We start from the raw sequence: 288,358 nt of genomic DNA on the forward strand, positions 1-288,358 counted from the left end.
AATATACAAGATGAGACTGGTACTTCTCATAGTACAAGAGAGTAAGGAATTGCTAAAAGAAAAAAAAACCCACAGTGATGGGGCCATGTCAAAGGGACAGAGGAACCAACTAAAAGATCTCCTAATGGCCAAAGAAGAAACAATTTGAACAACAAAATAAATAATGTAGTATTAGATATAGCCCAAAGTATCAAATAAATATCCAAGAATTCATACTGAGACAAATAAATGATTGACTAAATGAAATATTTAAAGTAATTGACCATTTCAGGCCCTGAAAAAAAAATTCAACAAATTCTCAAAAACAGAAATTATACAGGCCTTTTTTTCCTACTACTGTGCAACACAGGATTGATAAGAGATTGGTTGAAGAAATTATGGAACATTAAAAAAAAGAAAAGACCTAAAAACTCTATTTTTTAATGCATCTATCTGTGGGTAACTCAGATTGCTCGTATCTTTTTTTTGTACTCTCAGTATTTTTCAGATATTTTTGTCTTGATTTGTGAAAGAGGATTTTTAGATTCTTGCATAATAGGTGCAATATAAACTTTCCTTTTTATTTCCCATTCTAAATATTGTGCAGTTCACTTCTCACTGGGCACTCTTCGACATCATTTGACACTTTTTGAGCTGACTTTTTGTTACATTGGAGAAGAGATAATACTATTTGCCCTTTGCTTATTCATAATTCAGGAACCAAAAATGGAACCCAAGCTATATAATTTTATAGAAAAGGAACATTAATATAAATTTAACTTTGGTATAGCACAATGAAATTTCTATGACTTTCTTAGAATTAAAGAACTGTGATAATTTTAACAATAAGCCAAATCATTGTTTCTTGGTTTTTTTTCTCAATGTCTAATTTGATTATGTCTGTCTTTCTGTATGTTTGTATTTATTTATTTTGAGTGGGCTCCACACTGGGAACACGGGGCTTGAACTCTCAACTCTGAGATCAAGACCTGAGCTGAAATCAAGAGTCGGATGCTCAACCAGCTGAGCCACCCAGGCGCCCCTAATTTGATTTTTTAAAAATTCTTATTCCCCTACCCCTGAAATTCATGTCTAAGTCTCTAGAAGGATGTATCTTAAGAACAATATCTATCCAAACATCCACTAATGAAGAATTCTGTTTTCAGTGGCCATAGTGTAAAAACAATAGATGACTTAGTTTTTGCTTGCCCAAAAGAAAATTATAATGTTGAATATGATTTTCTAAATTACCCATGACCCATCCTCAACTTCCAGGGATTCTGGTATGGTCAAAAATCACTGATTTAAATAAATCAAACCTTCATTTTATATTTGAGAAAACTGAGACCAGAGAAGTTAAATAACTTTCTCTAATTCACTGTGAATTAGTGATTAAATCAACTCTTGATTTACAGTACAATGTAACATTCTTTCTCTTAAGTATGTGGCAAAGTAGAACTTGAGGAAAAAATAGATTTTAAAAATAGAAATAGAGCCAGAAGCCTTCCTCTCTTATTAAGAGAACTCTCTTCAAAGAGAACTCTCTTTCTCTCTGAAGAAAGCCCAACCAAAAAAAAATTCCTTGGCCTCTGTGTGTTAATTTGATCCTGATCCACTGAAAGTTACTTTAGAAACTTAATTTATCTTGATGTAAAGTCCTACTCCTCCAATCGTTCTCTTTACAGTGCCTCTGTGATAGAAAATGGTTACAGAATTCTGAGTTCTATTGTTGAATGCTTTTGTAATCTCAAGGAATTTCTTCCAGGCACATAGAGTACAAACTATCCTAGTGACAACATATAAGCCCTTGTCCTTCTATCAAAAACAGCTGCTAAATCATTCTGTGGTCTCTTCAGTACACCCCTTATTCAGCTCAGTCATGAAGATGGCAACTTTCTAAAACTAGTCACATGAATAAGTTGTTAGAATCTTCCATGCTAAAAATTAAGTTCGAGTGCTAGTAAGTGCAGGCAATATGGAATGACAATGCTTTTCAATGGATTCACAGCAAATTTCAAATTGCTTCCAGGGAAAGATCTTCCTACAGATTAAAATTAAGAGATAGGAATCCATGAGTATGAAGAAAAAAATAGTAGTTTGAGCAGGAATAACAGCAACATTTCCCCAGGAACTAGTTCCACTGAATAGTGTGTAAGCAGAAATAAAATCCTGAGTAGAGTAAGATGGGTGAAGGTATTTTTTTGTATGAGGTACATGAAACATCTCAACACTGAATTTCTAAGCTAGGACACAACCCTTCCACAAACAGATACTCTCTCAACATGTACGTAACCTTTGGTGTGTTCTTGGCAAATTACTTTTTTATTTATTTATTTAAGAGAGAGAGAATGAGAGAGAGCACATGAGAGGGGGGAGGGTCAGAGGGAGAAGCAGACTCCCTGCTGAGCAGGGAGCCCGATGCGGGACTCGATCCCGGGACTCCAGGATCATGACCTGAGCCGAAGGCAGTCACTTAACCAACTGAGCCACCCAGGGGCCCCTTGGCAAATTACTTTAAATTCTGGGATTCCATTTCTTCAAGTGTATGAAGAGGCTTAAACTAGATACTATCTAAGTTTTCTCTAGCTATAAATGTGTCTCCATATATCAAATTAATTTCTAAACAGTAATTGCTAAATATATCCTTCAAACAAAAATCACATCATGGAAATAAGAACGGTATTTTTTTTTTAAGATTTTATTTATTTATTTGAGAGAGAGAGCACAAGCTGGGGAGAGAGATGAAGGGGGAGGGAGAAGCAGACTCCCAGCTGAGCAGGGAGCATGACGTGGGACTCGATCTCAGGACCCTGGGATCATGACCTGAGCCGAAGGCAGATGCCCAACTGACTGAGCCACCCAGGTGCCCCCAAGAATGGTATTTGTAATAATAACTAGCTAAAAAATAAAGGTCCCTCTCATCTCTGAAGTTGTTCTGATTAACAATAGTAATTAGTAATAGTGAAATGAAGATGAATGTATACTTTAAATGGAAATGCAGACTACAGTAGTATTATGGAAGTGGTTATAATACCTAGTTATACTGACATGATTTATGGAGGACACCTACATAGTAATGCTCTTTATTCCTCAGAAAATTAAAAAAAAAAACATTTATTTTGGAAACAATAAGCTTACACACAGATTAGAGGTAACAACAGCAAGACTAATTTTTTTTTTTGTCTGGGCAGAGCATGCATAAGATGTACACAGACTGATTTTTTTTCACCTATATTTCTTTTTTTTTTAAGATTTTATTTATTTATTTGAGAGAGAGAGAATGAGAGACAGAGAGCATGAGAGGGAGGAGGGTCAGAGGGAGAAGCAGACTCCCTGCCGAGCAGGGAGCCCGATGCGGGACTCGATCCCCAGACTCCAGGATCATGACCTGAGCCGAAGGCAGTCGCTTAACCAACTGAGCCACCCAGGCGCCCTCACCTATATTTCATTACTATGAAATGATCGTCATTATTCTTATCATAGGTTTGGGTTTTTTTTGTTTGTTTGTTTTAAAGATTTTATTTATTTATTTGACAGAGAGAGACACAGCGAGAGAGGGAACAAAAGCAGGGGGAGTGGGGGAGGGAGAAGCAGGCTTCCTGCCGAGCAGGGAGCTGGATGCAGGGCTTGATCCCAGGACCCTGGGATCATGACCTGAGCGGAAGGCAGGAGCTTAATGACTGAGCCACCCAGGCACCCCATCATAGGTTTGTTTTAACGCTATTAAATTTTGAGGTGAGTATAGCCCAGAATACATTATTAGTGCCACTTTAACTCATTCTTTCTCATTACCAGACTTGGAAAGGCAGCATAATGCAATGTGGTGTTTAAAAAAAAAAAAATTAGCAACTATAACCATTATCTTCAAACAAATTTTAAAACAGATAAAAGCTGAGTAGCTGACTGGGGGTGAGCCCACCATATTGCAGCTTTGCCTTTTCCCTGGGGTAGCTTCTTGAAACTCTGGGGTTCCCGGATACCTTTTTGTACTGGAAAACACATGGGGTTTTGAGTCCCCTGTAACTGTGTTTAAATCTCAGCTGACCCCCTTACAAGCTATGGGATGATGAGTTAATCTCTTTGAGATTCAGTTACACATATGTGAGGTCAAAGATAGCAGCTAACATTGCTGCTTATGATTGTTGTATGGATAGGATGCTCAATAAATATCAGTTCGCTTCTGCTTTTGTTTGAAATTAAACATAAAACAACTTATCCCACACTTTAAAAAAGAATGGGCATAATAGCTGTCTCCAGATGTAGGCCTCCCAAAATTCAGATTTAGATATTTCCAATTTGTCTCAGGTGGATTTTCCTCCCTCAGGTTATTAGTGTCAAGTTTCTTCTTGTCCCAGGGGTTCTAACTATGGCCTACTACCATCCTTATTATATCTAGTTAACTTCAGATTAACACACACATACAAATCAGCAGTTTGTTACAAAAACTCCATAGTATACAGTGAACGTTCCATGGTTCTCATGTTTTTCTTTTCTAGATAAAAGAAACAAAAACAAATTAACTTTTGACTTTAAATTTCAAATAGAACTGTTAAAATTATCCCTTTACACTAACTTTTATTAGGAAGGCTATTAATCCATTTGCAACAACATGAATGGAACTAGAGTGTGCTATGCTAAGCAAAATAAGTCAGTCAGAGAAAGACAAATATATGATTTCACTCATATGTGGAATTTAAGAAACAAAACAGATGAACATAGGGGAAAGGAAGGAAAAATAAAATAAGATAAAAATGGAGAAGGAGGCAAACCATAAGAGACTCTTAAATATAGAGAACAAACTGAGGGTTGCTGGAGGAGAGATCAGTGGGGGGATGGGCTAAATGGGTGATGGGGATTGAGGGCACTTGTTAGGATGAGCACTGGGTATTCTATGTAAGTGATGAATCACTAAATTCCACTCCTGAAACCAATACTACACTATATATTTTTTTCTTTTTAAAGATTTCATTTATTTATTTGACAGAGAGAAACACAGCGAGAGAGGGAACACAAGCAGAGGGAGTGTGAGAGGGAGAAGCAGGCTTCCCGCCGAGCAGGGAGCCCGATGCGGGGCTCGATCCCAGGATGCTGGGATGACCTGAGCCGAAGGCAGACGCTTAACGACTGAGTTACCCAGGCGCCCCAATACTACACTATATGTTAACTAACTTGAATTTTAATTTAAAAAATAGGGGCGCCTGGGAGGCTCAGACAGTTAAGCATCCACCTTCGGCTCAGGTCCTGATCTCAGGGTCCTGGGATGGAGCCCAGCGTTGCGTGGGGGCTCCCTGATCAGTGGGGAGTCTGCTTCTCCCTCTCCATCTGCCTCTTCCCCCTCCTGCTCTTGCTCTCTCTCTCTCAAATGAATAAATTAAATCTTTAAAAATAAATAAATAAATAAAATTATTCTCAAAGAGTTAAAAAAAAAAAGGAAGGCTATTGCTATTTTTACTGGGGAGGCCATTCCTTTATTAAAGTCAAATTTGTTATATTTCTCTAAGAACTTTTTAAAAAGATTTTATTTATTTATCTGAGCGAGAGACGAGAGAGAGACAGAGAGAGAGAGAGAGAGAGAGAGAGAGAGAGAGCAAGGAGGAGCAGGGGGAGTGGCAGATGGAGAAGCAGGCCCCGTGCTGAGCAGGGAGCCAACTCAGGGCTTGATCCCAGGACCCTGGGATCACACCCTGAGGCAAAGGCAGACGCTTAACCAACTGAGCCACCCAGGCACTCCTTTCTCTAAGGACTTATTAGCAAATATAACTTTTTAGTTTCCTTAAGGCAAGATTTATACATATTTTTTTCTGACATAGCATTTATTGGCTTATTTTAATAGTTTCAGCACCCAATCTTAAATTGATGGGCATGGATTGAGAATAGAAAGACACTGTACAATTTAAAAAGGAAAAATGATATCTAGGTTATTTTTTCAGCAAATGCATTTAATACTGATGATTATTTATCTCAGCAGATCGGAGGTAATATTTACTGATTTTTCTTGACCTAGAAATGACATGTGTGGTATCTTATATCTCTAAAACTCTAGTTTCATAGCATGATGGTCAAGAGTGAAGGCTCTGGAGACAGGCTGTCTAGGTTAGAATACTAGCTCCATTACTTATCTTGGGCAAGTTATTTTAGAAATCTTGCCATTGTTTCCTCATCTGTGAAATGGAGATAATAACAATTGCCTACCTCAGAGAGTTGGTGTGAGGATTGATGTGTTAAAAATGTCAAAAACTGGGGTGCCTGGGGGCGCCTGGGTGGCTCAGTTGGTTAAGCGACTGCCTTCAGCTCAGGTCATGATCCTGGAGCCCCAGGATCGAGTCCCGCATCAGGCTCCCTGCTCAGTGGGGAGTCTGCTTCTCCCTCTGATCCTCTTCCCTCTCATGCTCTCTGTCTCTCATTCTTTCTCTCTCAAATAAATAAATAAAATCTTTAAAAAAAAAAAAAAAACAACCGGGGTGCCTGGCTGATTCAGTTGGAAGAGCATGAGACTCTTGATCTCGGGGTTGTGAGTTCAAGTCCTATGTTGGTTATAGAGATAACTTAAAAATAAAATCTTTAAAAAAAAACCGTACAAGACTGCGTGGCACATGGTAAGCACTCAATCATTATTATTGTTATTTATATTTGCGCACTGTCTATATTTGTCTGTCCTTATTCATCAAAACTCATTGGATGAGCCCCTATTCAATGCCAGGCACAGTGGTAGACACCTCAGTTATTAAGACAAATCGCCCATCATCCCTGCACCCAAGAGCTTAGAGCAAAGTAGAAAGGAAAATATTTGGTGCTAAAACACAGGGCTTGGGGCTCCTGGGTGGCTCAGTCGGTTAAGCGGCTGCCTTCGGCTCAGGTCATGATCCCGGGGTCCTGGAATCAAGCCCCAAATCAGGCTCCCTGCTCAGTGGAGAGTCTGCTTCTCCCTTTCCCACCGCCTCTCCCCAACCCCCCCCCCCCCAGCTCGTGCTCTCTTTCTCTCACTTGCTCTTTCTCAAATAAATAAATAAAATCTTCAAAAAAAAAAAAAACCCACAGGGGTTAACTTGAATCGGATTCAAGGAGTCTCTAACTGAAATTAGTATTTTCTTTTTTTTAAGATTTTATTTATTTGACAGAGACCCAGCGAGAGAGGGAACACAAGCAGGGGGAGTGGGAGAGGGAGAAGCAGGTTTCCCACAGAGCGGGGAGCCCGACGCGGGGCTCGATCCCAGGACCCTGGGATCATGACCTGAGCCAAAGGCAGACGCTTAACAACTGAGCCACCCAGGCGCCCCCCCTTTCTCTTTTTTGTAACAATCTTGTATTAGCTACAAGTTCTTTGTTTTTGTTGTTGTTGTTTTTTTCTAAAGATTTTATTTATTTATTTGACAGAGAGAGACACAGCGAGAGGGGGAACACAAGCAGGGGGAGTGAGAGAGGGAGAAGCAGGCCCCCCACAGAGCAGGGAGCCCATGCGGGGCTCGATCCCAGGACCCCGGGATCATGACCTGAGCCGAAGGCAGACGCTTAACAACTGAGCCACCCAGGCGCCCCTGAAATTAGTATTTTCTTCAACTACTAATATCAGTGATAAATCACAGTAGTGTTAGCAGTGCCTGTGGCTTTGTTTCCAGGAGAAATTACAGATATTTCCATATCAAATTACAGTTCTTGCAGGTATCTCAAAATATTATTTGCCCTCATCATTACTTTGAATAATGATAGTTATTAGATTGGATCTGGTTCTAGATTTTATTTAGTGCCTTCAAAAAGAAGCACCTACTGGGGTACCTGGCTGGCTCAGTCAGGAGAGCATGCAATTCTTGATCTCAGCACTGTGGGTTGGAGCCCCACATTGGCCATAATGCTTATTTAAAAGAAAAAAAAGAAGCACCTACATCACAACTTGATGTTTTACTATTTTGGTTTGTTTGTAATTGATTTTCTTTATAATCTGATAGGTTATTTATGCATTTTTTTTTTTAAAGATTTTATTTAAATATGAGAGAGAAAGAGTGCGAGTGCCCATGCTCTTGCCAGTGGTGGAGGAGGGGCAGAGGGAGAAGCAGACTCCCTGCTGAGGAGGGACACCTGCCCCCACTTGGGGCTCTGAACCCAGGACCCCAGGATTATGACCTGAGCCAAAGGCAGACGCTTAATCGACTGAGCAACCCAGGCACCCCATATTTGTACATTTTTAAAAGAAGGGGTCCATAGGCTTCATCAGACTGCCAAAGGGGTCCTTGGCATAAGAAAGGTTAAAAATCCCAGCACAGAAGAAGTCTGTGTAAGGAAAAGTGAGGGCACTAATGAAAGAGTGCACAATAGGGAGGAGTATAAAACAATTCTGTTTTGTAAGAGAAGCTAGGTGGGCCTCATTTTAAAAACAAACTTTAAAAAAAAAAACCAGTCAACTTTTGAGGTACTAAGAATAACTTTCTTCTGATTACGAAGGTGCATAGGAATTGGAGTTTAAAAAACCTGTGTTCAAGTCACAGCCTTGCCACTAAATGAACATTTAATTTCTCTGAGCCTATTTTCTCATCTGTAAAATGAAAATAATGCCAGCTTCATAGGATCATTATGAAAAAGTGAGATAATACATATAAAAGTATATTGATAACTATAAAGGTTAAAACAGTTGCTATTCTTTCCTTGTTCACATATCTAATCCTGTGCTAGGAAATATATATATATATGTATATATATATATATACATATATATATAGTTTATCATATATATATATATAAAGGACAATGGCCTTTGCTTTTTTAGGAGTTTACAGTTCAATTCCAGATATGGCATGAAGGCTAAAACAAACAAAACCCTGGAAAGCAATTCAAACTCCATATGAAGGAGACTAAACATATATATGTCATTGATGGTGAATTGGCACAAGGTTAAAAAACAGTTGCCACCCCAAACTTAAGAAATAACAACACAAAATAAATTAGCTGGCCACAGAAACAACCAACCATGGGATGACCTCTAAATGTTTTACCTATGGGACAAAAAGATAACTCATCAATTAACTCTACCTTGTCCCAGGTAATATGGAATTCTCAGTGTTCTACATACATTCAAGACAAAGAATACAGAAAGTGAGAATTTGATACTATGCCTCTCCCACAGCATGGTTGGCTTGGATTCTCATGGCCAGTACTGGTTACCTACTGTACATCAAAACCATGCCCATGCCAAAGTCAAGATTGCTAACATGGAGTTCTTATGGGAAATACCCTTTAAGAACATCCCAACTCCCTTACCTCCATTTCTCTGTTCTTCAAAGACTGGTGATAATCTGTGACTTGCTTTTTCCTGGGTTGTACCTTTCCCCCCACTCTCCCACAAAGGGAAAATCCTGTATAAATGATGGATCATTTGCTGGTCATTCATATTTACTGTTAATTAGCATTCTCATTTATAACGATATTTTGTGATTTGTCTAGTGTGATTTAATTCTCCAGACCCCGACCAAATGATGAAACCTTATTTTCTAACCCTGCAAAGCTAAAGGTGAGCAGTTTTCCAAGATCTAAAACCCCACAAACGTCTGTGGGGTGGCATTAATCAGAAAAGGCTTATTTCAGAAATCTAAAAAAGAAAAAAACCCTCTTTTTTTTGAAGTAGAGAGTACAGAATAGTAGAACAAATGAGAGCATTCTGAACTTTTTATCTTACTGAAAATATACGCTGTACTTAAAATCAGCAACAGGTATACCTCATTTCAGATGTGTTCCTGAAATGCCAAATTTTATATTAAACACGTCATTTGTAGAGCTCATTTTCTTAAGTAGCAAATGCTTTGATTAAAAGCAGTACTTCAGATGTCTGAATAACTGTTCCAAAGACACTAGTTTTGGAAACCGCTTGAATAACCATTCCGAAGATACTTGTTTTGTAAACAGTGTTTGCAGTTAACTTTTATAAAGGTCCCAAAGCAGACATTTGAAAAATGTTATTGAAAATATGAAATGGTTCTGGGTTTATAGATTGGGATTTTGGAAGATAATGTTTCATTTTAACGTAATATAAGATCACAGTATTTGAATTGGCTAGAACATCTTAGAGATCACCTTGTCCAAATTGAAATTCAAATCTTTAATAAGAGTTATTAGCTCAACTCCAAACCTGTCTGGACGAGGACACTAAATTGGGCCTATGTATCTATCTTCTTAAGCAGGACAGGCAAAACAACGGATTCCCTCTCAAGTTTTTGAGCGCAAAATGAATAGGTTCTCAAGGTTGTACGTACTTCTAAGAAATCGTTCAGTTTACCCCTCTGACCACTCCTACGGTGCCTGGCGGGCTGAGGGGGGATCAAGTATGTAGGTTTTGCTTCCAGCATGTTGAGAAGACACGACTTTCTCAGTTAACGATCCTGAAGCTTCAAATCACCTACCAAAAATAGTTTTCCTCATTTTATAGGTGATTCCTGTTACATACAAACCGCTCCCTTTGGTGGAGCCCGGTCGCGTCCGACAGCGGCAGCCGCAGCCCCCGGGAAGCCCCCATCCTCTCAAGGGCTTTGCGGGGTGGGATTCGGCCAGGAGTGGCTGGGGCACGTGGTGGCGAGGGGACAGGGGACGCGATCCCCGCCTCGGGAGTTCCTCTACCGAGAAACGACCCACCCAACTCCCAGTCAGGCCCCTTCCTGCTAAGTTAGAGACTCGAAGATCCGTAATGGATCTCAGTTCATTTAACAGGCCCCGCACCCCAGTTCCTCAGAGGCCCGCCTCTCTTCAGGGGTCTTGTACCCCCCTGGGGGCGGTCACTGACAACGCTCAGAAGGCGAGAAACGGCTCCCTAAGCCGCTCGCCGGGTCCCTCTCTCCCCACAATGCACCGGGGCCAGCAGGAAGGCCGCTCCGACCCCTAATTTTCCCGCGAATTCAGTTCAAAGAGGCGGCCGGGCTCGCGATCGGCAGCGCGCACGGGCCAACCAAGCCGCGCCTCCGAGAGAAGCGCCTCCGCGTGACTGACGGGAGAATCCGCGGGCCAACGGGCTGGGCGGCCGGGCGGCGCGCGCTCCCGCCGGCCAATCAGGACGCCGGGCGGGGGAAGTGGGCGGAGCGAGGCCAGGCTAGGGTGAGCGGCCTCCGGAGCGGAGCGGGGCTCTCAGGAGGAGACACTTTTTTTTTCCTCCCTCCTTCCCTCCTCTCCTCCTCCCTTCCCTTCCCCTCTCCTCCCCTCTCTCCTCCTTCCCCCCTCGGTCCGCCGGAGCCTGCTGGGGCGAGCGGTTGGTATTGCAGGCGCTTACTCTCCGGGGCCGCCCGGCGGGTAGCTGGCGGGGGGAGGAGGCAGGAACCGCGATGGCGCCTCAGAAGCACGGCGGTGGGGGAGGGGGCGGCTCGGGGCCCAGCGCGGGGTCCGGGGGAGGCGGCTTCGGGGGTTCCGCGGCGGTTGCGGCGGCGACGGCGTCGGGCGGCAAATCCGGCGGCGGGGGCTGTGGAGGCGGCGGCAGTTACTCGGCCTCCTCCTCCTCCTCCGCGGTGGCAGCGGCGGGGGCCGCGGTGTTACCGGTGAAGAAGCCGAAAATGGAGCACGTCCAGGCTGACCACGAGCTTTTCCTCCAGGCCTTTGAGAGTGAGTGTGTTTGAGGCTTTGAGAGCAGGAATACCCCCCTCTTGCAGCATTAGGGGGCCGGGACACTCGTGCTGGGCCCCTCTTCCTCGCCGGGACGCGACTTGATTTGGGAGTGAAGGAAGAAATTGAGGGGGCTGTTCCCACTTTAGAGATTACGGTCCAGGGGGCCCGAAGTCTAGGTAGGGCCTTTGGGGAGGTGGAACTGGGGTGCAGGTGAGGTTCTTGACTCCCTGAAGATTTACACGAGAGGTTGGGCAGTGGGGCCCCACGTTAAGAGCAGGCTTTTAGATGAGGAGGTTACAGTTGGACTGAGGATGCAGTCAGATCCCAAGACTAGTTTTTGCTTTCTTTGATGTCTTTTCTTACTCTAGAAGTACAGGGGTTTCGGTTGTAGGTTTTGAGGAGCAAAATTAAGCCTGTGAAGAGATGAGTGCAGTGAAATCGACCAAATTGTCATTTGCCTGAAATGCTTTCTCACTAACTTGGTGCTGCATGTTAACATGGCACCTTTTGATGCTTTAAACCTTTCAGATCTATCCACCCATTCCATGGGTACGTAAACTGAGTCAGGTAGTGCTTAAGTATCTTATCTTGAGATGACCTCGGAATTTTGCCCGTTGTACTTGTCTTAATTCCAGAACATTTTCTTATGTCAGCTTTGGCTTTTAAGGTCTTAAGGGGCAAAACTATGACTTGATTTGGAGAGGAAGGCAAGGTGTCTGGAAACAAACAATAGAATTTATTAAAAATATGACTAAATAATCTCAACTGTCCTTTAAAGAGTATTATATCGTGATTGTTTTCATTTTTGCTTTTGTGTACATTTTATAATTTGGATGATCACTAATGGCTAAATAACAGAAACTTGAATGAACTCGGCTTTACCGCCTCATGTCTTTATTTACAATTTTACGTGGCATATGTTAAAGGCATGGTATCAGCTGTGCTTGAAAAGACGTATTACATTGTTTAATACCCTTCTTTCATTCTCTGATTAGTGCTTCATGAAATTCTAATTGGAATTTCAGTTTTTATTGAAACGAATATTGAACCTGCTTGAGAGAGATTCACAGTCTTACTTTTGCTTAATCTACTTTGAAAAATCTGGAGTGCTTTAAATTGGAAAAATGGTGGAGAACTGAAGGGCAGTGATGACAATAAACATACATGTTTATACCCCTTCTAAATTATCTCCTCTCCTTTTCGTTTATTTGACACAAACTAAACTAACTGAAGATTAAGTGGAAATTTAAACATTCTTTCTAAATGTTATGAGAAGACAAATCTGCCAAGAAAGTTTAAGCTATTTTGAAGCTATTTTGCTTTCTGATGAGTCTACCTTGTAGGAGTAAACTGTCATTAAGTGCTAGATTTTATCACAAAACAACTTGATTCTTCTCTAATATTGATTTTAATTTCTGAGAAGTTAAAATGCTTTGATATTTTTATTGATATAGTCAGTTATCTGTAGTTCATTTTGATATTCCTTTAAAGAAATGTGATACTAAATCATTAAGGGAACTGGTATTGTTTGTATATAAAATATATTTTTTATCTATAAAGGCAAATGAATTTTAACTAAAGAGCATTAAAAAGCCTAGAAATCTGTTGATTAATTTAAAAATATGTGTTGAAGTAGTATTACATATTGGGATAATATTTACATTGAACAAAATAGATAAAAACTTCAATTAAAACTAAATATTCATTGGAAATTTTAGCTATAGTTTGTGTTTCATTTCTTTAAGTATTGACTGACTTTCATATCTGCATTAGGACATCTAGGAAACCGTTTTACTCTGTTTTGGCTTACTACAAATTTTTTAAAAGACCAGTTAAAAAGTGAAAATTTTATTTTGTTATTTAGCATCAATAAGTTCTTTTGCTGAATCCAGCTATCTCATTTCAGCTACTTTTTGGGGAGGAGATGGGTTATAGTTTAAATTAGCGAAATTAAATCAGTGTAATTACTCTTCAGTTCTGCATACAGACTAGTTTAAAAAGTAGCTACCTTAGAAATGCAAAACTTAAGCACAAGATTGTAGAGAACCTTAAATTTAAAATAAATGTAGATGAGTTTTGTGAATATATGCCATAGACTGAATGTCTTTTGATGTTACTGTGCATGCTAATTTTCTTGATGTCAGTATTCGGTACATGATTTTCATATAGGTGATTGGTTTATGTTGGTTATAATACTGGCTGGATTGGTTATTTTCTTGAGAACTTAAGTAATCCTTTTGTTTCCTGTTACCTAGAACCAACGCAGATCTATAGATTTCTTCGAACTCGAAATCTTATAGCTGTAAGTAGTCGATAAAATTAATGAATATTATTTTTTCTTAGAATATTACCTATTTAATTTTAATATTTTTAAAACTTTTTTTTATAGCCAATATTTTTGCACAGGACTCTTACTTACATGTCTCATCGAAACTCCAGAACAAACATCAAAAGGTACATCTTATGAATCTTAATTTTGAGTTGATCAAACAATGTTAAAGTTTTAAAGTACTATTTCTAATTAAAGATTAAGTATGAAAACTGAGGTGAAAAAGTGACTGGTTGAATTGGTTGCCAGGTGTTTTAATAGTATCATTTTTATAAGTCCCAGTTTATTACCAATTTTTTTTCCTAGTAGAAATGATGTAGTAGTGGAGTGAAGTAATTTTACTGAATAATATTTTTACTTTGTGCTATGAGTATTTTCAAGTTTGGTAGAAGCTGAGGATTTAAATATTAAAGGGCTCGGAGAACTGTCTTCAATACATAAATTTAGGTCAATTTTTAAATATTTCTTATATGTTCTAACAATAAAGAATTTGCTTCCATAATGATAGGTTCAGAAAGTGTTGTTTTATATCTTTGGTGGTGGTCTTTCTAGAAGAGGAAATATTTTTGAAGTCCGTAGATTGAATGTCCTTAAAAAACAAGAAGTCTTAATTACCTAGTCTTCAAGTGGAGTTTGGACTTGTCAGTCAGAGCTTATTTTTGTTTAAAACATGTAATATTTAACCATATGTAATTATGGAATGCTAGTTTCTTATCCTACATGCAAGATTATTGAGTATATCAAATGAACAATTTTAAGTTCAAAGGAGAGAACTCGTATTAAGCATTTGGTATTGTTAGTATTGACTCACTAAAACCATTAAGCCATCCAATAGACTTTGAAACCAAACTCCTTTGGAGGCTCTTACTGATTACTAAGTAAGCATCATGTTTCTATATAGCAAGACTTGGTTTAGCTTTGTAGATATACGTAGGTGTACTTTGAAGGATTGAAATGTTAAAACTATTTGTCTTCTAGTAATCTTTCTGAACAGAGAGAGTATGTGAGCGATTGTGTGCTTGTGTGCATTACATTTAATAGGTGAAGCTTGCCAAGAGCCTAAATAACTAGGAAGAAGGTGTTGGATTAGGCAACAGAATTAAATTAGTCAGTTCTTTGCCTATCTGTGCCATTATTTGATCTATGCCAGGGTTCAGCAGACTTTTTCTGTGAAGGACCAGATAGTAAATATTTTAGGCTTTGTGGTCCAGGAGGCAGAATTAAGATTATTAGTGAGATTGTAGGTAGATACTTACACAAAAAGAGAAAAAACAAATGTCCACAAATTTTTTATTGATGAAATTTAAAATATAATATAATAATTGAGTATAGTGTTTTGTAGAATATGCCTACTAGTGAGAAGTGTGAGACTTTTATTTTTGTGGGGTGGGAAGAGATGACATTTACCTTAATTGGGGTTTAGAGTTAGTGTTCTATATCAAGTCAGTCGCAAATATTTATCCATAAAAATCATTCTTAGCTTGTGGTCTGGGTACAGGCAGTAGGCGGGATTTGGCCTATGGTCTGTAGTGTGCTGATTTATTCTATAAAACTAGATTTTTATTAAGTAGTAGTTAACTTTTTTCTCTAGTATTTTTAATGTGGAAGATCATTTGAGTTGTCATTTAGAATGCTGCCTGATTTTATTTTATTTTTTTTTTGTTGTTTTTTTTTTTTAAAGATTTTATTTATTTATTCATGAGAGATAGAGAGAGAGAGGCAGAGGCAGAGGGAGAAGCAGGCTCCCTGCGGAACAAGGAGCCCGATGCGGGACTCGATCCCAGGACCCTGGGATCATGACCTGAGCTGAAGGCAGACACTTAACCGACTGAGCCACCCAGGCGTCCCTAGAATGCTGCCTGATTTTAATTTAAAAGTGATTAAGTTTTTTGGGGGTGCCTGGCTGGCTGTTGGTAGAGCATGAGACTCTTGATCTCGGGGTTATAAGTTTGAGGCCCATGTGGGTGTAGAGGTTACTTAACCATTTTTTTTTAAGTGATTAAAGTGATTAAGTTTTTTTTCAAAATAATGAGTTAATCCATAAATAGATAAAAAAATATGTTTAAAATCTTAAGTTCATTATTTTCTTGTCATGTTTGTTTATTGGATTGTTTGTCTCATTGTGGGATACGTTTCTGTTGTCTGCTAAGAGGTGGAGATACTTTTAAAAGCTTGGGAGAAGAAGTTACTTTTAATTTATTGCTCTTTAGGCAAAAAATTGTCTTTTGGGGGAGTTTTGCAGCAGTTTACCAGGCAAGAAACATATAAATCCCATAGTTTATTTCCATGCAAAAATGCATTAGGAATCACTGAATGCTTTTGTTATATGCCTAGCTTATAAAAGACATTAAAACTAATTTTTAACAAATTAATACAGCTTATATCCTCAAATGAGTGCTGTTCTTTTCAAAGTAGTTGGTGACTTTAGAAGGTGGTGAATTTAGCCTAGTGATTGTGGTCTTTGTTAAACATGTTTGTGGGACTCCTTTTATAAAATTGCTTTTAATACGATCCTTTCGCTCAATGTTTTTGGAACTCTTTTTTTTACTATTTATAACAGCATAATATCCATTGTTGGAATAAATATATCATTCCCTTTGAAATCATACACTCAGTTGTGATATTAATTCTGGTGTTTGTTAAACTCACCTTGTACTTTAGTTTCACTTCATAGAGATATTCAAATTCTATAGACTTAACACAACACTCATTCAGTAGAAATATTTGTGAGAAGGGCTTCTTTTATTGAATCCATTTTACTAGATTTCATGTAAGTTGCTTCTGGATCCTCCTAAGAAAGTTTCCTAGAATTTCTTGAATTTTAAAAATATTCTCCTTTTTGGTGATCTTTTGATAACTATTTCCCTTGTTAAATCTGAGCTACTGTAGCAGTACCTTTCTAAAGAACAGACATACTTGGTGCTGGGAGTGAGGCTGCTTTCATATAGTTGCTTATGTGGTTTGTTTTGTTTTTTTCCTAAGGAAGGCTGGATTGCCTTTATGATCTTACCTATTTCATATGGTTGTTAATATTCAACTTTCCTATGCACTTCTCCTATGCACACCTCCATAATGTTGGAAGAAATGAACCTTGTGACTTACAGTCTTAACTTTTCTTTCTACAGACAGGATTTCTTCTTAATCATTGCATAAAGATAAACTTACTATTCTTAAAAGCTTCCAGTAACTTTACAACCTTCCTTAGTAGTACATTTCAGTATTTATACTGGAAAGTTCTTTGTAACTAGCCTAAAATAATCCTACATTTTTCTTCTTTCTTCTCTCTTATCTGTGGAGATTGAAAATATATTGCCATCCTTCCTAAAGTACTTCCTTTTATGCTCTATTGGATGAAACATTAATATTGAAGTTTTCAGTAACTCTAAAGGTAAAGAGAGAAGTTTTTTTTTAAAAGATCTTTTGTTAATGGAGGCTGTTTTTTCACCTGAACTATAGTTTGCATCAGTTCTGCTCTTCCTTATTAGTATTTTACTGTAATACATTTACATTAACATTTCTCTACTGATAGTTTTTATAGTAGTTGAGTACAATAGCTGTTTTTGAGGAATGAGTGTATTAGTAATTTCTAGTGTATGAATTCAAGCTTTACAAAGTAATTTATGTGGAATACATTAAGTTTTTCATGTCTTAAGTTTTAAAAAAATACATGAGTATAAAAAGAAATATTCATTTCCAGTTAACATATGTGGGTCTAGATTTTTAGCTTCTGTCTATAGGACAAAAATAATAGACCACCTTAAGAACTAAGATAAGGCTTGTTTTAGAGTCCATTCATTCTTAAATTGCTTGGGAGTGTGTGGGGGTTATTCTTAAGTTTCTATTTTGTGGAAAAAGTACTTTTTTTCTCTTAAACTTCTAAAGTTAAAAGCTAATAATTTTATTATGATTTGATGGGTATGTCCCCTAAACTTCCAAAATTTTTCCATGGTGGTTGATAACCATCTCTTTAATATGACATATCATTTAACTTTAGCCATTGCTAATAATCTTTGAGGATGTTTTGTTAACTTCAGTTATTTTTTATAAAGTATTTATTTCTATGTAATAGTACAACCACATATTTGTCAGGTTACTTAATAGAAGTAGATGAATGTTTCAAAATACATGATTTGCATTTGTTTGGTTCAGTCCAACAGATGCTTGAATACCTTTCAAATGTAAGTTACCATGATGTAGCTTTCCTTGAAGAAAAATAATCTCTGCCCTTCAGGAGCTTATAGTCTAGGAGAAAAAATAAAATATTTATGTAAGTTCACATTTATGAGACTAAATGTCAAAATAAATATAAGCCAAGTGTCATAGGTAAGGGGAAATCACTCTGGTTTGGGAATAATTACAAAAGGTTTCATGGAAAAGGTAGCATTTGAGATGGGACTTGAAGGGTTGTCTGTTGTATATAACATACACTGTTTCAATATAGTATTCATTGTTATGGCTAACCATACACAATTTATCTTATTAAAAATAATCAAAATCAGATTTCCAGCTTGCCTATTATAGTGAAAATAAAGTGTAATTTTTTTTTTTTTTTTTTCCCAGTTGAGAAGTGATTATTTTGTTTATCTGTTTCTTTCAGGAAAACATTTAAAGTTGATGATATGTTATCAAAAGTAGAGAAAATGAAAGGAGAGCAAGAATCTCATAGGTAAGATAACCTATCAGTTTACATTAAGTGACATACTTGAGGAAAGAAGAAAAAATTATAGTGATCATTTCTCTAGTGATCACCCCAATATTGTAAGGAGTTAGAAGAAACCTTAGAGGTCAGTTGGTCCAAACTCGTATGTAAATCAGGAATGGCTAATTCTATAGCATTCGTGGCAGAGAACTTTTAAGCCTCATCTTGAATATCTCCAGTCTGGGGACTCGCTGTTTTCTAAGGCAGTTGTGTTCACTATTGTTAATTTACCAGTTTCTTGGGTTTTGACTCAAAGTTTCTGTAACTTCTGCAGTTGATATTACTCCTACTACCTCACATAAGGAGGGATGGAGATTCATATTTATGGTATACTTAACTCTATACTGGATGGTATGCTAGGTGCTTCAGAACATCACATTTCTCCTAAATTATCGTCTTCAAATCTGAAAGAGGCTCTCTTTCCATCTTGTCCTTCCCCATATTTACACCTTTCAATCAAAGTATTCCTAACTTTATATTTGAAATATGTTTATCACATAAGAGTTTCAGAAACTTAACCCTTTGGACAGAATCTATTTATTGTATGTTTTCAAATGTAATACCTAGAACTAATCCCTAAAAATTCTGACTAGCCTAATATTTGCCTAAGCTAGACAGTGTGCTTCCATTTTTTTCTTTGATATGTAAACTAAAGAAAGTTGAGTATCATTCTAAAGAGACACAGGAACTTGGGTGGTAGTTGTTTATTCATTGACTACTTTCAGGGGGAATACAAAACTAAAAATGTTAGATTTTTTAAAAATGAAGCTGGTAAAATTGCCACAATAGATTGTTTCTTGAAATTTTAAATCATACCTTATCGATTTAGATAAGATGTACACTGACTTAATGATACTTCATTTATTATTATTATTATTTTTTAAATAGTGGCTTTTTTTTTTTAAATTTTATTTATTTTTTTGACAGAGACAGACACAGCGAGAGAAGGAACACAAGCAGGGGGAGTGGGAGAGGGAGAAGCAGGCTCCTGCTGAGCAGGGAGCCCGATGTGGGGCTTGATCCCAGGACCCCGGGATCATGACCTGAGCTGAAGGCAGACGCTTAACGACTGAGCCACCCAGGCGCCCGATACTTCATTTATGATTTCTCATTTTAGTAACTGGTATAGGATGTCATTTTTGCAGTTGCTTATATTTTAAGTTTGGCTTTTGAATTAGGTTATTTTGTTACTTGAATTGTAAAATCACATTTTTAATTATATGTCTTACACTTTTGTAGGACTGAACTATAATTTATATTTCCAAATCTAGGCAATTTTGACTTGTGAATAAACTGTGATAGTCCATTCTAGAAGCTGAGATCCCAAATCTTTACCTAATCTATTACTGCCCAAGGAGTACCTCATAAAATAGGACTGAGAATATTCTCAGTACATATAAACTCTGTTGCTTGAATTTCTATTCCAGATCCTTGTCTGGTCACTTACCCTAGACAGAGCTCTTGGGATCCTCAGGCCTTTTTTACTTAAAAGTATAAGCTGTAGTCAGAACCTCGTCTTTGAGCTTTCCTGGTTCTTTCCTGAACATTTTAATAGTTTGCCCTCCAGGTCTTTCAGGGTTTGTATGGGAAAGAAGAATGAACCAAGAAGAAAACTTGACCCTTTTCTTTATCTTTCCCATCAAGGTTCTGTCTTTATCACTGCTAAACCTACTACTATCTCATTGTGACATTGGCTTTGACAAATACTACAGAGCTTCCCTTAGAATGTGTGTTGTGAGGGAGATAGGTAATACTAGTCAGTTGTTTCTGAATAATCACTCACCCAATAATTTTGTTCCTTTTGACCTGGTGGGTTCAACAGCTAGGCCAGTACTGTAACAGAGGTGTTTTTAACTCACTCACAGAAGCATCAGAGGGTTGCAAGAATTCCTTCCTGTAATTTTGAAAAACAACTTTTTCAATCTTTAGGATCCAGGTGGGACTAGTGAATTGGCCATTTCAATCCCCCAAGACTGATCGATCTCCCTCTCCCTCTCTCTTGCTCTCTCCCTTATTTTTATTTATTTATTTTTTAAATAACAGACCTAGGTAGCACCTGAGTGGCTCAGTTGGTTGGGCGGCTGCCTTCGGCTTAGGTCATGATCCCAGAGTCCTGGGATTGAGTCCCGCTCGGACGGCGGGGGTGGGGGGGGGGTGTCCCTGCTCAGTGGGGAGCCTGCTTTTCCCTCTGCTGCTCCCCCTGCTTGTGCGCTTGCTTTCTCTCTCTGTCAAATAAATGAATAAATCTTAAAAAATAAATAAATAACAGACCTAACTATGTTGGACCTTAATACCCAACAAGGCACTTTAGGCCCCAGAGGTGTTGAGTTACTGTGCTAAGTGATTCAGCATCCCCTCCCCTCCCCCCCCGCCCCCAAGATCTTTATGAATGTTTCAGTGTCACTCCCAGAGACACTAAACTAAATTGGGATATTGCTTTGTTTTAAGTTTACCCTCAAGGCTCAGTATTATTAAATTACTTCAATGTATTTCTCATCTCAAATTAGGCATGATCCTGTTGTTCCATTAAACATATCACATAGCATTATAAGAAATTCCCTAGACACCAATATGTCATGCCAGCACTATAAAACTTTGTAAAATCTGTGGTCAAATTCTCTTATAAGAGAACAAAATTAATCTTTGTTTTTCCCTGACATTAATTAGTAGAAGTTAAATCATATACAAAAACGTATCTGTCTTCCCTTTATATTTTTTATTCTGTACCATCTCAGACAGATCTTAATCAGTTTAGTTGGATCCTGGATTTGTTCAACAGTGGTAGTCTGGGAGTCTTCCATTGGAACTCATGTTCTTTCAGCACTTCCAAAGTTATAATATTTCTACTCCCAAATCCCCATGTATTTCATTCTCTAGAGTTTGGGGGAATATCAAGATACACAAATATTGTAGTATTACAACCTCAAAGTTAGAACAATCAACTGCCTGACTTATATATGTCATTTGTAGTAAGTTATAAACCAAAGCAAATTCCCAGCATTATCTGTGCAAAATGAAGTTGGTGTTTGAGGATCTTTTATTATTTTATATTCTAGATCTACAGTTGTGTTTACTAGTCACAGATATTGGCAGAATATATTAGGGGAAGTGGTTGATAGGAAAAAAAAGGACATTTCATGGTTTTTACTTCTTGAAGATGTCAGTCAACTCATGGCAATAGGCCATATTTGACATTTGTAACCCTATTTCAGTAATAAACCCTACCATCCTTGAAGATTGTTTCTTTTCTTGGGATGCCTGGGTGGCTCAGTCAGTTAAGTGTCTGCCTTTGGCTCAGGTCATGATCCCAGGGTGCTGGGATTGAGTCCTCCATCGGGCTCTTTGCTCAGCAGGGAGCCTGCTTCTCCCTCTGCCTGCCGCACCCCCTGCTTATTCTTCCTCGCTCTCCCTTTCTCTCTGACAAATAAATAAAATCTTTTTAAAAAAATTGTTTCTTTTCTTGAAGAATGGCTTCTGAAAACTCCATACTAATTAGCAGATTTCAGAAATTCATAGTGGTTATACCTTTAGTCTTGTAATTTTTTCTGCTGTTTCTCCTTGCTTTTTTGGTGTAGTGGAGTATATTTAAAATATGTTTATTTTCTTTTTAGAATGTCTGACATAATTCCTTATAGTCTGTCTTCTTCAGTTCTTATTTCTGGCACTCCAGTTTATTGTGGGTTTTGAATTTATTTTGGGTTTTGACCAAGTACTATGGCTTACTGGAATAAATCTCTAGTCTTTAGTTTTCTATCCTACAGGATCCCAGGAGTCTTTTGTGCTGTTAGTACTACCCGTTTTGGAATTCTGTAGTCCTAACTCCTTTGACTTCTTAAGTGCATGTCCACTGGCTGAAAGGTACCATGAAGGGACTTCCAAATTGGAGTTGCTTGCAAAAGTATTTGGGTCAAATGAAAAGCAGAATGTCTCCTCTCTCTTCCCCTTAATCATCATCCATTCCTGGTCCTCTGTTAGCAGCTAGAGAAATCCCCTCCAAAGATACCGGAACTAGAACTTTCACTAGGAACATTTCAAGCCAGTGTTTTAGTAGATAACATAAATTGCATTTCATCACTTATTTGTTACCACCTAAGCTTTTGAATTCGTAATCTTTCTTTTCTAAGCATCTTTTGTATAAAGAAGTCTAGATCTTTTTTTTTTTTTTTTTGAGATTCCAGTTTTATTAGTGTACCAGGTCCAAAACTCTATACTAGTCCTAGGGGATATAATGGTAAGCAAAACAGGTGAAGACCTTGCCTTTATGGAGGAAAAAGATATAATTGTATAATATGTACAATTGTAAAATAATTGCTAAGAAAGAAAAATACAGGGAAACTGAATGTTTGAAGCAGGTGTTCCAGCTCTTGTTTGAGATGTTGGATTTGGGAATAGTGATTGATGGTCAGGGAGGGCTTCCTTAAAAAAATGAGCTGAGATATGAAAGATGGATATAAGAGTAAAATGGGGACTGAGAGGGTGAACAGATAGGTGATTCTAAATAAAGGGAATATTACAGATATGTCATCTGAGGCCAGAGTAGTTGACTAGAAAGAGTAAGGAGAGTGTCTAAGGCTAGAGCAGATGACCATGGCCAGATAATGCAGAGCCTTGGAGGCTATTGAAGGATGTTGGTCTTTATCCCAAGAAAGCCATAAAATAAATAGATATATTGAATTAATGGCATTTCCCTACCCTTCTCTTTTGTAGATTTAGCTGCATTTTTAAAACTTAAGTCTGCTTCTTAGCTCAATTGTATGTCTTTTCCACCATTAAGATCTGATGTGTTTCCCCCTTTTCTCTCTCTTTTTTTTTTTTTAAAGATTTTATTTATTTATTTGACAGAGAGACACAGCGAGAGAGGGAACACAAGCAGGGGGAGTAGGAGAGGGAGAAGCAGGCTTCCCGCTGAGCAGGGACGGGTGGCTCGATCCCAGGATTCTGGGATCATGACCTGAGCTGAAGGCAGATGCTTAACGACTGAGCCACCCAGGCACCCCTTGGCTACAAGTTTTGAAGTTATTTTTAAATCAGAATCTTTTCATGTTTGAGTTTTAGTTGTTCCTCTTTCAGAACCTGGGCCATAGATTCTTTTTACATACTTAACCTGAAAGTGCCTTATCAGTTGCTCAGTGTATATCTGATTCTTAAAATCTAAGTGTTTAAGAACAAATTTTTAAGATGTTTCTCCTTGTATAATCTTTGAGTTAACAATAATTCCTTTATGTTTTGTTTACTGTACTTCTAGAAGGGGATTTATTTATTTGTAAAGGACTCCCTCCCCTCATTCAGCTTTATCTTCTCATTACAAAGTGTTCCCATCCTTGTGTCTGAACCTCAGAAGAGACCCTGGATTCCCAGAATAATGGGCTTGATGTAGTCACCAGTTTCTCAGTTTTATACATGTATAAGAGAAGTTGGTTAACTAACTTCTAACAGTGTAGATGCCAAATAGCTTATCATCCTGTTATGAGGTAGTAACTCTAGAAATGAAGCCTTACATCTGCCACTATTAGATTAATGTGTACAAATTAGAGGCACTAATTTTGGTCTCTTTCCAGCATAAAATCTTGGTCCTTCAGTGAGATCTGGCTATTCTTAAAATTTGAGTTTTCTACATGAATGGCATCTCAGAATGTTAGTTCCTTATGAATTTAAGTTTATTTAATTTCATTCTGCAGACAGCTTTAGAATTGTTAGATGTTTATGCTTGAAATCTTACCTCAGAATTTCAAATTCCTCACCTGGTTTCCTGTTGTCCCTTTGCTTGCTTCCTCAGAAGATATGGATAGGGAACATATCACAAAGATGAACCAAATCCTTATCCTGGTATCTAATCCTGATTAAGTTAGATCACATGCAGCCTAAAACCAAATAGGCCTGACCATTCCTACATGTTTCTTTGTCTTGCATTCTGATTTAGTTTAACAATTAAGATGTGGATACAGCCACAAGAGAGGGAAGAGGTATGGTAAATCAGGAAGGGAAAGAAAATTGCCCTTTTTTCTTTTATGAAGCATCTATGGAAGAGAGAAACTAGGCCTCATTGTTATATTTTATTCTAGGTGTATATTAGAGTGTTTACTTTCAGGAGGGGGAGTTAGAGGGGAGATTGTACATAGCAAATCACATTCACAAAGTTATTTTTTAAGTTGGTTAATTGAAATTTGGAGTTCCTTTTCCTAAAGAAACAATGTTAGAATGATAGCTGAATGTGCTTCCTATCTTATTTAACTTAAAACGTACCATTTAAAACTGTACCTCAAACCACCTGTGGTGAAAGACCTACTTGTGTTTAATTTTCAGTCTTGCATAGATCGATGTTTTTGTAAATATACTTACTGATCACAAACTTGAAGGATGTTAAATTTCTATAAAAGTGTTCATGTCTTACTCTCAGTTTCTTACCTTGTGGAATGCTAACAGGTTTTCCTAGTGACCTCAGTTTGCGGACCATATGTTGAGTAGCACTAATTTAAAATATTTCCTGGGGTAGATCAATGCAAGATGTTTCTGGTATTTCAGAGTTGGAACTTAGAACCACATTTTCTATAAAAACAATGTAAATAATACTGTAAGCACTACAATGTAATGGGTCATGATCCCTGGCCTTAAAAATCTCTTACTCTAGAGGCGCCTGGCTGGCTCAATAGGTAGAGCATGGGACTCTTGATCTCTGGGTCGTGAGTTTGAGCCCCATGTTGGACATAGAGTTTAATTTAAAAACAAAAAATCTTACTCTAGGAGGACATTGCTATTCTTCTGAAAAGTATGTTGGGTGCCTTTCTGTAAGACACTGCTAGGTGCCAGGGACACTGATGTAATAAAAAGATTGTCTCAAAAGGTAGTATGTGTGTGAAAAAAGTGACAAAAAAGTGGTAAATACAAGTACTTGAGATTAAGCTGTGATCATTAAGCTCTGGGATGGTTGGGAATGGGGCCATTATAGAAGAGGGAGCGAGTACTTTGATGGATACTTTATGTAAGCCTCACAATCTTAGGTCATTTCCTCGTTTTATAGATATCAGGTCACAGCTAATAACTGGAGCTAGAATTTAAACTTGGATTTTTCTGTTTGTTTTACCATTCTGACCTGTTTATTTCTACATAGGGCTTTAGTGGAGATAAAAAGAAAAGGGTGCCATATTACAGACAGCAATTAGACAAAAGATTTGGCATTTAGGGATTCATTGGAAAATTTGGAGAGAGGAATGATATATTCAGAATGGGGTTTTGAGAAAATTAACCTGGCCTTGGTGTGTAGGTTTAACTCAAGCAATTAAGAATAGGATAGATTTGGTTGTGGCTAATGGATTGTCTTCTAACGTGTGGAAATTATAGAATATCCCCCTTTGTCTTCAGTTATGTTTTGGAGTTTTGCTAATTCTGCTTTGTAAGGTGACATTTATGGAACTATTTTTATAGGAGAACGCTAGTTATCTTTTAGTAAAATGGCATATAGATCTTGTAGATGGCAGATAATACTTTTGAAAATCCGCTTTGGGTATAACTAACATTCAGTAAAATACACCCACCTTAAGTATATAGTTAGTTTTGACAAATGTATACAAGTTAAGAATACATATCCACAATCAAGATATAGAATGTTTCCATCATCTTGAAAAATTCCTTTGGGCCTCTACAGTATCTCCCCTTAATGTACTTTTTTTGAGGTGTGAATTACATGCAGTTAGATTCAGTCTCTTTGGTGTATAGTTCTAAATTTGGACAGCTGTACATAGGTAACAACCACCACTATCAAGATAAAGATTCCTAAAAATTTCCTCATGCCCCTTTTATGGTCAGCCCTCTTCCCACTCCTTATGTGTTTTAAAAATATTATCTGATTCATGTCAGAAAGTAATACACATGAATTACCTGTTTTCAAGAATCCCATTGTGTACCATTTTTATTTTGTTGATACTTAAGTTATAGTTGTTATTCTTCATTTTCTCTCATATTTATGCTTTCAAAACCCTGCTTGGACCCTTCCATTTCTACTCTTCCGTAGTCATTTTGTCCTTTACTGATATCCTAGCATACTTTTCTTAGTAGTGTTCTGGAAATGGCCTTTGAGACCCCCCCACCTTGTAGTTTATTAGCATACAGTTTCATGGCTTGCCTCGGTAAGAAGATAGAGGCATCCTCACATCTTCTGAAGGATCACTGTCCTCTTTAAGAATGAGAGGAATCCTGGGCAGAGTTACAGAGCTAACTTCTTTATAATATGTTCTTATTTTCAATCATTACTTGCTCCTTAAAACTCTCTTGCCTCAATGTCTTTATATAACTCTTCCCTCTGATTATAAGAATGACTAGATTGTCACCTTATTGCCTTTTACACTAGTACATTTTTTGAGTAAGGAATCAGTTGCTTCCATTCCCCCAACATCTGTTCTGTCTAGTCCTTTGTAATCTGGTGTCTGTCTGTATCACACGACAAAAACTGTTCTAGAAAGTTATGAATGGCTTCTAATTAACTGATTGCTCTCTTTTGCAGTTTAAAGGAACTACAAAAGCCTATGAATGTTTCTGTTTATTCTCTCTCATCTTAATAGTTTTTCTCTTGTTATTGGATAATTTTCAAAAGGATCCGTTTAATTTATTTTTCCTTTTCCATTGCTTCTAAAACTAAATGAAAATGACATGTTGAGACAATAAATTACAAATCTATAGCAGATCTGTAATTGTATATTTCACCCCTAATGGAAGAAGAAAGTGATGGTTCTGTATCATTTGTTACGAGATTGAATTTCCATAGCTTTAAAATATTAAAATTTATTTTATTTAAAATAAAATAGACACTTTCGCATGAACTCTGCTATCCTTATCAAAATTTTCTTTTGAGGGGTGGGAGGGGAAATGTGTCCACACTTTATAGGTAGAGTACTCTAAAACACAGTAAATAATCTTGCCCCTCATTTGGTAATCTTGTTTTTTTCTGACTTACTCCTTTGGTGTATTTGTGTATTGGGTTGTTTTGTTTTTATGTATATAGAGAGTGTATACATGTAGAGTCATGGGCTTGCACAAAGTTAAGAATAAGAAAATCAAACATTTATAAATTAGCTGAAGTAACTTTGATTTCAGTGTTATTTTTTTAAAGTTTAGGGCTATTTTTATTATAGAGCGTTAAAGTGATAAGTTTTTTGTGTTTTGGTTTTTTTTTTAGCTTGTCAGCCCATCTGCAGCTTACATTTACTGGTTTCTTCCACAAAAATGGTATGTACTTAAATATATTGGCATTCTAACAATAAAACGCCTTTGTAAATGTAAAAAAAATTATTTTGTGTATGTGTGTAAATTTATAAAATTAGACTTGGTGGAAAAAATGTCGATTCTGATAATTCAGTTTCTCTTTAGTTGACTTCTCCAACAATTTCAGTTACTACTTTCTGTGGTTGATGATGGGATGTGGGAGATGTAGTTTATACCTGTTTAAACTTTAAAAGTAGAGGTTCTTAAATTTTGTGTGTATAGAAATATTTTGGCAGTTTGTTTAAAATATGTATACCTGGACAAAGACTCGGATCTAGTAGGGTTTCGATACAGCTTAGGAGTCTGTGTTTTAATAAAGCACCAAGATAATTCAGAAATAGGTTGTTTGAGGAACAAATTTTAAGAAACTGGCTTAAAAGCTTTTGTAGGTGGACCATATATATAAAATCCTGTTCATAGCCTGATTTCCTTATTGCTTTCCTGCTAGCCATTTAAGTTTTAAGATTTTGAAATTGTTAAAATTATTCAGTGTTGTGTGTGATCATTCTTGAAGGTAAATGTTTGCTGTATGAAATTCCAACTCTTATCTCTAATAAACCATACTTTTTAGGACACTAATTGTTGATATAAAAAAAAAGCTATATAACATTATCTTACCCTACTCAGAGTCATCATCTTTCCAGAGGTTATAACTAGAAAATAATGGGAAAATCTTTTCAATACAATTAAATTTCTTAGATTTTGCCATTTTTTATTTCCAATATTTTTTGGACTTTAAATGGTCTTAGAACCTGAAATAGGTGAAGAGTCCCCTGAGTAGAATCCTTTCTGCATGAGCATTTTTAGTTGATGGTATTGCATCATATTTTTTTTTTTAATACAGTAATAATAAAATAGAAACAACTACTGCTACCAGTGGGATATATCAATATGTTAGATATTTTACAAAAAAAAGTATATAGTCTTAATTGTTACTTCATTAAAAGAGGTAAAAGCATGCTAGGTAAAGTTTCAGTTGGTTTCAAAATGGATAAAATGCTGCTTGACTTAATCCATCTTTATTATCGTGTAATGGAATGAAATCTTTTTAAGAAACATGTCAAGGTGATCATCCTTGGTATTGTTTAGTAAGAAATAAAGTTTAATAATAATATGGTTATATTAGAACAGTTTGATAACTAGTCAGGTTTTTTATGTAAGAATTTGAAATCTGGTCATACCTCTATTAGCTAATGTAACTTCTGGTTTTGCCTTAGATCTGGTCCATTTTTATATAGAAGTAAACTGAGGAGCATTTTTATGTTTTTTCCTAAATTACTTATAATCATCTTATAGAGTCCTTATTTCTAATCATTCTTTATACTTGGTTTTCTGTCATACTTTTAAAGTATATGGACTCTAATACTTTAAAGTTTATGGTTTGAATTTTATAGGTTCATTAGCCCTTTGTTCCCAGGGACGTACGTAAAACATATGTAAGTTATCCATAACTGAAATTGATGATGGATGTTAATTGAATATTTACTAATTAATATTGTTACTTGATTAATATTTAAGTTGAATTAATTTTACTTGAATTAGTTGAAATTAATTGGAGAGTAGTCTGATTAAACTTTTTTCCTGTCTACATGACAAAATACATAGAGTTCAAAATTGCTCAAATTCACTTGAAGTTTTTATTTTTTCTGATGTTAGAGGTAAATGAGAAAGTAAACTCTGTTGGTACTTCTGTTTCCAGAAAATAATTTCCCATTATAACTTTGAAAATTAGTGGAAGTTGGGAAGAAGCAGCTATATTGCCTCTCTTGTCTAATCAAGGTATATTTGTAGTTTTTTTTTTTTTAAGAAATAATATTTTTAAGAAATCAAGATAGAAAACCAACATCAAGATCCCTAAAATCTGATTATTTTTCCTTTTGTTTTTAAAATGAAGACTTTTGTTTATATATTACTATTTGAAACTGCTTAGAATGAATACACAAAGATTTTTAGGGTACTATTTTCATGGTGAGTATGGTTTGGAGAGCATTTTTGTTACTGCATTTTAAACACTGAATTTTTTTTTTTCCTGCCTGAATACAACTTTCAAAGAGACTGATTGTGTTTTATGCACACACCCTATATAAGAAGAATGTTTTTAAGTAGAAAAAAGTGTTGTCCAAAATCTCAGAAGGAAAATTATTTTTGTTTATGTTTATAGATTCAGCTGTTACAGTAGTTCTGTATATTATTGAAACCTAGTGATGATTGATTAAATAGTTTGAACTATTAATAATGCCTCTGGGATTAAAGACAAGTTATAGAGAAGTACTTTAGAACCTTAATTTGTAAAAGCCTTTGTCAGTTAATTGATAACAGAGAATATAGACATAATATTATTTAAAATTAAAATCCCTAAACTTTGTAAACCAAGAGAGATTCCCCTAGGTAGTAAATAATATCCTAAATTTAGCTATCCTGTTCAGGCTTTAGAGAAATTCTAGGGAAAAGGTAAAAAACTTTCTTTTGAAATGATAATATAGTTGTTTATATAACTTTTACATATGAAATCCATTATTTTAATTCCTTTGATCACAAGTCCTAGTCAAATCAAAGAACTTCTTGGTTTGATATTGCTGTGCATTCAAAATAAAAAATATATAATAGTAACTAGTTCAATTTAAGTGTATCTTAAAGTAAGTAATTTTTCTAATAATAGATTTTGGGAGAAGGAAAAAAATTTTAAATGTTTATTTTGTGTGTGGCTGTCTGTCTTGACTGTCTCATTTGTGTTTTCTGCCAAGAAGCTTTAACTGTATTTGTCAAAAACACTTTTCGACTAGTAGTTTATTATATTCTTATTATCATAAATGTTAAATCTTTATAGCCATATAATCAGTAAATGTTTTTAGTATTAATTAAAATAATTGAACATCTTATTTGAATCAAAAGGAAATCACAGTGTTGTAGGAAGGTAATTATAATTGTATTGTGAAAGGTTTATTTAAATGACTATATATAAAGGCTTTTAAAGAGTTTGTTGCAAATTGGAACTGGTTTTGGGGGAAAAAATGAGTAAACTTATGAGAAGTCTTTATTATAGGAAGTCTTTTTTTTGGAAATTCCCAGACTTCTTAGGAAAATGAGTACAATACTTATATTTTTAAACAAAAACATTTTTAAAGTTTTGATTTTCTATTTAGATAAGCCATCACAAAACTCAGAAAATGAACAAAATTCTGTTACCTTGGAAGTCCTGCTTGTGAAGGTTTGCCACAAAAAAAGAAAGGTAACATATAACACAATATTGGTAGATTGAGGAATAATTTTTTAATTGAGTATGTTCATGCATATATATTGTGCTTTTAAACCTTGAAAGCTTTTTCTTTTTTTTTTTGAGAGAGAGAGAGAGAGCATGTGGAGGGGAGGGGCAGAGGGAGAGGGTGCAGGAGAGTCCCAAGCCGACTCTGCAACAAGCACAGAGCATGGAGCCCAAGGAGGGGCTCAATCCCACAGCCCCAAGATCACAATCCGAGCTGAAACCAAGTTGGACGCCCAACCGACTGTGCCACTGAGGTACCCCAAACTTTGAAAGCTTTTAAATATGGTGATGGCTGAATTAAAAAACTGATAACCTTTTTTGCCAACTGTCCAGATCTTCATGTTTTTTCTGGGCTGGCTGAGGTATCTGCATAAAACTTTGTGCTATAGGAGTTTTACGTTGAAGGGAAGAAGCTATCTTTTAGCACCTTAGGACATAAATTCAGATGCTTCCCTACCACTTCGATCTCTCAGCTTTTTAGCAATTTGTACCAATTGAAATTTAAATAAGGGCTGCAAGAGTTTTTCCCAAAAGGATTACCTCTTGTAACACTACTCTCGGGCAAAGAAATTCTGTTGCCAGTGTTATTAGCCATTGACCTATTAATACATTGCCTCAAGTTTTTATTTATAAGGTCACATCTTTTCACCACAGAAACATGTTATGATAGTTAAATTTTCTCAGCAACCCACTAAAGCCAACAGATACACGTTTAGTAGCTTTAAGATCTTGGGTATTTTAAGATTAGGAATGACCTATATAGAGGTTCCTATTGTTGATGTTCTTCCAAAATCATAGTATGGTGACACAGGGCTTGAGCACTACTAAAGCACTGGTATGGAGTGGACTAAGGTGATAGGAGACAACAGTGTAAGTATATATTCAAAACTTTAACTTAAGAAATATCATTCCCCACTCCCATGCAATCTCCATATGCATGATAAGCAATGATGTGAACATTCTTGAAAATTCAGGCAAAAAAAAATGTGAATATAATTATAGTGTCCTTTTTGTGTTTCAAAAAAATAATAGGTGTAAACATTTGTTTAGAAGGATATACATAGGGGCACCTGGGTGGCTCAGTCATTAAGCATCTGCCTTCGGCTCAGGTCATGATCCCAGGGTCCTCGGATCGAGCCCCGCATCGGGCTCCCTGCTCAGCGGGAAGCCTGCTTCTCCCTCTCCCACTCCCCCTGTTTGTGTTCCCTCTCTTACGTGTCTCTGTCAAATAAATAAAATCTTAAAAAAAAAAAAAAAAAAAAGAAGGATATACATAACCAACTGCTAATACTAGTCATCTCTGGAGTTCTAGGACCTGGGGGAGGTGGGGGTAACTTACGTATTTCTCATTTTATACTTTTTTGTAGAGTGGAATTTTTTTTAAATATATATATATATATATATATATATTTTAAAGATTTTATTTATTTATTTGAGAGAGAGAATGAGATAGAGAGCATGAGAGGGGGGAGGGTCAGAGAGAGAGGCAGACTCCCTGCTGAGCAGGGAGCCCGACATGGGACTCGATCCCGGGACTCCAGGATCATGACCTGAGCCGAAGGCAGTCGCTTAACCAACTGAGCCACCCGGGTGCCCTTAATATATTAAGAATGTATTCTGTTTTCAAAAAGAAGCCACTATCTTGTTATAAAGGTCTTCCACATCTTCCAGTTTTTCAACTAAGCATAATTCCAGTTATATAATTACAAAATATTATTCATAAGATGAACAATATTGCTTCTATTAAGCAACATTTAAATACATGGATTTACTATTTCATAACATTGACAGTGGTGTTTTTATAATCACCTTTTTTCATTTCTAATGGTCCTATCAGTTATTTTGTTAAAATAGAAAATTTAAGGGGCGCCTGAGTGGCTCAGTCCGTTAAGTGTCTGCCTTCGGCTCAGGTCATGATCCGTCCTGGGATCGAGCCCCGCATCAGGCTCCCTGCTCAGCAGGAAGCCTGCTTCTTCCTCTCCCACTCCCCCTGCTTGTGTTCCCTCTCTTACTTTCTCTCTCTCTCTGTCAAACAAATAAATAAAATCTTTAGAAAAATAAAATAGGGGTGCCTGGGTGGCTCAGATGGTTAAGCGTCTGCCTTTGGCTCAGGTCATGATCCCAGGGTCCTGGGATCGAGTCCCGCATTGGGCTCCCTGCTCCTTGGGAGCCTGCTTCTCCCTCTGCGCCTCTCTCTCTTTCTCTGTCTCTCATGAATAAATAAATAAAATCTTTAAAAAAAAATCTATAAAAAAAATAAAATAGAAAATTTAAGGGAAAAGATTACTAATTTATATGAGCTTAACATTTTAAGCTTGGTTTTAATTCCATATTTCCAATTTATTTTTTATCCATATTTCTAATTTAAAACTATTTCAGATGACCATCAGCTAAATATTGGATATACTGTATCATTTTCATTATATTGAAGAAATCCTCAATAGTTAGTATTTGGGATATAGCTGTTCCAAATTTTCTTTTTGCTTCATCACAATTTTCAGAAGTATGGTTAGAATTTTAGCATGCCATTTGGTAACGATGTTTTCTATATCTGTGATTATAAGTTTTATTATAATTCTTACAATAATTGCACATGCATAAATAAGTATAATTTCATAATTTTGCCTTTGCAGGATGTAAGTTGTCCAATAAGGCAAGTTCCTACAGGTAAAAAGCAGGTGCCTTTGAATCCTGATCTCAATCAAACAAAACCTGGAAATTTCCCGTCCCTTGCAGTTTCCAGTAATGAATTTGAACCTAGTAACAGCCATATGGTGAAGTCTTACTCATTGCTATTTAGAGTGACTCGTCCAGGAAGAAGAGAGTTTAATGGAATGATTAATGGAGAAACCAATGAAAATATTGGTAATTTTTATTTTAATAGTTTTATTTTAAACTTTGCTTTTCCAAGGAAGAAAATGGTGCAGAACTAGAAGTAAATTGCATGCATTCTAAAGGCATGAAATGACCTCTATTTGCAGATATTTTACAGTCTGATGAGATAATTAATTTTATGGTAGAATACCCTAGAGCTTAAACGGTTGGCTGTTTTGCTGTACTAGGTATTTAATCTGTAAAGTTCTCATTTTTACATGATGAAACATATTTCATGTAGTAAAAAAAGTACATTGAACACTGGATGGAGAAGACTGGTATTTCAAATTAGTCTCTCAGCAAACAAAACAATGAATTCATCCCTCCCCCCCCACCACATTTTATTGTGAAAAATTTCATACATATGTGACTGTCCAAAGAGTTTTATGTAGTGAACATTGTCTACCCAGCACTTAGATTCTATAATTAAGATTTTATTATATTTGCTTATCACATATCTATCCTTCTGTCTTCCCAGCAGTTCTGAATCCACATTTGAGGTAATCATTCAACCAACATATAAGTGCTGGAAATACCAAGATCATTAAAACATTCAGTCCTATCCTCCAGAAGCTCACAAAAGCTGACCTAGAGTGCAGAGATAGATATAAATAATTGTAGCAAAATGATGTTGAATGGTATAATAGAGGTATATGTGAAGTTCAGTGGAGAGGCACCGTTGGGGAAATAATCTTTGAGTCTTGAAGTAGCCTTTGGAGTTGAAAAGTAACCATAAGTGAGGATTTTTTTCTCCTTGCCTAGTAAGGCCGTACACATACGGTAAAACATAAAATTGAAAAGTGTAAGTCTGGACATTATATCACAAATTAATTGTAATTTGTACCTAATTTGGGATAAGGGATCATATAAAAAAAAGACCTTTGTGTTTGAATATTTGACTTATAAGAAATGTTTGTGAAATTCAGATGTCAATGAAGAACTTCCAGCTAGAAGAAAACGAAATCGTGAAGATGGGGAAAAGACATTTGTTGCACAAATGACCGTATTTGATAAAAACAGGTAATGTTGATGGACAAGTGAGGTTCCCTTAATGTTCTAGAAATGTTTTTATTCTGAAGAATAATATAGTGGTGATATTTCTTTGCCTTTGTTTCTCTTTATTCTTATAAATGATAAAACAAGTTTGTAAATACTGAATTTTTCTCTTTGTCACATAGAAAGCAATAAACATAGATGAGTTGCTATTTGAATGGCTCAGTTAAGATTGTTTATTAGGCATGTCACTTCTGAGTGACATGCTTTGTCACTCTTTGTCAGACACTGTTCTAGGCAGTGAAAAGGCAACAAAATCCCTGCCTTCGTGGGACTTAACTTCTAGTGGAAGAAACAGATACCACCAGCCAGAAATTACAGTAACTCACTATTGATGAGTGCTGTGAAGAAAAATACAGAGAATAAATGTTTGTTTTATAGAGAAAGGTCTAGGAGAAGGTAATATTTGAAAGAGACCTGAATGAAATGGGCCATGTGCAAATCTTGAGGTTATGTATTATCAAATTAAGGAAGAAATCTGTGTGTTGTCATCGTGTGGCTCTGTGTATTTGGCACAGGGTAGCAAAGAACACCTGGATTTGTCACCATCTCCAGTTTTTTCACTGGGGAGTGAAGCATCTTAGTGCCAGTAAAAGAATATCTAGGAGGCAAAGGCAGCATTCTTTTTTGACAGGATTGGAGAATGGAACCTGTAATGTGCCATGAGTTCTTGTTTTTGTCTTCTTGCTGGTAGTTAACACAGTTCACTGTTAGTTAGGCATAGGGGAAAGAGGCAAGTAAAGCAATTAGTACATTCCTCCTACTCTTTAAAAAGTATTGTCGCTTATTAGCCACCAGGTGAGGAAAGTTACAAGTCTTTTAATAGGAAAGCAAAGATGGTTAGGATAATGCCATAAATGCTGGCTACTGTATTGCTGTATTGTGTTAGAATAAATCACTTAATATTACTATTAGAATATATCACTTTATATTAAACCATTATAGTGTCTTAAAGTCAGAAATTTGTAGGTTAGAGATTTAAATGGGAAACAATAGAAACATGTTTTAGGAAATCATAGTTAAAGTTTATGGGAGAAGCAACTGGGATGTGACACAGTGGGCTTCATTGATGTTGGTCAGTATTCTGTTTTAGGCAGCATGGGGGTGGGTATTGTGTGCTTTTTAAAATTCTTTCTGCCTTACACATGTATTAACATATTCCTTGTATGTATGAAATGCTGCTTTCTATTTAATGACTAAAAGTACCAAGTAGAAACCATGGGGGAGTTTTCCCCCGATAATTTTGAAAATTTCTAAACTATAAAAAAGTTGAACAATATAGATAGATCATTAATACCCACATGCCCTTTAACTAGATTCATCAGTCATTAACATTTTACCACATTTGCTTTATTTGTGTGTATTTAATCTTGTGCTTAACCATTTTAAAGTTAGAATGTGACATACTACTTCATTCCTCACTCCTGAACATTTCAGTATGTATCTCCTAAAAACAAGGACAGTTTCCTTCATAACCACTGGTGTAACCAATACACCTGTCATACTCAGGAACTTTAACATAACACAACAAATACTATCCCCAGTTGACCACAATAATGCCCCTCGTAGCTGTCCCATCTCCACCCCCACCCCACGGGTTGTGATCTATAGCAAGTTGCCATATCCAGTCTCCTTCCAGTTGGGATATTTGTCCAACCCTTTGTTTTCTCTTTTGTTTTTGCCTTTTGTGAAACTTTTTATTGTTAATTATAATTCGAATATTGCCTTTTTTTACATGATATTCCTTTCAGGTGTACAACATAGTGATTCCAACAATTGCATACATTTTGTGGTGCTCACCACGATAAGTGTAGTCACCATAGAAAGTTATTACAGTATGATTGACTGTATTCCGTATCTCATACTTCTCATCCCTGTGACTTATTTATTTTATAACTGGAAGTTTTTACCTCCTAATCCCCTTCACCTATTTTGCTTTTCCCCCACACTCCTCCCCTCTGGCAACCACTAGTTTGTTTTCTGTATTTATGAGTCTGTCTTTCTCTTTTCGTTGTTATTTGTGACACTTTTTTAAAGTACAGGCCTGGGGGTGTGGGGGGATGGGTGCCTGGTGATGGGTATTAAAGAGGGCATGTATTGAATGGAGCACTGGGTGTTATATGCAGACAATCATGGAACACTACATCAAAAACTAAATGATGTATGGTGATTAACATAACATAATAAAATTTTAAAAAATTAAAGTACAGGCCTGTAGTTCTACAAAATGTCTCTCAGTTTATGATTAGATTCAGGTTAAACATTTTGGGCAGGATACCCTGAACAGTAATGTGTTCTTTGTGTACATCACAGATGCAGGTAAAATTAGGTTTGATCACTTGGTTATGGTGGTGGTCACAGTATTTCTCCATTGTAACGGTATCTTTTCCCTTTAATTAATTAATACATAATTTCTATGGTAATCTCAGTTTCAACTGGGTAAATGTGCATTTTCTGCCCAAAAACCTTCCACCCAAAAGTTTAGCATCCATCAGTGATTCTTGCTTGAAAAAATTATTCCTATGGCAGCTGCCAAAATGTTAACATTCTGTCATTTCTTCCATGTTTATAGGCATTTTTTCCTATAAAATAGAAGAGCATTCCTCTCAACTTATTTTTATCAATTTTTTAATCAGTATTTCTTCTTAATCAGTAACAAATTCCATTTTTATTCATTCTGCTTTAATCTACTCATGTTGTTATTCATTTTAATGCTCAGGTTGTCCCAAATTTAGTCAGGAGGAGCCCCTCTAAACAGGGTCCTATATGTCTTTTTTACTTAATTTTTTGTTGTTTTTCCTTATTTTCTGAATAGTAAGATAGCCCAGGCTTACATTCTCCCTCTCCTACTTCTGCTCTGGAATTGGCCATTTCTTCAGTCTTGATTCCCTTTTTTTTCCTTTTAAAGATTTTATTTATTTGAGAGAGAGCAAGCATGCACTAGTGTGAACGAGGGGAGTGTGAGGGGGAGGGAGAGGATCTCAAGCAGGCTTTGCTTAGTGCAGAGCCCGACATGGGGGTTGGGCTTGATCTCATGACCCTGAGATCATGACCTGAGCCAAAACCAAGAGTCAGATGCTTAACTGACTGAGCCACCCAGGTGTCCCCCACCCCCTTGCCTTTTTTTTTTTTTTTTTTAAGTGGGCTCCACAGTGTGGAGCCCAAAAAAATATTTTTTATTTTTTAAAGTAATGTCTGTACCCAGCATGGGGCTTGAACTCACAACCCCAGGATCAAGAGTTGCAGGTTCTTCTGACTGAGCCAGTCAGGCGCTCCTAGTCTTGATTCCTTTTAATGGAGGAAAAGTATTTGCAAGCCAAGATCTGAGGAGTTAGATGTGTAAAAAGTTCTTTTTATAATCTCAAAGAAGTTAAGGTCTCCTTAAAGAATGACCACAATTCAAAAACCATATAGAAAAAGTATGAAATATTAAGCAAAATTAAAAACTTATTCTGAAAACAAAAAAGTCCTCTTAAACTAAGTCAAAAATAAAATGACAAGGATGACAAGGGAGAATTAACTTCAACTCCTACTGTAGATTGATGTCTCATTTCTTTAATGTAATAAGATCATACTCATTAAAATACCACAGCCCAGTAGAAGAATGAGCTAGAGATAAAATAAAAATGTTTACAAAAAAGGAAAATATATGTGGTTCTTAAACATTTAAAAGATAAGACATCTGAATATAAAAGTACACTGAGATGTCATTTTTTCACTTACCAGTTTGGCAGAGATCAAAAAACTGATAAAGCACTGTTGATGAGGCTGTGGGAAAAAAGGCCTCCTCATGCATTACAGGTAGGAGAGTAAATTGGATTGTAGCTATCAAATGTACAACTATAAACTAGAATATTATGTAGCCATGTAAATGCATGAGGGAAGCTTCGTTTCAGTTTAGAAGTATATGAATGTATTATTACCTATACAAATACATAAAAATAGCTTTTTAAAATGTTAAGTTGAATAGCTTTACTACTACACTGTTGAAGTAGAATAAATTCAAGGCGCACAGCATAAAGACAAAAATTCTTAAGTCTCAAAATCATTTGGTATTAAGATCAGACTTAGAGATAGGCTACCCAGATTCAGTTGCTAGCGCTGCCTACTTTGTCACCTTAAGTCAAGCTACTTAATCTTTTTGCGTCAGTTTCTTCTTCTGAAGAGTGGAGTAATCTACTTCATAGAGTTGGGAAAATTAAGTGAAACATGTAAAGTCTTCCAAATAATGCCTGGCACATAGTAAGCACTCAATAAATGTTAGCTGTCCTAACAGAACTATTCTAAGACTGATGAAGAGAAACCAGATTCTTGTGACATACAATTAATCATTGAGCATGGTTGAAGAATGGTGTTTAGGGTAGTAGTGTTACCAGTGTTAAAAGGTATGAAAAAAAATAATACAAACTGTATGTACACACACATATATGCACACATACGTTAAAACTATACTGTGAGTATGGGCATAATTCTTTGATTCAACTTGTATTTCATTCATTTATTCATCCATGAAATGTTTATTGAGCACCTATATGTGCCAGGTGCCCCCAGGATCTTATAGTTACTAGAGTCATAATCATCAAGTTTACTGGTCATGAATGAAATTCAAGAATTCTAGTTCAAATTTTTTCAATAGTCAGAAATGACACAGGCATAATTCTTAGTGGTTACCTAACGCAAGTATTGTAACACTGTTGTTATCCCATTTTCTTAAAGTATAAAGCCTACACTTGTGCTTTATACTTAATGTTTAAAATTTACCAAGTTTTGAGAATTTAGGCATATATTATATGTTAGTATAATAAGTTGTATCTGACTAGCCACAGTAATGAAATAATTCTCTAGTAGTAATAGTTATTAGTGCAAATCAAAATTGCTTTTGTCAGGAATGGAGAGTAGGTATATTTCAAAATTTCGTTGGGTATGTAAGCTAGTTTATAAATTTAATAAATGCTCTTTAGTATAAATCTGAAGATGTAGAATTTGTGTACTTACAGTAATACACAGGTTACTTTAAAGTGTATGTGTTTGTCTAACAGGCGCTTACAGCTTTTAGATGGGGAATATGAAGTAGCCATGCAGGAAATGGAAGAATGTCCAATAAGCAAGAAAAGAGCAACATGGGAGACTATTCTTGATGGGAAGGTATGGACTGCTTAGAAGGTGGAGCACATTATAGTCATGAACTCCCATTTTTGATTGATGTTTTCTTTCCCAGATGCAAATTCATGTTGGAAGTAGGGTCCTTTGTGTTTATACTTTGAAATACACAAGTAAAGATTACCTAGTCAAAGTATTCAATGGAAAGCACTGTCCTTGGAGCCAGAGTACTAGGTTCAAATCTCCACACCTAGCTGTGTGGCATTCTGGCAAGTTATTTAAGCTTTTGTGTGTCAGTTTTCTCATCTAGAAAACGAGGCATAGAATTGATGGATTAAATGAAATAAATATGCTTAGCATCGTGCCTGGCATAAAATAAGTGCTCAATAAATGTTAACTACTATTATACCTGCAACCAGTACTACACTATGTGTTAGCTAACTTGAATTAAAAACAACAGCAACAACAAACTGTTGTAAATCCTGCTCATAGTAACAGCAGGCAACATATGATGACCAATAATGCATTTGTCAAGAAATCTGCAGAACTTAGATAAATCATACTTAAAGTAACTTTTCTGAGACTTAAAAGAATAAATATATTTCTTGGGTAGGCAGACGCAATGGAATAAATTAGTCATTTATTTCCAAATATGTTATGTTAGTGTGCCATCACAAACAAAATCCTAGGATTTTTTTAAGCCTTAAAATTAGTCTCAAGTTAATCTAGGACAATATGTAATAATAGTAAGGAATATTGTGGAAGTTTTCTAAGAACATTTACTTAACGGATAGTAGAACATACTATAAAGGTAAAAAAAAAAACAAACCAAAAAACCTTAAATTGTATGGTATAATAAACATAGGAATAGATGAGTGGATCACTGAAGCATTGTTTTAAAATAGTTCCATGTGCATTTGGACTTCAGCCTGTGATAAAATTGGTATTAGATCTGTGTGGAAAAGATCATTCATTCATTGTGACAGAACTGGTCTCTAGCCATCTGAAAATAAACTTAGACCTCATAAATTCCAGAAGACTCATAAATGAAATGTAAAAATTAACATTACGTAACTTCAGAAAAAAATGGAGATGAATATTAATATAATCTTAATATGAAGAAAGCTCTTACAAGTATGATGCAAAAGTTAGAAAGCATAAAATAACTAATGAAAGTGAATCATTTCTCCACTAAAAATCTAAAGTTAAAAACAAGTGATAGGCCAGGGAAAAAGTAACATACAAAAAGCTAATATGAATGTGTAATTTTATAAATCAATAATAAAAATAAGCAATCTAATTAGAAAAATGGTTAAAGGACAATCAGGCGATTCTTACGGCAACAAGTATAGATGACTAGCTAACAAGCTTTTAAAAAGATTCAACCTTCTTAGTATTCAAAGACGTGTAAACAAAATCAGAGATAATACTTCACTAATTTGACAAAAAGATTGACAGTGTCTAGTTTGAGATGTGAGGACATGTATTCTCACATAATGCTTCAATGTGAGAATAACTGGGGATAGCCTTACTGGAGGGCAGACTGGCAATATGGATGACATTTTAAATTGTGTTTATAGGCATTAACAATTAAGCCCAGTTCCTCAATTTTGTCACAAGGTATAGTAACTGGTTAACTGAAAAGATGTAGATTTTTACAGTGGAGAAATGATTCACTTTCATTAGTTATTTTATTTTGACAGATGCTGTCAAAAATTTTTAAGTAGTGAGAAGTTGGAAATACCTTAAATCTAAAAAGATAGTTTAAAAAGAACAATACTTTGACAATAAGATTTCCATGGTATTTCGTTTTTACTTAATAATATACATATTCCTACTTTTTCTAAAATTAATGGTGGTTACCTCTAGGTGATGGGATTTTAAATTTTTATTTTTTATGCTTATCTGTAGTGTTTGAATTTCATGCAGTTGTTCATTATGTTTTAAATTTCTTTTAAAGTTTAAATTTTTATTCACAAGAAAATAAGAATTACATGAGTTGTTGGTTTTTCCCAAGAAATTGAAACAATAGGGCATCCCTTTAAAGTCAGAGCATTTAGATTTGGTTCTTTTTAAAAGCTTTGTGGTATTCTTTTAAATAAATGTCTCATAATTTACTAAACCAATGCTATTTTAATGGATAATTCAATTATATTAATTTTTTTTTTTACCTTTTCACAAATGTGAATATACTAGTACATATATCTTTATGCATTGCAAATATTTTTATGAGATAAATACCTAGATATGGGGAGACTTACTTTTTCAAAACTGGTTTATGAAAGCACACTTTTACTTCATTCCTGTCCAAAATTAATAGTTTTAAGAGGATTATTTGTAATAAAGATGTAGGAGTTTAGGCTTGTATGGCAGTAAAAGAAACAGGTTTCTTTTCTTTCTTTTTTTTTTTAAGATTTTATTTATTTATTTGAGAGAGGGAATGGGCAGAGGGAGAGGGAGAAGCAGACTCCCCGCTGAATAGGGAGCCCGATGTAGGGCTCCATTCCAGGACCCTGGGATCATGACCTGAGCCAAAGGCAGCTGCTTAACTGATTGAGCCACCCAGGTGTCCCATTAAACAGGTTTCTATGGAAGAGCATGAAAGCAGTCTTTCAGAAGATTATTTGGTCTTCTATCTATGAATTGAGAAGTAAAAATTAGAAGGAGGAGAGCAGCTGAGATACTGTAGTAATAAGGTAGTAAGGATCTATACTTGGTGATTATATAAGAGAAACAAAAGAAAAATAGGAGTCAAATGTAATTCTGAAGTTTTTAGGTTAGGGTTCCTGGTAGAATGATAATGCTAGGAACAAAACTAATTATACCTGGGAAGGAAAGAAAATAGAATCATGTCTAAATATATTTTTAGTTCAAGGTGACATTGATGTCATCCAAATGGCAATGTCCAAAAGGCAGTTGAGATATACAGTTTTGGACCTCCAGTATAAAGAATGGAGAATCAATTTGGGATCATCAGCCTTAAGTAAATCCTTAAGGACAGGTGAGAGATTAGGGCAAATGGCTAAATATTAGCTAGGAATTAAGGAGACCAGGAGAAGAGTCATCTTCTAAGTGATTAGAGGTTGAGGAGGAAAGCCAAGAGAGTTCAGAGTCCCAAAACCCAAACAGGAGAAACAAGGGCAGCTGTCGTTGAAGCTGAAGAAGTCAGGGAAAATTACTAATCTCTGTAAGCGTTCAATTTACAAAAAGAAAGTAGTTGGTCATCTCACAGGTGGCAAACCGGCAGGCTTTGGTTACCACAGTTTTTCTGTTTTTAAAACCATTTTTCATTGACTACCAACATGTAAGAATAGGAAGATTTCCCATGAGAACTTGGATTTCTGAATTCTTTTGAAAAAATCTGAAAATCTGGCTGTGCTGGGGCTCTGTTTGCACATGGCAACAATTCATCCATTGCTGTTAAGTGGCTGCCTCTTCAGGCAACCTGAGCCTTCTGGAACTTCAGTCTGTACTGCGCCATATATGTGCTTGACTTGCCTGGCCATCTCTGTCGGCATTTTAGGTTTTCAAATCCACATTAATTTATCATAATAGGTATCAGGAGGTTTTTTTTGTTCCTATGATTTCTTTCAATTCATTATGTGGAACCTTCACTCTTTTCATATGTTTTCTTTTTTAGAGGCTGCCTCCATTTGAAACATTTTCTCAGGGACCTACGTTGCAGTTCACTCTTCGTTGGACAGGAGAAACCAGTGACAAATCTACAGCTCCTATTGCCAAGCCTCTTGCCACTAGAAATTCAGAGAGTCTTCATCAAGAAAACAAGCCTGGTTCAGTTAAACCTACTCAGACCATAGGTAAGAAAACATTGCTGTCAAAATAGTACTTTGCAAGGGTGCCTGGCTGGCTCGGAATAACTCTTGATCTCGGGATTGTGAGTTTGAGCCCCACATTGGGTGTAGAGGTTACCAAAAAAAATAAATAAACTTAAAATAATAGTAATGTTTTGTAGAGTTAGCACTTGGCTTCAGATTAATTTGTTTGCCATTTGCTCTAATAATTATTCTTTGGGAAATATCAGCAGTTCTTTATGTTTTGTGACAGATGTATCTGGGAATTTTTTTTAAAAAACTTGAAAAGCATGATGAGAAATATATAGTGTATATATAGTATATGTATATATACATATATATATATATATATATATATATATATATGCCATATGTTATATAACACCATCTATAGATAGCCTCATGTCAATTTAGGACAAGTTTTTCCACCAAATAAATTTCTCTGAAGCTCATGAGAAAAACAGTTGGTTTTCATACCTTTTTAGATTTTGGAACTGCAGCTATATAAAGGGTTTTGGAACTGTATGCTTTTTATAATTCATGTAAAGATTTGTATATGTTGTAGAACTGAATTCAGTATTTCAGAGTGTTTTTACAGTTTTAGGGCTGGAAGAGGATCATCATAACTTGAATTTTACCAGGTTAAATTTTGCAGGAAATTTTTAGAGGAAAAAGACTTACAAATGGAGTTAACTCTGCTGAGTTAAGGCTCAGGTGCAGTGTAGTGTTCTGTCATCTTGTATCTGCCTGATAGGAACACTGCCCTCAATTGAGAGCATCTATATGTTTTTATCTAACTATTTAAAGAAGACAGAAGGCTTAAGACAGCTGTCTTTGACATTGACCACTCATGTCCACTCATTGTAAGTTACTGTTAATGAGTCAAAGAGATGTAAGAAATGGCCTGTGTTAGAGCAAAGATTTCCCAAGTAAATTGTGGTCTGGGCACTTCTTAAAGTACTCTGTGGCCAGTCTAATAGGTAAGTGTTTCAAAGAAACTGAGAAAGAAAGTTTTATACAAAATTGTACATATGAGGGCGCCTGGGTGGCTCAGTCGGTTGAGCGACTGCCTTCGGCTCAGGTCATGATCCCGGGGTCCTGGGATCGAGTCCCGCGTCGGGCTCCCTGCTCTGCGGGTAGCCTGCTTCTCCCTCTCCCACTCCCCCTGCTTGTGTTCCCTCTCTCGCTGTGTCTCTCTCTGTCAAATAAATAAATAAAATCTTTAAAAAAAAAAAAAAAAATTGTACATATGAAATGGTTAGTTATGTCAGGGAAAAGAAAAACATTTTAAGTCTGTAAAGAAATATACCAAAATTATTAATCCATTATCTTTTGGATTTGGGGTGATACTAATACAGTCATTTTTAATTTTTGTTAAATCAACACTTGGTGGATATCTGCTCACTGTTGTGCATTGAGAATACAAAGACCAATCAAAACCACCTCTGATCTCAGAGTGCTTTTAAAATATTATAGCGACTTGGGGCGCCTGGGTGGCTCAGTTGTTACGCATCTGCCTTCGGCTCAGGTCATGGTCCCAGGGTCCTGGGATCGAGCCCCGCATCGGGCTCCCTGCTCCGCGGGAAGCCTGCTTCTCCCTCTCCCGCTCCCCCCGCTTGTGTTCCCTCTCTCGCTGTGTCTCTCTGTCATATAAATAAATAAAATCTTTAAAAAAAAAAATATTATAGCGACTACATATAATTACTTGGGGTTACTTTCATAATGGTTTAGAATATAAGAGGTGGGTTTTTTTTATTACTATTATTTTGGGGGGGGTGGAGAGGGAGAGAGATGGACTTTTAAAGGGAAAAAATGGGTCCTGCCAGTAAAGACCTTAATAACTTGAGGATGAGAACAAAACTTGTGTTAAGTGGGGCACCTGGGTGGCTCAGTTGGTTAAGCGTCCCACTCTTGGTTTCGACTCGGGTCATGATCTCAAGGTTGTGAGATCGAGCCCCGCATAGGGCTCCTCACTCAGCGTGGAGTCTGCTTCAGATACTCTCTCCCTCTCCTGTTTGTGTGTGCACTCTCTCTCCAATAAAGAAATCTTTTTTTTTTTTTTAAGGTTTTATTTATTTGACAGAGAGAAAGAGAGCCAGAGAGGGAACACAAGCAGGGGGAGTGGGAGAGGGAGAAGCAGGCTTCCCTCCGAGCAGGGAGCCTGATGCGGGGCTCGATCCCAGGACCCTGGGATCATGACCTGAGCCACCCAGGCGCCCCTCAAATAAAGAAATCTTAAAAAAATAAAATTTAAAAAAATTTTGTTAAGTACTGTAGGTAGAATTCTTTGAAAACTTTAATGTTTAGTTTTACAAGATATATTATTTCACTTTTTATAAGCACGTATTTGTATTAAATATAAAAGTATATATTTTCAGCTGTTAAAGAATCATTGAATACAGACCTACAAACAAGAAAAGAAAAAGATACTTCAAATGAAAACCGACAAAAATTAAGAATATTTTATCAGGTAAACATAACTCGCCCTTCTTTTTTAAGTAATCATGAAATGCCTTTGTTTTGCATGTTACATCTGAAATATTTTGGCATATTTAAATGAAAAGAATGTCTCTAATTTGGTTTTCTTTGTAAATTGTTTTAAGTATTTCTAAAGGTGATGTTGAAACAAAATACCTTGAGATGTTTAAGTTGAAGATTTGCTGTTTTTTGTTATTTTAAAGTTCCTTTATAACAACAATACAAGACAACAAACTGAAGCAAGAGATGACCTACATTGCCCGTGGTGTACTCTGAACTGTCGCAAACTTTATAGTTTACTCAAGCATCTTAAACTCTGCCATAGCAGATTTATCTTCAATTATGTTGTAAGTGACTTTTCTTGTTTTTCTTTCCAATAATACATAAGACAATCTGACTTTGAAAACCTGTGCTTCTTGGGGCACCTGGGTGGCTCAGTTAGTTAAGTGTCTGCCTTCCGCTCAGGTCACGGTCCCAGGGTCCTGGAATCTAGCCCCACATCAGGCTCCCTGCTGAGCAGGGAAGCCTGCTTCTCCCTCTCCCTCTGCCTCACCCCCCGCTCATGTTCTTTCTCTCAATCTCTTTCTCTCTCCCCTTCTCGCTCTCAAATAAATAAAATCTTTTATTTATTTTTTTAAAGATTTTATTTATTTGACAGAGAGAGACATAGCGAGAGAGGGAACACAGGCAGGGGGAGTGGGAGAGGGTGAAGCAGGCTTCCTGCTGAGCAGGGAGCCCGATGCGGGGCTTGATCCCCAGGACTCTGGGATCATGACCTGAGCCGAAGGCAGATGCTTAATGACTGAGCCACCCAGGCGCCCAATAAAAGCTTTTAAAAATAAATAAATAAATAGGGCGCCTGGGTGGCTCAGTTGGTTGGGCGACTGCTTTCGGCTCAGGTCATGATCCTGGAGTCTCTGGATCGAGTCCCGCATTGGGCTCCCTGTTCGGCGGGGAGCCTGCTTCTCCCTCTGACCCTCCCCCCTCTCATGTGCTCTCTCTCTCATTCTCTCTGTCTCAAATAAATAAATAAAATCTTTAAAAAAATAAAAATAAAAATAAATAAATAAATAAATAAATAGTTCTGCACAAAATGCCAAAATCTTTGCATTTGATGGATTGCCATATGCATGAATTACAGTGATTCAGTTTACGTATATTTGCATAGTACACCTATGTTGACTTCTGTAATCCTCACATTGGCTCTTTGAATTAAGTGGTGATTTTTTTATTCTTACTCAAACAAATAATTTGTACAAAGTTACCAAGCCAATGAATGTCACAGCCAGGATTTTAACAGATCTTCTTGACTCCAGGTCTTCTTACTTCCCTTTCACCATTTTTTATGTGTGGCTCATTTTAGTTTTCAAAACATTAAGAGCCACAAGTACTTTTTAATTAATTAAATTAAAGTGATAGGTATGTAGGGTAGAGATAATTAGTATTTCCTTATTCTAAGCATCTTGCCATTCTTGTTACAGTATCATCCAAAGGGTGCTAGAATAGATGTTTCTATCAACGAGTGTTATGATGGCTCCTATGCAGGAAATCCTCAGGATATTCATCGCCAACCTGGATTTGCTTTTAGTCGCAATGGGCCAGTAAAGAGAACACCTATCACACATATTCTTGTGTGCAGGTAGGTAAAAAGGTCATAGAACAAAACTCATTCTCTGACTTACTGGTGATGGTGGAGGCACAAAGGAGAGCTAGACAGAGCTACTGTTTAGGGTGGGAGTCATTATTTCAGATTATTAGCTAAGTGTCTGAGGTGGTATACTGCTTTATAACCCTCCCCAGCCCCTGTAGTGATTTTCTCACTTCCTCTTTAGAACTTTTTCCTATGTCTTAAATGTTAATGTCATTACTGCTACAGTGATTAGAGGGATTAAAGAATTCTCCCAGTGGAAGTTACTGTGTGCATACCTAGAAAGGAACCTGTACCAGAGGAATGTACTCTGTTTGAGAGGTGTAAAATAGAAAGAATCCTATCCCTGTCATTTAATGTTACATCAACATTTCTTTTCATCAGACCAAAACGAACAAAAGCAAGCATGTCTGAATTTCTTGAATCTGAAGATGGAGAAGTGGAACAGCAGCGAACGTATAGTAGTGGACACAATCGTCTATATTTCCATAGTGATACTTGTTTACCTCTCCGTCCACAAGAAATGGAAGTAGATAGTGAAGATGAAAAAGATCCTGAATGGCTAAGAGAAAAAACCATTACAGTGAGTATTACTATTATCACCATTGACCGTGATTTTAGAATCTTATGATGAAGTGATTCATGTTTAAAAACTATTAGTTGTTTAATATGGATTAAACTCTTAACTTAGTGTAAAGGACCCCTTTCTAAAAGGAATTCAGGAATCCACAATTTTTTTTTTTTTGAATCCACAAGTTTTATAATTGTGTCATTTAAACAGTTACCAACTGAAGGACATACAAAGATTTTCTTCTTGTGATTTTGTATCATGTTTTTGGTCTTTTTGAAGTAGGTAACTACTTTATAACTTAGGGTTTCCCTTTTAAAATTACTTAAATAAAAGTTCTGTTAACAAATGTTGCCACTTTGCTGTATAAATGAGTTGTGATGTTGTTAAAAAAATTCTGTTTATGATAGTCTCATAATTTTTTCTTAGAAAATACCAATTTTGTTTTTTCTGTATTTAATAGGTATTCTTTCTTTCTTTTTTATTAGCAAATCGAGGAATTTTCTGATGTTAACGAAGGAGAGAAAGAAGTGATGAAACTGTGGAATCTCCATGTCATGAAACATGGGTATGGTATTTCTAAATTTAAATGTTCCATTTCCTTTATGCTCTTCTTGCTGCTTCACATTCTGTAAATTTTATGTTTGAATCTTACTTAAAATTCAGTTGGCTTAGGGGCGCCTGGGTGGCTCAGTTGGTTAAGCGTCCAACTATTGATTTTGGCTCAGGTCATGATCTCAGGATCGTGTGATCAAACCTTGTATTGGGCTCTGCACTCAGTGCGAAGCCTGCTTAAGATTCTCCGTTTCCCCTCTCCCTCCTCTAAAAAATATTAGTAAAATTAGATACAGTGTGCCCTAAATCTTACCCTAATCCAAAGTATTATAACTGCAGAAAGAAAAATGGTTTTATGTAAGAAAGGTGTTAGCTCCATCTAACAGCAGTTTTCATTTTTATTATGTCCCTTTTTTTAAATGACCCAATTTTCATTTATTGCCAAGGATTTAAAAAATAGTATGTCCCTTGCTACATACCTAGAAATCTGAAAATTGCCTATCACACTATTACTACAGTTTTTTTTTTTTTTTTTTAAAGATTTATTTATTTATTTGAGAGAGAGAGAGCATGAGAGGGGGAGAGTCAGAGGGAGAAGCAGACTCCCCGCTGAGCAGGGAGCCCGATGCGGGACTCGATCCCAGGACCCTGGGATCATGACCTGAGCTGAAGGCAGTCGCTTAACCAACTGAGCCACCCAGGCGCCCTATTACTACAGTTTTTTAAAATTGCTTAATTCTGGAGAATAAAATATAAGTAGCTTTTCTGATTTCTTACTACCATTGCATAATGGTCAGGGTAGAACAGTACTTATTTCTTGTGCCACTGTGGCTAAAAGTTATCTTCCAGAGCGTTGCTTTTCCTGCAGATCTCCCTCCTTCCCTGTATGTGAACTATTTGCCTGTCAATACACATATTTTTCTTCTGTACCTTTATTATTATTAGATCCTCATTTAAGGCTTTCTTCTGTAGCATAAGCAGCCAAAGTTTTTTCATTTATAATGAAATAAATCGTAAGGGGCACTTTTGTTTCTTTACTCTTAGGGAGTAAAAAGGAATTGGTACATAGTTCCAGCCCAGATGTCTGGGGTGCATGGGCCATAGCCTTTTTTTGTACACTGCCTTAAGCTAAGAATAATCTTCACATTTTTAGTGGGTTGGGGAAAAAAAAAAAAAGGCAACAGATCGCATATGGCTTACAAAGCTTAAAATGTTTACTCATCTAGCCTTTTACAGAAAATGTTTGTCTGGTCCTTGGTGTAGTCATTAAAACTCAGTTATGAATAATTTCTGTATTTCGAAACTTAGGTTAAGTCTCTTTTTTCTTTTGTCCTGATATGTCAGTTTCAAGATGGAATTTTAGTCCTACTATTACTTTATTGGGTTTCATTTTCATTCCTTGATCTAACTCTGTTAGTATAACAGCTATTGGGGTTCATGCTATACTAGCATTATAAAATGGCAAGTAGCTGGGTAAACTTTAGATTTTAAAATATCTCCGGGCAGGCCTTTTTTTTTTTAAGATTTTATTTATTTATTTGAGAGAGAGAGTGCAAGGAGGGGAGTGGCAGAGGGAGAGGGAGAAGCAGCCTCCCCACTGAGCAGGGAGCCCTATGTGTGTTTGATCTCAGGACCCCTGGGAACATGACCTGAGCTGAAGGCAGCCGCTTAACCAACTGAGCCACCCAGGCACCCCTGCAGGCAGGCCTTACAGACTTTGTTGGACACTCAGTTTCAGTGGGTAACTGAGCAGCCATTCCTGTTTGGTTTAATTTGATTTTTTCAAATTTTATTCATTGTGGGGGCACCCTACTTCCTTTCTGTCAACACAGCCACACTGTAACCACATTTGTTGTGACACCTTCAAATTTTTTTTAATGTGGCTTTTTCCCCGTTATATCGAAAAATAATTGGCATACATCACTGTAAGTTGAAGACATACTGTATGATGGTTTGATTTACATTTATTGTGAAATGATAACAATAGATTCAGCTAACATCCCTCTTCTCATATAGATACAATAAAAAGAAAAGAAAGAAGAATAAAGAAAATTCTTTTCTCGTGTTGACAACTCTTAGTTTACTCTTTTAACGACTTTCCTGTATATCATACAACAGTGTTAGCTGTTGTCATCATGTTGTACGTTATATTCCTAGTACTTTATTTATTTATTTATCCTAGTACTTTATTTATTTGGTAACTGGAAGTTTGTACCTTTTGAACACCTTCCTCCAATCTGCCCTCCTCCCACTTTCTGCCTCTGGTACCCACAAGTTTGATCTCTTTTTCTATGAGTTTTGTTACTGTTTTCAAATTTATTTTTTTAAGTAATCTCTACACCCATCATGGGGCTCAAACTCACGACCCAGAGATCAAGAGTCACGTGCTCCACCAACTGAGCCAGCCAGGCACCTCTGTTTTTCCAGATTCCACATATAAGTGAGAGCATACGGTGTTTGTCTTTCTGTCTGGCTTAGTGTGATGCTTTCAAGGTATATCCGTATTGTCACAAATGTGGCATCTTCATTTCTTTAAAGGTTTTCCATGAAGTGAAAATGCAGAGAAACACTGCTTCTGAACTAGGAAAGTACGTCAAAGTCAAGAAAGAGACTAAAGGGGACAGTTAGTGTGTATGTAGAGAGTTAATGAAAGTGGTGTTGGCAAGAGAAAATGCTCTCTACTTTTAATACTGCTGTATGCCATTTCATTAGGACAAACAGAAATGACATCTGTTGAAGTTCTGGTTAAATTAAATCTCTTTAAATTTCTAAAATGGTAAGTCCATTCAGGTCATTGAATCTCAGATTCACTGTAGTTTTACTGATTGTTAGATCACTTACTGGTCTGTCGTAGTTACCATGTTGCATTTGACAAAAATGCTTTATATCACTATTGATGTTTGTGTTATTTTTATTAAATAGGTTTATTGCTGACAATCAAATGAATCATGCCTGTATGCTGTTTGTAGAAAACTATGGACAGAAAATAATTAAGAAGAATTTATGTCGAAACTTCATGCTTCATCTAGTCAGCATGCATGACTTTAATCTTATTAGCATAATGTCAATAGATAAAGCTGTTACCAAGCTCCGTGAAATGCAGCAAAAATTAGAAAAAGGAGAATCTGCTTCCCCTGCAAATGAAGAAATCACTGAAGAACAAAATGGGACAGCAAATGGATTTAGTGAAATTAACTCAAAAGAGAAAGCTTTGGAAGCAGATGGTGTCTCAGGGGTTTCAAAACAGAGCAAAAAACAAAAACTCTGAAAAGAAGAAACCTAACCCCATGTTATGGACAAACACTGAAATTGCATTCTAGGGAATTCAGCCTCTAGGAAGAGTTTTGTTTTCGTTTGTAATCATAGGTTTCAAACAGGCACTGTTAGATGAAGTAAATGATTTCAACAAGGGTATTTGTGTCAGGCTCAACTTCACTTCGTCATGTAGCATTACATGTATGTCCCTTTCATTGATGTCATTATAACAATCTGGTTTGAGCATGAAAAGCAATAGTTCAAAGAAAGTATTTTTAACTTCAGCAATTGTCTTATGAAATATATTGAATTGATAATCTAGAAATTATTTCATATATTTAAATTACAATGTTTTTTGCATTTGTGACTGGCCATTTTTCTACTTTGTAATTGTGAAACCTTTTTTGGGGAGGGAAAATTAGAGTGTGATTCCTTTTTAGAAATTGAAGATTTTTGGAAATTACGTTGCATTATTATTTGTAATCAAACCTTGATCCTTGATTTTGAGATCATTTATCAATTTGGAATGAGAAATTACAACGTAAGATTCTTTACAGAAGTTCATTTTACAATTTTAAAATAGCACTTCTTCATCTTATGCCTGTTTGAGAAAATGTCAATTTTTCACATTGTTGACCGTGAAATGTCGTGTTGGCTTACAAGGTTACTGACCATTTTGTTTTCATGTGGATACTTTTACTGCATTGCTCACCCAGTATATTTTTTTAAACTTGAACATTTGCTGTTTTGGATTTGTGGGTTGTTGTTGTTGTTGTTTTTTTCAGTATGGTAATCACATTGAAAATTCAGCTGTCCACATCTTTTCATTATAAACCAAGGGAAGAATGAGTTTGGGATTTTTAAGATGCCACTTTCGAGGAAGTAAATGTTCTATAAAAATGAACCAGAAAATGTTTTAACTTTTTTTCTTTGCAAGGATGTCTTTGTAATGTATTTCATGATTAGAATATCCAATACAGATAAGCTGACTTGAATTGTTGTGAGCAATTTTGCCCTGTGATGTATGTGTTTTTATGCACATATTTGCAGTTGGATTTTCTCCAACAGAAAGTGGTTTCACTACTGGCACATTAACAAGCACCAATAGATTTTTATTCCAACTCCAAGCACTGTGGTTGAGTAACATCACCTCAATTTTTTATTATCCTTAAAGATAATTGCATTTTCATATTCTTTATTTATAAAGGATCAATGCTGCTGTAAATACAGGTATTTTTAATTTTTTAATTTCATTCCACCACCATCAGATGCAGTTCCCTATTTTGTTTAATGAAGGGATATATAAGCTTTCTAATGGTGTCTTCAGAAATTTATAAAATGTAAATACTGATTTGATTGGTCTTTTAAGATGTGTTTAACTGTGAGGCTATTTAACTAATAGTGTGGATGTGATTTGTCATCCAGTATTAAGTTCTTAGTCATTGATTTTTGTGTTAAAAATAGGAAAGAGGGAAACTGCAGCTTTCATTACAGACTCCTTGATTGGTAAGCTCTCTAACTGAGTTACAGTAAACTCTGGTCATGCCTCTGGATAGTGAATCTCGAGCATTTCTCTCGGGCTTTAATTTGCTAAAGCTGTGCACATATGTAAAAAAAAAAAATAGATTATTTTAGGGGAGATGTAGGTGTAGAATTATTGCTTATGTCATTTCTTAAGCAGTTATGCTCTTAATGCTTAAAAGAAGGCTAGCATTGTTTGCACAAAAAGTTGGTGATTCCCTCCCCCAAATAGTAATGAAATTACTTCTGTTGAGTAAACTTTTTATGTCATCTTATAATAAAAGCTGAAAAAATCCCTTTGTTTCTATTTATAAAAAAAAATGCTTTTCTATATGTACCCTTGATAAGAGATTTTGAAGAAATCATGTAAGATGATAAAGCATTTGAATGGTACAGTAGATGTAAAAAAAAAATTTCAGTTTAAAAGAACGTTTGTTTTTACATTAAATGTTTATTTGAAATCAAATGATTTTGTACATAAAGTTCAATAATATAAAAGCTGTATTCTGTTTTGGTTTTGGTTTTCATTATTATGATGCATTGTTAATGTGTGTACTAAGATTTTCGTTTGGCTAGGATAGTAAGGATCCAGAAAAAGTAACACCCATCGGTCAGTTAATAAGAAATTAAGAAAAAAAAATCAGTGCAAAATCCTACGTTCAGTTCTAGTAACATGAGTTGCAACTGGCATGTTATTTATGGTAATACTTAAAAATTTTTTTATAATAAGTTCTGAGTAATGTCAATGTTAGCTAACCTAACAGCTCTTCATCTTTGGTTGTAGATTTTCTCTTTCTTTTTAATGAAAAAATTTATCTTGGCCTTCAGAAAGTTCATAGAGTGGGATACAAATGAGAATTATAAAGTAAAATGATATATTGTATAATAAAGTCATATACAACATTCTCTGAGATTAGTTGAAGCTAACTCTGGAAGAGTTAGGGGAAACTTTACAGAGGAGCTGACAGTTTGAGCTCTTCTGACTTTATTTACTAGTAATAGCATGTCACTTGTACACTTGCTGTGTGTTTGAGCTGAGTGCCCCTCTGTGCTTCCAACGCTCGCTTTAGGTGTTTCTTCTAAACACTTGTTTTCTCATTACATTGCAAGGTCCACCTCACTTACCTTAGTACTGCCTAATGGTTTTAGTTGGTGCTCAGATATTTATTTGGTGACCTGAACTGAGGGTTTTACAAGCTGTGCTGAGTTTGGATTTCAGGCAGTAGGAAGTATTTGGAGATTTACAGCACAACACAAATCAACCTGTGTTTTTGGTGAGCCGTGGCTCTAAGAATTGGAGAAGGGAGAAGATCTGCACAGGAAGAATCCACCACTAGGATGCTATTTAGTAGTAGCCCAGGTGAAATACTCAACTACTAGAACACTCCCTGACCTGAAGTAAATGCCTGAGAAGTCCTCGGTCAGTGCTGTTGCAGGGCAGAGGGGCGATGAAGCCAAGAAGGTTTCAGAGGAAGCAGCAGTCCTGTAGCACAGAAAATGAGTAAGATGGCAACTTCAGGGTAGTGACATGTAGGAAACAGGTTTAAAGTGTCTAGTACATGGGAAATGAGATGGAGAGGCTTCACACATGAAGAGTATGTGAAAATGGGGCCATACCATACAGACGCAAAATGAAGAATTCTGGGGAGAGTGGATGGGAGGGTTGAGCAGGATTGCAGACTCATACAGAAGCCAAAGACAGAAATTACCAGAAAAAGGAAGGAATGAGAGCAAAACACAGATGGATTCAGTTTGCTGTCAATAGATAGTGGTTTCACTACTGGCATATTAACAAGCACTCAAGACCATTCTGGTGGCAAAATAGGTACGATGTCGAGAGAGAGCAAGCAATCTGGTACTTTATTAAAATCACAATGCAGGACGCCTGGGTGGCGGCAGGGTTAAGCGTCTGCCTTCCGCTCAGGTCATGATCTCAGGGTCCTGGGATTGAGCCCCACATCAGGCTCCCTGCTCACCGGGAGCCTGCTTCTCCCTCTCCCTCTGTGATCTCTCTCACTTTCACTCTCAAAAATCTTCTAAAAATCACAATGCATTCATCCTTTGTTCTAACAATTCCATCTTTAGGTAGTTACCCTACAGGTAAACTAGAACACATGTAAAATGAAAATTGTTACCACTGTTGAAAACCGATTAGACACAAGTCATCAGTAGGGAACTGGCTACATTATACAAGCCTCTTAAGTGAAATACTATGCAGTAATAAAAAAAAGGGTTAAGAAGGGTCTGGGTTTTTTGTGTGTGAAACAACTGCCAAGATAAAAGGTACAGGACAGTTTCTAGTGTGCTCCAAATTTTTTAATTGAAAAGTTAATAATGTGCCCATTTTGTTTGGGTTATAGCATGTCTAAAGGATACAAAGAAACAGCTGCTTTTAGGGAAGATAATCTGGAGAAAACAGATGAGAGGCAGGCTTTTCACTCTGCCATTTTTGAGACATCTCAATTTACTACCCATTTTTTAAAAATTTTATAGTTATGTTTAAAATTTTTTTAATTTTTTTAAAGATTTTATTTGTTAGAGTGAGCGTACAAGCAGGGGCAGAGGGAGAGGGAGAAGCAGACTCCCTGCTGAGCAAGGAGCCCAATGCGGGGCTCGATCCCAGGACCCTGGGAACATGACCAGAGCCGAAGGCAGCCACTTAAGCAACTGAGCCACCCAGGCACCCCTCTAAAAAAATTTTATTTTTTAATTTTTTTTAAATTTTGTTTTTTTAAAGATTTTGTTTATTTTTTATTTATTTGACAGAGAGAAACAGCATGAGAGGGGATAGGGTCACAGGGAGAAGCAGGCTCCCCACCGAGCCGGGAGCCCGACGCGGGACTCGATCCCAGGACTCCGGGATCACGACCAGAGCCGAAGGCAGTCGCCCAACGAACTGAGCCACCCAGGCGCCCCCCTCTAAAAAAATTTTAATCCAGAAAATAGAAAACAGAGTTCAAGAAGGATGATGTTCTCATTGGGAAAAAGGAAGAATGGGTAAGTGTCTAGTACACAGCTTAGAACACAGTAAATAAAACAGGAAGTTCATTGTCAAAAATAGTTTCTAAAAATTCAATTTATATTTTGTTAAAGTAACATAAATAGTATGCCCCTCCTAGAAAAGTGGAAATATGTGAGGTTCTGTTAATTATGCCAAGTACCATATTAAAGCAGACATCTTACCATTAATGGTTCCTGGGTTGTTGTCAATAAAAATCGTACTCTTTCTGACCTGACTGCATTTATCTCTCCAGTCTTATCTCAGGTATGCAGTCCCCCCTCCAACCAAGTGGAGTCCCAAGGCACAGCAGAATTTAAGTACATACATGCACTCTGGTGTTCTCAGTATGTAGTCTATGATCCAATTCCTGGACCATCTTCTGTTCCTATGTACTAGTTCCTATGAGGGTATGGTCCATTTTTACATAGGAATAAAAATTTACTCAAGTACATTCTGAGACAAATGGTAAGATTGTTACTTTAACATCACATGGGATCACTCTATAAAGCTGGTTCTAGACAGCAGGGTTGATACTTCCTGGACTACTGTATTTTATCTATTTTCCCGTTTTTGACTACTATCATAGCTATCCACATGGCAAAGCTTCAACCAGGGGCCACGTGCAGGTGCACCATCATATTTGTGTCCAAGCTACTCCATCCTTTTTCAGAACCCAAAGAGCTTCTACCTGCCTTTCTAGCATGCGGCCACTAGCAGCCATTCTTTCATTCATCTATTAAATGTATGCCAACGCTTGTCCCAAGCAGGGAATGAAATGTTGAATAAGACTCAGAACCTGTTTCAAGGATTCTCCCGGGCCTCATGGGTCAAAACCAGAGTCACTTTTCTTCTTCCTTCTGTCCCTGAATAAGCATCTATTTCTTTAGTAGATTCATGGCTTGTAATTGCAGAGAAAGGGTGAAGTTATAAAGGTATCAGAAGAAAAGCTTTTTATATTTTGACACTAAAATTTATGAGTCACCAGGGTGCCTGAGTGGCTCAGTCGTTAAGCGTCTGCCTTCGGCTCAGGTCAGGATCCCAGGACTCTGGGATCATGACCCAAGCCGAAAGCAGTCACTTAACTACCTCCCAGGCGCCCCTATGTTTCACTTCTTGTTCTTGCCCTAATCCTTCATATATAACAGAGGCCCTCAGATGCTTACTTTTTACCTCTCTACAGGGAAATCCCTCATAAAGGCTGTCTTTACTGTTTGTCTCTACTTACTATTCCATTTTTATGTTTTGATATTAAAATATATAGCTTCTCTGAGAAAATGGAGAGCCTGGGTGGCTCAGTCGGTTGAGCATCTGACTCTTGGTTTCAGCTCAGGTCATGATCTCGGGGTCCTGGGTTCGAGCCCCGCTTTGGGCTCCACGCCTGGTCTCTCTTGCCGAAGGGGCAGCTTGTAAAACAGAAAACTTGTCGCCCACCACAGTTCTCTTCAAACCAAACACCACTGTACAGGGTTGAATGGTAGCCCACAAAAGGACATGTCCACATCTTGGAACCTGTGATATGGCCTCATTTGGAAAAAGAATCTTTGCAGATATAAATAAGCTAAGGATCTTGAGATAAGATCACTGTGGATTACCTGGGCGGGTCCTAAATCCAGACAGGTTTCCTTGTAAGAAGCAGAGGGGGCCATGAGAAGTCAGAGGCAGAGACTGCAGTTAGGCGGCGGCAAGTGAAGGAAGCCTTGAAGCCTCCAGAAGCCAGCAGAGGCAGGGAAGTCTTCTCCCTAGACCCCTGGAAGGGAGCCCGGTCTTGCCAACACAGGGATTTCAGACCTTGGCCTCCAGAACTGTGAGAATCAATTTGTCTGTTTAAGCCACCCAGAGTGTGGAAATTTGTGATGGAAGCCCTAGGAAACTACAGCTACAGAAAAGACTGTGTCCTGCCCCTGGCCCATGCCAGCAAAGGCCAGGTGGGGAGCCCAGACTTCCACACTCATGAGGCTGCAACGAGACACCCCAACAGCACTGCGAAATGGTGTCACCCACTGGGCAGCGATGAAGCCACCCACCTCCGTGGTGAGAGAGGAGCCTGGACCTCCACCCCCACCAGCAGTAACAGGATCACTCTCCCTCTCTCTGATATGAAGGTTCAGAGGAAACCAGTGGAGACTCCAGACTTTTACCACTGCCTAGAGTAACGAGGCCACCCCCACCGCAGCGTCCATGGAGATCACATAAGGAACTGGAACTCCCATGCTCACGCAACCAATAACAAGGGCTCTCCACTTGGCTGTCAATGCAGGTCAAGGGGAAGCTACCCTTCCATCTCCAAGTGGGGGTAATGAGGCAATGCCCCTCAATCTTTTCCTGTTGGACTGGCGTCAAAAAGCCAGCTGAAAGAGAAGGTTTAAATAAGATCCCAAGTCTCAGAACATAACACAAAATGCCCATGTTTCAGTAGAAAATCACTTGTCATCCCAAGAACCAGAAAGATCTCAAACTGAATAAAGAAAGACAACAGATGCTGACACCAGGCTGATCAAGATATCTGAATTATCTGACAAAGATTTAAAAGCACTATATTAGAATTCTCCAGAAAAACAGAACCAATAGATGATTATAGAAGCCGAGAAGTCCCAAGATCTGCTGTCTGCACGCTGGGGACCCAGGAGAGCAAGTGATATAGTTCAAAGATCTGAGAGCCAAAAGTGTAGATTCCAGTCCAGATATGAAGGCCCCAGAACCAGGAGCACTGAGGGCAGGTGATCCATGTCCTAGCTCAATAGAGAGCAAATTCAACCTTCTTCTGCCTTTTTGTTCTATTTAAGCCATCAACAGATTGGATGAGGCCTAACACATTGGGAAGAGCCACCTGCTCTCCTCAGTCCATCAATTCAGATGCTAATCTTTTTCAGAAACATCCTCACCGAACAACCAAAATAATGTTTTAATGAGCTATCTGAACATCCCTTGGCCCAGTGGAACGGACACAAAAGACTCCCCATCACCAAAGCCATGATTAAAATGTTTCAATAAGGGGCTCCTGGGTGGCTCAGTCGTTAAGTGTCTGCCTTTGGCTCAGGTCATGGTCCCAGGGTCCTGGGATAGAGCCCTGCATCAGGCTCCCTGCTCAGTGGGAAGCCTGCTTCTCCCTCCCCCCTCCCCATGCTTGTGTTCCTGCTCTCATTATGTCTCTATCAAATAAATAAATAAAATCTTAAAAATAAATGAACGAACGAATGAATAAATAAATAAATAAAATGTTTCAACAAGCACTTACGAACACACTTGAAACAGATGAAAAATGAACGGCCTCAGCAAAGAATATAGAGAGTCTGGCCCAGAAATAGAAGGTACGAAGATGATCCAAATGGACGTTTTAGAACTGAAAAATACCATAACCAAGATAAATAATGAAAAGCTCAGTGGATGGGCCCAACAGTAGAAGGGACGTGACAGAGGCCAGACTTGGAGTAGAATGGAGTAGAATGACAGGAATTAGCTAATCTGAACGACAGAGAGAAAACCAACTTCAAACAAACAAAACCTCAGGAATCAGTGGGAATACATAAAAGATGTAAAATATGTGCCACTGGGGTCCTAGAAGGAAAGGAGAAAGAGGACAACGCTGAAAAAAGTACTTCAAATAATGGCTGAAAACTTTCCAAAGGTGGCATGTTACATAAACCTAACAATTCAAGAAGCTGAGGAACCCAAACAGGATAACCCCAAAGAAACCCATGCAAGGACACATCATAATTAAACTTCTAAAAACTAAAGACAAAAATATATATATTGAAAGCAACTACAGAAAAGTGACACTTTATCTACAAGGAAAAACAATGACATGACAGATTTTTCATCAGAGGCCATGCGGGGTGGCATAATATTTTTCAAGTATTGAAAGAAAAGAACTGTTGGGGCAGCTGGGTGGCTCCATCAGTTAAGCATCCGACTCTTGCTATCAGCTCAGGTCAGGATCTCAGGGTCATGAGTTCAAGCCCCGCCGCCCCCCACTGCAAAGAATTTTGAATCCTATACTCAGTGAAATATCCTCTAGGAATAAAGGGAAAATCAAAACATTTTTTTTTAAAGATTTTATTTATTTATTTGATAGACAGCAAGAGAGGGAACACAAGCAGGGGGAGTGGGAGAGGGAGAAGCAGGCTTCTCGCGGAGCAGGGAGCCTGATGCGGGGCTCGATCCCAGGACCCTGAGATCATGACCCGAGCCGAAGGCAGAAGCCCAACGACTGAGCCACCCAGGCGCCCCAAATCAAAACATTCTTTTTTTTTTTTTTTAAAGATTTTATTTATTTATTTGAGAGAGAGAATGAGATAGAGAGAGCATGAGAGTGGGGAGGGTCAGAGGGAGAAGCAGGCTCCCTGCCGAGCAGGGAGCCCGATGCGGGACTCGATCCCGGGACTCCAGGATCATGACCTGAGCCGAAGGCAGTCGCTTAACCAACTGAGCCACCCGGGCACCCCAAATCAAAACATTCTTATACAGAAGAAATCAAAGAGAATTTTTCACCAGCAGACTTATCATAAAAGAATGGCTAAAGGAAGTTCTTGAAACCGAAAGGAAATGGTAACAGAAGGAAACTTGGAACATCATGAAGGAAAAAAGAACACAAATGTACAGGGAACATAACACAGAAATATAGATAAATACAATAGGCATTTCTTCTCTTGAGGTTTCTGAAATATTTTTTTACAGTTAAGGCAACACTGATAGTTCTAAATGTATATAGAAAAAATATTTAAGAAACAAAATTATGCTGTAAATGGGGAAGGATAAAGAGATATAAGGATTATTTCACTTGAACTGATAAAATGATGACACCAGGGGCGCCTAGGTGGCTCAGTTGTTAAGCGTCTGCCTTTGGCTCAGGTCATGATCCCAGGGTCCTGGGATCGAGCCCCGCATAGGGCTCCCTGCTCTGCGGGAGGCCTGCTTCTCCCTCTCCCACTCTCCCTGCTTGTGTTCCCTTTCTCGCTGTATCTCTGTCAAATAAATAAAATCTTTAAAAAAAAAAAAAAGACACCAAGGGCACCTGGGTGGCTCAGTCGTTAAGCGTCTGCCTTCGGCTCAGGTCATGATCCTGGGGTCCTGGGATCGAGTCCCACATCGGGCTCCTTGCTCAGCACAGAGCCTGCCTCTCCCTCTGCCTGCCTGCCACTCCCCCTGCTTATGCTCTCTCTCTCTCTCACTCTCTCTGTGTCAAATAAATAAATAAAATCTTAAAAAAAAAAATGACACCAATTAACTGATAAGATTTATTATTTCCCCCTCTATCTGAAAGTGGAGTGTTCCTATGAAACTTTTCATAAGCTGAAGTGGCATAAAGTGAACAATATCCCCTGCTTTCTGAAAGTTCACATTACACCACTTCACTTTATGAAAGACCTACATTAGTATCTGTTTTCACTAACGCAAAGAAATCCAGAGGACTTTCACAATTATTAAAAAGCCATTACCATACTAATGTAGATGTAGGTACACCTACATATGGATCTGTACCAACACACATACACAACATATACATGTAATAGACATAATACACTTACATGTGTGTATATACACTAATGAATATACATATGTGTATTTTATGTATATATGTGTTATATACATATATATATTTTTATAACAAAAAATATTTTACTAAAACGTAAGATTTACAGAAGTTTCCAGACAAGCCATACAAAATGGTCACAAGCTTTTTCTTGAAGGAAGGATTCTACACTTGACAGCAAAGTCACAATGTTATTAGTGAGGGCTGTGATGTTTGTTTAATGTTCCCATTTTGGTTCAAACAATCAAGCTTGTCCATCTATAGCATATAAATAAAGTTAGACTTGGCTAGAGAGCATATTCTAAAGAACTGGTTAGCTGCTTTTAACTAATGCAATTAGATGACCATAAAAAGGGGGAAAGGAGCCCATAAAATTAAAATAAAACTACCTCTCCCCCTCAAAAAAAGTAATAAAGAAAAACACCCACACCCCTGCAGCTAACCCTGACAACTACCTTCATTCACAGTGCTTTATACTCAAACCCTGAGGGGGAAAATGAATAAAAGCAGAGAAGGGCCACTGCTTTTAAACGTTTCACAACAATCCAGATGGTACTTCTAGCCTCTGCTCATGCTTTACAACAGTGAATCAGGACAAGACATATATTTGCTAATGTGCATTTAATCACCAAAGGACTGAAGATGTCTGGGCTTTTATTCTGTAATTTTTTTTTTTTTTTAAGATTTTATTTATTTATTTGAGAGCGAGAGAGCACATGAGAGGGGGAGGGTCAGAGGGAGAAGCAGACTCCCCGCCGAGCAGGGAGCCCGATGCGGGACTCGATCCAGGGACTCCAGGATCATGACCTGAGCCGAAGGCAGTCGCTCAACCAACTGAGCCACCCAGGCGCCCCTTCTGTAATGTTTCTAAGACTGTGTCTATTAAATGCAAACAAAAAAGGAAGAAGTCTTGGCAGAACAGGAGAAGTGATGCACACTTGATGATCAGATTGATTTTAAATATTATTCATGGCATATAGCCTAGTCCATGCTCTAGCTGTTTCTATGGCTTGGGCTTCGTTGGTCTTCCACTGCTCCGCTACATCATTTGCTAATGGATCATCTGGATTGGGAGCACTTAACAAAGCCTGAATTCATAGCAGAACTGTGTGGATCTGCAGTGCTGGGGACCACTTATTTTTCAAAATATCTAAACATATTCTTCCCAACTTGTCTACATTAGGATGATAAATTTTGGTCATGAAACGTACTTTAGGGGCTGCCATCGGGTATTCATTCTTCTGGTAGGAATAGTTCAAGCTTAAAAGTCCCTCCCTCAAAGGGGGAATCCTGGGGGCCAGCAATGACCACATGAAAATAACGGGCGTTGCTCTCATCTGGTTCTGCTTTAATGCCAGGAACTGGTTGTGCCAGCAAACGCTGGGTTTCCTTGATAATCCTGCGGGGCAGCCCGGCCATATTGTCAGATCCCGAGTTCGGCCTCTGGTCTCGACTCTGGCTCCGCTTGCCTCACGCACGAGTGGAAGTCCTATACGTATATTTTTAATACCGAGAACAATTACTAAAGAAGCTACACAAAGAGACACTCAAAAACACTATAAATAAATCAAAATGGAATTCTAAAATATGTTGAAGCAACCCACAAGAATGCAGAAAAAAGAAAACCAGAGAAAACAAAAAGAAAAATGGCAAACTTAAGCCCTAACATATCAATAATAAAAGTAAATGTAAATGGTCTAAATAGACCAAATAAAACTCAGAGACTGACAGAGTAAATTAAAAACAAACAAACCAAAAAAACATGATTCAGCTGTATGCTATCTACAAGAAACTAACTCCAAATATATTAATATAGAAAAGTTACAAGCACAGGAGGGAAAATACATATCATGCAAACATTAATCAGAGGAAAGGAGAGGCTAGATTTATATCAGATGAAGTGGACTTTGGAGGAAAGAAAATTACCAGAGGCAGAGAGGGACATTATGATAAAATGGTCAATCCACCAAAAAGATACAGCAATCCTAAGTGTGTATTCATAAGACAAAAGAGCGACAAAGGATGTAAGTCAAAAAATGATAGAAAAGGAGAAATAGACAAATCTACAATTACAATTGGTGACTTTGATACTCCCCTCTCAAGAACTGATAGAGCAACTAGACAGAAAATCAGCAAAGATATAGAACTCTACAAGATCAAAACATTCTACCCATTAACAGTAGAAAACGCGTCTTTTTAAGTGTCCATAGAACATATACCAAAATTGACCATATCCTGGGATATAAATCAACAAATGTAAAAGAATGGAAATCATACAGACTGTTCTCCAAACACAATATAATCAAACCAGAAGTCAATAACAGAAAGATAACAGGAAAATCTCCCAACACTCAGAAACTAAATAACACATTTCTAGGAAATCCATGAGTTGAATGGGAAATCTTGAGGGGGGAAAAGACAAGAGTTCATCAATTCTGCAGGATACAAGACAAACATACAAAGACATTCTATAGATTATGAATGAGCATGTGGAAACCAAAATTAAAAATACAAGACCATTTACAATCACTGAGACAAAACACTTAGGTGTTACTGTAACAAAACTTGTAGAACTTGTATGCTAGAGACTACAAAATGCAGATAAAAGGGGCGCCTGGGTGGCTCAGTCATTAAGCATCTGCCTTCAGCTCAGGCCGTGCCCCAGGGTCCTGGAATCGAGCCCCACATCGGGCTCCCTGCTTGGCAGGAAGCCTGCTTCTCCCTCTCCCACTCCCCCTGCTTGTGTTCCCTCTCTCACTGTGTCTCTCTCTGTCAAATAAATAAATAAAAATCTTAAAAAAAAAAATGCAGATAAAAGAAATCAAAGACCGAAATAGATGGAGAGACATACTCTGTTCATGGATTGGAAGACTCAACATGGTAAGGATGTTAACTCTTCCCAAATTGATAGGTTTAACACAATTCCTATTGAAATCCCAGCAAGACTTTTTATAGATAAAAACAACATTATTCTAAAATCTACGTGAAAGTGAAGAAACTGGAATAGCTAAAACCTTTTTTTTTTTTTTTACTATGCATTTATGTATGTATGTAGGTAGGTATTAGTCTTTAATCTCTACACCCATCATGAGACTCAAACTCACAACCCCAAGATCAAGAGTTGGATGCTCTATCAACTGAGTCAGCCAGGCGCTCCATTAAAACAATTTCTTAGAGGATGAATAAAAGAGAAATCAGCCTACTGGATTTTAAAACCTTATATAGCTAATCTGTGGTACTGACAGAGGGACAGACCCATTGATCAAAGGAACAGAGAACCTAGAAATAGACTCACACAAATATGTCCAACAAATTTTGACAAAGGTGCGACAGCAATGCAATGGAGGAAAGACAGCCTTTGCTACAAACGACACTGAAGTGACTTAACATCTGTATGAACAGATACGTTCCCAAATGAAACTTAACCTTATAAAAAATAAAATCAAAATGGATCACAGACTTAAATGTAATATGTGAAGCTATAAAACTTGTAGGAAAAAACACAGGAGAAACTATTTGGGATTTAGGGCTAGGCAAAGAGTCCTCCGACTTGACACTAAAAGCACAATCCATAAAAGGAAAAATTAATAAACTCAATTTCATCAACATCAGAAACTTTTACTCTGGAAAAGACCCTGGTCCAAGGATGAGAAGACAAGCTGGAGACAAGGTATTTGCAGACCATACGTCCAACAAGGCACTAGCAGCTAGAAGTCTAAAGAACTTTTAAAACTTAACAGTAAATAAGCAATCCAAATAGAAAAATGGATAAGAGACATTTTACCAAAGAGAATTTAAAGATGGCAAATAAGCACATGAGGAGATGCTCGACCTCATTAGCCATTAGGGGAATGCAGACTGAAAACACAGTGAGAGATCACCACCCATTTATCAGAATGGCTAAAATAAAAAGCAGTGACAACTAATCCTGGGAGGATTTCAGAGAATATGTTGCTGGTGGGTGGGCATGTGAAAATGGCTTAGCCCCTCTGGAAATGGGTATGGTAGTTTCAAAACAAACACACCACATGCGACTTCTCTGCACCCGTCAGCCCTTTACTGCGGCCTCACGTACCAGTCCCACGGCCGTGACACATGCTGTTCTCACCTCCAACAGGACTACAAGTGTTTTCCCTTTTGCTTCAGATGCCAGTTCTGGGCTTCGCAAATCTCCACTACCCTTTTAAGATTGACTTTGCTCCCTGAGATCTTCAGGCAGAGATGGTCAGCCCTTCCTTTCTCAGTGCTACTCCAGGAACTGCTACCCTTGATCCCATGGTTGATTCTTATCTACCCCTGAGACTTTCTCCTTAGTGTCCACTCTTCCTGAGAGCACAACAGTTACGAGCGGGAGCTCCAGAGTGGATCAGGTCTGGGCTAGGATCCTGACTAGACTAGTTACTAGTCCTGACCTTGGACAAATTAGTTCACATCTCTTGAGCCTAAGTTTTATTGTCTGTAAAGTGGAATAAGAGTAATAACAGTATAGTAAGTAGCATTATGTGGATTAAATGAGATAATAAATGTATTTTGAAAATTTAGCATGGTGCCCAGCACATAGTAGGGGCTCAATAAATATCAATTCTTGGGGCGCCTGGGTGGCTCAGTCGTTAAACGTCTGCCTTCGGCTCAGGTCGTGATCCCAGGGTCCTGGGATCGAGTCCCGCATCGGGCTCCCTGCACCGCGGGGAAGCCTGCTTCTCCCTCTCCCCCTCCCCCTGCTTGTGTTCCCTCTCTCGCTATGTCTCTCTCTGTCAAATAAATAAATAAAAAATCTTAAATAAATAAATAAATAAATAAATAAATAAATATCAATTCTTATAGTTGTTATAATTATCATCACCCAAACTCTCTCGTCCCTGCAAGCACACAAACAGGTTTGGAATATTGGGCTCCTTTATTTTTATTTTTTAAATTTTATTTATTTCTTTGACAGAGAGAGACACAGCGTGAGAGGGAACACAAGCAGGGGAAGTGGGAGAGGGAGAAGCAGGCCTCCCGCAGAGTGGGGAGCCCGATGCGGGGCTGGATCCCATGGGATCATGTCCTGAGCCGAAGGCAGACGCTTAACGACTGAGCCACCCAGGTGCCCCACTGGGCTCCTTCATCTGTTTAAACAGAATGAGTTGGGTTTGAACAAAATGTTAAATTCACAGTTTAAGGGGAAAAAAAGCAGGGGTGCCTGGCTGGCTCAGTCAGTGGAGCATGAGACTCTTGATCTCGGAGGTTGTGGGTTCGAGCCCCATGTTGGGTGTAGAGATTGCTTAAAAATAAAATCTTTAAAAAGAAAAGAAGAAAAAAGAAAAGAAAGCAGTATTTTTTTTTTTTAAAGATTTTATTTATTTATTTGAGAGAGAGAATGAGAGACAGAGAGCAGGAGAGGGAGGAGGGTCAGAGGGAGAAGCAGACTCCCTGCTGAGCAGGGAGCCCGATGTGGGACTCGATCCCGGGACTCCAGAATCATAACCTGAGCCGAAGGCAGTCGCTTAACCAACTGAGCCACCCAGGCGCCCGAAAAGAAAGCAATATTTAAATTAGCTTCAGAGGTCAAAATATTACAATCCATGCCGATCTAGAATTAGGTTAGGTTTTAGTCATTTCTGTGAAAAGGCAGATTCTATAGGTATAAATTTAAGATGTGACTCTCCTATGGAGGATAAGAAAAAAAGATGTTCAATAAATATTTGACAAATGAAGGGAACAAGATGAAGATGTTCTAGAGAAAATAACCCATCCATATTCATTCAACCCAACATTTACTGTACACATGTTATGTGTCAGGCACTATGCTCAGTGTCAGATGCACAGAATATAAGAAAGTGTAAGTAACTTGTCACAAGTTACAACGTTATTTGTATTAAAATGACCGGAGACAAAAGGGCGCCTGGGTGGCTCAGTTGGTTAAGCGTCTGACTTAAGGTCATGATCTCAGGGTCCTGGGATTGAGCCCCATGTCAGGTTCTGCGCTCAGCAGGGAGTCTGCTTCTCCCTCTCCCTCTGCCCCTCCCCCAGTTTGTGTTCTCTCTCAAATAAATGAATAAAATCTTTAAAGAAAAAAAACAAAAACAAACCAAAGACACAAGAAATCCTTTTTTCCCTCTACTTAAAAAATTAAAATTGGATTCATCAAATCTCACAGAAGAAAAAATACACACATTTAACTTTTAGTTTTTTATTTTGTTTCAGACAGCTGGACGAGGCATCTACATTCTAGCACATCTTAACAATCACTAAACAAATGAAAGACGGCTTACTTATATATAAAAATGCAAGGGGAAAAGGTCATGACTGTCTAACAGGGAATTTGAATCCCCAAATAAATTATCTTACAAAAATATCAAACTTGCTTTTCCACATTTCTACTGTTAAAAATGAAGGAAAAAAATTCACATTAAAAAAAAATCTGTAGGCTGGTATAGCAAGTTAAGATAATCATTTTTACACACTAAGTAAGTCCTTCAAATAAATATCTTAAACAAATTTAAGTTTTTCAAAAAATAGGTCAAGTATTTACCTTATATTTGTTTGGTCCACTAAAAGACCGTTTATAAAACTGACATTAAACTGGACCGTAGCTCATACCCTATGAGCAGTTAACATACACACCGCTGAGGCTGGCTATGCACGTGTGCATATTACATATATGTGAACAGCTACTGCTGTACATACTACTTTCATGAGTAGTTTTACCCTGTAAAAATCCTCTAGTCTATCATGAATCGAACTGCACAGAAAAAAAAAAAAGAAAATACTCTGCCTAGTGTAGACATTTGCTCAGTAATTTTTAACAACGCAAATATTATCACGTTTTGGGGACATTAAAGATTACTGAACATGAGATAAAATTCAATACTGCTTACAAATACCTGAATATGGAGAGCATATTCACCACTCATGCGGAGAGCACACAACTGAATGTATGTTACAGAACTCCGTCTTCTAGCTGGTCTATTCCTACTGTTTGATCCTAAAGTTTTACATGGCCTGGGATCCTTAAAAGATAGAAATTTAATAAGATAATGTTACATTAAGTTTTTCTGTTCTAATAATTAACTTTTCAAGAAGTACACAGTAGAAGGGTATAGGGCTTTCTGTATCTCCTCATACGTTAAAAGCCAATTTCATTTTTATCGTGATGCTGATATTTCAATTAACACTATGCTACAAGTAAGACTGACTGCACTACAGTTTTGTCCACAACAGTCAAATCTCTTATTGCTAAAATATTCCAAAATAAATCCAGTAAACAATTTCCATTTCCAATGGCTTAACTGAGAGATGAATCTAACAATTTTTTTTAACCAATTACAACTAAACTGAGCTGAGGACAGCTACGTTTAAAACCCCGCAAAACCAAAGCCAATCATCCAAAAATCTAGAATACCAACACTTTCCATCCAGGATAGAAAAATGAGCAACCAAAATAAAGAGAACCACAAGACTGCTCAAGTAACCAATCAAAAACCACTTCTCTGTTATTTGAGCTAATAGTTACTCGAAGCTTGAAGTTTCCTCCTTCGTTATTATTGGTGGATCCTAGAGTCACAGCTTCAATGTCAAATGTGACAGTGGACCCAGAAGTAACTGCTGGCAACTGATTAGTCATTTCTTTTCCATTTACAAAAACCGCACCTAAAATGTTAAGGTAAAGAGTCATTTACATGTGAGCAACAATGAAGAACTGAAACGGACTCTAGATTACTGGTAACACAGGTAATTTCCCAACTCACATCAAGAAAACATTACGTTATGCCAACTAGTCAAAGAGAATGCATTCCAATATTAAGGCAGGAGAAAAAGTTAAAGCTTTAATCACATTTTAGAGTTCTGGTCCAGGGTTCTACTCTTTTAGAATGGAGACTGGGTTTCCCACAGGGATGGCATCAAAAGAAACTTGACTCCATTACAAGATTACATCCTGTGGAACAGCAACATTGTTGCACATGAAATAAACAAGAATGTTGTTCTATCTACTGTTTGACCCATACCACAACATACTAACACATCTTGAGAGGGGATTTTAAAAGTGTGATTACTATAGGGGCGCCTGGGTGGCTCTGTTGGTTAAGCGTCTGCCTTCGGCTCAGGTCATGATCTCTGGGTCCTGGGATCAAGCCCCACGCTGGGATCCTGCTCAGAAAGGAGTCTGCTTCTCCCTCTTCCTCTGCCTCTCCCCGCTCCCTTCTCGTTCTCTCTCTAATAAATAAATAAAATCTTTTAAAAAATAAAATTAAAAATAAAATTTAAAAATATATATAAAAGTGTGATTACTGCAGAGTAAGGGGCCAAAGAACGCTAGGGAGATATAAAAAATTAAGTAAACTCTCTCCTCGGTTCACCAACCGATGTTGAATTTAGATGACCTACGCACACGGAATCCAGGGATAGACTGCCTGGTGCAAATCCCAACTCAATCACCTCTAAGCTATGGGAGTTTAAGCTGGTCACTCAACCTCCCTGTGGCTCGGTTTTCATCATCTATAAAATGGTGTAATACTACTTCCCACCTCAACAAGCTGTTAAAAGGATTAAATGATTTATTATTTGTAAAGGGAATAGAATAATGCCTGGTACATAGTAGCCATACAGATATGTCATAAAGACTTAAACTTTCTCATCTTCTGCTACACATGTGTGATGTTGGGGCAGATTTGCATCTTACTACACTAATTCACATATTTCAAAGAAACAGCAGTTATGTATCTCTTACCGTTTGTACTGATGCACACTGCTTGATCGCGCTGCAGAGAGTCGTATCCATTCTGTTTTTCTGCACACACTCCTATACTGTCTCTTCTGTCTGGCTGTCCCACAGTCTCAACTCTGTAAATGAGGTAGAAAGGTCATTAATCTTTTTTTTTTTTAGATTTTATTTATTTGACAGAGAGACACAGTGAGAGAGGGAACACAAGCAGGGGGAGTGGGAGAGGGAGAAGCAGGCTTCCCGCGGAGCAGGGAGCCCGATGCGGGACTCGATCCCAGGACCCTGGGACCATGACCTGAGCCGAAGGCAGATGCTCAACAACTGAGCCACCCAGGCGCCCCTCTTTTTTTTTTTTAACATGATATCTAACAGTTACTAAGGTTAAAAAGAGCAATCTCATCATAGCTGCTCTTAATAATAGCTAAAAATGATTCCGTACTTCCTAAATTCCAGGCACTGATCTAAAAATTTTATATCTATCTGTATCAATCATCTCATTGAATTCACCTAACAACCCATAAGGTAGGTGCTATGATTACTGTACCCATTTTATACATGAGAAAAAACAAGATTAAAAAGAGGCTAAATAACTTGACCCTGATCGCCTGGCTGAGTGCTGGACCCATGATAGGAATTCAGGCATTCTGACTGTAGGCTCTATGTGAACTATTTACAGCTATGACAATGCATTCCCATTTTATGTTCTGGTTCTATACATAGAGGAAACTTGTCACACTTGCCATTATAAGAAATGTTACTGTTCCTGCCATCACCTAAAGCTTCAACGTGAGAGTCTATGCAATGGTTTGCTTACTGTTTATCAAGTATTTAAAGCCTTTAAAAATAGACATTATAATCTTTAAAAAAATAGATAATATAGTTATTAACATATTTTGCTTGGAGATATTCATATGTGGAAGGTCTTTTTGTGTTTTAGTCTCAAAATACATCATCATGCACTCTAGAAACAGGAAACTTACATATAAAGTCAACCTATATTTCTACCACCAGATGCATCTTTCCCTCCATTCCAGAAAGCCAGACTTTGAAGGACAGAAAAAGAAAAATTAGTAAGCAATAGAATGTAGCTGTACCAAGGGAAGATGTATTTATACTTGGTATGGCCTCAAAATGTCTTTTGTTACAAAGTGCCAAACAGGCAGGATCAAAATAAATATGTGGGCGGGTTTCTGAAGTCCTTTCACTTCTAAACCAGCAGTATTTTTTTTTTTAAGATTTTTTATTTATTGATCAGAGAGAGAGAGAGAGCACAAGCAGGGGGAGCGGCAGAGGGAGAAGCAGGCTCCCCGAGGAGCAGGGAGCCTGATGTGGGACTCGATCCCAGGATCCCGGGATCATGACCTGAGCCAAAGTCAGACAGACGCTTAACCGGCTGAGCCACCCAGGCGCCCCTAAACCAGTGGTCTTAAGAAGTAAGGGGAAGAGGAGAGTGATGTCAGCAAGATGGCAGATTCATAAGCCCCAGTCCTGCTTCTACCACAGAAACACTACTTTAACAATGATATACAGACCAAAATACCTTTATGAGGTTTCCAGAATCCAGTTAAGAAGCTGCAGTACCTCCAGGGAGTACAAGCTGAAAACAGCTGCACTGAAATGGGTGAGAAGAGAAATTTCACTTCCCCAAGTCAGGGCCTCTCCCAAGCTCCACAGATCAGTGCCTGGTAAGAACACCCCGGCTTCGGACTCTTCCCTTGGGACGGGGAAAGAGAGGAGTGGAGCGTGCATCCAACGTTCCAACTCTTTGGAAGGTTGCCTGAAGGACTGATATCTGTTGTGCCTCCTTTACAGCACTGACAGAACAACCATAGTATGGTTGCCTGAATGCTGCTAAGACCAAAGAAATGGGAGGGGTGGCATCCAAGAGCCAGTACAACTGGGTGTGACTGGGAGCAGGTGCATAACTTGAGGCTTCTCTCTCTCAGAGGAAGAGAGAAGAACGGAATGTGCTTCTGCACCAGCTTTTTACAGGGCTGCTCAAGGGAACGGTACCTGTCTCACTTGATGTGGGCACCGATGGGGAGCTGGCAAACTCTGGATGCCTGGTGGCCACTGAGTACAAGAGAGAACAGGGCTATTTGCTGCTGTTAACATCAGAAAACAGGCAGTGCCACAAACAGGCACCAGAGGGAGCAAGAGATTAGGACCTCCTGAAAGACCCACAAAGCTCTCTAGTTGAGATATTGCACACACAAGCCCAGGGAAGTCTCATCCTCCCAAAAAAGGTTTCAGAGGCTCCCAGCATCTCTAGCTGAGTTCATTTGTGAGGGTCTTTTCCTGCACGAAACCAGGTCATAAAAACTGGGAGAGGTGGCTGTTTTCTCATATGTATAGATCCCAGCACAAAATTATAACACATTTGGAGAAACAGGAAAACATGGGACAAACAAAAAACTAAAATAGATCTCAAAAAATTACCCTAATGGGGGCACCTGGGTGGCTCAGCTGGTTGAGCGTCCAACTCTTGATTTCAGTTCAGGTCCTGATCTCGGGGTCGTGAGATCAAGCCCCACGTTGGGCTCTACACTCACCACAGAGTCTACTGGTGATTCTTCCCTCTCCCTTTCCCAACTCGAGCTCACGTGTGCTCTCTCTCTCAAATAAATAATTAAATCTTTTTAAAAATTATCCTAATGAAATGGAGACATGAATTATCTGACAAACAATTCAAAACAAGCATCATAAAGATGCTCTACGAGGTCAAAAATATAAGACATGAGTAAAAAGAATACCAACAAAGAGACAAAAAATATAAAAAAAAAACCCAAAAAACCTAGACAGTATTTTGGAGCTGAAGAATACAATAATAACTGAAAAATTCACAAGAGAAGTGCAACATCACACAATCAAGCAGAAGAAATAAACATCAAATTAGAAGAGAGGTCATTTGAAATTATCCAACAGCAGGGACAAAAGAAAAAAGAATGAAGAAAGTCTAAGAGACTTATGGAGAAGAGAGAAAGGGGCAGAATGTTCATTTAAGCAAATAATGGCTGAAAACTTCCCAAATATGGAGCAGGGAATGGACATCTAGATTCAAGAAGCCTAATGGACACCAACTAGGATAAACCCAAGAAATCACACTGAAACATATTATAATCAAATTGTCCAAACTCAAAGACTGAGACTTTTAAAGCAGCACTAGAAAAGTGACTCATCATGTACAAGGAAGTTCACATAAGACTATGAGTGGGGGCATCTGGGTGGTTCAGTCGGTTAAGTGTCAGACTTTTGATTGATTTCAGCTCAGGTCATGATCTCAGGGTCGTAAGATCAAGCCCCGAGTTGGGCTCTGCACTCAGTGGGGACTCTGCTTGTCCCTCTCCCTTCCCTCTGTCCCTCCCCCTGCTATCTCTCAAATAAATAAATAAATAGCAATAAAACAGAAAGGGCCCTCAATGCAGTGAGAAAAAAGAAAAAAACTCCTAATCTGAATAAATTACAAAGTAATTCCTAAAAGCATCTTTCACCAAAACAGCATGTAATAAAGATAAGCACGACATAAAAAGTTTACAAAAGTTGCTCTGAACATGGAATGAACCAGGAAACTAAAGCGCTAATAAATGAGACAGAGAATTATTTTCATAGTTCACTAAGAAATAGAATGGAGGTTTAAAATCACTGAATTTTTAAGTTGTAAGACAAGTAGTCAGGACAGTATATACTCAGACACTATTGTAGTTGTTCTCTCACATAAAACCAGTTTTTAAGAAACTATATAAAAAAGAAAAATGCTATACAAGATAATTTATGGTAGGGTACAGTGACTTCCTCTAATGCATGTACAACTGAAATACAATTAATAAAAAATTAATTTATGGACAAGTTACTAGAAATACACACACTGTACAGAGTAAAGGAGTAGAACGTCCTGGGTAATAATTTTTCTCAAAGGTAAACTGTTATGAGAGAGAACATGGCCCAAAACAGGAGCAATTTCAATGGCAACAAGAGGGCTAATCTGTTATCCCTATTACTCTGCACTTTGGCTAACTCTGATTGTATTTAAGTGACACATCCTCTTTCTTACACAATCTGTAATGTTCTTCTTCACAGGGAATGCTTGGAGCAAAATTCAAAAATTCAGTTGCTTAGCTAATAAATATATGAAAAATATCCAACTTTATGATAAATATAATAAAATGAAATTTTTATTTTAGCCTAGCAGCTACAGATTGATTAAAAACAGCAATACTTAATACTGACAAGGATGCAGTGACATCAGTACCCTCACACTGCTGGAAAGATTGCAAAGTGCTTCCAGGAACACAGCCAGCTAGTAATAGGAACACTAGCCCAAAGAATAGAGAATGAGCCATATATCAACAAAGAGGTCATGGCACATCTTGACATGTCAGGAATAAGAAAAAGAAGGGCTGCCTTGTCAAGTCATTGGAAAGGAGGATTTCTGAAATATATCTGAAACAGAAATATATTGCTTACTATACAAATCCTAAAATAGCTGTTACCCTCTCTCAAAACAAACCTGATAACTTGAATAGTCCTCTATCTACTACAGAAATTGGAAATCTTCCAACAAAGAAAATTCTAGGATGGCAAATTGATTGGTGAATTCTACCAAATATTTAAGGAAGAAAAAATACTAAATTTACACCAACAGTTCTGGAAACAAAAGAGGAAGAAACATTTCCTGCCTCACTTTGTAAGGCTGGTCAAAACCAAAACCGAAAACATCATAAGAAAAAAGATAAATATCTCTCTCATGAAGAGATATAAGAATCCCCAACAAAAGATTAAAAACCAAATTTAGCAATATATATAAAGATAATATATGACAAAGTGGAGGTTCTCTCGGGAATGCAAAGCTGGTTCAATATTCAAAAATCTATCATTGTAATTCACCATATTAACAGAAGAAAAACAGTATGATTACGTTAAGATGTATAAAAATAATGAGACAAAATTAAACATTCACTTATGGATAAAACTCTCAGCAAAGCACAATTAGAAGGGAACTTCCTTTCTTTCTTTCTTTTTAAATTTTATTTATTTGAGAGAGAGAGTGAGTGAGAGAGTGCACAGTCGGGGGAGGAGCAGAGGGAGAGGGAGAAAGAGACTCCCCATTGAGCAGGGAGCCTGATGTGGGACTTGATCCAGGGACTCCAGGATCATGACCTGAGCTGAAGGCAGACGCCCAACCACTGAGCCACCCAAGCACCCCTAGAAGGGCACTTTCTTAACCTGATAGAAGGTATCTACAAAAAACCTACAGCTAGGGCGCCTGGTTGGATCAGTCAGTAGAGAATGTGATGTCTGATCTCAGGGTTATAAGTTCGAGCCCCACACTGGGTGCAGAGATTACTTAAAAGTAAAACCCTTAAGAAAATAAAACAAACAAACAAACCCTACAGCTAGCATCATACTTAATGTGAAAGACTGAATGCTTTCCTGCTAAGATGTGGAATAAGCATGTCAGCTTTCAACACTGTTATTCAGAATCATACTTCTTTAGCCAGTGTAATGAGACAAGAAAAAGAGAAATGACAAAACAATGATGAGAGACTTTTTTTTAAAAACTAAATTAAGAAATATACCATATCCACAGATTGGAACAATCAAAATATTAAAATACCAATTATTCCCAAATTGATCTATAGCTTCAAGTCAATCTCAATCAAAATCCCAGTAAAAAAACTTTTCTTAGAAATGGACAAGCTGAATCTAAAGTTAAATAGAAAGAAAGAGGAACTAGGATAACTAAAACAAAAAGAGAATAAGTTGGAAGAATCCTACTACTTGATACCAAGATTTACTATAAAGCTACAATCAAGATTATAGTTCTGGGAAAGGAGAAACACATAGATCAATGAAACAGAGTCCAGAAACAGATCCCCACAGATACGGTCAATTGATTTTTGACAAAGGTGAAAAGGCAATTCAATGGAGAGAGGACAGTCTTTTCAACAAATAGTGCAGGCCTATTGGACCAGATCCTAACCGAAACCCTATTCAACCCATATTTCACATGTTATACTAAAAGTAAATCAAGGGGCACCTGGGTGGCTCAGTTGGTTAAGCGGCTGCCTTCAGCTCAGGTCATGATCCCAGGGTCCTGGGATCGAGCCCCACATCGGGCTCTCTGCTTGGCGGGAAGCCTGCTTCTCCCTCTCCCACTCCCCCTGCTTATGTTCTTTCTCTAGCTGTCTGTCTCTCTCTGTCAGTTAAATAAATAAATAAAATCTTTAAAAAAATAAATAAATAAAATAAAAGTAACTCAAAATGGCTTATAGATCTGAATGTAAAATTTAAAAACATAAAGCATCTAGAAGAAAACATAGGAAAAAATTTCGTGACCCTGCATTAGGGCAAAGATTTCTCAGATACAACACCAAAAGCACTGGATGAATGGATAAACTGTATTTTGTCAAAATTAACAACTCTACTCTACAAAAAACATTGCTAAGAAAATGAAAAGACAAGCCTCAGACTGGTAAAAAAAAAAAAAAAAACAAAACACTTTCAAAACACATACTTAACAACAGACTTATATTAATCAAATTTCAATAATAAAAAAATTGCTTTAAATAGGCAATAGATTTGAAAAGACACTTCACCAACGAAGACATACAAATGGCCCATAAGTGAGCACAGGAAAAGATACTATCTTTGGCTATTAAAAAGAAAATTAAAACCACGATAAGGTACAATTACATGTATATAGAATAGCTGAAATTAAAAGCAAAAACAAGGGGCACCTGGGTGGCTCAGTCGTTAAGCATCTGCCTTCGGCTCAGGTCATGATCCCAGGGTCCTGGGATCGAGCCCCGCATCGGGCTCCCTGCTCCCTGCTCGGCGGGAAGCCTGCTTCTCCCTCTCCCTCTCCCTCTGCTTGTGTTCCCTCTCTCACTGTGTCCCTCTCTGTCAAATAAATAAATAAAATCTTTTTTAAAAAAAAGCAAAAAACAAGGGGGCCTGGCTGGCTCGTGAGTTCAAGCCCCGCGTTGGGTGCAAAGACTACTTATAAAAATAAAATAAAATAAATTTTTAAAAAAGTGAAAACTAAACAACTGACAATACTAGATGTGAGCAGGGATGAAGAACAACTGAAAATCTCATACATGCTGGGGGGAATGTAAAATGGCACAGTCACTCTGGAACACAGTTTGACAGTTCCTTAGCTAGATAAACAAACACAATTATGACCCAGAAATCACAATCCTAGATATTCATTTAATCTAAATGTTTTCATCTAAAAACTCTCAAATTAGTATCTCCAGCCTGGCTCTCTCCACTGAACTCCAGATTTGTGTATCCAACTGTCTACTCCACATCTTCATTTGTAGGTCTAACAAGGGACTCAAATTTAATTTGTGAAAGAACAAACTGATTATTCACCCAGAAATATGCTCCTCCTACAGTCTTATAGACCTCAGTAAATGACAATTCTGTCCCAACTGTTACTTACACCAAAAACCCTGCAGTCACACTTGACTCACTTACCACAAACAATCCACCAGTAAATCCTGTCAGTCCTTCCTTTAAAATATATCCAGATTCAGGGGCACCTGGATGGCTCAGTTGGTTAAGCATCTGCCTTCGGCTCAGGTCATGATCCCAGGTCATGAGCCCCGCACTGGGCTCCCTGCTCGGCAGGGAGTCTACTTCTCCCTCTACCCCCCTCTCTCATGCTCTCTCTCTCTCAAATAAAATCTTAAAAAAAAAAATAAAATAGAAGTAACTTTTCCTTCCTCCGTATTGCACAGCATCTGGATGTTTCTTTTTTTAAAAGATTTTATTTACTCACTTATTTGTGAGAGAGAGAGAGAGAACATGCGAGTAGGGGAAGGAACAGAGGGAGAGGGATAAGCAGATTCCACGCTGAGCTCCGAGCCTGACTCGGGGCTCAATCTCATGACCCTGAAATCATGACCTGAGCTGAAATCAGCAGTTAATCCACTGAGCCACCCAGGCACTGCCCCTGGACCTTTCTTATACTAATTTATAAATGTCCTACTCTATATTGAGTCAAAGATTCTGTTTTTGTTTTTGTTTTTTTTCTTTTTCTTAAACTTCACATTCCTGGCAATACCAAATACTATAGATACCATCTGAACGGAGTAAAGGTTGAATGAAATGATTAGCGTAATGAGACTGGAGTTGATCAGATCTGTCCTTACATTTAAAAATAAGTAGTTTAAGACAGATAAAGTATGGATGGGAAAAAGGCCTAAGAAACATTCCTTAGATTATTTGGAAGAACTGTTATATGTGACCACTTTAAAGCAGATACACCTTCATGATACCATGGAACCCCCCATCCACAGACAAACTAAAAGCTAGGGTATAGAATCTGAAAGGAGATCTACTTAGGAAACCAGCTGTCTTACCTCACCCAAGTCTATATAATCAAGAGTCTGTGGGGAAAATTCTGCTGTCTGGCATTCCCATGTCTGTCAGAAGAGCCAAACTCTAACCTAAAGGACTAATACCCTATTTCTAGAGGGGACCACTTTGGCACAAAGTAAAACCCAGCAAAGCTGGATTCTCCCCAGGACAATGCATTCTGTCTTAATATAAGGAGAAACCAACAAGATTTCAAAGACCCTAAGTTAACTTTTTTTTTTAAGTTTATTTATTGATGTAATCTCTATACCCAATGTGGGGCTCGAACTCATGATCCTGGGTCAAGAGTTGCATGCTCCTTTGAATGAGCCAGGTACCCCAAAACAAATTAACTTCTTAATCCTAGTAGGGACTATGCCCTATTCCTAATCTTCCCAGGAATGATTAATTAGTAAGATTTTTTTTTTAATATAAGGAACTAACAGAATTGAAGATATACCTGGTGATGACAGAGACCAGTCTTTTTTTTTTTTTTTAAAGATTTTATTTATTTATTTGAGACAGAGAGAATGAGAGAGACAGAGAGCACATGAGAGGGGGGAGGGTCAGAGGGAGAAGCAGGCTCCCCGCTGAGCAGGGAGCCCGATGCGGGACTCGATCCTGGGACTCCAGGGTCATGACCTGAGCCGAAGGCAGTCGCTTAACCAACTGAGCCACCCAGGCGCCCCCAGAGACCAGTCTTATACAGAAAAAGAAAGATCTCCTCAAGCTTAAACATATTCAGAAAAGGTCATGCTAACACTTAACCAAACAAAGGTGAGCATTAAACCAAGTGACCCCTTTCTAACAGCTATCAATCATAGCATTTCTAAAATAAAGCCCCCCAATTCTTTGACACTTCTGCCATCAAAAAGTGGGGTCTATGTCCCTTCTCTGGGATCTAGGCTCTGAATGAAGGGTAAAATGTGGTAGAAGTGATATTATGTCATTTTCTAGGCCCAGGCCTTAAAAAACTGGCGGCTTCTGCAGCTTCCACTTCCTATCTCTTCGGATGCTCAATCTTGGCACCCAGCCACCATGCTGTGAGGAAGCCCAAGCAGCCCACAGAGATGCCTACACCGAGAGACACCCAGAACCAGAATTCATTTGCCAGCCATGTGAGTGGGCCATTTTGAAAGTAGATCCACTCCAGCTACTGACACAGAAGAAGAGATGAGCTGTCCTTGCCAAGCTCTGCAAACTACAGTTTCCTTTTTTTTTTCTTAAAGATTTTATTTATTTATTTGACAGAGAGAGACAGGGAGAGTGGGAACACAAGCAGGGGGAGTGGGAGAGGGAGAAGCAGGCTTCCCGCGGAGCAGGGAGCCTGATACAGGGCTCGATCCCAGGACCCTGGGGTCATGACCCGAGCCGAAGGCAGACGCTTAACTACTGAGCCACCCAGGTGCCCCAAACTGCAGTTTCTTGAGCAAAATAAATGACTATTGTTTTAAGCATCTAAGTTTTGGGGTGGTTTGTTACACAGCAATCAATAACTGTTTAACTGTGTGGCGCCTGGGTGGCTCAGTCGTTAAGCATCTGCCTTCAGCTCAGGTCATGATCCCAGGGCCCTGGGATCGAGCCCCGCATCGGGCGCCCTGCTCGGCAGGGAGCCCGCTTCTCCCTCTCCCACTCCCCGCTCCTTGTGTTCCCTCTCTCGCTGTGTCTCTGTCAAATAAATAAATAAAATCTTAAAAAAAAATGTTTAACTGTAACATTAATTTTTTATGTTCTTTTAAAGAAAAAGTTTATTAATAAAAAATAGCCTATTGGCCTTTGATTTACCACCTCAAGTGACCTGTGGGAGGCAGGCAGCACAGGGTTAAGAGCACAGACTTTCAGGGCTAGACTGGCAGGATTCAAATACTGGCAAGTCCCATGGTCCCTGTGCTTCTTTTTCTTCCTATGTAAAAGGAAGACAATAACGTCCTAGGCTATGAGGATTAAAGCAGGCTGTTTGAAAGGATGCTGTTTTAAAGAAAGGAGGTGGTAGAGAAGAGAAAGTAAAAGTTTGGTTTAAAAAAAAAAATGGTAAGATCAGCAAATCTTGGAAGCAAGGAAAGGGAAAGTAGGAATGTTCAGACAGAAAATCAAGGAGAGGCCTAGCAGGAGGGGGTTGCTTAGCAGACCTGGCTACCAAATGAGAGTGGGCTCTAGAGACTGATAGAGCCTGCCAGTAACAGGTTACTTGGTTTCCACAGCTCTACCCATTCCAGCAACTTCAGCATTCCAGCAACTTCAGCAGGAATAGACTGGGCTGAGCAACAGGGCACTGCCTTCAGAAGCATAATCTTCTTTCTAACTGTGAGGCCTTCAGACACCCCAAAAAACTGAATAAAGTTTACATTTACTCAAGTAGACCCATCTGCCCCCTCCCCCATACAGGCCGCCCCCCACCCCCCAATCTTCTGAATTCATTGCTGATGCCTGCAATTCCTTCCAACGGGGACAGAAGACGTTTTCCATTCCACGTTCAAAAGAAAAATGACAAAAATGCAAAGGTCTGGCTACAATAATAGTGAGTCGAATGAAGTTTCTGTTAATCACCCCGCCAAGTGGGGCCCGGCCAGACATCTCTGGGAGAAGAGGAAGAACTAAAGGTTTATTGAGGCCTACTAAATGTCACACCACGGTCCACGGATAGGAAGTGGATTTACATCAATTTGGGTAATTTCCAATGTCTTAAATATTTATTGAATAACAGGAAAAAACAAACCTAAGTATGCCATCCATCAGACCTTCCCATGTTCACAGAGGAAGGATTTAAAAGCAGGAGAGCATCAGGCCATCACCAGCGGGGGGGAAGGTCATAGAGGAGGGAAAAGGAAAAGAGCTAAAGGATACTGACGTAGAGAAACTGTAGATTCCAACACCAACCAGAATCACATTTACTCTCCCATGAAGAAGACAAAATGAAAAGATACAGAGCAGCTTTGCCATTTACCAGTTATGTGACTTTGGGTAAGTGACTTAACTTCTGTGCATCTCAGTATCCTCATCCCTAAAATGGGTTATTTCATTGGGCTACTGTAAGAATCAAATGAGTTGATATAAGTAAAGTGCTTAAAACAGTACCTCATGCGTAGTAAATGCTATTTAATTATAAACTGCAATTATTATTACTATGATTGCTATTCTTATTGTCTGAGATATCTGACCTGAATGTATCAACTCAGGAAGCCCTATCATCACATGGGAGCACACTGTTCTCAGGAGACTCACTAATGGCAGTATATAAACAAAGGACATAAGCAGAAAAAGCGTTTGTCAGCATACAAAATTCAAGAATTCCCCTTTGGGGAATAACTAAGTGGACTTCAGGTACTAGACTCTTTATTTCTCCCTCTCTTTGTTGGTATTTTTCTGGTCATTGAGTCATTCTTCATAACATAAGGGGTGAGAGGAGATGTCAAAAATGAGACAAAGTGTAAACTAGTGCATTCTGAGAACTGTTGACAGTTCAAATGACTTGGCTGGTGGAGAACACGGCCACATTAGCTTACATAAAGCTTTCAGTTACTCTCCATGCTTCATATGACAAGGGACTGAGATGAGAACAACAACAGGAACTTGGAGCAAGCGTTCACCATAAAACCTCATGATCTCAAGACCTAAAAATTAGAGGACAGTTTGCTTCCCTGATTTTCCACATCAAAACTGGGCTTTGTGGGTGCCTGAGTACTCAGTAGGGTAAGCATCTGCCTTCAGCTCAGGTCATGATCTCAGGGTCCTGGGATCGAGTCCCACATCAGGCTCCCTGCTCAGTGGGGAGTCTGTTTCTCCCTCATTCTCCCTCTGTGCTCTTCCTCTCTCTCTCAAATAAATAAAATCTTTAAAACAACACAAAACAGAAAAAACAAAACTGGGCTTTGCTTTCTAGGAAGAGCTATTCAGAAATAGGACCATCTCAGAACATGAAAACAAGGAAATTATTCTAATACAAGAAGAAATGGATAAAGAAATAGAAAACTGATTGGTGGTAGGAGCGCTTGCTTTCAGTTTTATTTTACAGAGAATTACATACATATATATATGTATGTACACATATATTTTATAGAGAATTATATACATTATGTATGTAATTCTCAGTACGTTTACACTGACAGGTTGTCTCTCACAGACACCTGCTCATATTGATTCACAAAGGAAAAAAATTCTTGGCCTCTGATTTTTTATGACTGACTTCTGAGAGGTAGTCTACTTACCTCTATCTCCCAAGAAGAAAAGAGACACAAACATAATAAGTACGTGCTATGTATCAGGCATAAGCAAGACATCTTATATACTTTATCTCAGTTCATTTTCGTAATAGCTCTATGAACACATCTGAGAAAACCAAAGCAAAGAGAAATGAGGAACTCTCCCCAAAGTAACACTGCCTATAAATGATGAAATAAACTCAGGTCTACTTTGAATCCAAAGCTCACATGTGTTCTATGCACGTCACTTTACTGCCTAAGCCATGACAAACATACTATAAGATCTACTTGCCTGAATGTCAATGTCTGCCCACAGAAATAAGTTGGAGCGCTGGAGTAGAGCACACCCGAGGATTCAGAATCATTCCGGAGGGCTATATTTCTTCGACTACTCAGGCTGTACCCCTCAAAGCCAGCTGTCCACTCTTTTTAGGAAGCAAAGATATCGAAAATTATTAAAACCTTTTGAGGTATATCTTCAACACAGATACATTAAATAAAACTTGGAAGCAGAAGAGGCTACTCTTAGGGGTCACGGACAAGTCCCATAAAAGAAGAGATTCAGTGACAGGGTATCCTGGTTAATCCTAAAAATCACAAAAAATGTGTTAGTCTATTCCTGCATAATTCTGGCAGGAACAGATGGAAGATCAATGAGTATTATCTCCTGTCTAATGAAATCAGGGTAAAGCATAATTGTTTGAGCTTACTCCAACCTGATTAACAACTAATTAACAAATGAGTCTGAATATTTTAAAATAGTAATACAGGACAGACCAAATTCAAATCATAAGACCTCCATCCAGAAAGTAATTGAAGGTTTGGAAAATCAGTACCCATTTTTTTTTTTTTTAAATCAGTATCCTGTCGCAACACTTAAAATCTTTGGATTTAGGGAATGCTAACAATCCTGCCTGGCACTATTTTTGGACTCGAGATAAGAACCGATGAAAATGTCTCAAGATTCACGTGAAGTAATTTGAACAGAACATGTTTCATGTTGTTCTCACCGACGCAGGTTTTACCGAGAGAAAACCCGGCTGTCAGTGTGCGACCTTGAGCGCAGGCACCAGCGTCCCGAGACATCGTTAGGCTTCGGAGTGAGAAAGCAACAACATACCATGAGGCACCAATGTGGAGTGACCCATTTGGGGGACGCTCCAAGGACTCCACTCCTGTCGGCCATCTCCTCGGGCACACACTCTGAACTGATAATCAACGTTGGGGTCTATGTGCAACACTATGAACTCAGTTTCAGAGCCTACGTATACGTCCTCAAAATGATTTGAAGTGCATTTGCGGAACTGGAGCCTGTAATCCTGGGCGGTAAAGTCATCATCCACCTAAGGAGAAAGGCTTTGTGTTAGATAAAAATCAGGGAACAACTCCCCTGCTTGTGTTCCCTCTCTTGCTGTCTCTATCAAAAAATAAAATCTTTAAAAAAAAAAAATCAGGGGCGCCTGGGTGGCTCAGTTGGTCAAGCGACTGTCTTCGGCTCAGGTCATGATCTTGGAGTCCCTGGATCGAGTCCCGCATCGGGCTCTCTGCTCGGCAGGGAGCCTGCTTCTCCCTCTGACCCTCCCCCCTCTCATGTGCTCTCTCTCTCTCTCTCATTCTCTCTGTCTCAAATAAATAAATAAAATCTTTAAAAAAAAAAAATCAGGGAACAGTTTCTCTCAGCATCATGGTTTAAGAATTCTGGGGCCGAGCACAGAAGCCCACGTGCTGAATTTGGGCTACTCTCAGGAAGGTCATAGGAAATATGTCAACATTACTGCCCTTTTCTTTATTGAACCATGTGTTATATACCTCCCAGTCTGGTTTGCAGAACTCGGCTTCCTTTGAAGAAATGGCATGTTCTCTTTTTCTTTCTTTTTAAAGATTTATTTATTCATTCTAAAAGAGAGGAGCGAGCACAAGCAGGGAGGGGCGGAGGGCGAGGGACAGAGAGAAAATCCCCAAAAAGAGTCCCCGCTGAGTGTGGAGCCTGTTGCAGGGCTCGATCCCAGGACCCTGAGATCACAACCTAAGCCAAAATCGAGAGCTGCCCACTTAACCGACTGAGCCACCCTAGCACTCCGAAATGGCATGTTTTCTATACCATAATGCCAAAGATAAAATATTGGAAACTCAAAGATAAGAATCCCACAACTGGGGTGCCTGGGTGGCTCAGTTGTTAAGCGTCTGCCTTCAGCTCAGGTCATGATCCCAGGGTCCTGGGATCGAGCCCCGCATCAGGCTCCCTGCTCAGCACTTCTCCCTCTCCCGCTCCCCTGCCTGTGTTCCCTCTCTCGCTGTCTGTCAAATAAATAAATAAAATCTTTAAAAAACAAAAAAAAGAATCCCACAACTACATCATTCACAAAACCAAGATAATTAATATCCAGAATATATATAGGACTCCTTTAAAACTTAATAGGGGAGAAACCACCCAATAAGAGAATGAACAAAAGGCACAAATAAGCATGGAATTAGAAATATACGTAACCAAAAATACATAAAAGTATTTAACCAAATTTGTAATATGGACAATGCAATCTGAAACCAGAATGAGATACCATACTGGCAAAAATGTAAAGTGTGACAATACCAAGTTTTGGTCAGGATGCAGAGTGCCGGGAACACTGCTGGTAGAAGGAAACACTGGTACAATCACATTGAAAATAATTTGGTATGTCTTTCCTTTTTTTTTTTAGAGTGGAGAATTTTTTTTTTTTAAGATTTTATTTATTTATTTGACAGAGAGAGATACAGCAAGAGAGGGAACGCAAGCAGGGAGAGTGGGAGAGGGAGAAGCAGGCTTCCCGCCGAGCAGGGAGCCCGATGCGGGGCTTGATCCCAGGACCCTGGGATCATGACCTGAGCTGAAGGCAGACGCTTAACGACTGAGCCACCCAGGTGCCCCTGAAATTTGGTATTTCTAGTAGAGTATAGATCCAGTACTCTAGGACCTCATAATTTTACTGGATATATACTTGAGGAAAAATTCTTACACGTGTACACAAGGGAACATGAATACTAATGTTTATAGCAAAAAAAAAATGGAAACTCTAGATCCATTGACAGGGGAAAGAATAAAAATGGAATAAGAGTCTTTGTTTTAAACCAACAAAAAAATCTCTATTTTTTTCTTCTATAACATGGCCTCAGCAAAAAAATCCATGTAAGGGGTGCCTGGGTGGCTCAGTTGGTTAAGCTTCCGACTCTCGGTTTCGGCTCAGGTCTGATCTCAAGGTGGTGAGATCCAGCCCCATGTTGGGCTCCATGCTTGGCAGGGAGTCTGCTTGAGTTTCTCTCTCCCTCTCCTTCTGCCCCTCTCCCCTTTTCTCTCTCTCAAGGAAATAAATAAATCTTTAAAAAGAAATCCATTTAGGGGCACTTGGGTGGCTCAGTTGGTTAAATGTCCACCTTAGGCTCAGGTCATGATCTCAGGGTCCTGGGATCGAGTCCTGTGTCGGGTTCTCTGCTCAGTGGGGAGTGCTTGTCCTTCTCCCTCTGCCCCTCCCCCTGCTCATGATCTCTCTCAAATAAATAAATACAATCTTAAAAAAAAAAATCCATTTAAGAAAAATCAATCATTTCCAGAAGCTGAGCACCCATTCTGAATGATGTATTTGTCAACAGCCAAGACACTTATGATTCATTTGGACATGGTTTCTATCTACAATATGGTAACTCATATACATAACATGATTTAATACAGAAAATTCCCAGCAATGCTGAGAATGTGACGAAACCACATTTTAGGATTTTTTTTTTTAAAGATTTTATTTAGGGCGCCTGGGTGGCTCAGTTGGTTGAGCGACTGCCTTTGGCTCAGGATGATCCTGGAGTCCTGGGATCGAGTCCCATGTTGGGCTCCCTCCTCGGTGGGGGTCTGCTTCTCCCTCTGACCCTCTTCCCTCTCTTGCTATCTGTCTCTCATTCTCTCTCTCTCTCAAATAAATAAAATCTTTAAATTTTTTTTAAGGTTTTATTTATTTGAGAGAGAAAGTGAGAGAGTGAGAGAGAGAGAGCACAACAGGTGGAGGAGCAGAGGGAGAGGGAGAAGCAGCTCCCCACTGAGCAGGGAGCCCCATGCAGGGCTCCATCCCAGGACTCTGGGATCATGACCTGAGCCGAAGACAGATGCTCAACTGACTGAGCCATCCAAGCGTCCCTAGGATTTTACTTCAGAAGCATTAGTTCAGTGTGGAACAGAAAATATCAGGGACCCAATATTCGCTATCATCTTTTGGCTTTTGTAATCAACAGAAATGGGAGAGATCTTCAACTTACTAAGGGTTAAGTTTGGGAAATCTGTGATGGAAAACACTGCTGTGATACAGAGATTCTTAAAGGTACCTTCACAACTACTTACCTCAAACTGAAGAGCTACCTGCTTTCAAGTTCCCTGTGACTTTAATTGTAAAGCAAAAGGGACTTTTGTTTGTGAAGAGAAGAAACCGTTCAAAGGTAGTTAATAAAAAAACCTAAAAGACCCTCAGACCTCAAATCCATAACGTTGAAGCCACATCTACAAGTCTTAATTACACACCTTACACCATCGAACAATGATGCCTCCCGGTTTCTCTATTAGCTCTTCGATCTGTACTGGTGGGCGAGATGCTACTGTTCCATGCTTGAAAATGTGGTCTTTCACTATGTTCAGAACTGAATCATCCAACTGAGCAGACAAACAAGGCACATCAACCAGTAAAGGCACTTCTGGTAAGCTGAGGAAACAAAGCTTATGTGTTTATGAGGCTCTTAACTGAGGATTAAAAATATGAATCATGGTTTAGATCAGTCACATATGACATAAAGATGCTGAAGCCCTCAGGAAATAATGCTAATGGCAGTAGGGGCTTTGGAAGACAGATTCTCTTCCCAAATAAATACAAGCAAGAAAAGAGAAAATTGGTAGGATCACCACTGTCAAGTTTATACCAAAAAATCAGTTTCAGTATGCTCAGAATTTCTAAAATTTAGTAATTCTCTTACACACTAGAATTGAAGAAAATCTACAGTAATACTATGCCAAAAATTACAATCGCTACTGTTTCATACCACTAATACTGGTATTGGGCAGTGAACCTTGAAATATATATTCTCTATCTCATTTACTCAGAATCTTTAATAAGGGGGGGAAAAAAAGCAGGCAGTTTAAATGCATAAAACTAAGCCTGAACGGCACCAACTCCTTTACCTGTCCAACTGAATGTGTGAGGCCTTTTTGGTAAAGTTCCACAGTTTTTCATTCCGTTCTCCTACACCACCAAGAATGGCAATCTCCCCTACAATCAAGAATGAGAGAATAAATACAGCAAAAAAAACGGTCACATTATAAAGTAATCACTATAGCCCATGTCTAGGTGGGTCTCTGGTTTTCTCACAAATAATTCTTAAGTGATTCCACAGTCAAGTTCCCAAAAAGTAAAAGTAGAAACTATTTTAGAAGTGACTCTAAGGTGAAGCTCACAAAGAAAAGGGGTACATAATGGTAACATTTCACCAGAGATGGAAGATTCTGCTCTACACAAAGAAATCTGGTTTGTCAACCAATTTTATACAAAGGAGAAGGTCCAGGTCCTTTTTTCCATCGCTCCTACAGAATCTTCATTTACAGAACTCCAACAGGAGTTACCCTGATAGAAAAATAGGGCACGGGGTCTTTTTTTTTTTTTTAATTTCTTTGAGAGAGACAGAAAATAGGGGGGAGGGGGAGAGGGAGAGGCAGACTCCCCGCTGAGCAGGGAGCCCGATGCAGGGCTCGATCCCAGGACCCGGGGATCATGACCTGAGCCTAAGGTAGACACTTAACTGACTGAGCCACCCAGGCGCCCCATGGGCAAGGGGTCTTATAAAGTCAAATGATACAGCTGTTTTCTAATATCACATATTAGATATTATTCCACAGAAAAATAAAAAGGAAAAGCTATCTAAAGACATTAAAAAAAATGACCAACTTCTATGTCCTTCCACAGCCCCAAAGAAATACTACCAGAACTCTTTTCCATCTGAATGTGCCCTGGAGTGACTTAAGTTTTTTGGGACCACATGACATGACATTCTCCATCACCAAAAGGAAAACAGGGCATATTGAACACTGCCTCAAAGTCCTCAAAATTCCATAAATAAGTTTTTATCCCTTGGGAGGGAGGAAAGAGACTGAAATTCAGAATATTTCTGAAGTATAAAAACATTTAAGCATCAGATGCTGTAACAAACAAGTTTGTGCCTCAAAGGATTTATTTTCTAAAATAAAAACATTTCTCAGTCCTCAGGGTGATGGGTGTACACTTCTACCCTGTGAACTGCTTCTGGGTTTGTTTCCAAATGCAAAGTCTCCCGGGAAAGACACTCTGTGGCCCCACTAAAAAGAATTCTCTCGAAGGCACTGTTATGGTTAGTGGCAGATAAGCAGTTCTCACTGAAGATGAGACAAAATGTCATTAGCATGTAAAGATAACAGCAGTGCCACATTCTAAATGGGACTAAAAGGGGATGAATTTCCAGTCAGAGTGACAGCCTTGTGAGCCATGCACCCTCTTCACCCCATGCCACCATCGGCACTCAGTGTGGGATGGGCAGTATTCAGTCTCTGGCTCCTTTTTCCTCAGTCGTCCTTTCAATGCTGGCAGCCTCTGCCACCCTCTCTTCTCATATTATACACCAGCTTTGGAAGATTTACTTACTCCCATGGATCCAGACTTGATGTACACACCATCAGTTGCCATCTTGCCATACTGATCTCTCTCCTAAGCCACATGCCACATGCCCAACTACCTTCTGGGCATCTGCAGCACCTCAAACTCAAAAGCCCCAAACTGAATGCCTTATTACCCACTGAAGCCCACCCTTCTCGTTTATTTCCTATGTCAGTAAACAGCACAATTCAACCTGGTCATCCAAAATCTGGCTGGTTTTGATCATCCTAAATCCTTCCCTTTATTCTCCAACCTATCTCCAGGCAATCACCAATAATCAACACTCACTGATAGGTAAAATCGTCAATAATTTTCTCTCTGAAAAGTCTTTTTTTTTTTTTTAAAGATTTATTTATTTATTTATTTGACAGAGAGAGACACAGCGAGAGAGGGAACACAAGCAGGGGGAGTGAGAGAGGGAGAAGCAGGCTTCCCGCGGAGCAGGGAGCCCAATGCGGGGCTCGATCCCAGGACCCTGAGATCATGACCTGAGCCAAAGGCAGACGCTTAACGACTGAGCCACCCAGGCGCCCCTCTCTGAAAAGTCTTAAAATCAGCTCCACTTCATCTCCACCACGATGAAGCTCACTGCCTTCATCATTTCCTGTCTGGATTAGTGCTATATCTTCCCAATTGGCCTCTCTGACCTCCAGTATTAGGACCTCTACTACAGTCTCCAAACTGTGGGCAGCATCATTTTTTTAATTTTTAATTTTTATTTTTTTAAAAGATTTTATTTATTTATTTGACAGAGACAGACACAGCGAGAGAAGGAACACAAGCAGGGGGAGTGGGAGAGGGAGAAGCAGGCTTCCCGCTGAGCAGGGAGCCCGATATAGGGCTTGATCCCAGGATCCTGGGATCATGACCTGAGCCGAAGGCAGATGCTTAATGACTGAGCCACCCAGGCGCCCCAGCATCATTTTTTTTTAAATGCAAATCCGACTGTGTAACTCCACTGCCTAAAATACTTCAATAGAGCCCTGATATGCCATTCACTTCACTCATGATGTTACTTCTGCTTCCAATCGTGCTGTTACCTCTTTTCTTCCGTTGTCCGCTTAATGAATTCTTTCGAGCCTCTGTGGAACTCCTCCCACAGAAAGCTATCCTACACTCTCCCACAGCTAAGCGCTTTCCCTTCTTTGTAAGTCTTAGATCTCTCTCGGCACATACGCCTCTCTGCCTCTCTGCGCTGTGAACCCCAAAGGGCAGAACCGTTACCTTTTGATTTAATGTACTTGACAAAGATCTATGTGAAAGGAGGAAGGTGGATGTGAAGACAGGAAGATAGCAAGGCAAGATCTGGGCATGCTTTAAGCACAGTAATTGGCTGCACATAGGTATATAATCACTATGATTTCAGGAGTAAACACCAATCATAATTTTTAACCTTCTAAAACTAACAATGGAATTAAATTCTATGAACACTCTGAAAAATATCTCAACAGACTCAAAAGGACTTTAAAGTCACAGTATTAACAGTAAATAAGATACTATCATAAAACCATTTGAGAAAAACCATTTATGCCTCGTTTTGTAAATGATTATAATTAACACTTCAACTGCACTCACCCTGGGATACCTCACTGTGTATCTGTCATCCTATATTACAAACTATCCTGAAGTAGGAACATTCTAAGCGCCCCACAGATGGCAAGAAGCCTGCTGGCACCCTGAGAAATCAGCAAAGGGCCAATCTGAATGTGCCCCACTTCACAGGCCCCCTGGACTCCCACCTTCTTGGACTAAGTCCTCTGCAGTATTAACTCCATGCTCTATGAGCTTCTGGCAGTCATCTAGAGGTTTAATAGTTTCCTGTTCAATCGTGTCCACCTCTTGCAAAAGGGTCACCAATCGCTCATCCAGGAGCTTCCCAAGGGTTCCCTTTAAATCATTAAAATGCTGTTTGAGGACATCTCTTGTCTGTGATGCACTCTCTTTGATCTGAAAAGGAAGAACATAAAAACATAGAATCAGAATCTCTAGAAAAGGCTAATCCACAGGCATGACCCCTAATCCCAAGGCACTACATAGTGGTCATCTTCCATTTGTTGACAAATCGAATGTGATTCATTTGCACAAACCAGCAGAAATGCATAGTACTGGCCTTCAGGGAAGACAGAATGGGCTCAAACCGTGGTTCCACCATTCACAAACTACGTCAATTTGGTCATGTTAATTAAGCACTCCACACCTCAATTTCCTTATTTGTCAAATGAATATAATGCTTACTTCATGGAATTGCTGTTAATAGGATTAAATAATCTGTATTATACTTGGTAAAATAACTGGCACATTGTAGTTCCCAATAAAAAAATATTAGAAAGTATCATTATCCGCACAAAGTTATTCTTGGCAACAGTATGTTTCAGTACAAAAAAATTTAAATTAGGAGGGAATTAAAATTCATTTTACTGAAAAGTAGTAAATAAATGGTAAATCAGAAAGCCATAGTATAGGGGCGCCTGGGAGGCTCAGTTGTTAAGCGTCTGCCTTCGGCTCAGGTCATGATCCCAGGGTCGTGGGATCGAGTCCCGCATCGGGCTCCCTGCTCAGCGGGGAGCCTGCTTCTCCCTCTCCCACTCCCCCTGTTTGTGTTCCCTCTCTCGCTGTGTGTCTCTCTGTCAAATAAATAAATAAAATCTTAAAAAAAAAAAAAAAGAAAAGAAAAGAAAGCCATAGTATAGGGGCACCTGGGTGGCTCAGTCAGTTGAGCGCCTGACTCTTGGTTTCAGATCGGGTCATGATCTCAGGGTTGTGAGACTGATCCCCATGTCATACTCACGCTAAGTGTGGAGTCTCTCCTTCTCCCTCTCCCCCTGCCCCTCCTCCCTCCACTCCTCCACGCTTCCCTCTAAAATAAATAAATAAATAAATAATAAATAAAAGAAAGCCATGATACTAAAAAAAAAAAAAATCACCTAATGGATAAGATGCCCTCATTATACTAGGAGAAAGCTAAGAATTTATTTAAAATTCAAAGAGGCTCATAGAAGGCAGAGAAGTGTTCATGAAAACATATCTCTGGGACAATACTTTAATCTTTTTTGAGTCATGTTCCTCTTTGCAAATCTCAATGAAAGGTTTACAGACCCTCTCTTCCCAATAAAATGAATAATCCATACCCTAAAGAAATTAATTCAATTTCAGAACTTACAAATTCCCTCAAATCTCAACCATGGCTTGCCTGCAGCAGTAATTCTGAAACTTGGTTTGCAGAAGAATCATGTAGACTGCCTGATATAATTTAGATTGCAGGGCTCCATCCTAGACATACTGATCCAGAACCTTCAAGGAGGGCTGGAGTGTATGGATGGAGTTCTCGAGTTTCACAAGCACACCTGTGATTCTGCAGCCCACACTTTGAGAAATGCTGCCGTCAGGTCCACAGAGCTCAGATTAAGAGCTGCTGTTCTGGGAGACAGGACAGGGAAATCTTTACAGCTCACACTTATTTTGGAAACAAACCAGTTGTCTACACAGATACAACACTTTTTTTTTTTTTTTTAAAGATACAGACAACACAATTCACTCTCACTTAACAGGAAAATTCTAAAAGCCAAATAGCTGAATCAAAGCAAACACATACTTTACTTTGCAGATATTATCATATTAGTTTCATAATGACATTATTACATTTACTACTCTAACCCTTTTGCTAACTTTATCTTTCCAAGAGTGTTTGAAGCCCAAGAAAATCCACAAAGCACAGGATTTCCACAGTTAATAGAGAAATTTAGAAAGTTTTCCATCTATTCTCTAATACTAAATTTAGAAAGCAGAATCCAGAGATTGTGTCACAACCATGTAAAAACAAAAGATATCAATGCTCAAGGAGTATAAAAAAATACAGGGGGAAAAAAAAGGAACAGTTTGATTGGCTGAAATGGATTATGGAAATAATTTTTTCTCCTTTTGACAGTGATGTAACTTACAATAGTGTGTGTGCAGTAAATGGAGGAATTCCTTAAATCATAAAGAAACAGAGAGACCCGGGGCGTCTGGGTGGCTCAGTCGTTGGGCATCTGCCTTTGGCTCAGGTCCTGATCCTGGGGTACTAGGATCGAGCCCCGCATTGGGCTCAGTGCTCCACGGGAAGCCTGCTTCTCCCTCTCCCACTCCCCCTGCTTGTGTTCCTTCTCTCACTGTGTCTCTCTCTGTCAAATAAATAAATAAAATCTTTAAAAAAAAGAAAGAAAGAAACAGAGAGACCCTAATATAAGTTTAATTGTTTTTTTTTTTTAAGATTTTATTTATTTGTTTGAGAGAGAGAGAATGAGAGAGAGCACATGAGAGTGGGGAGGGTCAGAGGGAGAAGCAGACTCCCTGCCGAGCAGGGAGCCCGATGCGGGACTCGATCCCGGGACTCCAGGATCATGACCTGAGCCGAAGGCAGTCGCTTAACCAACTGAGCCACCCAGGCGCCCTATAAGTTTAATTGTTAACTAGTCTCTGTACTATGGAGCTTCTATGAAATAAATCCAAACCAAAATTTAAAAAAGAAAAGGAGGGGGCCATACTCAAAACTTTCAGGTTCATTACTTACCTGTGGGGTCCTTAAGACTCAGGCCCTAACATACATAGCACCTGGCAAATAAATGTTGAATAAAAATGAAGTTAACCATGTACATGTTTAAGACCTTTTTAAAGAACCAGGGAGAGCATGCCTTATGATTTTTTTTTTAAAGATTTTATTTATTTATTTGACAGAGAGAGACACAGCGAGAGAGGGAACACAAGCAGAGGGAGTGGGAGAGGGAGAAGTAGGCTTCCCGCAGAGCAGGGAGCCTGATGCGGGGCTCCATCCCAGGACCCTGGGACCATCACCTGAGCTGAAGGCAGACACTTAACGATTGAGCCACCCAGGCGCCCCTACATGCTTTACGATTTTGATACATCACCTGGGATATTGTTAGAAATGCAGACTGTTAGGCCGCACCCAGAACTACTGAATCAGAATCTACATTTTAAACAAGATCCCCAGGTGAATCACGATAGACCTTACAGATAACAAAATAAATGAAGACATGTTGAAGCACCGTAATACAGTTCACACCCCCACCACCAAGAGGAAATTCTGCAGTTGAGAAGTATGCCAATGAAGTCCCGTCTCACTCTTTAACGGATACGGCACACACAGGAAGCGCATTGGTTAGGTAAAGTCAATTTCCTCTTTAGAAAGAATTCAAAAGCTCCAACAGTTTCAGAGCTCAACTATGTTTTGTTTTTGTTTCAGAACCTCAGAGGAAAGAAAAAGAGGAAGTATGTGCACATAAAGCAGTGAGAGGACTGGGGAGGGGAGACTCCATTTCCAAATGCACCTCCTACACTTCCATTATAAACGTAGTCCCTTTCGTTCATAGAATACCAACCATTGCTGTTTCATTTGCTTTGCTTGATGAAACTAAACCTCGGACTTCACTGCTGAGTGGTTTCTTCTTATTTGATGTGGTACCACGGTCCATGTGTGCCCTGTCAGCTCATTAACTTCACAATGACTCTGAGAGGTGGTCTCTACTCTCTACATTGAAGAGGGTGAAGCTTGAAGAAGTCAAATAACTTGCCCAAGGCTTCACAGTGCCAGAAACAGTCTGACTCCAAGGACCATGGCCTTTCCACTTTTCCCATTTTCAGGAGTTCCCAGGAAAACCTAGAAATTATGTACTGACTGCAAACACTTCCTGCTGTAACTTGTATTTCTTATCCTTGCATCAAGAATCATGTGGTAGGGGGACGCCTGGGTGGCTCAGTCGTTAAGCGTCTGCCTTCGGCTCAGGTCATGATCCCAGGGCCCTGGGATCGAGCCCCGCATCGGGCTCCCTGCTTGGCGGGAAGCCTGCTTCTCCCTCTCCTACTCCCCCTGCTTGTGTTCCCTCTCTCGCTGTGTCTCTCTCTGTCAAATAAATAAATAAAATCTTAAAAAAAAAAAAAAAAAAAAGAATCATGTGGTAGACAACCACACAGCCCCAAATGCTATCTAGCCATTCTAGGGCAAAACAACTGCTACAGATAGTAACAAAGCAGATTTAAGTAGAATACAAATGATACACAACTCAAGGTCTTAAAAAGGAAACTGTCATATACACTGTTCATGCTGATTAATAATATTCAAACCAATTTTCCACTAAAGCCTCTACTGTAATGGACCATTAAAACTTACTTACTGGGGCACCTAGGTGGCACAGTCGGTTGAGCGTCTGACTCTTATTTAGGCTCAGGTCATGATCTCAGGGTCATGGGATTGAGTCCTGCATCAGGCTCTGCACTTTGTGCAGTCTGTTTGGGACTCTCCCTCCCTCTCCCTTGGCCCCTCCCCCTGAGCGCATGCACGCACGCACACTCGCTCGCACACACGCACACTCTCTCTAATAAATAAATCTTTTTAAAAAACAAGTTACCTTTACTGCAGTTTAATCTAATCCCTAAGCAACTGTATTTTGAAGTTTTAACATGAGGATGAGTTCACAAAATGCCAAAAAGTCATCAAGTTTACACATTAATACTAAGGCTTGCAAAAGTCTAGTAAATACATACTTCATAGCCCTCCAAGACAACAGTGACTGACATATTTTCCTCCAGAGTTTAGCTACTAACAAAGTCATAAAACCTATGTAGAATTTGACTTAAAACATCTGTGGTCTTCAGTGGCAATATACAGTTGCTATATCAATATAATACAATAAATATAACAGCGTATTTTAGAAAATTAAGTAACCAGAATCTCCTCTAAAACATGCACTTTTATGACTTTATAGAAGAAAATAATTTTTATCCTTCAAGTTTAAGAATTTATTTTCCCATTTGGTAATAGGAAACTAAAACGATTTCATTTTATTTTTACGATTTTATTTTTAAGTAATCTCTACACCCAACACCCAACATTTGGGGCTCAAACTCACAATCCTGAGATCAACAGTCATATGTTCCACCCACTGAGCCAGCCAGGCACCCCAAAACTATTTTAAAATTAGACACTGGCTTTAAACACTTAGCTAACAAGGATATAATAATCAAAAATAAAAGTCAAAGTAAACATATAAAATAGTCAACTGAAATTGAAAAAGCTCACCAAAATGTTTCTTCTCAGTTCATGTGACATATACTACATTAGCTACTTGTCTTCACACTGACACCAAGACATTAGTCACTAAAAATAATAGATAATGATGACGATGGCAATAATAATACAGCAACAGCTATCATCTACTGAACACCTACTGTGTGCCAGCTACTTACACCCATGGTCTCATTTAAATGCTACCACGACCCTATGAAGAAAGCATCTGTAGATGAGTAACATACTGGAGTCAGAGAGATAAACATGCCCACATCAGAAAGCTAGTAAAGTGACAGAGAATTTGAATTGTATGACACCCTTATGGACTCATAAGTGCTGCCACATTTCCATCTTGCCTTTTTTTTTTTTTAATGCCTATTTGAAAACATTCAGAAAGAAAATCCTTATTATATGATTTGGCAGTCTGTTACGTTAGTGGCCCCCAGTGAACCATGAAGCACACACCCTAATACTCTATCATTGTGCAGTCCTCTCCCCGAGAAAACAGCGGGGCTGTGATGAGTACTTGCAGGCCTAAGTGCATCGCTCAGAGTGGAATGGAGGCTGTGCCAGCTCCAGGTCTAGCAGCCTGGGAACCGCTGCTCTTGCACTTTTGAGGGTCCTGATCCACCATGTAAGACGTCTGGCTACCTTTCTGGAGAGTGGAAGGAGTAGACGAGTGGGAAGGGTGGGAGGAAGGGAAGAAGACTGGCATCCAGGTCCAGCCATGCCAGCATTCCAATGGAGTCCTGCAGCCACTAAGTCTCCAAACAGATAAGTGAATGTTCTTTCTTGAACATTCCAGCCTTGGCTGCCATCTGACTGCAATTACATGAGTGCTGCCAGCAAAATCAGAAGAACTGCCCAACCAAGCCCCAGTCGATCTCCAGCAAAGTAAGCAAATAAGATTGCTTTTTAAGCCGTTACGCTTTGGTACAGTTTATTATGTAGCAGCAAATAACCAAACCATATGATAAAACAAAAGTTTAATTCTTGATTATCTGCATTAATGAATAGGGTACATATAATCAAGACCACAGACAATCTAAAAAGAATGTCTGCAAAATTACACCCACAACATTCATAACGGCACTCATTCAATATTTATTGAGATCTAGTATGTGCCAGGAGCTGGGGTTATAAAGATGAATAAAGCATGGGCCTGACCTCAAAAAAACTGTCATTCTGGTAAAGGAGCTAGTTGCATGCACATGTAACGACAATAAAATGTATTAAGTTCTTACATTAAGTGGGAGAGCCACAAACTGCCATCTGAGCTCAAAAAGGGCATTCTGCTGGGAAAGACATTTAAAGAGTAAGTTACCATTTGGAGAAGTAGGGGAGGGGATGTCACCTTGAATAACAATATTTATTGGTATTATTATTATTGGTAATATTTATTCAGCACTTTTTATGTCCCAGGCATGGTGTTAAGCATTTTAAATATATTCCTCATCTTAATTCCCACATTGGCCAAGCAAAGCAGGTACTATCCTTATCCTCACTGTACAGATAAGGCAAGTTGAGGATCAAAAAAAGATAAGTTCCTCAAGATCTCATGGCTAATAGGAGCAAATGCTAACAAACTAAAATAACTGAAAACATAAGTGGTCCGTTTGGCTTTTTAGATCATAAATTAGCCACACTGTTTATCAGATGTATAGTGATAATAGTTTTTCTCCATCAAAATTTTTTTAAGATTTTATTTATTTTTATTAGAGAGAGCAAGAGAGAGAGAGAGGGAGAGAGAGAGGAGAGAGAGAGGAGGAGCAAGGGGGAAGGAGAGGGACAGAATCTCTATCAGACTCCGTGCTGAGCACAGAGCCCTACACGGGGCTGGATCTCACAGTCCTGAGATCATGACCTGAGCCGAAACCAAGAGTTGGAGGCTTAACCAACTGAGCCACCCAGGCGCCCCTTTCTCTATTAAAATCATACCTATACTACAATTACATTGAAAAAAATATCTACACAGAGAAAACCTGGGCACCTCTGTGACATTCACACACTTTTTAACTAACATCACAGATTTTAACATTATTGATTCAGAATACATGTTTTAATTCTCATCTATATCCTTCTCTATTTCAAGTGAGTGTTGGACTCAATAAGCAGCTTTCAGAGTGCCATGTTTAAAGATGTTTGTGAAACCACTTATTTGAGAAAAGATGACTGAAAAGCCAATGTAAACATGTGGTCTTCTGCACACAAATATGTGTTCAGCTTTTTCTCCCCACCCGTGGCTGTTGATTATTTAGTTTTGCTTCTAGAGTGTTGCTTCTAGTATTTCGGCATACCTAAGTCAATACATCTCAGCCTACCACCAACAAATGCTCCATAAGTTACTAAATGCTCCATATAATACTAACCAAAAGAAAAAAAATGGATACGAAGTTGCATATATAGTAGTCCCTTAATTTTGCAAAATAATATGTCTAGAAGGATACACCAAAATGTTAACAGTGGTTGTCAGTAAGTAGTAGAATTATAGGTTATTTTAAAATTATTTCATCTGTTCTTGGTTTTTCCCAGCTCTAGATTTAACCTTTCCTTAGGACACTATGATAAGTACTATTACAGTAACATCATTTTCAGACAGATTTTTGGACTGTTTTGAAAATGGGTAGCAGAAGGGGAAGTGGGAGATAAAAGAAGCAATAATAGCGTTCTTTTCTTTGCTGAGCTACTAAGACTTCCTGCCTTGGTTTTCTGAAATAATTTTTTTTCCCCTGCTGACTTCTAGATCTGTCCCAGTCTTTAACTAGTACGCTATGTGTTTTCAAACCCCGTGGGAATAATGATCTATAGAAGACATGGTATTGTATATTAAGAATATCAAGACTGCTAGTTGAATCTTCAAAATATTGTCTGAAATCAACTATTAAAAATTGAAAAAATACTATGAAGACAAAGGGTCATATTACAGATGTTAAGACATGCTAGAACAAGTGCTAGCTTATGTCAATTATTCACTTGTATATCACTGTATACTTATCTAACAAACCTATGATATTTCAAATGACATTTTGTTTTGTTTAAAGGAGGCTCTAAAAAAATAAATAAATAAAGGAGGCTGTATGCCCAATGCAGGGCTTAAACTCATGACCCCAACATTAAGATTGCAAGCCCTACCAACTGAGCCAGCCAGGTTTTAATCTTGAGGATAAACAATGGCAATTTATAACAACACACTTATGGTTAGATTAAACTACAGAAATCAGTAGAGAACTGACAAATTGGTAACGGTATACTCTAAGACAGTGTGCCTCAATTTTTAATGTGCATACATATCACACCTGACAATCCTATTCAAGTGCAGATTATGATTTAGTAGGTCTGGCCTGATTCTTGCATTCTTCGCAAGCTCTCAGGTGATGGATCACATTTGTGGTAGCAAGGATCAAAGGGACACTACTGCCAGAGCTAGGCAGGCTCCTCACCAAATAGTATCTTAATTAGGTAACAGGATCTGGCCCTTTACTCTGAAAGAGCAGAGACTTGCTTGATCTCATCAATGCCCTGAGAGACACCGAATCACACTAAAAGGCACATGAAGGCCAACACGTTCATTTTCGAGCATGAATTATAACTGTATACAGACTAGAACATGGGTATTTCTCATTGTAGGCACCTCCAGTGCCTCAAACTAATCCCCCTTTGATAATGTACAAAGATGGGGTTTCTGGACCTGCAAAGCTTAAGGATTAGGCCCCAGACAATGGCAATATCATCCAGGCAGTATCACTCTGTGATACTCACATCTCGATCAGCTATCTCTACTTACAACGAGCAGGAAAGCCAACCCCGTACAAATAAACAAGTAATGAAAACACAATGGAAGTGAAATCTAAAAATGAGGACACAAGAATTTAGGTTTTTCCTATTTGTTTTGTTTTTAAGAGCAATACTCCAATGACCCACCAACAAGGGAAGAATAAATCCATGAGAGCACTGGTCTATTTCCCTCACCATGGTATTTCTAAGACCTAGAAGCATCTCTGACCCACCCAATAAATATTTACTGGGTGAATGAACAAATGAGTATTTAAGGAGAGTGGGTGTTAATTTCTTTGGTATTTACATCTTAGTACCAAGGATTCCAGGGAACTAGAGAGAGCTATTCTTAATTATTTCAACAACATTTAGGCCAGGCTGGCTGTAAACATGATCTGATTTCCTGAAGACAATGAACATATCTCTCTAGCCTTTAACTTATTTAAACAGTAAGAGTTAGAGACTACCCATGCATTCCTGCACAGCACTTCCTTTTCTGTAAAGACAGAGGGTAGGGCCTAAACTTAACCACAAGAAGAGAAACTGCCACATGATGGCAGTTGTTTTTGACAGAATAACAAAGTATTTTTACTCTTCTCCCTTCTAGATTTTCATAGGCATGGTTTCTTAACATGAGACAAATTTCGTGAGAGACTTTTAAAGTGTAAGAAACAAAAGCAAAGACTAAAAGGATGCCAAGTGCTTGAAAGAGTTAAACAGTTTCCATACAACCCAGCAATTCCTAAGTATATACTAAAAGAACTGACAACATATCCACATAAAAACTTGTAAATGAATGTTCACAGCAACATTATTTATAAGAGCCAAAAAATGAAAGTAATCCAAGTGTCTATCAATTGATGAATGTATAAATTAAATGTGGTATATCCATGCAACAAATATTACTCAGCCATAAAAAGAATTGAAGTACTGATACATGCTACCACATGGATGAATCTTGAAAACATGCTAAGTCGAAGAAGCCAGTCACAAGGGACCACATATTATATGATTCTATTTATACAAAATGTCCAGAATAGGCAAATCCAAATAGAGAAAGTAGTTTAGTGGTTGTCGGTATGGGATTTCTTTTTGGGGTGATGAAATGTTCTGGAATTAGGTAGTAGTGATGGTTGCACAACTTTGTGAATATACTGAAAAATGGGGCACCTGGGTGGCTCAGTCGTTAGGTGTCTGCCTTCGGCTCAGGTCATGATCCCAGGGTTCTGGGATCGAGCCCCGCATCGGGCTCCCTGCTCAGTGGGAAGCCTGCTTCTCCCTCTCCCACTCCCACGTCTGTGTCCCCTCTCTCACTGTGTCTCTCTCTGTCAAATAAATAAATAAAATCTTAAAAAAAAAAAGAATATACTAAAAAAATGCTGAATTGCACATTTTAAGGCATGAATTTTATGGTATGTAAATTATATATCAATAAAAAAATCATATGCCAAAAGGAACTAAAATCAGCGAGTAAAAAATATACACAAAGGGGAGCATCTCTCCTCTCTGCTCATCCTTCCCCCATGCAAAATCTTTGACTAAAAAGCCAAATAGTAGTTATTCTGAAAATGACTGGAACCCTAAAAATATCCTAACCACCAAACAAAAGCAGCTGCTTATTTTGATAACATTCTTGTAACATGGACCTTCCTTAGAATCCAAGCTGACAGAGGACTTATTCTACAAACCCAAATGTATAAAATCCATTAGAATTAGCTTTGAGGAGAGACGCCTTGTAACTGGCACAAAACAGAATCCAGTTCACAAAAGAGAACTACACTATTAGTCTAATCAGAAGGCAATGTCATCAGGGACCTAACTGTGATGGATGTTCTCTTGGGTTTTCTGTCTCAAGCCTGAGACAATGGGCCTCAAAAGCAAAACAAAAACCCATACTGAATTACACTAACTTATAGGAAAGTATGTCCTGTATTTACATTATTGGATATAAAATTTTAAATACAGGTCTAGAAACTGAATTCCAAGCCATTCAGAATGCAATCATACTAAATTTGTTAAGTGAATTCAAAATTAACACAAGAAATTAGTAAGTACTACTCTCAGGTGCTAAACTCATTAATTTAGTGTCAACTTTATTGTTTCTTAGTTGCAGATGCAGTTAAATAAACCTGCTCATATGGAAGATATCTTAACTGGCTGAAACATTAATCATATAATAAGAGATAGTTTAATCTCTTTCGAAACAATGTCCTAGATTTAGAACCTCTATTTCAAAACAGCAGAAGGAATAATGCAGAGGTTTTCAAATGGAAATCAAGATGAATGCATTGGAAGGCCATGAAAAGCATTCATCAAACTGGATAACCATATCTAGATTTTGCTCCCAGTTTTGCTACTAGACTACAGAATAATGCCTGGCCTACAGGAGCTCTACAAGGTTTTCAAAATATAGAAAACTCAGAGCATGCCAAGTATTCTTTTTTTTTTTTTTAAGATGTTATTTATTTATTTATTAAAGAGCGAGAGCGAGAGAGAGAGAGAGAGAGAGAGAGAGAGAGAGAGAGAAACAGCATGAGAGGGGAGAGGGTCAGAGGGAGAAGCAGGCTCCCCGCTGAGCTGGGAGCCCCATGTGGGATTCAATCCCAGGTCTCCGGGATCATGACCTGAGCCGAAGGCAGTCGCTTAACCAACTGAGCCACCGAGGCGCATGCCAAGTATTCTTAATGGTGAAAATATCCAAAGGTACTGTTTTCACAGCACTATTCTACCAGTTGTACATTTTCAGATTCTGTGCTGCATGGGAGTTACTAGAATGACAATATAGATTACTATCAAGTGTGGGTGCTTGGCTGGCTCAGTTGGAAGAGCATGCAACTCTTGATCTCGGTGTCTTGAGTTCCAACCCTACACTGGGTATAGAGATTACATAAAAATAAAATCTAAAAAAAAAAAGATTAAGTGTGATATAGAAAAATCCCACTCACTCCAATGATTCCACTCAGATGAAACCAAACTCACTCAAAAAGCATTTATGAAGATCCTGTGTTAATAACTGCTTGAGGATTATCTGTCCCATTACACACTGGCAGTGGGTTATATCTTTTTTCTGTATATGTTCCAGGGTGTTCCTATATCTTTGATAACCATGTCCCCATAGAACAGATAATGCTGTCATTTGAAAGTATAGTTAGCTTTTCCTTTCAGCACTCCTTTCTTTAAATCTTTTTCCATTTCCTCACACTTTTGTATCCTATCCCTCAAGTATTTCAATTTCCTTCTTTTGCCCTTCCAACACAACTCCACCTTAAAAATTCTAAGCCATCTAGAATAGGGTTATGTTAAATGGTTTTTTTTTAATGCATTCAAGATTATATGAGATATTAAATACTACTCTCAGGCATTAATCCCATTCATTTAGTGTTAACTCCATTGCTTCTCAATTACCCTGTCTCTGTCTCTTTAGCCCTCCCCTTCCAATATCCCATTCAGGCTCTCTAAAATCAGTCTCCATCCCCAAGGCAGGTTTTCCCAAAGAATCTCCACCTCCCCCAACTCTCCCCAGTCCTCAGTGCCCTCTGTGACGACGCCCTCGGTTTTTGCTCTGTTCGCTCGCTCTCCCCAACCTCCACCCCAATCCCGATCACCGCCCCACACAGTTTAGGGAACGCCCCCTCACACTCTCCCTCGATCCCCCAAACTTGTCTCTTCGCCTTAAGACCTCTCCACCCCCACTCCCCGCAGCCAGCACCCACCTCCTTAGTTCCCAGACCCTGCTGGGTCTCCGTGCACCTTCAGAGCCTCCTCCCTTCTTCCGCCCCTCGCAGCCCTCGGAGCCCTCCACCCACCCGCCGGGCACCCCACGCCCTCCCCGGGGCCCTCAGCGCCCCTGCGGGCGCGGCCCTCCGACCTGCCTCCGCGCCTCCCGCAGCCCCTGCAGCCTCTGGCCCAGCTCCCGCCGGTAGCTCTGCGCCGCCTCCACGTTCTCCCGGGCCTCCTGCAGCAGCAGCTCGGGCTCCAGCTCCATCGCCCTCTCGTCCGGCCGCACGGCCGGCGGCTGCGGGCGCGGTTTCCCCACAGTCCCGGGCGCCGGCGAGCGGCCCGGTTCGACCACGCGCAGGCGGAAGCACCGCCCCGCCCCGCCCTACGCCGCCTTGATTGACAGCCGCACCGGCACCTGGTACGACCCGCCTCCGGATCCCAGCGCCGCCCGCCCCCACGTCCATGCGGCCGTGGCCCGGTTTCCGATCTCAGTGCTTCTTCCAGAGACGCGTGGGGTCGGGGAAAGATTAGTAACTACATCTTGCGGAGTGCTTCCCCCATCTTGCTCATTCGGGCCTCACTACCGGCCTCCCTTGCTGTTCCATTTCACGGAGGAGGAAACGGGCAGAGGGGAATCAACTTTCTCAAGCCGTCGGTATTTCAACCCAGATGGCTCTTAAATCGTCACTGTCCCACCTCCCTAGCAAAGGAGAGTCCCCGCTGCGGCAGGCGTTTCAAAAGGTTACTGTGAAGCAGGCACCACGCTCAGAGGGTCAGACGAGAGCACACCACTCAGAAGCTCGCAGTCTAATGAGGGAGCCAGGACGATGACCTGCGGTAGGTACAGCAATCTAGGCAGAAGTCCAAGATGGGTGTTAGCAAGCTTTCTCTGTAAGGGGCAAGCAGTAAAACTTGGGAGCTTGGTGGGCCATCAAGTCTCAGTTGCAACGTCGGAGGTAAATGGGCGTGACCGTGTGCAAATAAAACCTTATGTTTACAGATTTGAACTTCACATAATTTTCACCTGTTACAAAATGTTCTTTGCATCCTTTTAAAGCTATTTAAAAATAAAAAATCTGGGTGCCTGGGTGGCCCAGTCAGTTAAGCGGCTGACTCTTGATTTCGCTCAGGTCAAGATCTCAAGGTGGTGAGATCCAGGCCGGTGTCCGCCTTGGGCTGAGCGTGGAGCCTGCTTAAGATTTTCTCTCTCCCTCCTCCTCTACCCCTTCCCTCCTCTGCGCGCGCGCGCTCTCTCTCTCTCCCTCTCTAAAAGAAATAAATAAATGAAAATAAAAATCGTTCTTCCCTGAAGGGCCATTCAGAAATAGGTGGTGAGTCTGGGGCTCCTGGGTGGCTTAGTGGGCTAAGCAAGCGCCAGACTCTTGATTTCAGCTCAGGTAATGATCATTAGATGGAGCCCTGCAAGGGGCGCTCAGTGGGAGTCCGTTTGAGATTCCCTCTCTCACTTCCTCTGTCCCTCCCGCCACTTGTGCTGTCTCTCTTGCTCTCTCTCTAATAAATAAAATCTTAAAAAAAAAAAAATAGGTGGTGGGTCAGATTTGGCTTGGGTGGTAGTTTCCTGACCCCTGGCCAAGGATATTAGAGCTGAAAGTAGCCTCCGCCAGGAAACAGAGGGAACATGTTTTGCTAAAGGTTACACAACCAGTCTGTAATAAAAGCTAGATTGCAGTTTTCCTGGGCCGGAATAAAGCTATCTTGACCACCCTGTTTTGTGCTAAGTAAATGACACTTGGACCTGGAGAAATTTAGAAAAGGGAAGCCCTACTGGAGAAAATGGGAAATTAGCTTTATCTTGAAGGTGAGGTAGCTGGGCACTTAGTAAATACTCAACAAATACCTGTAGAATAAATCTAGGCATTAGCTAAACAAAAGGGCTGTGGAAATGCACCCTAGGTAGGACAAAACTAAGGAAAGGGCTAGGTCTTGGAAGTAGGAATGTAAGTGGTTCTTTAAGAAAGAACCACTCGGAGAGGTGGAACTGAATAATATTCTGAGAGATGAAGTTGAGGAAGAATAAGGGCCATGGAGTTCAGGTTAAGAAGTTTTGACTTTAATGAGTAGACACTAAAGGTTTTTGCAAGTGCAGTGACATTTGCAAAGCAATGTTTTAGGAAGATAAATGATAGGCATGACACTTTGGTGTGTCTAAAGATAAAGTAGGGAAACGGGTGCCTGGGTGTCTCAGTCGGTTAAGCATCCGACTCTTGGTTTCCACTCAGGTCATGATCTCAGGGTCTTGAGATCAAGCCTCACATGGGCTCCATGCCCAGCACGGAGTCTGCTTGTCCCTCTCCCTTTGCTGCTCCCCCTACCCACACACACACACTCTCTCTCAAATAAATAAATAAAATCTTAAAAATAAAGTAGGGGTTGGCAATAGTAAGTTATCAATAAATATTTGTTCAGTGAAATGAAAATACATAGGATAGCTGGATGGAGTGGTAAATAAGGAACAACCATGGGCATTAGTCCAGCTATGATTTGATAGAGGCTTGAATTAGGATGTTGACCTTTACAGAGGTTTTGACAGTAAAGCAGAGGAAAAGATAGTCAAATGGTCCAAGGAAATAGGAAGGTTTAGGCACAGATTAAGTCAGTAAAAAAATGATTTACTAAGTGTTCTTTTTTTTTTTTAAGATTTTATTTATTTATTTATTTGAGAGAGAATGAGAGAGAGCACATGAGAGGGGAGAGGGTCAGAGGGAGAAGCAGACTCCCCGCGCTGAGCAGGGAGCCCGGACGTGGAACTTGATCCTGGGGCTCCAGGATCATGACCTGAGTCGAAGGCAATCCTTTAACCAACTGAGCCACCCAGGCACCCCTGGATTTACTAAATGTTCTTTTTTTTTTTTTAAAGATTTTGTTTATTTATTTGACAAAGAGAGAGAGCACAAGCAGGGGGAGTGACAAGCAGAGGCAGAGGGAGAAGCAGGCTCCCCACAGAGCAGGGGGAGCCCAATGTGGGACTCGATCCCAGGACCCCGGGATCATGACCCGAGCCAAAGGCAGTTGCTTAACCAACTAAGCCACCCAGGCGCCCATGGATTTACTAAATGTTCTTGAACACAGTATGTTCTCTGTGCTTTCTAAAGCTAATTGAATAGAATTGGATCCCACCCCGGAAGACTTTACTATGTGAAACTTCAAAAAAAAGAGAGAAAGAAAAATTGGGGGCGCCTGGCTGGCTCAGTCAGAGGAGCCAGGGTCATGAGTTGGAGCCCCATGTTGGGTGTAGAGATTACTTAAACAAACAAACAAACAAACTGAGGTGCCTGAGTGGCTCAGTTGGTTAAGCCTCCCGCTCCTGATTTTTGTCTCAGGTCATGATCTCAGGGTCCTGGGATTGAGCCCCACATCAGGCTCCTTGCTCAGTGGGTAATCTTGAGGATTCTCTTCCTTTGTCCCTTCCTCTCCAACCGCCCCTCCCCACTCAGGCTTGCACTCTCTCTAAAAATAAATCTTTTTAAAAATAAATATACTTTAGGGGCGCCTGGGTGGTTCAGTCGTTAAGCATCTGCCTTCGGCTCAGGTCATGATCCCAGGGTCCTGGCATCGAGCCCTGCATCGGGCTCCCTGCTCTGGGGGAAGCCTACCTTTCCCTCTCCCACTCCCCCTGCTTGTGTTCCCTCTTTCACTGTGTCTCTCTCTGTCAAATAAATAAATAAAATCTTTAAGAAATAATAATAATAAACAAATAAACTTAGAAAAAACAAAAATTAAAAGGAAAACATCCATAAGACCAAGACACTAATTTTGGTCTCATTCAACCTTATTTCCTTGACCTGATGGGAGGCAGGAAATAATGTATTTAATATAGCCACATTATACAGAAAAATAATACAAAGAAAACTGAAGAAGATCTTGTGAAACCGCCCCTCCCAGTCTTAAAATTTGGGGATGTTTCATTTTCAACTTTAGAGCAAAGTAAATACTCTGGTCAGTAACCAGAGGATTGATCTAGAGGTGTCAATGATAGAAGCCAGCAGGCAGAGTTTTACACATTTTTATCTCCTTTGCATCACATTGGTCTAGAATTGACTTTTCAAGTTTACCCAGAGGTGAGCAGATTCAGGGTCAGACTCCTCGTGCTAATAAGACAAGAAACAAATAAAGCAACTTGCTAAGTTATTTATTTACAATAAGGATATAATTGCTCCGAAGATTACAACAGCTGGAAAATCAGGTCATAACCAGAGAGTTGTTTGGCAAACATGGATTCAGTCCAGAATACTTTGGTTATCTGGTCAGCCAAGGCTTCCTCTCCCCTCTCTCCAGCCTCTTCTCAGAAAGCTCCTAACTATATTGGGCACATACTGACAATTTTTTTCCTTTAGTTTCTTCACTCCCCTGTTTGTACACTTAAAGCTATTAACACATTCTTTAGAATCAACTGGCTATAAGTAAGTAAGTCTTAGTACCTCATTTTTGAATAGGGACTCATACAAAGAAATACTACTGTCCAATCAAAAATAATTAAGAGATAATTCTAATATACATTTTTAAAAGATTTTATTTTTCAGAGACAGAGAGCGAGCACAAACAGGGGGAAGGGCAGGCAGAGGGAGAAGCAGGCTCCCCACTGAGCAGGGAGCCCAGTGCGGGACTCCATCCCAAGACCCTGGAATCATGACCTGAGCCAAAGGCAGATGCTTAACCGACTTAGCCACCCAGGCACCCCAATTAAGAGATAATTCTTTTTTTTTTTAAAAGATTTTATTTATTTATTTGACAGAGAGAGACACAGCAAGAGAGGGAACACAAGCAGGGGAAGTGGGAGAGGGAGAAGCAGGCTTCCTACCAAGCAGGGAGCCTGATGCGGGGCTCCATCCCAGGATGCTGGGATGACCTGAGCCGAAGGCAGACGCTTAACGACTGAGCCACCCAGGCACCCCAACTAAGAGATAATTCTAATCTTGACTGTAACTTGTAACATTTTAATTAATGCCATATATTTTTAATTTTGAGAACTCAAATTTACAGAAATGTCAGACGTCAACAGAAAAATCGCAAATAAAATGCAAAAATTTTTTTCCCTCAATAAACCATTTGACAGTAAGTTGCCAGATTCCTTTAGTACATTCTTCTATGAACCCACAATGCACCATCAAAAACAGGAATTTAGGGGCACCTGGGTGACTCAGTCTTAAGTGTCGGGCTTTGGCTCAGGTCATGATCCCAGGGTCCTGGAATGAAGTCCTGCATCAGACTTCCTCCTCCACAGGGAGTCTGCTTCTCCCTCTGCATCCCCCCCCACCGCTTGTGCTCTTGTGCTCTCTCTCTCTCTCAAATAAATAAATAAATAAATAAATAAATAAATCTTAAAAAAAAAAAAGCCAGCTCATCTGATCATACCTATAGTAGGGACAGCACCCCACTAATGAGTTACCCATGCTGAAAACCTTCAATTAGCTTTAACAATTTTTAAAAACAGCTTTACTGAGTGTAACTTATTTGTAATAAACTGCCAAGTATACAGTTTGATGAACTTTTTCCTAAGTAGATACCTGTGGAACCAACACCAAGATACACATTTCCCTCACTTCCCAGAGTTTCCATATAATCCATCCCTCCTTCAACCCCTGAATTCAAGTAAGGACTGATCTGCTTTCTGTCTTTAGAGATTCATTTGCATTTTCTCTAATTTTAAATAAATTTAATCATACAATGTGTACTCTTTTTTTCATCTGGCTTATTTTACTCAGTATAAGGATTTTGAGATTCATCCATGTTTCATTTCTTTTTTATTGCTGAGTAGTATTCCATAATATGGATGTATCACAATGTGTCTATTCATTTGCCTTCTGATGGGCTGTTCGCAGTTTTTTACTATTACAAATAAAGCTGCTATGACCATTTGTGTACAGGTATACAATTCTTTATAATATAACTATACTGGGAAGCTGGGAAGAGAGAAAGCGTGGAGGGTGGTGTTATAAGAGAATGAAGTCCTTAACCAACATAAAAGGACATTAACGAATACTGTTTAAAATTGTTAAATGAAGAAATAGCTGTATAAGCATATTGCTCTATTTAAAAATAAGGAGATGGGCGCCTGGGTGGCTCAGTTGATTAAGCAGCTGGCTCTTGATTTCAGCTCTGGTCATGATGTCAGGGTCCTGGGATCAAGCCCCACATCACGCTCCACTCTCAGCGTGGAGTCTGCTCCAGTTTCTCTCTTTCATTCTGCCTCTCCCCCTGCTTATGCGTGAGCACTCTCTTTCTCTCTTTCTCAAATAAATAAATAAAAATCCTTTAGGGGTGCCTGGGTGGCTCAGTTGTTAAGCGTCTGCCTTCGGCTCAGGTCATGATCCCAGAGTCCTGGGATCGAGCCCCGCATCAGGCTCCCTGCTCAGTGGGAAGCCTGTTTCTCCCTCTCCTGCTCCCCCTGCTTGTGTTCCCTCTCTAGCTGTCTCTCTCTCTGTGTCAAATAAATAAATAAAATCTTAAAAAAATATATCCTTTAAAAAAATAAGATATTTATAGTGCTAGAAGAGTTTTGAAAGTGGCTGCCTCTGGGAAATTATACTAGGGTATGACATAGAAATCAGCTCTTTTTTGGGGCACCTGACTGGCTCAGTCAGTAGATCATGTGACTCTTTTTTTTCCCTTTTTTCAAAATTTATTTATTTGAGAGAGAGAGAGGTACAAGCAGGGGGAGTGGCAGGCAGAGAGAGAGAGGGAGAAGCAGGCTCCCTGCTGAGGAAGGAGCCCGATTCGGGGCTCGATCCCAGGACCCTGGGATCATGACCTGAGCTGAAGGCAGATGCTTAACCAACTGAGCCACCCAGGTGTCCCAAGATTGTGTAACTCTTGACCTCAGGGTGGTGAGTTCAAGCCCTACACTGAGCATAGAGCCTACTTAATTTTTTTTAAAAATTTATTTGTCAGAGAGAGAACACAAGCAGGGGGAATGGCAGGCAGAGGGAGAAGCAGGTCCCTGCTGAGCAAGGAGCCTGATTCGGGGCTTGATCCCAGGATTCTGGGATCATAACCCTAGCTGAAGGCAGACGCTTAACCAACTGAGCCACCCAGGCATCCCAAGCCTACTTAAAAAGAAAAAAAAGAAATAAGCTCTTTTTTTTTTTTTTAAGATTTATTGATTTATTTTAGGGAGAGAGAGAGCGAGCAAGCACAAACAGGGGAAGGGCAGAGGTAGAAGGAGAGGGTGAGAATCGCAAGCAGACTCCCCACTGAGTGTGGAGCTTGACGTGGGGCTCAATCTCACAACCCTAAGATCATGACCTGAGCTGAGATCATGTCGGATGCTTCACTGACTGAGCCACCCAGGTGCTCCAGCTCTTTTCTGATAGTAAGTTTTGTAATGCTCTTTGACATTTATTAACCAAATACAGGCATTACTTTGATAAATATAAAAGTTAATAACTTTTGAAAAGGGGTGGGGCACCTGGGTGGCTCAGTCAGTTAAGCCTTGATTTCGTCTCAGATCATGATCTCAAGAGTCCTGGGATTGAGACCCGTGGTGGGCTCCGCACCTGATCGGTATGGAGTCTGCTTATCCCTCTCCCTCTGCTCCTCCCCCCCCAAACCCCTTTTTTAAAAAGCAATCAATCAATCATTAAAAGTAGGGGTTAGCCAGATGGGGAAGATAATAAAAAACCCCATGGACACATCATAAATGCTAAATTGCTATACAAATATGAGAGCTCATTTAATTTAAAACTTATAAATGCCATGAACTTCTAAAGAAGAGTTGTGTAAAACACTAACTACATATTTAAAAATAAACTCAGTGCAAATGCTTAACAAACCAGTGCAGTTTAAATGCTTAGTAATTTTTTTTTAAAAGATTTTATTCATTTATTTGACAGAGAAACACAGCGAGAGGGAACACAAGCAGGGGGAGTGGGAGAGGGAGAAGCAGGCTTCCCGCCGAGCAGGGAGCCCAATGTGGGGCTCGATCCCAGAACCCTGGGATCACGACCTGAGCCGAATAAAAAGCACTAGAGATATAAACCCTGATAACCCAGCAATTCCAATTCTAGGTGTGTCTTCTGGAGAAACATTACACATGTTCAAGGAGATACAGAAAAGTGTGTTCACCTATTCACTGAAACAGAAAATTGGAGACAACATGAAGGAAATGAATAAATAAAATGTGCCTAGTTGGATGGAATGCTGAGGAATGAAAGGGAGTGAATCAGATTTATGTGTATCATGGATAGCTCTTGAAAACAATAATGAATGAAAAAAGGAGGAGGCTGGGTGATATTTACAGTGTTACCTTGGATACATACATGTATCCATAGAAAAGTATAAATGTTTGCAGTGCTACCCACCAAATAGGAAATAATGGCCACTCTTGGGGCCAAGAGGAAGACACTGAGTTTGGGGGTCAAAGTCAAGGGGACTTTCAGTTTTCTCTGTAATTTTCTCTTTTATTTCTCTGCCTTGTCTTCTTCCTCATCTGTCTCCTTGGGCAATGTTCTTAGTCTACCGTGAGTAATAATAATAATAATAACAATAATAATAAACCAGAACAACGGAACAATATATAGAAGACTGAGGTAGTGCAGTCTCCCTGAAAAACCTTATCCGGGGTTAATAATTTTAAAAGAAAAAATAATTACCTCCAGTTTCATCGGAGAAATTTGTACCCTTTATGCTGTCAAAACAACAGCAATACCATCTTTATGGTATAAAGATGGACACAATTACGTCAATAGTTCAAAAGAGTATGCATAACCCGACGTGACAAGGTGGCTTCCCTTATTATTTGATATATCCTTTTACTTGCCCTATTTTGCACTTAATACCATGCAGTCAAAACTATGCACTCAAAGTAAACATACTCTATATGTCACTGCAACTGATGTAAAAAAAAAAAGTCAAAGCTAAACCAATCCTCGAAAACAATGCAAATGACGTATGAGATTATCATCACTACAAACCAGCAAAATACTGGTACCCTGCGACAGCTGAGCACTCCAACCAGCTGCCCGCGAGGACGAAGTCCATGGGAAGAAACTCCTCTTTAGCTCAATTAAGGGTTAAAAGTCGCAATCTCGGATCCCGAAAGAGTGTATTTCGAGGTAGGACGCTTGCCAAAATAACATTCCGTCTGGGAGAAATGTAATCAATTACTTCCTTTCCTGTATTTTTCAAATTTCCAGTTTTGAAAAAGGGTTAGCCTGGGGCATCAAAAATCTAGGGTTTTAATTCTGCGACCAACGGGCTTTAGTCATGTTCTCATCCGTGAAACTGGGCGTGAGAAGTTCGAATCTCCAAAATTCCCGCTAGTTTGAAATCCCACGGTGAGACCAATCCCGCCTCCTGCAGTTTCGCCCGAGAAGTATTTTGACCCTCTCTGTTCACCGTCCGCGCAGCCTCCCGAAGCAATCGTAAGCTCCGCCCCCTGCGCTCCGGACGGCGCGAAAACCCAATTGACAAGAACTCTCTCCGAAGCCCGCGGGTCCGATCTGCGTTGGGCCCGCTTTCCCAGCCGGGGTCACAGTCCCCGGCGCTCAGCCTGGGACGCCCGCGTCGGGAGCACCCCGCGCTCGCCGGCCGCGTCCCAGAGTCCTCGCTGCCCGCGCTTTCTTACCGCCTCTTCCCGCGTCCGACTCGGCTGAGCTGGGCCCAGCCTCCGCGACCGTTCCGTCCCGGTGGGCGCGGGGGAGGCGGAGACGGACCCCGCGGCCCAGCTGCTCCCTCGGCGGGAGCCGGCCGCCTCCATGGCCTCCAGGCTGGCGGGGCTCGGCCGCACAACGCCCTAGGAGCCGGCATTCCGGGAAGCTGGGAGCATGGTGGGGGTCCTGGCCATGGCGGCGGCAGCTGCTCCCCCTCCGGTGAAGGACTACGAGATTGAGGTGAGCTAGTGTATCTCTGTACGAGGTGGGTAAAAGGTAATTCCGACTTTGGCTCTAGGAAGGGAAAGGAGAGACCTGCTGAGGCCCCGCAGTTGTGACATTGTGTGCAACAATTGCTGGAATGTGTCGCTTCCTAACGTCGTGATAGGTATTAACAAACATTGAGATTGTGAGATGTTTGCGGGCCAGGAAAGTCAGGATTGAAAAGATACCTCGACCAGTTCCCAGATACTGAAATGTTGGTGGAACCTGATGTTTTGGACTTGTGAAGTGTCACAGAGGATCCCAGGATCAAGTGTGGGTTCATAGTAAGGAATCAGAACTTTAGCTTGAAAAGACTCTTTAAGTTCAACTAGTCTGTCCACCTACCTGTTCTAGGACTACCGCTTAGATTGTCACTACAGGAGTCAAACAAAGTAATTTTATTTAAAAAGCCAGTTTCTCGGGGCGCCTGGGTGGCTCAGTCGTTAAGCGTCTGCCTTCGGCTCAGGTCATGATCCCAGGGATCGAGCCCCACATCAGGCTTCCTCCTCGGCGGGAAGCCTGCTCCTCTCTCTCCCAGTCCCCCTGCTTGTGTTCCTGCTCTCGCTGTCTCTCTCTCTCTGTCAAATAAATAAATAAAATCTTAAAAAAAAAAATCAGTTTCTCATGGCTCTAGAGCTTAAGATACTGCAGTTAGTAGTCCCGGCATGGAATGCTGTTATTCTTATGTATTCACCAAGTTTCAGTGAAATGCATTGAGCAGTCGTTACAAAGATACTTTAATGCCATGAACTAATGGAGTAGCATCTCAAAGTGATGGTTGCTACATTTTTACACCTTTTCATCTCAAGCTAGCATTCTAACTGAAATACACATACTCGTGTCCTTGAAGTGAGCCAAAATGTACCTTCACTTATTTAACTAGGACTCTTTCTTATTTTTTAGAATTGAATAACTTTTGTCTACTTGCTAATAGTTGTTATGCTGATATTTGTTTGCTAAATCAAGGCAGTTGCTCAGCTTTCTTGGGTGTGAAGAAGGACTTGGTACTTGAATTAGACAGTTCTTGATTTTTGTATGGTCAGTTTATCAAGCTTTACCTTAGAGTTTCTGCTTTTGGTGCCCTGCTTACCTTATTTCATAGTAATGATACTTTCCTTTTAGTATTCCAAGGGTAAGGGCCTTGTATACATTATTTTGCTTAATATCAACCCTGTGCTGAGGTATCATTATCTGTATCCATTCGGATGACGGAAGAAGGTAAAAAAAATAAAGTGGGGTGCCTGGGTGGCTCAGTCTGTTAGGTGTCTGTCCTCAGCTCAGGTCATGATCCTGGGGTCCTGGGATAGAGCCCCACATCGGGCTCCCTGCTCAGTGGGGAGCCTGCTTCTCCCTCTGCCTCTACTTCTCCCTGCACCCTCCCCCCCCACTCATGTTCTCTCTCTGTCTCTCTCAAATAAAATCTTTTTAAAAAAAGTAATTAAAAGTAAGTTAAATTAAGTTAGAAAAAGTAAATTAGAAGGGTGCCTGGATGGCTCAGTCGGTTAAGCATCTGCCTTCGGCTCAGGTCGTGATCTCAGGGTCCCGGGATCAGGCCCCACATCGGGCTCCCTGCTCAGAGGAGAGCCTGCTTCTCCCTCTCCCTCTGCCTGCTGCTCCTCCTGCTTATACTTTCTCTTTCCGTCAAATAAATAAATAAAATCTTTAAAAATAAAAGAAAAAGTAAATTAGAAATTTAAAAGTGGGCACCTGGGTGGCTCAGTTGGTTAAGCATCCAACTCTTGATCTCAGCTCAGGTCTTTTTTTTTTTTTTTAAAGATTTTATTTATTTATTCATGAGAGACAGAGAGAGAGACAGAGGCAGAGGGAGAAGCAGGCTCCCCGCGGAGCAGGGAGCCCAATGCGGGACTCGATCCCAGGACCCTGGGATCATGACCTGAGCCGAAGACAGACGCTTAACCGACTGAGCCACCCAGGCGTCCCATCAGCTCAGGTCTTGATCTCAGGGTTGTGAGTTTAAGCCCTGCATTGGGCTCTGCACTGTGGAACCTACTTTAAAAAAAATTTTTTTTAAAGTTAAAAGTAATATGCTTAGGGTCCCATACTAGTAGATGTCAGAGCCAGCACTTGAACTTAGATCTGCCTGACTCCAGAGCCGGGTAGTATCATGCTTTTGATACCATCTCAGGGTAATGATAATACTAACAGCTCATTAGCATTTTCTTCTAATGCTTTTACCATTTCATTTTAACATATAAAATTTTAATCTGTAATTTATTTTGCCTCATATTTATCCAACTGGTTAGAAATTTGTCCCAATACCATTTATTAATTACTTATTGGCTCACTAACTTGAATGCTACTGTTCTCATATACCAAGTTCTTAAATATTTACTTATTTCTTTTTCTGGTTTTCTAATCCATTCCATTACATCGGCTACCTTATTCATGTATCAGTACTATGCCTTTTTTTTTTTTAAGTAATCTCTGCACCCAGTGTGGGGCTCAAACAACCCCAAGATCAAGAGTCGCAAGCTCCACTGACTGAGCCAGCCAGGTGCCCCCAGTACTTTGTTTTTTTGTTTTTTTAAAAATATATTTTATATATATTTTAATATTTTATTGTCATGTTAATCACCATACATTACATCATTAGTTTTTGATGTAGTGTTCCATGATTCATTGTTTGTGCATAACACCCAGTGCTCCATGCAGAACGTGCCCTCGTTAATACCCATCACCAGGCTAACCCATCCTCCCACCCCCTCCCCTCTAGAACCCTCAGTTTGTCTTTCAGAGTCCATCGTCTCTCATGGTTCGTCTCCCCCTCCGATTTACCCCCTCATTCTTCCCCTCCTGCTATCTTCTTTTTTTTCCCCCCAGTACTTTGTTTTTAATGATGATGGCTTTGTGATCCTTTTAATTTTCCAGAAGTATATTTCCCCCATTCATTACTTATCTTTTTTTTGTGAGATTTTATTTTTAAGTAATCTCTACACTCAACTTGGGGCTGGAACCCACAACCCTGAGATCAAGAGTCGCATGCTTTACTGACTGAGCCAACCAGACACCCCTCATTACTTACCTTTTTCTAAAAATTTCCTTTTCATTCTGGAAAGTTTATTTTAACAAATGAACCGAGGGAAGTTAAAATGAAAGAAAAGAGGGCGCCTGGGTGGCTCAGTTGGTTGGGCGACTGCCTTCGGCTCAGGTCGTGATCCTGGAGTCCCGGGATCGAGTCCCGCATCGGGCTCCTTGCTCGGCAGGGGGTCTGCTTCTCCCTCTGACCCTCCCCCTTCTCATGTGCTCTCCCTCATTCTCTCTCTCAAATAAATAAATAAAATCTTTAAAAAAAAAATGAAAGAAAAGACTGATGGAGCTTTTTGTAGCTAATAATTTTTTTCTATTATGTAAGTTACTAATTTATCACCAACAGAAATACAACTTTACAGTATTATATATATTTATAGTCAACTTGATATGTGAGGGTAATAATATAGGAGGCAGGCAGTAACTTTTAATAACAAAACACTGGAAAGTTTTGTTTTTTTTAATTTGTGGTAAGTGTCCTTCACCATAATTTTTACTTGATTAGTAAATTTGAGGATCATAGGTTTGTTCACTATGTGTCTGTTTCTTAGAAATAAAACGATTTTTTTTAAAGATTTATTTGTTTATTTTAGAGAGAAGGAGAGAGTTCAGGATGGGGAAGGACTGAAGGAGAGGGAGAGAGAGAATCTCTTTGCTTTTTTAAAAAGGCAGAAAAGCACAGAGCCCAACGACCAGGGGCTTGATCCCATGACCCTGAAATCATGACCTTGAGCTGAAATCAAGAGATGGATGCTTAACTGACTGAGCCACCCCCAAGAATAATTTGTTTTTAACTAAAAAAGGAAAAAGGGAATGGAATTAATATTTGTGGAGTCCCCACCATGCATTTGACTTCACATATTTTTGTGCAATGTGTTTGTTACAAATTTTGTGGGGTGGGTGGTACTATTCAATGGTTATAGAGTAAACAGAGGCCAACAGAAATGAACATGATTTGTACATAAGTATAGTGGCCTTGAAACTTTATTTAAGTATATATAAAGTAAAATACACAAATTATAAGTGTATGGCCTGATGTGATGTTGAGATTTGAATGTAGATTTAATTTTAAAGCTCTTTCTTCAGGGCGCCTGGGTGGCTTAGTCGGTTAAGTGTCTGCCTTTGGCTCAGGTCATGATCCCAGGGTCCTGGGATGGAGCCCCTTGTTGGGCTTCTTGCTCAGCGGGGGGCCTGTTTCTCTGCCTGCCGTTCCCACTGCTTGTGCTCTCTCTCTCTGACAAATTTTTTTAAAAAGCTCTTTTTTCTAATATATCAGGTTCATTACCTAAGGGAGCCTTCCTTTTTTTATCCAGGTAAAATATTAGATCTGTGTTTATAATTTATATTTTGGATTATTTTATTTGAAATAACTGCTTTTTTTTTCTCTTAAATTGATAGGCATGCAAAAAGCGAAGGAAAGATGATGACAGATCTTCCTGCAAAACGATTACAAAATATTTATCACCAATAGGGAAGACTGGAGACAGTGTTTTCTCTTCACCAAAATCCAGTAATATTCTGGATTATTTTAGAAAGACTTCCCCCACAAATGAGAAGACACAGTCAGCAAAAGAGTGCAAGATAAAGTCATCTGTACCATTGCCTGCTGACAGTGGCAAAGACTGTAAAACACCTTTGGAAGTGTTCTCAAATCTAGAGTTTAAGAAGAGAGGAAAGAGAGTTAATTTATCTCATCGACTAAATAGTGTTAAAACTGAAAATGAATCTCCAATTAAAATTAGTAGTGATAGCAAAGAAGACACTAGTCTAAATAATGATTTTGTAGAAAGTAGTACTTCTGTTTTACTCTGCAAGAATCATGTGGAGGTACTTGCAGAAAGTATTCAAGATAAAAAACACTCAAGCACTATGACCTCCATAAAAAGCTCTAAGAAAGTGAATCCTAAACAAAGGATCACAAAAAATGATTGCAAAAAAATGAGAAAAAGGAAGCACAGGGATATAATAGATCTATCTGAAAGCATACCATTGGCTGAGGAGCTAAATCTCCATCAAAAAGATGGTAAAGATAAGGAACAGATAACCCCTTCCCTAACTAATGAGATCGAGAGTACTGCAAATGACTCCAGAGGTGGTATAACTAAAACAGCCCACTTAAATGATAGTACAATTACTGTCTCCTATGAGGAATTTTTAAAAAGTCACAAGGAAAATAAAGCAGAACACATACCAGACTCTACAATGTCTATTTGTATTCCCTCTGAAACTGTTGAAGATATGGTCAAAAGTGGTTGTATAAGTGACCCAGGAACCTGTGAAATTTCCCAACATGTACGCTATAAGACAGTTACTGTTCTTGCACAAGTTCACCCTATTCCCCCCAGAAAGACAAGGAAAATACCCTCCATTTTCTTGAAACAGAAGCAGTTGGAAATGGAAAATAGTTTGTCTGATCCTGAGAATGAGCAGACTGTTCAGAAAAGAAAATCTAACGTTGTCATACAGGAGGAAGAGTTAGAATTGGCAGTGCTGGAAGCTGGAAATGCTGAGGCTGTGAAACCGAAATGCACCCTAGAAGAAAGACAACAGTTTATGAAAGCATTTAGGCAGCCGGCATCTGATGCACTTAAAAATGGAGTCAGAAAGTCTTCTGAGAAGCAGAAAGAGCTCAATGAAAAATCTTTAAACGAGGAAGGAAGACACAATAATTCTAAAAAAATCACGGAAAATCCTAACATTCAGGTGGTTTCAAATGATGGCAGTTCACCATCACACACTGAGAAAGGAAGTTTTCCTAACGAGAAAAGTAAAAAGCTGAAGAAGAAGGATAAGAAAATGTTAGGTACTGGTACTACCCCAGGTGAAAATAGACAGGGAAATATTCAAAAGAAAGCAGCAACTTTTTCCTTTAGAGATAAACAGAATCCAAATAGACTTAGAATGAGTTTAAGACAAAAGAAAACAGAAGTTTTCAAAAACAGCGCATTATTTAATAGTGAAAGTCTTATTTGTAAAGATTTAGTAAATGATGACCCTGTAAAGATTTCGTCTCCGTGTAACAAGAAGTCTTCAAGAAAAACCAGCATACCAGTTAAGGATAAGGTTATACATTCTAAAGCTGAAACTGAAGACAGTTTGGTAAATGTTTCCACACCCAAGCCAACCAGAAGATCTGTAAGAATCAGCAGCACACCTACTACAATAGTCCTTAGCAGTACCGATTCTGAAGATGGCAGTCCAGCAAAGGCTTCCACTCCAAAAGCAGCCAACTTACTAGAAAAGCATAGTTTATATACAGCAGAATTAATAACAGTACCTTCTGACTCAGAGAGCCCTATTAGGTAAAGTTTTGTTTTTGTTCTGAAGCTCTGAGTATTCTGCATATATTATTAGCTGGGAAGGAAAATACTTCAAGGATTGGAGAGTGTTATTTTTTCTACAACACAGCTGATTTATAAGAAAACAGTTTCAAAAATGCTGTTTATTTTCCACATTTAATTTAAAGCCAGGCATAATTTTAGAAGAATTCTAGAAGTATTTTAGATGAGTTCAAACTCTTATCACGGTTATTAATTCCCTGGAGAAATATTTTTCAAATAGAATTTTAGGGGCACTTGGGTGGCTCAGTGGGTTAGCCTCTGCCTTCGGCTCTGGTCGTGATCCCAGGGTCCTGGGATCAAGCCCCACGTTGGGCTTCCCACTTGGCGGGGAGTCTGCTTCTCCCTCTTCCTCTGCCGTTCCCCCTACTTGTGCTCTCTTTCTCTGTCAAATAAATAAAATCTTAAAAAATATATATATATATGAATTCTGTGCATCTAACAAACTTGAGATTAAAAATAAGTAAGAGTTTTATTTCTTGGGTAAACGGAGCCATATATTTGAGGTATATACTTGCATGCTGGTTTTGGCCAATGGAAGAGTGATCTTAGGAGGTAATTTTCTGTAAAGCTTATGATTTCTAAAAGGAAACATTTTATATTTTCTGAGAGTTTAGCTTTGAGTTTGGCTTACTTTGGATCAGTAGTTTGAATCTAACTGGAGTATTTTTTTTTTTAAGAACTGTCCAGAAGTTGGAGCCCTAGTTGGTTCTTTTCTATATTTAATTGAAATTCTTACACATAATCATGGAAATGCTTCTGAATGTCTTTTTTTTTTTTTTCCAGAATGAAATTCACCAGAATTAGTACTCCTAAGAAATCCAAGAAAAAATCTAAGAAAAGATGTGAGAAATCTGAAGCAACTGATGGAGATTTTACTTCTCAGACTAGAAAGGTAATTGAAATATTAGGGGATTGTGTAAGTGGTATTCTGTTTCCTAAAATAGCAACTACTTTTAGAAGTAGTATGCCAAAAGAAGATACACATATTTTATAGATTGGTTATGTTAACTACAGCCATATACGTTACTCACTATTATTCTATTCCTCTGATTAGTTTATTGATCAGTCAACATATCTTACGGTGAGATGGAAGCAATTAATAAGGACAGTATAATTTACTTAGAAAAAGTTTTCTTGGGGATGCCTGGGTGGCTCAATCAGTTAAGTGTTCAACCCTTGGTTTCAGCTCAGGTCGTGATCTCAGCATTGTGAGATTGAGCCCTGTGTCAGGCTCCACACTCAGCCCTGAGTCCGCTTGTCCCTCTCCCTTTGCACCTCCCCATGTTTGCATGTATGCGTGCTCTCTCTCTCTAAAATAAATAAACAAAATCTTTAAAAGAGGAAAAAAAGGTTTTTTGGTAAGAGTTACATTCTAATCATTTTCCTTAAGGCTGCTTATAGGTCATGATTGAATTTTTGGTTTATTTCTATAGATCAGAGGCTAAAAAGGGGAGTCTGTAACTCTGGTACAGGTCTAAAAACCCTGGTACTGTTGACATTTTGGGCTGGATAATTCTTTGTTATAGGGGACTGATTGTGCATTGTAGGATGTTCAGCAATAACCTGGGCCTCTACCCATGGAAATGCCAGTAGCTCTCCAGCTCCCCTGGTTATGATAACCAAAAATGTCTCCACACATAACAAATATCCCTGGGAGGGAAAGAAATCCACCCTCTCACCCTGCCCTATTGAAAACCACTACCCTAAAGGGAGAGGTAGGATGATATGTAAGAATAATTTAGCTGCTTTTACAAACTAATCTGCTTTTCTCCACTGTGAGAGAATTGAATCCTCTCCAGGGTGAGTAGGTACACGTATGTGTATGTTGAAAAGCCCCCAATGTGACTGTGACATAATCCTTGGGTGAATACCACTGCGACAGAAGATTGGTGTCTCTTTTTTTGTTATTTAACAGCTATCATGTTTTTTGACTGTGTATCACATTCCAGGCACTATGCTTAATACTTACCATTAATCTCATAATTATTTAACCCTGTTTTGAAGGAACAGTGGAGCCAAAGGAGGTGAGAACATTTTTAAGAGTAGTTGAAGTGGTGTACAGTGGGATCCAAGCTGCGTGGGGTGGAGTAGAGGCTGGTAAACAGGGAGAAAGTAAAGAGTGCTATCAAGAGAGGTTTCTGATGTAGTCAGGAGTAATCAAGTAAGGCTGGGAGGATAGGTGACTAGGTCAGAAAGTAGGGTGTTGAAAATGACTAAATTTTCAAGGTGATAGGATTATGGTTGGTTTTAGTTTTCTTTATTTTTCTGTGTTTTTTTTTTTTTTTAAAGATTTTTATTTATTTATTTGAGAGAGAAAGAATGAGATAGAGAGAGCATGAGAGGGAGGAGGGTCAGAGGGAGAAGCAGACTCCCTGCCGAGCAGGGAGCCCGATGCGGGACTCGATCCCAGGACTCCAGGATCATGACCTGAGCCGAAGGCAGTCGCTTAACCGACTGAGCCACCCAGGCACCCTGTTTTGCTTTTTTATAAACATGAACTTTTAAAAATTTTTATCAGAAAAAAATAACCGGGGTGCCTGGGTGGCTCAGTCAGTTAAGCGTCCAACTCTTGGTTTTAGCTCAGGTCATGATCTTAGGGTTGAGAGATTAAGCCCTGGGTAGGGCTCTGTGCTAAACATGAAGTCTGCTTGAAATTCTCTCTCCCTCTCCCCCCCCCCCCCGCCACTTACTTGCGCGCTCTCTCGAATAAATAAATAAAATCTTTTTAAAAAAACAACTATTAGAAAAAAAGTTTTCAAGTAATAGCAGAATTACTTGCCAAAATGTGTATGTGTATGGTTTTTTCCCACACCTTCACTAAAACATCTTTTTGTGTAACAGTTTCTTTCAATAATTGAGTTGTTAATTTAAATTTAGGTCAATTAATTTGTAAGAATTTATAAGATTTGATCAGCCTGCCAAAAATTTTGCTAGCAGAACAACAAATCTATTGCTCTACTGTACAGAAGCAAATCTTTATGTTTTCCCAACCCTTTTACATATATTTTGGATATCCATGCCTATGCTTTTTAGTACTTTTTAAAAAACAGCAAACATTGATTAAAAAAACCAGAAATGCATAAAATTAAAAGTGAAAACTTTTCATCTTCTACTCTCTAGAGGTAACCCACTTTATTTTTTTTAAAGATTTTATTTATATATTTGAGAGAGAGTGAGCGAGCTTGAGCAGGAGTAAGGGCAGAGGGAGAGGGACAAGCAGACTGAGCTGAATGCAGAGCCTGACTTGGGCTCTATCTCGACCCTGAGATCATGACCTGAGCTGAAATTAAGAGTCAGACGCTTAACCTACTGAGCCACCCAGGTGCCCCTGGATTTTTTTTTTTTTTTAAGGTTTTATTTATTTATTTGAGAGAAAAAGAGAGCACAGAGGGAGAGGGAGAAGCAGACCCCTGCTGAGCAGGGAGCCCGATGCAGGGCTTGATCCCAGCACCCTGGGATCATGACCCGAGCCGAAGGCAGACACTTAACCGACTAAGCCACCCACGCGCCCCTGGTGCTCCTGGATGTTTTTAATCTGAACATATAAGCCTATAGAATTCAGAATATGGAAAGCACATTGTCTGGAAGATAATATTTAAATGTGCAAGATCACTTAGTACATCAATGGCAAAGTCAGGCCTAAAGGCCAGACTTTATTCTTACCTAGTGCTCTTTTCCATTATTAGTACCTTTTCAGCCTCTCTCCAATGGATTCATCTTAAACGTGACTAAAATCAAAGAACAGATGCCATGAAGGTGGTGGTGGGGAAATAACCAACAATTCTTTCTAATCCATGTGGACATCTAATATAGACATCTCTCTTGGTGTTTTTCACAAATGTAATTATATTTATCTGAATAAATTTCCAGTTAGAAATAAAGGCAAACCAAGGATAACTAGACACATTGTAATTTAATTTCCTTGCTAAGATTTGAGTAACTGTTTCTTTGTCTTTTATTTAACATGATTTGTGATTATAGTCTTCTCTTATATATATTTTTTAATGGACTTTATTTTCTTTAGATTGATTTTTTTTTTTTTTTAATTTGACAGAGAGAGACACAGCGAGAGAGGGAACACAAGCAGGGGGAGTGGGAGAGGGAGAAGCAAGCCTCCTGTGGAGTAGGGAACCCAATGCGGGGCTCAATCCCAGGACCCTGGGATCGAGACCCGCATCAGGCTCCCTGTTTGGTAGGAAGCCTGCTTCTCCCTCTCCCACTCCCCCTGCTTGTGTTCCCTCTCTCACTGTGTCTCTCTCTCTCTCTCTCTCTCAGCAAATAAATAAATAAAATCTTTAAAAAAAAAAAAGAACAGTTTGAGCTTCACAGCAAAACTGAGTGGAAGATACCAAGATTTCCCATATACCTCCTGCCCCCACACTGCGTAGCCTCCCACATTATCAATACCAGAGTAGTACATTTGTTACAATTGATAAACCTGCATTGTCAGATCATTATCACCCAGAGTCTGTAGTTTACATTAGGGTTCACTCTTGGTCTTGTATATTCTGTGGGTTTAGATGTATCATGGCATGTATTCACCATTAGAGTATCATCCATATAGTATGATATCACTGACTTAAACATGCTCTATGCTGTACCTGTTCATCCCTTCCTCCCCACTTAACTCCTGGCAACCACTGACCTTTTTTACTGTCTCCAAGGTTTTGCCTTTTCTAATTTTTTTTATTATTAAATATGAAATGTTTGCCACTGACCTAAATTAATATTTCATATTTTTTTGTTTAGGCAAGCAGTGCTTCCAAAAATGTATCTAAAGCAAAACAATTGATTGAAAAAGCAAAAGCTTTACACATTAGTAGGTCAAAAGCTACTGAAGAAATAGTGACACCCTTGAGACGTTCATCTAGACATCAGACACTTCCTGAAAGGAAGCAATCGTCAGAAACAGAAGTAAGTATTAGAAATATTTATTGGTATGAGTTCTGTCCTATTCTGCTGCTTGGAGTGGGAGAAGGAAACCATTATAAAGTTATAAGGTAGAATTGTAAGATACCCTTGAGGTGGTAGAAAGAATAATATTTTCAGTTCTGTTTTAGAAGCTTTTGGTTCTTTTGCCTGTAGAATAATAAAGTCTGAATCCTTATTAAGTCATTCGAGATCCTTTATAGGCTGAATTAGCTCTTCCCTTTCCTCAAAACAACCACCTTCCTCATACACTATTTGCTCTAGTCACACTAAATTATTTATTTCTCCCCAAATGGTGCAATTTTTACTTTTTCCACTTTGTAGTCTCAGCTTGAAATGCATATTCCAAGTACTCTCTTTTACCTGAGGAATTCCTACTCAAACATTAAGTCCTGCTAAATACTAACACTTCCTCTTTTTTAAAAACCAGCTTTATTATAGAGATATAAGTCACATACCATACAATTCACTATTTCAAGTGTACAATTCATTGGCTTTTAATATAGTCACAGAGTTGTGCATCCATCACCACAATTTTAGAACATTTCATTACCTCAAAAAGAACCCCCATTCCCCTTAGCTGTCACTTCCTAATCTCTCCTCCCCCAGCCGCAGCCAACCACTAATCTACTTCCTGTCTCTATAGATTTGCCTATTCTGAACATTTCATATAAATGGTATCATACATACAAGATACAGTCCTTTGTGTCTGGCTTCACTCATCATAATGTTCTCAAGGTTCATCCATGTGGTAGCATCAATATTTCATTTCTTTTTATTGCCAAATACCCCATTGTATGGATATATATCACATTTTATTTACCTATTACCTATTGATGGACATTTAGGTTGTTTCTGCTTTTTGGCTATTAGGAATAATGCCTCCACTTGAAAGCTTTACTGATGCCTTCAAGGCAAGTAGACTTACATGGTTTTTTGTATTTTGGTCAATACTGCTCTCACCATACTGTTTCAGAACTACCTACTTATAGACTAGCTCTCCTTCTGTCCCCTAAGCCCTGGTGTAATCTTGAAGCCAACTCTTGTTTCATCTGTCTGTGTACTCTCAGTGCCTGCTGTATTGCCTGACATAGAATAGATGCTCAGTAAATGTATGCTGACCACATGGAAACGGATCAGACTTCATCTAATACATTTATAGGATGTATAGCTTTCAAAGAGTATAGCTAAAATTTTTATAGTTTGGTCATATTGATTCTTTTGTCTGGAATAAAGTCTGTTGGTTGCTTCTTTAAAAAAGAAGACCCATGGTCATAATAAATCCACTCTTTGATATGTGAACTTGTATGATGTAGTGTAGGCTATTGTCACTATATGTTTTCTGTATTAGTCAGGTGGTGTCTGATGGAGAGAGGTATGGAGCTCCTAATGTCATTATCTTACCTGTGGCTTCTAGCATCATAATCCTTTTGATATTTTAAAAATCAATTGCATGACATATTTTTAAAATGTTTTTCTTATTCTGTCTTAGGACTCTGTGATAATAATCGATTCAAATTGTACTTCTTTAAAGCATCCTGAGAAAAATCAGAAGAAACTTCAGTGTCTGAATGATGTGCTAGGAAAAAAACTAAACAAGACTCCTAAAAATGTACCTGGTAATCAAATTTGATAATGTTTATGATGAATATTAGAATGTTTTAGAGGCATTATATTGCTCTGAATGCTGTCAATTTAATTCCTTGTCTTCTACAGTGTACACTTTTAATTATATTAAGTGTTCTTATTTTAATAAGTAAAGTTAGAAGGTAGTGAAGAGTTTTATAAAGGTAATTGAGTACCTTCAGGTTATTTCATTTCTACCTATCTATTTAGCTTCAGTTAGGTTTAGAGGTTCCTAAACCTGATGGATCATCAAAATCACCAGAGTAAGTTAAAAAATTTCTTAAATCTTTAGGCCTTTCCCTAGGCATATTGACTTAAGAATCTCTGGAGGTGGGTTGTGGGAATCTGTAGTTTAAAAAAAGGTTGCCAGGAGATTCTGATAATGATATTGGGAGACCAGATCATTATATAGAAATTTTTTAAATTAAAAAGTTAGTTTTTTTAAGGTTAAAAAAAGTTAAATGGGTTAATTTTTTTTAAGTTTAAGAAGGTAGAGGTATAATTTGAAAGCAACTGGAAGTAAGTAGAGATTATAAACATTGACACTAACCTAAGTATTTATTTTTCTAAGGGAAAATGAAAGTTGCTCCTTTATTTCTTACCAGAAAGGCTCAAAAAACAGCTGATCCTATTCTTGGTTTTGATGAAAGCAGGTCAGTCCAATACAAATTTTTAAATGCCGAAGTATCTTACAGAATGTTTTTTGTATTTTTTCCTTTACTTTGATGAGAAAGCATGTACATTATCATTTGAGGCTTTACTAAATGCATTTTTAAAGATGACGATATTGACAGTGCTACAACTGCAATTTGAAGATCAGACACTTTGTGGCCCATTTCTAGATGAAACCGTGGAGAAATAAACAAACCAAAATCACTGAAGAACTGATTATGAACTTATTCAGTAAATTTTTAAATACCTGCTATGGAGTGCCTGGCTGGCTCAGTCGAGGAGCGTGCAACTCTTGATCTCGAAGTCATGAGTTTGAGCCCCACACTGGGGGTTTAAAAAAAAATAAGTAAAAATAAATGAATAAAATAAAATCTTTAAATACCTACTATGTACCAGGCAATGTATTTGGCACTGGGAATATTATGGGAACAAAACAAGACACATTCTCTGTCCTCATGAGGCTTATACTCTAGAGGAAAGATAATCTATGATTAAACGTTAATTGGGCCAACAAATGAAAAATTGCAGTTGTATTAAGGAGAGGTACCAAGTTCTACTAAAGTTTGTATTAAGTGGATTTGGTCTGGTCAAGCAAGGCTTTGCTGAGGAAATGTCACCTGAACTGAAGGATGAGCAGGAGTTCATTGGGGTGGAACAGTGTTCTAACCAGAGGGAATAGTCTGCAGAGTCCCTGTAGCTGAAAGGAGCATGGCAAATAGAGAAGGTTGAAAGAATGCCTGTGTGACTTGAGCACAGAGAGCAGAGGGGAGAGAAATGTAGGATTAAACTGGAGAGGTGGATGCCAGCCCACGTAGCACCTTTGGACCATGTGCAAGAATTTTGTCATTACACCAAGGGCAATAAGAAGCAGTCAGAGGGTTTTAAACACAAGTATGGATGTAAACATTTGGAATTTTGGAAAGTTTATTCTGACTGCTGGATCAGTTTGCTAGATCAAAATCCATAATGATTAATTAGATCTGGGGGCTGGGGCTAGGAGAGAGGAAGGTGTGAGGATGACACTTTAGTTCTGGTATTCCTGTGCAAGTGTATGGCATGATGGCAGAAGACCAGGTTTAGGGACATCATGGTTCAGGTTATTTTTTCCTCTTCCACTTTTATTGAGGTATAATTACATATTGTTAAATGCACAAATCTTTTTTGTATTGAAGTATAATTGACATACAATATCCTGTTAGTTTGAGATGTACATAATAGTGATTCGATACTTTTATACGTTACAAAAAGATCCCCATGATAAGTTACCATCTGTCACTGTACAGAAAGTTGCTGCAGTTGATGACTGTACTTCCTGTGCTGTACATTTCATCCCTGTGACTTAACTGGTTTATGACTCGAAGTTTGTACCTGTTAATCCCCTTCCCCTATTTTGTCTGCCCCCTCCCCTTCCCCACTCTGGTAGCCAACACTTCGTTTCCTGTGTCATCAGTCTGTTTCTGTTTTGTTGGTTCATTGGCTTTGTTAAATGCATCATTCTTCAGCATAACGGTTTTCAAAAGTACATTAAATCAAGATTTAACCTATTTCTTTTACTCCTGAAAGGTTACTCTTTTTCTGTTACTCCCATCCTACCACAACAAAAGGTTACCACTATCCTGATTTCATCACCATTGATTAGTTTCATTTCTGTCACCATGGATTAGTTTCGTCAGTTTCAGAACTTCATGTAAACTTTATATATGTATTCTTTTATATCTAATTGCTTTTGCTCAGTACACACACTTTTTTTAAAAATCAACTTTATTCAGGTATAACGTACATACAATCATATGCATACAATATCAAGTAAACAGTTTGAGGTTTAACAAATGCACACATCTGTGTAATCTCCCCAACAATAAAGAGAAAGCATTTTCATCACACTCAAAAAAGTTCCTTTGTGCCTCTTTGCAGTTAATCCCTGCCCCCAACTCCTGTGCAATTTCTGATCTGTTTTCTGTTGATTTAGATTGGTTTGCCTTTTCTAGAATTTCATAGAAATGAAATCATACAGGAGGTACACTTTTGTCTCTGGCTTCTTTCAGTCAGGGTAATGTATCAGTAGTCTGTTCTTTTTTGTTGCTGAATAGTATTCCTTATATGAATATACCACAGTTCATTTATCCATTCTTTTATTGATGGTCATTTGGGTTGTTTCCAGTATTTGGCTATTATTAATTAGGCTGCTGTGAACATTCCATACACGTGTGTAAACAGTGTTCTCATTTCTCTTGAGTAAATACCTAGAAATGGAATTGTTCTGTCACTGGGTAGATGTATGTTTAACATTATAAGAATCTGCCGAGCTTTTTTCCCAAGTGGTTGTTCCATTTTACATTCCCACGGGCAGTGTATGAGTTCCAGTCCCTAACACTTGGCATTTCAGACTTTTTAATTTTAGCCATTCTATATAGGTTTACAGTGGTATGTTATTTTTTATTCTTTTACCTTTTATTATTATTTTTAATCGATTAGTTAAATTTTTAAACCTCATTGAGGTATAATTTACATATAGTCACCTTTATTGAAAGCATGTAGCTTGATGAGCTTTGTCAGTTGGATACGTAGTGAACGCACCACCCCTGCCATACAGATATGGATTTATTTCCATTGCCCTCCGAAAGACTCCTCATGCCCTCCAGCAGTCCTCCTTCTAGTCCCTGCCCAGACAAGTGCCAATCTCTTTTTCTCTATGTTAATTTGCATTTTCTAGAATTCTTTATTAGTGAAATCATATGTACTCTTTTTTTAACCTGGCCTCTTTCATTCAGTGTGCTGATTTTGAGATTTATTCATGTCCTTAAATACAGTCAGCTCTTTTTTTTTTTTTTAAGATTTTATTTATTTATTTGACAGAGAGAGACACAGAGAGAGAGGGAACACAAGCAGAGGGAGTGGGAGAGGGAGAAGCAGGCTTCCCGTGGAGCAGGGAGCCTGATGCGGGGCTCGATCCCAGGACCTGGAATCATGACCTGAGCCGAAGGCAGACGCTTAACTACTGAGCTACCCAGGCGCCCCAAATACAGTCAACTCTTGAACAACATGGCTTGAATGGCGCAGGCCCCCTTACATGGATGTTTTACATTATGGTGCTGTAAAAATGTATTTTCCTTAGGACTTTCTTACTATTTTTGTCTCTAGCTTACTTTATTGTAAAGAATATAGCATATAATACACACAACTTAGACTATGTGTTAATCAACAGTTAATGTGAGTCAGGAAGGCTTCTGGTCCACAGTAAGCTATTATTAGTAGGTAAATTTGGGGGGAGTCAAACATTACACATGCATCTTTGACTGCACAGGGGGTCGGCACTCAAACTCCCACGTTTAAGGGTCAACTATGTATCGGTAGTTCATTGTTATATTTTTGCTGAGTAGTATTCCACTGTATGGATACACCACTTTTGTCCGTCTCTTCTCCTGTTGGTGGACATTTGGGTTGTTTCCAGTTTTAAGCTATTGTGAATAAAGATGTTAGGAACTTCATGTAAAATTCTGCTGGGATTTTGCTAATGATTGTATGAAATTGTGAGAGAATTGATATCTTAATAATATTAAGTCTTCTGATCCAAGAACATGGTATATATTTCTATTTGGTTTTTTTGGTTTTTTTTTTTTCTGTTTGTTTTTAATTTCTGTGGTTCTCAATGTAGAGGTTTTATAAGTGTTGTGTTAAATTTATCTCTAAGTATTTCATGTATTTAATATTATTGTAAATGGTATTATTTTCTAATTGTTGATTTGTAGTATATAGAAATACAATTGATTTTTTTTTTTTAACCTATAGATCCCACAGTCTACCATTTCATCTTATATGCATCTGCTTTAGCCAGTAGAATTGTTTGAAGGAAGAAATTTGCTGGTTTTGGACTACTTAAGTTTATTAGAATTATTCTTATGTTCCTCAATTGGTGTGCGATGAAAGAATTTAAAAAATAATTTATGTTGAAATAACTTTAAGAAAGTTGCCAGAATACTACAAAGAACTCCATATCCCCTTCACCAAGATTTCCCATTTCCTTGACCGTTTTTATTGACGTGCACAGACTGCGTGTGTTGTAGGATGACTCTCAACCTGGGTCTGTCTGATACTTCCTCACTATGAGACTACAGTTCTACATTCTTGTCAGGATTACCGCAGAAATGGTACTCTGCTCTTCTCAGTACATCACATACAGTGGTGTATGTGACCTTAACCCTTTTCCTCACCAGTGATGCCGACCTTGAGCAGCTGGACTCTTGACATCTGCTGTATTTGTCCACCTTAAATTCACCCTTTCCCTTTGAAACTGATTCATATTTGGGGGAAGGCATTCTAAGATAATGCCAATATCTTGTTCTTCAGCAGACTTCCAGTTATTAGCATTAACATTGATGGCTTCCACCTGGATTAACCACACTGTGATCATTGTCAAATGGTGATTAGCTGTTGCTGATTATCTCTTGTTTTTCTATTTGTTGGCTGCTATGAGAAAGTGCTTTTACATATCTCATTTACCTATTTATTCATTTATTCATTATTTCCTATTTTTTAATGGAATTTTAATCCATTAATTTTTATTTTGATACTCAGATTGTTTCTCATTTAGCCAGTGGGAGGCTTTCAGCTTGGTTTCTGTGCCCCTTTGACACATCCCCGTCATTTATTCAGCATTCCTTACTTTCTGAAACAGGAAGATGTTCCAGGTTCATCTTTGATTTGCCCTGTCCCAGCTTTGTAAAACAGCCTTTTCTCCACAGAGCCCTGGTTCCTTTTAGTGGAGGATGGTATTTAGAAACCAAGATCTAGGTGCTTATTTTACTTATTGCTCCTGAGGTATCAATGCTTCTAGACCTTCTTAGCAGATAAAGCTAGGAAATACACACATACACACACACGCACACACACACACCCCCAAACTATTTATAATTGTATATAACACATATTGTATAGCATATATATAATATGTATATTTTTTACATTACTACCTTAAAGTTTACCTTCTGCTATAGGCACATACTCTTTTTTTTCTAAGATTTCATTTTTAAGTAATCTCTACAGCCAACATGGGGCTCAAACTTACAGCTCCGAGATCGAGAGTTGCATGCTCTACCAACTGAGCCAGCCAGGCACCCCAGGCACATATTCATTTAGCTACAGCTTCAACCATCTTTTCCTCCTTCCTTCCAATTAACAGTAAAAAAGGTACACCACCTCTTTTCTAAGATTAATTCCTTCACTCTGGCTTTAGATCTCATCTTTCCCTCATTTCTCTCAAATAGAAAAGGAAAGGAGAAATGGAAGTTTTTGTAGCCTCTTTTTAATTACCAACCCAAATTTCTGTTTGTAGAGAATATGACAATCCTCACTCTGTATATGACAGGCTAGGAAGGGCAAATAAGCTGTGATACCACACTCTCCCCCCTCCACTACTCCAGCATCCCATCCTCCCCTACCCCCTCACCTCCCTCCCACTGAGGTCAAGACTCTTATGATTAGCAATATGAAGATAAGCCAGGTAAAACTGAGGCATCAGTAGTAAAGGCCCTAATGTTCTTGCTATTATTTGGGAAACAGTATCACATTAGAAATTTTTGCATTAACTTTTTGAAATATAACACTTATTTTGTTTTCTGATTATAATATAAATGCTTGTTTTTTAAAAAAGAAGACAAAAGACATAAGGGAAAAAACTCACCACTCAAAGATAGTCTCTGTTAACATTTTGGTGGATGTCCTTCAAATGATTTTTCTATGTATACTTATTTTTACTTAATTTCTTACAACTGATAGACTTGTTTTTATGATAAGCAAAAATGAATTTGACCAGCTAACATTTCAGGAGGCTGATTTTTTCAAATTAAATTAAAAGTGTTTTGTAGTTTATTTTTTTTTTAAGTGTGTATAACCTTAGCTTTCTTCTTTCACATCATTTTCTTGAAAGTCAAGATACATCCGAAAAGTCTCAGGATTATGATGTGCAGTTTAAAGCAAAGCGTGACTGTGCTCGCTTCAGCAGCACATATTCTAAAGCAAAGCGTGACTTTCTAATGAGTGGGTTGCCGGATTTGCTGAAACGACAGATCGCAAAGAAAGCTGCTGCATTAGATGTGTACAGTGCAGCGAGTGCTGGTTTCCAGAGAGTCGTCCATGTACGACAAAAAGATGATGGTGAGTTTGTCATAATGAAATATTTTTCAATGTTGGAAGTAACGTGAAACCGTAAGTTAACTTAAAATGAGGCTAAGGTTTAAAGATAATTCTTAAGGGGATTTTAGTGGGAATTCGAAGGATGTGTTTCATTCTCTCGTCCTCAGTCTTGTACCCACTTTCCGAGGTTGCTCAGTCGGGGCAAGAGAGCCAGCAGCATCCTCATCCCTTAGCCGCTGTGCACCCCCTGTGCTGGTGAAGAACAGGCACGTGGGTGGGACCCCAGCGGATGTTGTTCTCCAGAGAGGCACTGTGTTCTAAATGGAACGCAGTGCTCTTTACACACGTAGCCTGTGTGTGAACAGATGATTGCTAAGACTTTCTCAGAGGAGCTCCAGCTCTATTCTTTCCAAAGGGCTGTTGAATGTTCAAGGGCAGTCTGTTTGCCTCCTTTCCAGAACAGCTTTTCCTCTCTCAAACCGTATAAATATCTGCTGGAGTAGGTAACAAGTCGCAGTGCTGCACGCTCCACTTCACCCTTTCTTCACATGCACCGTGCACAAGGGTGAGCTGCTTGCACAGGCCACTTGCACAGTGGTCTTAGCTTGATCAGAACCTGCTTCTGTTTGGATTCAAATGCTGTAGCAACCACAATCTTATTTTACTTATCTAGTTTTTAATTACCAAAAGTGTATAAAGCTTTATCTCTTTCTCATCATTGTCCCTGCCTAGAGGTGTTTTTTTTGTTTTTGTTTTGTTTTGTTTCTTTGCCAGCACAAAAGCCCTTGTATTCTTCTTAACTGGCTTTGTGGTTTGGTTTAATGCACTCCCTCTACTCATGAAATATATTCTGTGTTCTCTTTTCATTTTGTGTTTCTGACCTTGGTAGTTTTTTGTTTGTTTTTTTTAAAGATTTTATTTATTTATTTGACAGAGAGAGACACAGCGAGCGGGAACACAAGCAGGGGGAGTGGGAGAGGGAGAAGCAGGCGGCTCCGCTATGGTCCTGGGACCATGACCCGAGCCAAAGGCAGACGCTTAACAACTGAGCCACCCAGGCGCCCCTGACCTTGGTAGTTTTTTAGTTTTCTTCAGCCTCCCATTTAGTTTTATTTATTTATTTATTTATTTATTTATTTATTTATTTATTTATTTATTTATTTATTTGAGAAAGAGCATGAGCAGGGGGAGAGGGACAAGTAGACTCCCCGCTGAATGGAGGGCCCGACACAGGGCTCGATCCCAAGACCCCGAGATCATGACCTGAGTTGAAATCAGATGCTCAACCGACTGAGCCACCCAGGCGCCTCTCATCCTCCCATTTATACAGGCAAATTCCTAGCCAGTCTTTCTAATGATATTTTACTTTCCCTTTCTTCCCTAGTTCAGCCATTGGCCAGTCAGTTGATGAAACCTTTCCTGTTATTTTCACCAGTTCAGTTTTATACAGCATCTTTTTTTTTTTTTTAAGATTTTTATTTATTTATTTGACAGAGAGAGACACAGGAAGAGAGGGAACACAAGCATGGGGAGTGGGAGAGGGAGAAGCAGGCCTCCCACAGAGCAGGGAGCCTGATGCGGGGCTCGATCCCAGGACCCTGGGATCATGACCTAAGCCGAAGGCAGACGCTCAACGACTGAGCCACCCAGGCGCCCCTACAGCATTTTTTAATAGCATATTCAACTATAGAAATTAGTTCTGTTTTTCTTCCCTGATATTAATAAACACTTTTTCACCAGAGTGCTACTGTAAAACTTAGCATATGTATTTGTAGATGAGGAGATGAGGCAAGCACAGAGAGAATCTCTTTTAGAACCGTAAGAGTTATTGCACATTGATTTACTAGTATCTGGCATTCTGCTGAGCACTTTGTATGCATGACTAATTTAATCTCCATAACAACTCTAGGAGGTAGACTATTGCCACCCCCATAGTAGAGAAGAAGAAACTAAGGTTTAGGACCTTGCCCATGCTAGCAAGTGGCACAGTCTGGATTTGAACCCAGGTCTGACTTCAAAGTTTAAATTTTAAAGCAGGATGCCAACAGCCCCTGAAATTTTTACCCTGAGTAGCAAGGTTGATTTAAAAAGAAAAGAGGGCACCTGGGTGGCTCAGTTAGTTAAGCGTTTGCCGCTCAGGTCACGATCTCAGGGTCCTGGGATCGAGCCCCATGTCAGGCTCCCTGCTCAGTGGGGAGTCTGCTGCTCCCCCTGCTTGTGCTCTCTCTCTTTCTGTCAAATAAATAAATAAAATCTTTAAAAAAATAAAGAAAGAAAAAGAAAAGAAAGGTTGCTATTGCTTGGTTATTTTAAACAGTTGGAACAGAAGGCTCAGTAATTTTTATAAATTGTATTTGTTCACAGAAAGAATGGGTTCGCTGTGTGCTCACTGAGTTCTGGGATCTTTGTGTTTAACTATGTAGTTGTCAAGTCTTTTCATGTTTGCATATTTGGCATTTGATGTATGTGAACGCAAGTAATTAAGATATTTGTTTTCTATTTTTCTTTAGGATCCCATTTGTGGCATTTGAAACCACCTACTTGCTCTCTCTTAACCAAACTTAAAGAACTGAATACTAAAGTTCTAGATCTCTCAAAATGTGTTCTTGCTCTTGGTGAATTTTCAACATTGAATTCAAGTTCTAAAAGTACTAAGTCTGCTGTTGGGGTAAGTACTGGAGAGCTCCTCCTTTGCAGGGTGTTTCCTTCACCTCTTTCAAAGGGAAAAAAATTTGGAAATCTATTGTGGTCTGAAGTTCATTTTTTTTCCCTAGAATCCAGTTTTAAAAAATAAATCCCAATTGGGGTAGACATCTCTTTTAAATATTCCTAGAGCTTTAGAAACACTTTAAGAATTAATGGTAGCCCCCCCCAAAAAAATAATTAATGGCAGCCAATTTCAAAAGAATACTAGATTATATAGCACATTTAGATACTGTATAAGTCAGCATTCTAATCTAATGTGTAAGTTGAAAGAGGGAACAAAAAAAATATGAACTAAGTCCTTCAAAAGTATGCAAATGCAGCTTCATTGTCAAGGTTGTATTTAGTCACTAAAGCTTCTTCTGCATTAATACTGACTTATTATAGACAGAAAGTAGTTGTGACTAGTATTAATAGACAGTGTAGGGGGCACCTAGCTGGCTCAGTCAGTGGAGCAAGAGACTCTTGATCTCAGGGTTGTGAGTGTGAGCCCCATATTGGGCACAGAGATTACTTTATTATTTATTTACTTATTAATATTTTATTTATTTGAGACAGAGACAGAGAGCAGGTGGGGGGAGGGGCAGAGGGAGAAGCAGACTCCTCCCCTGAGCAGGGAGCCCGATGCCAGGCTCAATCCCAGGACCCTGAGATCTTTTTTTTTTTTTTTTAAAGATTTTATTTATTTGACAGAGAGAGACACAAGAGAGGGAACAGAATCAGGGGGAGTGGGAAAGGGAGAAGCAGGCTTCCCACCAAGCAGGGAGCCTGATGCAGGGCTCGATCCCAGGACCCTGAGATCTTGACCTGAGCTGAAGGCAGACACTTAACCAACTGAGCCACCCAGGCGCCTGAGATTACTTTAAAAAAAATAAAAATCTTTAAAAAATAGACAGTGTCTGTTATTGAGCATTTTATTCTTTATTATAGTTTGTGGAGAGAAGGAAAGATTTGACTGAAGAAGTAAGAAATCTTTTGCTGGAGGAAATTAGGTGGTCAAATCCTGAATTTTCTTTGAGGAAATATTTTTCTTTGCTTCTAAAAAAACGAAGTGAGCACCAGGTGCTTTCTGAGTGTCATCGTAAACAAGGTTAGTGATAAGTATTATCATTTACATTAACATTTTGCTTTTGAAAGCATTAAGTCTTGGTCATTGACTCCTGCAAGTCCACAGAGAATATTGTTTATGGTTGGCAGGGAAAATTGTTCAACTGAAGTAAAGCATCTTGTTCAGTGCAGTGTTGGCCCCTGCCGTTTTCCACAGATGCGAGCCCAAAGACAGCTTTAATTATGTTAAGATATTAATAGTTCATTAAAGGAAAGCCTTAGATGAGATCATTTGAATTTACATAGCTTGTATAAAAGGCAATCTAAATAACAAGATAGCCTGCTTGCTTTCAGTATGCCACATTTGATTCTTCTTCATTTTGTAGTAATAAGATTACTGGATATTTTGAAGTGACATTAAGATGGTCGGATATTAAAATTTGGTTTTCGTTGATTAGTAAGCACATGCATTTCTGTAATTTCTGAAATAGAAAGTCCACAACGAGAGCCCAGTGTCAACCAAAAAGAAAGCAAAAGGAAACGAGTGGAAACGGAAATTCATAAGTCAAAAAGAAAGAAACCAAATGAGTATTCACAAAGTCCAAAAAAGATAAATGGGAAACCAGAAGAGCTTGACAAAAGAAACAGCTCCACTGGGATAAAGCTAGATTCTTGTAAAGGCCTTCTTTCTAAAACATCCAGGAAGAAACAAACTGCCTTGAGTACAACATGTAAAGTAGAAACAGAAGCAGTTGAAGATCCTGATGTTCTGATAATAGATGATGGCAAAGAGTCTTCCTCAGAAAGCTCTCCTGTTCCTGGTAAATTAGATCTTCTCCTTCTGGTCCTAGAACACTTTTGTTTATTTAACCTCTCATTTTCTCTTCTCTTTATGTTCATCGCAACATTCAAGCAATGTATGTGTATAAAACAAGTGGAATCCTTACTAATTACAGCCTTAAAGAATACCACATTTAACAGATTGGTGTTTGGTCTTTGATTTTTCTCTGCTTCTGTAAATACATGTGCTTTTGTAAAAACCTGGAATTATACTATACAATTTATTTTATATCTGTTTCACATGTCTCTGACATGTTCCTATTTGGGTTATCTAGCTTTTTCAAAGTATTCTGTTGAATTAATTAATTCATCCTGTTACATAGCTTTAGAGTATGTTTTGACACTTGTACAGCACGTCTTCTATCGTTTTTTTAAACTATGTTCATGTAGCTACATTGCTGAATGAACTGTAGATCCTCCTACCACAAATCCCATTGGGGTTTTGATTTTGCATTAGTGTATAGATTAATTTGGACTGAACTGGCATCTTTACAACATTCAGCCTTCTCAAATGGGAGTGTAGTACATGTCTGTTTACCCAGGCTGACTTAATAGGACAGTTTAATGTTTTATTTCAGGGGGTCAAAGGAAGTTGCACTAAATTATGCTGCCTTTGCTCTTTAAATTATTTCTTACAGTATGAATCATTTTTCATATTTCATGTTTTTTAGTGATTATTAAAATTTTAAATGTGTACTTTTATTTATTTTTTAATATACTTAAATTTTTTTTAAGTAATCTCTACCCCCAATGTGGAGCTTGAACTCACGACCCCAAGATCAAGAGTCACATGCTCTACCAATTGAGCCAGCCAACCACCTCTAAATGTGTACTTTTTTTTTTTAAGATATTTATTTATTTATTTATCTACTTATTTGTCACAGAGAGAGAGTGCGTGTGCTCGAGAGCACAAGCAGGGGGAGCAACAGGCAGAGAGAGAAGCAGGCTCCCCGCTGAGCAAGGAGCCCGATGCGGGGCTCAATCCCAGGACCCTGGGATCATGACCTGAGCCAAAGGGAGACACTTAACCGACTGAGCCACCCAGGCGTCCTAAATGTGTATTTTTAAACCTTACTGTCATGAGACTTTATGGTGACAGCTTTAATGTTATGAGCATTTTTATTTATTTATTTTTTTTAAGATTTATTTATTTATTTGAGAGTGAGAGAAAGCATGCTGGGGTGCAGAGGTGGGGGGTGACAGAAGGAGAGGGAGAGGAGCAGACTCCTCTAAGTGTGGAGCCAGACATGGGGCTTGATCTTGCTACCCTGAGTTCATGACCCTGATATCATGACCTGAGCCGAAATCAAGAGTTGGATGCTTAACTGACTGAGCCACCCAGGCGCCCCCCTTTTTTAAATTAATTAATTAATTAATTAATTAATTTTCCCCTTAGATTTTATTTATTTATTTGACAGAGAGACACAGCGAGAGAGGGAACACAAGCAGGCGGAGTGGGAGAGGGAGACGCAGGCTTCCTGCAGAGCAGGGAGCCCCACGTGGGGCCCAATCGCAGGGCCCCGGGATCATGACCTGAGCCGAAGGCAGACGCTTAACGATTGAGCCACCAGGCACCCCTCCCCACCCTTTTTAACGTTGGCTCCATGCCCAGTGTGGAGCCCAACAAGGCTTGAACTCAAAACCCTGAGATCAAGACCTGAACTGAGATCAAGAATTGGACACTTCCTTAAGTCACCCAGGCACCGCAGTGGTGGTTAGCTTTTAAGGGGCAAGGTTTTTGATTTGAAAAATATTATATGTGGGCCGCCTGGGTGGCTCAGGCAGTTAAGCATCTGACTTCAGCTCAGGTCATGATCTCAGGGTCCTGGGATCAAGCCCAGGGTTGGGCTCCCCAGTCAGCAGGGAGTCTCCTTGTCCCTCTGCCCCTCCCCCCCACTCGTGCTGTCTCTCCCCCAGCTCCCTCTCTCAAATAAAAATACTAAAAATTTAAAAAAAAGAATTTTAAATGTAATGTTAAATTTTGAAATTGACCCTTTTGGCATTTTGTAGATATAAATACTTGTATAAATACTCATTGTTTACATGAACCAATACTGTAGATGTCTCAGAATATATTCTTATGTCAAGGACAAATATTTTAATATAAATTTTTTGCTTTAGATTCTGGAACTGAAGACATGCTTTGGACAGAAAAGTATCAACCTCAGAACTCCAGTGAAGTCATAGGCAATGAGCTAGCTATAAAAAAGTTACATAGGTTGGTAAAACTTGTAAAAAAATTGAGAAATTGTTTATGGATCTAGTTTTACTGCTTTGTTTTATTTATACTAAAATCTAGAAATTATAAAGTAATACATAGTAAAATCTTAAAAAAAGAAAAATGTGAAAAGTAAACATCCCTCTTTTCTTCCATTTCTACTTTCCAGAGGTAACAACTATTAAAGGTTTCTTGTAAAACCTTACAGAAAAAATTTTATGCATATATTAGCTCCTTTCTGCCTAACAAATAGGATCATATTACTACTAATTCAGGTCCATAATCCCTTGTCTATGATTCCCACATCCAAGAAGTTCTGTAAACCGAAAGTTATTAACTTTATTATATATTACGGTTTTTATGGGTCCCACTTAGTAGGAGTACATACATTATTTAAAAATAGAAATATTAAGTGATTGTGGATGTAACACCACAGACCCCATTAGAGGTATTGTGTTATATGTGGTATATGTACCAAGTTACTTTTCTAATATCTGAAAATTTTTGAATTCCAAAACTCACCTGGTCCAAAGGATTTCATATAAGAAATAGGGACCCATGATAATAGTTAACACTTTGAGCCTAGCACTATTCTAAGTACTTGCATTGTTCTTAGCTCATTTAATCCTTAAAACTATAATATACTGTTGTCCTTATCTTACAGATGAGGAATGGGCCTACAGACGTTAAATTATTTGTCCAGAGTCACACAGCTCTAAAGTTGGGGAGCTAGAACTCAAGCTTGGGCAGTCTAGCTCCAAACTAGGACTTCATCTTTCCACTTACGCTTAGCACCATGTATTAGGCATCTTTCATGTCATCACGGGGTCTCCTCGGTTCTTTTTTTTTTTTTAAAGATTTTATTTATTTATTTAATTGACAGAGAGAGAGACAGCGAGAGAGGGAACACAAGCAGGGGGAGTGGGAGAGGGAGAAGCAGGCTTCCCACCGAACAGGGAGCCCGATGCAGGGCTCGATCCCACGACCCTGGGATCATGACCTGAGCCGAAGGCAGATGCTTAATGACTGAGCCACCCAGGCGCGTCTCCTCAGTTCTTTATAGTTGCTCCGTACTGGTTTTTTAGGTAGCTGTACTGTGTGTATCTTTTCTTCTACTGAGGTACTTTTAGGTTTTTCCGTTTGGAAGCTAATATGAACAGTGTTGCCATGAATAACATTGCTCCTATAGTCTTGTGTGTTTTGGTAAAAGTTACTTCATTTAAAAATATTCATGCCCATGTAAATATATTTTACTATTTAGTTGATTCAAAGAGATATATCTCTATTCTGTTAATTATTTTTATTAACATACATTTTCTTACGGCAGTTGGTTGAAAGACTGGAAGAGAAGAGCTGAATTGGAAGAAAAACAAAATTTGAAGGGAAAAAAAGATGAGAAACAGGAAGGTATTTTGAGTTATTTTCTCCATTTCACTGGACATTTTGAGTTAGATTAGCTGAATATTTATATAAAATTTCTTAACTGGTATTTTGTATTTGATTTTCTAGTTTTTGTAAATTAAATTTCCAGCATTTACTGGCAAGAAGTTTGTAAGGTTTGATCATTGGGTTTCGTGAGGTAGAATTGCTGCCTGAGCAATTAGCAAATGGTAATGTGCATTTGAATAATTTTTCAGATCTGTCGGACAGCATAGATTTTAAAGGCAGTTCAGATGACGAAGAAGAGACTCGCCTTTGCAATACTGTTCTTATAACAGGGCCAACAGGAGTGGGAAAAACGGCGGCAGTGTATGCTTGTGCTCAGGAGCTTGGATTCAAGGTTAGTAAGAGCTACACTGGGAGAATGTTAATGTAGTAGTTACACTTGAATTAAAGGAAAACCAACCATTCTGCCTTGCTTTCATATATTCTTCTTTTAGATATTTGAAGTCAATGCGTCTTCTCAGCGCAGTGGTAGACAAATTCTATCTCAACTGAAGGAAGCTACTCAGTCCCATCAAGTGGACAAGCAAGGTGTAAACTCTCAAAAACCTTGTTTTTTTAATAGTTACAACCTAGGCAAGTCACCAAGTAAGTAAATTATTTTCCTTAGGTCATAACATCATTGGAAAAAATAAAAATCTACAAAAAGAATTATAATAATCAGCATTTTGCCATTCATTTTTTTATCTTTTCCTATACACATACATGCCTTTTTAATTTTTTCCTGTACAGTTTTAAAACAAATCTCAAGACCATCATATAATTTTACCCATATGTACTTCATAGGTATCTCTAACTGATAAGGACTTTATTTATTTACTTATTCATGTATTTATTAAGATTTTATTTTTAAGTAATCGCTACACTGAACATGGGGCTCGAACTCAAAACCCCATGATCAGAAGTCACACACTCCTCTGACTGAGCTAGCCGGGCCCTCTTGATAAGGACTTTTTTAAAAGATTTTATTTATTTATTTGAGAGAGAGTGAATGAGAGAGAGAGCACACGAGGAGAGGGAGAGGGAGAAGCAGACTCCTTGGCTGAGCAGGGAGCCCGATGTGGGACTTGATCCCAGGACCCTGGGATCATGACCTGAGCCAAAGGCAGATGCTTAACCGACAGCCACCCAGGCGACCCCGGATAAGGACTTTTTAAAAAGCATAACCACAGTATCATAATTATACCTAATGGAATTAACTTGATACCTTAATTTCATCTCATAGATACTCCTCTTTTGGCTTTCTGTTGTTTCAAATGCTTTGTGCAAATTTGGATCCAAACAAGGTTTACATCTTATATTTGATTAATGTCTTTTGAATTTCTTTCAGTCTCCCTAATAATTCCCTCATCCTTTTCATATCATTTATTTGTTGACCCATTTGTTTGGGTCATTTTTCATAAAATTTCTCACATTTTGGATTTGGCTGATTGTATCTTTATGGTATCAGTTAATATATTCCTCTTCCCTATTTACTTGTAAACTGGCAGTTAGATCTGTGGGCTTTAGATTCAGGTTCTGTTTCGGGGCTGTCATACATGCATAGGCAGGGCTGTGCACTTTGTATGGCATCAGAGCCGAAGATACATTTATGATATTAACATGGATTGGTGAGTTCAGTTGTTTCCACGCTGATCCATCCATTATAAAGTTCCCACATCACTCTTTGAACTAACAGTATTTTGTAGCCATGAATGATCTTTACCTAGTAGATTGTTTCATTAAGGGTTAAAAAAAAATGGTGATTTTGTAATTCACTTAGCCTTTCTGAATTTATTAGTTAAAGTTCTGAGAAGCAGTTCTCCTCATGCAGTGTCTGGATACTTTGACATAGTTTATACAGGAAAGGCACGAGAAATGCTTCATTCTTTCCATTTATTTTTCACTTCATAGAGTAATGGTGCCCTAGTAATCTCTGAGGTTGTCCAATGAGTTTTGGGTTACTTTTTTTTTAGTATTATGATGAACTCATGGATTTGTATATATATATGTGTTTCAGTCCCTTGTGTTCATTATTCTTTGCTGCTTTTAAGATTTTCTCTTTGTCGGGCGCCTGGGTGGCTCAGATGGTTAAGCGTCTGCCTTCGGCTCAGGTCATGATCCCAGGGTCCTGGGATCGAGTCCCACATCGGGCTCCCGGCTCAGCGGGGAGCCTGCTTCTCCCTCTGACCCTCTCCCCTCTCATGCTGTTTCTCTCTCGCTCGCTCTCTAAAAAATAAATAAAATCTTAAAAAAAAAAAAGATTTTCTCTTTGTCGCTAGTCGTGAGTGCCTGTGACTTTGATGTGCGTTGGCGTAGTTTTCTTCATGTTTCATGTGGTTGGGGTTTGTTGAGCTTCTTGTACAAATGGGTTTATATTTTCATCAAATTTGGAAAATTCCAAGCAGTTGTTTTTCCTCTTTTTTTTTTTAAGATTTTATTTATTTATTTGACACAGATAGACAGTGAGAGAGGGAACACAAGCAGGGGGAGTGGGAGAGGGAGAAACAGGCTCCCCGCCGAGCAGAGAGCCCAATGCGGGGCTTGATCCCAGGACCCTGGCATCATGACCTGAGCCAAAGTTAGACGCTTAATGACTGAGCCCCCCAGGCACCCCAGTTTTTTTTTCCTCTTAACTAAAATATTTTTGACCTTGGGCGCCTGGGGGGCTCAGTCATTAAGCATCTGCCTTCAGCTCAGGTCATGATCCCAGGGTCCTGGGATCGAGTCCCACATCGGGCTCCCTGCTCAGCGGAAGCCTGCTTCTTCCTCTCCCACTCCCCCTGCTTCTCCCTCTCCCTCTCCCACTCCCCCTGCTTGTGTTCCCTCTCTCGCTATGTCTCTCTCTGTCAAATAAATAAATAAAATCTTAAAAAATAAAATAAAATATATTTGACCTTAACATTGTATATATTTATACATGTTAATTTTATAGATTTATGTATTGTAATATGTTTGCGATTGTGTTTACATTAGCATCTCTATCACATTACATAATTATTTATTTTTAGTGGCTGGAATAATTAAGGTATAGTCTTAGGAGGTTTGGTGATTATAATAGAATATTATAATAGAATAATCCTATTTACTAGGATTTATTTATTACTCATTGCAAGTTTGTACCCTTAAACAACATCTGTCCTACCCCCCTACCCCATCTTCTGGTAACCACCATTCTACTCTCTGTTTTTATGAGTTTGGCTTTTTTAGATTCCACATATAAGTAATGTTATACAGTACTTGCTTTTCTGTGACTTACCTCACTGTTACAAATGGCAGGATGTCCTTTCTTAGGGCTGAGTAATATTCCATTATGTATAGATACCACATCTGGATCCATTCATGAATGGGCACTCAGGTTGTTTCCATACTACATTCTGTTGTGGATAATGCTGCTAAGTTGTCTCAGCTTGATGATTGATTGTTCAGGTTTGCAGTCTTCTTGTTCCTATCTGTGTTTCATCTTGGATAGTTTCTAACTACTCAAATTCACAAATCTTATTTTCTGCAATATGCAGTATGCTGTCCGTGCCATCCAATGTATTTTGTATTTCACACATTGTAGTTTTCATTTCTAGAAGCTGGACTTGGGTCCTTTTTATATTTTCTGTGTTACCATGCCCAATTTTTTTTGTAAGTTTGATTGTTTTGGGTCTTTTATGCTATATTAGGTGAGGCCATAGAAGCATCTAGTTTAGGACTAATTTTGCCCTGATACTTAGGCAAAATCCTTCTGAGTACTCTATCCAGTGCCCCATGAATTCTGAAGTCTGCTGTTCTGTCTAGTGCAAGAGGAACTATTCCCAGCTGTCTGTGAGCCTCAGGGATTATTTTTCCTAATCTTTTACTGATCACTACTCAGTTGAAGACTTGAGAGGGACCCTCTGTAGATTTCTGGAGCACTCCATGGAGCTCTCTTCACTATTCTGCCCCATGAATGCTATCTGCCTTGGCATCTCCAGGCTCCTCTTCAGTCTCCTCAGCTCAGGAAACCTCTGGACTGGCTTCCCCTTCCTCACTGTGGCCTAGACATTCTCTCACAAGGCAGGAAGCTAGGCAATTCCTGGGGTTCACCTTGTTTGTTTCTTGTCTCTCGGGTATATCACTCTTCTTTTTTGCATGATGTCCGAAGTCTTGAAAGCATTGTTTCATCTATTATGTTTAGTTTTTTGGTATTATTTCAGATATATGGGTAAATCCAATGTATGTCTTGGCCAGAAGCAGAACGCTTTTTTCTTTTTGTGCTCATATCGTCTGCTCTTTGACTAGTGGGAACCCGACTGAATTGGCTTGTGTCCTTTTGATGTAGCCCCAGTGATCTTTGATACTTGTTTTTGCTTTCTGGCTTGTTAAGATATCTCAGACCTAGAAGGTAGCTCTCTCTCCATGGAGCTGATTGCTTTTGTGGAAAATCCTTTAAAAACAATATATCAATAAAATTTAGCCAAGTACTTAACTAAGTATCAAAATTAAAAATTGGCACATATTTTCTAAAACCAGTCTTTGGACTGATGCCAATCCATGATCAAGCAATCCTTGTACTATGTCAAAATTAGAAAAATAAGGACAAAATGTTGAGTTTTTTATAAATTGAAATCTATTCAATATAAAGAAATATTTTTTGAGATTTTGTGCCTCTTACCTTGTGTTAAAATCCCTATTTTTATGAGATAATAGTGATGTCTAGGATAATTTTTCCAACTCAAATTTTTTTTTTTCATTTAAATTTTAGGTAGTTAACATAACAGTGCAATATTGGTTTCTGGAGTAGAATTCAGTGATTCATTACTTACATACAACACCCCGTGCTCATCACAAGTGTCCTCCTTTCTCCCCATCACCCATCTAGCCCATTCCCCACCCACATCCCTCCATCAACCCTCAGTTTGCTATCGTTAAGAGTCTCCTATGGCTTGTTTCCTTCTCTTTTTTTTCTTTTCCCCCTTCTCATATAGTTCATCTGTTTTGTTTCTTAAATTCCACGAGTGAGATCATATGGTATCTGTGTTTCTCTGACTGACTTATTTCACTTAGCATAATACACTGTAGCTCTGTCCATGTCGTTGCAAATGGCAAACTGAAAGTTTTCAGTAAGTTTTCAAACACCTATAATATGCAAAGGATATGATAAGATCTGTGGAAACGGGGTGTGAAGAAATATAATTTGGACATGTGAGGACTGAATCAGAGCACTTAGAGGGGAGAAAAGGACATGCTCTGGAATAAATGCTTGGCACCACAGGACTTCTGGAGGGTAGAGGTCAACCATTTATTTTTAAATTTTGTATCTGTCCTCCACAGCATCTCTAGAAAAACATATTTTCTGCTTGCAGTTTCCATTTACTACAGGGCTAAACTGAAGTTGGATAACAGTGTTCCATAATGTGCTCAGTATGTACCATTATCACTTTTCCTCCAATCTCTTCTGAACTCAAGCAGATGGAGAGAAAGTGAATGGAGAGATTCTGAACATTCTTTGCCTCAAGGATGTATGTTTCACTGGAAAAGAATGTCTTTTTCAGATGACTGGTTTTACCTTCTCTGATGATAGAATGAATAACTATAATAATACAGTACTATTTGTACACAGTATTTGAATGTAAAAATGAAAGAAAATTTCTATATCAATTTTTAACTGGTAAGAGTAGAAATGTAGACTGTGGAGAACTCAATCTTACCATCCATTTAACTTTTAGAATACTTATCGTTAAGTAAATTTGTTTTTGGCAGAAAAATTAAGCTCCCCTAAGAAAGTTGTTACATCACCAAGGAAACTTCCTCCACCGTCACCACAAACTAGCGTACCAAAGCGAACACTTCCACCTAAAACTTTGGCAAATTATTTTAAAGTGTCTTCCAAGCCAAAAAATAATGAAGAAGTAGTACTTCCGGAAAATAATAAAGGTAAGACATTAAACGGACAAAATATATGTGGCAGTTTTTAATACTAATGGCCCTGATACATAAAAATATCATATCTCCTCAGTTTCTATTGCTCTTTATTAAACCTCAGCTACACTGAAGGTCCTACATAGAGGAGTTTTGATATTTTGTTTCAGTTTTTTTTCCCCACCTCTTGTTTAGTTTTGATAGAGGGTTTCAGTTTGAGTTTATCCTGCAGAAACATCCAGTGTTCTATTAAAAGTTGATTTTATCTAAAATACTAACATTTTATTTATGCAGGAATAAAAAATTCTTGTGAACAAAAACCAATTATTCAGACTAAATCTACAAACACAACTAAGTCAAATGTCAAAGAATTTGGAACTGAGGAACCCAACAGGAAAAATGCAACATCTCTCATTCTTTTTGAGGAGGTAGGCTTATGGGCATATGTTCATGTTATCTCATAATAAGAACTTATTCAAGGGCGCCTGGGTGGCTCAGTTGGTTAAGCGACTGCCTTCGGCTCAGGTCATGATCCAGGGTCCTGGGATCGAGTCCCGCATCGGGCTCCCTGCTCTGCAGGGAGCCTGCTTCTCCCTCTCCCACTCCCCCTACTTGTGTTCCCTCTCTCGCTGTGTCTCTCTCTGTCAAAGAAATAAATAAAATCTTTAAAAAAAAAAAAAGAACTTATTCAAAAGGTTACTGTATGTGTTACTATAAAGTATTCTAAAATAGCCAAGAAAGTCAGGAATACTTGTATCTGAGTTTTTAAAAAAATTTTAAAAGATTTTATTTATTTAGAGAAAGAGAGCGTGTGTGTGTGTGTGTGTGTGTGTGTGCATGAGTGGGGGGAGGGGCAGAGGGAGAGAGAGAATCTCAAGTGGACTTTTTGGGAGAGAGTGTGCAAGAGAGAGCATGAGCTGGGGGAAAGGCAGATGGAGAGGGAGAGGCAAACTCCCCACTGAGCAGGGAGTCCGATGCGGGGCTCGATCCCAGGACCCTTGGATCATGACCTGAGCCGAAGGCAGATGCTTAACGACTGAGCCACCCAAGCGCCCCTGAATTTATGAAATTTATGAACAGTATGAATTCAGCCCACATTGAAAGCCTAAAATGTTTTACACTATTAAAAGTAAAAAAGTTGGGGCGCCTGGGTGGCTCAGTCGTTTAAGCATCTGCCTTCAGCTCAGGTCATGATCCCAGGGTTCTGGGATCGAGCCCCGCATTGGGCTCCCTGCTTGGCAGGAAGCCTGTTTCTCCCTCTCCCACTCCCCCTGCTGTGTTCCCTCTCTCGCTATGTCTCTGTCAAATAAATAAATAAAATCTTAAAAACATTTTTTTCATAAATTCATAAATTTTGTCTCTAGCAGACATACAGTGTATCTAGTATATATACAGAAGCTATCCAGTAAATGTTTTGTTACTCAATACAGTATTATTCTCATAAATGGCTCTTAGGTTGATGTTATTTTTGAAGAAGATGCTGGGTTTTTGAATGCAATCAAAACATTCATGGCAACAACTAAAAGACCTGTGATCCTTACTACTAGTGGTAAGTAACAGTGATTTTACAACTAATTACTTTTGGTTAAAATATTTTGAGAAAGCTTCTCATTTTAGTTAGAAACGTTCCTTTAAAAGTCTGCTAGTAAATTAAGTCTTTTTTTCTAAAATTTGGAGGCTCCTAGATCATTTTTAAATGAAGAATTATTTAAATTTGCTATTGATTCACAGCCTTGAGTAATTATAAAATTACTATATTACCCTGTGAATAGCTGTGGTGTGGAAATTGGATACTACTTTGAATCATTGTGTTGAGTATTAGATATTTAGGATGCTTACAACAGCCTAGAATGCAGGCAAAGAGATTTATGAACTATCCAGGAAAGGGGTTTTGGTAGGGGCGGTAACAGAGCCTTCTCTTCGCCTCTTCCTCATACCTAGATCACCAAACGTTACTTGTCAGAATTTTTTATGGAGCTCAACCTTTCTGCAGTGCCTTAATATTGAACTTAGCCATTCCTTATCCCCTGAGAACACTTCCATGTGGATTATTGCATATTTTAAAGTACATAGCCAGCCTAATGGAATTAGTCCACCTTCTTTTTTTTTTTCTTAAGATTTTATTTTTTAAGTAATCTGTACACCCAATATGGGGCTTGAACCCACAACCCTGAGATCAAGAGTAACACGCTCCACCGATGGACCCTGAAATTGGTCCACCTTCCTAATAATTTGCATTCAGTGTTCAATTTTGAGAGTCACATAGTTTTGTTTTTTTTCATTATAAACACTGAATTATAACATTGTTTTCTAATATTTTTCATTGCACATATTCAGTAGCATCTCTCTGCTATGGATTTCTATAGGAAAAAGTATTTATGTTAGACTCTACTTAAAATTAACAGCTCATTTGACTGTTAATGATTATACTTTAAAAATATTGAAATAAATTGTATTAGTCAAGGTTACATGATAATTTAATTAAAAGATCAAAAGTTACTTTAGGTCAAGACAGAAATTCAGTTCCTTAGTGATTTATAATTTAAATGATATTTTCATTACCAATGAAATATAGAATATTTTCATAGAAAAAGTAACGGAAAAATTAATTTAGTAGTCTTAATGGTTTTTTTAAATGTTTTTTTCCTATAGATCCAACATTTAGTTTAATGTTTGATGGCTGCTTTGAAGAAATTAATTTCAGTACTCCTTCGCTTGTAAGTTTTCATTTTGTTCATAAATCATGTCACAATTCTATACAAGGTGGTTTCTTGTGATAGTGCCGGTGTATCTTCCGTACACGGTTGAATGGGAGTTAAGAGCGAGTATCTCTGTCTTGTTTCTGAATTTGGGGCTAAAGTAGGCATTCTTTTAGCATTAAGTGTGATATTAGCCATATATTTTCATATATGCTCTTCATCAGTTAGCTGTGTTTTTATTGTGAATGGTGTTAAGTTTGTCAGATACTTTCAATCTTTCGAGGCAATCATACGGTTTACCTTTTTAATTCTATTAATGTGGCGACTGATGTTAGTTGTTTTTTAAAATCAGCAGTCTTGCATTCTTTTTTTTTTTTTTAAGATTTTATTTATTTATTTAACAGATAGAGACACAGTGAGAGAGGGAACACAAGCAGGGTGAGTGTGAGAGGGAGAAGCAGGCTTCCTGCTGAGCAGGGAGCCCAACGCAGGGCTCGATCCCGGGACCCTGGGATCATGACCTGAGCCGAAGGCAGACGCTTAACGACTGAGCCACCCAGGCGCCCCTCAGTCTTGCATTCTTAAGATAATATGGTCATGATGTGTTATGTCTTTTTGTAGTTCTGGATTTGATTTGCTCATATATTGTTATGGACTTTCGTGTCTGCGTTTATGAAGGATGTTAGTGGGTGGTTTCCAGGCCATTTGAAATGGATTAGGACATAGATTTTAGTAGTTTCTTTAGAAATAATATGCATTCTTAGTTTTTCATAGTGTATATTTTTTAAAGATTTTCTTTATTTGAGAGAGAGAGAGAGCACAAGTGGGGGGTGGGAGGCAGAGGGAGAAGCAGACTCCCTGCTGAGCAGGGAGCCCTCGATCCCAGGACCCCAAAATCATGACCCAAGCCAAAGGTAGAAGCCCAACCAACTGAGCCATTCAGGCGCCCCAGTTTTTCATAGTGTATTTAGTGTTAGTATTATACTAATTTATAGAGAATCTAAGAACCTTGCAAAGATATCAGTCCATTTACCATCCCTCTCTCATATGCTTTAGTTTTCAGATGTTTTACATTTACACATTATAAACTCCCCAATATAATGCTCTGCTTTTTTGCTTTAGCCAGCCATGTGTGTTTGAAAGAAATTAGGAGAATAAAAAGTTGACTTCTATGTTTACCTATATACTTATAATTTCTAATATACTTCATTCCTTCCTGAAGATCTGACTTTTTCTTTGATTTTGTTTCTCTTCAGCCTGAAGAATTTCATTAACAATTTTTATAGAGCTAGTCTGCTGGCAGTGGATTATATTAGGTTTTGTTTACTTGAAAATGTCTTTATTTTTACTTCATTCTCAAAGAATATTTTCCCTTGGTATAGAAATCTGGGTTCTCAGTTTTTCCATCAGTACTTCTTTTTGTAAGTAGGCTACACACCCAGCATGGGGTTTGAACTCACTACCCAGAGATCAAGTGTCGCATGCTCTACCAACTGAGCCAGCCAGGCACCCCTGTATCAGTACTTGAAAGATGTCATTCCATTTTCTTTTGGACATTGGTATTTCTGATTATAAGTCACCTTTTTTTTTTTTTGCCCCCTATGTAGTATGTCATTATTTTCCCGATGGCCTTCAAGATATTCTCTTTAGTTTTCTTTTCTTTCATTTTTTTTTTTTAAAGATTTTATTTATTTATTTGAGACAGCATGAGAGAGAGCACAAGCAGGGCGGGAGGGGTAGAGGAAGAAGCAGTCATCCCACTGAGCAGGGAGCCCGATGCGGGGCTCAATCCCAGGACTCTGGGATCATGACCTGAGCCGAAGGTAGGCGCTAACCGACTGAGCCACCAAGGTGTCCCTAACCTTAGTTTTCAACAATTGCCTGTGATGTGCCTAGGTGTTATTTTTCTTCATATCTGTCCTGCTTCTGGTTGTTGGATATCTACAATCCATAAATATATGTCATTCCTTCAATGAGGTTCACTTTTAAACTTATTTTTTCAAATTTATTTTATGCCCATTTTCTCTTTCCCTCTTGGGAATTTAATTATACGTATGTTAGACATTTTACATTGTCTCCCATGTCGCTGAGGCATGCTGTTCTCCTCCCCCCCCTAACTTTTCTGTTTGTACTTTTGATTTGATCATTTGTATTGATTAATCGTCAAATTTACTGCCATTTTTTTCTGCCACCTCCATTCTCCTATGAGGCCCATCTAGTAAAATTTTTATTCTGATATTATGGTTTTTAGTTTTACAATTTCTGTTTGCTTCTTTTTATGGCTTCTGTTTTTCTGCTGGGCTTTCTTATTTGTTCATTATGTTCTTTAAGCATAGTTTTACTAGCTGTTTTAAAATTCTGCTAATTCCAGGTCGCCTGGGTGACTCAGTCGTTAAGTGTCTGCCTTCGGCTCAGGTCATGATCCCAGGGTCCTGGGATCAAGCCCTGCATCGGGCTCGCTGCTCAGCAGGAAGCCTGCTTTTCCTTCTCCCACTCCCCCTGCTTGTGTTCCCTCTCTCGCTGTCTCTCTCTCTGTCAGATAAATGAAATCTTAAAAAAAAAATTCTGCTAATTCCAATATCTTCGTCACCTTTTGTTTTTATTAACATATAACATATTATTGTTTCAGGGGTGCAAGTCTATGATATATCAGTCTTACACAATACACAGTGCTCACCATAACACACACCCTCCCCAATGTCCATCACCCAACCACCCTTTCCCCCCCCCCCCCTCCCCTCCATTCACCCTTATTTTTTTTCCTGAGATTAAGAGTCTCTTATGGTAAAAAAAAAAAAAAAAGAGTCTCTTATGGTTTGTCTCCCATTTTCATCATCTTGTGATTAAGTCTATTGATTGTCTTGTCTCTTAGGAATTACTTTTTCTGTTTCTTTGTATGTGTAGGAATTTTAGAGTTTTATCCTGTACTTTGCTATTATGTTGTAGATACTCTGGATTTGGTTCTGTTCCTCTGAATAAATATTCTCCTGTAGTATGTAGCAGCTAAAGTTTCTGTTCAGTTCTTTTAGTTTTAGCTGGGCTGCTTTGAGACAGACCCACACATGTGAAGTTCAGGCATCAACCAGGGATTTGCATTCTTCTTTAGCTAGAATTTGTTTCCTGGATGCCTGGGTGGCTCAGTTGGTTGGGCAGCTGCCTTCAGCTCGGGTCATGATCTCAGGGTCCTGGGATCGAGTCCCATGTTGGGCTTTCTAAGCTCAACGGGGAGCCTGCTTCTCCCCTGCCTGCCATTCCCCCTGCTTTTGCTTGCTCTCTTGTCTCCTCGCTCACTCTCTTTCAAATGAATAAATAAAATCTTAAAAAAAAAAAAAAAGAATTTGTTTCCCTAACTTTCATAGACATCCTCTCTCACTTTCCAGCTATTGCCAGCATCCCAAACTCTGTCCTCTGGTTCAAGCCAGTAACACTGTGAGTTTCTGCCTGAGTTTTAGCCACCACTGCTGCATCCTGTCCTAAGTCAGAAATCAATTTGGGGAGGGGGGGTTGTGAATTCACCCAGGGCCATTTTCTTTTGTCTAAGTGTTGATTTTCCCTTCAGTTATCTTCTGCTTTTGGTTACTGTCTTGTGCCTTCAAATAGTTTGTTTTTTTATACTTATTTGTAGCTGATTATTGAGTTTATCGTTATTACTGATGGCAAGATTTGTCTGATAGTAGGTACTTCATTATTGAAAGCAGAATTCTTAGTTTGTGGGAAGCAGAAGTCCCAGAAGTATGCAGGAGTACTGTATGTGCATAGAATGAGGTCAAAGATTTATTATTTTTTTAAAGATTTTATTTATTGGGGCACCTGGGTGGCTCAGTCGTTAAGTGTCTGCCTTCAGCTCAGGTCATGATCCCAGGGTCCTGGGATCAAGCCCCGCATTGGGCTCCCTGCTCTGTGGGAAGCCTACTTCTCCTTTTCCCACTCCCCATGCTTGTGTTCCCTCTCTCACTGTGTCTCTCTCTGTCAAATAAATAAATAAAATCTTTAAAAAAATAAATAAATAAAATAAAATTGCCTTCAGCGTTCATGGAAAATCTCCCATAAAAGTTTCATTGCTGTTTTAGATTGTATACAGTTACTAAAATAAGTATATGTAAAATATTTTTAATTTGGAAGTATATTCCTTTATTATATTTTTCTAGATCAGTTTCATTCTCAAGAGCTAAGATAGTGTGAATTTTAGTGAAATTTGTCCTACTTTTAGATGTGTATTACTGACGTATTTCTGTTAACTGTGCAATTCACCATGTTTCTTTTTTCTTTCTCTCTTTCTCTTTTTCTCAGCTAAATGTTGCCAGCTACCTACAGATGATCTGCTTGGCTGAGAACTTTAGAACTGATGTGAAAGACTTTGTAACATTGTTAACTGCAAATACTTGTGATATCAGAAAAAGTATCCTTTACTTACAATTCTGGATTAGAAGTGGAGGTGGATTTTTAGAAGAAAGGCCATTATCCCTTTGTCGTAAGTTGATCTGTTATAAAAGAAATTTCTACAGTGGGACCCTATGTTAAAGTACATGCTATACCAAAATGTCTGAAAGATTTTAAAATTTTTGAGCATAAACATATGTATAAACATACATATGTCAACTGTGTTGGTGAAAATTTTATAAACATTAGATGTGGGTAAATAGAGTTAAACTGCACACGGAACAAATTGTTACTTATAAATTTATTAGCATGGTTTCTTTTTTTATTTTTTAAGATTTTATTTATTTTAGAGAATGAGCATGTGCATAAGCGGGAGGGGCAAAGGGAGAGGGAGAGAGAATCTCAAGCAGACTCTGTGCTGAGCATAGAGCCCGACGCGGGGCTCGACTCTAAGCATCAAGAGTAGGATGCTTCACTGACTTAGCCACTCAGTTGCCCTGTAATCATAGTTTCTTATAAACAAATAGAATGATATTTAGCAACTAGCTTCCTTTTTTTACTTATTAAAAAACACTGGTGATTTTTCCATATATATATAAATTATTTTTATATGACTGTAAGTTCTCTTTTAGCTTCTTCAATAGTCTATAATTCTATTTTTCATAAGAACTTTATCATTTCAGAAATGTTTTATTTCTTATCGATCTTCAGTCATTGTTACCTAATTGAAGTCACAGACATTTATTGAGGACTTTCTCCATGCCAGGTCCTGTGTTTACATGAATAAGACATGGTTCCTTTCCTGAAGAAGTTCATAGTTTGTGGTTTTCATGCTCCATAGTCACAGTTCTGTAGTTACAGATCCTGCTCTGGGAAATACACAAATATTTAAATAAAACCAAGGTGAAGTTCTGTAATATTAATCCCCTGTCAAGTTTGTTTTTTCTTTGATCAGTTCAAAATTTTAATACGTTTTTCTTTTTCAGAGTAGCAATCATATATATTTAATTCATTGTGAACTTATATCTTTAACTGTTTCTTAGATGTAAATATGATAAATAAGAAATGGAAAATAACCTTTTATAAAAAACAAATTAGTAACTATTGCCATACTATTGGATATAAAATGCTATACCAGAAACTTTAAAAGATAATAAGTATAGCATTATTTCTTTTCTTGAAGATTTTTTTTTTTTTTAAGATTTTATTTATTTATTTGACAGAGAGAGACACAGCGAGAGAGGGAACACAAGCAGGGTGAGTGGGAGAAGGGAGAAGCAGGCTCCCTGCTCTGCAAGGAGCCTGCTTCTCCCTCTCCCTCTCCCTCTGCTTGTGTTCCCTCTTTCACTGTGTCTCTCTCTTTCAAATAAATAAATAAAATCTTAAAAAAAAAAAAAAACACAGATACGTACTCATTGGAAATTCAAACACTGCAGAAGTATATAAAATAAAAAGTAAAAGATTTTCCCCACTTCTTAAAGTTAGCCACTGTGAGAGCTTTATCTATGCATGTACAAATATCGCTACCTACTTATTTAGCAAAATTAACCAATACTATGTATATTGTTAATCAATTTGCTCTTTTTTACTTGAGAATTTATTGTTAGTACGTGCAATTCTAGCCCTCTATTTTTCACAGCTGCATGCTATTCCATAATAGGGAATGGATGTAACATAATTAACCATTACTTATTAGAGAAAATTGAGGTTTTCTTCAGTTTGTCATTAAACTATGCATTGAATATCCATACACATATCCTTGAGCACATCTGTGAGTACTGCTGTTGGAGAGAATTCTAGAAGTATTGTTGCTGGCCAAAGGCTAGAATACATTTTACATTCCGATAGGTATTGTCAGGTTGCCCTCCCAAAGCTGATTGTCCTGATTTATGTTCCCATGAATAGTTTATGATGGCTTTTTGATGTATGCCTCTGAGAAAACTAGGTTACCAGTTGTTTTACTTTTGCCAATTTAAAAGGTGAAAAGCGGTATCTTATTTTAATTTGCATTTCCATGATCACTAGTGAAATCGCACATCTTTTTATGAGTTTATTAGATATTTGTTTTTCTTCTGTGACTTGTCTGTTCATAGTCCTTTGCACTTTTTTCTTTTGGATTGTTTTATAAGCCCACCACCAACCTCTTACCCCCGTATGCTAAAAATAATGTTTGTATTGTAATTTTTATGAGTTAAATACATATGTGGAGAAGAACAAAATGGGAGTATAGGTCCAAAAGATGCCAGAGGATCTTAGATTTTAAATAATTGTTTGATACAATTTATTAAAAATATAGATGGTTTTCTTTTATTAATTTTGTAGGAGGAACTAGCAGAAACATTCAACTTGTTTGCTCTGAAGATGGCCCTGATTCCAAAAATAAACCTAAAAATACTAAAAGGAGTCCTATAGACCTTCCCAAATGTGACACTGGCTGTGTTGAGACCTTGTTTGGCCTTAAGAACATTTTTTCCCCATCTGAAGATTTATTTTCATTTCTAAAGGTATTTTCAGTATCTAGTGTGGGATATCAAATACGTATTCCTTTTCATATTCCTAACACTCCCATCTTTTGAATCTTAAGGTTAACTTAAATTTGCCTGTAATTTTTATAGGCTTTAGATTTCTGATTTTAGCATACTGTACTACTTTGACAAATGGTGCAGAGACAAATAAATGTATATTATAGGATTTAGACTAGAATTTAGAAAGATTTCAGATTAAAAAGACAATTTCAGAAAAGTAGTTTTTAAACAAATGAGCTTCTCACTATTGAATTGGGGTATAAACTATTAGAAAATTTAATTCTTCAAATATAAATAGTCTAAGTTTATTTTTTAGACTCAGAACCATTTTGATGAATTTAGGGAGTACAGGTTAATAAAATTCTGAGAGGTTAGTGACTCATTACTTGTCAGATAGACTAAGGATGCCACTGTATTCATATAGGTAGAAAAGTGTTCAGACTGTGTTCTAACACTTCTTCACTTAAAATTGTTTTTCAGCACAAAGTCAGAACAAAGGAAGAATGGCATCAGTTCATCCAGCTTCTTACAGAATTCCGAATGCAGAATGTAGATTTCTTATATAGTAATCTTGAGTTCATTCTACCACTACCTGTTAGGATCATTCCAGAAACAGAAAACTTTGGTGGTGCATCAGTAAGTGTGGACACCAGTGCAGCAACAAAAAATATGAAATGTCTTGCTAGGAAACATTCTGAAGGAGAGAAGCCATCGAAAAAGCCACAAAAAAAAGAAACAAAAGAAAAAGATGGTAACTCTAGATGATAGTGACTTATTTGACACTGAATTGGACTTCTCTAATGAATTTCTTAGCCTTTCCCCTGCACCTTCCTCCTCAAATTCAGAAGAAAGCAAAGCCAGAGACAAAGAAAGGAATCCAGAGACAAAGAAACTGAACAAATGGTTAGAGTCTAACATGGAATCTATTCCTTGTTCTCCTAGAACACCAGCAGAAAAGAAATGTTCTGCCCTTGTTTCTCACTGTTTAAATTCTCTCACTGAGTTCATGGATAACATGTCCTTCTTAGATGCTCTTTTAACTGATGTAGGAGAACAAAAGGAATTTGGTCAAAATGACTTCAGTTGGACAAATGTGAAAAGCGGACTTTGTGATGAGTTTAGTCTGGAGGCCAGTGATGGATGGACTTCTCAGAGCTCTGGAGAATTAAAGGCAGCTGTAGAAGCTCTCAGCTTTACTAAATGTTCGTCTACTATTTCAAAAGCACTGGAAACCTCCTTGAATTCTTGCAAGAAATCAGGAAGAGATCCAACGAAAGAGCTTACTCTTTATGTTTCACAGAAGCGCAGCAATGTATACTTTAGTCAGTCAGCAACTAATTTAGAGTAAGTCTTCCTTTTACTTTTAATTTTTCAATAATAAATGATAAAGAGGAAATGATTAGTTTGTTTTTACTAAATTTGAAATGCTGGGCTTTATTGATCATGGTAAACCCTCAATATTAATAATATAGCTTCTGATAAGACAGGGAGACCAGCCTGATTGCTGGGAAGAAAAACAAGAGAGATTAGGAGACTCTTGAATGACAGGGAATGGGGTTTGGGTTTGCTGGGGCAGATAGCGGGTAGCCATTAAAGATTTTTTTGGTATGGGAGTGACGTGTTGAAAGTAATACAGGAAGTTAACCTGGAATCCGGTTAATCTAGTCTAGACCAGAAGCAAGGAGAAGCAGAGACCAGAAGTTGGTTGTGTTGGGGATTGTTGCATTTTTCTTGGGCAGTAAAAATCAAAAGTAATGCACTACTTTTCATTTACAGCAGTGCCTGGAAGAGGATAGCAGTCATTAAAAGTGTATTTTCTAGCCGATCCCTTCTGAACCTGGGTAACAGACAAGCTAATATAATTGAGTACTTGCCAACTCTTCGGAACATTTGTAGGACTGAGAAGCTAAAAGAACAAGGAAAAAGTAAAAGAAGGTAAAGGCTCTATATAAAATAACGTTGTAGATAGCTATTTCAAGATTAATAAATATCCTCATCTGATGGTTAAACTGAATTTTTCCTTGTAATTTTGACAGGTTCCTACACTATCTTGAAGGTATTCATCTTAACATTTCGAAAGAGACTGTGAACACTTTGGCAGCTGGCTTCCCTTAATATTCCACATTAACAATGCCTTGTACAGATTATTATGTGTTCCTCAAGATACATTTTTATACTGATTTTCATGGAAGAATTTCTTTCTCTTAATGTACATTTAAAAGAGATTATTTGTATTTTTTTAAATTAGTGTGCAAATATTTAAAATGAAAAATTTTGAGTTATAAATTGTATTTATGATTGTGGTGGTATTTTTTTTTCTGAATTTTTTTTGTATTATTTGACTTAGCTTTGTTGTATTATTGCATGTGAGTGAGCTGTTTCTAGAAGGTAGAATTCACTATATTTCTAAAGATGTTTCACTGTTAAATTAATCCATAATTTTTCTCTTTCCTGTTACCTTTAATCCACTTCTCTCCAACCCAACTGTCAGTACTCTGTCAAGTTGTATATATGAATCATCTAGGTGGTAATCTAGTTAACACAATACAAAATTATGTAATACATGAGAACTTCCTAGGGAAGAAATTATATTTCATTTTTCAAAAAGTACCATCTTCCCGATAAATTTATTTTTAGTGTATTCCTCCAGCGCATATTGCCATTGAATCATTGAATGTTGACAAAGGGAAAACAAAATTATGAACTGTCGTTTTCATAAATCTTTTTTAGCAAACATTCATATGTGATTGCTTGTACATTTTGCCAACTCACATCATTTGCCTTGTACATTTTTCTTGTATTTTTATATCAGCGATGTTTTATTTCATAAAGATATTAATGATGTTAATATATCTATTTTGGACAAACTGCTATTCATTAAAATTGTAACAGAGGATTCTACTATGGACTTTCTACATCATAGTCATTTCCACTTAAGGTTGTTTTTGGAGAAAGTATATTTTTAATTACAAGATTTTAAAATCCCACATTTCACTTAAAATCATTTTTGCAATCATATAATCAGGTATATCTGAAAATAGTTTCCTATTTCAAATGTTTATATTATGTATTAGCCTAGAATTCAGTTACATTATCTGGTGAATTATATATTTACCTCAAAGGTAAGCATCCTAATTTTGTACAGATGGAAAATATTGATGTATACCTGTTTACAAATGTGTATGAAGGTATGTTTTTACCTCTTGCTCAGTCTACTTTTTCGTTGATAGTATATTGACTTAATTAAAGGTTAAAGCTAAAAGACTTAATGCAATATTTAAATAGGTGGTCCAGATGTAACCATCTGGGTAAATACGGATATTTTATAGGTTTGGATATAGGCTGTTATCTTACAGGTTTCATCCTTGTACAAAAGAATAGATCTGAAGTTCTGTGGGGTTTTTTTTTAAGTATATGGATTTTCTTCTATTGCATACCTAGTGTTCACTATTTGTAGAGCACTTACCTGTTAATTTGGTCTTATTATTAGAAAATTCTGGTAATAGAGAATCAAAGTAAAATAACTTTAGAATTGGGGCGCCTGGGTGGCCCAGTTGTTAAGCATCTGCCTTTGGCTCAGGTCATCAGGGTCCTGGGATCGAGCCCCACCTTGGGCTCCCTGCTCAGCGGAGGCCTGCTTCTCCCTCTCCTGCTCCCCCTGCTTGTGTTCCCTCTCTCGCTGTGTCTCTGTCAAATAAATAAATAAAATCTTTAAAATAAAAAAATAATAACTTTAGGATTTTACTTAGTAAAATCAAAAATCAAGAAACAGGGGCGCCTGGGTGGCTCAGTCGTTAAGTGTCTGCCTCGGCTCGGGTCATGATCCCAGGGTCCTGGGATCGAGCCCCACATCAGGATCCCTGCTCTGCAGGAATCCTGCTTCTCCATCTCCCACTCCCCCTGCTTGTGTTCCCTCTCTCGCTGTGTCTCTCTCTGTCAAATAAATAAATAAAATCTTTAAAAAAAAAAAATCAAGAAACAATGGGAATATTTTCTTCCCTAATAGGGACACATTTAAGATTTTCTTTTAGGCTTAGCTTTATTGGGGAGGAAAATATATATATATATATATATTTTTTTTTTTTTTTTTTTAAGATTTATTTGACAGAAAGAGAACATGAGCAGGGTCATCAGCAGAGGGAGAGGGAGAAGCAGGCTCCCGGCTAAGTAGGGAGCCCGATGTGGGACTCCATTCCAGGATCATGACCTGAGCCGAAGGCAGACACTTAACCTACTGAGCCACCCAGGTGCCCCAAAGATTTATTTTAGAGAGAGAGAGAGAGCACAAATGGGAAGGGCAGGGAGAGGGAGAGAGAATCTCAAGGACCTAGACTCCACCCTGAGCCAGAGTGCAGAGCCCAAAGTGGGGCTCAATCTCATGACCCTGAGATCACAAGATCATGAGCTGAAACCAGGAGTCAGATGCTTAACTGAGTGTACCACCCGGGCACCCCAAAAATTATGAATTCTTAAAGGTTTAGATTCACTTTTGAGATAAAGTAAGCAAATTCTGATGGCTTTCTCAGTACTTAGCATCTTACCCTATAAATGTCTAAAATGAACACATTTTCACTGAAAGCTATTTCCAGAAATATGTGGGAGGTAGAATGCACATATCTGGCATGAACAACTGGATGGTTGGTGAAGCTATTTACCAAAGTATAGAACAATGGCAAGGGATGTGATTTGAAGGAAAGATTATTTGAGATGGATAGTTTGAGATACCTACAACATATGGAAGGTGGAGATGTTTGTGTACAACCATATATATAAATGTAGAGATTTACAAGTGAATGGCAGTAAGTCTAGACTGTATCCCAGATTCCCTAGGGAGTTGGGAGGTTCTGGAAGAGAGGACTTCTACTCATTTTACATATTTGAATGTTTTTCCAACAAGCATATTTCACTCTGTAGATTAAAGGAAAGACGTAATGCTTTGACATCAAAGAGTTTTGGGTTCAGGACTGGTAAGATATGGTGAGGGCCTGAACTAAAGCAAATGTAACACTGGAAAATGTGAGATGTGGTAAAAAAAATTATGGACTACTTTTCTCAAAAGATGGTCTGTCTAGGGGCATCTGGGTGGTGTAGTCGGTTAAGGGCCTGACTCTTGGTTTCCGCTCAGGTCATGATCTCAGGGTCCTGGGGTGAAGCCCTGCATCGGGCTCTGTACCCATGGTGAAATCTGCTTGGGATTCTCCCCTCTTCCTCTGCCTCTCCCCCCGCATACTTATTCTCTCTCTCTCAAATAAATCTTTGTCCCACATGAAAAAGTGCTCAATATCGCTCGGCATCAGGGAAATCCAAATCAAAACCTCAATGAGATACCACCTCACACCAGTCAGAATGGCTAAAATTAACAAGTCAGGAAACGACAGATGTTGGCGGGGATGCGGAGAAAGGGGAACCCTCCTACACTGTTGGTGGGAATGCAAGCTGGTGCAGCCACTCTGGAAAACTGTATGGAGGTTCCTCAAAAAGTTGAAAATAGAGCTACCATACAATCCAGCAATTGCACTACTGGGTATTTACCCCAAAGATACAAAAGTAGGGATCCAAAGGGGTACGTGCACCCCGATGTTTATAGCAGCAATGTCCACAATAGCCAAACTGTGGAAAGAGCCAAGATGTCCATCGACAGATGAATGGATAAAGAAGATGTCGTATATATACACAATGGAATATTATGCAGCCATCAAAAGGAATGAGATCTTGCCATTTGCAACGACGTGGATGGAACTGGAGGGTATTATGTTGAGCGAAATAAGTCAAACAGAGAAAGACATGTATCATATGACCTCACTGATATGAGGAATTCTTAATCTCAGGAAACAAACTGAGGGTTGCTGGAGTGGGGGGTGGGGTGGGAGGGATGGGGTGACTGGGTGATAGACACTGGGGAGGGTATGTGCTCTGGTAAGCGCTGTGAATTATGCAAGACTGTTGAATCTCAGATCTGTACCTCTGAAACAAATAATGCAATATATGTTAAGGAAAAAAAAAAAAGAAGAAGGTAGCGGGAGGGGAAGAATGAAGCAGGGGAAATTGGAGGGGTAGACGAACCATGTGAGACGATGGACTCTGAAAAACAAACTTAGGGTTCTAGAGGGGAGGGGGGTGGGAGGATGGGTTAGCCTGGTAATGGGTATTGAGGAGGGCACATTCTGCATGGAGCACTGGGTGTTATGCACAAACAATGAATCATGGAACACTACATCTAAAACTAATAATGTAATATATGGGAATTAACATAATAAAAAAAATATATATAAAATACATCAAAAAAAAATTAAAAAGATGGTCTGTCCAAGTAAAAGATTTCAAAGTGGAAAAAAAAAATGTATTAGACAAAGCTTCTTTGTTCTTGGCTGATAGACCAAGTTGATGACAATCGATTCCCTTTTGGGAGCAATACATCAAACCACATGCTACTTAGAGAATTAAGAGGGTTTCATAAGTTGTGTTTTTGATTATATTTAGCATTATTCCCATGATGAGCACCACCCAGAAAAATCATTACTCTCTATTAACAATAAAAGGGTGCAAATCATTAGTATAGGATGGAATTTGCTTTTCAGGGGAGATAACTTTGTTTCTTGTTTTGGCTGTTTAGAGGGCATCTTACTGTTTAACACTTAAACCCCAAAGGCACAGAATCTCCTAAGATATTTATTGATTTCGCTTATTATTGTGTGAACGATTCAACAGCCGAAAGTCTGACTTTAAATACAAACATGTTTTCTTCTCCATAAACATGGATGTTAAAAACAGTTGGCTTTACAGCTTTAGGGCTAATAAATATAAATTAATACAACCTTGGAGCTCTTTATATTAACCTAAGCGTTTTAAGGTTCAGTGTCAAAAACTGCTAATTCATAGAAGGCAACAGCTTGTAATAATGAATCATATAACTCTTCTGCTCTCTGTTGTTCCGTAGATGAAAACATCTGTCTGTAATGGACGATCTTCTCTGTGGGGAAGACGACCCGAGGCTCTTCCTTCAGAACAGACTCTGAGAGGAACTGCTTCACCAGCTCTTTTCCACTAGTCCGCGTGTCCCCAATCATCAGTTCAAAGTGCTTCCCCACTCCATTTCGATTCATGCTCAGCACCTGATGCTGGCCATCCTGGGCAAAGGTTTTGTTTAATAAGGCATACAGCATGGCTTCCATGATATGAAAATGTAACACTACAGGAAACCGAGATGAGTTCTGAATTGAAAGCCCGATTTTTTCCAGAACATAGAAGTCAGCTTTAGGCATCTTTGAAATGACTGAAGAAATCTTTAAAAAACAAAAAGAAAAAATAAGTGAACAGAAATAATTCATTAAGTTTTATTGTTTGGGTCCCCTCTCCCATTTTTATTTTTAAAATATATAAATTACCTTATACTGCTACTGACAGTTTTGAAGTAACTGAAAAATCAGCATTTTATGGAGGAGTCAGGAGCCAAGTTCTGCTCATGGTTCTATCAGGAATAAGCTGAGCTAAGGCAGATCATTTAGTCCTCCTAAGTACTAGTTTCTTCATCTCACAAATGGGCTTCATTATCTCTCAAATCTATATTGACTTTAAGATTAGACAACTTAAAACGTTTATTAACCTTTTAAAAATATCTAGGGTAGAGCATAAGGGTTAGAATACCCAGCCTACAATCAGGGGCTCCTGAGTAGCTCAGTTGGTTGACTGCCTGACTCCCATCTCAGCTGAAGTCTTGACCTCAGAGTTTTGAGTTCAAGCCCTATGTTGGGCTCCACAATGGCTGCGGAACCTACTTAAAAAAAAAAAAAAGGGCGCCTGGGTGGCTCAGTTGGTTAAGCGACTGCCTTCGGCTCAGGTCATGATCCTGGAGTCCCGGGATCGAGTCCCGCATCGGGCTCCCGGCTCAGCGGGGGGTCTGCTTCTCCCTCTGACCCTCCCCTGTCTCATGCTCTCTCTCTCTATCTCATTCTCTCAAATAAATAAATAAAATCTTAAAAACAAACAAACAAACAAAAAAAGAATATCTAGCCTGCAATCTGCAACTGACTAATCCTGTCAGATGCTTGATTATACCAGTTTTTGTATGTGTAATCAGGATGGTAATATTACCAATCTCATAAGGTTTTGAAGACTCAAATGAGACAATTAGTGAAGCATTTTGAAAAATAAGCTTAGGGGTGTCTGGGGGTGGCTCAATCGGTTAAGTGCCTGACTCTTGATTTCAGCTCAGGTCATGATCTCAGGGTCCTGGAATCAAGCCCCATGTCTGGCTCCGTTCTCAGCAGGGAGTCTGCTTAAGGATTCCCTCCCTCTCCCCCTATGCTCGCTCTCTCTCTCTCAAATAAATAAAGGGCACTGGGATAGCTCAGATGGTTGAGCATCTGCCTTCAGCTCAGGTCTTGATCCCAGGGTCCTGGGCTCGAGCCCTGTATCGGACTCCCTTCTCAGCAGGGAGCCTGCTTCTCTCTCTGCCTCTTCCCCCTGCTGTGCTTTCTCTCTCTCAAATAAATAAATAAATAAATAAACGTTTCTAAAAAAAATGAAAAATAAGCTTAAAAATATAGTGATGAACTTCTATAACATTTAGAATAATGTCCTTTACCACCACTTTTCTCAGTATCTGCCTTTGATACATTAAGGTATTTCATGAACTAAATGAAGAAAGATTCAATTTTTAAAAATCATAGGTGACAGAAAACATGATAGGAATGGGTCAGTAGGGGCGCCTGGGTGGCTCAGTCAGTTAAGCATCTGCCTTCAGCTCAGTCATGATCCCAGGGGCCTGGGATCAAGCCCCACGTTGGGCTCGCTGCTCAGCGGAGAGCTGCTTCTCCCTCTTCTTCTGCCGCTCTCTCTGCTTGTGCTCTCTCTCGTGTTCTGTCAAATAAAATCTTAAAAAAAAAGGAGGGGTGCCTGGGTGGCTCAGTTGGTTGGGCGACTGCCTTCGGCTCCTGTCATGATCCTGGAGTCCTGGGATCAAGTCCCACATCAGGCTCCCTGCTCAGCGGGGAGTCTGCTTCTCCCTCTGACCCAAACCCCTCTCATGCTCTCTCTCATTCTCTCTCAAATAAATAAAATCTTAAAAAAAAAAAAAAAAGGAATGGGTGAGTAATAAGCACCCAAAGGAAATCCATCCATAGTATTGTATTACATTCCCTTTAGGACTAGAAGATTAAATAACACAAGGAGTTCTAGCAGATAGGAATTTGGAGGTGCAGTTGCTTTACCTCTTGTAAATAGACAGATGATAAGTATGTTCCTTTCATCAACTGGCAACACTCATTCTGCTGCCAGTCCAGCACTGCCAGTTTACGATCCACGTGAGCCCAGGCAATTCTTCGAGTTCCAAAAACGATGGATACGATACTATTAACTGCCTACAACAAAAAGGCTGGTTTAATTACAAGTATAAACATTTTAACAGATACAAAATTTAAGCTATTAACTCAGAATGCCAAATCAGTTTATGTGCTAGAAACATACTGGGGTGCCTGGGTGGCTCAGTTGGTTGAGCATCTGACTCCTGGTTTTAGCTCACGTCGTGATCTCGGGGTCATGAGATCAAGCCCCATGTTGGGCTCTCTGTGGAGCTCAGTGTGGAGTCTGCTTAAGACTTTCTCTCCTTCTGCCCCTACCCCGAGCTCTTTCTCTCTAAAATAAATAAATCTTTAAAACAAAGAAATACACTTCCACTTTATGAACTGAGAATTGTTAAAGAAATGCAGGAATTATTTTTATTTTTTTTAGATTTTATTTATTTATTTGACAGAGAGAGAGACAGGGAGAGCAGGAACACAAGCAGGGGGAGTGGGAGAGGGAGAAGCAGGCCTCCCACCGAGCAGGGAGCCTGATGCGGGGCTCGATCCCAGGACCCTGGGATCACGACCTGAGCTGAAGGCAGACGCTTAACGACTGAGCCACCCAGGCGCCCCATAATTATTTTTTTAAAGATTATTTATTTATTTGAAATAGCATGAATGGGGGGCAGAGGGAGAGGAAGAAGCAGGCTCCCCGCTGAGCAAGGAGCCCGACATGGGGCCCGATCCCAGGACCCTAGGATCATGACCTGAGCCGAAGGCAGACACAACTGACTGAGCCACCCAGGCACCCCCCAGGAATAATTATTAAAAGATAACCAGTAGCAGTCAGTTTATAGACAAAGAACCTTACCTAGCCCAAGGTAGGCATTAAATATTCCAGTGTTGCTGGGGACTAGATACTGGGAAATAAGAACATAGCCATACGTTATAAGAAATGCCACCACACAACAGGGGTGACGGAGAGACAGCGAGAGAGGGAACACAAGCAGGAGGAGTAGGAGAGGGAGGAGGAGGCTTCCCGCTGAACAGGGAGCCCGATGCGGGGCTCGATCCCAGGACTCTGGGATCATGACCCAAACCGAAGGCAGACGCTTAATGACTGAGCCACCCGGGCGCCCCAAATACAGACCTTCTTTTGATTCTTGAGCTCAACGATTCTCAAGCTTTAGTGTACATAAGAATTACTGAGCCAGGTTGCACACAGTATTTCCTGGGCAACAGATTTTTTTCAAGGACTACTGCATGATTTTCTCCATACAAAATGACTATTTTTTTTTTTTGAGGAAAAAAAAAAATAATACTGTATTTGGAAGTCAGTACAATTTTTCTCATCCCATACAAAATGACTTTAGAACCTATCCCTCTAAATAAGATTGCAACTCCACTATAAGTTATAAATAGTATTTGTAGCCAAAACTTTGAAGGGAAATCCAAACCCTGAAAATTTTGGTTCAAATATTTTCCAGATCAACTGCAGGAGAAGTTCTGTCCATAGTCCATGAATGGACTTCATGAAACCTACAAGTCCTCTGAAAGTGTATGCAATATTCTATGTAAATACGCTTTTTTTGGTTGTTTTTCTGAAAACAGGGTCCTTAGCTTTCATCAGGTTTTCAGAAAGTATCCATAATCCTCCCCAAACTGAGAACTACTGGTCCAGAAAGTGTGCTTACTATTGGTACGCAATAAGAGAATATTTTATCACGTATTGCTACATAGGACCTAAGCTCCTACTCCAAGGTTTAACGTTCGATGTGCCAAGTAATTCTAATATTTGTTTTTTAAGACAACACTGAAAAGGATTTGCTTGTAGAATGCCTTTTAAAAGGCGAAAAAGGGGAGGGACAGAAAATAACTTTAAATCCTACTGAAAAGACCAGTATAATGTTCTGACGTCACTCCCTGGCCATAACCCTCTCTGCATCTTAATTTCGCATTACTCTCAATATAACCCCTCAAGACACGGTCAGATAGCTCCTCAATTCCTCTTAAATAAACCTCGCACAGACCTATTTCTCTACAACTGTTCTTTCTTCCTAGAAAGCCCGCCTCCTCCAACGAGCCTCATTCTCCCTCTCTGAGATCCAGGTTTTGGTCAACTTTTGCCCCACAGCTACAGCCCACATTTCCCTACCCACTTAACTCTCTCTCCATCTCACTCTTCCATGCTGATCCCATACCAACTAAACTATAAGCTGTCTGCTGCCCAAAATAGTGCTTTGCAAAGTAGGTTCTCAATATGTAGGGAGTAGTATAATGGACATTAAGAAAAACAATATACCTTAAGTTTCTCTCTTTCTATTTCTGGTTTGATGAGCTTTCTCAAGAGCCGGTTGTCCTGGAACTTTCTTTTTTTCCCTCCAGTCTCTGGACAAAGAATGGAGTTACAAATTTGAATGGTAGTTTTATACTGGAACAAGGGCACATTCATTAAACTCTCCAAATTCTGAAATGGCCCAAACTTCTCTCTGTGCTCTATAATATTGACAGATTTTCTTCCACGAAGCAATCTGAAAGTTTCAAGTTCTTTATTAGATGCCGTATTCAACACATGCAAGATGGAAGCCTGCTGCTCTGAAGAGAAGAGCTTGTCAAGTGCGTTTCCAGTTTCCTTTGTATTTTCATCACAAATAGCAGCATTGGGAATAATCTTCTTAGGTGCAGTGGATTTTTTCCGACAGCAGGAATTATGTAGCACCTGGAACAAGGATGACCTTACTGGAACTGGAAAACATCGCCACCTTCCTAAAAGGAAAATTTAGCAAAATGTAAGCTGGAATGTCCTACTTCTTTTTAGTATTAGTTGTGGCTTGACCAGAGCCTTTGCAAAAGGACAGAGGCTTTCCCATAATCTTAGAACTAGTATACCATACTCACAAGAGATGTCTTCTATTTTTTGTGGTAAGTCCTAAGTTTTACTACCTAGAAATCTTATTTTATGCCCATAAGAAAGCATGTATTTAAAACAATGATTTCCACTGCTTAACGTTTTTGACATTTTTAACTTTAGAGGGATCTTTCTGTAATTAATATCTCTTGTTAAGAATATTTTCACTAGGGGCGCCTGGGTGGCTCAGATGGTTAAGACGTTGCCTTCGGCTCATGAGGGGTCCTGGCATCGAGCCCCGCATGGGGCTCCCTGCTCAGCTGGGAGCCTGCTTGTCCCTCTCCCTCTGCCCCTGCTTGCGTTCCCTCTCTCGCTGTGTCTTATGCGGTGGAACCAAATAAAATTAAATTGTATACGTTTATAAGACACGTTTGGGCTGAATGGTAGATGTAAGGGGCGGTTTTTATTTTCACCGGTACACTTTCCCAGATTTCTACTATGACTGTTTCCGCAAGCAGAAAAACAAAACACTACATAAGAAACAATTCTGCAAAACCAATGGGAAGTCACTCGGACACTGCAGCCACAGGAAAATACCACAGCCAGAGGTGAGCAAACGGCTGTTAGCATCTCAACCCTCCGCCCGCCACACAGTCGGGGAAGGGGCCGCTCGCGGACCCCTCGCCCGGGAAGCACAGTCGCTCCGAGGCGCCCCGTCAGCTCAGCTGGGACTCCAAGAGGGACAGCTGGACATGGGACCTGCGGGAGAAGGTACTCCAGGGCCAGAGGCTAAGGACAGGCGGGAAATTAACCCAGTATTCCAGGTACCCTACCTCCCGCCACGAGGAGACTACAGGCGCTCATCGTCCCAGGCAAAGCACTCGGTTCCCACAATCCAATCTTCTTCCACTTCCGGCCCGGACGTGCTTCGCCTCAAAATGCTCCGCCTGGCGGCGGAAAGGTTCCGGCCGAGTGGCGTCCCGGGGCCGGCCGGAGGTGTGTCCCGCTGAGCAGCGCGTGAGCCAATCCTGCTCTGCGGGCCTCCGGGCGGACTTCCGCCTGGGCGGTGCCCCCCGATCCCGAGCCCCTGGGTGGTCTGTAGTTGGCAAGGTCCCTCCTTCAGGGAGCCTCCCTGGGTTTATTCCAGGCCCATGGACTGATAAGTTCCTGTTGTGGCCCTGGCTGGGGGGCAAGGAGCGGAGTCTGGTGGGGAGCGTAGACGGGTACACAAATCACCCTCTCACTAAGCAGAATGGGGTAACCGGGAGAGGCAGGGGTTCAGGGGTTCAGGAAAGGGCGAAGTAGGAGGAGGTGGCTTTGCCACTGAGCCTGGAAAGTCGGAGCAGCATTCCATTTGGAAGGGATAGGGGTCGGGGGAGGGGCGGGAAATGAGGCTGGCACAACATTTGGTTGGGCCTCGAATGCATAATGAGGTTAGTTGAATAGGGTCAGACCAGAGGTTTGTTACTAGAAAATTGGCCATATATAAAAGTGCGAGGCTGGATTGGAGGTGAAGAGCCAGGGAAGCAAAGAGAGTCAGGAAACTAGTGTATCTTCCCAAGGGACAGGCAACCGTAAGGAATTGAACCTGGAAGATGTAAGGAGAGTGGAAAGGATTCTTTCTGGAAGGTGGGGAGATTTTAGCTAGTTTTGTGGAAAAACAAGGAAGTCAGGAGGGAGGTGGCTTTTGAAGGGAAAGGTGGTGGGCTTGTGTTTTTATGAGGTGGCAGTGTCTTGTAGATATTGTCCAGGAGGCAGTGGAGATGTAGGGACTCCTAAGTGTTCATAAGAATTACTCATGGGGGGCGCCTGGGTGGCTCAGTTGGTTAAGCGACTGCCTTTGGCTCAGGTCATGATCCTGGAGTCCCAGCATCGAGTCCCGCATCAGGCTCCCCGCTCAGCGGGGAGTCTGCTTCTGCCTCTGACCCTCTCTCCTCTCGTGTTCTCTCTCTCATTCTCTCTCAGATAAATAAATAAAATCTTAAAAAAAAAATTACTCATGGCATGGGGCACCTGGCATGCTCGGTTGGTTAAGAGTCTGTCTTCGGCTCAGGTCATGATCCCAGGGTCCTGGGATCGAGCCCAGCAATCAGGCTCCTTGCTCCGTGGGGAGTCTACTTGTCCCTACCCCCCTGCTTGTGCTCTTTCTGTGTCAAATAAATAAATAAAATCTAAAAAAAAAAAAGATGTTGAAGTCCTAGCCCTCAGTTCCTCAGAATGTGCTCTTATTCGGACATAGGGTTATTGCGGAGATAATTAGTTAAAATGACGTCATCCTGGAGTAGGGGCGAGTGACTAATTCAATATGACTGGTGCCCTTAAAAGAAGAGGACCATACGAACGCCATGTGAGAATGGAGGCAGAGGTGGGAGTGATGCATCTACCAGCCAAGGAAGGCAAGGATCACCAGGGGGTCATCACAATCTAGGAGGGAGGCATGGGACAGATTCACCTTCAGAAGGAACCAACCCTGCTTACATCGTGATTTCATGCTTCTAGCCTCCAGAACTGTGGAAGAATAAATTTCTATTGTTTTAAGCCGCCCAGTTCAGAGTAATTTGTTACAGGAACCCTAGAAAACTAAGACATGGAGCCATAAAGAGCCCTGGTGATTGACACTTTCAGAGATGATGACGTTCCCTGGCACCAGATGCAACAAATCAGTCACTAACTGCACAACCTTAGACAGTCTCATCCTCTCTGAACCTCAGCTTCCTCATTTGTGAAGTGAGGATAATGGTACTTGCCTCACACAGCTGCTAAGAGGATTTCTCATTAAAAACTGGGTGCCAAGAGCCAGGCACATACTAAGGGTTCAGTAACTGTTAGTTCCCCCTTGAAAGCATTCCCTCTTCCTGATAGCTAATTACTAATGACCTTCAGGGGAAACTCCCGCATTTCTCAGAGCATTCATTCAATATCCTTTGATCTGAAGCTGGAAATGGTAGGGAAAGAGGCAGCTACGGTAGGTGCATGATTTACTGTAAACCAGACTCTGTTCAAAATGAAAGTTGTAACTTTCCCCAAACACCAGGTCCTTCTCACTTCCCTGTCTGTATTGCAGAAATCCCTGGCTCCTCCCACTCCTTTCATCATTTTGTCTAGCCTGCTACCTGGTTTCTGTGTGTGTGTGTGTTTTTAAGATTTTATCTATTCATTTGAGAAAGAGAGAGAAAGAGCAGGGGGAAGGGCAGAGGGAGAGGGAGAAGCAGCTGAGCAGGGAGCCCCATGTGGGGCTCTATCCCAGGGTCCTGGGATCATGACCTGAGCTGAAGGCAGATGCTTAACTGACTGAGCCACCCTGGCGCCCCTGGTTTCTATGTTTTTAAAACTTTTTTGGCCATGACACAGGACACATAGATGCATGATGTGAAACAAAAGCTTCATTAAAAAATACTTGCATTATTACATATAAGGCATCTTGATATTTTCTATTTTATTTCATTAAAAAAAAAACCCCACTGATCCGTTTTTAAACCTGCAGGACATCAGGTGGAGATGTTAGATATATAAGTCTGAAGCCAAGGGAGGACTGAGCTGGGGTATAGATTTGGAGGCTGTCAGCATAGAGAGATGGCGTTGTATCCCATGAGAGTGCATGGGATGAGCCAGGGAGAGGGTAGTGTGAGAAAACCACACCAAGTCAAGAAGACTGGGAGCACCCATACTGGGGTTGAGTAGAGAATTCAGATTCTCAAAAGGGCGAAGAGGCAATGTTTAGAAAGATTTAAAAGGAAACAGGACAAAGTCAAGTTAAAGAGACTAAAGACATAAAGGATTTTGAGGAGTTAAGAGATTTTCTTTTTTTTTGAAAGCTGGGTTAGTTGGAACCACTAAGTCAATATTAATTTCATGACTCACTACTGCATGGTAATGCGTACATTCTTAAAAACACAAGAAGTTAGGGGTGCCTGGGTGGCTCAGCCGTTAAGCGTCTGCCTTCGGCTCAGGTCATGATCCCGGGGTGCTGGGATCGAGCCCCGCATCGGGCTCCCTGCTCGGCGGGAAGCCTGCTTCTCCCTCTCCCACTCCCCCTGCTTGTGTTCCCTCTCTTGCTGTGTCTCTCTCTGTCAAATAAATAAATAAAATCTTAAAAAATAATAAAAATAAAAAAATAAAAACACAAGAAGTTCTATCAACCTTTACTGCAAAATGTCTTTTTTTAACTCTCCCTTGCTGTGGCTACCCTAATGAGGGTCTCGTATCTCTCACCCGGGCTCTTGCAATACCCCCCCCCCCCCATCAATTTCCCAGCTGCCTATCAACCTAACCCCTTCCCTGTCCTTCATATACATCCTACCTGTCCTGGCCAACAGCCCCAGGCCTGAACAAATCTCCCAATTCCTGCCCTGAGGTGGGGCCTCACCTACATCTTCTAGCCCTTTCTCTGCTCCCCACCAGGCACCTGGTGTAGCACCCCCCACCCACAGTGCTCCTCTCCTGATAGGTCCCTAATTGAAGGTGAGTGGCTGTGTCTTCAGGGAAGGTGAACCTGTTATGTAATCCCATTTCCTTTGCTAAGGATTAAGATTAAGAGTGGGTGTGATTCAGTTTGGGGGCATATCAGGGAAAGATTTTATATCGTGATAAAGAGTGGGCAGAGAAGCGCTCCCCTCCCCTTTCTTCCTGAGGCTCTGATGGGCTGAGAGGAGCAGTCTCCTGCTGCAGGATGGGCAATGCTGCCAAGAGCATGAAGAACAGAAAGAAGGGGAACTCCTAGGCCTCGATGACATTGTTCGGCTGCTGGATCATCCCTAAAACCATCCATCTGCAGACTTTTGGTTCAGTAAGAGAAAAACTGACCTAATTGTTTCAGCCACTTGTAGATCAGTATTCTGTTACTTGAAGCTGATAACTTCCTGCTTAATACACACACTCAGGAGACAAACAGGGTGACGTGAAGTTCCCCACACACGTCTCATGCTGTCTCACCTCTGTACCTTTGTGCCTGCCAGTTCCTAAGATTCCCACCCCCTCTGCAAAAAAATGGTCTGAATTCTCACCTCACAAGGGCCAACAAGTGTGCCCCCTGCCCTGTGAAGCCTCCCTGTCTGCCAAACCAGAGCATCTTCCTTTTTGCCAAGCACTTGACTTATCTCTCTCAAAATACATACTGTCTTGAACTATAGGGCTTTTTGTTTTGGTTTGGTTTTGACTACATGTCTTTTCCCCCTTATTTGATCCCTATACCTTTACCCAAGGGGATGTGGAAGGTACCAACCAGAATATACCAAAAATCCATCCCTCAGGTCTCAACATCCCTCCTAGAGATAGAGGAGCCCAATGGTTATGCTCAGACTCTGGAATCAGTCAATCCTGTGTTTTAACCCTGTGTTCCAATCCCACCATACTAAAAGCATGAACTAGGGCAAGTCACCTCTCCAAAATCCCTCTAGAGTGCATGAGGAATATAGGCCATAATCATATCCCCTGTAATACCTAGCACATTGCCTGGCACTCTGAGGGTTCATTAAGTGTTTGTTGAAAAAAAAAATTAATGAATGTCACATACATTACATCTAAGAAGTTCATTTTGTTTGGGAAAAGACATTAAAAATTAGTGATTCATGCAGGGAGCCTGCTTCTCCCTCCCCCTCTGCCTCTCCCCCTCACCGTTTTCTCTCTCAAATAAATTAATAAAATCTTTAAAAGAAGTGTAATTCTCCAAGTCATTTGAATTAGATATGCATCATATAAGGTTTAAATGTTTATTTAGTGATACCATCTACTTTATTTTTCTTCAAAGTCAATCACCTCCTCAAACAGCCAGCATTCCCACAAAAAGGCAGCCCTCAGTTTACTTCTGTAAGGACAGTTTTCTCTTTTGCAAAATAAAGTTCAAAGTACCACTCTTACAAGGTTGTTGTGAAAATGATGTTAGGGGTGCCTGGATGGCTCAGTTGTTAAGCGTCTGCCTTCGGCTCAGGTCATGATCCCAGGGGCCTGGGATCGAGCCCCTTGTTGGGCTCCCTGCTCAGCAGGAAGCCTGCTTCTCCCACTCCCACTCCCCCTGCTTGTGTTTCCTCTCTCTGTGTCAAATAAATAAATAAAATCTTTTTAAAAAATGAAATTATATAAATCATTGGGAAAATAGAAAATGTTATACAAAGGAAGCTATTTTTTTTTCCTCAAGAGGATAATACCTAGGTGCTTTCCAAAATAATCCTTGGGGCACCTGACTGGCTCAGTCGGAAGAAACTGCTGACTCTTGATCTCGGGATGGTGAGTTCAAGCCCCACGTGTGGTGTAGAGATTTCTTTTAAAAAAATAAACTTGAAAAAATAAAATACTCCTCTATGTGATTAATTTAGGTATAAGTAAAGGGAATTGAAGTTTTAGATTTTTGAGCCCAATTTTAAAACTCTAGTTCCACAGGGTTAGCGCGCCAACGTTCAAACCACACTTCCAACAGATGTCACCCTAACACCTTCCGTTGTAACTGTGAGTGAACTGTGGCTGGACTCAGTGCTCCAGGTAACTTTTGCCTGGCCACTTGATTTTCCACTGTTTCACATGCCTGCCTGTTATTTCCCTTCAAGAGGAAAACACTTTCGTGATCCCAAGTCCTCTCGCTTTATTGTCTATTATTTTAATGTTTAAATGTAAACACCTAATTATCGTGTGTTCATTCGGGACTTATTTTCTGGTTCTTCAGATGTCACAACTGGATGCTTCAACTTCTTACATTTTATTCAGAATGCAAACCCCACACGCCAGATTGCCTGTAATAAAGGGGCTCTCAACTCCACCCAATTCAACCAACATTTTTTAGGGATATGTGTGGGAAAATTCACATAACAACAACAGCAACAAAAATCACCATTTTAACCATTTTATTCCCCTGCGATTGAGACCTGAGTTGAGATCAAGAGTCAGATGCTTAACTGACTGAACCACCCAGGCGCCCCATTTTAACCATTTTAAAGTGTACAATTCAGTGGTATTTAGTACATTCACAGTGTTGCGCAACCATCACCACTGTCTAGTTCCAGAACATTTCCAACACCCTAAAAGGAAACCTTGTACCCATTTAGCAGTCCCTCTCTGGCCCTCCCTGCCCCCCCCCCCCCCCCCCCCTGGCAACCAGGAATCTGCTTCCTGTCTTTATGGGTTTGCCTGTCCTGGACATTTCACATAAATAGATCAACATTTTTTGGGCCCGGCACTTGCTAGTCACCAAGAATATAAAGATGGATAGGACAATCTGCTTATAACAAGATCACTGGTAACTGGAACAAAATAAATTTTAAAAATCATAGTACCATGTGATGATTATTGTAACAGAAATATGAACATTGTGAGAAAATAGGTAAAGGAGATAGGGCAAACTGTAAGAAGTAAGAAGTAAGATTTGAATTTGGGCATAGAGGCAGGAGTTTGCTAGAACAGTGGGGGCTGGGCAAGAGGGTGGGTAGAGGAGGAGGGGGCTGCAGTAGGAGAGGAAGCAGCTTGAGCAAGGCACAACAGCATGGGGTTGGACAGCTCTGTGCTCAAAGGAGATGGACAAAGCACCCCCCAAGCATGTTACCACCCCAGGGCCTTTGCACTTGCTAGGCCACTCTTTTTCCTAGGACACTCTTTCTTTCAGATAGGTGTCTCATTGGCTCAACTCCTTCCTTCAGATCTTTGCTTCAATATCATCTCCTCAGACAGGGTCTTCTTGACGTCCCTATCAAAATAGCATCTTCTATCCCTCTCTATCCCCTTACTCTGTGTTTCTTTACAGCATTTATCACTCTGGTACCATACTGTATATAGGTATATTTGTTTCTCTGTTCATTTTCTGTCTTTCCCACTTGAAGGTAAGCTGCACAAAGGCAGGACCCTTTGCTTTGTTTACAGCTATATATCCCTAGTACCCATAACAGTGTCTGACACATAGTGTATGCCCCATAAATATTTAATGAGTGAAGGAGCAAACACTTCGGTAGCATTGCAGTGGGGAGTCCCTCTGGGCTCTTAGCTGCTTCCTATCAAAGACAAAGTAATATTGAATATACAAAGAAATAGGTAAGCTTGATCAGATTCTTTTGCCTGGCCGCTTGATTTTCCACTGTTTCACATGCCTGCCTGTTATTTACCTTCAAAAGGAAAACACTTTCGTGATCCCAAGTCCTCTCGCTTTATTGTTTATTATTTTTTACCCATATTTATTTCTTTGTTTATCTTGCAAATATTTTTCGAATTCCTGCTACGCAGCAGGCAGATACTGGGATACAACAGAGGATACAACTGACCTGACCTTGCCCCTCATGAAGCTTAGGTGATTAAGGGACACCAGGAAACCAGTGAGCAATTACAGGAGATGCAGGCACTTGAAAATACTAGCATTAAAGAGGGGAATGGCTTTGGGCACAAAGATACTCATTACAGCATTATGTATAACAGCAAAAAATCAGTCACAATCTATGTCTGACAACAAGGAAATATACATATCTCATGGACTATCATGTAGCTATTAAAATGATGTCATGAAGCACCTATAACAATATGATAAGAGGCATTATGTAAAGAAAGTAAAAGAAAAAAGGACATAAAATTGTAAAATATGATCCCAGGGATATAAAATATATATAAAAATGGCCAGAAGAAAATTTAGGAAAAAGTTAATAAAGACTGGTAGTAGAGGGGCACTTAGGTGGCTCAGTGGGTTAAGTGCTGACTCTTGATTTCGGCTCAGGTCATGATCTCAGGGTCCTGGGATCGAGCCCTGCATCAGGCTCCGCACTCATGGGGGAGTCTGCTTAAAGATTCTTTCTCTTTCCTTCTCCCTCTGCCCCTCCTCCTGCTTGCACGTGTGCTCTCTTTCAAAAATAAATAAATAAGTCTTAAAAAAAAAACAACCTGGTGGTAGGGCTATTAAAAGAATAATACTAGGTTGAACTGCATGACATTACTATTTTTGTAAGTCAACTTCATACCATCAACCTAATATATTGATGAAAGGGGCCCAAGGCAAACTTGGGTTCAAATCCCAGCTCCAGACTACATATCATCCAGGATGCATCACCTCAGTTGTGTAACCTGGGACAAATGTACTTAAATTCTCTCCCAGGGTCTCAGTTCCCTCATCTGTAAAATGGGCATAAAATTAGTTTATACTTGAGGGTTGTATTTAAGATAAAATGGAATAATACCTGAAATACAGCAATCCCTGAATAAATGATGGTCATAATTGTGGGTGGTGTTTTCTTTCTTCTTTATTGTATTTTCCAAATTTCCTGTAACTGTAGTTTAAAAAAATAATCTAGTAAACATAATTATTTAAATTTTCAAAGGGATTGTGATCTATTCTCCAGGGATCATGAGCCAAGTCCAGCGCTGGGAATGTGGTTGAAAGCTTTCTTCCAGCCCTGGGGTGGCTGGGCTCAGCTCAACAGACAGTGACCCTGAGAGCAGGGCTGGATGTTTGTGCTTGGAGGGACCCTGGGAGCTTTATTTACAGAGGACACTCTGTCCCAGGGCCTGAACTGCCCCCTCACCCCTGCAGCTGCTGTACGGACTAAGCTCATGAAGAAGGCTTCCTCGGCCCACCCTTCCCCTCATAGCCTGGCCCCTGATCCCAGTCATGACAGCCTTTGGGCCAGGGCTCTTCTTCCCTTAGGAGCAGCTTCTGGTTCCCGAACACAGACCTGAGCTGAACGCCGATCATGTCCAATACCCACGACTGGGCTGTAGAGTTTCTGTTTGTGGTGATGAAAAAGTTGTGGAAACAGATAGTCGTGATGGTTGCATGACATCGTGAATGTAATTAATGCTACTGAATTGTACACTTAAAAATGATTAAAAGCGGGGGACCTGGGTGGCTCAGATGGTTGGGTGTCTGCCTTCAGCTGGGATCATGATCTCTAGGTCCTGGAATCGAGCCGCACCTCGGGCTCCCTGCTCAGCAGGAACTCTGCTTCTTCCTCTCTCCCTGCTTGTGCTCACTTGCTCTCTCTCTCTCTCAAATGAATAAATAAATAAATAAATAAAATGGTTAAAAGGGCCAATTTTACGTTATAGAGCTTTTACCACAGTTTTTTTTTTTTTTTTAAGATTTTATTTATTTATTTGACAGAGACAGAGACAGCGAGAGCAGGAACACAAGCAGGGGGAGTGGGAGAGGGAGAAGCAGACTCCCACCGAGCAGGGAGCCCGATGCGGGACTTGATCCCAGGACCCTGGGATCATGACCTGAGCCGAAGGCAGTCGCTTAACCAACTGAGCCACCCAGGCGCCCTACCACAGTTTTTAAGAAGTGAGAAAAACATCCAGGAAGGGGGGAACGAAAGGGAGGGCAAGCTTGTCCTGTGGGATTTGGTGACATAACCTGGGGCTGGTGGACACCAGGAGACCTGGATTTAGACCCCTGTTCCACGCATTTTGGCTCCTTGACCTTGGGTAACTTCACTCCTCTGAGGATAGCATGCTGCCCTCAGAGGGCAGTTAGGGAACTCAAATGTGATCAAGTGGTGTGAAACTCTCTGTAAAACAGTCAATAATTGTTAATTAGCATTATCACCCTGGCCTCCCCCAGAGAAAGAAAGAAACCCATTACAAACAAAATACAATAGTACCTTTTATTCTTATTTATGTATTTATTTAGTCTCTGAGGATGCCTGAAATTCCACCTTAAGGCTTGGAATTCTGTAAATGGAAACCTCCAGAAATAAGGACAGAAAGAGGGCAAACTAAAAGAATCTCTCAACCTCTGGCTCCTCACCATGAAGGAGATACATTTTTGCTGGGGTTGGCTTTTGTGGGACCTCCGACATGCCAGAGGAGAGCGGGACAAAGGTGCATGAGCCAGGAAGGCTGGGGGTCATGGCAATGGGCAGCAGAGAAATGACATCCTTGCCCTGTCCCCTCTTTGCCCGCCCCCCTTACTTCCCCCTCTTCACCTTTCCCATGTGTCTCCTGGGAGATTTATTTCTGTCTCTTTTTTTCATCTAAAGCAGAGGAAATGAATCATCTTTCAGCCTGTTTGGTCACCAGCCCCATGCCCTCTGACCTCCTCTGGGCTCTCTCTGGTTCCTCTGGAGCTGCCGCTGGGCTAGGTCTCACCCGCCTGTGCAGACTCTCCTGGCCGGTTATTTTTGGTAACTAACGTCCCCCTCCTCCCAGGCCCGGAGGCTTGACCTCCTCCACCCTGTGGAAGATGGGAAATGATACACAGCATTCCAAATGACGGTCCCATGAGCTGACCAGAGGGGCAGGGAAAGCAAGGGAGCCACCGTGTTCTGAGGATTTTGTGTGCCACGCACGTACCGGCACATCTCAATGACCCTATTCAGTGGATCTTCCCAAATCGCATTTTAACACGTGAGGAGTACAAGGCTCTGAGAAATGAAGGAATTTGCCCAAGGCCAAGTAGCTAGTAAGTGGTGGAGCCAAGATTCAAACCCTGTATTCTTGGATTCATTCCATTATACCATGCTGCCGTATGTATTCACATGTATGCATGCATGTATGTGGAACTGGGGATACAGGCAGGTGGGCTAGAACTTCAGCTGCAATTATCAGGATGGAAATCTACCATCCTTGTGGGTAAAGCTATATGCATAGGACAGACAGCTGTTTACCTACAGCAGGAAAGGCAAGTGTGTGCAGGGTGTGCCTTACCAGGCACCCAGGGACCACAGAGAAAGGGATTGAGGAGGGACAGGGATGGTGGAGGGAGACCCCAGCTTCAGGACCACCTAAGCCCTGCCCACACCTGACAGTGATGGAACTTAACAGATAAAAGTGCCTAGTGGAGGCCACGGTGGTGAAACCACACTTCCTGGTGAACACAGTCATGCAACTATTTATTTGGCTTCAAAAAATGTGCAGGTGCTGTTTCTAGGAGTTATGTGGGATACGGAAATAAAGCTACTGATATCAAACTATTCAGAGTGGCCCTGTGTGTGTTGGAGGTGGGAGAGGGATTAACATAAATATATAAACAATTGTGATGCAACGTAGATAGTGCTCGGGACCAAAGAGAGGGACGGATCCTGTAACAGGGTTCTAGCAGGACCAGAAGCTAAGGAGATTGATCGAGGCTGGATATTAAGGAGGGTTTCCTGGGGAGGTAGCATCGGAATGTCTCTAAGTAGATGTAAGCGCTACATCAGTAGAACGCTTTCACGGAGGTTAGATCCCGTCTAATTTTCCAAGGAGCCCAGAGACGCAAACCTGTCCTTATTTGCCTTTTGCAGAAGTGGGAACGGAGGCCAGAGAAGCTGGCTGGGTTGTCTACAATCCCGAAACTAGCAAGCGGCCGCCCGGGGTCTGCTCTCGGGCCAGCGCCAGGGACTCCCAGCCAGCTCCGGTCCCTCCCCGCGGGGCCGGCCCCACTAGGGGGCCGAGCGGCGGGAGCGGGGGCGGCAGGCACGCTCCGGGGGCGGGGCGGAAGGGCCGAGGGGCGGGGCTGGCGCGCGGGAGGCGGTGGAGCTGCGTCGCTCTCCACCTGCCCGCGTGAGCTCAGCGCCCCGGCGGCGGCTGGGCTGAGCCCCGCTGAGCCCGCCGGGCCGGCCATGGGCGACCGCGAGCGCAACAAGAAGCGGCTGCTGGAGCTGCTGCAGGCGGCGGGCACCGGCAACGCGCACTGCGCCGACTGCGGCGCGGCGGGTAAGGGTGTGGCGGCCGGGAGCAGGACCCCTGCCCGCCGACCTCCTCTCCTCCTTCCAGACCAGGACCGGTCCCGGGCCCCCGCGGGACTCGGGCGTGACCCTTCTGACACCTTCGCACCCAGGCCCCCGCCCATCCAGACAGCGAACGTCAGTCTCGCGCCCTCGGCCGCGCTCTCCACAGCGGCTGCCGCGCCCACCCGAACCCCAGGCCCCCTGACCTCCCCACTCTGGACCCGGACCCTTCCATATCCTTGGACCCCGACGCTAGACCCCGGACCCGGATGCCTTGACCATCTTGTTCACCTGCTCCGCCAGACACCCCACCTACCCGGACCTCGGTCCCTGACATCTTCACTCCGGACCCAGCCACCTCCCATGCCCACGGACCCAAACATCCCCCACACGGAGGGGTCCCAGACCCCGGGCCCCTGAAGGTCCCGTGCTCCCTTCCCAGCTCCCGGACGCCCCTGGGGTCCTCCCAAGTTCCTGCTCCGCAGCGCGCCGACTTCCCCACCTGCAACTCCGCAGCCAGGCGCCGCGGTGCCGGCCCCTTCCTCCGCGCTCTCCTCTCAGTTCCCCGGAGTCTCGTCACTTCCACTTTGCGCTCGCCTCAGCCCCTCGCCCCATCCCTAGATTCCTTCCAAGATCATCCTGGTAGCCTCCGTGCCTTGGCCGTGGGCTGACTAGAGGGCTGCATGCTGGTATCTTAGCTCACCCAAGGTAGGGGGACCGAGAGAAAAGGGCTTCCTAACACGGCAGCGCTGGGCAGGGCCCCAGGAATCCCAACGGCCGAGCCCTGCCTCTCCAGCACCCCCAGCCCAGCCCTGGTCTCGGTGCCAAGCTCTCCATCCAACTCCCCTTCTGCCCTCTCGCCCCTAGATCCTGACTGGGCCTCCTACAAGCTGGGCATTTTCATCTGTCTGAACTGCTCCGGTGTCCACCGCAACTTCCCAGACATCAGCAAAATTAAATCCGTGAGACTTGACTTCTGGGACGACAGTACTGTGGAGGTAGTGAGGGGGGGCACTGGAGAGCCTCGAAACAGCAGAGCCAGGGTGGAGGCGGTGGGCCGGTGGCCCCATTCTTCTGTAGGGGAGGAAACTGAGTTCCAGAGAGGAGCAGTAACTAGCAAGAGAAAGCACAGCCTATTAGAGTCCCTGCTTACACAGAGACCCTGAGTGCAAGGCCCTTGCTTGCTGCAAGGCCCTGAGAGCTTGTTATTTCCCTCAGTTTCCACTTCTGTGTAAGGATCCCACTACCCCTTGGAGTGGCTGCTGTAAGGATTAAATGTAGGCTCAATGCAAGTACAAAGTAAGTAGTCAAGTAACACTGCTGTTATCATTAGCTGAAGTCCTGGACTAGAACCGAAATATACTAATTCATGGTCTAGGGTCCCCCTTCCAGCACCCACCCCCCCACCCCATCCCCCCACCCCACCCCTCCTACCCCACCCCACCCCCTCCCAGCCAGGAAGGGCACCGTTTTGCTCTCCTGATCTACAGAGATGGAGGACACCTTCAGCCTGGATGATAATACCATTTTGGCCAGAAAACCTTCAGAGAGCAAGCTGTTCTAAATTGTGCTGGTTGGCTGAGGACTTCAAGGACTACTGGAGAAGCAGGCCCGTGTTCACTGAGTGTCCACTCTGTGTCAGGCACTGTGCTAGATGCTTTATTCGTTGGACACGTAGTTACTGTAGGCCTACTATGTGCTGGGTATTAGGAAAGAGCAGTGAATAGGATAGAGTCTCTGCCCATGTGGAGCTTATATTCTAGTGTAGGAGAAAGACAGGAAGCCAGTAAACCAGCACATAGACCTGAAGGTTGTTTCTTTGCCCCTTATAACCCCCCCCATTATACTTTCTTCATTTTTGCAGTTGAAATCCCTGAAGCTCGGGGTGGGGGGGGGGTTCAGTACTGCCCAAGGGTCACTCAGTGAATCAGTGGCACAGCTGGGATGTGAAACCTGCTCTGTTGGGATCCAAAGCCCATGCAAATCCTGAGTCAGAGTCTAGAGTCCTGGGGGTGGGGGAGAATGGGGTTCACTCTGCTCAGGGGATGTAAATTAAAAACCTGATATTTCTTCCCACATGTGCCCTCACCCCAGATAGGCCACCTCTATTCCTGAGTGCTAACTGTTGGCCAGGGCCACTCTTGGCATATCTGCCTCTGGGTCTGTCAGGTGTTCATAGGGCCCCAGTGATCATCCTGACCTACCTACTCAAGGGGGCCAGTTCCAACTTCTTCCATCCTCCAGCTATGTCTGTCTCCTGCACGTAGCTGCTGGTGGTCCTGGCCATCTGGGGAAGGGGTGGGAGAAAGAACATGAGTTTTGGAGTTAGGTCTGGGTTCAAGTCCCAGCTCCTCACTTTCTAGCTGTGTCACCTTGGTTAAGTCACCTAACCTCTCTGATCCTGTTTCCTCACCTCTAGAATGGGGATGGTAATATTAAAATTGTCGAGGGGATGGAATGAGCTAATGGGTAAGGACTGTAAAGTGCTCTGCCTACATGAGTTTTGGTTGCTGTAGCACCTCATTGTCCCAGGTTGGGGCTTCCCAGCAGCATGGATAACCAAGCCCAACGGGACATGTCAAACTCCAGTAGGAGTGTCTCCTGACTCAGCCTAGGAGCCACTGGGAAGAGTGGCCTTCTGGGTAGACACATGGTTTCATTTCACATTTTTTCAAGTTCTAATAATACCCCAAGTTGCTGTTGTCTTGCAGTTTATGACCCACAACGGGAACCTCCGTGTGAAGGCCAAGTACGAAGCCAGAGTCCCTGCTTTCTACTATGTCCCCCAGGCCAACGACTGCCTGTGAGTGGGTGATTTCTCGGTCTCACCTCCCCTACCCCTACTCCATCTCTGGTGCCTTTGTCTCTGGTGGTCTTTTACATGCACCTGGTGGACCCGGAAAGACGTTTGGTTTGGTCTGTCATGGAGAACACTTAGACCTGGCCTCGTTCCCCCCTCTACCTTTATTGCTTGGATTATCACTTCCCCTCTCTGGGACTCAGTTTCCACCGCTGTGACACAGGGCATTTTCTTTATGATCCGCCCCTTTGCCTCTGATGTTCTCATAGCCTACTGGTGGTGGCTAACTCGATAGAGAAGAGGAACCCTGGTATTTTAGTAGAACAGATGTGTTTCAGCTACTTCCTAGGGAGTGTTGTGCCCCAGGCTGTCCCACTTGAACTCAGCATAGCTCCAAAGCAGCTGTCTGGCCGTAGATCCCTGAATAATCACCATAAAAATAATAGCAGCTACTAATATTTATGGAACTTTACCTATGTACCAGGCACTGTGCTATATGCTTGTGTGCATTAATGTGTTTAATTCTCTCAACAACTCTGAGATAACACTGCCACAGTCCCCACAATATAGATGACATACCTGAGGCTCAAAGAGACAGAACTGGGACTGACTAGCCCATCTGACACCAGGGCCCTGGGGAAATCTAATAAAAGTGGGGGGAAGCTGTGAAGCAACAGGAGGTTTCAGGTCCCCTGGATGTGAGGGGTCAGTGTGACCCTCGTACCTAGTGACCCCAGGCTCTGCAGGACTGACTGCCTGAGGCTTAGCCTTCCTTCCAGGAACTCAGCCTCACTTCCAGGGCTGCTAGACAGCACCGCCGCCCCCCCCCAACCCTGGCCACCACTCTGATACAAATGGGAAGAAGGTACACCTTCTGGGCAGGTTATGACCCATGATGGGGGCGGGGGGGCTATGGCTTTCTGGAAGCAGGCTGCATTTCAGCCCCCATTGTCCTCTAGCCTCAGCAGAAAGCTTCTGGACAGTGCACAAACTATACAACTGTACCTAGTACCCTGCCATTTCCCAGTAGTTAAACAACTCAGGGGCTGCTAATGCAGGGTGGAGTGGTGGGGTGGGGGGCACAGCTTTCTACTCAGAGGACCCCAGTATTGTTTCCTGACCCTACCACTCTCTGGCTGTGAGAAAGTGGACAAGTTACCAAACTTGTCTGAACCGTGGCTTCCTTATCTCTGAAATGTAGTTAATGCTGCCTACATCATGGCATGGTGGTAGAGATTAAATGAGATAATTTTAGGGTGCCTGGGTGGCTCAGATGGTTAAGCGTCTGCCTTCGGCTCAGGTCACGATCTCAGGGTCCTGGGATCGAGTCCCACATCGGGTTCCCTGCTCAATGCAGAGCCTGCTTCTCCTCTCCCTCTGCCACTCCCTCTGCTTGTGCTCTTCTGTCTATCTCTCTGTCAAATAAATAAATAAAATTTTAAAAAAAAAAAAAAAGATAATTTTATTATTTTTTTTATTTTTTTATTTTTTTAGATTTTATTTATTTGAGAGACAGAGACAGAGATAGTGAGAGAGAGAGCACAAGTGGGGAGGAGAGGGAGAAGCAGGCTCCCCACAGAGCAGGGAGCCCAATGCGGGACTCGATCCCAGGACCCTGGGATCATGACCTGAGCCGAAGGCAGACACTTAACCGACTGAGCCACCCAGGCGCCCTAAATGAGATAATTTTATGTAAAATGTTTTAATCCACTTCTCAGTGTCACTTTCGGAATGCTGCCTGGTCCCTGGCCCGGCTGAGGGAGGTGCCAGGCTTAACTCAGAGGGTCTGGCTCCCCTTGCCTCACTGTTGCAGCTCCTCGGCCCCTTGCTGCAAGGGGAAAGGAACAGGCATTTGGTGAACACCTACTCTGTGGTGGGCTTTCTGCCGGCATTCCAGACACTACTTGCACGACTCCAACCACAGCCCCACACCTTACCCCCTTGTAGTGGAACACTAATGGCCTCCTCCCTGTAATTCTAAAAGACCTCTAAATTCCCCACCTCCAGGACCAGGACTGGGGCCTCAGTCTCCACCCCGTCTCCCAGCTCTGATCCTGTGGCTCGGCGTTCCACGGCGGGCTTGGTGACTCTCCTCAGTGTGCTGGGGGTGAGGGCTGTGCATTAGGTAGGACTCCTGATTACAGAAATGCAGTTTAACCCAGCTTAGGCCCGAGCGGATTTTGTGGGTTCTGGGGATCAGACCGTAGGAGGGACAGAGGTGGAGCTACTCTCAGGAAGGATGAGCCAGGGGCACAAACGCTATGGGGCCTCTCACACTCTCTGTCTGATTCTCATTCCTGCCCCTTCCTGTGGGCCAGACTTCTTTCATGTAGCTGGGAGCAAGGCCACTTGGGGTCCCTGACTCCAGATCCTGGGCTCCAGCTCCCAGCTTGGCAGTGAGAGGGCTTTCAATCCATCCCTCTCTCGGTTTTGCTCCTTTTGCTCTGATAGCTCAGGGCAGAGCTCTGCTTAGCCAGTTCAGGCCAGGTACCCACTTCTGGGTCATTCCTTGTGGCTTTGGGGTAAGGTCACATAAACCTTGGAACATTTACCTGGAAAAGGCAAGAGGGAACCAAACAATTGACATAAGTTTTCTGCACAGGTCATGTGACAGTATCTGATTAGGCTAACATTAAACTCCTACTATGGGCTGATCATGGTATTAGGCCCTTTTATATATATATTTAAACCCCTCAACAACCCCAAAGGGAAGGTAGGTATATTATTGACATATTCCCCAAGTTCAGAGGAGTTAAGTAACTTGCTGCTGGTCACACGGTGGATAAAGAGGAGAGGAGGACCAGGTCCTGGGTGGTTGGACTCCAAGATCACTGCTCTGTCCAGTGTAGCAGGCCCAGATTTTATGGGCAAGCCAAAGGAAGAGGCTCATGGACTCTCCTGGCTTCAGCTCATGAGCATGCAGTGGGAGGTGGCAGTGTAGATGGTCCAGGGGAGCTGGTTGACCTAGAGGGCTGGGCTGGGGTTGGAATAGCCCAGTAGTTTTCATATAGCCCCTTGGGGGGCGATATTTTTCCCCAGGAGACACTGGTAATATCTGAAGACATTTTGGGGTGTCATAACTAGGGAGGGGGTACTACTGGCATTAGAGGATAGAGGCCAGAGATGCTGCTAAGCATCCTACAGAACACAGCATTCTTCCCCTCCCCTCAGTAGAGAATTAGCTCCGAATGTAATGGTTCCAAGGCTGAGCAGTGCTGGGTGGTATGAGCAGGTAGTTGCTGTGATGCCCCCACCCTGTGGGAAGGGGATGCCTCAGATGCAGTTGACGAAAGGTTCTCTCTTTTTAGGGTGTTAAAGGAACAGTGGATTCGAGCTAAGTATGAAAGACAGGAATTTATGGCTGATGGGAAATCCATCTCACCCCCAGGTAAGGTTATTGCCATCATCTTTTGAGGTCTATGTTCTAATGAATTCTAGACAATAAAGTGCCTGAGTATTAGGAAGAGGGCCCAGGCAGGAGATACCTGCCAACCTCACTCTGGCCACAGAGGCCAGGGTGTGGGTTCCTCTGCCTCGGAAACAGCAGCACGTCAGCTGGTGGAGTTTTATGGTCTGAGTGGTCAAGAAGTATTTTTATCTCTGGTCCCCACAGGGCCACACGTGTGTACAGAGTCTCAGTATAAAGTTGTAGGAAGACTTACCTGCCAGGCTGAACAGTTAGAAAAAGGCACCCCTGCTCTTGGTGAGTGTGGCCCCTGGTGTGGCACACAGCTTGGTTAGGAACATGGGAGGGATTCCCACCTCCCTTCCCACCTTTGTGTGGGGTATAACCTCATGGCTGGCCCTTGACCCATGGTAGTGTCTGCCAGCTGCTCTGAGTCCAAGCTCACACTGACCTGGAGGGCAAAGCGTCCAGAACCACTGTGAGAACCAGTGACGGCCAGAGCTTAGCGCCCCTACCTACGGGGAGCACACGGTGCTCTTCAACTAGCAGGTACCTAGAGGTCACTCATCATTTCTGCCCTCTGAGGGGTTTCATTAGGTCGATGTCGACGTGACATTGGGCAGCACCGTACGGGCGTCTTTCAGAATCATCCAGTTTCTCAGGACTTAGCCTTCTTAAGGGTTTAGTAGGTCTTCTTATGAGATAGCCAAAGAAGGAAGTTAGGGAGAGCCCAACTGAAATCATGAGACTTTGCAAATTTGGCCCCAGACAGAACCCTACATGCTGCAGCTGACATAGCTAAGTTAGATTTAAGATATTTTAGCACTGGGTGGAGCGTTCACTCTACCCTCGAGACCCTACGAGGTTTGCAAACTGCTTGTTCATCTTAAGGATGTGGGTGTTCCCTCTTTCTCTTCCTTGGCGGCTAAGGTACCCGAGAAGGGTTCCTGTGGAAGCGGGGAAGGGACAATGCACAGTTCCTGAGAAGGAAGTTTGTCCTCCTGGCAAAAGAAGGCCTTCTGAAGTACTATACTAAAGAGGAGGTAAGAGACCAGACCAGCAAGGGGTCCCTCCCTGAGCGCTGGCCCGCACCCCACTGAGGTCACATTGGAATCAATGGTGCCATGTCTTCTGGATAATCTCAGCCACTGAGTGTTCAACACCGCATGGTTACTTTTCCACAGTTAGGCAATCAATCCAGTCCACAGAAAACACACCTTCTCTTCACCTAGAATTGGCTTAGACTGGTCCATGAATAAGCCCTGGATGACCACTGCATTTATTCATGCACTCAAGAAATTATTTATTTATTTATTTATTTATTTAAAAGATTTTATTTATTTATTTGAGCGAGAGAGAGAGAGAGAAGAAGCAGGGGGAGGGGCAGCAGGAGAAGGAGAAGCCGACTCTCCGCTGAGCAGGGAGCCCAGCGTGGGGTTCGATCCCGGACTCCAGGATTGTGACCTGAGCCGAAGGCAGATGCTTAACCAACTGAGCCACCCAGGCGCACCACAAGAAATTATTTATTGAGCGCCTACCATATCCTAGACATTCCTGTAGACACTGGAGCTACAGCAGTAAACGAAACGAAGCTCCTGTCCTCATGGGGCTTTCATTCTAGTGGAAGGAGACAGGTGGTAACCAAAACGTACATCAATATATGATAGATGAGGTATAGTAGGTTCCGTGAAGAGAAATAAAAGCGGGTGAGGAGTTAGAGGATGATGGGGCTGATATCACACAGGGGTCAGGGAAGGCCCCTCTGATGACATTGGAGCAGGGAAATGAATAAAAGTGAGCAAGTCAGGGGTGCCTGGATTGCTCAGTTCGTTAAGCATCTGGCTCTTAGTTTCGGCTCAGGTCATGATCTTGGGGTCATGGGATCGAGCCCTGCGTCGGGGTCCGGACTCAGTGTGGAGTCTGCTTGGGTTTCTCTCTCTCTCCCTTCTCTATCTGCCTCTCCCCACCTAAAATAAATAAATAAAATCTTAAAAAAAAAAAAAAGTAAGCAAGTCATGTGCGTATGTGGGGGCAGAGTAGAAGTAGAGGGAACGTGAACATGGTCCTGGCTGGCACATACACCTGTGTGTCTGTTAGAAAATGACCCCTCTGAGATGGTGTAGCCCTGGGGCCCAGGTCTAGACAAGCAGAAGCCTAGATTGCAGTTCTCACTTACACCCTCATCCAGGGACTTTTTGTTTAGTGCACAAACTACTCAACCATAAGCCACAGCCCTGGCCTGAGCTGGGAGGGGTTGGTGGATCAAGGAAGCCAAAGTGACCTGTGCAGAAGGAGCAAAGAAAAGGATGGAAGGAGATGAACTCACATAGGTAAGGACCTTGTAGGGCCTAGTAAGACTCAATATATTTTTTTTGAAACAGTTTTATCAAGATATAAATTCACAGGGATGCCTGGGTGGCTCAGTCAGTTAAGTGTGGGACTCTTGATCTCAGCTCAGGTCTTGATCTCAGGGTGGTGGGATCGAGCCCCATGTCCAGCCCGCATTGCATCGGGCTCTGTGCATAGCAGGGAGTCTGCTCCAGATTCTCTCTCTCCGTCTCCCTCTGCTCCTCCCCCACTGCTTGTGCTTTCTCTTTCTCTCTTTCTCTAAAATAAATAAATCTTTAAAAAAGATATAAATTCACATATCATACAATTCACCCATTTAAAGCAGACAATTAATGGTTTTTAGTATACTCACAGAGTTGCATAACCATCACCACAATCAATTTTAGAACATTTTCGTAAGCCCCAAAAGAAATCCCACATCCATTAGCCCTTATCCTCTACCCACCATACTCCCCAACCCCAGGAGACCACTGATCTACTGTCTGTCTCTGTAGGTTTGCCTATTATGGACACCTCAAGTACACGGACCATGTGGTCCTTTGTAATAGACCTCTTTCATTTTGCATATGTGTTTAAGATTTGTTCATGTAGCATGTATTAGTACTTCTTTTTATTGCCAAGTACTGGTCCACTGTGTGGACAGTTCATCTGTTCACTTAGTTGATGGACATTTGAGTTATTTCCACTTTTGGGCAAGTATGAATGATGCTGCTATGAACATTGGTGTACCAGTTTTCATGCGGACATGTTTCCACTCTTCTTGGGGCTATACCTAGGAGCGGAATTGCTGGGTCGTATGGTAACTCTGTATTTACAGAGGAACTGTAACACTGTTTTAGAGGAACTGCCACACTGTTTTTCAAAGTCGCTGCACCATCTAATGTTCCCACCAGCAATGTGTGAAGGTTCTAATTGCTCCACATCCTCACCAACACTTGCTGTCATCTGTCTTGTTGATTATAATCATCTTGGTGGATATGAGGTAGTATCTGGTTGTGATTCTGATTTTCATTTCCTTGATGGCTAATGATGTGGAGCATCTTTTCATGTGCTTATTGGCCACTTATATAGCTTCTTTGGAGAAATGTCTGTTCAGATCCTTTTCTCATATTTTAATTAGTTTAGTTGGCTTTTTATTATTGAGTTTTCATCATTCTTTATATATTCTAGATATAAGGCCATATTAGATACATGATTTACAAAGAAATGTAGGCTTTTTGGATTTTACTCTGAGATGAGAAGCCACAGGAAGGTTTTGAGCAGAGAAGTGATATAATTTGATTTAAGCTTTTTACATTTTGGGAATCTAAGTCTTGTGATGGATGAACATTTTGTGCAGACAGTTTCTTCTGTCCTCTTACTCCTACTTGCATCAGGGACCATTACTATGGCTCTTTTTATTTATTTTTTAAAAAGATTTTTAAGTAATCTCTACACCCAACATGGGTCTCACCCCACAAATCCAAGATCAAGAGTCATATGCTCTACTGCATGGCTAAGGACCGTGGGGATTTTGTAGCTGGCCAAATGCCCAACTTAAACTTTTTAAAGGAGCACCCTGGCTGCTACTGGGGTCAGGATGGGCCAGGGAGGGGGCAAGAGTGGAAGGAGAGAAAGCAGTTAGGAAGCTATTGCAATAATTAAGTGAGGAATCAGGATGCCTGGCTGTCTTAGTCAGTAGAGCACATGACTCTTGATCTCAGAGTCATGAGTTTGAGCCCCACATTGGGTAGAGTTTACTTAAAACACATAAAAATAGTCAATAAAAATGATCAAGTGAGGAATAATGGTGAATTACACCAGGATGGTGGTGAAGGAGGTGGTTAGAGGTGGTCAGATTTTGGATTGGCCGTTGGGTGTGAAAGTAAGAAGAATCAAGGATAGGTCCCAGCTTTTTGCCCTATGAAACTAGAATGACAGATTTGCCATTTACTGAGATGGCAAAGACTTGGCTCCCTGAAGGGATGATTAAGAGCCCTTTTTGGTTTGAGATGCTTATTAGTCATCCAGGTGGAAAGATTGAGAAGGCGGTTGGATATGTGAGTGTGGAGGTCTGGGGAGAGTTTGGAGGTGAAGTTGTCAGCATTGAGACTGGTTTAACGATGGGACTGGCTGGGATCACCTGGGTGGGGAGTGTGGGTAGATGAGAAAAGATGTTCTGTTTTCGGTTGTTGTTGTTTTTTTTTTTTTTTGTATCCAAAATGTGTTTACTGGGATAGTTTTCCCCTCATTTTTTTTTTTTTTTTTTTTTTAAGATTGCTTGCTTGATTGACTGATTTGAGAGAGAGAGAGAGTGCACAGAGGGAGAGGGAGAAGCAGACTTCCCGCTGAGCAGGGAGCCCAATGCGAGGCTCAATCCCAGGACCCTGGGATCATGACCTGAGCTGAAGGCAGATGCTTAACCAACTGAGCCCCCCGGGCACCCCTGTTTCCCACTCATCTTGATTCAGGGTGCTTTTAGTGCTGCTCCTGTCTGAAGGAGCATCCTCTGTAAGCCTTGCTTTTCTTCCTGTGGCCTGGCAGAGGACAGTGGAACAGCTAGGACACAAAACGACCCTTTGTGCATGGCTAAGGACCGTGGGGATTTTGTAGCACGCTGGGCACTTCACGTCCACGAAGTAGGTGTTGCTCACGTCCACACCAAGTGCTGCTCCTTGTGCTTCCTCTTCTCTTCTGGGGATGGGTGCAGGAGGTCCATGTTGTCATGGGGAGGTTGTCACCTCCTAAAAGGAGTGAAAGCAGAAATCCTAGGACTGAGGGTTTTCATTACTTGTTGCTCAATGACAAACCACCATACAACTTAGTGGCTTAAAACATCAATTTATTATTTCTCTCAATCATGGGGGTCAGGAATTTGGGCAGGCCTTGGCTGCTGCAATGTATTCCCTGTGGCATCAGCCAGGTCACTGGCCCTGCCGCACTGAGCTGGTGGTTGGGCTGGCTGAGAGCGCCCAGGAAGCCTTCACTCAAGTCTGCTGCCTTGGGTCCTCCAGGGAAGCTCTGGTACTCCGTGTGCTTGTTCTGTATTCAGGAGTCTGGCTTGAGCTTCTTTGTAGCATGGCAGCTGGCCTCCCCTAAGCAAAGGGAGATGCTGCTTGGCCTCTTCAACATGAGGTCAGGAACTACCTTCTGTTGATCAAAGCAACTCAAGCAGCCATATTCAAGGGAAGCAGATATAGACTCCCCCTCGTTATGGGTATCATGGTGTGTGCATACTGGGAGGGAGGGAATTGGTAAGGACCATCTTTGGAGGTTATTTACCATGCTGAGCCCTGAGACATTCCAGTATTTCGAGGGCAGAAAAAAAAATGAGAAGTTTCCAGCATAAAATGTGAAGGAGCGGCCAACAAAGTCAGAAAAGGACAGGCTCTGAGCATGTTAGCCATTGCTTGACTCCATTTCCTACATGTAGACTGACTGACTGACTGATTGATTGATTGATTGATTTCCCCTGTTGCTTTCCTAGATAGACCAGAGCAATGCTAGCAGGGCTGTCCAGTGTGACAGCAGCCTGGGGCCAAGTGAAAAATGGTGGGGGGTGAAGAGTATTACCCCTCCAAGTAAGAATTAGGGATTTCTTCTCTGTCCAAAAGGCAGGCAGAGAAAGGGCTGCCGCAGAGTTAGGAGCACTCACAGCCACTATGAGTTGGCCTCTAGGAGAGTCTCATCCTTGGTTAGCCAAGGTCAATCTGTTTCTCAATCCTAAGCCAGTTCAGTCTAAAATCAGAATGAGTGGCTTTCGTTATTTTTTAATTTCTTTCCCAAGAGGGAACTTTTTTTAAATTGTAAAGGTAATTCATTTTTACGTTAAATTTATGGGTAATACAGGGCGCCTGGGTGGCTCAGTCATTAAGCGTCTGCCTTCGGTTCAGGTCATGGTCCCAGGACCCTGGGATCGAGTCCCACATCGGGCTTCCTGCTCGGGCGGGAAGCCTGCTTCTCTCTCTCCCACTCCCCCTGCTTGTGTTCCCTCTCTCGCTGTGTCTTTCTCTGTCAAATAAATTAAAAAAATCTTAAAAAAAAATTTTTTTTGGTAATACAGAAAAGTAAGTATAAAGAAAGTGAGACTCATCTCAACATAATAAAATAGTAATACCCAGAACACGTTTTCTTAAGAACTCTACAAAGCAAAAAGAAAAAGACAATCCATTGGAAAAATAGGCAAAGAAAATAGACTGGCAGTTCACAGAAAAGGAAACCAAAATGCCTGATAAATATAAGATAAAGATAAATATAAGAAGAGAGGCCCCGGGGCGCCTGGGTGGCTCAGTCATTAAGCATCTGCCTTCGGCTCAGGTCATGATCCCAGGGTCCTGGGATCGAGCCCCGCATCAGGCTCCCTGCTCCGCAGAAAGCCTGCTTCTCCCTCTCCCACTCCCCCTGCTTGTGTTCCTGCTCTCGCTATCTCTCTCTCTGTCAAATAAATAAATAAAATCTTTAAAAAAAAAAAAAAGAGATGCCCCAATCTCTCTGGCAGTCAGGGAAATGCAAATTAAAGCCATATGGGATATACTGCACCAGAATGGCTGGAATTAAAAAGGCTGACAACTCCATGTAAAGGATGTGGAGAAACTAGAACTCCCATATGTTACTTGGTGGGATTGTAAAGTGATACAACCACTTGGGAAAACTATTTGGTAGTTTTTAATAAAGGTAGATATACACTTAACTGTATAACCCAGCCATTCCACTCCTAGGTATTTACTGAGAAGAAACAAAAACATCTGTCCACAAAAATATTTGTATGCGAATGTTCATAGATGCTTAATTCATAAAAAAACCCCACCAAAATGTGGAAAGAACCCAAATGTCCATCCACAGCTGAATGAACAAATTGTAGTATATCCACAGAATGAATATTACTCAGCAATAAAAAGGGACAAATTACTAATAAATGCAATAATGTAGATGAATCTAAAATAAATTATTCTGGGTGGCACTGGGGTGGCTCAGTCGTTAAGCGTTAAGACGCTCCACGGGAAGCCTGCTTCTCCCTCTCCCACTCCCCCTGCTTGTGTTCCCTCTCTCGCTGTGTCTCTCTCTGTCAAATAGATAAATAAAATCTTTAAAAAAAAAAAAAAAGAAGAATAAACATCAGACTCAAGACAGTGATTGCCTGGGGGGAGTACAGGGAATGGGATAGAAAGAATAGTGGTGAAAGGGATTTTGCCTTTATTAGTAAAATCATATTTCTTTTTTTTTAAGATTTTATTTATTCATTAGAGAGAGAGAGCACACAAGCAGGGGGAGCAGCAGAGGGAGAGGGAGAAGCAGACTCCCTGCTGAGCTGGGACCCCGACGTGGGACTTGATCCCACAACCCTGAGATCATGATCTGAGCTGCAGGTAGACGCTTAACCATCTGAGCCACCCAGGTGCCCCTAAAATTATATTTCTTTTCTTTTATTTATTTTTTTATTTTTTTAAAGATTTATTTATTTGACAGGGAGAGACACAGCAAGAGAGGAAACACAAGCAGGGGGAGTGGGAGAGGGAGAAGCAGGCTTTCTGCTGAGCAGGGAGCCCGATGTGGGGCTCGATCCCAGGACCCTGGAATCATGACCTGAGCCGAAGGCAGACGCTTAATGACTGAGCCACCCAGGCGCCCCTCTTCTGGGGCTTTTTAAAGACATTTTTTTTAAGATTTTATTTATCTGTTTGAGAGAGAGCACAAGCAGGGGGAGTGGCAGAGGGAGAAGCAGGCTTCCCGTGGAGCAGGGAGCCCGATGTGGGGTTTGATCCCAGGACCCTGGGATCATGACCCGAGCCGAAGGCAGATGCTTAACGACTGAGCCGCCCAGGTGCCCCTGGGACTTGGTATTTCTACCCATGGATATCATGGATACTTTTTCATATAAATAACACTGATCTAAATTATCCTATAAAAAATTCTGTGGTATTTCACTGTATGGATATACCATGATTTGTTTATTTAACCCATTATCCCTGATATATACATATATACACACACATATGTATAGTAGTTATATATATATATATACATATATATATAGTAGTTATATATTATATATATAATGGTTTCTCTTCCCCCTCCTCCTCCTCCTTCTCCCCTTCTTCTCCTTTTCCTTCTACTACTACTACTATTATTCTAAAAAACACAACAACAAATATCTTTTGACACACATGTTTGCACAGTAATGCAGTTACTTCCTTGGGATAGGTTTGCAGATGTGAAACTGTGAGTCAAGGCAAAATAGTCAACGTTTTAGGGGTGCCTGGGTGGCTCAGTCGGTTAAGCGGCTGCCTTCAGCTCAGGTCATGATCCTGGGGTCTTAGGATCGAGCCCCACGTCCAGCTCCCTGCTCAGCAGAGAGCCTGCTTCTCCCTCTCCCTCTGCCTGCCACTCTGCCTACTTGTGCTATCTCTCTGTCAAATAAATAAATAAAATCTTTAAAAAAAATTCAACATTTTAATAAGTATGACCAAATTTCCCTCTAGAGAAAACTATCTAATAGAACTTTGTTCAGTCATGGAAATGTTCTATGTCTGCCCTGTCCGATACCCTAGCCCCAAGTGGCTACTTGAGCACTTGAAATGGGGCTAAGCATAAGGAACTGAAGTTTTATTTTGTATTTTTCTATAATTTTTTTTTTAAACTAAGCTCCACACCCACTGTGGGGCTTGAATTCATGATCCTGAGATTAAGAGTCACATGCTCTACTGACTGAGCCAGCCAGGTGTGCCCCAAGGAACTCAAGTTTCATTTTTATTAAATTTTAATTTAAATAGCTACATGTGGTTAATGGCTGCTCCAGGTCTAGAGTGTTTGTACCATTTTTCTCTTATCAATTACAAAGGAAAACACTCTTTTCCCTTCCTTGCTTAGTATTGGTTAATGCTTAACCCGTGTTCCAGACCCCTGCCAACAGAGTAGAGTGTGGGAGGGAGCTCCCCAAGACTCCCATACCTGCTTTTATCTGTTTATCTGTTTTATTTATTTTTTACTTTTTTAAAAGATTTTATTTTATTTGACAGAGACACAGCGAGAGAGGGAACACAACAGGGAGAGTGGGAGAGGGAGAAGCAGGCTTCCTGCTGAGCAGGGAGCCCAATGTGGGACTCGATCCTAGGACTCTGGGAACATGACCTGAGCTGAAGGCAGACGCTTAACGACTGAGCCACCCAGGCACCCTTTATCTGCTTTATTTCATTCGTTTGGCTTCCATAGATGATTTGCTTCCGAAAAAGTTCTGTGGCTAAAAAGTTTGAAAAGTCCTAAGTTCAGGCCTTTCCAAACTACCTCCCAGCTCCGAGAAGCTAATCTGATCAAGTGGAAATGGCGGGATGGCCAAAACACAGGAGAGCAGTAGAACATCGGTGCATCTCGATATTAGAGCAGGAACATTTAAAAGCCATGGAAAGTTACAAATTGGTTATCCGTGTGTATTAAGGCCTGGGTGAAGGTGGAGAGAAGTCATCCGCATCCTCTCTTTCAGGGTAAAGGCCCCAAAGCTGTCATCAGCATCAAGGACTTGAACGCCACCTTTGAGACAGAGAAGATAGGGAACCCCCATGGGCTGCAGATCACCTACAGGAGAGAGGGCCACGTCAGGAACCTGTTCGTGTACCACGAGAGTGGGAAGGTGAGATGACCGGCGTTGCCACCCTGGCCCCCAGCCCGCACCCCAGGACTCTGCTGGCCTGCCTTGCCAGCTGGCTTGGCTGCCGCTTGAGGTGTGCTGCCGCTGTTAGCCTCATCTCTTGTCCCTTTCTGGTCCCAGAGAGCCGTAGGAGCAACGCAGAGCGAGGTCAGGGAGGAAAACCTGGCAGGCACCATGGGGTGTGCGTCTGGACAGTGCATAGCCACTACAGGGAGTCCAGTTAGCAGGAGGGGCTATGCCCAGGGGTGACGGATCCAAGTAGGGCAGAGACTCTGCACGCGGGAACAGGGATGAACGGAAGATCCGGCAGCCCTGAACTCGAGGGCCCTGCTTCTCCCCACGTGGTCCTCGGAGTTAAGCAGTTAAGTGGCTGCCTTTGGCTCAGGTCATGATCCTGGGGTCTTGGGTTCGAGCCCCACATCCGGCTCCCTTGGGGCATTAGCATCACCTGGGAGCTGGTTAGAAACACAGTCTCAGGCCCACCAGAACCTACTGAATTAGAAACTGCATTTTCACAGGAGCTCCAGGTGATCCTTAAGCACATTAAAGTTTAAGACATCAGCTCTGCCAGAGAAGAGCAGGCCAGTAGTACAGGTCTAAGAGAATAAGCTAGGTCAGAATGAGCAGTCTCTTGACTGAGCAAGGGACACAGACGCCAAGTGGAGGTGTAGAGGGGTAGAGGTGAGGGTAGACATTTTTTTTTTTTAAGATTTTATATATTTATTTGACAGAGAGAGAGATAACGAGAGCAGGAACACAAGCAGGGGGAGTGGGAGAGGGAGATGCAGACTTCCCGCGGAGCAGGGAGCCCGATGCGGGGCTTGATCGCAGGACCCTGGGATCATGACCTGAGCCAAAGGCAGACACTTAACCGACTGAGCCACCCAGGCGCCCCGAGGGTAGACATTTTTGAGTGCCTATTAATTCTGTGCCAGGCACTGTTCTTGGTAATCACCATACATCATTTCTTTCTTTCTTTAAGATTTTATTTATTTACTTACTTATTTGAGAGAGAGAGAGAGAGCACCAAGTTGGGAAGGAGCAGAGGGAGAGGGACGAGCAGACTCCCCACTGAGCACGGAGCCTGATGTAGAGCTTGAACCCGTGGCCCTGAGATCATGACCTGAGCTGAAATCAAGAGGCAGACACTTCACTGCCTGAGCCACCCAGGCGCCCCGCTATATATCATTTCTTAATCCTCAAAACAGTCCTGGAGATGTTTTAACCCTATGTTACTGAGCCACAGGCATGTTAAGTAACTTGCTCAGGGTCACCCAGACTATGGTTCCTGAGTCCTAGAACCATTTTACCCCCCACCCCCCACTACCTTTGTGCCTCTGCTGGAGGGAGAATCCTTGGTAGCAGGAGCCAGGAACCCAAGACCGGGACAAGATTTTCCCAAGGGGCCCCAGCACTGGGATGCTGGCAGAGTCTGGGCAGAGTTCCTGGCAGTGGAGGCTATGAAGAATCAGGGTTTGGAGTCAGAAACTGGAGCCCTGGTTCTGCCACTCTGGGCTGTGTTACCGGACCAAGTCCCTTCCCCTCCTCCATCTGCTTGTTTATGGATCAGAACACCCCCCTGCCCAGAGGGGTTTAGAGGGTGAATGACCATGAACCATGAATGTGAAAGAATTTCATTACAGTGAAGTACATTTCAAACATTAATCTCTGCTAATTAGGGCACCTGGGTGGCTCAGTGGTTAAGTGCCTTCAGCTCAGGTCATGATCCAGGGGTCCTGAGATCGAGCCCCACGTTGGGCTCCCTGCTGAGCAGGGGAGTCTACTTCTCCCTCTCCCCCCTGCTCATGCTCTCTCACTATCTCTCCCTCTCAAATAAATAAATCAAATCTTTAAAAAACAAAACAAAGAAACCTCTGCTAATTATTTGCTCATGATTGTAGCAGTTGTAAAGGGTAAAATCTTTTTTTTTTTTAAAGATTTTATTTTATTTGACAGAGAGAGACAGCGAGAGCAGGAACACAAGCAGGGGGAGTGGGAGAGGGAGAAGCAGGCTTCCCACTGAGCAGGGAGCCCGATGTGGGACTCGATCCCAGGACACTGGGATCATGACCTGAGCCGAAGGCAGACACTTAACGACTGAGCCACCCAGGCGCCCTAAAGGGTAAAATCTTATGGGCAATTTCACATCTGTATCACTCATTCAGTCTTTTTTTTTTTTTTTTAAGATTTTATTTATTTGGGAGAGAGAGAGAGAGCAGGGGGAGGGGCAGAGGACAAGCAGACTCCATCTGCAGAGTGTGGAGCCCACCACAGGCTCAATCCTAGGACCCCGAGATCATGACCTGAGCTGAAGTCAGACACTTAATCAACTGAGCCACCCAGGCACCCCACTCATTCACTCTTCCAATTAGTCCTTATTGAGCCTCTGCAATGTGCAAAGCACTGCCCTGGGCTCTAGAGAGTGTGGTAGTGAATAGGGCAGAGCCATGGGTGGGCTTCAAGGATCTCACAGACCTGGGGGGGGAGTAAGATGGGGAAATAGGCATTGTTGATACTGTCTGGCCCTTCTCTTTCCCTCAATGCCCCAGCTTCTCTGTAAGATAGGCATAAATGGGGGCTGCAAACTTTCATGCCTGCAGGAGCCAGGTAGCTCATTTGAAAGTGAAGTGGACAAGGGGCGCCTGGGTGGCTCAGTCAGTTAAGCGTCCGCCTTTGGCTCAGGTCATGACCCCAGGGTCCTGGGATCGAGACTCACATCAGGCGCCCAGCTCAGCAAGGGAGTCTGCTTCTCCCTCTCCCTCTGCCTTTGCCTGCCACTCCCCTGCTTGTGCTCTCTTTCTCTCTGCCAAATAAATAAATAAATCTTAATAAAAAGTGAAGTGGACGGCTATAGGGCTATAAAGCAGGAAAACCTGCATAGAGGATTGAAACAAACAAAACTTCAGGAAGCAAACAAACCTGTATGCAGGTTGGATTTGGCTCCAGGGTCACCAGTTAGTGACCAAAGTGAAGGTCTGGGTGAGTCTTTTCTGGGATGGCTCCATTCCTTTAGTGCCTGGGACCTGAAAAGGTTATTAATGCCCAGGACAAGAGAGCTGGGCACTCTGGAACACGAGGCCAGCTCGCTTGGCTGGTGAGAGAGAAAGGGTCATTATGTTGCATTCTTGGGAAACCACATTCAAATGAGTTTCTCAATCACCATATTACATCAAGGTGCAGCAGTGCAGCTATTTGAACGAATCTTTCAGCTTCCCAATTCCAAATTCTTGGGAGAAAGGACCTGAGAAGCCCGGTCTAGCCTCTGCATTGGTCTAGCCCTGACCTAGTTGCTGTGGCGAAGAAGGGGAGGATCCTAGCAGCAAATGTGCCTGCAGTTGTGGGTGAGCAGTGAGTGTGTGAGCGCGGCTGGGCCGGCTCTCCTAGAAGCAGGGCTTGGGCTGAGCAACTAAATGAAACTTCAGGATAAGTAGAATGTTCTAGGGAAAAGCTATGTGTGGGGTGAGGGAAGACAGGTGGGTGAGGAAGAGTATACAAGGCGGAGTGACATGTATTGGGAGGATTGCAAATGTTTTTGGGTTTTTTTTGTTTTGTTTTTTAAAGATTTTATTTATTTTGAGAGAGAGAGCACAAGCAGAGGGAGGGGCAGAGGGAGAAACAGACTCCACACTGAGCAGGAAGCCTGATTCAGGGACTCAGTCCCAGGACCCTGGGATCATGACCTGAGCTGAAGGCAGACGTGCAAATGCTTTTTTTTTTTTTTTTTTTTTTTTTTAAAGATTTTATTTATCTATTTGAGACAGAGAGAATGAGAGAGAGAGAGCACATGAGAGGGGGGAGGGTCAGAGGGAGAAGCAGGCTCCCCGCCGAGCAGGGAGCCCGATGCGGGACTCGATCCAGGGACTCCAGGATCACGACCCGAGCCGAAAGCAGTCGCCCAACCAACTGAGCCACCCAGGCGCCCGCAAATGCTTTTGTATGGAGGGAGCTCAGAGGGCGAAGTAGTCATACTAGAGAACTTAGATTTTCACCTGAGGGTAGCAGAGAGGACTCTAAGCTAGACTTAGTTAGATTCTCTTTTCTTTTCTTTTCTTGTCTTTTTTTTTTAAAGATTTTTATTTATTTTTTGACAGAGAGAGACACAGCGAGAGAGGGAACACAAGCAGGGGGAGTGGGAGAGGGAGAAGCAGGCTTCCCGCTGAGCAGGGAGCCTGATGCGGGGCTCGATCCCAGGACCCCGGGATCATGACCTGAGCCGAAGGCAGACGCTTAAGTGACTGAGCCACCCAGGCTCCCTAGTTAGATTTTCAATTAAAAAATCACTCTGGGGGGCGCCTGGGTGGCTCAGTCAGTCAGCTCAGAGAGAAGGGGTCCTGGGATGGAGCCCCGCATCGGGCTCCTTGCTCAGGGGGGAGCCTGCTTCTCCCTCTGCCTGCTGCTCCCCCTGTCTTTTTTTGACAAGTAAATTTAAAAAAAAATTTTTTTAAATAAAAATAAATAAAAAAAGAAAATCACTCTGGGGGAAAAAAAATCACTCCGGCTGCTGTGGGAGGACCCATTGCAGAGCAGCGGAGCCAAGGCAGAGCCAGCTAGACAAGTGGTTCACCAGGGATAATGGTGGCCCACACTGCTGAGGATGCACTCCCCCAAGAATGACACAAGCCAGTCCAAGCCAGCTTTGGGCCAAGTTGCACTCCAGGTGATGAGCATCTGCATTGGAGGAGAATCCGCAGGTGCACCTGCCCGCACTTGAGAGCCAGTCTTTGACATCTGAGGACCCTTGCTCCTCCAGTTGTGTCCCACTGACCAGCATCTCATCACCAGAGAGCTTGTTAGGAATGCAGGATCTCAGGCCCCCCCTACCTCAAACCCACTGGATCCAAATCTGCATTTTAAAGAGATGCTCGGGTGATTCTTACACACTTTGGAGAGGGCCAAGCAAGGCCCAAGGCCATTACCTAACTCTAGTGCAGTTCACCTTGGTCTTTTCCTCATGGCTCTGGACATCTGTCAGTGGCTTCCCACCTGCTCTGGCATCATCCTCCCAGATACCTGTGATCAGTGCACAGGCCCCTGAGCAGAACTGGGTGGGGGCGTGTGTGCATGTGCTGAACCTGAAGACCCAGCTAGCTTCCTGCCACCAAACTCAGCTCCCCCACTACTCCATCTCACAGGCTGTCTGTTTGTTCTCATTTTTCTCCACAGGAGATAGTGGACTGGTTCAATGCCCTCCGTGCTGCCCGTCTGCAATACCTAAAAACAGCCTTTCCTGAGCTCCCAGAGTCTGAGGTGAGCTAAACGTGGACCCCAACTTCTTCTTCTTCTTTTTTAAGATTTTATTTGAGAGACAGAGAGAGCATGAGCAGAGGGAGGGGGAGAGGGAGAGAGAAGCAGACTCCCTGCTGAGTGCGGAGCCTGATGCTGCCGGGCTTGATCTCATTCATGACCCTGAAATCATGACCTGACCAGAAACCAAGAATCGCATGCTGAACCGACTGAGCCACCCAGGTGCCCCATGGACCCCAACTTCTGAGTCTCCTCCCTGCCATCCCCTCTCCTTGTCTGCTGACCTCAAAAATACTCAGAGGCCAGACCAGCTTTGTTTGTGGACAAGCCCTTGAGATTTGAGGTTGGATACCGCAGAGGGAAACCAAAGGCTTTCTTCAGGGGATTATGGCCTCACACATGGCAAGGCCATTTCCAAAATATAGGTCAGACTGTCCCCTTTGGGATGCACAGCCACCATACCCGTGATCAGTGCACAGGCCACTGTGAAAGGGCGCAGGATTTGGGCATCTCTTTTTTGGGGGGATATCTTTTTCGGAGCCCTTTTCCCCCTGAAATGTGCAGATGATCCCTAATGTACTGCTTACAAAGTGCTTTTGAGCCCATTTTATCTTGTATTCCCTGTTACCTAGTAATCCCTTGTAGCAGACAGTTAGGTGGAGTGATTATTCCCATTTTACTGATGAGAAACTGAGTCCCCAGAAGGTCAAGTGAATACTCGAGGGTGCTCTTCCCACTCTGATGTCCTCTCTTTGCCCTTTTGTGTTCTGGTCTCGGGAAGGCAATGGGATCTTCTCCATTACAATTCTAACAGGAGCAGTCTGCCGTCTGTGGCCAAGGTAATGGTGATCCTGAGAACTTCATTATGGTTGTCCTCAGACTTGCGGGGCACCCATCTACATCTCTCAGGTGTGTGGGGCAGAGGCTGCTGCCTTGAGCCAGGAGGCTCGGGCTCTCATGATGCTCTGTCGCTAACTCACTGACCGCTGCGCGTCTCATCACTTCCTGGAGCATCTGTTTCCACATCTGTAAGATGGTGATTGGGTCATCTTCAGGGTCCCTTCCAGCTCTGAGGTGCTATGGTCTGGGGTCTGCTTTCCGCCCTGCTCTAGGAGGATTTTGTAAATGATGGGGGCAGAGACACCCTATTCATCCCAGGACTTTCTTATTCCAAACTGTTAGACCCTCCTTGAAAGCCTAAATGCTCCTTAATTCCAACATTTGCAGGGAGCTAAGTTTTGGGAACAGGTGTCCACTCGAGACCTGGCAGTGCACGGAGATGGCAACTCTCTGGGAACGACTCCAGCCAGGCCTGTGTCAGGACCCTCCAGGTCTGCCGAGTCAGCACCCAGCATGAATAAATGCATGCTCCGCGGGCAGGACGCTGTGCGTGCGGAGTGCTGACTGGAGGGGTCACAGGACAGACTCCCAGCCTTAGTCATCCGGGCTAGCTCTCCAACTTTGCTGACCTCTGCAGAGGACATTGGTCTTTGGCCAACTCCTCAGTGTCCTCTTGCCTCCATTCATCCCCCGGGGGTCTCCTCCCCACCCCCGTCTCTCTGCTGCCTTTCCTCCGCCTGTGGCTAGGGATGGCCTGAGGTTCTGGGCAGCCACCTGGACCTGGCTTAAGCTTAGGGATCCAGAGGCTAGACACCTGGGGAGTTCCAGTTGGGGGGAGTCCCACACTAAGAAAGGGGTGGCCTCCGAAGTCAGAGAAGCTGATGTGTTACCTGGGGCACGTCACCTCACTGCTCTGAGCCTTGGTTCGCTCATCTGTCACTGTGGGGTGACAGGGCTGCTGTGAGACTCAAGTGAGTCACGGCTTCTAGGACACAGTGAGCAGCGCTCCATCCATGTGATCTTCCTTCTTCCGGTTGCTTCCCTAGGCCGAGACTAGCATGGCCCTGGCTCAGGTTCAGATTCTTGCACAGTTTAGGAGTCTTCCTTCCAAATGAAGGAATTAAGGCCTATAGAATGTATTTTGGGGGCAGGGGAGTGGTTGAGTTTATATTTTCATTTTTGGCTCACAGTTTTCTTCCTTTCAACTTCCCAGACTTCACTTCCCCTTTTCCCCTGCCCTGGACCCAATGAAGATAATAATGTCCACCTCACAGGGTGTGTGAGAACTGCACCCAGAGCTTGACACACGTAGATGCTCAGAATATGCCCCCTGACACCAGGAGGGTTTCCTCAGAGCCTTGCCTCTGTCTACCTCCAGGGGTTGCTGAAGGGATCCTTAGACTAACTCCTTAAGCCACTATTGGGCTCTGCTGGTGAGCTCTGCAAACATCTGAGATGCTGTCGTCTGACTGTTGAAATGTTAATATTGCATCCAATACCACAGTCCAAATATAACCCTGTGAACCATGAGCACACATCCTTCCCCATTCCAAACTTCCCCTATGTTGGGGAGCCAAGTTCAGTGGGGACCTTGAACCCTTGGCATGTGAGTCGGGGGGTCAGTGTTATGTCTTTCTTCCCAGCTCGTGCCCCTCATCACCAGGAAGTACCTCAAACAAGGCTTCATGGAAAAGACTGGTCCAAAGGTACATTCCACCACTCTCTGTGGGACTTACACAGCCCTGGTTCCAGTGGGCAATAGGGCAGAATTTGGGAAGTGGGAAAGTGGGGAGCCAGGGGGTGGGAAGAGGGAGGGAAGGGAAGTAACCCAATGTTGTGAGTTCCTGGGGCAAAAGACCAAGTGGAGACTGGTGAGCTGGTGTGTGGTCCAGGATGGCTACAGGTGCTTCTGATCCATGGGCATCCTCCTTCTTTATCGACATCACGAGCAGCTTCTTTTCTCCTTTTTTTTTTTTTTTTTTAAGATTTCATTTATTTGTTTGAGAGACAGAGAGTGAGCAGAGGGGAGAGGGGGGTAGAGGGAGAGGGAGAGGGAGAAGCAGATTCCCCCGCTGAGCAGGGAGCCCATGCAGCTCGATCCCAGGACCCTGAGATCATGACCTGATCCAAAGGCAGAAGCTTAACTGACTGAGCCACCCAGGAGCCCCAGCTTCCTTCCTCTTTCTTCCTCTTAACTCCATCTAACTGACCCCACTCCTGCGAAAACAAAGCTGAAAAGGGACTCTTTGGGGCGACAGCTTTTGCCCTTTCCAGAACCCGTGTGTGCTTTGTGCTGGGGGCCTACCAGCACTGTCCAAGTGAGACAGGGGCTAGTGATTGGTCTGAGAACACACACCTAGGCCCACACATGGGCTCACCCCTTCCCAGCACACACACCCTCCCTCTGACTCAGCCTCTGCCCTCCTTTGCTAAACCTGCCCCAACTCCCAGTGCTGCTCATTCCCACTTACCTAGGAAGGAAGGGAAGGCTGGCCACTCTTGGGCGTCCCTTGGAGGGTCCGGAGGGGTGACGGCTCCTGCTGTGAGGGCATCTGGGGGCGGGGGGGGTGCCCAGCCTGGATGCCAAGAGGGGCGCAGCTCCAAGTCAGAAGTCTGGCTGGAGAGGGGAGGAAGGGGGGAAGGGAGGACGAGAAGGGAAAGCAGAGGGAACTTCCTAAAAAAACTCCCAAAGCAGCAGCAATCCAATGCTTGCTTTTTCTTTTTTTTTAAGGTGTCGTATCTTGACAGGATGGATGTTAAGACTGCAGGGAAAGGTGTTAGGCAATCAGTGTGAAAGAAAGCCTCTGGGCAGCTCAAAAACAAGTCAAAGCGTTGCACGTTTTGTTTTCTGCCTTCACCCGCTGATGGCACGGCCACTCCCCAAGGGTTCCCGCCAGGGGCTTTCTTTCCCCTGACCTTGGTTAGAACTCCACCCAGGCCAGCGCTGTCAGCACCGCTGAGCCATCACTGCTTCTGATTTCCCCCACTTCCTTTTTCTGAGACTTCTTGTCTGTAGCCCCTCTTCCTACCTACAGCAGCACCCAGAGGCACAGGGTGCAGCCAGCGGGGGGAGGGGGGAAGGGCAGGGGGAGGTGGGCAGAGCCTCCAGGAGGAGCACTGGGGTGGCTGTCGGCTAAGGGACTGGCCAGCTCTCTGATCTCTGTGCTCCCCGCTTGGCTGGCCCTGGTTTGAGCTTCCCTCTTTTGCAGCAGAGAGAACCTTTCAAGAAAAGGTGGTTTGCCCTGGATCCCCAGGAGCGGAGGCTGCTCTATTACAAGAACCCACTGGTAAGAGCCACTGCCGGCCCCTTTTCAGTACACCCGCAGACAGAGGTGGGGTCTGGCTAGCCGGGGACTATGGGGAAGCTGCAGTGTGGGAGAAACCTGGTGAGGAACACACCTCCACTTTTGCTCGTCTGTGTCATCTCCTGTGCACAGAGCTACTCTCCTCCGCCTTCAGGACGTCCTCTGTGTATCCAAAATGCTGCCAGTGTAGTTAAACATTATAAAACATTGTAACACTTATAGTTTACAATGTAAACATTGTAAAAATGTAGTGCCTCCTCTTCCTGTCTCCAGGGCTCACGTCTCACCGGGAGGCTAGTGGTTAGGACTGTGGGCTTTAGAACTTTCAGTCCTGCCACTTAGTGGTATGCCTTGGGCAGAGCACTTAGCTCTCCTTGCCTCAGTTTCCTCCTCTGGAAAATAGGCTTAATAACAGTGCCTTCCTCAGAGGTTGCCATGAGGATTATATAAGTTACTTAAGGTCAAGAACTTGAATTCATGGTACATAGCAAGCTGCCCATAATGTTAAGTAAGTATCATTTTAACAGATCACGTGTGTGTTTTCTTTTATGGTTTTGTAGCCTTTCAAATTCCAGGTCCCACCAAGCAGAGATCCCCAGTAGAGACCCTCACTACACACATAAAACACCTCTTCCTAAAATAGAGCTTGGGGGATGTCTGGGCTGCAGGTGCCTGTCTGGCCCAGGTGTGGCCTCTGATGACCAAGTGTCCTCTATCTTCAGGATGCCTTTGAACAGGGCCAGGTTTTTCTTGGGAGCAACGAGCAGGGGTATGGAGTCTATGAGGACCTGCCCAAGGGTATCCGAGGGAACCGCTGGAAAGCCGGCCTCACGATTGTCACCCCTGAGCGGAGATTCATCTTCACCTGCCCCAGCGAGAAGGAGCAGCAGGAATGGCTGGAGAGTTTTCAGGATGTCCTCTCCCGCCCCTTGACACCCCTCAACCTCATCAGTAAGATGCACAGCCTGAGCTTTGTTCTTTCAGCCAAGGGCAGAAGGCAGAACAGGAGCCTCACAGGGTTCAGCTGGGAGCCCTGAAACCGGGGTCATGGCTCCCCACTGTGCTTTTAACATTTTCTTCTCTTCCTGCCAAAGAAAAGTACAGATGGTGCACATTGTTGCCAGGAAGCCCTCTCTGTCCACATACAGTTCTTCTGTGGGGAGCTGTACCCCGTTAGCTACCCGCCCCCCACCAGTCCCTCTCGGGGTGAGAAACCCTGGCCTGTTTTTAGTAGCTACGGTCATACCCGCTGGGCAACCCCTGGGGTCTTGGGTTGCTCTCCACTCACAGAGGGAAGGCTGTTTTTGGTGCCCTTCTTTTCTCTGTGTTGTCCCTTCTGTCTGCTTCTCTCCTCCTCCCCTTTGCCCCAGATGTGTGACAAGTAGGTTTCTGTCTGCTGACAACCCTGTGAAAAATGGGAAGACATTCTGAGCCAGAGCAGGAAACTTCTGGCCTGGGGCCTGGTTTGGGGGCACCAGGAAGAAGTTCTGTGTTTGGAAAAGGACAGATGGAGGAGGTGACCCCACATGGCCCCTTAGGAGAAACCCTTGTGCCCTTTGAGTCAGACTAGTATAAACCCACCCGCTTTTCACTTTCCAAAATCTTAAAGCTGAAGAGCCTGAGAAACAGACTTGGAAGTTGTTGGTGAAGCCCCGCAGCTGGTGCTTTTTTGTCCCTGCGGGCCTGACTCTGCTTCTGTGTCTCTCACTCTCTACTCTGGGGTGTGTCCCCTCTGTCTTTCGCCCCGTCAGTTGGCTTTTTAATTCTGGTTCTCTGTCATTGTGCCCCTGTCCCCGTGCTGTCATTTCTTTCCAGTAGGACTACACTGGCACGGTTATCACCTCAGCTCTCTTCTTGCTCCCCTGGCAGCCGCATCATCAGAGACTGGCCACGGCAGCAGGTGGCCCCCTGGCTGAGGAGCTGGCCGCTGGTCACGCGGAGCTCGTGGGAGGAAGGACAAGTTCTCACCTCGGCCTTGGTTGCCCCGCAGCAGTGCCCCGCCGTCAGCAGCCATGGCTGGCCATGACCTCTGCCAAGACTGAAGCTTTGGCCTTTCCCTGCTGGCTCCCTGGGCCTTCCCACTGTCCAGCCCGGCGGGGGGCGGGGGGTTGTCTTGGGGATCTGGCCCATGACCTCAAGGCCCCGGACCTCTGAACTGAAGACACTCCAACAGAGAGCCACCCACTGTGTCATGCGAGTGGCATGTTTGCTCAAAGAGAAAAAAAGTTGATTCTGGATCTAACCATGAGGAAGTAATCAGACAAATCCACGTGAGGGACATTCTGTAAAATGGCTGGCCTGGACTCTTCAAAAGTGTCAGTATCATGAAAGATAAAGTAGTGAGGAAACTTCTACATTAAAGGAGATGAAGGAGGCAACAAAATGCAATTCATGATTCTTGACTGGATCCTGGATTTTTACGCTTCTTTTTTTTTTAAGATTTTAATTTTTAAGTAATCTCTACACCCAACGTGGGGCTCAAACTCACGACCCTGAGATCAAGAGTCACACGGTCCACCGACTGAGCCAGCCAGGCACCCCCTGGATCCTGGATTTTTTAAAAAGCAGTTATAAAGGACATAATTGACATACCTGGGGAAGTTTGAATATGGATGTATATTAGCTAATCATGTTGTGAGACTGATAACTATGTTATATTTGTGTAGAAGATTGCTCATTTTCTTGGTGGATACGTGCTAAAGTGTTCAGGGGTAAAATGTAATAATTTTTAGTCTACAACTGACTCTTAAATGGGTCAACAAAGAATAAATGTATGTGTACATGTATATATAGAGAGTATATACATATATATATAGTGTGTGTGTGTGTATAGAAGACAGAGCTTGCAACATAGGGGTTCCCCTAACTGAGGGGGAGATGGGGGCCTCCATCCCCTCCAGAAAATGATGTTGAAGTTGAAACCTTAAAGATATTTGGAGGTTAGTCAACAGATGACAGATTCACAGATGACAGGCCGCAATATATATATATATATATATATATATATATATACACACACACACACACACACACACACAGGGAGAGAGAGAGAAAAAGCGAGCCACTGTGCAAAATGTTAGCAGCAGAGGAATCTGGATGAAGTAGAGATGGGTCTTTGTTGTCCTATTGGTGCAAATTTTCTAAAGATTCAAAAGTGTTTCAAATTAAACACTTGGGAGCTAGGGGAAATTTTTAAAGAAACACCCACTCCCACTCTTCAAAAGCAGTATGTTCTCTACATGAATCAAACAGTTCTTGGGAAAGTCTCGTCTTTGTGCACATTTTAGAAGAAGTGAAAACCCAGAGAATACAAAAAAAAAAAAAAAAAACCCACCAAGAACACAAAAACCAATGTCCCAGTTGATTACCGTCCTACTTGGAAGCAAAGAAGCAAGCCAAGGAGGCAGCTCCACTGGACCCCAGGGCAGAGAGCTCTCCAGTCTGCGAGCCAGCTCTGGCCTGGCCACTAACTTGAAATGGTCAGAAACCTCACTCTCCCACCGACATGCCTTGGTCTTCCTCTTTCAGATGAGGAAGGTAAACTAACTATTGAAATTCCATGGAAGCGACAAGTAATTTTGAGCCTCTCCCAGGTGCCAGGCTCTGTGCCAAGCCTTGGGAATGGGGCAGGAACCAGATGGTCCCTGCTTTCACAGATGACAGGTCACAACAAGGCAACCCTTACACGGGGTGGGACAATGCCACAAGTGTTCAGAAAGGGAAGTACAGACCGTTGTGGGAGCCTGCAACATAGGGGTTCCCCTAACTGAGGGGGAGATGGGGGCCTCCATCCCCTCCAGAAAATGATGTTGAAGTTGAAACCTTAAAGATATTTGGAGGTTAGTCAACAGGAAGAGGGTGAGGAAAACGCTCGTCTGAGGGCAAAAATTGTTCAAAGGCCCTTAGATGAGAAAGAGGAACTGAAAGAAATCTGGAATGGCTGAAGTGTTAGAGAAATAGATCACCGAGGTCCCTGCTCTATGACTCTTTGTCCTTCAAGTCACATGCAGAACGACATTTGGTGTGCTCTCCTCATTTTGGTGGAGACCGAGAGGGTCTGGAGGGTGTTTTAATAGAGTCTCTGCTTTTTATGGGGTTTTCCTACGGATCCACCAGAGGACAAACAGCATTAATGGAGTGTCTTTCTGGAGGCTTCCTGACAGCCCCGATGGAGAAGGGGGTGCTTCCTCTTCTAGCCCCTAAAGCACCTTGAAAATGTCTCTTTCGGCACCTGCTGGGTTGTATATTAAGGGTCAGTGTACTCATCTGCCTTTTTCACTACCCGTGAGCTTGGTCTAGAGAGAAAGGAGTAAACAGGCAGTCACAAAGCTACTTGGCTTTAAGAAGCAAAGTCCATGATCAGATTTGAAACTTAGGAAAACAAATAAAGTGTGGGAAGGAGGCGGGGAGACCAACTGGGAGGCCCTGCATAAATCACAAGCCCCAAAGTGTCATTGTGGGCCTGTGTCTGAGACAGAACACCAGCTCTGCTTCCCACCTCTTCTTTCTTAAACATCCTTCTTCTGTTCAGAAAAGCAAGCCATACCTCTTACCCACCTTAAACCTTAAATCATTGGGATGCCAAATAAAGAGAGAGTTTGAAATAGGAGTGACAAGCCTCCTTTTTAAATTTTATTTTTTACATTGTTCTATACTAAAATTGACTTCTTTTGTACTGTTCTATAAATTTTAATACATGTATGGATTCCTGTAACTACCACCACAATCAGAATAAAGAATGGTTACATCACCTCAAACATTCCCGGGTGCTACCTCTCCATGGCCACACCCTTCCCCTGCCACCTGCCAGCCACAGCTCTGTTCTTCAGCAGCCCAGATTTATATTTTCGATGATGTCCTATGAATGGAATCATTCATATGTAATTTTTGATATTGGCTTCTTTCACTCAGTATAATGTCTTCGAGATTCATCCAAGTCATTGCGTGTATCAACAATTATTATTGCTGAGTCATAGTGCATTGTATGGATGTGCCATGGTTTGTTTATCCCATGGAATAGTACTCAGCGATAAATATGAATGAATTATTGGTACACGCAATAATATCCAGGAGTGGAGCATTTGGGTCATATGGTAGGTATATGTTTAACTTTATAACAACCTGTCAAGCTGTCTGCCAGAGTGGCTGGATCCTTTCACATTCCCACTAGTAATGTCCAGGCACTCTGCCCAGAAGTCCCGTGCCCTTCCCTTGATGGCACTGAGCCAGGCAGAGAATTCCAGTTACCCTACATCTTCACCAGCACTTGACACGCTCAGTATTCTTAATTTTAACAGTTCTAGTAGATGTGTAGTGGTATCCCGGTGGTTTTCATTTGCATTTCCCCAGTGGCTGGTGATGCTGAACATCTTTTCCTGTGCTTATCTGCCAACCTTTTTTTTTTTGGAGAAGTGACTTTTTTTCCATGTCTCATTTTTTTTTTTTTTTTTTTAAGGATTTATTTATTTGACAGAGAGAGAGACAGGGAGAGAGGCAACACAAGCAGGAGGAGTGGGAGAGGGAGAAGCAGGCTTCCTGCTGAGCAGAGAGCTCGATGTGGGGCTTGATCCCAGGACCCTGGGATCATGACCTGAGCCAAAGGCAGATGCTTAATGACTGAGCCACCCAGGCGCCCCCATGTCTCATTTTCTAAGAATTTATTTACTTTTTATTTTTTTAAACATTTTTAATTTTTTTAGTTTTTAAAAGATTTTATTTATTTATTTGACAGAGAGAGAGAGACAATGAGAGAGGGAACACAAGCAGGGGGAGTAGGAGAGGGAGAAGCAGGCTTTCCGCTGAGCAGGGAGCCCGATGCGGGGCTCGATCCCAGAACCCTGGGATCATGACCTGAGCCGAAGGCAGATGCTTAATGACTGAGCCACCCAGGTGCCCCTATTTACTTTTTAAACAAAGATTTTATTTATTCATTTGAGAGAGAGACAGAACACAAGCAGGGAGAAGGGCAGAGGGAGAGGGAGAAGCAGACTCGCCACTGAGCAGGGGGCTCGATCCCAGGACCCTGGGATCATGACCTGAGCCAAAGTTAGACAATTGACTGAGCTACCCAGACGCCCCTCATTTTTTAATTATATGGTTTCTTTTCTTTATTGTTGAGTTTTGAGAGTTCTTTATACATTCTTGATATCAGTCCTTTGACAGACATGGGATGTGCAAGTATTTTCCCCCAATCTGTAGCTTTTTATTCTCTTAACAGTGCCAGTGAAGTCTTCTTAAGGCATGGAGGTGAGGGTTTATGACTTCCTTTGTTTTTTGCAGATTTTTGTGGGTGACAAGGTTTGGCATTAAAAATGGTGTGTTTGGCCACTGCTATTCAACATAGTGTTAGAAGTCCTAGCCACAGCAATCAGACAACAAAAAGAAATAAAAGGCATCCAAATTGGCAAAGAAGAAGTCAAACTCTCACTCTTTGCAGATGATATGATACTTTATGTGGAAAACCCAAAAGACTCCACCCCAAAACTGCTAGAACTCATACAGGAATTCAGTCAAGTGGCAGGATAGAAAATCAATGCACAGAAGTCAGTGGCATTCCTATACACCAACAACAAGACAGAAGAAAGAGAAATTAAGGAGTCGATCCCATTTACAATTGCACCCAAAACCATAAGATACCTAGGCATAAATCTAACCAAAGAGGCAAAGGATCTGTACTCAGAAAACTATAAAATACTCATGAAAGAAATTGAGGAAGACACAAAGAAATGGAAAAACGTTCCATGCTCATGGATTGGAAGAACAAATATTGTGAAGATGTCAATGCTACCTAGAGCAATCTACACATTCAATGCAATCCCCATCAAAATACCATCCACTTTTTTCAAAGAAATGGAACAAATCATCCTAAAATTTGTATGGAACCAGAAAAGACCCCGAATAGCCAGAGGAATGTTGAAAAAGAAAAGCAAAGCTGGCGGCATCACAATTCCGGTCTTCGAGCTCTGTTACAAAGCTGTCATCATCAAGACAGTATGGTACTGGCACAAAAACAGACACATAGATCAATGGAACAGAATAGAGAGCCCAGAAATGGACCCTCAACTCTATGGTCAACTCATCTTTGACAAAGCAGGAAAGAATGTCCAATGGAAAAAAGACAGTCTCTTCAACAAATGGTGTTGGGAAAATTGGATAGCCACATGCAGAAGAATGAAACTGGACTATTTCCTTACACCACAAACAAAAATAGACTCCAAATGGTTGAAAGACCTCAATGTGAGACAGGAGTCCATCAAAATCCTAAAGGAGAACACAGGCAGCAACCTCTTTGACCTCAGCCGCAGCAACTTCTTCCTAGAAACATCGCCATAGGCAAGGGAAGCAAGGGCAAAAATGAACTATTGGGACTTCATCAAGATAAAAAGCTTTTGCAAGGCCAAGGAAACAGTCAACAAAACCAAAAGACAACCGACAGAATGGGAGAAGATATTTGCAAATGACATATCAGATAAAGGGCTAGTATCCAAAATCTATAAAGAACTTATCAAACTCAACACCCAAAGAACAAAAAATCCAATCAAGAAATGGGCAGAAGACATGAATAGACATTTTTCCAAAGAAGACATCCAAATGGCCAACTGACACATGAAAAAGTGCTCAATATCGCTTGGCATCAGGGAAATCCAAATCAAAACCTCAATGAGATATCACCTCACACCAGTCAGAATGGCTAAAATTAACAAGTCAGGAAATGACAGACGTTGGCGGGGATGCGGAGAAAGGGGAACCCTCCGACACTGTTGGTGGAATGCAAGCTGGTGCAGCCACTCTGGAAAACAGTATGGAGGTTCCTCAAAAAGTTGAAAATAGATGGGCGCCTGGGTGGCTCAGTTGGTTGGGCAACTGCCTTCGGCTCAGGTCATGATCCTGGAGTCCCGGGATCAAGTCCCACATCGGGCTCCCTGCTCAGCAGGGAGTCTGCTTCTCCCTCTGACCCTCCTCCCTCTCATGCTCTCTGTCTCTCATTCTCTCTCTCGCAAATAAATAAAATCTTTAAAAAAAAAAAAGTTGAAAATAGAGCTACCCTATGACCTAGCAATTGCACTACTGGGTATTTACCCCAAAGATACAAAAGTAGGGATCCAAAAGGGTACGTGCACCCCGATGTTTATAGCAGCAATGTCCACAATAGCCAAACTATGGAAAGAGCCAAGATGTCCATCGACAGATGAATGGATAAAGAAGAAGTGATATATATATACAATGGAATATTATGCAGCGTCAAAAGGAATGAGATTTTGCCATTTGCAACGATGTGGATGGAACTGGAGGGTATTATGTTGAGCGAAATAAGTCAAACAGAGAAAGACATGTATCATATGACCTCACCGATATGAGGAATTCTTAATCTCAGGAAACAAACTGAGGGTTGCTGGAGTGGGGGGTGGGGTGGGAGGGATGGGGTGACTGGGTGATAGACACTGGGGAGGGTATGTGCTATGGTGAGCGCTGTGAATTGTGCAAGACTGTTGAATCTCAGATCTGTACCACTGAAACAAATAATGCAATATATGTTAAGGAAAAAAAAAAAAGAAGAAGATAGCAGGAGGGGAAGAATGAAGGGGGGGAAATCGGAGGGGTAGACGAACCATGAGAGACGATGGACTCTGAAAAACAAACTGAGGGTTCTAGAGGGGAGGGGGGTGGGAGGATGGGTTAGCCTGGTGGTGGGTATTGAGGAGGGCATGTTCTGCATGGAGCACTGGGTGTTATGCACAAACAATGAATCATGGAACACTACATCTAAAACTAATGATGTAATGTATGGGGATTAACATAACAATAAAAAAATTTTTTTAAAAATGGTGTGTTTGGGCTTATGTTTGGATGTTTTGAATTCATATAACGTGGAGTGGAAATAAGGATGATGTTCATTTAATGACTTCTTCTGCCCCTAACTGGAAGGAATCCAGTAAGAGCAAAACAAGACTCTCGTAGATGTTAATGATGGTTGTACCTTATTTCATCCAGTGTGCAAATTTAGGATCTTGTCCTTTCCCACCTAAGTTAACATTAGAACCAGTGTCACAGGGATGTGTATTAACACATCTATTTTGTGTGTGTGTTTAAGATTTTATTTATTTATTTTAGAGAGAGCACACATGGGCTGGGGGGTGGTGGGCGGAGGCAGAGGGAGGGAGAGAATTTCAAGCAGATTCCCCGCTGAGCACGGAGCCCGACTCATCTGAGTTGGACGCTTAACCAACTGAGCCACCCAGTCACCCCTTAACACATCTATTTGAATTTAACAATGATGTCAGATTCTCTGACAGAAAATGAATCTGACTTGCCTGACTGGTTTGACTTGAGAACTGGCCTTGCCACTTAGGTTATGTGGCAAATATTTTGCATAAATTGGATAAGCTAAATCTGCAGGTCCCAAATTTTAAAGAAAATATATTTCAAGCATAGAAAAGTATCTTTCCAAAAAATATCAGATTGATAAAGGTGTATTTAAATGAATAATATTCTAATTTTTCTAGCCCTTTTTGAGTATAACAGGTTTAACCAAGTGACTCATAAAAGAGTGGTTTAATTGATAGTAATTTGGTAAGCCTTGGCAAAGTCTTGTCAGCATACCTCTCAGAAAATGAGAAAGTGAATACTTCTTTTTTCTTTAAGTTTTTATTTATTTAATCTCTACACCCAGCATGGGGCTCAGACTCATGACCCCAAGATCAAGAGTCGCTTGCTCTTCCAACTGAGCCAGCCAGGCACCCCGAGAAAGCAAATACTTCTAATGATTTTTGAAATACAGGTAGTTTCAAATTCTTTGTGCTCAAGAAAAATTGAAGGAAAATCAAATCAGTCTGGTCAGCTGAGAGATTACTAAGTAATTTCTGATGATGGATCACTGTGTGATTTTTTTTTTTGATCTCAGAAAGTATTCAACAAAATGTGTGACATTGTTGTCATTTATATATGTGGACAAGGTTCCTCAGCACTAACATTTATAAAAACAAAAAATAGGAATATAATTTATTCTATTGTTAAGTAATGTTCATCTCTCAAATAACTCAATAGCAAAAACCCAAACAATACAATTTAAAAATGGGCAGAAGACCTAAATAGATATTTTTCCAAAGAAGATGTACAAATGACCAATGGGTGCATGAAAAGGTGCTCAACATCATAATCATCAGGGAAATGCAAATCAAAACACCCATGAGATATCACCTCGCTGTAAGAATAGCTATCAAAAAGATAAGAGATAACAAGTATTAGCCAGGATGAGGAGAAAAGGGAACCCCTGGGCACTCCTGGTGGGAATGTAAATTGGTGCAGCCACTGTGGAGAACAGTTACGGAGGTTCCTCAAAAAATAATAATAGATATGCTGAGCGAAATAAGTCAATCAGAGAAAGACATGTATCATATGACCTCACTGATATGAGGAATTCTTAATCTCACGAAACAAACTGAGGGTTGCTGGAGTGGGGGGTGGTGGGAAGGATGGGGTGGCTGGGTGATAGACATTGGGGAGTGTATGTGCTATGGTGAGCGCTGTGAATTGTGCAAGACTGTCGAATCACAGATCTGTACCTCTGAAACAAATAATACAATATATGTTAAAAAAAAAAAAAGAAGAAGAAGATAGCAGGAGGGGAAGAATGAAGGGGGGAAATCGGAGGGGTAGACGAACCATGAGAGACGATGGACTCTGAAAAACAAACTGAGGGTTCTAGAGGGGAGGGGGGTGGGGGGATGGGTTAGCCTGGTGATGGGTATTGAGGAGGGCACGTTCTGCATGGAGCACTGGGTGTTATGCACAAACAATGAATCATGGAACACTACATCTAAAACTAATGATGTATGGTGATTAACAGAACATAATTTAAAAAATAATAATAATAGAACTACCATATAACCCATTAATCTCATTTCTGGGTATATATCTGAAGGAAACGAAATCACTGTCTCAAAGAGCTGTCTGCACCCCATGTTCATTGCAGCATAATACACAATTGCCAAGACATAGAAACAGCCTATGTCTACATTAATGGATGGATGGATAAAGAAAATGTACACACACGCACACACACACACACACCTTGAGGGCATTATGCTAAATGAAATATATCAGACAGAGAAAAACAAATACTGTACGATCTCACACATGGAATCTAAAAAAGCTGAACTCAGAAACGCACAGTAGAATGGTGGTTGCCAGGGACTGGAAAGTGGGGGGAAATGAGATGTAGGACAGAGTATAAATTTCCACTCATAGGATGAATAAATTCTGGGCATCTATTGTACAGCATGGTGACTATTGCTTACTATTCTATATATTTGAAAGTTGCTAAGAGAGTACATCTTAAATGTTCTCATCAGCCTTGAAAAAAGGTAATTATGTGAAATGATGGAGGTGTTCACTAACCTTATGGTAATCATTTTGCAATATGTATGTGCATTAAATAAATCATCATAAATCATTATATTATACATCTTAAACTTAGAGACAATGTTATATGTCAATTGAGATATCTCAGTAAAGCTGGAGAAAAAAGTAATGTTCATCCACAGATTGTTTTTAAAAGAAACCAGCCCATCCATCTCATTAAGAGCTGTAATTCCAATACAATTTTGACTTTTTGTTTACTAATTATTTATATAAACTTATACTTGTTTTGATTGACTGCTAATAATAAGTTTTTTAAATATTTATTTATTTATTTGAGACTGAGCATGAGCAGGGAGGGGCAGAGGGAAAGGCAGAGAGAAACCCAAGCCAACTCCAAGCTGAGTACGGAGCCTGACTCGGGGCTGGATCTCATGACCCTGAGATCATGACCTGAGTGGAAACCAAGAGCTGGACACTTAACTGACTGTGCCACCCAGGTGCCCTGCCTGCTAATAATAATTTAAATGATAAATCAATCTGGAAGAAAAGTTTAAGAAGAGACTTTTTGTTATAGGAAGTAAAACAGATTTAAAATTTCAACATATATACATATTTTTATTGTAGAGAATTATTACAAATTGATAAAAGTGATTACAAAGTGATAAGACTTTCATGCATAAAATAGATTGCCTTAGAATATCATTCTGTGGAATTAGAAAACTTAGAATAAATGGATAAATTCCTAGAAATATATAAATTACCAAAACTGAAACAGGAAGAAATAGAAAATTTGAGCAGACCTATAACCAGCAAAGAAATTGAATCAGTACTAAAAAAAACTCCCAACAAACAAAACTCCAATGATGTGGGAAACAAAGGCAAAAGAAAAATTAAATTTCCTTACTATTTACAGCCCATTGACAACGCCTTTAAAGAGGCAGAGTGACCTTCCTCTAGGAATTCAGCTGCCTCAAGGTTAGTACTTTGTTAAGGGCAAAAGGCAATCTTAGCCCAAACCCCAGGATCCTGTAAGTCTACTTTAACCTATAAAAATTCCTTTGGGGGGCACCTGGGTGGCGCAGTTGGTTAAGCGTCCAACTCTTGGGCTCCGCTCAGGTCATGATCTCATGATCCTAAGATCGAGCCCCGAGTCAGGGTCTGTGTGCAGCCATGGAGTCTGCTTGAGATTCTCCCTCTCCTTCTGCCCCTCCTGTTCCTGCTCCCCATCTCTCTCTCTTTTAGGAGTATTGTATTTTTTTTAAAGATTTTATTTATTTATTCAGGAGAGATAGAGAGGCAGAGGCAGAATGAGAAGCAGGACCCTGAGCTGAAGGCAGACGCTTAACTGACTGAGCCACCCAGGCAGCCCCTCTTTTTTTTTTTTTTTAAGATTTTATTTGTCAGAGAGAGAGAGAGAGAGCGCGCGCGAGCGCTCATCAGCAGGGGGAGAGGCAGGCAGAGGGAGCTGAGCAGGGAGCCTGATGCGGGGCTCGATTCCAGGACCCTGGGATCATGACCTGAGCCAAAGGCAGAGGGTTAACCGACTGAACCACCCAGGCATCCTGAATTCTACGAAACATTTAAAGAAGAGTTAATACCTATTCTTCTCAAACTATTCCAAAACATAGAAAAGGAAGAACATAGTTCCCTGGAGAAAGTGGAATAGAAATGCAAATTCAAGAAGATGAAAGAATGAGAAAATTTCCAGTGTAAATGAAGAACTCCTTCATGTATTTTTACCCCTAGGGCTATTTCTACCCCTACCCCCTTTCTGGTAACCACTGCATGCTTTTGCATGAAACTTTTAGGAATTGTCCAAGAAAAAGTTTGAAGACCACTGGTTAATCTACTCTTTCAAGAAACTTGGGTGTCTAATAGAGAAGGAGACGTGGCTAGAGGGGTGCTTCTATTAAAGGAGATTTTATATTTTAAGATGGAAAACGTAAGCATGTGTCTTTGGTATTGTGCCTGTATTTCAGAAAAGAGAGGCATTGGCGAAACAGTTTACCACCAATGAGGAGACTTGGGAACAAAATCCAGGTAATACATCAGGATAGGCTAAGTTATGCTGATGCCACAGCACCCACTAAACTTCCATAAGCTTAACATATCTCAAGTTCATTTTCCTCTTTTACTACATGTTCTAGTGTGGGTCTGGAGGGGGTCTGCTCATCTTCGCCACTCAGAAACCCAGGCCACCAGATGATGGCTTCAACTCCATAGTCAGGGCATTTGGCAGAAAGGGATACAACGACTTACTCACTAGCTTTTTAAGCTGGTGGAAAGGTAACAAGTATTCTGCATGTTTCAAGTGGGTCAGAGAAGCGCCAATCCCACCAGGTGCTGGAAAGAGCTGGAAACTTCAAAGAGTAGCCTAACAGGTAGTTCTATTGAACACTACTTGTCATTTTCAGTATTGGAAATAGCCACAAATTTGTATTATCTATTACCTACCTCGGGGCCAGGCAAGATGGGGTGAAATAAAATATGAGATATCGTTAGTTCATTTCAACAGAGAGGTGGGGGGTTCTGGTCTCTGCCACTCAGTTACTGCTGTGTAAACCTGAAAGTTCCCTTGCCTCTTTGGGGCTTTGGGAAGGTTGTGATGCTCTTCCAGCTCCAACGTTTTCATGCTGTAATGAGCTTGGGACTGGAATAAGAGGAGAGGAGGAAGGGAGCGAGCCCAAGGCGCGCGACCTCAAGAAAACAGACTTTCCAGTATTTTTGTCCGGATGCCTGTTGGATAATGTGCTTTCAGCCAGCAGAGAGCAGTAAGGAGACGGTGGCACAGTTCTGCATTGTAATAGCTGTTTGAAAAGTCTAGCGGTCGCTCAACTTTGGCTGCGCGTTAGTATCACCCCGGGGAGGTTTTTTAAGAATCCCGGCGCCGGGCTCCACCCCAGACGATGAAATCAGATTCTCTGGGAGCCAAGCCCCAGCATCGGTATTTTTAAAGAGTTATGTGCACCGGGTATTCTTTAATCCTTTACTACTTGCTGGAGTGGCTGGATGACATCTAGTGGGCGCATTCTCATAAAGTTCTTGAACCGAACCCTCTCTTTCTTCTTCTCTCAACAGCTGTCGGGGTTGCGTTTTAATAGGCCAAAGTGTGTGCGGTGGGGGGGCGGGGGGAGGCATCAAGCTAAAGGGTCTTTGGGACATCAGCGGGTTCCTAGCGTTTGGGGGCGAGCTGATCTCCCCGCGCAGGAGGCTCTGACTCCGGCCAGCTCTGACCTAGGGAGCCCCGCGCCGGTAGGGGGGTGCTCAAAGTCCGCTTTCAGCGGGACAGGACACTGGAAAAAAAGGGTGGGCCGAGGCGGGGAGAGGAAGGCCGGGGGAGGAGCCGGAGGAGACGTTGCCGCGAGCGGGCGGTCCCCGACGAGGCCCTGACTTCCGCGCCCCGGCGTCTGGCGGGGCGGACTGGTCACTATGGCGGGCCTGGATCCCGGCCCGGCCGTCCCCGTGTGGCTGGTCGAGGACGACCTGGGCTGCATCATCTGTCAGGGGCTGCTCGCCACGCCCGCTACGCTGCCCTGCGGCCACAGCTTCTGCCGCGAATGCCTGAAGGGCCTGTGGGCCGCGGGTAGCACCAGCCCCCCGCGCTCCTGCCCCACCTGCCGGGAGAGCAACCCGGCGCCGCTGCAACTGCGGAAGAACACGCTGCTGCAGGAGCTGGTGGACAAGTACAGCCGGGCGCTGCGCGAGGTGACGGACGGCCCCGGCCCCGCCCCCGCCCCGCGCCCTCCCCTACCCCGCGCCCTGCGCCCCCTCCGCGCCTGCGCCCGGGCCCCTGCGTCGCGCTGCCCAGCAGCCGGTAGGGAGGCGCACCGGCTCTTCCTCGCATCCGGCCCGGTCTTCCTGCTCTCGCAGGGCTGGTCTCACTCTGAGCACTCCCGCTTCTAAGTATGAAGAAGCTGGGGGCGGGGGGAACCCCAGTCTCCTGACATCCAATCAGCCTGGCTGCTCTAGCTACTTCTTGGCACATTTCCACTTCTTTCCAGTCTTTCCTCTGTCTCTGAACATTCTTACATTGAGGTAAGATACAGCATAAAAGTCGTCATTTCAGCCGTTTTTTGTGTGTATAATTTAGTGGCATTAGTTATATTCTCAGTGATGTGCAGCTATCACCAGTTTCTGTTGCCACAAGGCCATCACCACAGAGACTCTGCACCCCTTAAGCAATAACTTCTCATTCCAACTCCCTGCAGCCCCTGGTAACCTCCAGTCTGTTTTCTGTCTCCATGATTTGCCTACTCTAGATATTTCATGTGAGTGGAATCATGTAGTATTTGTCCCTTTGTGTCTGGCTTCTTCCACTTACCGAGTTTCCAGGGTTCATTCATGTTGTAGCATGCACCTGAATTCTGTTCCTTTTGGTGGCTGAATAATATTCCATTGTATGAATGTACCACATTTTGTTTATCTGTTCATACACTGATGGACATTCAGATTGTTTCCACCTTCTGGTGACTGAATAGCGATGCAGGAACATTGGTGTGCACGTAACCAAGTCCTTATTTTCAGTTCTTTTGGGTAAATACCTAAGGCATGGACTCACTGAGTGGTATGGGAGTTCTATGTTCAACTTATTGAGGAACACAGCCAAACCATTTTCCAAAACAGCTACAACACTTTACATTTCCACCAGCAAAGTAGGAGTTGCCGATTTTTCCACATCCTTGCCAATACTTGTTATTTTTCATTTTATTTTGATTCCCCCCTCCTGCCACTTTTTTAGGATAGCTTTCCCATTAGGAGTGAAGTGCTTTCTCACTGTGGTTTTGGTCTGCATTTCCCTGAGATTGATGATGTTGACTGACCATCTTTTCATGTGCTTATTGCTCATTTATATATTTTCATTGGAGAAATGTTTATTCAGGTCCTTTGACTGTTTTTCAAAATTGGGTTGTCTTTTTTTGTTGAGTTTTTTTTTTTTTTTTAAGATTTTATTTCAGGGGCGCCTGGGTGGCTCAGTTGTTAAGCATCTGCCTTCGGGCTCCCTGCTCAGTGGGGAGCCTGCTTCTCCCTCTCCCATTCCCCCTGCTTGTGTTCCTTCTCTCGCTGTGTCTCTTTCTGTCAAATAAGTAAATAAAATCTTAAAAATAAGTAAATCAAATAAGTATCAAATCAAGTAAGTAAATAAAATCTTAAAAAAAAGATTTTATTTACTTCAGAGAGAGAGAGATTGAGAGAATGGGGGGGGGGGGGGGCGGGGGGGGAGCCGGCCCCCCTGGGGGGAGGGGCCCCCCCCCCCCCCATGCAGGCCTGGATCACGACCTGAGCCGAAGGCAGACCCTTAACTGACTGAGCCACCCAGGTGCCCTTTCTTGTTGAGTTTTAGGAAATCTTTATAAATTCTGGATATTAAACCCTTATCAGATATATGACTTGCAAATATATTCCCCCATCTTATGGTTGTTTTTACTTTCTTGATGGTGTCCTTTGATGCATAAAAGTTTTAAGTTCTGCTGATGTCCAATTTATCTATTCTTTTATTGCTCTTGCTTCTGGCATCATATCTAAATCCATTGCCGAATTCTGAGTTCATGAAGATTTACCCCCGTATTTTCACCCAAGAGTTTAATGGTAATAGGTCTTATATTTAGGTTGCTGATCCATTTTGAGTTAATGTTTCTATATGGCATGAGGTAGGGGTCCAACTTTATTCTTTTGCATGTGGAAATTTAGCTGTCCCAGCACTGTTTGTCGAGGAGACTGTTTTCTACATTGAGTGGATTTGGCACCATTATAAAAAACCAGTTGGCCGTAGATGAATGGGTTTATTTCTGGACTCCTAATTCTATTCCATTGGTTTTTTGGTCTGTCCTTATGTCAGTACCACATTGTTGTGATTACTGTAGCTTCGTAGTAAATTTTGAAATCAGAAAGTGTGAGTCCGTCCGACTGTGTTCTTCTTTTTCAAGATTGTTTTGGCTCTTCAGGTCTCCTGCAATTCCATATGAATTTGAAGATTAATGTTACCATTCTGCAAAGAAGGCTGTTGGAATTTTGAGAGAGATTGCATTGAATCTGTAGGTCACCTAGGGTACGACATCTTTAATAATATTAAGTCTTCTTCCCAAAAACATGAAATGTCTTTCTATTTATTTAGGTCTTTTTAACTTTCTTTTAGTGATGTTCTGTAGGTTCCAAAAATATAAGTCCTTTCATCTCCTTGGTTAAATTTATTCCTAGGCATTTTACTCCTTTAGGTGTTGTTATAAATGGAATTGCTTCCTTAATTTCCTTTTTGGATAGTTCACTGCAGGTGTATAAAAACACACTTCTTTTTGGGTGCTGATCTTGTGCCCTTCAACTTAGCTAAGTTCATTTACTAGCTCTAGTAGCTTTCTTATGGATTCTTTAGGATTTTATTTATAAGGTCATGTCCTATGTGAGTAGAGATCATCTTACTTCTTTTTTTCCAATTGGGATACCTTTTATTTCTTGTCTAATTGATTTGGCTAAAACTTCCAGTACAATGTTGGGTAGCAGAAGTGAAATCAGGCATGCTTGTTTTGTTCCCTATCTTAGGGGGAAAGCTTTCAGTCTTTCACCATTGAGTATGATGTTGGTTGTGGGCTTTTCATAAATTCTCTTTATTATGTTGAGGAAATTCCTTTCTATTCCTGGTTTTCTGAGTGTTTTTTTTAATCATGAAAGGTGTTAGATTTTGTCAAATGTCTTTTCTGCATCAATTGAGATAATTTGTGTGTGTGTGTGTGTGTGTGTGTTTCCTTCATTCTGTTAATATGGTGTATCACATTGGTTTTTCTTAAATTGAACACCTTGCATTCCTGGGATAAATTCCACTTGGTCATGATGTGTTATCCTTTTAATATGCTGTTGGGTTTAGTTTGCTAGTATTTTGTTAAGGATTTCTACATCAATATTCATAAGGGATATTGGTCTGTAATTTTCTTGTGATGTGTTTATCTAGCTTTGGCATCAGGGTAATGCTGCCCTCACTGAGGAGTTAGGAAGTGTTCCATCCTCTTCAATGATTTGGAAGAGTTTGAGAAGGATTGGTATTAATTCTTCTTTAAGTATTTGGTAGAATTCACCAGCGACACCATCTGGTCCTGGACTTTTCTTTGTTGGGATTTTGATTACTGATTCAATCTCTTTATTTGTTATACCTCTGTTGAGATTTTCTGTTTCTTTTTGAGTCAGTTTAGGTAATTAGTGTTTCTAGGAATTTATCCATTTCATGTAAGTTATCTAATGTGTTGGCATACAAAGTTCATAATCTCTTAAATGTTATTCTGTAAGGTCAGTAGTAATGTCTCCACTTTACTTTCTTTCTGATGTTAGTTATTCATGTCTTCTCTCTCTCTTTTTTTCCCCATTTCTTCTTTTTTAAATTAACATATAATGTATTATTTGTTTCAGGGGTGTAGGTCTGTGATTCATCAGTCTTTTTTTTTTTTTAAGATTTTATTTATTTGTTTGACAGAGAGACACAGCGAGAGAGGGAACAGAAGCAGGGGGAGTGGGAGAGGGAGAAGCAGGCTTCCCACTGAGCAGAGAGCCCAATGTGGGGCTCGATCCCAGGACCTCAGGATCATGACCTAAGCCGAAGGCAGACACTTATGACTGAGCCACCCAGGCACCCCAAGGGATTCATCAGTCTTACACAACACCCAGCGCTCACCACAACACATACCCTCCCCAATATCCATCACCCAGCCACCCCCATCCCCCTCCCTCCCCAGCAACCCTGTTTGTTTCCTAAGATTAAGATTCTCATATGGTTTGTCTTGCTCTCCGGTTTCGTCCCATTTCATTTTTTCTTCTCTTCCCCTATGATCCTCTGCCTTGTTTCTTAAACTCTGCATATCATTGAGATCATATGATAATTGTCTTACTCTGATTGACTTATTTCGCTTAGCATAATACCCTCTAGTTCATCCACATCATTGCAAATGGCAAGATTTCATTTTTTTTGATGGCTGTTGTAATATTGCATTATATATATATACCACATCTTCTTTATATATTCATCTGTTGATGGACATCTGGGCTCTTTCCATAGTTTGGCTATTGTGGACATTGTTGCTATAAATATTGGGGTGCAGGTGCCCCTTCGGATCACTACATTTGTATCTTTGGGGTAAATACCTAGTAGTGCAATTGCTGGGTCATAGGGTAGCTCTATTTTCAACTCTTCTTTTTTTTTTTAAGATTTTATTTATTTGATAGAGAGAGACACAGCGAGAGAAGGAACACAAGCAGGGAGAGTGGGAGAGGGAGAAGCAGGCCTCCTGCGGAGCAGGGAGCCTGAGGCGGGGCTCGATCCCAGGACCCTGGGATCATGACCCGAGCCGAAGCCAGATGCTTAACGACTGAGCCACCCAGGTGCCCCTATTTTCAACTTTTTGAGGAACCTCCATACTGTTTTCCAGAGTGGCTGCACCAGCTTGCTTTCCCATCCTCTCTCTTTTTCTTTATCAGTCTAGCTAAAGATTTATCAGTTTGTTGATTTTTTCAAAGAACCAACTTTTGTTTCATTGATTCTCTCCATTGTTTTTACATTCTCCATTTTATTTATTTCCAATAATCTTTATTATTTCCTTCCTTCTGTTAGCTTTGGGTTTGGTTTGCCCTTTTTTCCCTAGTTCCTTGAGGTATAAATTTAGGTGATTGATTTGACATCTTTCTTCTTCTTCTTTTTTTTTTTTAAGATTTATTTATTTATTTATCAGAGAGAGAGAGAGAGAGCACAAGCACAGGGAGCGGCAGAGGCAGAGGGAGAAGCAGGCTCCACACTGAGTGGGGAGCCGGATGCGGGACTCTATCCCAGGGTCCTGGGATCATGACCTGAGCCGAAGGTAGATGCTTAACGGACTGGCCACCCATGCATGCCCCCGATAATATTTTTATTTTTTTTAATTTTTATTTTTTTTAAAGATTTATTTATTTATTTGACAGAGAGAGAGAAACAGTATGAGAGGGGATAGGGTCAGAGGGAGAAGCAGGCTCCCTGCTGAGCCGGGAGCCCGATGTGGGACTCGATCCCAGGACTCCGGGATCATGACCTGGGCCGAAGGCAGTCGCTTAACCAACTGAGCCACCCAGGTGCCCCCCCCCGATAATATTTTTAAACAGAGTTGAGGTCACATTGTATAACCAGGTTATATCCTCTTTTTTTTAATTTTAATTAATTAATAGAGTTTATTTTTTAGAGCCTTTTTTTTTTTTTTAAGATTTTTTTATTTATTTGACAGAGATACAGCAAGAGAGGGAACACAGGCAGGGGGAGTGGCAGAGGGAGAAGCATTTTAGAGCAGTTCTAAGTTAACAGAAAATTGAGCAGATAGTATGGCAAGTCCCCATTTGCCCTTCATAGTTTGCCCTACTATTAACAGTTGCATTGGTGTGGTACATTTGTTGCAATTGATGAATCAACATTAATACGTTATTCACTAAAATCTGTAGTTGAGCTTTGCGCGGTGGCAGTATTGTAGCCAATGAGTTTATCCAAGGCGTGATTATTGCCAATTGAAACCAAAACCCACAGTTGATATTAGGGTTCACTCTGTGTTGTACAGTTCTATAGGTTTTGACAAATGCATGATATCACGTAGCTACAATTATGGTGTCATACAATTTTACTGCCCTGAAAATCCCCTGTGCTCCACCTCTTTGTACCTTCACCCCAACCCCTGGCAACTGTGGATCTTTTTACTGTCTCTTTAGTTTTGCTTTTTCCAGGATGTCATACAGTTAGAATCATTCAATTTCTGGCCTTTCCGGATAGGCTTCTTTCACTAAGCAAAATTATGGTTTGTGGCTTCATAGCTCACTTCTTTTTATTCCTGAAAAATATTCCATTACATAAATGTACTACAATCTATCCATTCACCTTCTGATGGGACATACTGGTTGCTTCCATTTTTTTTTTTGTGATTATGATTAAAATTTGTTTTGTTCTTTTTTATTATAAATACAGCATTATCCCTCAGGTCTTTAAAACTCTTTGCTAATGTTGCTTATGATAACTGAATATACTTCCCATTGGCTGTTAAGTAAGAATGATTGTTTTTGGATGGTAGAATATTGGATGATTTAAAACATTCCCTCTTTCTCATGCTTTGCTTTTTTTTTTTTTATAGATTTTATTTATTTATTTGAGAAAGAATGAGCAGGTGGACTAGCAGAGGGAGAGGGACAAGCAGGTTCCCCCCCCCACACACACAACACTCAGCAGGGAGCCCGACTTGGGGCTCAGTCCCAGGTCCCTGACATCATGACCTGAGCTGAAATTAGATGCTTAACCGAATGAGCCACCCGGGTGCCCCTCATGCTTTGCATTTTCTAAATTCACTGCAATGAGTGTGCATTTCTTTTATGAATAGAAAAAACAATATACTTTTTTTTTTTTTTAAGTTTTTAATTTGCTCCAGTGCCAGGATAAGGGCTCCTCTCTTCAGTTCCAGCCACCTGAATATTTAGGAGTGGGGCCTGGAAATTTAAGAGCAAATGGTGTTACAAGTGGTCGGCTACCTCCCTCTCTAAAGTAGCCTGATTATGGCTTCCAAAACACATACTATTTTGAGGGACATCAGGCTTCTTAGAGTTGCAGAAGGTCCTGGGTCATTTCCAGTTTTTGAGGTCCCAGCATGATTTTAAAAATGTGATATGTCAAAACAAAGTTATAGGGGCACCTGGGTGGCTCAGTCGTTAAGCGTCCGCCTTCGGCTCAGGTCATGATTCTAGGGTCCTGGGATCGAGCCCCGCATCGGGCTCCCTGCTCGGCGGGAAGCCTGCTTCTCCCTCTCCCACTGCCCCTGCTTGTGTTCCCTCTCTCGCTGTGTCTCTCTCTGTCAAATAAATAAAATCTTTAAAAAAAAAAAAGTTATAAAAACTCTGGTTTATTGACAGTTGGATAATGAACACGTTGTATTTCTGTGACTCTGTATAGGACCCCTTTTGGACGTAATGCAATGTTCACCATTTAAGTCTGGGCCCTGCCTGCCTCTGATGAGTGCCACCAGATCTGGAAGTTGCCAGAATGTTGGCTGCAGAACTTCCACTCCCAGCCAGGCAGCTGAGCAGATCAAGGTCTTTAAAAGGGGTTAATAGCGCCCTCTAGTCTGAGTGTCGCTTTAAATGGTCAGGATGTCAGGGGACCTGGCTGGCTCAGTTGGAAGACCATGTGACTCCTAATCTCAGGGTTGTGAGTTTGAGCCTCATGTTGGGTGTAGAGATTACTTAAAAAAATAAAGTCTTTTACTTTTTTTTTTAAAAGATTTTATTTATTTATTTGACATAGCGAGAGAGAGCACAAGCAGGAAGAGCAGCAGAAGGAGAAGCAGGCTCCCTGCTGAGCAAGGAGCCCGATGCGGGACTCGATTCCAGGACCCTGGGATCATGACCTGAGCCTAATGCAGACGCTTAACCGACTGAGCCACCCAAAATAAAGTCTTTTAAAAAGTAAAAATTAAATCTGGAGGATGTCAGTAATCACATAAAAGGAGCTTGTATCTGTGCATCACTTTAAAGTTTGAACATCTGGGGCACCTGGGTGGCTCAGTGGGTTGAGCATCTGCCTTGGTCCTGGGATCGAGCCCCACATTGAGCTCCACACTCAGTGGGGAGTCTGCTTGGGATTCTCTCTCTCCCTCTGGCCCTTCCCCTGCTAACGCACTCTCTCATTTTCTCTCTCTCTCAAATAAATAAAATCTTAAAAAAAAAAAGTCTCCAAGATCCCTGCACAGTAAACTGGTAGAGTGTCTGCATTGTTGAAGAGGAGAAAGAGGGAGGGTCACTTTCAATTTGAAAGGAGTGGTGAGGACACAGGATGACTCTGGTGAGAGTGGGTCTTCAACCTCTCCAGTTGAATGCCCTCCACTGCCCCACTCACCTTACCAGCTCCACCCACCCTGCCAGGCTCTCAGCATCTCTGCTCTGACCTCTGTTCAGAATGATGAGCCTGCACGTCCCTTTAGGCTTCACTCTCACACCCCGCCCCCCAGCCTGGGGACGGGTTCTGGTTCCCTGTTATGGCCACTGGACAATCAGTAGGCATGCAAAAGATCTGGGGCATCTACCTCCTTGTCCTCTGGACATTTTTGTCACTCTGTTGCCTGCTTCCTTTATGCAGTGTTTACAGCTCCTTCTGTCTAGAGCTGGGTCCTGGGTCCAGCTTTGGGTTCTGCTTTGTTCTTTTAAAGGCAGCGGCACAGAAGAGCATCCCAGAAGTTGGGCGTGAGCTGGCGAAGTTGGTGGAACAGCTCGTAGACATTGTCAGGAGTCTTCAGAGTCAGAGGCACCTCCCCGAATCCAGACCAGACAATGAAGGGAGCACCCCGAGCATGTGCATGGTAGGCTCAGCCCAGAGGGGAAAGCATGTGCCGGGGGCGGGGCTAGGGATGGCTTCCAGCTGGAGCCACAGGAATATGCTGGGAGTTGAAGGATGCAATAAGTCTTCATCTTTTACCATTTTCTTACTGTCACACATGGATGACCAGAAGTGTGCAATGCTTGAGGTGAGGTAGGCGGGCTTCAGGTGGGCTAGATTCCATCCTTACCTCTGCACCTAACCAGCTCTGAGATCTCCAGGGACCTCTATGCAAATCCTGCAGACAGTCTAGTCCCCATCTTCATTGACCTTTCAGCAGCCTTTGACCACACCTTCATTCCTGAAGCTTTCTTTTCCCTTAGCTTCCAGGACAGGAGTCTTCTGACCTTCCCCTGTTTCTCTATGGCTGCTCCTTCCCCAGCTGTCTTGCAGGCTCACTCTCTTTTCCTCTCCTCAGCACCAAAATGCCCAAATTTCTCAAGGCTGAGGGGTACATCCCTTTTTCTTCCCCATGGTCTTCCCCACACCATGGCTTTAATTACCACCCCATGCGCAAACATAGCTCCAGCCTGGATCCCTCTCTGAGCTGTGGTCTGCTATTTTCCTTCTCACCTTTTCCTCTGTGTATCTCAAAGGCACATCCCATTTAGAATGTCCCAAACTGTCCCAAACTCCTCTGGGAGTCCCCATCTTGGTGACTGGCCCTATGATCCTTCTAAGGACACAAGCCAGGAACCTGGGAATCATGTCACCCCCTCCCTCACCGGCCTAAACATCCCCAGAGCCTATTTACTACTCTTGAGCTCCTTGGAGACATCTCTGATCTAAGCCTCTGATCATTTCTTTTTTTTTTTTTTAAGATTTTATTTGGGGCGCCTGGGTGGCTCAGTCGTTAAGCATCTGCCTTCGGCTCAGATCATGAACCTAGGGTCCTGGGATCGAGCCCCGCATCGGGTTCCCTGCTCAGCGGGAAGCCTGCTTCTCCCTCTCCCACTTCCCTGCTTGTGTTCCCTCCCTTGCTGTCTCTCTGTGTCAAATAAATACATAAAATCTTAATAAAAAAGATTTTATTTATTTATTTGAGAGAGAGAGTGAATGAGAGAGAGAGCACAAGCTGGGGGTGGGGGGTGGCAGAGGGAGAAGCAGACTCCCCACTGAGCAGGGAGCCCAGTGTGGGGCTCCATCCCAGGACCTTGAGATCATGACCTAAGGTGAAGGCAGACACTTAAGCGACTGAGCCACCCAGGCTCCCCAAGCCTCTGATCATTTCTTGCCTGGATTGCTGCAATAATTATTTACCCCACTCTATTCCTGCTGGTCTGCTCTTCTCATGGTTGTCAGAGTGACCCTCTCAAACACAAATCTGATTTACAACATCTCCAGTGACATCTGCTTGTGTGGGATTAAGACCCAAATCCTGGCTGTCCTCACAGAACCAACAGGGCCCTGCAGGACTCCTTCCCTGTCTGCCTGTCCTGTCTCCTTCCAGCCGGCTCCCCTCCCCCGCCACTTCCCGGGCTCTTCATGCTTCAGCCACTCTGGCCCCTATCAGTCCCCCAGTGTCATACTTCTTCCCACTACAGGGTGCACCCCGTGGAATGTTCTTTCGCCCTGCCACCTAGATAACGCCTCTCATCCTTCTCATCCCGGCTAGATCATCACTTTCCTGGAGAAACCTTCCTTTTCCTGGAGAAACTTTCCTGGAGAAACCTTCACTGATTTCCTCGAACAAGTCCCCCTGTTAGAGGCTCTTACGATTTCATTTGTAGCAATTACCACAAGTTGCAACTTGATAATGATGGGTGCCATAATTTATTCATGTCTGTTTTCCCTCCTCCCCTGCTCTGGACTCTAAGCTTCATTAGGGTAGAGACCCTGATGGCTTTTGTTCACTCTTGTATCCCCAAGCTTAGCAAGGTGCTTGCCACATAGTAAGTGCTCAGCAAATACTCAGGGGTCTTCAGGGCTGCAAGGTGTTGGGGGGGAGGAAAGCCTGAGAGTCTGACTTTCACACTTGACATTGCATTGGTTTGATGTGAGGACTAAAGAAGCTCTGGTCTAAATAAGTGCTCGAGGGGCGCCTGGGTGGCTTAGTCGGTTGGGCGTCTGCCTTCGGCTCAGGTCGTGATCCCAGGGTCCTGGGATCAAGTCCTGCATTGGGCTCCTTGCTTGGCGGGGAGCCTGCTTCTCCCTCTCCCTCTGCCCCTCTCCACCATTGTGCTCTCTCTCTCTCTTGCGCTCTCTTTCAAATAAATAAACAAAATCTTCAAAAAAAATTTTTTTTTAATTAAAAAAAAATAAGCGCTCAAGTGGTGGGAAAATGCAGGATGATAAAATTCACTATGGTGATTTAGTTCACCTTCGTGAGCTGTAACTTCTTTTGTAAAAGGGGGATAACCAACCTACCTTGGAAGGTTGTTACACAAATTAGAAGTAAGCCACATGAAGTACTCAGTCAGTGGTGCCTGCTACTTTACAGTTGGTAAGAAGAGTGAAAATAAGAGTATCCAAAATTGGGAAGGAACATCAGAGGCCAAAGGTGGCACGGTGGGAGCAGATGAGAGGCTGTATTGGGGAATAACAGGACCCGAGGTTAAAGAAAGTCAGGGAGCATGTGTTGGCGGCCCCAGAGAGCTGGGAGGGCCTGGATGCCTGGCCACATGTCTACACTGGTTCTTGAGAGGAGAGGTGATAGAATGATAGCCTTCCGGGGAAGATTATTATGGCCTCTGTGGCTGATCTTGGTGACGATCTGTATTATTTATTTTGTAAAGCCCCTAGAGGATGGGCTTACAAATTTTACTACTTTTTTGGGTACTACCTAAGAAATCCACATTTATTGTACATAATACTAGAAAATGCATAACAGGTTTTTTTTTTTTTTTTTTTTTTTTTTTTTTTTTTTTTTTTTTTTAAGATTTTATTTATTTATTTGAGAGAGAGAGAGAATGAGAGAGAGCACATGAGAGGGGGGAGGGTCAGAGGGAGAAGCAGACCCCCCACCGAGCAGGGAGCCCGATGCGGGACTCGATCCCGGGACTCCAGGATCATGACCTGAGCCGAAGGCAGTCGCTTAACCAACTGAGCCACCCAGGCGCCCGCATAACAGGTTTTTAAAAAAAATTTTTTTTAAGATTATTTATTTGGCAGAGAGAGATATAGCGAGAAAGGGAACACAAGCAGGGGGAGTGGGAGAGGGAGAAACAGGCTTCCCGCGGAGCAGGGAGCCCAATGTGGGACTCAATCCCAGGACCCTGAGATCATGACCTGAGCCGAAGGCAGACACTTAACAACTGAGCCATCAGGAGCCCTGAAAATGCATAGCAGTTTAAAGAAAACAAAGGAACATCGTCTGTAACCCCACCACCCAGAAATAACCACCCTTTAATATTTTTGCTGCACTGTGTGTTCTTCCAAATTGCTTTCAAGGCATGTAGTTTGAGGACTAATTATGTTTTTAAAATACTGTGAGGAGGCAAGTAGAAAATGATAGATGGCAGAATTAGAATATACTATTTGCTGCACACCTTAGGAAACTTCAATTATTTAATTTGTTTTTAATGATCCATCAATAGTCTTCTTCTGGTGGGGTGGACCTTTCCTTGGCTTCTTCAAAGCCAGTGACTTCCAACACACCCGAGAGAAAAACGAGAGACATTCTACATGACCTAGAAGAAATCCAGAAGAAATTACAGGAAAACTTCACGTGGAAAGAGGCCTTTGAAGAACAGCCGCAGGGTGAGTTGATTTTATTGGGTGAAAGAGGATTAAATATGGAATTTGGGGGAAATGACAATAACAGTGACAAATAGCTTTGTTTTTTGGGGATAGGATCCCAGAGCCCAGCTGTGTTGTCCCTGTGCTGTTGTAAATGAGGAAGGGGTGGGCGGAAGTGTTTTTGTGGCTGGATACGTGTTTTGGATATGGCTGGAGGTATGATGTCACCTAGGCCTTTAAAAGATAGAAATTCATTTTCCAAGACCTCTACATCCAGAACCTAGACCTGATTTTGCTGCTCACCTGTGTTACCAACCTGAGGAGATTCAGAAACAGGCTGCTTTTTATGTTTAACTATTAAATGTCTTTGTTAACAAAGCATGCAACTTTGTAAATTGTCCTTGATAAGTTTAATTAAAATATCATGTGTGGTGAGTATGCTAATAGTAAACAATAACAACGCAGAAAAGAACCTCTCTGTCCTGACTTTGGAGGTTCTCTATTGTAACCCTTGTCACCACTGAAGAACAATTCACACCTGCCCCTTAGACGTGAGCTCTGGGCTCCCTCTGTTCTGCCTCCTGCTCTCGCCACTGCCAACTTTATATCCTTTAGAGACATACCTCTTATAACTATTTTTATGTTTAAATGATCTTGCTCAGGGCACCTGGGTGGCTCAGTCGTTAAGCGTCTGCCTTCGGCTCAGGTCATGATCCTGGGGTCCTGGGATCGAGTCCCACATCGGGCTCCCTGCTCGGCGGGAAGCCTGCTTCTCCCTCTCCCACTCCCCCTGCTTGTGTTCCCTCTCTCGCTCTCTCTCTGTCAAATAAATAAGTAAAATCTTTAAAAAAATAAATAAATGATCTTGCTCTGCTTAAAAAGTTATTTTATATTTAAGTGGAGGAACTTCATCCCTTGGGAAAAACTCAAGGAAACAAGTGAGAGCACACTTTATCAGGTGTTCCAAAAACTGAGAAATAAGTGCCCTCTTAGCTCCTGTGTCCCGCTAAATTTAGATTGAGTTCCTTAGTGATCTTATTTACTTAAATTTAAAATCAATATTTAGGGGCTCCTGGCTGGCTCTGTTGGTGGAGCATGCAACTCTTGATCTCAGGGTTGTGAGTTCAAGCCCCACGTTGGGTATAGTTAAAAACAAAATCTTTAGGGTGCCTGGGTGGCTCAGTCGTTAAGCGTCTGCCTTTGGCTCAGGTCATGATCCCAGGGTCCTGGGATCGAGTCCCACATCGGGCTCCCTGCTCGGCAGGAAGCCTGCTTCTCCCTCTCCCACTCCCCCTGCTTGTGTTCCTGCTCTCGCTGTCTCTCTCTCTGTCAAATAAATAAATAAAATCTTTAAAAAAAAAAAACAACAAAATCTTTAAATAAATAAAATCAATTTTTAGATTTTGGGGTTAAATTAAAAATTTTATTTTATTTTTTTTAAAGATTTTATTTATTTATTTGATAGAGACACAGCGAGAGAGGGAACACAAGCAGGGGGAGTGGAAGAGGGAGAAACAGGCTTCCCGCTGAGCCAGGAGCCTGATGCGGGGCTCGATCCCAGGACCCCAGGATCATGACCTCAGCCAAAGGCAGATGCTTAACAATGAGCCACCCAGGCACCCCTAAAATTTTATTTTTTTAATTTTTATTTATTTATTTATTTATTTATTTATTTATTTTTATTTGACAGAGAGAGACACAGCGAAAGAAGGAACACAAGCAGGGGGAGTGTGAGAGGGAGAAGCAGGCTTCCCGTGGAGCAGGGAGCCCAATGCGGGGCTCGATCCCAGGACCCTGGGATCATGACCTGAGCCGAAGGCAGACGCTTAACGACTGAGCCACCCAGGCGCCCCACCCCTAAAATTTTAAATTCAGGGGTGCCTGGGTGGCTCAGGCAGTTGGCGTCTGCCTTTGGCTGGGTCGTGATCCCAGGGTCCTGGGATCGAGCCCCGAGTCAGGCTCCCTGAGAAGCAGGGAGTCTGCTTCTCTCTCTCCTCCCCACTCATGCTCTCTGTCACTATTTCTGTCTCTCTCTCTCTCAAATAAATAAATAAAATCTTAAAAAAATAAAATGCAAAATGCTTGTGAGAAATTAAAAAAAATAAAATTTTAAATTCAGAAATCAAAACAATATAAAAGCTTACAGTGAAGGTCTCTTTCCCACCCTCATTCAATTTTCCTATTGCCCTGCCTTGTATTAGTTTCTTAAGTGCCCATTCAGAATTTACTTATGCAAGTAACAGTTTAAGGCACTGATGGGGGGGGTGTCATGGATATTTTGGGTGTTGGGGTGCTGTGATCCCCTAGACCTATAATTTATTTGATAGATATGCACATAGCACTTACCTGCTATGTAGCTGGCACTACGCTTGGTGCTTAGAACATAAAGATGAACAAGGTCTCTATCAGCAAGGAGCTTAGAGCTTACGGGGGAGGTGGGGGAAGAAACACGCAGTAAAAAAAAGTCCACGGTGAGAACATGGGGCTGCACATACCTGAGGTGGATGTTCTGCCTGATCCAAGTGTGACACTAAAAAAATGTGTGAGGAAATGTGATGAAGCAGACAAGCTGTGTGCCCTGATCACGATGTTTGGATACCTTGTATTTGCCTTTTATTTGTTTATTTATTTATTTTTGATGACCCTTTTTCCCCTTCCCGATTTTCTGAAATTCTTAGTGGAAGTCCAGGAAGCTCCCTATTCCTCTTCATGTCCGCTGCCTGACCAGAGCCACCCAGCCCCCAAGAGGGCCTCCCGGTTTGCTCAGTGTAAGTATGTGGGCTGCTGAACACTTGGATTTGGCCGGCTGGGTCCACCTTTCTGCTGCTGGGTCTCTCCTTGGCTCACAATGGGATCTGATTACAAAGACAAATGGGATTGAAGACTCCCAAATTCCAGGCTATGCTGAATGGGATTCAGAGACAGCTACCTGAAAGAGGCCCAATGGGGAAGTAAAAATTAAGATGGAAAAAGGGTATTGTGATTAGAACAATACTAGGGATGTGTACAGAAAACTGCAAGTTGATGTACTTGTTTTAATGCCAGTATGAATAAAACTTTATCACACCCAAAGGTACGAAGCTGCTTTGTGCGGGGCACATGCGTGGCTCAGTCAGTTAAGTGTCTGCCTTCCGCTTGGGTCATGATCCCAGGGTCCTGAGCATCGGTACCTGCTCAGCAGGGAGTCTGCTTCCCTTCTCTCTCTACCCCTACCCCTCCCTTCTCCCTCCCCCCCCATGCTCTCGCTCTTGCTCTCTCTCTCTCAAATAAATAAATAAAATCTTTAAAAACAAAAACAAATCCCAAAGCTGCTTTTTGCTATTAGAGCAAGCCAGTCATATCCTTGCTCTTTTCCTCAGGGGCCATCTGTCCAACCTTTGACCTTCGCAGCCACTCCTATACCCTGGAGGTGTCCAAGGATGGCCGGGCCGTGACTGTATCTAGCTGTCCACAGACCCATCTCGGGAGTCATGAGAGGTTTGTGACCTGCCAGGCCTTATGTTCCCAGGCCTTTTCTTCTGGACAGCAGTACTGGGAAGTGGACACTCAGCATTGCAGCCACTGGGCAGTTGGGGTGGCTTCCTGGGGGATGAAGCGGACCCAGATCCTGGGAAGGACCAGGGACTCCTACTGTGTAGAGTGGAAGGGGACTAGCCAGCTCTCTGCATGGCACATGGTCAAGGAGACTGTCCTCGGCACAGACAGACCTAAGGTGGTGGGCATCTGGCTGGACCTGCAGGAGGGGAACCTTGCCTTCTATTCAGTGGCTGATCAGGAGACGCTTCTGTATGAGTGCCCGGTCTCAGCCTCCTCTCCTCTGCACCCCGCCTTCTGGCTCTATGGCTTAAATCCTGGAAACTCTCTGACTATAAGGCCAGTAAGGGTGTAAGGGTTCCCTGGGTGTCAGAACCTGGTGGTTTCCTGGCCTCTCCCTCTGCTTTCAAGCCGGTGGCACCTTGACAAGAGTCCCACTTCCAGAGTTAATGGGTGCGCCGTAAAGGGCTAACTGCAGGCTTGGGATGGGCAGACTGCACATTCCCAAGAGAGCGTGGGCCCTTGACTAGTTGCTGGGAGGCAACCCCTAAGCCCTTGGGGTATCCTGCCTGATAAGAGTGTTTGTTTGCTGGAGGGTCTTGGGCCAGGAGGTATCAGCTTGACCTCTAGAGGGACTGGAGACTAAGGCCTGCCCATGTGGCTGACCCCCAGGAAAAGCCTGGGCACCAAAGCTTGGGGGAGCTTCCCTGGTTGGCAGTCTCCTTGTACATTGTCACACATTGTCACTAGGAGAATTAATACTGTTGTGTGACTCCATGGGGAAGGAGAGTTGGTGTCTCTTTGGCCTGTGTCCCATGTGCCTTTTTCTCCTGCAGATTTTAATCTGTATCCTTTCACTGTAATAAATTGTAACCAAGACTACAATCGCTTTGTTGAGTTCTGTGGGTCCTTTTAGTGAATCACTGAACCTGGGAGTGGTTTTAGGGACCCTCCCCCTACAACACGGGGGCAGGTTATCCATTGCTGTGGAATAATACTACCATGAATGCAGTGGTTTCAAACAGCGCTCAGTTATTAGCTCAGTTTCTGTGCACCAGGCGTTAGGGCACAGTTCGACGACTAGCCTCACCAGCTGCAGTCAAGGGGTGACCTGGGGCCATGGTGGCATCTGAAGCTCACCTGGGCAAGGCTCTCCTTCCAAACTCACATGGTTGTTGGCGGCATTCAGTTCCCCGTGGGTTGTTAGACGGAGGGCCTCGGTTTCTTGCTGGCTGTTGTCTGCGGGCCACCCTCAGTTCCTTACCCCATGGGCCTCTGGAACGTAGCTGCTTACTTCCTCAAAGCCAACGAAGAAGAGGCGGTCTCCTAGCCAAATGGACATTAGATCTTATATAATGTAATCACACAAACATAATCACATACATCCTGTGGCCTTTGCCTTCTTCTATTGGTTAGAAACATACCACAGGTCCTGCTCACGCTTACCGCATGGGAAGGGATTAGGGAAGAGCAGGAATACCAGGAGGTGGTGGGGCATGGGGGCCCCTTACAGTCTGGCCAACACTGGGTGTCATTTTGTTCTCGATTTCCCCTGTTTTTAAAAACCATTTTATTACATGACAGAACAGATACAGAAAACTTCATAAAACACATGTGGAATATAAATAATGAATTATTATAAACACCCTTATTAACTACCTTTGGGTCAAGAAATAAAACCTTCCTATCCCCCCCTCCCAGAAGTTCCTTCACATGTCTTGTCTCAATCACATGACCCTGCTTCTACCTGAAAGGAGAATTCTACCACTGAACCACCAATGCAGGCATTCTACCTGAAAGGAATCTGACTTTTACAGTAATCACTTCCTTGAATCTCTTTAGAGTTTTAGCACCCAAATATGCACCCCTAGCCACAAGAGTCTTACCCATGTAAAAAAAAAAAATGGATGTCTTTTTCTTAACTGCTTTATTGAGATATAATGTACATACTATAAAATTCACCTATTTAAGGTGTACGGATCGGGGGACACCTGGGTGGCTTAGTTGGTTGAGCAACCAACTCTTGATTTCAGCTCAGGTCATGATCCCAGGGTCCTGGGATCGAGCCCCACTTCAGGCTCTCTGCCCAGCAGGGAGCCTGCTTCTCCCTCTGCCTCTGCCTGCCATTCCCCCTGCTTGTGTGCTCTCTCTCTCAAATAAATAAATAAATGATCTTTTAAAAAATAATCTTTAAAAATAAATAAATAAAATAAAATAAGTGTACAGATTGGGGCACCTGGCTGACTCAGTTAGTAGAGTGTGCGACTCTTGATCTCAGGGTCATGAGTTCAAGCCCCACAGTGGGTGTAGAGATAAATAAATCAATCTTTAAAAACATAAAAACTGAAGTGTACAAAACAATGTTTAGTATGGAGTTGTGAAACCCTCACTGTATTCTAATTTTAGAACATTTTCATCACCCCCAGAAAGATCCCTCATACCCATTAGCTGTCAATGTGTCTTGTAGGTCTCCTAATCTACACATCTCCCTCTCCCTCTCCTCTGCTTGCAGTTCATCCATAGGACCTCAGGCTGGATTGGCACCTGTTTTGAAGACGTGGAAATTCACATCTGGGCTGTGGGGCAGGGTTGAGCAGACAGTGTTGCGGCACAAACCAGCCAGACAACCCTTGGCAGTACATTTAAACTCTTTGCCCTCCTTTCCCTTGTAAGATGGAAATAATTATTATTTGCCCTTCCTTTTTTTTTTAAAGATTTTATTTATTTATTTATTTGAGAGAGAGAGAGAGCGCACACATGAGAGGGGGGAGGGTCAGAGGGAGAAGCAGACTCCCTGCCGAGCAGGGAGCCCAATGCGGGACTCGATCCCGGGACTCCAGGATCATGACCTGAGCCGAAGGCAGACGCTTAAGCAACTGAGCCACCAAGGCGCCCCTCATTTGCCCTTCCTTACCTTCGTCAAAGGGTTGCTGAAAGAATTAAAGTAATAGGTAAGGGAACTGGGAAAATGCCAGGACAATTGTAACCATAGCAATGACAGAATTATGTCAGCCTCCGCACCTTGGCCTCTAACATCTTGAGACTCACATCTAATTTACATACATGTCCTTGAGAACAGGGCCAAGACAAATTCTTCCACATGTTCTATTAATTTGCTCTCTAGCCTTGCGACCACCGCATGATGTAACACACCAGGAAGCGGGGGTCCAGACGGGGTTAGTGGTTTGTCCAGGGCTGGTCAGCTAGCAGGGCAGGGACCAGGCCCACTTTCCGCCCCTCTCGAGTCTCTAACCTTAATACCCTCTGATAAGGTCCTGTGCTGAACGGACACCTGGCCTTCCACTCTGATGGGACACAGCTAGCCCTAGAGCCACGAGGTACTCTTTTTTTTCTGCCTGGTGGTGGTGGCAGTCCTCGGTTAGTAGAGTGGCCTTGGGTTGTCTGAATAAGGACAAGACCTCTCTCTTTGGGCCAGTTGACCGTTAAAGGGCTCTCGGTTCTCACTTCCTGCATCGTGGCGCTTTTATCTTCTCACCCAGAGTCACCTTGATGTTTGTCCTTCAAAAGCACCAAGACTGAGAATTCAGAGGCCAGGGTTTTTAGCGTCTTGAGGTGCTTTGGTTAAATACCATCCCATCTGGTGGTTTGGATAATGCGGCCTCTTTGAGCACGGAGTTTGTTGCCTGGTCACATGATTTCCCCAAACTAGAGCAGAAGCATAAGAATCAGAAAGGTAGAGAATGAAGGTTAGCCCTCTGCTTCTTTGCTTTTACCTCGAGTTTTTGGTCAGCAATCAGCTTTCTGGGACACTGTGAAAAATGGTACCCTTCCTCAAACAGAACAAAACAAAAATCCTCCAGAATAGAAATAACAAAGCTGAGGGGCGCCTGAGTGGTTCAGTCGTTAAGCATCTGCCTTCGGCACAGGTCAGGATCCCAGGGTCCTGGGATGGAGCCCCGCCTCGGGCTCGCGGGAAGCCTGCTTCTCCCTCTCCCACTCCCCCTGCTTGTGTTTCCTCTCTCGGTGTCTCTTTCTGTCAAATAAATAAATAAAAAATCTTAAAAAAAGAAGAAAGGAGGAGGAGGAGGAGGAGAAAGAACGAAGCTGGAATGCCAGTGAGTGAAGGACCTCTCACTTGGATCTACACTATGTGGGGGAAGGAATCATCCACACACGGATCAGACTGGAAAGATGTCCCATGGGGAGGCAAAAGCTCATGGGGAGAGCACCGAGGACTCCTGGGGCAGCTTCTCACCTCCTCTGCAGATGTTCCTCTCAAAAACCCTTGTTTTCTTGGAGGCATGTCTCCGTGAAGTGCTTTTTTTCTGGGGGTCAGGGATTAATGTCAGTGACAACAGCCACCTCTGTCTATCTCTCCCTCTCTCTTCCCCTCCGCCTCACACACACTCTTCACCCGCTGGGGAGGAGGCACCTACTCGAAGGCATGGTTGTTCCCATTATTGGGGTCCAGGGCTTTGGGTTCCTAGAAGAACCACTTACCAACCAGGAAGCCACCACCTTCTTAGACTCATAGCAACCTCTCATACAATTGTATCTATCTGTCCCTTACTTTTCCTCCCTCAAATACATTTTTTTCTGGAAAAGTTTAATTTGAAGACTTTATTTCCTAGCTGATTGCAGAAACAAGCGGCGAAAAGCAACAATGCTGCTCTTTGGAGGTACCTCAGGTACCTTTTGCTGTGGTTGAAGGAAAAATCCCTTCCCCAGGGGCACTTGGGGCTTTTGACAGGAAGGGAGAATTTTCCTTCCTATATGCTCAGCTCCATCATTCCCCACTCCTAACTAAGCCCTCAGCCCCAAACCTACACTATTCAAACCCAAATTCATCCTCACTCGTAATTGCTCAAAACCCTAATCACGGCAAGGGGTGCCTGCCTGGCTCTGTCAGTGGAGCATGCAACTCTCGATTTTGGGTTTGTGTGTTCGAGCCCCATGTTGGGTGTAGAGATTACTTAAAAATAAAATATTTTTTACAGGGTGCCTGGGTGGCTCAGTCGGTTGGGTGTCTGCCTTTGGCTCAGGTCATCATCTCAGGGTCCTGGGATCGAGTCCTGCGTTGGGCTCTCTGCTCTGCAGAGAGCCTCTTTCTCCCTCTCCCTCTGCTCTTCTCTCTCTCTCTCTCTCTCTCTGTCAAATAAATAAAATATTTAATAAATAAATAAATAAATAAAATAAAAATTTTTTTAAAAACCCCCAAACCCTAGTCACTGCATGATTTTGTGTCCTTCTAGAGGAGTGCAGTCTTCTTTAATTATAATTAAAGATTTGTTCTGATTTGGGGTTACTTTCCTAACCAGCCATAGGCTTTCTCAGGACACTGTTTCCCAAGCTTCAGTCTTTTATGTGCCACGATTCTTGTCGCACTTGTGTATCTCCTGCACCATTTTTTACTTAATATTTTTTCCTAAACCAACTCACTACCCCCCATCGGGTACATTTATTTCAAAAGGAAACTTTAAAAAAAAATTATGTAGATGGGAATCGGAATCCTGTGTCTTAAAGGGGTAACCCTAAATATATGTTTCACGGAAAACAAAAACAATGTGAGTGGCTTGGTTCTGTCCTATAAGGCTCTGAACCCGAGGCTTGCTCTGGAGCTGGCTTTCATGCGTTCTCTCTTTCTCTCTCCCTCTCTCTCTCTCTCGTGCATGCGCTCACAAGTGGAGATTATCAGGTATTATAGATTTACTGAGGCTTTCACCTTGACTTAATTAGGATAGAAACATAATAGAAAACGGAAAAACATTCTGGCCACAGGGGTCACCATTTCAAATGTCCCTGCACCATCTATAATTACCTCGTTCCACGACTTAGGGTAACATGCTTCTAAGACATTGGGCTGGTGCTCAATGGAAGACTGTCTTCCCTCCCTGCTCAGTGAAGTCTTTTCATCTTTATTTTTCGAAATTAATATGCCCTGGGGAAAGCCTTCTGCCTTTGGTCAGGACACAGTGTCTTGGAGTTACCACAGGATCTTTTCTTCACCACCTTCTGCACAATTAGTCACCAGGTTGTGACATTGGATTCTGCCTTCTCAAATCATCCCAGCCCCGGCCCCCTCCTCTTCCCTCTGCATCTACTCTGGTTCAGACTCTAATCACTTCTCTGCCAGATTATTTTATTTTATTATTATTATTATTATTTTCTTTTTTAGAGAGAGAGAGCAGAAGCAGGGGGAGCAGGAGAGGAAGAAGTAGGCTCCCCACCAAGCAGGGAACACAACTCGGGCCTTGATCCCAGGACACCAGGATTATGACCCGAGCCTAAGGCAGACGCCCAACTGACTGAGCCACGCAGGCACCCCTCTGCTGGATTATTTTAATTCGAGCCCCTCTGTCTCTAGTTAGAACCCCCTTCCCATCTGTTCTCATTCTGCTAACGTGAGCTTCCCTGAACACAAATCAGATGTGCTTCTCCACTTAAAACTCCCTAGGGCTCCCCAGTGCCTCCAGCAGAAAGTTCCACTTCCTACCTCTACTCTTCCCTACCTCTAGCCCCATTTCCTGTCATCCTCCCCCACACACCCTCCACCCCAGCCACCTTGCTTTGTGTCACATCATGTACTTTTGTGCATCCAGTCTACTTGGCCTGTAGTGTCCTCCCCCTTGTCCAGAGGGAGTTCTCTGTTGAAAATGGTACACAACATGTTTAGATCAGATCAAAGCAGACCCACTAAAACCAGGAGCCATCAGGAAGGCCCCTCAGGCTAAAACCATGGTATTTTTTCCTAGGAACCTCTGGGATATTTGCATTTTTGCTGGGTTAAGGCATGGTGTTGCCTGGGGGTCATCTGTTAACACAGGCCTGTAGGAAGAGCAGACTACCAGAGGGATGCGACACAGTCACAGGGTCCGCTGGTTTTGGCTAGGTGAGGTAAAGATTTAGATTATGAGATGCCACCTTTTGTGGAAGGTTTTTGAAAGGTTTGGGTACATAGAGGATGATTTGGAGGATTCTGGTGATAGGATGGGTGCCTAAATACGAGCTGCTTTGTCTATAACATATCGGTGTTGTTCATTACTGTGCTCCTAGCACAGAGCACAGCCCAGAGCCTCACACATGGTAGAAACACTAAATACTTGTTAAATGACTTAATAAACATGATATCCTACATTAGTGTGTCAAAGCATTGCTATTCTTCTAAATATTTCTTTAATTTTTTAAAAAGATTTTATTTATTTGAGAGAGAGCAAGAGAGAGAGAATGGGGGGGGGCAGGGAGCCCAATGCGGGACTCGATCCTAGGCCCCTGGGATCATGACCTGAGCTGAAGGCAGACGTTTAACCGACTGAGCCACCCAGGCACCCCTCTTCTAAATATTTCTATTAATTTTATTTAAAAGATATAATTATTAAATTAACTTTGACATTTTACCAAAGATGGTTGTACTAAAAATTAATTCATAATCTTTAATACATTTTTCCTTTCTTTGTACTCTCATCTAATATTTATGTACATCTATTCATTTTTAATTACCTGACGAACACATGTACATGCTTGTAAAAGTTCAAAACTATAGAAGTATAGAGGATAAACTTTGTATAAATGAATATATCATACTTCATTTATATACAGCTGTAATTATATATGTGGTTTTATATTTTTATTTTTTCACTTATTTTGTAAATACTTTTCCATATCTTTTTTTTTAAAGATTTTATTTATTTGAAAGAGATGGAGCAGTGGGGGAGGGCAAAGGGGGGGGACCGAGGGAGAGGGAGACAAGCAGAATCCCCGCTGAGCAGGGAGCCTGACATGGGGCTCGATCCCAGGACCCCGAGATCATGACCCAAGCTGAAGTCAGACGCTTAACGGATTAAGCCACCCAGGCGCCCCTCCATATCTATAATAGTCATTAGTTTTAAAGACTGCAAATGTTCTCCAATGTACTTATTTATTTATTTAAAGATTTTATTTATTTATTTGACAGAGAGAGAGTGAGCACAAGTAGGGGGAGCAGCAGAGGGAGAGGGAGAAGCAGGCTCAGCAGGGAGCCCGACTGGAGACCCGATCCCAGCACCCTGGGATCATGACCTGAGCCGAAGGCAGATGCTTAACTGACTGAGCCACCCAGGCGCCCCGTATTTATTTAATTTTAAGGTAATCTCTGTACCCAGTGTGCGGCTTGAACTCATGACCCTGAGATCAAGAGTCATATGCTCTACTGACTGAGCCAGCCAGGTGCCATAATGACTGCAGACGTTCCAATAATTTTATGCCATACTTAATTTATTCCCCTATAATTGTATGCTTTTCCATTTTTTTTTAAAGATTTATTTATTTATTTGAGAGAGCGAGAATGAGAGAGAGAGAGTACATGAGAGGGGGGAGGGTTAGAGGGAGAAGCAGGCTCCTCGCCGAGCAGGGAGCCCGATGCGGGACTCGATCCAGGGACTCCAGGATCATGACCTGAGCCGAAGGCAGCCGCTTAACCAACTGAGCCACCCAGGCGCCCCTGCTTTTCCATTTTTAACTGTTGTGTAATGTTCCTCTAAATAGAATATGTATATGTATATATTTTTTTCTTCTTTTGATTATTTTCTTGGAATATATTTAATTGTGGTGATTTCTTTGCAGAAATAAACAGAAATTATAAATTTACTATTTATGGATTTTTTTGTTTTGCAGAAATAGCCTGTGGCCTAAAAATTTCTGAGAATCATTGGTTGATAATTATAATAAGTCAGCAAAAATTTTAATGTCTTTACAGTGATCAAAAGTTATATTAAATGCATTTTTGCCTTTTGGAGTTTACAATTTGAGTGGGCAGGCTAATCAATTTGCCCTTGGAAAAATTATGCATGTCAGCAAATGAATTCCAAATTAAAAAATGCAGTGAACAGTGATATGTGAGCATGAACTATGTGTTAAACAATGTGATAAATGCTTTATCTGGACTTTATTTAATTATCAAAAAAGCCCTATGAGATAGCTCCATTTTGCAGATGAGGTTTATGTTTTTCAGAGAGGTTCTGTAACTTGCCCAATGTTTGCCCAGCTAGCAAAGTGTTGGAGATGAAATGTAGGCTCCAGAGCCCATGCGCTTACCCAGTCCCTAAGGGAATTCAGACCATGTGTGGGGAGGATGGGTCTGAGAGGCTTCTCAATATAAATTATCTCTTAATTGAGGGTTTTTGTTTTACAATCTGTATTTGAAAGGAGCTTAAGAAAATTAAAAAGAAAACTGGATGCAACCTCATCAATACGTGAGGATTTTTTTTTAGACAAAAATTAGCCTTTACTATCTTGTTGAGTGTTATAAAAAGTATCCAGTTCTTCAATACTTAAAATATCCATTCTTTTTTCAAAAGCTAAAGAGAACCTGTAAAATAAAGCATTTGTATGCTGTAGAGTGGAGGATTTTTTTTTTTTTTTAGTACAGTTGACACACAATGTTACATCAGTTTCAAGTGTACAACCTAGTGATTCCACAACTCTGTAAATTATGCTGTGTTAACAGATGAGGGTCCTATGTGGAAAAATTGCCTTTCAACATGGTTAGTTTTCAAATGCCTTTTAATAAGTAATTGTGCTGAGTGACGTACCTTCCAGCCTAATCAAGCAAACAGAATCCGTGTCCTCTAGAGACCCATCCATGTGACTACACAGAGGACATGGATGTTTGAACAATGAACCAAGAACAAGTGCATTAGAAGGCAAGATAAAGTATTTACTCTATATCAAGGCATTGGACTTTTCTGCTCCAGCAGAACAGGCTTGACAGGAAAAGGAAGAAGTCTTCCTGGGCAGAATGGGAGATAAAAGTGAAGAATGGGTGGATGATGAATGCTACTTTGGGTTTAACTTGATAGAAGGATCTGAGGAGTGGGACCAATGCCAGCCCGAGTCTGACTTGGCCTCCTGCCCAGGACTGTGGCTAACTCACCAATCAAAAACCAGCCTCTTCTCCCACCCAATGTCAGTCATCTTCTACCCACTGGCTCTGGGTGTTCCGCTGTCCTGGGATGCAGAGAGAGGCTAGGTGGCAAGCTCCTCCTTTGACAGACATAAAAGATGGATCCTGTTATCTCCTGGCAAGAGTATTTTGTTCAGACCTCCCTATGTCCCCTGTACAGTTGAGGAGACAAGAAGTTTGTCTTGTGATGGTAGAGCTCCTTCCTAGCAGTGTTCTGGAGGAAAATTCCATCAGTGCCTTCTAGATTCCAATCTGTCTTCTTGGCTCTATCCAACATACTTAATATACAGTAATCAGTCTGTAATATTCCAGCAGCCCCACTGCCAACAACTCCATTCCCTGGCTTATGTTTCGCTGCAGTGTGTCATCATGTGGCTCTATACTTAGGCTCAGAGAGGTGTACGGAAGTCACTTTCTTCACAATTTACTTTATTCAACATTTGTAAATCACTGACCATGTACCATGCACTATTCTAAGTGTTTTCCTACTAGTAACACATTTAATCTTCATTACAATTCCATGAGGTGTTATTACCATTTAGCAGATGAGTTACAGAGAAGTTAAGCAATTTGCTTGATGATGCACAACTAGTTACTGGCAAAGCTGAGTTTCAGACCTAGGGGGGCAGACTCCAGAGTCCCTGCTCTTAACCCCTGAACTATACTGTCTCCAGGAGAACTTCACAGTGACCCCTGATGGATGCCTGTTAATATTATGAGAAGGGCATATCAAGGGAGGGCAGGGGGCCAAAGCTCCACAAGTATAGTTGATTGATAGATGGAGAGGGGCTGTAAGAAGAAATTTACATTGCCCAGGAGGCCCAGATACCCTCTCCCTCACTTTAATAGAGTGTCGGTCTCTGTTTGTACAAACCATTCGTTGTTGCCTACTGAAAGTGGTGGTTGGTTGTCTCTTTTCTGCAGCCCTTGAGTCTGGATTTTTTTTTTTTTTAAGATTTATTTATTTGACAGAGAGAGAGTGAGAGAACCCAAGCCGGGGGAGTGGCAGAGGGAGAGGGAGAAGCAGGCTTCCCACGGAGCAGGGAGCCTGATGGGGGCTTGATCCCAGGACCCTGAGATCATGACTCAAGCCAAAGACAGATGCTCAACCAACTGAGCCACCCAGGCACCCCGACTGTGGGTTTTTAAGTAGGTTTTATTGACAAAGGAGTTCCCAGTATTAACTCTGTGATGTTCCCCTGCCAAATAAACTCTTCTTAGTCCCCTGCCTTCCAAACATTTCAATTAATAGGAATGCCAAAGCTGTACATGCCAGCACACATGTACAACACCATGAAGGCCTTGTCTCTTCTCATGCTCCTGGAGAAGTCCCTCAGAATTAACACCATCATCAGCTGGTAATGCTATTGCAGCACTCCTGGGATCAAGATTCTTTGCAGAGGGTTGTTTGGAGCGGGCAGTGCCCTGAAGAATTTGCCTCTCTGTAAAGGGTCTTTGTCCTTTGTAGTCTAATATTTGTGTAACTTACTTTTATAAGAAAAAGTTTTTTCACATATATTATTTAATGGGATCCTCCAAAAAATTCCATAAGGTCGGAGGCTGGGAAGAGATGATGATAGTCTTCATTTGGGAGAGAGTAAACTGAGGCAACAGGTGATATGACTTGCCCAGAGTCACACACTAAGGATGGCAGAGCCTGGCTCAGTCTCAGCTGCCCTGCCTTTGGCAAGTCACAGTATTTCTCTGCGTCTTGCTGTTACCTATAGAGTAATGAGAGTGGAATAGATGCTCTGTAGGGGTCTTTTCAACTCAGTCATCATGTAATACTAAAATTCAGAGGAATCCTTTTCCCTGAAAGATTGGGTTATCAAGACTCCTGAATTTTGGGACAGCTGGGTGGCTCAGTCTGTTAAGTGTCTGCCTGGGGCTCAAGTCATGATCCCAGGGTCCTGGGATCGAGTCCTGCATCGGGCTCCTTGCTCAGCGGGGAGCCTCCTTCTCCCTCTGTCTGCAACTCCCTCTGCTTATGCTCTGTCTCTCAAATAAATAAATAAGATCTTAAAAAAAAAAAAAAGACTCCTGAATTTCACATTTGCATCCATCCTGGAATAGGACTTCATTATCTCCCAGCGACCAAGGAGTGTATCTCTCTTATCTCCCTCCTTATATCACAGTGTTTTTTGGAAGGGCTTCCTCTCCTATGCTCCTTAGGGACATCATTATACTAAGAGGCAAAATACTGTTAAGTGTAACAATGTATTTGCCTCAAAGCCTGTGGCTTGTAACTTTTCAGTGCACTTCGCTATAACAATGGTAGCTGAGATCAACAGAGCAAGTACGGAGTCTGGCACTGTACCAGATGTTTGACATGTATTATCTTACTTATTCTTCAAAACCACCTGAAGAGGTAAGTATTGTTATCATTATTGCCACGTTACAGAATGGACAGGTTGGAGATGTAAAAGCACTTACTCAGGATCACATACCTCATTAGGTAATGGGTCTGGATTCAATCCCCTGCAATATCTCAGCAGCTCTTAACTGCTACACCAACACCCCATGGCTTCTCCTAGGAGAAAGGGGGATTGTATTATGCACACGTTATTTCCTCTAAAAACTTACTATGTAATATTTAAGACAGAAAAAAAAGGCACATTATGCAGATAGCAACAAATTCCTCCAGATAGAGAGGGTCAGGAGGAAATAAGGCAACATTAGAAAACTCAGTAATAGTTTATTATCCAGTGTCTCCTATGTGTCCAGCATTACGTTCAGCAAGCCTAACTAAAGATTAGTATTGGAAGACCTTGCTCAAAGGAAACCACAGAAAGTGGCTTAGTTTGGTTTAGAAACTAGGTTTGGCTTAGAGCAGAGGAAAGTCATTTAGTTTGCTACAAAGAAATGAATCTGTTTACAAGGACAAGATAAAAAAGAATCATTATTTAGAACTGTATTTTGTAAGCATCACAGACAAAAAGCAGCTAGGGTGGTGGCTTTGGGTAATGAAAAAGGCTCTATCCCAGGAGCCAGTCACCCTTTCATCAATCAATCATTTTTGTGAGGGCTATGTCCAATGAGATATGGATGCTACTGAAAACCAGGTAGGCAGGTCGCTGCCCTCCTTGCGATTATAGTCTGGTAAGAATATTGCCGTCCTGAGTCACTGCCAAGCTCTAGCTATGTGACCTTGGACAAGTACCTTTTCCTGCCCCAATTCTGCAAAATCAATGGGCGGATCTGCCACTCAAATTCCCAGCCCCCGGCGTATCCGCGGCCCCCGGGGCCGGGAGGAGGGTGGGCGAGGCGCCCTGGCCCTGCGCTGCGGCGAGCCGGACGCGGGGGGCGCCGCTCAGGCCCGGAGAGCGTTCGCGTTCCGAAAGCGCTTGTCCCTCGCGGCGCCCCGTTGGCTCCGCCGCCGCCGCCGCCGCCCGCGGAGCCGGAGGAGGCGGAGCTGGAGCTGTCCCGGCTCCCGAGCGGGGAAGCAGGCGAGGAGGCGGCGCGGCGGGCCCAGGCAGAGGATCGGGCGGGGCGGCGGGGGAGGCTGGCAGGCGGTGCCGGCAGCGCTGGGAGAGCGGCTCCGCGGGAAAGGCGCTCCCGGCGAGAGGTGTCCGCTCCATGCGTGCTGGCCGAGCCCGGCCCCTGCGAGCCGCCGACATGAAGAAAGACGTGCGGATCCTACTGGTGGGAGAACGTGAGTCCGCGCGCTGGGGCCACCGCAGCCCCTGCCGCCCCGGGCCTGCTCGCCCCTCTCCGCTCCCTCGGGCCTCCCAGCCCCTTAGCTCTCCCCTTCCCGCGGCCCTCAGGCGGCCCTCAACCTCTCACCTCACCCGGGCCCTGCTAACACCTCCGGCCCGTGACCCCCAGTCGTCCTCGCAAGCCTTGTCCCCCTGAGCCTCTGACCGCCGGCCTCATCCCTCCGAAGGTCCTCTCCTCCTTTTCCGCTTGGAATCCTTTCCTCCTGGGCCTCAAAGCGTTTCCGAGGCCAATTCCTTTTCAGACCCTCTTGTCTTCCGTGGAGATTCGCTTGTCACTGCCAGGCAGGTGCTGGAACAGGCCGACTGACCAATTGGGATGGCGTGAACCGGCTCCCGGGGAGGCTAGGGGGAGGGGTGCACAACTGTTCGACTTGCCGGCAAGGTCAGGGTTCTGCTTTTTTTTTTTTTTTGTGCTCGCAATCTTCCCACCCTCTAGACATTCACCTGTTTTTGGCGTTACTTGCTCTTTGCGTTGGAATAACTCCTGGTATCCTCGATATTTCCTCAAAAATTACTCTCAACTTCAAGTTAGACAAGTGCTCAATGAATTAATAATTATCTGGGGAGGGTCCTTTAGTTGAGAGAATTATTGTCACCAAAAGCCAAATCCCCCCCCTTAAGCATTATTTATTGTATAGCTACTTGGTAATTTATAAATAACAGGCACACAGGAGATCCAAACTGACACATACACAGAAGACCCCCTAGAAATTCTTAGATTTCACCTTTTGAAGATATAATAAAGGAGAAATGCCTTCTGTTCACTGACTTGGGGACAGAACAACAGGGACTTCTTGATATCACTTGGCTAGTTACATGACTCATTTGGTAGGACTAAAATAGGAAAGTGGGCTGGGAGGACTGAATTGCTTGTTTATACATTAGTTAATTGTTTTGAAGCATTCTGTTTCAAACCCCATTTCATCCTAGAGTAGCCCCTCCAGGTCACTCTGATGCACTCCCAAGGAAGAAAGCTAACACATTTTTACCCTCTTCTGTAGTGTTCTTTGATATTCATTGAAATCTCTGTTCACCTGCTGTTTGGAGAAGTCTTTAAAATCAGAATTTGGAAGTAAGCTTGGCTTGACACAGTTTACTTTTTGGTTTGCAGTTGTGAATTTTAGTCTTTATTTTTAACTATATCTTAATCTGTATTTTGCATGGATTTCCTTGACAAAGTTCAGGAAGGTGTTACTTAACATACGATTCATACCTGATGCATTTGGAATAAGGTAGGGAAAGTGAGTAGATGAGCCACTTAAGAAGCTGATCCTTAACTGTGTAAAAAAATAGTTTTATAGTACAGTAATTGCAATACTAATTTTCTGAAAGCAAAAATCCTATGTTTGGGTTTTACTTTTGAATATAGAAAGCAATTACATATAATTAGTCTGTGAAACATCTAAATAGAAATGCTATATATATGTAAGATATATTGTTCAGCCTTAGGGCATTTAAGTTAAAATGTTAACAGTATTATTTAGAAATACATAAAAGAACTCAAAATTTGTTAGAAAAATTAAAAGCCATGTTCTGCAGATATGAAAGCAAATAGGAGAGTTGAGAAAAGTGTGCATGCGTGAGCTTTTTGATCACAGGGAGAACCTGACCTAAAAGAAAGCCTTAGTTTTTAAAGAAGACATTTTCCTTGAAAAGGTTTGTTCCAAAAGCTTTTAGGCCAGTTACCATAGATATAATTTTTTTCACATTTAAAAATATTAGAATTATACTTAATGTGAAATATGTAATTTTAATTAAATTAAAAGCTGGTATTTTGGGGGGAAATGTTTGAAGCATTAGGAGATTTAATGTAAATATTTGACAGCTGCTAGCCTAGCTATACCACTTTAAATGCTGGGTAAACATAAATGTGACCAAGGCTATTTTAATAAATAAAAAAATACGGAATGCCTGGGTGGCTCAGTTGGTTAAGCGTTTGCCTTCGGCTTAGGTCATGATCCCAGGGTCCTGGGATCGAGTCCCACATGGGGCTCCTTGCTCAGCGGGGAGCCTGCTTCTCCCTCGGCCTGCCCCTTTCCCTGTTTGTGCTCTCTCTGACAAATAAATTAATAAATAAAATCTTAATAAATAAATAAATAAAAGAATAAATTGGTCTAACACATGGATTTATCAGGAAACGCACTTTTTAAGGTAAAAGTGGTAGTAATTTAGTTTTCATTTTAAGATGGTTAAGGGGAATGGGAAAGGAAAAAAAAAAAAGAGCATCATCTCTGGTATTTTTGTAAAGTCTGTTCCTTCTCTATCACTTCAGTACATTTTACTGCTGTTACTGTCCCTGAACCACACAGCAGCATCTTCATTCACTGAAAGTCCCAAGTAGTTGTAAATGGTTTCAACATTCTGTTGGCTAAACCTATACTGTACTTGGGAGGTGAAATGGATCTTTTCTTGGCCCATCCAGACTCTGGATTCTGATCCATCCAGGTTTAAATGAGAACTGTCTCTTTAGTTTTCAGAAAAAAGAAGTTAGATTGTCTATAAATTTTAAGGTATTTATTTACAGAGAAAGCCGAAGTGTTTTAAATATCATTTGCACCTTATCTTAATAATATTGAACATAATGGGGACCATTCAGGCCACGTTAAAAGTCAGTTGCCATTCTTTAAACAAAACAAAAATTTTTAAATCATTAAAAATGCAACCACGCAAAACTTAGTTCTTCAGATTATGATTTTTCATGGTCAGATTCTTTCACCAGAATATGTATTTAACTAGATTTGCATTACTATGCTTAACAAATGTCCTTGTTGCAGTAAAATTAGCATGAACCTTAATGACCTTTTATCTAAATCATGTAGCTACATTAAAAGTACACAAGATTTGGGGCGCCTGGGTGGCTCAGTCGGTTAGGCGACTGACTTCGGCTCAGGTCATGATCCTGGAGTCCCGGGATCGAGTCCCGCATCAGGCTCCCTGCTCGGCAGGGAGTCTGCTTCTCCCTCTGACCCTCCTCCCTCTCATGCTCTCTGTCTCTCATTCTCTCTGTCTCAAATAAATAAATAAAAAATCTTAAAAAAAATAAATAAATAAAAAAATAAAAGTACACAAGATTTAGTTTTAGTGAAGTCTTGTTATTAAATTGAAAAGTTTGTCTTTACCGGTCAAAATAATTGAGAAAGTGGAACTGTTATCCTCATTTTAAATGAATCTGATGGCTCTTACTCAGTATGTCCAACTGATTAGCTTATCATCGAAACTAGTTCAAGCCAAACTAGCTAAGGCTTCGATTGCCTCTGGCCTAGGCTTTTGTAGTATCTCTCCTTAACTGGTCTCTCTGCTTCTAATTCCGTCTATTCTGTATGTAGCAGGCAGTCATCTTTAAAAAATATCTCAGATCCTGTTACCCATTTTTAAAATTCTTTGATGGATTTCTATTTTGACTTAGAATAAAGTCCAAACTTTTTTTTTTTTTAAAGATTTTATTTATTTATTTGACAGAGAGAGACACAGCGAGAGAGGGAACACAAGCAGCGGGAGTGGGAGAGGGAGAAACAGGCTTCCTGCTGAGCAGGGAGCCCGATGGTGGGGTCGATTCCAGGACCCTGAGATCATGAACTGAGCCGAAGGCAGACGCTTAATGACTGAGCCACCCAGGCACCCCTAAAGTCCAAACTTTTTAGTGCAGGCCTGCAAAGTCTATCACAATCTGGCCCTTGTTTCACTCTTGTACTGCTCTCTACTGCTTTCTGGACAAGAAGGCCTTGACTTAGGTGATTCTTCCCTGCATATTTGTTCACTTGTTTTTTGGGTTGGATAGTAAGCTTCATGAGGGCAGAGGCTTTGTCTTGTTCGTTGCTATATCCCCAGTGCCTAGAGTAGGCCTGGCATAAAGTAGGCGCTCAAATACAGTTGACCCTGAACAACATGGGTTTGAACTGTGTGGGTCCATTTATATGGGGATTTTTTACGATACAGCACTATACATGTATTTTCCTTATGATTTTCTTAATAACATTTTTTTCTCCAGTTTACTTTATTGTAAGAATACAGTATATAGTACATATAACATACAAAATATGTATTAATAGACTATGTCATCAGTAAGGCTTCTGGTCAACAGTAGTTATTAGTAGTTAAGTTTTGGGGAGTTAAAAGTTATCTGAGGATTTTGGACTGCTGGGGATATGGGGAGTTGGTTGGTGCCTCTAACCTCTGCATTGTTCAAAGGTCATCTGTAGTTTTTTGTTTTTGTTTTTTGAGAGAGAGCGCACATGCAAGAGAGCTTGGGAGGGGGGCAGTGGAGAGGGAGAGGGAAAGAGAGAATCCCAAGCAGACTCCATGCTCAGTGCAGAGCTGGACGCGGGGCTCAGTCTCACAATCCTGAGATCATGACCTGAGCCGGAATCAAGAGTGGGACGCTTAACCCTCTGAGCCACCCGGGTGCCCCAGGTCATCCATAGTTTTTGAAAGAATGAATGAATTCAAGTTAGTTCCATTTATTTAGCCTTTACTTGTTTTCCAAACCAGTCCTCTTAGTCATAAACATTTGACCATTCTCCTTTCTTTTTTTTTTTTTTTTTTAAGATTTCATTTATTTTTTAACAGAGAGAGAGACAGTGAGAGAGGGAACATAAGCAGGGAGAGTGGGAGAGGGAGAAGCAGGCTTCCCGCGGAGCAGGGAGCCTGATGTGGGACTCGATCCCAGGACCCTGGGATCATGACCTGAGCTGAAGGCAGATGCTCAACGACTGAGCCACCCAGGCACCCCGACCATTCTCCTTTCTTAAATCCAATCTGATGTGTGGTTATTGTTAGCATTTGAGGGCAGCGTTCGTCCAGTGTCTTGTTCCAGGTTCTTAGCTTGGTTTTGCCTGGGAGATTCCTGTGTTCTGGCAATAAAGTAGACCAGTGACTTCTAACGACAGTGTCATGTCTATTCTGTGTCTTGGCTGCCAACAGTTACATTTCTTGCCAAGAGGTCAGCTTCTCCTTGAAACACCAGAGGTCATCTTAGTAGGATCAGGAAAGATTCCTCAGGCATATGATAGGAATAAGAATCAAAGAAACTTCAGTAATAAGCTAGCATTTATATTAGAAAAAAAACTTTCTACAGTCCCTTTAAAGCCGTATTGCTTTCCATTCTGATCTTTGTTAAATGATATTTGAAGATTAAACTCCTCCAGTTTCAGTTATACTGTGTTTAGTACCTGGGTGATAGTTTATGACTAAGGATGTTCAAGCATAGTCTAAAGAGTCTCTTCTCTTCATAGGGAGTCTATATCATTCTCACATATGTATTACAACCTGTCTTTTTGTTCCTCTGGCACCAGTTGGGCACTAGGGTTGATCTAATTCAAAGGAGAGGGATAGACCGTAACATTTGTTCTTCTGCAGCCCAAATAGTCTGCATATGGTCAATGAAATTTTCCTTTGGAACAGTACTCAGCTATTGCCCCAAATGCTAAAGTTTCCCAGTTAAAATTATAACTTATAGTCACCTTCCTCATCCCCGTATATTTTAATTACATAATTTAGGGAGAGCCAACAAAGCTTCATAAGAAGTAGCAGATAAAAATGAGGAGTAGGTCCCTTTACCACTTGAAACACGGGGTGTTTGTTGTCAAGAAAAATAACCAATATGGCGGTTAGGATGGTAATTAGAACCAAAAAATGTTATTTCCGCTTCATGAATATTAGGAATTTGCTGTCATTTAGAACTAGATGTTCAAAAGATGTTATGAAAAGACAAAGAAATTTTTAGCCTGGATAAATCTAGATAATTTGTTCTATAGTGATGAATTATGTTTCCCATGGATGACCTACTTAGAAGCATGGAGTCCAGACAACACCGTGGCATGTTGTATTGAACTGATCAGAAGTCCTTCCCTCTTCGGGGATAATTGTGACCATGCCTTTTGTTTTTATAGATTACTCAGTGTTTCTCAGGCAAAATAGAGGAAGTAGAGACCATTAGATGGCTGGCTAACAATAATTCTTTGTCCTCCATATTAATATTTATGTTAAATATTTTTCAGTTACATTTTTACTTATTATATTTTATTAAATTTATACTTATTTGTTATAAAATTATGTAAGTATATTATATATGATATATTAAATATAAAATTTAATTGGTACAGTAATTAGAGAAGTTTGTTCCTTCATGGAAATTATTTTTTGGAGTAGTTGAAAATATGTAGTGTTTATACTCAGATCTGCCATTGTCGAGAGGCCTTTTGGATTGTAGGCCTATTTAAATAGAATTTAGGCTAAAATTGGGGCCCCTGGGTGGCTCAGTTGTTAAGCGTCTGCCTTCGGCTCAGGTCATGATCCCAGGGTTCTGGGATCAAGCCCCACTTCGGGCTCCGCGGGAAGCCTGCTTCTCCCTCTCTGGCTCCCCCTGCTTGTGTTCCCTCTCTTGCTGTGTCTCTCTCTGTCAAATAAATAAATAAAATCTTTAAAAAAAAATTAGGCTAAAATTAGTGGCCTATTGTAATTTTAAACCTGCTGCTTCCCTATTTCTTTGATGTCTCACTCAGGGTTAGGTGGTTAGGCCTTAAAGGAAGCAAAACGCTCTAGTTTAGATTCACTGAAGCATTTCTTAACTAAATCACATCTGCCAATCTTTTATTAAAGTAGCTATCATCTTACTGCTCTTCCAAAAGGAAACCCAAAATGATACTAATGAAACTGTGCTCATTTTCTCCCAAATTCCCTGTAATCTCTCTTGCTCTAATTTTGAACTTTTTTTAGAAGAGGAAATCACTCTTGGATTTTTATGTGGAAGAGATTCCTGTTCTTTGATTTTTAAAAGGCCTGCTATACAATTACTTCAGAAACTAGATGGAATTGTTATATTGCAGTGAGTACTAAACCGCCTCAGATTTTTTAACAGGTAAGGCAGAATATGAATGAGTAAATAAATAAAAGTATTACACTCTAAGTGGCAGTATGCATATAAATAAATTGAATGATTCCCACTTTTGGTATCACTGATTGTAGGTCTGTATGATCAAACGTAAGTAAGGCTCTTTAATTGTTGTAGTGTTTACAGTGCCCTTTCTCTTGCCAAGGGGTGTCTTTCTCTGTCCCTGAGGCCTGCCCTGTTGGAATAGACCTGGTGGCAGGTTTGTCCTCTGGTGGGAGGAGCCCGTTGCTGCACTGGTGGCCACAACTGCCTTGTTGAGCCAAGCTGTGAAGAAATGGGAATTTCCTCAGAATGTTGGTCTTTCCCTTCTGAAAATATCCCTGGGAATGTAAGGGGTCCATGGGAAAAGCAGAAAGGGACAATGGCCAGGAAAAGGGCTGTTCTCATGAGTTTTGAGCAGAGAGATGAGGGAGAATGGCTGACGTGGAAGGGTTGTGGTGAGGGAGGGGACTGTAAAGGTAACAGGGACCACCTGTTGAAGGCCTGCGTGGTTGTGATTATGGAGCAGTAAGTCCTTAGCTTCCTTGGAAACGAATAGGCCTTTTAATGTTGGTGTTTTACTTCATTTTGATCATTTTTGTTGAAGGTTTCCAGCTGTGGATTAAGTTAGGTTTCTTCTGAAACTGGTGAGGGCTTTGGAGTGGTGGGATACAAGCAGAATTTTAAAAAAGTAATTCTAGGGGTACCTGGGTGGCTCAGTCGGTTAAGCAGCTGCCTTTGGCTCAGGTCATGATCTCAGGGTCTTGTGATCGAGCCCCGCATCGGGCTCCTTGCTCAGCGGGGAGCCTGCTTCTCCCTCTCCCACTGCCTGCCTGCCGCTCCCCCTGCTTGTGCTCTCTCGTCTCTGTGTCAAATAAATAAAGTCTATAAATAAATAAATAAACAAATAAATAAATAAAAAGGTAATTCTAAAAAGGGGATTGCGAGAGGAATCAAGGTCTGAAGGGTATTAAGGCAGGCAGATTTCTCAAGGACCAAGCAAGAGTGAGACTTGTTTTCCCTTTGGGTACCAGGGAGCATCTGAGTTATTGAGCATCTGATTCATTTTTCCCATTCTTAACATAGTTGATCAAGGATAAGAATGTAGAGATGTGGGGCACCTGGGTGGCTCAGTCGTTAAGTGTCTGCCTTCGGCTCAGGTCATGATCCTGGGGTCCTGGGATCGAGCCCCGCATCGGGCTCCCTGCTCAGCAGGAAGCCTGCTTCTCCCTCTCTCACTCCCCCTGCTTGTGTTCCCTCTCTCGCTGTGTCTCTCTCTGTCAAATAAATAAATAAAATCTTTAAAAAAAAAAAAAAAACCAACGTAGAGATGTGTAAGATGTCCAGGAGAGCTCTGCAGAAATGAACAGTTTTGGGGCGCCTGGGTGGCTCAGTCGGTTAAGCGTCTGCCTTCGGCTCAGGTCATGATCCCAGGGTCCTGGGATCGAGCCCCGTATCGGGCTTCCTGCTCCACAGGAAGCCTGCGGAGCCTCCCTCTCCCACTCCCCCTGCTTGCGTTCCCTCTCTTACTGTGTCATTCTCTGTCAAATAAATAAATAAAATCTTTAAAAAAAAAAAAGAAATGGAACAGTTTCTGGGAACATCTGTGCTGGCGGTAGTTGTGGGATTTTGGAGACACTAGGGAAAAAGACCTCTCTACTTGGGTAAGAAAGACCCAGAAGTTCAGAGGCCACAGGAATTGTACAAGCATTGGATCTCCTGAAAGGTTTGTTGTTTTAAGTACCTGGGAGTTTTATTACTTACTAAAATAACGTATAGTACAGGGCCTGGTGGACTTGATTGGACTTCACAGCAGAGGCATCCTCCTGTCAGGTGACCCACAGGCAGCTCTGCTGTGTGTTGTCTTCAATCAGACATCACTCTTTGCAAGGAACTTTGTTAGGGCTCTTTCCCAAATGCATTCTTCTTACTCTGCAATAGCCTCAGTTGCCAAGAGTAAAAAATAGGCAGGAGGTCCAAGCTCTAGGTTTTCTGATGCTGAAATAAGAAGGCAGTGGCTTGGTTCATTTTAAGATAACTATTTTGCCTCCATTGTGCATATCATGTGGAATTAGAATGGACTACTATGGATTTTGAGATGAATACTACCTTGAGCTAACTGAAGGTTTGGGATTTCTGGGACCCTAAACAAGGCCATGATGAAAGGAGTTATTTAAGGAAAAAAGTTATGAAATGCTGATTTTAAGTCAGCAAGTTCTAGAAATTTCTGGACCCCATATTGCCTTGGTGAGTCGCACTTTGTTCTTATAGATAGATGAAGGTTCCTGACAAATCACTTTCCTATACACAATTAAAATAGATAACAGATACGGTTTGGGGATCTGTCTGCCATTGCTAGGATACCCTGAGGTACATTAAGGTACATGTAATGTGTACTTTTTCATCTGTTACAGGCCACTCTTCTAAGGTGTGCTATGTGATAGTGTAGATTAATCATTGATAGCACCTAGTCCTTTTTTTAATAAAGAGTATAAACATTGTAGCATCTAGTCCTTTTTTTTTTTTTTAACTGATGAGAAAATTGAGGCCTAGAGAGAGTCAGTGACAACTCAAGGTTATACTGCTAATTAGAAAGCTGATTCCCAAATCCAAATTTTCTGGCCCATTCTAGTGCTCACTTAACTCCTTTAATTTAAACTGTCATCATCATCATGATGACAACTACCATTTGTGTATTTAATGTTTGCCAGGTATTGTGCTGAGCATTACGTATGTCATCTTAATTAATCCTCTTACTAATTCAGCTGCAGCTGTTCAGCATTATATAGATGAATAAACTGAGGCTAGATGACTTGCCTGAGGAGACACAGCTAGTAAGCCCTGGGACTAAGATTTCCGTCCAATCTTGGCTGATTCCAAAGCCTGTATTATTTTTTTCCCTTTTTGTGTGTGTGTGAAATATTTATTCAAAGGTATAAAGAATAATATAACAAATACCCATCACCTAGCTTGATAAAGATAACATTACCAATCAGTTGAAGCCCCTTGCATTTCCTTCTCTTTCTCTCAGAAGTAACCAACCACTTCCCTAAATTTCAAATCTGTGCTCTTAACCACTAAGCCATAAGCTGCATTTACTAAGAGCATTTGCTAGGACCTAAGATTCAATAGTGAGCAAGAAAGACACATTCTCTGCCCTTGTGGAATTTCCCGTGGGTGATAATGAAATTCTTGTTCCTTAGTCTTTCCAGAGATACTCAGTAGCTGGTAGGAAAAGTAAAGTTTTCATCAAGAAGGTCTAGGAAGTCCTTTAGGAGATCACTGGTGATATGCTGGATGTTTGCCTAGGTGTTACGCACAGTACTGTTTTAAGAACACACATGTCTTAACTGATTACTCAGTTTTTCCTCCTTGAGACCAAACTATAAGCTTCTTTTATGAGCTTTTTGATTTTCTGCTATGTTTAGAGCAGAAAATATCCCTTTCTCTTCCCACCCTTACCTGCCCCCTTTCCCTTTTCTCAAGAGTGATTGAGCATAGCACTTGATCTGTACCTCTTCATAGCAATTTTGTCTGTCTTGTTTAATACATTTTCCATATTATCCCCACAGAGAATGTAAGCTTAAACTTTGTACTTGGAAGACAATCAGGTAAATACTTAGCAAATTAATTAATAGTAGGAGTTTGCACAAGGAAGATGGGTCATGTAAAAGCATTAAGTTAATACTGTATGATCTTCCAGTGTTTTTTCCCCTAGTTTGGTCCAGACATGGGCAAATATGCCAGAGTGGAACTCGTACTCTTGGATAGAAGGTCTGTTACAGTGTTTCTCAGTTTTTTGAGCCATCACTACTTTTTATAAAAACAAAACTGTCGTGCCCTCTTCATTCTGGCAGTTTTCTGAGTGTTCTACAATTCAATTCAATTTTGACACTAACCACCCTGCGTTAGCATCAGATCCTACAAGTTAAAGTGCAACGTCCCCAACAAGATTACCCTTACTTTAGTTACCAACTGCAAGTGGGGTCCCCAGACTACCCACACTTCCTCCTGGCTGACTACAAGTTTGGGGCTTCCTACAACCCCCTTAGGTTTGATAATTCACTAGAACAACTCACAGAACTCAGGAAAGTGCTGTACTTCCGGTTACACAAATGAACAGCCAGATTAAGAGGTACATAGGGCAAGGTCTTGAAGGGCCCTGAGCCTGGGAGCATCTGTCCCCTTGGAGTCAGAGTGTGCCACCTTCCTGGTTCATCATCAGGTTCACCAACTAGGAATCTCCCCTGAGCTTTGATGTCCAGAGTTTTTATATGCGGCTTCATTATGTAGGCATGATTGATTAAATCATTGACCATGTGATTGAATTCAATCTTTGGGCTCCTGGCTTCCCCCCCCTGCTAGCTGCTAGGTTTTGGGGTGGGGCTGAAGGTTCCAACCCATTAATCACATGGTTGGTAACCAGTCCCCATCCTGAAGCTGTCTAGGCCCTCCCTTCTCCCTGATGGGTCATCTTATCAGGATAAACTCAAGTATGTTGAAACGGACTTTAACAAAAGACACTCCTATCACACAGGAACTTCTAAGGGATTTTGAAGCTCTGCACCAGGAACTGGGTGAGGATGAAGTCCAGATGGATTCTTTATTATATCACATCCTCCTTTAATATTATTGGAAATTTCAACATTAATTATTTTCTACTAAAGACAAACTGAACAGTAATTTTAGAATTTATTTTTCCCCTCAGAAGTTACCCTACTGTTCATAGCTCTTCAGTTGCTGGTAAGAAAAACTTTGAATGGGATAGTTCCAGAAGCTCCATGAGGTGGAACTTAATTTCCTAAATGGCAGGGCTGAAACAAAAGCAATGCTATTGTGCTTGGGCAAGGTGAAAGCAAGTCAAATAATTCAGTCTGGCTGTTGTGCTAGAAGTCTTTCTCCCATTCATATAAAATTAGAAAATTCAATTCATTATCAAATATTTGATTATTATATTGATGTAGACACACACACGTTAAGTATGCACCTTATATTCATAACAGTTTGATGTAAGTTATGTGGCACATAAGGAGTTCAAAGAAGGAAAGCGAGGGCTGCAGTAGCCCTGGGATGTCTTTAGGGATGAGGTAGAATTTGCGCTGTCCTTGAGAGATGGTTAACATTTGGAAAAGCAGAGGAGTGAGAAGGAATGCTGTTTTAGATGAATAAACCATGTGAGGAGGCAAGATCCATCATAGCCTGTTTGTGCTTACGCAGAGCAGAATGGCCTTATTTGAGCAAATCGAGTATGTGGCAATAGTGGGAAATGAGATGAAATAGATGAGGTGGGATTCAATTATGCATGATTTTCAAAGGCCAGCAGAATACTTCATCTTGATATGGTAGGTAATTGAGAGTCAAGGCTTTTGATCAGATGAGTTAGAAAATGAAAAGATGTCTAGGGGTGCCTGGGTGGCTCAGTCGTTAAGCGTCTGCCTTCGGCTCAGGTCATGATCCCAGGGTCCTGGGATCGAGCCCCGCATCGGGCTCGCTGCTCAGCGGGGAGCCTGCTTCTCCCTTTCCTACTCCCTCTGCTTGTGTTCCCTCTCTTGCTGTGTTGCTCTCTGTCAAATAAATAAATAAAATCTTTAAAAAAAAAAAAGATGTCTAAGAGAGAGGTGTTGGCATTTGTATTGCTGATGGATTTTAATAAGAGGAGAGGTTGGAGGAGGGGGTAGAAAGTTGGGAATGGGGAGTGTTTCAGTAAAAGTACCATAATTACAAAAAGGTGGGAACAGAGAGGAAGGAATTAATATTAAAAATTTCAAAGGAAAATTTGATAGAGCTCGAACACTCAGTACAGAGGAAGGGAAAATCAAGGATGGGCAGTTTTTGAGTTTCTGCTTTTTGTCCTGATGTGTAGAAAGAATGTTCTTTATTAGTGAAAATCTCATAAATCTGTTGGAATATAATCTCCATGAATGTGAAAAGAGGGAAGACCTAGTGCCATGATCAGGGGTATCCCCAGCACCTGGCATAGTGGCTGGTATATAGAAGTGCTCAAGAAATATTTGTTGAAAGGATGAAAGAATGCATTTAACATGCCAATCTTTAGGTAAATTTTAGTTGCCATCTGTAAAATTTTTTTTTTGAGTAGGCTCCATGCCCATTTTGGAGCCCCATGTGGGGCTTGAACTCACAACCCTGAGATCAAGACCTGAGCTGAGATCAAGAGTTGGACACTTAACTGACTGAGCCACCTGGGCGCACCTGCCATCTATAAATTTAGAACATGCCAATTTCACTACCAAATGGTGACTTTTAAAGTAGTACTTGTTGGGACACCTGGGTGGCTCAGTTGGTTAAGCGGCTGCCTTTGGCTCAGGTCATGATCCCGGGGTCTTGGGGTCGAGCCCCGTGTCGGGCTCCCTGCTCAGTGGAGAGCCTGCTTCTCCCTCTCCCTCTGCCTGCCGTTCTGCCTACTTGTGCTCTCTCTCTCTCTGTCAAATAAATAAATAAATCTTAAAAAAAAATAAAGTAGTACTTGTTTTTTTTTTTTTTTAAAGATTTTATTTATGTATTTGAGAGAGAGAATGAGAGAGAGCACATGAGAGGGGGGAGGGTCAGAGGGAGAAGCAGACTCCCTGCAGAGCAGGGAGCCTGATGCGGGACTTGATCCAGGGACTCCAGGATCATGACCTGAGCTGAAGGCAGTTGCTTAACCAACTGAGCCACCCAGGCGCCCAAAGTAGTACTTGTTAACATTTTCTAGTAGCAAAAATTGTTTATATTTGTTGTAGAAAATTGGGAAAATATGCAAAAGTACAAAAACACAGTTACAATTACATTTACTTCAGAGATGACTGCTGTTGGTGTATAGATCCTTCTGGGTTTTTTTTTTTTTTTCCGGTGTGAATACATATTTATTTGTAAAATGAGGTCATATAGTAATCCTGATTTATACCTGCATAAATGTCATTTTTCGAAGTAAAATGGAACTGTTTGAACCACCAAATAATGACAGTAGTGGATTATAACACGTAGAATATTGTAGGAATCCACGAGACCATGCTGATATGAATCAGAAGGGAGTTTTTCCTTAAAGTAGAATACAGAGTAATGGAGAAGGATTGCTAGAAATAGAAACATCACCATGTAGCAACCACTATAGCAACACAACACAAGAATCATGAATGGCTGCTAAAACCAATAGGTAAAAGTTTGATGAGAAACAGAATGTTTGCATAGTCTCAATGTATCTTCTCACAAGATACTTATCAATTACAAAGGGAATGATAATAACCTGCAGACACTACCTCCTCCAAATGATGATAGTTAACATCACCAGTAATGTGACAAATTAACATCATCTCCCTTCTGTGATGCCCTGTGAGGGATACAGTATCATTTCTGCAGCATTCCTGCCCAGAATGCAAAACCTGAAATTAATCATGAGATAACATCATACAAACCAATTTGAGGGATAGTCTACAAATTAAATGACTTGTTTTTTTCAATGCTGAGGCCATGAAAGATAAAAAGGATTGAGGAACTCTTCCAGACTAAAGACTAAGGAGACGTGACCACCAAATGCAACATTTGATCCTGGGGGAAGAAAAAGATTTTTCTTTTCTATAAAAGATGGTAATGGGACGAATGGTGAAATAAGGTTGACAGAGTAGATAATAGCACTGTGTTAGTGTTAATTTCCTGATCTTGACAGTACACCGTGGTTATGGAAGAGAATGATCTTGTTAGGAAATTCATACTAAGGTGCTTATGGTTACATAAGGGACCATCATGGTTTAAAAATACAGAGAGTAGGGAGAGGGAGAGGAAAGGAATGATAATGCAAGTGTGGTATAATGTTAACATTTGAGGGATTTGGTTAAAGAATAGATATGACTCCTTTGTACTATTTTTGCAATGTTTCTGTAAGTCTGATACTTTCTCAAAATAAGTTTTAAAAAAAGTGGAACTAGAGCTGCTGGATTGGTTACCAGTGAATCAGTGAATATTTTAATTAATTTATATAGTATTTGTGTGTGTACTGCTTGCTGACTTTAGGGGCTATCATTCCTTCTCTGTATTATTGTCTTAATATTTTTTTTTTTTTTTTAATTTTTTTTTTATTCTTATGTTAATCCCCATACATTACATCATTAGTTTTAGATGAAGTGTTCCATGATTCATTGTTTGTGCATAACACCCAGTGCTCCATGCAGAACGTGCCCTCCTCAGTACCCACCACCAGGCTAACCCATCCTCCCACCCCCCTCCCCTCTAGAACCCTGTTTGTTTTTCAGAGTCCGTCGTCTCTCATGGTTCGTCTACCCCTCCGATTTCCCCCGCTTCATTCTTCCCCTCCTGCTACCTTCTTCTTCTTCTTTTTTTTTTTTTTCTTAACATATATTGCGTTATTTGTTTCAGAGGTACAGATCTGAGATTCAACAGTCTTGCAAAATAATATTTTTTTATTTTACTTTTTATAAGATTTTATTTATTTGAGAGAGAGGGTGAGTGAGAGAGAGAGGGAGAGAGCACAAGCAGAGGGAGCGGCAGGCGGAGGGAGAGGGAGAAGAAGTAGGCTCCCCACTAAACAGGGAGCCCAATTTGGGATCGATCCCAGGACCCTGGGATCATGACCTGAACCAGAGGCTGACACCTAACAGACTGAGCCACCCAGGCGCCCCACATCTTAGTATTTTTTTTAAAGTATGTCATAGGAAAGAGATAGAACACTGGCTTAGCCATCAGAAGATGGGTTATTCTCTTAAGTCTGCAACTCATTTTTTAGTGAGACCTTGAGAAATTGCTGTTTCTGGGTCCCAGGTACTTCATCTGAAAATTTTTGCCGGGGGGGGGCTGGATAAGCTGACATTGATAACTGGATTCTAGCAGTTCTGTGATGATGGGCTCTGGATTCACTGACATGGTTGGAACTCAGAGAAGTGTTATCTTATAGTCAGCTACTTGAAAAAGGCCCAAGCCTTCTCACACAAGTAAACTGAAAAGACTCTCAGAAATCGGAGCTAGAAGATACCTGTCGGACCATCTACTCTGAGCCTCCACTAGCGACACCCAACTTGTTTGCAGCACACCCTCTAAGTTGTTTTACCAGTACTCTTTTTTTCCAGCCATTCATTATTTTTCTGGAGACTTGACTTGTGTTTTTAGTCACCCTTTCTTTTAGTCATTTAAAAAAAGGAATGTGACTTTTCTTCACTTAAAAATTTTCCAGTTCTTTCATATTTAGGCTTTACCTTTGGAAACCAATTTGCTATTATGGCAGAGATTAATAGGCAGGTGGATTGTTTTCCTTTAGAATCACAAAAGGATTTAGTTGATGCAGTTGACTGTATATGATCAGAAAGTGATGGGAATAGAAATGAAATTTACAAATGAAAATGAAGATTTTTAAGTTTGTGCATTAAAAATCTTACTAGGTTAGAAAATATAACAGGAAAGTTACTTTTGCTCTTACTAAGCTTTTCCATATGATACCCTAAAAAAGAAAGAATATAAGGATGTCCAAAGCAGACACACTGATCTTCTATTGGTGAGGATGTAAATTATTCTTTTTTAGAGGTGATTTAAAAATATTTATTAAAAATAAAGACGATTATGCATGCTAACTTGAGTTCACTTCTAGGAATTTATCCTGTAGAAATATTCATTGCAGCATTGTTTATAAAGCTGAAAACTTGAACAGTGCTCATTGTTAGGAGACTGCATTAATAAATAAGAACATGTCTTACGATGGATTCTTATACAACTGTCAAAGAATAATGTAAGAGGTTTTTTACATTAATATAAAATGGATTTCCTGTTGCTATTTTTAAAAATTGTGATAAAATATATAAGACGTATGATTCGACATTTTAACCATTTTTGAGAGTACGGTTAAAGGGCATTAAATACATTGACAGTGTTGTGTCATCATCAGCACTTTTTCTCTCTCAAACTCTTTCATCATGCCCAATTAAAACTCTGTGTAGATTACATAATAACTGTCCCTTCACCCCTCCCAGGAAATTTTTATGTATGGACATGGAATACTGCCCAAGGACATAATTTAAATGATAAGGGAAGATTGTAAAATAGTATGAATGCTGTGATTCTGCTAGTAAACTGTGAATTATTATAATAATATAAGTAAAGAAAAAATCTGGGAGGCTACATATACTAAACTGGTAAAGAGGGATTTGGGGGAAGATTTTTACTTTTATATTATATTTTGGTAATTTTTTTGTTTTAAACAATGGGCATGCGTAACTTTTCTAAGCAGAAAAAGAGAGATACTTTAAGCATTGTACTAAAACTGGGTGATTTGGATGCCTCTGATTTTGGCGAATGAATAACAGACTCTGCTGTGTGGTTGCTGAATTTGAGCTTATGTAGAACCTAAACACTTTATTATTAAAATAATGATGTTTGTTTTCACAGCTAGAGTTGGGAAGACATCACTGATTATGTCTCTGGTCAGTGAAGAATTCCCAGAAGAGGTAAACATTTTTATGTCTTGTCTATATTTAAAATCTTTTAAATTTATCAAAATTGAGTTAAAGTGAAATAAATTCTGCACTTTTTTGGCATGTGTTTTCCTTCTGACAGTTGTGGCTTTAAAAGGGCTTATATTAGTTTACACAAGCCATTCCTGAAACGTAGTGCAGGAGCAAGAATAAAACTAGATCTGAGTTCACCTAAGTCCTTTGCTTTTCCTCCTTTTGATTTTGGCTAGGACATTTGTCATCTCTGTGCCTTAGTTGTCTCATCTGTAAACTGGGAGCTGGAAGGGATATTAGAGATCATCAAAGCTGTTAATCCTTTCCTAAAAATAAAATGTTATTCATAACCCCAAAATATAAAACAGGTGAGTATTCCTTTAGTTGAAGTAAGGGCTTGAAACGTCTGGCTGGCTCCCCGCCTGCCTTCTGTCTGACACTCCCCAGTCTTTGAGGCATTAGAACCCCTAGGATTCTGACACACATATTTGAGAACCTTTAATATTATCCATTACATTATTTTACAAATGAAGAAACTAATTCATACCACCTCTGCCTACCTCAGAGGGTTGTTATGTGTCTCAAATGAGGTAGGCTTAATAATAGTAGAGTACCACCAAAAGTAAGGTGGTTTTGTGATTACTGGCAATATATTTGTGTTCCAGAATGAGGGACTGTTGGCTGAGGCCTTATTTAAAGTTAGAATTTTGTTTTGGGGAATGGGATTGATGCAAATGGGATGAACACTATTTATTCTCTTCACATAGTTGGTGTATTAGCCCCACAGTTTGCATTTCCCCTTTCTTTACTCTTGTTTAGTTAAGAATATGTGTATAATTTCATTGTTCAGACAGGAATTTGGTATATTATATGGTAGTGTTTTCAACAATTACAAGTGCCACATAACCATTCATTGTTTCTTTTGCTTTTTTTCCCTCTTAAATAAGATACTGGAATAAGTAATTACTTAATTTGTGAAATAAAGTGTATCATCATATGATTACTTGGAGTATAATACCTAAAGGCTTTCTGTGATCATTTAACTGAGTTTAGAATTGTCATTTTAGCATAGTCCTCTTGGGTATGGATAAGAGGTTTTTAATTGGCTTAAAAAATCATAGAGTCTTTCTAAAAAATGGAATCATTAAATACAAGGCTTATGTAGCCAGTCAGTTATCTTCTAGAAGAAATTAATTTTGATAATTTATTGTTTTATTTGAGAATTGCTTTGGATTAACATAGCTCCTCATTTGTAGCGTGTCTTAAGCATCAACAACATGGAATGAAAACAGCATTTTAAAAATCAAATGTTTGAAACACCGAATTAATTTAAGTATTGTTTTAGGCTGTGTTACATCTGAAGTATCCTTAATATGTCCTTAATATGTCCTGTGCTCACACAAGTAGAAATGTGCATGCTTTGTTATTTTTTTAATTTTTTAATTTTTTTAAAGATTTATTTATTCATTTGAGAGAGCGAGAATGAGAGAGAGTACATGAGAGGGGGGAGGGTCAGAGGGAGAAGCAGGCTCCTCGCTGAGCAGGGAGCCCGATGCGGGACTTGATCCCGGGACTCCAGGATCATGACCTGAGCCGAAGGCAGTTGCTTAACCAACTGAGCCACCCAGGCGCCCTGTGCATGCTTTTTTAAAAGAAGTGTTTATCGGGGCACCTGGATGACTCAGTCGGTTGAGCATCCAACTTGATCTCAGTTCAGGTCTTGATCTCAGGGTCGTGGATTCAAGCACAAAAATAAGCATTTAAAAGTGTAATAAATCTGTTAACAAGTTTGATTGATAATATCCAAAGGTTTTTTTTTTCTTTTCTTTTCTATATTTTTTTTGCAAATGAAGGTTCCTCCCCGAGCAGAAGAAATTACCATTCCAGCAGATGTCACCCCTGAGAGAGTTCCAACACACATCGTAGATTACTCAGGTAATGAATATCCTCTTGTGGGTGAAGCTGCAGCGTTAATTTAATAGTCCTCAAAAAAGGTGTACATACTGAGCTTTAAAAAGTGTTCCAGGATAAGTGTTCCTTTTTCTCTAGCAATAAATAATCATTTACTATTCTTGTCTCATTTATATCTCCTTGCCAACCCCCACCCCACGTGCCATATAAAGCCTCCGTCTTGTAGTTTTCTGTCCCAGATTTACTAAGTTGGGTTCCATAATAATGAAAAGGAAGGAGTGATGGTAAATGACAAGTAGTAGATAAATCATTATCCTCCTTGACTTGGCATGTTTGCAGAGGTAAGTTCTGGATTAATTTTGTTATCAGGGATTCAGGAATTCTGAATTTGAGAATTTGGTGAGTTCTCAATTTGTTCTTTAATTTATCAGCCTTTGTCCCCTCCCCCAAATAATAGTTAAAACAGTCATCAGCTTGCTTACATTATATGATAATAGAAGCACATTTGTATTGCTTTGAATAATTTAAAATTTTTCTACCCACTAGTACTTGCTTTTTTTTTTCTTTCAAAGATTTTATTTATTTATTTGACAGAGGGAGAGAGAGAGAGTGGCAGGCAGAGGGAGAAGCAGGCTCCCCGCTGAGCAGAGAGCCCAATGTGGGGCTTGATCCCAGGACTCCGGGATCATGACCTGAGCCAAAGGCAGATGCTTAACCGACTGAGCCACCCAGGCACCCCAAGGACTTAACTTTTTAATCACTAAATTATTTTGCTCTGTTCTGGGACTTCTTTTAAAAAAAAAAAAAGGGAGGGATGACTGGCTGGCTCAGTTGGTAGAGAGTGTGACTCTTGATCTTGGGGTTGTGAGTTCGAGCCCCACGTTAGGAGTCAGTTGTAACAGATGTACCACTCTGATGGAGTATGTTCATATTGTGGGAAGCTATGTGGGGGCAGGAAGTATATGGGAAATCTCTGTGCCTTCCATCCAGTTTTGCGGTGCTTTAAAACTGCTCTAAAAAACAAAATCTGGGGGTGCCTGGGTGGCTCAGTCATTAAGCGTCTGCCTTTGGCTCAGGTCATGATCCCAGGGTCCTGGGGTCGAGCCCCGCTTCGGGCTCCCTGCTCTGCGGGAAGCCTGCTTTTCCTTCTCCCACTCCCCCTGCTTGTGTTCCTGCTCTCGCTATCTCTCTCTCTCTGTCAAATAAATAAAATCTTTAAAAAAATAAAATAAAATCTGTTTGTAAGCATGGTATAACTACATTGGTAATACTTTGTTTTCCTAAGCTGGTATCCTACATATTCTAAAGATGAAATACTAGGACTGAGCAGTCCAATACATACGACTATTGAACACTTAAAACCTGGCTAGTCTAAGCTGAAATGTGCTGTAAGTATAAAATACAGGTGGAATTAGACTTGGTATGAGAAAAAGAATATAAATCTCAATAATTCTCTTGTTGAGTACATGTTGAAATTTTAATATTTCTGATATCTTGGGTTAAATAAAAATGTGCTTTTACCTGTTCCGTTTTACTTTTGTGGGGGGGGAGAGGGGCACAGAGAAGCAGGGGGAGAGAATCTTAAGCAGGCTCCATGCCCAGTGCAGAACCTGACATGGGGCTCGATCCCACAACCCTGAGATCATGACCTGAGCCGAAATCAAGAGTCAGACGCTTGAGCCACCCTTGCACCCCATCCTTTTGACTTTTTTAATGGGACTACTGGAACATTAAAAATGACATACACGGCTTGCTCATCCAGCTGCCAAACAGCACTGTACCAGAAGCTGAGGGGGTTGGACGCTTTCTGCTGCAATCAGCCTTATAACCTGCTTCATTTACAAAATTATTCTTTTTCAGCATTGGAATTGAAGCCATTACCCATTGATTACTCAACATATGAAGAGATATTTAAAATATGGCCAGTTATTTGGCATAAATTAAAATACCATTGTACTCACTTATAGTGTTAGTTTGCATGTCAGAAATAACAGGCATTTTGGGGGGAATATTTAATATAAGGTGATCTAAATTAATGTCAGTTATTGCTTTTCTCTTCATATATATGCTTTTTTTTAAAAAAAGATTTATTTATTTATTTGAGAGAGAGAGAGCACAAGCCAGAGGGGCCGAAGGAGAGGGAGAGAATCTCAAGCAGACTCCTCGCTGAGTGCGGAGCCCGACTTAGGGCTCGATCTCCTGACCCTGAGATCATGACCTGAGCTGAAATCAAAAGTTGGATGCTTAACTGACTGTGCCACCCAGGCACTCTATTCATTTGTATGCTTTTTCATCATAGCTATGATCATGCATAACTCCTGCATTGTGGGGTTATATGCACATCCACCATTTGAGACCCATTCCAGCCAGAGATATGTGCTAGAAAGGGAATTCTGGACTCTTCACTATCATGCTTTGGTTTTGCTTCTGGGGCCTGCTCTCTTAAGATACAAGCTCTTAAGCTTGTATTGCCCAGATTCTCACCTGGCCTTCTGACCCTGTGTGTATGGACTCTTTGGGCTTCTGACTACAGCACCTAGTCTTCTAGCTTGCGTTTCTGATCTCTTTGGCCTGACCCTTCTCAACTCTGGATCAGATGCTGGCCTAGATTTATCACACAATGCCTTCTGCTCTTCATGCAGTTATCCTGTGGTAGACTTGTCTTTCAGTGCCAGCCAGCTTCCTTATCGTAGTCCAGCTTTTTCCTTTCCCTGGCTTGCCCTTGCCTTTGCCACCTCATCTGGCACTACACTACATAAATGACATGAGGGATGAGGGATGTTGGATGCATGCCATGTAGATGTTAGCTTGGCCATTAGTTTTTATGAAAGTGTTTAAAATAATGAACATTTTTTGACTTTGTCATTTGTAGAAGCAGAACAGAGTGATGAACAGCTTCATCAAGAGATATCACAGGTGAGTTAAAAAAATATAGCTGTAGGGTTTTTTTGTGGGAAAACAGTGATGATTTTGTGAGTCTTAGGTCTTAAGTCTTTGTTGTTAACTTCTGGCTTTGAGTATGTATTTTTGCAGTAAGTCCTTAGGAACTTTTTCCTCTTAAAGGCATGCTAAATGTGGGGTTTTTTTTTAGGTTTCAAATTTTATTCTTCCTTTGGCCCAAATATGTTAACTAGCTGGTAATTAAATGCTACCATTTACATTTGTATTGTTTGAAAATACCATTAATTTCTTAATTTTCTCCTGTAGGCTAACGTCATCTGCATAGTTTATGCTGTTAACAATAAGCATTCTATTGATAAGGTATGAATGTGTGACTTTTTTCACTATATCTAGTTAAATTTCAATGGGGGCACTTTTAAAATTGATCCTTAATTTAGAGTTTTCAGAGAAGATCCTCATTGTGGCTTAGCTCTTGTTAATTTTCTTTTTAGGTAACAAGTCGATGGATTCCTCTTATAAATGAAAGAACAGACAAAGACAGCAGGTATTTTTTTTTTCCTCTGAAACTTTGTATATTGAAAAATTTCAAACTTAGAGAAAAGTTGCAAGAAAGAGTACAATGAACACCTGTAAACCCTTCACTTACATCCACTAGTTAACATTTGCCGCTTTACCTATAGGTCTTTCTCTGTTTATACACACACACTGGTTTTGGGAGGAATTGTTTGAGGCAGCACATATATTTGTGAGCAAAGCAGAAAACAGTGTTCTGGTACTATAATGATTTACAACTTCTGACATGAAATATTTTGATCATTGATCTTACATTTATTTCTCTTTCTCAAACCACTGCTTAAGAAGTCTCCACTTTAGAATTCCTCTCCATCTGTATCATATGTGCCTTCTCTGTGGAGGTGCCCCTTGGGTGAGGAAAGGCTTCCCCTAGTCACTGATTGCTTACAGGGTGGTGTGTATAACAGCACGGGACTGGGAGGAGAATGAGTGCCCTCTGAGATCTGGCTTATCCACTTCTGTAGTAGAGACAAGGCTAATGCCTGTCTTGCCTGCATGTGGTAATTTTGAGAATCCAGTGAAATAATGCACTTGAACTGCTTTATAAGTTCTCTAAAGATTGCTAGAGATCTTTATTTAGGAATGCATAGAGGGAGATTCCTTCGAAATTCTTTGGAAGATACATGTGTGATGGGAAGAAGTAAGAGAACACACCTTCTGTATTTTTCTGAGCAGAATGATAGTTCTGGGTTTAAGTGTTTTCAGTTTTAAGTCAAAATGGAAACCAGAAATTTTTCTTGGCAGTATTATTTAATGGAATATGTTATTTATGAGGTATTTTTAAATGTTAGGGAAATCAGATTAATATCTGTGTATTGTACACATCTGGCCCTTTGTTTAATTTTTTAGATATCTCTGTTGGACATTTTTGTGCCTTGAAACTGTAAAGATCTGGTTCTAAACAGATGAACGTAGTCATTGACCCTGCCTCTTGTATTTACGGAAGGAGACTTTATGACTGAGATGGCATTGTATATGCTGTGTCTTGCAGCTCTGATGGCACCTCTTTGTCATAGTTTTAAACTTTGAAGTGACTTCCCGACAAGGTAAAAAAGAGACAGTGACCCCGTAGAGCTACTGTCCAATGTAGTAGACTCTAGTCAGTTGTGGTGATTTAACTCAAATTAAGTAAAATTAGATAAAACTAAAAATTCACTTCCTTGGCGTGTACATAGCCACATTTCAGGTGCCCAGTAGCCACTTGTGGCTGGTGGTTACAGTAATGGACAGTCCAGATAAAGATCATTTCCATCAACACGGAGGGGCATAGCAGATAGGCCTGCCTTCAAGGGGTCCACAGCTACATGCTCCTGACACTTGCTCTTCTGGCTGCACACTTGAGAGCTGTTTCCACAGGGGACTCTCCAGAGAAGGCAGTTTTTCTGGGCTTTATCAAGCACCAGGTGGACACCTGAATTTAAAAAAATTAGTTTCACTATGACAGCTTCCTACAATTCTGTGGTTAGTTTTGTGGCCCTTTTGTTATCCTCTGAAAGTAGCTTATAACATTGGAAGATCGAATTGAGCTTTCTCAGGTGTGGCTGTTTTTTTTCCCCCTTTCCGAATCATATGAGCATACTTACTTTTCTTGTGCTTGACTTGTCCCAAGGGGGTCTGTTTCTTTATTATATGGACCTTACACTTTCTTAGTAACTTCTTTCCTGAGCCTCATACCTTAAGTTTATATTTGTTGCACATATATTTTCCGTAGGACTTCCATGGACTGTTGTCACAGTGGTTCTTAATCAGGGGTGCCCATCACTGTCATCTGAGGTACTTTCAAAGAATATAGGTGCCTTTGCCCCACCCCTGGAGTTTTAGAATATGTAGGTTTGGAGTAAGGCTTGGACATGTGTATTTTTTTAAGCTCCATAAATTATTTTGTATACACCTTTAGTTGAATGCAAACCACTACATTTTTGGAGACCCTCCTGGCTTTGTTAGGAATCTATATTTGGGTTATATAGTGGGCCAGGCCCTTTATGCATAACCATACTAGGGGTGTAAATAAATGTGTGCAAGAATTTCTCTTGCTATCTGGAGTTCCAGGAAGATGATTTGCTTTTTCTCCAAGCTCTCTTGAAAGATGTACAAATAACAGTTCCCTGCTAGACTAGCTCTCTTTGATAATCCCCATTTAGATTTCTCATAGGCCTGTCGGATTTAATTTATCTGAAACAAAATCCTTAAATCCCTGCCTACTCCCCACTGCCCCCCCCCCAAAAAAATCTTTTCTGACTCAGGAGATCCACTCAATTTGTCCAGCCAAAAACCTATGTAGTTTTCTTAATATCTGCCTTGCCCTCAACGTCCATATCTAATCTACCAGTTGTTCCTATCAGTTCTGCTTCTAAAATAGATCTCAAATCTGAATACTTTCTCTCCATCTTCACTGTCCTAATCCAGGCTACCACATTTTAAAAAGCTTTTTATTACTGAAAAAAAAAAATCAGACACATACAAAAGTAGGGAGGATCGTCTAATGATTTCCCCCCGTACCTGTCACCAGCTTCAACAGTTACCAATTCATGGCCGGTCTTGTTTCATTTACTACCCCTCCCATTGGGATCATTTTGAACAAATCATACTGTCAGTATTTCAATCTGTATCTCTAAAAGGCAACATGACTCATTTTATTGTGCCCCTACTCCTAATTCCTCACTAGCTTCCTGTTTTACACTTATAATAAAATGCACAGTCCTCACTGCAGCGTATGTGTCTGGCCTTTACTCCTCTTCCCCGCCCCTTTACGCGCCTCATCCCCGCCCCTCTACGCGCCTCATCCCCGCCCCTTTACGCGCCTCTTCCCCTTTGCTAAGTACTCTCCCGCCACTCTGACATATTTCTGTTTGGATTCACCAGGGTGTTTTTTAGGTTTGAGCCCTTTGTACACATTGTCCCTTCTTCCTGCACAGCTCTTTTCTGGCTCTTCACAGGGCCCATTCCATCTCCTCCTTTGCTCCTTCACTCAGATGCCACCTTGTCAGAGAGATTTTCCCCCAATTACTGTATAATTAGCCCCCTCCCATGACTCTGTTCCATATCCCCCTATTTACTTTCTTCATTGTACTTATAGAATTGGAAAGTGTATTGTTTATTTGCTTATTATCCATTTTCTGATTTTCACTATTAGAATGGGCAGGGACCTTATCTGTCTTATATCCTTTAATGCTTAGAACAGTACCTGGCTTATAAGAAGTACTCAGTAGGGGCTCCTGGTGGCTCAGTCAGAAGAGCATGCAACTCTTAATCTCAGAGTCGGGAGTTCAAGCCCCAGGTCGGGTGTAGAGATTACTAAAGAAAATAACTTAACTTTAAAAAAATTAAAAAAAAAAAGTACTCAGTAAATATTTGTTGAATATGAACATGCTGCTAGGGGACTGGAACTGACTACAGTAGAGGCTTCATGTTGGGGGGATTAAGTAAAGCTAATTAGAATGGGTTATTATATACTTTAAAATAGATATTTAAGGTCTTTTGCCTTCCTTATTATTGCAATATATTCTGTTTATTTCAGGCTGCCTTTGATACTGGTTGGGAACAAATCTGATCTGGTGGAGTACAGTAGTATGGAGACCATCCTTCCCATTATGAACCAGTACACAGAAATAGAAACCTGTGTGGAGGTATGCCTTACCATTTGATTTAGAAATTCACTGCTGGTGAATTCTCACTAAACTGTGGTTTGAAATAGGATGTGTGAAAGTGTGGGATGGGATAAATTTCCTGCTGTTTGTGAAGTCATGTAAACCAAATATAACAGAGAACTTGGCATTGACCTCTGAGTTCTTTGTAGACATTAATATTATGATTTCGATGAAGAAAAATGTCTTTTTCAGTTTCTTCAAACAATCTTGTTATTATCTTACGTTGATAGTTTAAAAATTTTTAGCTCCCATAATTGCTTTTAGAATATAAAATTTTAAACTTTTTTTTCAGTGTTCAGCAAAAAACCTCAAGAACATATCAGAGCTCTTTTATTATGCACAGAAAGCTGTTCTTCATCCTACAGGGCCCCTGTACTGCCCAGAGGAGAAAGAGGTAACCCCCTGCCCCCCAGGCTGTGTTAGTAGAGGCTGGAATGTGTAGGTAGTAACTCTAGTAGTGATTTTTAGTAACTCTTTTTTTTTTTTTGTAAGATTTTTTATTTATTTATTTGAAAGAGAGAGAGATAGTGAGCAGGAACACAAGCAGGGGGAGTGGGAGAGGGAGAAGCAGGCTTCCCGCCGAGCAGGGAGCCCGATGTGGGGCTCGATCCCAGAACCCCAGGACCGTGACCCAAGCCGAAGGCAGATGCTTAACGACTGAGCCACCCAGGCACTCCGATTTTTAGTGACTCTTTTTTTTTTTTTTAAAGATTTTATTTATCTGACAGAGAGAAACACAGCGAAAGAGGGAACACAAGCAGGGGGAGTGGGAGAGGGAGAAGCAGGCTTCCTGCCGAGCAGAGAGCCTGATGCGGGGCTCGATCCCAGGACGCTGGGATCATGACCTGAGCTGAAGGCAGACGCTTAACGACTGAGCCACCCAGGCGCCCCTAGTAACTCTTAAGTATTCTTCTAAACTGCTGAAATTTAAATTATTGTCTACTAAACAATTACATTTTCTAGGTACTTCAAAGACATTCATGTTAAATACTATGAATAGTATTCCAGGTCAAATAATATTTCAGGAAATGCCATTAAAACAAACAGAAGAATTGGCAACAATAACAGCAAAGTCTGAAGACTTACCTAATGGTTTACTTACTTTGCTAGTATAAAGTTCACAGACTTAAAAACACACACAAATGAAAACCTTGTGTAATGATTTGACATAGGTACAGCATGTAACACAATTTGAATATTCCATTCTGTTTCATAGCTAAGAAACACAGTAGTATTTAAAATTTAACAATATTTGCTATAGACTTTTTTCTTTTTTAAAAAAATTTATGTATTTGTTTTTTAATTCCAGTATAATTAATGTACAGTGTTGTATTAGTTTCAGGTGTACAATATAGTGATTCAGCAATTCTGTATGTTACTCAGTGCTCATCATGATAAATGTACCCTTAGGGTGCCTGGGTGGCTCAGCAGGGAGCCTGCTTCTCCCTCTCCCTCTGCCATTCCCCCTGCTTGTGCTCTCTGGCTCTCTCTATCTCTCTGTCAAATAAATAAATAAAATATTTTAAAATAAATGAATGAATGAATGAACCCTTAATCTCCTTCATCTATTTGCCAAAGTCTTTTTTTTTGAAGATATATTTATTTATTTGAGAGAGAGCGAGAGCACGCGCGCACAAGCTGGGGGAGGGATGGGGAGAGGGAGAGAGAGAATCCTCAAGCCGACTCCACGCTGAGCACAGAGCCTGATGCGGGGCTCAATCCCAGAACCCTGAGATTGTGACCTGAGCCAAAACCAAGAGTTGGCCGCTCAACTGACTGAGCCACCCAGGCGCCCCTGCCATAGACGTGTATGGATATACCATATTTTGTTTATCCATTCATCTGTTGATTGACATTTGGGTTGTTTCCATTTTTTGATTATTGTGAATAGAAGAAGTTTGAGTACCTGTTTTCATTTCTTTTGAGTGTATATTGAGGAGTGGATTGCTAGGTCACATGGTAGTTCGGTTTCATTTATTGAGGAATCACCAAACTGAATGGCGGGTTCCAGTTTCTCCACGTCTTTGCCATGCCAATACTTGTTATTTTCCTTTTTGTGTGTTTGTGTGTATGCTTTATTATAGCCATCCTAGTGGTAGTGGTGGTTTTGATTTGCATTTCCCTGATACCTAATGATGTTGAACATCTTTTCATGTGTTTATTGGCCATTTGTATATGGAGAAATGTTTATTTAAGTCTTTACCCATGTCTTAATTGAGTTGCCTTCTTACTGTTGAGTTTTTAAGAAATAAAAAGTTGCAGATTTTTTCCAGGAAAAATTTATAGTATCGGTGAGTGGCTGGCAGACTTTGACCTGTGGGCTAAATTGGCCTGCCACCTGTTTTTGTACGGTTTGTGAACTCAGAATTTACATATTACACGGTTTCAAAAAAAATCTGAAGAAATAATATTTTGTTATATGGGAAAATTATATAACTTTCAGATTTCATCGTTTATAAATAACATTTTACTGCAACACAGCCACACTCGTTCCTTTATGTTTGTCTGTGACTGCTTTCGTGCTGCAAAGGCACGAGTAGCTGCAACAGAGCCCGCATGTGCTGCGCTCACTTCTGCCTGCTGCCCGGCGCACTGCTGATTGCACTGACCCCATTATGACTTTATAGTGTGAGTACCATGTGTGCCACGGTACCTGAGCATCTTACTGTTTTATTATCAGTGCATTGCCTAGCATGCCAGAACAAAAGAAATACATGGCAAAGCAGATAGATTTTCTGAGCTCAAACTCCAGTTCTTGCATCATTTTTTTAGGGACCTTAATGCAAATGCAAAGGAAAGTTCCATGTTTTATAATTCATTTGACTGTGCACTTGAGGAGCTTCCACCTAACCTTCAGTTGGAACTGATTAATCTGTAGTGTAATGACATGCTAACAGGAAAATATCAAGAAAAGAAACTAATATAATTTTGTAAATGCCTTCCAAGCAGTTAATGTGCTCAATTAAAATGCTCTGTTTATGGATATGTGTCAGTATTGGCCATGCATATCTACAAAATGATTTTCAAAGATGAAATATGTAAAATCTCATTGCAGATCAGCATTAACAGATGAACATTTTCAGTCTTCATGATAGAGAACACTAACTTTGAACCCTAATTTTTTTTTTTTTTAAGATTTTATTTATTTATTTGACAGAGAGAGAGACACAGCGAGAGAGGGAACACAAGCAGGGGGAGTGGGAGAGGGAGAAGCAGGCCTCCCGCGGAGCAGGGAGCCAGACGTGGGGCTCTATCCCATGGTCCCACCTGGGACCATGACCTGAGCCGAAGGCAGACGCTTAATGACTGAGCCACCCAGGCGCCCCACTTTGAACCCTAATTAAACAAAACGTATTCCTCCCAAAAAAATTCCATTTTTCTTATTAGTAGACCTGTGTAGCAAATTTTTACTCCATTATTACTACATTTTGAATTCTGTCAGTAAAAACTTTATGGAAATTTGATTCTCTGTTGCTGTATAATATATAAATACCTACGTGATAGTCTTGATTTTGCCTATTGGCCCCCAAAGCCTAAAATATTTGCTATGTGGTGCTTCACAGAAAAGGTGCCAACCCCTGGTATAAGTAATTAATCTGAGTTATCCCTTAATCTGACCCTGATTTACTCTTCCTTAATCCTGGTTTACTGTTCCATAATTGTAGTGCTTCTTTCTAATTTACTCTTAGTCCCGTATTTCCCTAATTTGCCCCATAATAGTCACTAGGCACACTTGTTAAAAACACCAATCCCATTTTGATTCAGCCAGATACAGCATCTTATGATCAAGGAGATTTGGGAAAGTCTCATACTATAGAGATTTACCTGAGGCCTTGGCCTAGTGGTACATTAAATCCGCTCTATTAGTTCTCAGTGCTTTAATTGCTACTTTTTTCCTAGGCCTATTATTAGTTTTGCTAATCTGCTTATCTCCCCTGCCCTTCCCCCAGTCCCAGAGACTAAAACTTCTACCACCATCTGTTACTTGTTTCTTAGGAGGACCTGCCTGAGATAAAAGGTGTAACTTTTAGAAACTAAACCTTGTTTATGTAGACAACAATAATAATTTTGTTTCCCTAAGTAAGCTCTACACCCAACATGGGGCTGGAAATCCTGACCCTGAGATCAAGAGCTGCACCCTCTACCAGCTGAGCCAGGCAGGCGCCCCAAAAATAAACTTTTAACACAGGGAGCACCTGGGTGTTTCAGTAGATTGAGCCTCCTACTCTTGATTTCAGCTCAGGGTTGTGAGATCCAGCCCTGGTCTGGCTCCATGCTCAGCACAGAGCCTCCTTAAGATTCTCTCTCTCCCTCTGCCCCTCCATCCCAGGTTGTGGGTGCACGCGTGCACGCGTGCTCTCTCTCCCTCTCTCAAAAATAAATAAGCTTAAAAAAATAAACTTTTAACACAGATTTGAGGTGGAATCATCAAAAAAATAATATTCAAGATTAAAGCCTGATGGTTAATTCAAAATTAATTCCAATGATGATGGACTCTGTATGGCCCATGGAGTCCTCTGCTTACCTGATAATGAAAAAGATGTGACTTGTATAATAATGTTTATTGTGTGAGGGTTTTAATTATTCATATGCAAAATGAAATGTTTAATTACTGTAAAATTTTTTTACAGCTTTATTGAGATATAATTAATACCTTTTAAACATAGTCATATTTTGGTGTTATGTTTTAAGGTAGTTACTATTTAGATACTGTATTGAGCCAGTAGCTTAGACCACTTTAGCTTTTTTTTTTAAGATTTTATTTATTTGTCAGAGAGAGAGAACAAGCAGGGGGAGCGGCGTGCAGAGGGAGAAGTAGGCTCCCCACTGAGCAGGGAGCCTGATGTGGGGCTCGATCCCAGAACCCTGGGATCATGACCTGAGCTGAAGGCAGACACTTAACTGACTGAGCCACCCAGGCACCCCCAGAAGAAGCTGTATTATTTGGTTTCTAATTTTTTTACTTAACTTTTCTCATTTCTTTATAATCTCTTTATATCTTAGGTTTTATCTTTGTCTCATTACATCAAATTGTCTCCTAGAGACCCTATTTAAAACAACATAAGAAAGGATTGTCTATATGTTTGAGAAGATAATAATACTGTTTGTTCCAGATAGCAGTATGGCGGAGGTTCATAAGTACACATTTCCTCACCTTGCCATCTTCATTTCTCTGACTCAGACTGTCCATAGGAGATCTCCTTACAGATTTACACAGTGTTTAGAGATCTTCCTGAAAGTTTTATTTTCTCAAGATAGTTGACAGTGGTTATCCTATAGTAAACTATACAAATCAGAAGCGTGTAGGCCTTATTTTTAAATAGTAAAATACTTGTTCTATCCATTATATATCCTAAAACAAAATTAAGGAAGTTGTCAAAATACATTTCCGGCAGCATTACTTATAAAAGTTTTATAGAGTCACAATAGGCAAGATTCTTTTTAAAATGCAAGTAATTCTTATAATAGGAAGTTAATTAAAGGCTTTTATACTTTTGCCACCTGTTTGTGATTAAGCATACTTAATTCCCAACTTTGACACACACACACATGTGAGAGACCAAAACATTCAGTCCCATTCTTCTATCAGAAGGTTGGTCAAAAATCAGATGTTGGGGGATACCTGGGTGGCTCAGTCAGTTAAGCATCTGCCTCCGGCTCAGGTCATGATCCCAGGGTCCTGGGATCAAGTCCTGCATTGGGCTCCTTGCTCAGTAGGGGCCTGCTTCTCCCTCTGCCTGCTGCTCCCCCTGCTTATGTTCTCTCTCTCTGACAAATAAATAAATAAAATCTTAAAAAACAAAATCAGAAGTTGGTTATACCTCAGTAAAGTTAGGGGGGAAAATCAGAAATTGGGAAGGAAGGCCCTTAGTAGTTTTATAGTCAGTTCAAATTTTTTATGGAATGAAGGAGAGCATAAATAAATATTTATTTTCTTTAGGACTGGAAGAATACATTTTCTCTAATGATGAACTTCTTTTTTTGCTTATCCTTGGAGAATTTATGGTCACCAGGGGCAGAATTTGACCATTCTGTGTATTGGTCCAAGTAAATGGTACCTCATTTACTTAAAAAGACATTGAGTATAAAAGTAAATGGGTTTGCTTTAGTTCATTTTTCATGTTTTATTTGATGTTATGTATTTGATTATGAAAACAAAACATTACTTACGGAAGTCATATTTTGAAATACCAACTATCTTAATTAACATAATTGTTTCTTTTCTCAATGATGTGTAGATGAAACCAGCCTGTATAAAAGCCCTCACCCGTATATTTAAAATATCTGATCAAGATAATGATGGCACTCTCAATGATGCTGAACTCAACTTCTTTCAGGTAGCCCTCTTCTTCTTTAGGCATTTCTGTATCTTGGGGGGTTTCTTGTTGAGAAAAGCTATAAAAAATATTATTAGCTTAAACAATGTTATGTTGATAAGCATGTCTTTTTCATGTAAAACTGTCTTTCCCATCAAGCTATTTAAGTCTTCACCTGGGCTATAAAACTCTCCTATGCACAGGAATTGAGGGGACTCTTTGTGTCATTTCATGGTATACAATGGGTGTATTAAAGATGACTTGAAGTTTGAACTCTGAATTATTTTTTCTCTCTTGGTTTTGTATAACATGGGTACACAAAGAGCTCTGTGTTTTAGAAATGCTATGGAGAGAGTAGGGAAAATTTCTTTCCTTCTACATATGACATGTTTTATTTATTTATCTTTTTATTTATTTATTTATTTATTTAAAGATTTTATTTATTCATTCAAGACACCGAGATAGAGAGAGAGAGCACGAGTAGGGGGAGAGGCAGAGGGAGAAGCAGGCTCCCTGCTGAGCCAGGAGCCGGATGTGGGGCTTGATCCCAGGACCCTGGGATCATGACCCGAGCCGAAGGCAGATGTTCAACCATCTGAGCCACCCAGGCGCCCCGTATGACATGTTTTAAATAAATAATGCAAAGCAGAGATGATCCTATTCTAATTTAGAATTTGGTGCTTTTTTTTGGTTACAACTGATTTAATGTTTTGTAGAATAATGTTTTATATTATTTGTGGTTTTAATACTGCTTTGTTTTTAAATTGATTTTTACATTTTTTGCTAGAGAATTTGTTTCAATACTCCATTAGCTCCCCAAGCTCTGGAAGATGTCAAGAATGTAGTCCGGAAACATATAAGTGATGGTGTGGCTGACAGTGGATTGACATTGAAAGGTGAGTGAATGGTGTTTTCCCCCCCTTTTAAACTTGATATTTTCAGATTTTGGCAGAAGGTGAAGGTCCTAGCATTATATATACTTTAAGGAAATGTTAGTATTTACTGATAGGCCTAAGATCTAACTTGGTTATTAAGAGTTAGAAGAGACAGGCCATTGATGGAGATAATTATCCTTACTGTCAGCAAAGATTAGAGGTGGGGAAATTGCTCAGATCTTAGGAATGCAGAAGTCCATCTGAGGGGCCGAGATTTCTGGGACAAACAAATTTTTTTTTTTTTTTTAAAGATTTTATTTATTTGAGAGAGAGAGAATGAGAGAGAGCACATGAGAGGGGGGAGGGTCAGAGGGAGAAGCAGACTCCCTGCCGAGCAGGGAGCCCGATGCGGCACTCGATCCAGGGACTCCAGGATCATGACCTGAGTCAAAGGCAGTTGCTTAACCAACTGAGCCACCCAGGCGCCCGGGACAAACAAATTTATCTTAATATTCTTACTACTTAATAGCATCCTTTAAATATAAATTATTTTCAGGGCATTTTGTCTACCAGTCACATTTACCAAGTACAAAATGTTCCTTGTAGAACGTATTATAGAGCCACAGTGAAATAAAAGATGAAATTGAAAACCACTGTTTTCCATTATAGAAATAAGTTCAAAAATCTATAAAATGACTTCATTTATTTTTATCATATAACTTTGTGAATGTCAGTGTATTCCTTGGGATGCATTTTTGGCCCTTTTATCCATTGCCATCTCTTGCTGACTTGGGTGTATATGTGAAATGATTCTGAAGTCAGCTCTGTTTCATTGACAGATTTATGAACTTTGTTTTGATTTGACCTTCGGTATGCAAAGCTGTATGCATATGTTCATGATTCTAGCTCTTGCCATTATGTGTTACATGCTTTTCTTCCTTGTGACTTTGTACCCTTATTCACATCACCTGTACTTACTGATTTTATTTCAGGTTTTCTTTTTTTACACACACTTTTTATCCAGAGAGGGAGACACGAAACTACCTGGACTGTGCTTCGACGATTTGGTTATGATGATGATCTGGATTTGACACCCGAGTATTTATTCCCCTTGTATGTACCTTTAGCTTTCTAATTGATTTTGCTTGCCAAGTATTTTTAAGTTTTATTTGGCGCACAGTTTAGGTAGGCTTTGAGCTACTCAGAACTAATTTAGATTTATAGAGAGGTTTATAGCAGGATTTGTCAACCTCAGCACTATTGATATTTTGGACCAGACAGTTCTTTGTTGTAGAGTCTGCCCTGTGTATTATAGGGTGTTTAGCACATCCTTTTTTTTTTTTTTTAAGATTTTATTTATTTATTTGACAGACATAGCGAGAGAGGGAACACAAGCAGGGGGAGTGGGAGAGAGAGAAGCAGGCTTCCCATCAATCAGGGAGCCTGATGCGGGGCTTGATCCCAGAACCCCGGGACCATGACCTGAGCTGAAGGCAGACGCTTAACGACTGAGCCACCCAGGCACCCCTGGTCAGCACATCCTTAGTTGCCAGTAACACCTCCTCCCCCAGCTCTCACAACTGAACACATCCAATGTCTCTAGAAATTGCCAAATGTTCCTTCAGGAGCAAAATCATCCCCAGTTG

At 41.1% G+C, this 288,358-nt stretch overlaps 7 protein-coding genes and 2 pseudogenes across 19 annotated transcripts in view; 5 read left to right on the forward strand and 4 right to left on the reverse strand.

Annotated features, from left to right (window-relative positions):
- The first annotated feature begins 11,273 nt into the window (after positions 1–11,273).
- Positions 11,274–55,257, forward strand: SUZ12 (SUZ12 polycomb repressive complex 2 subunit). 2 transcript variants are annotated; one of them, XM_021704591.2, is made up of 16 exons: positions 11,274–11,547; positions 13,806–13,852; positions 13,940–14,004; positions 18,477–18,545; positions 27,748–27,797; positions 30,977–31,062; positions 33,729–33,960; positions 34,896–34,989; positions 40,062–40,167; positions 43,763–43,940; positions 46,313–46,404; positions 46,616–46,759; positions 47,894–48,051; positions 48,445–48,643; positions 49,117–49,196; positions 52,106–55,257. In XM_021704591.2, the coding sequence occupies exons 1-16, from the start codon at positions 11,274–11,276 to the stop codon at positions 52,449–52,451; spliced, it is 2,220 nt and encodes a 739-aa protein (XP_021560266.1). In that variant the 3' UTR covers positions 52,452–55,257. The 2 variants fall into 2 exon arrangements, with proteins under 2 accessions (XP_021560266.1, XP_044777868.1); XM_044921933.1 differs by lacking the exon at positions 18,477–18,545 and having other exon boundaries at positions 52,106–52,739.
- Positions 18,049–105,337, reverse strand: CRLF3 (cytokine receptor like factor 3). 2 transcript variants are annotated; one of them, XR_002481150.2, is made up of 9 exons: positions 105,149–105,337; positions 92,186–92,393; positions 88,946–89,033; positions 88,295–88,472; positions 84,878–85,100; positions 84,050–84,182; positions 71,201–71,313; positions 69,357–70,122; positions 18,049–18,121 (listed from the first exon to the last, which is right to left on the reverse strand). XR_002481150.2 is itself a non-coding variant. In XM_021704590.2 (8 exons), exons 1-8 carry the CDS (start codon positions 105,263–105,265, stop codon positions 69,866–69,868), a joined length of 1,317 nt encoding a protein of 438 aa, XP_021560265.1. In that variant the 5' UTR covers positions 105,266–105,337; the 3' UTR covers positions 68,653–69,865. The 2 variants fall into 2 exon arrangements, 1 of the variants encoding a protein (XP_021560265.1); XM_021704590.2 differs by lacking the exon at positions 18,049–18,121 and having other exon boundaries at positions 68,653–70,122.
- On the reverse strand, positions 63,447–63,909 carry LOC110593322 (annotated as a pseudogene).
- A 9,445-nt stretch (positions 105,338–114,782) lies between the features above and the next one.
- ATAD5 (ATPase family AAA domain containing 5) lies at positions 114,783–160,529 on the forward strand. The gene is given in 24 exon segments (XM_021704249.1): positions 114,783–114,848; positions 119,319–121,222; positions 122,045–122,153; positions 126,011–126,175; positions 127,683–127,809; positions 128,388–128,469; positions 134,415–134,641; positions 137,131–137,288; positions 138,254–138,413; positions 138,862–139,050; positions 141,332–141,428; positions 142,756–142,835; positions 143,066–143,208; positions 143,309–143,459; positions 148,581–148,754; positions 149,034–149,167; positions 150,195–150,288; positions 151,392–151,456; positions 155,729–155,909; positions 158,141–158,322; positions 158,824–159,069; positions 159,071–159,687; positions 160,120–160,278; positions 160,380–160,529. Coding segments are annotated over 24 exon segments (5,589 nt in total). The 3' UTR covers positions 160,459–160,529.
- Positions 160,530–164,994: 4,465 nt separating this feature from the next.
- On the reverse strand, positions 164,995–171,376 carry TEFM (transcription elongation factor, mitochondrial). Its single transcript, XM_021704260.1, has 4 exons — positions 171,306–171,376; positions 169,927–170,390; positions 167,553–167,702; positions 164,995–165,626 (listed from the first exon to the last, which is right to left on the reverse strand). The coding sequence occupies exons 1-4, from the start codon at positions 171,334–171,336 to the stop codon at positions 165,189–165,191; spliced, it is 1,083 nt and encodes a 360-aa protein (XP_021559935.1). The 5' UTR covers positions 171,337–171,376; the 3' UTR covers positions 164,995–165,188.
- Positions 171,377–182,919: 11,543 nt separating this feature from the next.
- ADAP2 (ArfGAP with dual PH domains 2) lies at positions 182,920–210,630 on the forward strand. 5 transcript variants are annotated; one of them, XM_044921452.1, is made up of 12 exons: positions 182,920–183,066; positions 183,948–184,078; position 184,123; positions 185,775–185,883; positions 189,189–189,268; positions 190,217–190,329; positions 199,092–199,238; positions 204,420–204,503; positions 206,984–207,046; positions 208,550–208,627; positions 209,368–209,596; positions 210,515–210,630. In XM_044921452.1, the coding sequence occupies exons 1-12, from the start codon at positions 182,973–182,975 to the stop codon at positions 210,559–210,561; spliced, it is 1,176 nt and encodes a 391-aa protein (XP_044777387.1). In that variant the 5' UTR covers positions 182,920–182,972; the 3' UTR covers positions 210,562–210,630. The 5 variants fall into 5 exon arrangements, with proteins under 5 accessions (XP_044777387.1, XP_021559790.1, XP_044777389.1 ...); XM_021704115.2 differs by lacking the exon at position 184,123 and having other exon boundaries at positions 185,792–185,883; XM_044921454.1 differs by lacking the exon at position 184,123 and having other exon boundaries at positions 185,792–185,883; positions 209,368–209,518.
- Positions 194,093–194,333, reverse strand: LOC110592925 (annotated as a pseudogene).
- A 12,782-nt stretch (positions 210,631–223,412) lies between the features above and the next one.
- RNF135 (ring finger protein 135) lies at positions 223,413–240,265 on the forward strand. 2 transcript variants are annotated; one of them, XM_044921450.1, is made up of 7 exons: positions 223,413–223,769; positions 223,829–223,858; positions 230,584–230,594; positions 232,183–232,341; positions 235,886–236,066; positions 238,712–238,795; positions 239,387–240,265. In XM_044921450.1, exons 1-7 carry the CDS (start codon positions 223,436–223,438, stop codon positions 239,914–239,916), a joined length of 1,329 nt encoding a protein of 442 aa, XP_044777385.1. In that variant the 5' UTR covers positions 223,413–223,435; the 3' UTR covers positions 239,917–240,265. The 2 variants fall into 2 exon arrangements, with proteins under 2 accessions (XP_044777385.1, XP_021559789.1); XM_021704114.1 differs by lacking the exons at positions 223,829–223,858; positions 230,584–230,594 and having other exon boundaries at positions 223,413–223,711; positions 232,183–232,332; positions 235,886–236,048; positions 238,706–238,795.
- A 12,704-nt stretch (positions 240,266–252,969) lies between these two features.
- Positions 252,970–288,358, forward strand: part of RHOT1 (ras homolog family member T1) — a 61,699-nt gene continuing 26,310 nt past the window's right edge. For 4 of the 6 annotated variants that reach the window (XM_021704470.1, XM_021704468.1, XM_021704467.2 and 1 more), the window contains exons 1-11: positions 252,970–253,111; positions 270,430–270,488; positions 272,342–272,423; positions 275,272–275,315; positions 275,607–275,660; positions 275,792–275,844; positions 279,391–279,499; positions 279,813–279,914; positions 285,760–285,858; positions 286,625–286,733; positions 287,705–287,825. In XM_021704470.1, the coding sequence (XP_021560145.1) occupies positions 253,036–253,111; positions 270,430–270,488; positions 272,342–272,423; positions 275,272–275,315; positions 275,607–275,660; positions 275,792–275,844; positions 279,391–279,499; positions 279,813–279,914; positions 285,760–285,858; positions 286,625–286,733; positions 287,705–287,825 (908 nt within the window). In that variant the 5' untranslated portion in view covers positions 252,970–253,035. Of the gene's footprint in view, positions 253,112–263,766; positions 263,818–270,429; positions 270,489–272,341; positions 272,424–275,271; positions 275,316–275,606; positions 275,661–275,791; positions 275,845–279,390; positions 279,500–279,812; positions 279,915–285,759; positions 285,859–286,624; positions 286,734–287,704; positions 287,826–288,358 lie in introns of those variants that run through there. The other 2 variants (XM_044921740.1, XM_044921741.1) reach the window with 2 other exon arrangements.

This window comes from Neomonachus schauinslandi, chromosome 15 (genome assembly GCF_002201575.2).
Source record: "Neomonachus schauinslandi chromosome 15, ASM220157v2, whole genome shotgun sequence".
Taxonomy (NCBI): Eukaryota; Metazoa; Chordata; class Mammalia; order Carnivora; family Phocidae; genus Neomonachus; species Neomonachus schauinslandi.

What these genes read in the sequence shown, in the direction of transcription:
- RNF135 (XM_044921450.1), top strand. Translation starts at nt 223,436, where the DNA reads ATGGCGGGCCTGGATCCCGGCCCGGCCGTCCCCGTGTGGCTGGTCGAG. An exon ending in GGGTGAGTTGATTTTATTGG is followed by an intron (nt 236,067 to 238,711) that starts GTGAAAGAGGAT and finishes TCTTAGTGGAAG; the next exon opens with TCCAGGAAGCTCCCTATTCC. An exon ending in GGCCTCCCGGTTTGCTCAGT is followed by an intron (nt 238,796 to 239,386) that starts GTAAGTATGTGG and finishes TCTTTTCCTCAG; the next exon opens with GGGCCATCTGTCCAACCTTT.
- CRLF3 (XM_021704590.2), bottom strand. Translation starts at nt 105,265, where the DNA reads ATGGAGCTGGAGCCCGAGCTGCTGCTGCAGGAGGCCCGGGAGAACGTG. An exon ending in AGAGGACTTAGTCCAAGAAG is followed by an intron (nt 89,034 to 92,185) that starts GTGGGAGTCCAG and finishes TCTTGATTGTAG; the next exon opens with GGGAGATTGCCATTCTTGGT. An exon ending in CTCCACATTGGTGCCTCATG is followed by an intron (nt 84,183 to 84,877) that starts GTATGTTGTTGC and finishes CTTCCTAAAAAG; the next exon opens with AGTGGACAGCTGGCTTTGAG.
- TEFM (XM_021704260.1), bottom strand. Translation starts at nt 171,336, where the DNA reads ATGAGCGCCTGTAGTCTCCTCGTGGCGGGAG. An exon ending in TAGTCTCCTCGTGGCGGGAG is followed by an intron (nt 170,391 to 171,305) that starts GTAGGGTACCTG and finishes TTTTCCTTTTAG; the next exon opens with GAAGGTGGCGATGTTTTCCA. An exon ending in TAGAAAGAGAGAAACTTAAG is followed by an intron (nt 167,703 to 169,926) that starts GTATATTGTTTT and finishes TTTTTGTTGTAG; the next exon opens with GCAGTTAATAGTATCGTATC.
- ADAP2 (XM_044921451.1), top strand. Translation starts at nt 182,973, where the DNA reads ATGGGCGACCGCGAGCGCAACAAGAAGCGGCTGCTGGAGCTGCTGCAG. An exon ending in TGGAAAAGACTGGTCCAAAG is followed by an intron (nt 207,047 to 208,549) that starts GTACATTCCACC and finishes CCTCTTTTGCAG; the next exon opens with CAGAGAGAACCTTTCAAGAA. An exon ending in TCTATTACAAGAACCCACTG is followed by an intron (nt 208,628 to 209,367) that starts GTAAGAGCCACT and finishes CTCTATCTTCAG; the next exon opens with GATGCCTTTGAACAGGGCCA.
- SUZ12 (XM_021704591.2), top strand. Translation starts at nt 11,274, where the DNA reads ATGGCGCCTCAGAAGCACGGCGGTGGGGGAGGGGGCGGCTCGGGGCCC. An exon ending in GGAGAGCAAGAATCTCATAG is followed by an intron (nt 18,546 to 27,747) that starts GTAAGATAACCT and finishes TTTTTTTTTTAG; the next exon opens with CTTGTCAGCCCATCTGCAGC. An exon ending in TGGTTTCTTCCACAAAAATG is followed by an intron (nt 27,798 to 30,976) that starts GTATGTACTTAA and finishes TTTTCTATTTAG; the next exon opens with ATAAGCCATCACAAAACTCA.